The sequence below is a fragment of the Carcharodon carcharias genome, chromosome 9 (genome assembly GCF_017639515.1).
Source record: "Carcharodon carcharias isolate sCarCar2 chromosome 9, sCarCar2.pri, whole genome shotgun sequence".
Taxonomy (NCBI): domain Eukaryota; kingdom Metazoa; phylum Chordata; class Chondrichthyes; order Lamniformes; family Lamnidae; genus Carcharodon; species Carcharodon carcharias.
In genome coordinates this window covers 59,305,579-59,593,936 of record NC_054475.1, presented here as the reverse complement: position 1 = coordinate 59,593,936, position 288,358 = coordinate 59,305,579, and the positions used below count along the sequence as shown (strand labels likewise).

General features: G+C 46.0%; 4 protein-coding genes across 13 annotated transcripts; 3 read left to right on the top strand and 1 right to left on the bottom strand.

Moving 5' to 3' along the window:
* The first annotated feature begins 72,585 nt into the window (after window positions 1-72,585).
* Window positions 72,586-102,558, top strand: LOC121282611 (adiponectin receptor protein 1-like). Of its 3 annotated transcripts, none has more exons than XM_041196387.1 (8): window positions 72,586-72,731; window positions 80,477-80,648; window positions 86,203-86,322; window positions 87,256-87,427; window positions 88,185-88,371; window positions 89,195-89,382; window positions 98,023-98,216; window positions 101,627-102,558. In XM_041196387.1, the coding sequence occupies exons 1-8, from the start codon at window positions 72,655-72,657 to the stop codon at window positions 101,753-101,755; spliced, it is 1,239 nt and encodes a 412-aa protein (XP_041052321.1). In that variant the 5' UTR covers window positions 72,586-72,654; the 3' UTR covers window positions 101,756-102,558. The 3 variants fall into 3 exon arrangements, with proteins under 3 accessions (XP_041052321.1, XP_041052323.1, XP_041052322.1); XM_041196388.1 differs by having other exon boundaries at window positions 72,592-72,731; window positions 80,459-80,648; XM_041196389.1 differs by lacking the exon at window positions 98,023-98,216.
* An 8,780-nt stretch (window positions 102,559-111,338) lies between these two features.
* On the top strand, window positions 111,339-171,047 carry klhl12 (kelch-like family member 12). Of its 2 annotated transcripts, none has more exons than XM_041196385.1 (13): window positions 111,339-111,396; window positions 117,789-117,961; window positions 119,516-119,750; window positions 127,347-127,500; window positions 128,233-128,450; window positions 129,949-130,098; window positions 136,929-137,043; window positions 151,000-151,106; window positions 152,763-152,958; window positions 159,030-159,188; window positions 159,953-160,051; window positions 162,269-162,455; window positions 170,061-171,047. In XM_041196385.1, exons 3-13 carry the CDS (start codon window positions 119,568-119,570, stop codon window positions 170,185-170,187), a joined length of 1,695 nt encoding a protein of 564 aa, XP_041052319.1. In that variant the 5' UTR covers window positions 111,339-111,396; window positions 117,789-117,961; window positions 119,516-119,567; the 3' UTR covers window positions 170,188-171,047. The 2 variants fall into 2 exon arrangements, with proteins under 2 accessions (XP_041052319.1, XP_041052320.1); XM_041196386.1 differs by having other exon boundaries at window positions 117,789-117,985.
* Window positions 171,048-171,765: 718 nt separating this feature from the next.
* On the bottom strand, window positions 171,766-194,525 carry LOC121281943 (apoptosis regulator BAX-like). The gene is made up of 4 exons (XM_041195180.1): window positions 194,297-194,525; window positions 186,047-186,168; window positions 175,248-175,472; window positions 171,766-173,115 (listed from the first exon to the last, which is right to left on the bottom strand). The coding sequence occupies exons 1-4, from the start codon at window positions 194,385-194,387 to the stop codon at window positions 173,101-173,103; spliced, it is 453 nt and encodes a 150-aa protein (XP_041051114.1). The 5' UTR covers window positions 194,388-194,525; the 3' UTR covers window positions 171,766-173,100.
* On the top strand, window positions 194,016-287,114 carry LOC121281942 (apoptosis facilitator Bcl-2-like protein 14). Of its 7 annotated transcripts, none has more exons than XM_041195172.1 (7): window positions 194,016-194,070; window positions 199,431-199,684; window positions 268,569-269,337; window positions 278,629-278,775; window positions 284,140-284,204; window positions 285,046-285,306; window positions 285,847-287,114. In XM_041195172.1, the coding sequence occupies exons 3-7, from the start codon at window positions 268,605-268,607 to the stop codon at window positions 285,889-285,891; spliced, it is 1,251 nt and encodes a 416-aa protein (XP_041051106.1). In that variant the 5' UTR covers window positions 194,016-194,070; window positions 199,431-199,684; window positions 268,569-268,604; the 3' UTR covers window positions 285,892-287,114. The 7 variants fall into 7 exon arrangements, with proteins under 7 accessions (XP_041051106.1, XP_041051113.1, XP_041051110.1 ...); XM_041195176.1 differs by lacking the exon at window positions 194,016-194,070 and adding an exon at window positions 195,196-195,255; XM_041195179.1 differs by lacking the exon at window positions 278,629-278,775.
* The last annotated feature ends 1,244 nt before the right edge of the window (window positions 287,115-288,358 follow it).

The window sequence follows — 288,358 nt, the reverse complement described above, 5'->3', positions numbered from 1 at the left end:
TGTCAGATGCTGAGTGACCGACCACCAATAACCGGATGACCACCAATAACCAGAGCGACCAGACTTGGACAATGTCAGACGCTGAGTGACGATCAATAACTAGAGCAAGCAGGCATGGACAATTTTAAATGATGTGTGACCTCCAATAATGAGAGTGACCACCAATAACCAGAGTGACCAGACATGGCCAATGTCAGATTCTGAGTGACCATCAATAACCAGAGTGACCAGACATGGACAATGTCAGGCACTGAGTTACCACAAATAACCAGAGTGGTTAGACTGGACAATGTCAGATGCTGAGCAGACAGCAATAACCAGGGTGCCCACTAATATCCAGGATGATCAGACTGGACAATGTCAGATGCTGAGTGACCACCAATAACCAGAGCAACCAGACTTGGACAATGTCAGACTTTGAATAACCATCAATAACTAGAGCAACCAGACATGAACAATGTCAGATGCTCAGTGACCGACCACCAATAACCAGAGTGACCACCAATAAACAGAGCAACCGGGCATGGACAATGTCAGACGCTGAGTGACAACCAATAACCAAAGCAACCAGACATGGACAATGTCAGATGCGGACTGACCACCAATAACCAGAGCGACCAGACTGGACAATGTTAGGCACTGGCTGACCATCAATAACCAGGGTGACCAGACTGGACAATGTCAGATGCTGAGCACCCACCAATAACCAGGGTGACCAAAAATAACCAGGGAGACCAGACTGGACAATGTCAGACGCTGAGTGACCACCAATAACCAGATTGCTGAAACTGGACATTGTCAGATGCTGAGTGACCACCAATAACCAGAGTGACCAGACATGGCAAATGTCAGATTCTGAGTGACCATCAATAACCAGAGTGACCAGACATGGACAATGTCAGGCACTGAGTTACCACAAATAACCAGAGTGGTTAGACTGGACAATGTCAGACGCTGAGTGACCATCAATAACTAGAGCGACCAGACATGGACAATGTCAGATGCTGAGTGACCGACCACCAATAACCCGAGTGACCATCAAAAAGCAGAGCGACCAGAGTGGAAACTGTCAGGCACTGAGTCACCATCAATAACCAGGGTGACCAGACTAGACAATGTCAGATGCTGAGCAGACAGCAATAACCAGGGTGCCCACTAATATCCAGGGTGATCAGACTGGACAATGTCAGATGCTGAGTGACCACCAATAACCAGAGCAACCAGACTTGGACAATGTCAGACTTTGAATAACCATCAATAACTAGAGCAACCAGACATGAACAATGTCAGATGCTCAGTGACCGACCACCAATAACCAGAGTGACCACCAATAAACAGAGCAACCGGGCATGGACAATGTCAGACGCTGAGTGACAACCAATAACCAGAGCAACCAGACATGGACAATGTCAGATGCGGACTGACCAACAATAACAAGAGTGACCACCAATAACCAGAGTGATCAGTCTGGACAATGTCAGATGCTGAGTGACCACTAATAACCAGAGGAACCAGACATGGACAATATCAGACTATGAGAGACCATCAATAACTAGAGCAACCAGACATGAACAATGTCAGATGCTGAGTGACCGACCACCAATAACCGGATGACCACCAATAACCAGAGCGACCAGACTTGGACAATGTCAGACGCTGAGTGACGATCAATAACTAGAGCAAGCAGGCATGGACAATTTTAAATGATGAGTGACCTCCAATAATGAGAGTGACCACCAATAACCAGAGTGACCAGACATGGCAAATGTCAGATTCTGAGTGACCATCAATAACCAGAGTGACCAGACATGGACAATGTCAGGCACTGAGTTATCACAAATAACCAGAGTGGTTAGACTGGACAATGTCAGATGCTGAGTGACCATCAATAACTAGAGCAACCAGACATGGACAATGTCAGATGCTGAGTGACCGACCACCAATAACCCGAGTGACCATCAAAAAGCAGAGCGACCAGAGTGGAAAATGTCAGGCACTGAGTCACCATCAATAACCAGGGTGACCAGACTAGACAATGTCAGATGCTGAGCAGACAGCAATAACCAGGGTGCCCACTAATATCCAGGATGATCAGACTGGACAATGTCAGATGCTGAGTGACCACAAATAACCAGAGCAACCAGACTTGGACAATGTCAGACTTTGAATAACCATCAATAACTAGAGCAACCAGACATGAACAATGTCAGATGCTCAGTGACCGACCACCAATAACCAGAGTGACCACCAATAAACAGAGCAACTGGGCATGGACAATGTCAGACGCTGAGTGACAACCAATAACCAAAGCAACCAGACATGGACAATGTCAGATGCGGACTGACCACCAATAACCAGAGCGACCAGACTGGACAATGTTAGGCACTGGCTGACCATCAATAACCAGGGTGACCAGACTGGACAATGTCAGATGCTGAGCAGACACCAATAACCAGGGTTACCACCAATATCCAGGGTGATCAGACTGGACAATGTCAGATGCTCAGTGACCACCAATAACCAGAGCAACCAGACTTGGACAATGTCAGACTTTGAATAACCATCAATAACTAGAGCAACCAGACATGAACAATGTCAGATGCTGAGTGACCGACCACCAATAACCAGAGTGACCACCAATAAACAGAGCGACCGGGCATGGACAATGTCAGACGCTGAATGAGAACCAATAACCAGAGCAACCAGACATGGACAATGTCAGATGCGGACTGACCAACAAAAACCAGAGTGACCACCATTAACCAGAGTGATCAGTCTGGACAATGTCAGATGCTGACTGACCACCAATAACCAGAAGAACCAGACATGGACAATATCAGACTATGAGTAACCATCAATAACTAGAGCAACCAGACATGAACAATGTCAGATGCTGACTGACCACCAATAACCAGAAGAACCAGACATGGACAATATCAGACTATGAGTAACCATCAATAACTAGAGCAACCAGACATGAACAATGTCAGATGCTGAGTGACCGACCACCAATAACCGGATGACCACCAATAACCAGAGCGACCAGGCTTGGACAATGTCAGACGCTGAGTGACGATCAATGACTAGAGCAAGCAGGCATGGACAATTTCAGATGATGAGTGACCTCCAATAATGAGAGTGACCACCAATAACCAGAGTGACCGTCAGTAATCATAATGCTGAGACTGGACAATGTCAAATGCTGAGTGACCACCAATAACCAGAGCGACCAGACATGGACAATGCTAGGCACTGGCTGACCATCAATAACCAGGGTGACCAGACTGGACAATGTCAGTTGCTGAGCACCCACCAATAACCAGGGTGACCACTAATAACCAGGGAGACCAGACTGGACAATGTCAGACGCTGAGTGACCACCAATAACCAGATTGCTGAAACTGGACATTGTCAGATGCTGAGTGACCACCAATAACCAGAGTGACCAGACATGGCAAATGTCAGATTCTGAGTGACCATCAATAACCAGAGTGACCAGACATGGACAATGTCAGGCACTGAGTTACCACAAATAACCAGAGTGGTTAGACTGGACAATGTCAGACGCTGAGTGACCATCAATAACTAGAGCGACCAGACATGGACAATGTCAGATGCTGAGTGACCGACCATCAATAACCCGAGTGACCATCAAAATGCAGAGTGACCAGAGTGGAAAATGTCAGGCACTGAGTCACCATCAATAACCAGGGTGACCAGACTAGACAATGTCAGATGCTGAGCAGACAGCCATTACCAGGGTGCCCACTAATATCCAGGGTGATCAGACTGGACAATGTCAGATGCTGAGTGACCACCAATAACCAGAGCAACCAGACTTGGACAATGTCAGACTTTGAATAACCATCAATAACTAGAGCAACCAGACATGAACAATGTCAGATGCTCAGTGACCGACCACCAATAACCAGAGTGACCACCAATAAACAGAGCAACCGGGCATGGACAATGTCAGACGCTGAGTGACAACCAATAACCAGAGCAACCAGACATGGACAATGTCAGATGCGGACTGACCAACAATAAGCAGAGTGACCACCAATAACCAGAGCGACCAGACTGGACAATGCTAGGCACTGGCTGACCATCAATAACCAGGGTGACCAGACTGGACAATGACAGATGCTGAGCACCCACCAATAACCAGGGTGACCACTAATAACCAGGGAGACCAGACTGGACAATGTCAGACGCTGAGTGACCACCAATAACCAGATTGCTGAAACTGGACATTGTCAGATGCTGAGTGACCACCAATAACCAGAGTGACCAGACATGGCAAATGTCAGATTCTGAGTGACCATCAATAACCAGAGTGACCAGACATGGACAATGTCAGGCACTGAGTTACCACAAATAACCAGAGTGGTTAGACTGGACAATGTCAGACGCTGAGTGACCATCAATAATTAGAGCGACCAGACATGGACAATGTCAGAGGCTGAGTGACCGACCACCAATAACCCGAGTGACCATCAAAAAGCAGAGCGACCAGAGTGGAAACTGTCAGGCACTGAGTCACCATCAATAACCAGGGTGACCAGACTAGACAATGTCAGATGCTGAGCAGACAGCAATAACCAGGGTGCCCACTAATATCCAGGGTGATCAGATTGGACAATGTCAGATGCTGAGTGACCACCAATAACCAGAGCAACCAGACTTGGACCAATGTCAGACTTTGAATAACCATCAATAACTAGAGCAACCAGACATGAACAATGTCAGATGCTGAGTGACCGACCACCAATAACCAGAGTGACCACCAATAAACAGAGCAACCGGGCATGGACAATGTCAGACGCTGAGTGACAACCAATAACCAGAGCAACCAGACATGGACAATGTCAGATGCGGACTGACCAACAATAACAAGAGTGACCACCAATAACCAGAGTGATCAGTCTGGACAATGTCAGATGCTGAGTGACCACCAATAACCAGAGGAACCAGACATGGACAATATCAGACTATGAGAGACCATCAATAACTAGAGCAACCAGACGTGAACAATGTCAGATGCTGAGTGACCGACCACCAATAACCGGATGACCACCAATAACCAGAGCGACCAGACTTGGACAATGTCAGACGCTGAGTGACGATCAATAACTAGAGCAAGCAGGCATGGACAATTTTAAATGATGTGTGACCTCCAATAATGAGAGTGACCACCAATAACCAGAGTGACCAGACATGGCCAATGTCAGATTCTGAGTGACCATCAATAACCAGAGTGACCAGACATGGACAATGTCAGGCACTGAGTTACCACAAATAACCAGAGTGGTTAGACTGGACAATGTCAGATGCTGAGCAGACAGCAATAACCAGGGTGCCCACTAATATCCAGGATGATCAGACTGGACAATGTCAGATGCTGAGTGACCACCAATAACCAGAGCAACCAGACTTGGACAATGTCAGACTTTGAATAACCATCAATAACTAGAGCAACCAGACATGAACAATGTCAGATGCTCAGTGACCGACCACCAATAACCAGAGTGACCACCAATAAACAGAGCAACCGGGCATGGACAATGTCAGACGCTGAGTGACAACCAATAACCAAAGCAACCAGACATGGACAATGTCAGATGCGGACTGACCACCAATAACCAGAGCGACCAGACTGGACAATGTTAGGCACTGGCTGACCATCAATAACCAGGGTGACCAGACTGGACAATGTCAGATGCTGAGCACCCACCAATAACCAGGGTGACCAAAAATAACCAGGGAGACCAGACTGGACAATGTCAGATGCTGAGTGACCACCAATAACCAGATTGCTGAAACTGGACATTGTCAGATGCTGAGTGACCACCAATAACCAGAGTGACCAGACATGGCAAATGTCAGATTCTGAGTGACCATCAATAACCAGAGTGACCAGACATGGACAATGTCAGGCACTGAGTTACCACCAATAACCAGAGTGGTTAGACTGGACAATGTCAGACGTTGAGTGACCACCAATTACCAGAGCAACCAGACTTGGACAATGTCAGACTCTGAATGACCATCAATAACTAGAGCAAACAGTCATGAACAATGTCAGACGCTGAGTGACCGACCACCAATAACCAGAGTGACCACCAATAACCAGAGTGATCAGACTGGACAATGTCAGACTCTGAGCGACCATCAATAACTAGAGCAACCACGCATGAACAATGTCAGATGCTGAGTGACCGAATACCAATAACCAGAGTGACCACCAATAACCAGAGCGACCAGGCATGGACAATGTCATATGCTGAGCACCGACCAATAACCAGAGCAACCAGACATGGACAATGTCAGATGCGCACTGACCAACGATAACCAGAGTGACCATCAATAACCAGAGTGCTCAGACTAGACAATGTCAGGTGCTGAGTGACTACCAATAACCAGAGTGACCAGACATGGACAATGTCAGGCACTGAGTGACCACCAATAACTAGAGCGACCAGACATGGACAATGCCCGATGCTGAGTGACCAACCACCAATAACCAGAGTGATCACCACTAAGCAGAGCGACCAGAGGCACAATGTCAGGTACTGAGTAACCATCAACAACCAGGGTGACCAGACTAGACAATGTCAGATGCTGAGCAGACACCAATAACCAGGGTGCCCACCAATATCCAGGGAGACCAGACTGGACAATGTCAGACGCTGAGTGACCACCAATAAGCAGATTGCTGAAACTGGACATTGTCAGATGCTGAGTGACCACCAATAACCAGAGTGACCAGACAGGGCAAATGTCAGATTCTGAGTGACCATCAATAACCAGAGTGACCAGACAGGGACAATGTCAGGCACTGAGTTACCACCAATAACCAGAGTGGTTAGACTGGACAATGTCAGACGTTGAGTGACCATCAATTACCAGAGCAACCAGACTTGGACAATGTCAGACTCTGAATGACCATCAATAACTAGAGCAAACAGTCATGAACAATGTCAGATGCTGAGTGACCGACCACCAATAACCAGAGTGACCACCAATAACCAGAGTGATCAGACTGGACAATGTCAGACTCTGAGCGACCATCAATAACTAGAGCAACCACGCATGAACAATGTCAGATGCTGAGTGACCGAACACCAATAACCAGAGTGACCACCAATAACCAGAGCGACCAGCCATGGACAATGTCATATGCTGAGCACCGACCAATAACCAGAGCAACCAGACATGGACAATGTCAGATGTGCACTGACCAACGATAACCAGAGTGACCATCAATAACCAGAGTGCTCAGACTAGACAATGTCAGGTGCTGAGTGACTACCAATAACCAGAGTGACCAGACATGGACAATGTCAGGCACTGAGTGACCACCAATAACTAGAGCGACCAGACATGGACAATGCCAGATGCTGAGTGACCAACCACCAATAACCAGAGTGACCACCACTAAGCAGAGTGACCAGAGGCACAATGTCAGGTACTGAGTAACCATCAATAACCAGGGTGACCAGACTAGACAATGTCAGATGCTGAGCAGACACCAATAACCAGGGTGCCCACCAATATCCAGGGTGATCAGACTGGACAATGTCAGATGCTGAGTGACCACCAATAACCAGAGCAACCAGACTTGGACAATGTCAGACTTTGAATAAGCATCAATAACTAGAGCAACCAGACATGAACAATGTCAGATGCTGAGTGACCACCAATAACCAGAGTGATCAGGCTGCACAATGTCAGACGCTGAGTGACCACCAATAACCAGAGTGATCAGGCTGCACAATGTCAGACGCTGAGTGACCACCAATAACCAGAGCGACCAGACATGGACAATGTCAGATGTTGAGTGACTAACCACCAAAAACCAGAGTGACCACCAATAAGCAGAGCGACCAGACTGGACAATGTTAGGCACTGGCTGACCATCAATAACCAGGGTGACCAGACTGGACAATGTCAGATGCTGAGCACCCACCAATAACCAGGGTGACCACTAATAACCAGGGAGACCAGACTGGACAATGTAAGATGCTGAGTGACCCCCAATAACCAGATTGCTGAAACTGGACATTGTCAGATGCTGAGTGACCACCAATAACCAGAGTGACCAGACATGGCAAATGTCAGATTCTGAGTGACCATCAATAACCAGAGTGACCAGACATGGACAATGTCAGGCACTGAGTTACCACAAATAACCAGAGTGGTTAGACTGGACAATGTCAGACGCTGAGTGACAATCAATAACTAGAGCGACCAGATATGGACAATGTCAGATGCTGAGTGACCGACCACCAATAACCCGAGTGACCATCAAAAAGCAGAGCGACCAGAGTAGAAAATGTCAGGCACTGAGTCACCATCAATAACCAGGGTGACCAGACTAGACAATGTCAGATGCTGAGCAGACAGCAATAACCAGGGTGCCCACTAATATCCAGGATGATCAGACTGGACAATGTCAGATGCTGAGTGACCACCAATAACCAGAGCAACCAGACTTGGACAATGTCAGACTTTGAATAACCATCAATAACTAGAGCAACCAGACATGAACAATGTCAGATGCTCAGTGACCAACCACCAATAACCAGAGTGACCACCAATAATCAGAGCAACCGGGCATGGACAATGTCAGACGCTGAGTGACAACCAATAACCAGAGCAACCAGACATGGACAATGTCAGATGCGGACTGACCACCAATAACCAGAGCGACCAGACTGGACAATGTTAGGCACTGGCTGACCATCAATAACCAGGGTGACCAGACTGGACAATGTCAGATGCTGAGCACCCACCAATAACCAGGGTGACCACTAATAACCAGGGAGACCAGACTGGACAATGTCAGACGCTGAGTGACCACCAATAACCAGATTGCTGAAACTGGACATTGTCAGATGCTGAGTGACCACCAATAACCAGAGTGACCAGACTTGGCAAATGTCAGATTCTGAGTGACCATCAATAACCAGAGTGACCAGACATGGACAATGTCAGGCACTGAGTTACCACCAATAACCAGAGTGGTTAGACTGGACAATGTCAGACATTGAGTGACCACCAATTACCAGAGCAACCAGACTTGGACAATGTCAGACTCTGAATGACCATCAATAACTAGAGCAAACAGTCATGAACAATGTCAGATGCTGAGTGACCGACCACCAATAACCAGAGTGACCACCAATAACCAGAGTGATCAGACTGGACAATGTCAGACTCTGAGCGACCATCAATAAATAGAGCAACCACGCATGAACAATGTCAGATGCTGAGTGACCGAATACCAATAACCAGAGTGACCACCAATAACCAGAGCGACCAGGCATGGACAATGTCATATGCTGAGCACCGACCAATAACCAGAGCAACCAGACATGGACAATGTCAGATGCGCACTGACCAACGATAACCAGAGTGACCATCAATAACCAGAGTGCTCAGACTAGACAATGTCAGGTGCTGAGTGACTACCAATAACCAGAGTGACCAGACATGGACAATGTCAGGCACTGAGTGACCACCAATAACTAGCGCGACCAGACATGGACAATGCCAGATGCTGAGTGACCAACCACCAATAACCAGAGTGACCACCACTAAGCAGAGCGACCAGAGGCACAATGTCAGGTACTGAGTAACCATCAATAACCAGGGTGACCAGACTAGACAATGTCAGATGCTGAGCAGACACCAATAACCAGGGTGCCCACCAATATCCAGGGTGATCAGACTGGACAATGTCAGATGCTGAGTGACCACCAATAACCAGAGCAACCAGACTTGGACAATGTCAGACTTTGAATAAGCATCAATAACTAAAGCAACCAGACATGAACAATGTCAGATGCTGAGTGACCACCAATAACCAGAGTGATCAGGCTGCACAATGTCAGACGCTGAGTGACCACCAATAACCAGAGTGATCAGGCTGCACAATGTCAGACGCTGAGTGACCACCAATAACCAGAGTGACCAGACATGGACAATGTCAGATGTTGAGTGACTAACCACCAAAAACCAGAGTGACCACCAATAACCAGAGCGACCAGACATGGACAATTTCAGACGCTGAGTGATCGAACACCAATAACCAGAGTGACCAGAAATAAGCAGAGCGACCAGACTGGACAATGTTAGGCACTGGCTGACCATCAATAACCAGGGTGACCAGACTGGACAATGTCAGATGCTGAGCACCCACCAATAACCAGGGTGACCAATAATAACCAGCGAGACCAGACTGGACAATGTAAGATGCTGAGTGACCCCCAATAACCAGATTGCTGAAACTGGACATTGTCAGATGCTGAGTGACCACCAATAACCAGAGTGACCAGACATGGCAAATGTCAGATTCTGAGTGACCATCAATAACCAGAGTGACCAGACATGGACAACGTCAGGCACTGAGTTACCACAAATAACCAGAGTGGTTAGACTGGACAATGTCAGACGCTGAGTGACCATCAATAACTAGAGCGACCAGATATGGACAATGTCAGATGCTGAGTGACCGACCACCAATAACCCGAGTGACCATCAAAAAGCAGAGCGACCAGAGTGGAAAATGTCAGGCACTGAGTCACCATCAATAACCAGGGTGACCAGACTAGACAATGTCAGATGCTGAGCAGACAGCAATAACCAGGGTGCCCACTAATATCCAGGATGATCAGACTGGACAATGTCAGATGCTGAGTGACCACCAATAACCAGAGCAACCAGACTTGGACAATGTCAGACTTTGAATAACCATCAATAACTAGAGCAACCAGACATGAACAATGTCAGATGCTCAGTGACCAACCACCAATAACCAGAGTGACCACCAATAATCAGAGCAACCGGGCATGGACAATGTCAGACGCTGAGTGACGATCAATAACCAGAGCAACCAGACATGGACAATGTCAGATGCGGACTGACCACCAATAACCAGAGCGACCAGACTGGACAATGTTAGGCACTGGCTGATCATCAATAACCAGGGTGACCAGACTGGACAATGTCAGATGCTGAGCACCCACCAATAACCAGGGTGACCACTAATAACCAGGGAGACCAGACTGGGCAATGTCAGACGCTGAGTGACCACCAATAACCAGATTGCTGAAACTGGACATTGTCAGATGCTGAGTGACCACCAATAACCAGAGTGACCAGACATGGCAAATGTCAGATTCTGAGTGACCATCAATAACCAGAGTGACCAGACATGGACAATGTCAGGCACTGAGTTACCACCAATAACCAGAGTGGTTAGACTGGACAATGTCAGACGTTGAGTGACCACCAATTACCAGAGCAACCAGACTTGGACAATGTCAGACTCTGAATGACCATCAATAACTAGAGCAAACAGTCATGAACAATGTCAGATGCTGAGTGACCGACCACCTATAACCAGAGTGACCACCAATAACCAGAGCGACCAGGCATGGACAATGTCATATGCTGAGCACCGACCAATAACCAGAGCAACCAGACATGGACAATGTCAGATGCGCACTGACCAACGATAACCAGAGTGACCATCAATAACCAGAGTGCTCAGACTAGACAATGTCAGGTGCTGAGTGACTACCAATAACCAGAGTGACCAGACATGGACAATGTCAGGCACTGAGTGACCACCATTAACTAGAGTGACCAGACATGGACAATGCCAGATGCTGAGTGACCAACCACCAATAACCAGAGTGACCACCACTAAGCAGAGCGACCAGAGGCACAATGTCAGGTACTGAGTCACCATCAATAACCAGGGTGACCAGACTAGACAATGTCAGATGCTGAGCAGACACCAATAACCAGGGTGCCCACCAATATCCAGGGTGATCAGATTGGACAATGTCAGATGCTGAGTGACCACCAATAACCAGAGCAACCAGACTTGGACAATGTCAGACTTTGAATAAGCATCAATAACTAGAGCAACCAGACATGAACAATGTCAGATGCTGAGTGACCACCAATAACCAGAGTGATCAGGCTGCACAATGTCAGACGCTGAGTGACCACCAATAACCAGAGTGATCAGGCTGCACAATGTCTGACGCTGAGTGACCACCAATAACCAGAGTGACCAGACATGGACAATGTCAGATGTTGAGTGACTAACCACCAAAAACCAGAGTGACCACCAATAACCAGAGCGACCAGACATGGACAATTTCAGATGCTGAGTGATCGAACACCAATAACCAGAGTGACCAGAAATAAGCAGAGCGACCAGACTGGACAATGTTAGGCACTGGCTGACCATCAATAACCAGGGTGACCAGACTGGACAATGTCAGATGCTGAGCACCCACCAATAACCAGGGTGACCACTAATAACCAGGGAGACTAGACTGGACAATGTAAGATGCTGAGTGACCACCAATAACCAGATTGCTGAAACTGGACATTGTCAGATGCTGAGTGACCACCAATAACCAGAGTGACCAGACATGGCAAATGTCAGATTCTGAGTGACCATCAATAACCAGAGTAACCAGACATGGACAATGTCAGATGCTGAGTGACCGATCACCAATAACCCGAGTGACCATCAAAAAGCAGAGCGACCAGAGTGGAAAATGTCAGGCACTGAGTCACCATCAATAACCAGGGTGACCAGACTAGACAATGTCAGATGCTGAGCAGACAGCAATAACCAGGGTGCCCACTAATATCCAGGGTGATCAGACTGGACAATGTCAGATGCTGAGTGACCACCAATAACCAGAGCAACCAGACTTGGACAATGTCAGACATTGAATAACCATCAATAACTAGAGCAACCAGACATGAACAATGTCAGATGCTCAGTGACCGACCAGCAATAACCAGAGTGACCACCAATAAACAGAGCAACCGGGCATGGACAATGTCAGATGCTGAGTGACAACCAATAACCAGAGCAACCAGACATGGACAATGTCAGATGCGGACTGACCAACAATAAGCAGAGTGACCACCAATAACCAGAGCGAACAGACTGGACAATGCTAGGCACTGGCTGACCATCAATAACCAGGGTGACCAGACTGGACAATGTCAGATGCTGAGCACCCACCAATAACCAGGGTGACCACTAATAACCAGGGAGACCAGACTGGGCAATGTCAGACGCTGAGTGACCACCAATAACCAGATTGCTGAAACTGGACATTGTCAGATGCTGAGTGACCACCAATAACCAGAGTGACCAGACATGGCAAATGTCAGATTCTGAGTGACCATCAATAACCAGAGTGACCAGACATGGACAATGTCAGGCACTGAGTTACCACCAATAACCAGAGTGGTTAGACTGGACAATGTCAGACGTTGAGTGACCACCAATTACCAGAGCAACCAGACTTGGACAATGTCAGACTCTGAATGACCATCAATAACTAGAGCAAACAGTCATGAACAATGTCAGATGCTGAGTGACCGACCACCTATAACCAGAGTGACCACCAATAACCAGAGCGACCAGGCATGGACAATGTCATATGCTGAGCACCGACCAATAACCAGAGCAACCAGACATGGACAATGTCAGATGCGCACTGACCAACGATAACCAGAGTGACCATCAATAACCAGAGTGCTCAGACTAGACAATGTCAGGTGCTGAGTGACTACCAATAACCAGAGTGACCAGACATGGACAATGTCAGGCACTGAGTGACCACCATTAACTAGAGTGACCAGACATGGACAATGCCAGATGCTGAGTGACCAACCACCAATAACCAGAGTGACCACCACTAAGCAGAGCGACCAGAGGCACAATGTCAGGTACTGAGTCACCATCAATAACCAGGGTGACCAGACTAGACAATGTCAGATGCTGAGCAGACACCAATAACCAGGGTGCCCACCAATATCCAGGGTGATCAGATTGGACAATGTCAGATGCTGAGTGACCACCAATAACCAGAGCAACCAGACTTGGACAATGTCAGACTTTGAATAAGCATCAATAACTAGAGCAACCAGACATGAACAATGTCAGATGCTGAGTGACCACCAATAACCAGAGTGATCAGGCTGCACAATGTCAGACGCTGAGTGACCACCAATAACCAGAGTGATCAGGCTGCACAATGTCTGACGCTGAGTGACCACCAATAACCAGAGTGACCAGACATGGACAATGTCAGATGTTGAGTGACTAACCACCAAAAACCAGAGTGACCACCAATAACCAGAGCGACCAGACATGGACAATTTCAGATGCTGAGTGATCGAACACCAATAACCAGAGTGACCAGAAATAAGCAGAGCGACCAGACTGGACAATGTTAGGCACTGGCTGACCATCAATAACCAGGGTGACCAGACTGGACAATGTCAGATGCTGAGCACCCACCAATAACCAGGGTGACCACTAATAACCAGGGAGACTAGACTGGACAATGTAAGATGCTGAGTGACCACCAATAACCAGATTGCTGAAACTGGACATTGTCAGATGCTGAGTGACCACCAATAACCAGAGTGACCAGACATGGCAAATGTCAGATTCTGAGTGACCATCAATAACCAGAGTAACCAGACATGGACAATGTCAGATGCTGAGTGACCGATCACCAATAACCCGAGTGACCATCAAAAAGCAGAGCGACCAGAGTGGAAAATGTCAGGCACTGAGTCACCATCAATAACCAGGGTGACCAGACTAGACAATGTCAGATGCTGAGCAGACAGCAATAACCAGGGTGCCCACTAATATCCAGGGTGATCAGACTGGACAATGTCAGATGCTGAGTGACCACCAATAACCAGAGCAACCAGACTTGGACAATGTCAGACATTGAATAACCATCAATAACTAGAGCAACCAGACATGAACAATGTCAGATGCTCAGTGACCGACCAGCAATAACCAGAGTGACCACCAATAAACAGAGCAACCGGGCATGGACAATGTCAGATGCTGAGTGACAACCAATAACCAGAGCAACCAGACATGGACAATGTCAGATGCGGACTGACCAACAATAAGCAGAGTGACCACCAATAACCAGAGCGAACAGACTGGACAATGCTAGGCACTGGCTGACCATCAATAACCAGGGTGACCAGACTGGACAATGTCAGATGCTGAGCACCCACCAATAACCAGGGTGACCACTAATAACCAGGGAGACCAGACTGGACAATGTCAGACGCTGAGTGACCACCAATAACCAGATTGCTGAAACTGGACATTGTCAGATGCTGAGTGACCACCAATAACCAGAGCAACCAGACTTGGACAATGTCAGACTTTGAATAACCATCAATAACTAGAGCAACCAGACATGAACAATGTCAGATGCTCAGTGACCAACCACCAATAACCAGAGTGACCACCAATAATCAGAGCAACCGGGCATGGACAATGTCAGACGCTGAGTGACAACCACTAACCAGAGCAACCAGACATGGACAATGTCAGATGCGGACTGACCACCAATAACCAGAGCGACCAGACTGGACAATGTTAGGCACTGGCTGACCATCAATAACCAGGGTGACCAGACTGGACAATGTCAGATGCTGAGCACCCACCAATAACCAGGGTGACCACTAATAACCAGGGAGACCAGACTGGACAATGTCAGACGCTGAGTGACCACCAATAACCAGATTGCTGAAACTGGACATTGTCAGATGCTGAGTGACCACCAATAACCAGAGTGACCAGACTTGGCAAATGTCAGATTCTGAGTGACCATCAATAACCAGAGTGACCAGACATGGACAATGTCAGGCACTGAGTTACCACCAATAACCAGAGTGGTTAGACTGGACAATGTCAGACATTGAGTGACCACCAATTACCAGAGCAACCAGACTTGGACAATGTCAGACTCTGAATGACCATCAATAACTAGAGCAAACAGTCATGAACAATGTCAGATGCTGAGTGACCGACCACCAATAACCAGAGTGACCACCAATAACCAGAGTGATCAGACTGGACAATGTCAGACTCTGAGCGACCATCAATAAATAGAGCAACCACGCATGAACAATGTCAGATGCTGAGTGACCGAATACCAATAACCAGAGTGACCACCAATAACCAGAGCGACCAGGCATGAACAATGTCATATGCTGAGCACCGACCAATAACCAGAGCAACCAGACATGGACAATGTCAGATGCGCACTGACCAACGATAACCAGAGTGACCATCAATAACCAGAGTGCTCAGACTAGACAATGTCAGGTGCTGAGTGACTACCAATAACCAGAGTGACCAGACATGGACAATGTCAGGCACTGAGTGACCACCAATAACTAGCGCGACCAGACATGGACAATGCCAGATGCTGAGTGACCAACCACCAATAACCAGAGTGACCACCACTAAGCAGAGCGACCAGAGGCACAATGTCAGGTACTGAGTCGCCATCAATAACCAGGGTGACCAGACTAGACAATGTCAGATGCTGAGCAGACATCAATAACCAGGGTGCCCACCAATATCCAGGGTGATCAGACTGGACAATGTCAGATGCTGAGTGACCACCAATAACCAGAGCAACCAGACTTGGACAATGTCAGACTTTGAATAAGCATCAATAACTAGAGCAACCAGACATGAACAATGTCAGATGCTGAGTGTCCGAGTACCAATAACCAGAGTGGCCACCAATAATCAGAGCGACCAGACATGGACAATGGCAGATGCTGAGCACCGGCCAATGACCAGAGCAATCAGACATGGACAATGTCAGATGCGGACTGACCAACAATAACCAGAGTGACCATCAATAACCAGAGTGCTCATACTAGACAATGTCAGGTGCTGAGTGACTACCAATAACCAGAGTGACCAGACATGGACAATGTCAGGCACTGAGTGACCACCAATAAAAGAGTGATTAGACTGGACAATGTCAGATGCTGAGTGACCACCAATAACCAGAGTGACCAGACATGGACAATGTCAGGCACTGAGTGACCACCAATAAAAGAGTGATTAGACTGGACAATGTCAGATGCTGAGTGACCACCAATAACCAGAGCAACCAGACTTGGACAATGTCAGACTTTGAATAACCATCAATAACTAGAGCAACCAGACATGAACAATGTCAGATGCTGAGTGACCGACCACCAACAACCAGAGAGACCATCAATAACCAGAGCGACCAGGCTTGGACAATGTCAGACGCTGAGTGACGATCAATAACTAGAGCAAGCAGGCATGGACAATTTCAGATGCTGAGTGACCACCAATAATCAGAGTGACCACCAATAACCAGAGTGACCAGACATGGACAATGTTAGATGCTGAGTGACCACCAATAACCAGAGTGAGCACCAATAACCATAGTGCTGAGACTGGACAGTGTCAAATGCTGAGTGACCACCAATAAACAGAGTGACCAGACATGGACAATGTCTGATGCTGAGTTACCACCAATAACCAGTGCAACCAGACGTGGACAATGTCAGATGCGGACTGACCACCAATAACCAGAGTGACCATCAATAACTAGAGTGGTCAGACTACACAATGTCAGGTGCTGAGTTACCACAAATAACCTGAGTGACCAACAATGACAAGAGTGACCAGGCATGGACAATGTCAGATGCTGAGTGACCACCAATAACCAGAGTGACCAGATATGGCCAATGTCAGATTCTGAGTGACCATCAGTAACCAGAGTGACCAGAGATGGACAATGTCAGGCACTGAGTTACCACCAATCACCAGACTGGACAATGTCAGATGTTGAGTGACCACCAATTACCAGAGCAACCAGACTTGGACAATGTCAGACTCTGAATGACCATCAATAACTAGAGCAAACAGACATGAACAATGTCAGATGCTGAGTGACCGACCACCAATAACCAGAGTGACCACCAATAAACTGAGTGACCAGGCTTGGACAATGTCAGACCCTGAGTGACAACCAATAAGCAGAGCAACCACGCATGAACAATGTCAGATGCGGACTGACCAACAATAACCAGAATGACCACCAATAACCAGAGTGATCAGACTGGATAATGTCAGACTCTGAGTGACCATCAATAACTAGAGCAAGCACGCATGAACAATGTCAGATGCTGAGTGACCGAATACCAATAACCAGCGTGACCACCAATAACCAGAGCAACCAGACATGGACAATGTCAGATGCAGGCTGACCAACAATAACCAGAGTGACCATCAATAACCAGAGTGCTCAGACTAGACAATGTCAGGTGCTGAGTGACTACCAATAACCAGAGTGAGCAGACATGGACAACGTCAGGCACTGAGTGACCACCAATAACTAGAGCGACCAGACATGGACAATGCCAGATGCTGAGTGACCAACCACCAATAACCAGAGTGACCACCACTAAGCAGAGCGACCAGAGGCACAATGTCAGGTACTGAGTCACAATCAATAACCAGGGTGAGCAGACTAGACAATGTCAGATGCTGAACAGACACCAATAACCAGGGTGCCCACCAATATCCAGGGTGATCAGACTGGACAATGTCAGATGCTGAGTGACCACCAATAACCAGAGCAACCAGACTTGGACACTGTCAGACTTTGAATACGCATCAATAACCTGAGCAACCAGACATGAACAATGTCAGATGCTGAGTGACCGAGTACCAATAACCAGAGTGACCACCAATGACCAGAGCGACCAGGCATGGACAATGTCAGATGCTGAGCACCGACCAATGACCAGAGCAACCAGACATGGACAATGTCAGATGCGGACTGACCAACAATAACCAGAGTGACCATCAATAACCAGAGTGCTCAGACTAGACAACGTCAGGTGCTGAGTGACTACCAATAACCAGAGTGACCAGACATGGACAATGTCAGGCACTGAGTGACCACCAATAAAAGAGTGATTAGACTGGACAATGTCAGACGCTGAGTGACCAGCAATAACCAAAGCGACCAGATATGGACAATGTCAGACACTGAGTGACCATCAATAACTAGAGCGACCAGACATGGACAATGCCAGATGCTGAGTGACCGACCACCAATAACCAGAGTGACCACCACTAAGCAGAGCGACCAGAGGGACAATGTCAGGTACTGAGTCACCATCAATAACCAGGGTGACCAGACTAGACAATGTCAGATGCTGAGCAGACACCAATAACCAGGGTGCCCACCAATATCCAGGGTGATCAGACTGGACAATGTCAGATGCTGAGTGACCACCAATAACCAGAGCGACCAGACTTGGACAATGTCAGACTTTGAATAACCATCAATAACTAGAGCAACCAGACATGAACAATGTCAGATGCTGAGTGACCGACCACCAACAACCAGAGTGACCATCAATAACCAGAGCGACCAGGCTTGGACAATGTCAGACGCTGAGTGACGATCAATAACTAGTGCAAGCAGGCATGGACAATTTCAGATGCTGAGTGACCACCAATAATCAGAGTGACCACCAATATCCAGAGTGACCAGACATGGACAATGTTAGATGCTGAGTGACCACCAATAACCAGAGTGACCGCCAATAACTATAGTGCTGAGACTGGACAGTGTCAAATGCTGAGTAACCACCAATAAACAGTGCGACCAGACATGGACAATGTCAGATGCTGAGTGACCATCAATAACTAGAGCGACCAGACATGGACAATGTCAGAGGCTGAGTGACTACAATTGACTAGAGCGAACAGACATGGACTATGTCAGATGCTGAGTGACAGTCCACCAATAACCAAAGTGACCAGAATTAAGCAGAGCGACCAGACTGGACAATGTCATGCACAGGCTGACCATCAATAACCAGGGTGACCAGACTGGACAATGTCAGATGCTGAGCACCCACCAATAACCAGGGTGACCATTAATAACCAGGGAGACCAGACTGGACAATGTCAGATGCTGAGTGACCACCAATAACAAGAATGATCAGATTGGATAATGTCAGACACTGAGTGATCACCAATAAACAGAGTGACCAGACTGGATAATGCCAAATGCTATGTGACCACCAATAACCAGAGTGACCAGACATGGACAATGTCAGGCGCTGAGTGACGATCAATAACTAGAGCGACCAGACATGGACAATGTCAGATGCTGAGTGACCAGCAATAACCAGAGTGACCAGACATGGCCAATGTCAGATTCTGAGTGACCATCAATAACCAGAGTGACCAGACATGAACAATGTCAGGCACTGAGTTACCACCAATAACCAGAGTGGTTAGACTGGACAATGTCAGATGTTGAGTGACCACCAATTACCAGAGCAACCAGACTTGGACAATGTCAGACTCTGAATGACCATCAATAACTAGAGCAAACAGACATGAACAATGTCAGATGCTGAGTGACCGACCACCAATAACCAGAGTGACCACCAATAAACTGAGCGACCAGGCTTGGACAATGTCAGACCCTGAGTGACAACCAATAACCAGAGCAACCACGCATGAACAATGTCAGATGCGGACTGACCAACAATAACCAGAGTGACCACCAATAACCAGAGTGATCAGACTGGACAATGTCAGACACTGAGTGACCATCAATAACTAGAGCAAGCACGCATGAACAATGTCAGATGCTGAGTGACCGAATACCAATAACCAGAGTGACCACCAGACATGAACAATGTCAGATGCTGAGTGACCGAGTACCGATAACCAGAGTGACCACCAATAACCAGAGCGACCAGGCATGGACACTGTCAGATGCTGAGCACCGACCAATGACCAGAGCAACCAGACATGGACAATGTCAGATGCGGACTGACCAACAATAACCAGAGTGACCATCAATAACCAGAGTGCTCAGACTAGACAATGTCAGGTGCTGAGTGACTACCAATAACCAGAGTGACCAGACATGGACAATGTCAGGCACTGAGTGACCACCAATAAAAGAGTGATTAGACTGGACAATGTCAGACGCTGAGTGACCACCAATAACCAGAGCGACCAGATATGGACAATGTCAGACACTGAGTGACCATCAATAACTAGAGCGACCAGACATGGACAATGCCAGATGCTGAGTGACCGACCACCAATAACCAGAGTGACCACCACTAAGCAGAGCGACCAGAGGGACAATGTCAGGTACTGAGTCAGCATCAATAACCAGGGTGACCAGACTAGACAATGTCAGATGCTGAGCAGACACCAATAACCAGGGTGCCCACCAATATCCAGGGTGATCAGACTGGACAATGTCAGATGCTGAGTGACCACCAATAACCAGAGCAACCAGCCTTGGACAATGTCAGACTTTGAATAAGCATCAATAACTAGAGCAACCAGACATGAACTATGTCAGATGCTGAGTGACCGAGTACCAATAAACAGAGTGACCACCAATAACCAGAGCGACCAGGCATGGACAATGGCAGATGCTGAGCACCGACCAATGACCAGAGCAATCAGACATGGACAATGTCAGATGCGGACTGACCAACAATAACCAGAGTGACCATCAATAACCAGAGTGCTCAGACTAGACAATGTCAGGTGCTGAGTGACTACCAATAAAAGAGTGATTAGACTGGACAATGTCAGACGCTGAGTGACCACCAATAACCAGAGTGACCAGACATGGACAATTTCAGGCACTGAGTGACCACCAATAAAAGAGTGATTAGACTGGACAATGTCAGACGCTGAGTGACCACCAATAACCAGAGTGACCAGATATGGACAATGTCAGGCACTGAGTGACCACCAATAAAAGAGTGATTAGACTGGACAATGTCAGATGCTGAGTGACCACCAATAATCAGAGTGACCACCAATAACCAGAGTGACCAGACATGGACAATGTTAGATGCTGAGTGACCACCAATAACCAGAGTGACCGCCAATAACCATAGTGCTGAGACTGGACAGTGTCAAATGCTGAGTGACCACCAATAAACAGAGTGACCAGACATGGACAATGTCTGATGCTGAGTTACCACCAATAACCAGTGCAACCAGACGTGGACAATGTCAGATGCAGACTGACCACCAATAACCCGAGTGACCATCAATAACTAGAGTGGTCAGACTACACAATGTCAGGTGCTGAGTTACCACAAATAACCTGAGTGACCAACAATGACAATAGTGACCAGGCATGGACAATGTCAGATGCTGAGTGACCACCAATAACCAGAGTGACCAGATATGGACAATGTCAGATTCTGAGTGACCATCAATAACCAGAGTGACCAGAGATGGACAGTGTCAGGCACTGAGTTACCAACAATAACCAGAGTGGTTAGACTGGACAATGTCAGATGTTAAGTGACCACCAATTACCAGAGCAACCAGACTTGGACAATGTCAGACTCTGAGTGACCATCAATAACTAGAGCAAACAGACATGAACAATGTCAGATGCTGAGTGACCGACCACCAATAATCAGAGTGACCACCAATAAACTGAGCGACCAGGCTTGGACAATGTGAGACCCTGAGTGACAACCAATAACCAGAGCAACCACGCATGAACAATGTCAGATGCGGACTGACCAACAATAACCAGAATGACCACCAATAACCAGAGTGATCAGACTGGATAATGTCAGGTGCTGAGTGACCACCAATAACTAGAGCGACCAGACATGGACAATGCCAGATGCTGAGTGACCAACCACCAATAACCAGAGTGACCACCACTAAGCAGAGCGACCAGGGGCACAATGTCAGGTACTGAGTCACAATCAATAACCAGGGTGACCAGCCTAGACAATGTCAGATGCTGAGCAGACACCAATAACCAGGGTGCCCACCAATATCCAGGGTGATCAGACTGGACAATGTCAGATGTTGAGGGACCACCAATAACCAGAGCAACCAGACTTGGACACTGTCAGACTTTGAATAAGCATCGATAACTAGAGCAACCAGACATGAACAATGTCAGATGCTGAGTGACCGAGTACCAATAGCCAGAGTGACCACCAATAACCAGAGGGACCAGGCATGGACAATGGCAGATGCTGAGCACCGACCAATGACCAGAGCAACCAGACATGGACAAATGTCAGATGTGGACTGACCAACAATAACCAGAGTGACCATCAATAACCAAGGTGCTCAGACTAGACAATGTCAGGTGCTGAGTGACTACCAATAACCAGAGTGACCAGACATGGACAATGTCAGGCACTGAGTGATCACCAATAACTAGCGCTACCAGACATGGACAATGCCAGATGCTGAGTGACCAACCACCAATAACCAGAGTGACCACCACTAAGCAGAGCAGAGCACAATGTCAGGTACTGAGTCACAATCAATAACCAGGGTGACCAGACTAGACAATGTCAGATGCTGAACAGACACCAATAACCAGGGTGCCCACCAATATCCAGGGTGATCAGACTGGACAATGTCAGATGCTGAGTGACCACCAATAACCAGAGCAACCAGTCTTGGACACTGTCAGACTTTGAATACGCATCAATAGCCAGAGCAACCAGACATGAACAATGTCAGATGCTGAGTGACCGACCACCAATAACCAGAGTGACCACCACTAAGCAGAGCGACCAGAGGGACAATGTCAGGTACTGAGTCACCATCAATAACCAGGGTGACCAGACTAGACAATGTCAGATGCTGAGCAGACACCAATAACCAGGGTGCCCACCAATATCCAGGGTGATCAGACTGGACAATGTCAGATGCTGAGTGACCACCAATAACCAGAGCGACCAGACTTGGACAATGTCAGACTTTGAATAACCATCAATAACTAGAGCAACCAGACATGAACAATGTCAGATGCTGAGTGACCGACCACCAACAACCAGAGTGACCATCAATAACCAGAGCGACCAGGCTTGGACAATGTCAGACGCTGTGTGACGATCAATAACTAGAGCAAGCAGGCATGGACAATTTCAGATGCTGAGTGACCACCAATAATCAGAGTGACCACCAATATCCAGAGTGACCAGACATGGACAATGTTAGATGCTGAGTGACCACCAATAACCAGAGTGACCGCCAATAACTATAGTGCTGAGACTGGACAGTGTCAAATGCTGAGTGACCACCAATAAACAGTGCGACCAGACATGAACAATGTCAGATGCTGAGTGACCATCAATAACTAGAGCGACCAGACATGGACAATGTCATATGCTGAGTGACCGACCACCAATAACCTGAGTGACCATCAAAAAGCAGAGCGACTAGAGTGGAAAATGTCAGGCACTGAGTGACCATCAATAACCAGGGTGCCCAGACTAGACAATGTCAGATGCTGAGCAGACAGCAATAACCAGGGTGCCCACTAATATCCAGGGTGATCAGACTGGACAATGTCAGATGCTGAGTGACCACCAATAACCAGAGCAACCAGACTTGGACAATGTCAGACTTTGAATAACCATCAATAACTAGAGCAACCAGACATGAACAATGTCAGATGCTGAGTAACCACCAATAACCAGAGCAACCAGACATGAACAATGTCAGATGCTGAGTGACCGACCACCAACAACCAGAGTGACCATCAATAACCAGAGCGACCAGGCTTGGACAATGTCAGACGCTGAGTGACGATCAATAACTAGAGCAAGCAGGCATGGACAATTTCAGATGCTGAGTGACCACCAATAATCAGAGTGACCACCAATATCCAGAGTGACCAGACATGGACAATGTTAGATGCTGAGTGACCACCAATAACCAGAGTGACCGCCAAAAACATAGTGCTGAGACTGGACAGTGTCAAATGCTGAGTGACCACCAATAAACAGTGCGACCAGACATGGACAATGTCAGACGCTGAATGACCATCAATAACTAGAGCGACCAGACATGGACAGTGCCAGATGCTGAGTGACCAACCACCAATAATCAGAGTGACCACCAATAAGCAGAGTGACCAGAGGGACAATGTCAGGCACTGAGTCACCAGAGCGACCAGACATGGACAATGTCAGAGGCTGAGTGACTACAATTAACTAGAGCAACCAGACATGGACAATGTCAGATGCTGAGTGACAATCCACCAATAACCAGAATGACCAGAATTAAGCAGAGCAACCAGACTGGACAATGTCATGCACAGGCTGACCATCAATAACCAGGGTGACCAGACTGGACAATGTCAGATGCTGAGCACCCACCAATAACCAGGGTGACCATTAATAACCAGGGAGACCAGACTGGACAATGTCAGATGCTGAGTGACCACCAATAACAAGAATGATCAGATTGGATAATGTCAGACACTGAGTGATCACCAATAAACAGAGTGACCAGACTGGATAATGCCAAATGCTATGTGACCACCAATAACCAGAGTGACCAGACATGGACAATGTCAGATGCTGAGTGACCACCAATAACCAGAGTGACCAGACATGGCCAATGTCAAATTCTGAGTGACCATCAATAACCAGAGTGACCAGACATGAACAATGTCAGGCACTGAGTTACCACCAATAACCAGAGTGGTTAGACTGGACAATGTCAGATGTTGAGTGACCACCAATTACCAGAGCAACCAGACTTGGACAATGTCATACTCTGAATGACCATCAATAACTAGAGCAAACAGAAATGAACAATGTCAGATGCTGAGTGACCGACCACCAATAACCAGAGTGACCACCAATAAACTGAGCGACCAGGCTTGGACAATGTCAGACCCTGAGTGACAACCAATAACCAGAGCAACCACGCATGAACAATGTCAGATGCGGACTGACCAACAATAACCAGAGTGACCACCAATAACCAGAGTGATCAGACTGGACAATGTCAAAATCTGAGTGACCATCAATAACTAGAGCAAGCACGCATGAACAATGTCAGATGCTGAGTGACCGAATACCAATAACCAGAGTGACCACCAGACATGAACAATGTCAGATGCTGAGTGACCGAGTACCAATAACCAGAGTGACCACCAATAACCAGAGCGACCAGGCATGGACACTGTCAGATGCTGAGCACCGACCAATGACCAGAGCAACCAGACATGGACAATGTCAGATGCGGACTGACCAACAATAACCAGAGTGACCATCAATAACCAGAGTGCGCAGACTAGACAATGTCAGGTGCTGAGTGACTACCAATAACCAGAGTGACCAGACATGGACAATGTCAGGCACTGAGTGACCACCAATAAAAGAGTGATTAGACTGGACAATGTCAGACGCTGAGTGACCACCAATAACCAGAGCGACCAGACATGGACAATGTCAGACACTGAGTGACCATCAATAAGTAGAGCGACCAGACATGGACAATGCCAGATGCTGAGTGACCGACCACCAATAACCAGAGTGACCACCACTAAGCAGAGCGACCAGAGGGACAATGTCAGGTACTGAGTCAGCATCAATAACCAGGGTGACCAGACTAGACAATGTCAGATGCTGAGCAGACACCAATAACCAGGGTGCCCACCAATATCCAGGGTGATCAGACTGGACAATGTCAGATGCTGAGTGACCACCAATAACCAGAGCAACCAGCCTTGGACACTGTCAGACTTTGAATAAGCATCGATAACTAGAGCAACCAGACATGAACAATGTCAGATGCTGAGTGACCGAGTACCAATAGCCAGAGTGACCACCAATAACCAGAGGGACCAGGCATGGACAATGGCAGATGCTGAGCACCGACCAATGACCAGAGCAATCAGACATGGACAATGTCAGATGCGGACTGACCAACAATAACCAGAGTGACCATCAATAACCAGAGTGCGCAGACTAGACAATGTCAGGTGCTGAGTGACTACCAATAAAAGAGTGATTAGACTGGACAATGTCAGACGCTGAGTGACCACCAATAACCAGAGTGACCAGACATGGACAATGTCAGGCACTGAGTGACCACCAATAAAAGAGTGATTAGACTGGACAATGTCAGACGCTGAGTGACCACCAATAACCAGAGTGACCAGACATGGACAATGTCAGGCACTGAGTGACCACCAATAAAAGAGTGATTAGACTGGACAGTGTCAGATGCTGAGTGACCACCAATAACCAGAGCAACCAGACTTGGACAATGTCAGACTTTGAATAACCATTAATAACTAGAGCAACCAGACATGATCAATGTCAGATGCTGAGTGACCGACCACCAACAACCAGAGTGATCATCAATAACCAGAGCGACCAGGCTTGGACAATGTCAGACGCTGAGTGACGATCAATAACTAGAGCAAGCAGGCATGGACAATTTCAGATGCTGAGTGACCACCAATAATCAGAGTGACCACCAATAACCAGAGTGACCAGACATGGACAATGTTAGATGCTGAGTGACCACCAATAACCAGAGTGACCGCCAATAACCATAGTGCTGAGACTGGACAGTGTCAAATGCTGAGTGACCACCTATAAACAGAGTGACCAGACATGGACAATGTCTGATGCTGAGTCACCACCAATAACCAGTGCAACCAGACGTGGACAATGTCAGATGCGGACTGACCACCAATAACCCGAGTGACCATCAATAACTAGAGTGGTCAGACTACACAATGTCAGGTGCTGAGTTACCACAAATAACCTGAGTGACCAACAATGACAATAGTGACCAGGCATGGACAATGTCAGATGCTGAGTGACCACCAATAACCAGAGTGACCAGATATGGCCAATGTCAGATTCTGAGTGACCATCAATAACCAGAGTGACCAGAGATGGACAATGTCAGGCACTGAGTTACCAACAATAACCAGAGTGGTTAGACTGGACAATGTCAGATGTTGAGTGACCACCAATTACCAGAGCAACCAGACTTGGACAATGTCAGACTCTGAGTGACCGACCACCAATAATCAGAGTGACCACCAATAAACTGAGCGACCAGGCTTGGACAACGTGAGACCCTGAGTGACAACCAATAACCAGAGCAACCACGCATGAACAATGTCAGATGCGGACTGACCAACAATAACTAGAATGACCACCAATAACCAGAGTGATCAGACTGGATAATGTCAGGTGCTGAGTGACCACCAATAACTAGAGCGACCAGACATGGACAATGCCAGATGCTGAGTGACCAACCACCAATAACCAGAGTGACCACCACTAAGCAGAGCGACCAGGGGCACAATGTCAGGTACTGAGTCACAATCAATAACCAGGGTGACCAGCCTAGACAATGTCAGATGCTGAGCAGACACCAATATCCAGGGTGATCAGACTGGACAATGTCAGATGCTGAGGGACCACCAATAACCAGAGCAACCAGACTTGGACACTGTCAGACTTTGAATAAGCATCGATAACTAGAGCAACCGGACATGAACAATTTCAGATGCTGAGTGACCGAGTACCAATAGCCAGAGTGACCACCAATAACCAGAGGGACCAGGCATGGACAATGGCAGATGCTGAGCACCGACCAATGACCAGAGCAACCAGACATGGACAATGTCAGATGCGGACTGACCAACAATAACCAGAGTGACCATCAATAACCAGAGTGCTCAGACTAGACAATGTCAGGTGCTGACTGACTACCAATAACCAGAGTGACCAGACATGGACAATGTCAGGCACTGAGTGACCATCAATAAAAGAGTGATTAGACTGGACAATGTCAGACACTGAGTGACCATCAATAACTAGAGCGACCAGACATGGATAATGCCAGATGCTGAGTGACCGACCACCAATAACCAGAGTGACCACCACTAAGCAGAGCGACCAGAGGGACAATGTCATGTACTGAGTCACCATCAATAACCAGGGTGACCAGACTAGACAATGTCAGATGCTGAGCAGACACCAATAACCAAGGTACCCACCAATATCCAGGGTGATCAGACTGGACATTGTCAGATGCTGAGTGACCACCAACAACCAGAGCAACCAGACTTGGACAATGTCAGACTTTGAATAAGCATCAATAACTAGAGCAACCAGACATGAACAATGTCAGATGCTGAGTGACCGACCACCAACAACCAGAGTGACCATCAATAACCAGAGCGACCAGGCTTGGACAATGTCAGACGCTGAGTGACGATCAATAACTAGAGCAAGCAGGCATGGACAATTTCAGATGCTGAGTGACCACCAATAATCAGAGTGACCACCAATATCCAGAGTGACCAGACATGGACAATGTTAGATGCTGAGTGACCACCAATAACCAGAGTGACTGCCAATAAACATAGTGCTGAGACTGGACAGTGTCAAATGCTGAGTGACCACCAATAAACAGTGCGACCAGACATGGACAATGTCAGATGCTGAGTGACCAACCACCAATAATCAGAGTGACCACCAATAAGAAGAGCGACCTTAGGGACAATGTCAGGCACTGAGTCACCAGAGCGACCAGACATGGACAATGTCAGAGGCTGAGTGACTACAATTAACTAGAGCGACCAGACATGGACAATGTCAGATGCTGAGTGACAATCCACCAATAACCAGAGTGACCAGAATTAAGCAGAGCGACCAGACTGGACAATGTCATGCACAGGCTGACCATCAATAACCAGGGTGACCAGACTGGACAATGTCAGATGCTGAGCACCCACCAATAACCAGGGTGACCATTAATAACCAGGGAGAACAGACTGGACAATGTCAGATGCTGAGTGACCACCAATAACAAGAATGATAAGATTGGATAATGTCAGACACTGAGTGATCACCAATAAACAGAGTGACCAGACTGGATAATGCCAAATGCTATGTGACCACCAATAACCAGAGTGACCAGACATGGACAATGTCAGATGCTGAGTGACCATCAATAACTAGAGCGACCAGACATGGACAGTGCCAGCTGCTGAGTGACCAACCACCAATAATCAGAGTGACCACCAATAAGCAGAGCTACCAGAGGGACAATGTCAGGCACTGAGTCACCAGAGCGACCAGACATGGCCAATGTCAGATTCTGAGTGACCATCAATAACCAGAGTGACCAGACATGAACAATGTCAGGCACTGAGTTACCACCAATAACCAGAGTGGTTAGACTGGACAATGTCAGATGTTGAGTGACCACCAATTACCAGAGCAACCAGACTTGGACAATGTCATACTCTGAATGACCATCAATAACTAGAGCAAACAGAAATGAACAATGTCAGATGCTGAGTGACCGACCACCAATAACCAGAGTGACCACCAATAAACTGAGCGACCAGGCTTGGACAATGTCAGACCCTGAGTGACAACCAATAACCAGAGCAACCACGCATGAACAATGTCAGATGCGGACTGACCAACAATAACCAGAGTGACCACCAATAACCAGAGTGATCAGACTGGACAATGTCAGACACTGAGTGACCATCAATAAATAGAGCAAGCACGCATGAACAATGTCAGATGCTGAGTGACCGAATACCAATAACCAGAGTGACCACCAGACATGGACAATGTCAGATGCAGACTGACCAACAATAACCAGAGTGACCATCAATAACCAGAGTGCTCAGACTAGACAATGTCAGGTGCTGAGTGACTACCAATAACCAGAGTGACCAGACATGGACAGTGTCAGGCACTGAGTGAGCACCAATAACTAGAGTGACCAGACATGGACAATGCCAGATGCTGAGTGACCAACCACCAATAACCAGAGTGACCACCACTAAGCAGAGCGACCAGAGGCACAATGTCAGGTACTGAGTCACCATCAATAACCAGGGTGACCAGACTAGACAATGTCAGGTGCTGAGCAGACACCAATAACCAGGGTGCCCACCAATATCCAGGGTGATCAGATTGGACAATGTCAGATGCTGAGTGACCACCAATAACCAGAGCAACCAGACTTGGACAATGTCAGACTTTGAATAAGCATCAATAACTAGAGCAACCAGACATGAACAATGTTAGATGCTGAGTGACCGAGTACCAATAACCAGAGTGACCACCAATAACCAGAGCGACCAGGCATGGACAATGGCAGATGCTGAGCACCAACCAATGACCAGAGCAACCAGACATGGACAATGGCAGATGCGGACTGACCAACAATAACCAGAGTGACCATCAATAACCAGAGTGCTCAGACTAGACAATGTCAGGTGCTGAGTGACTACCAATAACCAGAGTGACCAGACATGGACAATGTCAGGCACTGAGTGACCACCAATAAAAGAGTGATTAGACTGGACAATGTCTGACGCTGAGTGACCACAAATAACCAGAGTGACCAGTCTTGGACAATGTCAGGCACTGAGTGACCACCAATAAAAGAGTGATTAGACTGGACAATGTCAGATGCTGAGTGACCACCAATAACCAGAGCAACCAGACTTGGACAATGTCAGACTTTGAATAACCATCAATAACTAGAGCAATCAGACATGAACAATGTCAGATGCTGAGTGACCGACCACCAACAACCAGAGTGACCATCAATAACCAGAGCGACCAGGCTTGGACAATGTCAGACGCTGAGTGACGATCAATAACTAGAGCAAGCAGGCATGGACAATTTCAGATGCTGAATGACCACCAATAATCAGAGTGACCACCAATAACCAGAGTGACCAGACATGGACAATGTTAGATGCTGAGTGACCACCAATAACCAGAGTGACCGCCAATAACCATAGTGCTGAGACTGGACAGTGTCAAATGCTGAGTGACCACCAATAAACAGAGTGACCAGACATGGACAATGTCTGATGCTGAGTTACCACCAATAACCAGTGCAACCAGACGTGGACAATGTCAGATGCGGACTGACCACCAATAACCAGAGTGACCATCAATAACTAGAGTGGTCAGACTACACAATGTCAGGTGCTGAGTTACCACAAATAACCTGAGTGACCAAAAATGACAAGAGTGACCAGGCATGGACAATATCAGATGCTGAGTGACCACCAATAACCAGAGTGACCAGATATGGCCAATGTCAGATTTTGAGTGACCATCAATAACCAGAGTGACCAGAGATGGACAATGTCAGGCACTGAGTTACCACCAATAACCAGAGTGACCACCAATAAACTGAGCGACCAGGCTTGGACAATGTCAGACCCTGAGTGACAACCAATAACCAGAGCAACCATGCATGAACAATGTCAGATGCGGACTGACCAGCAATAACCAGAATGACCACCAATAACCCGAGTGATCAGACTGGATAATGTCAGACACTGAGTGATCACCAATAAACAGAGTGACCAGACTGGATAATGCCAAATGCTATGTAACCACCAATAACCAGAGTGACCAGACATGGACAATGTCAGGCGCTGAGTGACGATCAATAACTAGAGCGACCAGACATGGACAATGTCAGATGCTGAGTGACCACCAATAACCAGAGTGACCAGACATGGCCAATGTCAAATTCTGAGTGACCACCAATAACCAGAGTGACCAGACATGAACAATGTCAGGCACTGAGTTACCACCAATAACCAGAGTGGTTAGACTGGACAATGTCAGATGTTGAGTGACCACCAATTACCAGAGCAACCAGACTTGGACAATGTCATACTCTGAATGACCATCAATAACTAGAGCAAACAGAAATGAACAATGTCAGATGCTGAGTGACCGACCACCAATAACCAGAGTGACCACCAATAAACTGAGCGACCAGGCTTGGACAATGTCAGACCCTGAGTGACAACCAATAACCAGAGCAACCACGCATGAACAATGTCAGATGCGGACTGACCAACAATAACCAGAGTGACCACCAATAACCAGAGTGATCAGACTGGACAATGTCAGACACTGAGTGACCATCAATAAATAGAGCAAGCACGCATGAACAATGTCAGATGCTGAGTGACCGAATACCAATAACCAGAGTGACCACCAGACATGGACAATGTCAGATGCAGACTACCAACAATAACCAGAGTGACCATCAATAACCAGAGTGCTCAGACTAGACAATGTCAGGTGCTGAGTGACTACCAATAACCAGAGTGACCAGACATGGACAATGTCAGGCACTGAGTGACCACCAATAACTAGAGCGACCAGGCATGGACAATGTCAGATGCTGAGCACCGTCCAATGACCAGAGCAACCAGACATGGACAATGTCAGATGCGGACTGACCAACAATAACCAGAGTGACCATCAATAACCAGAGTGCTCAGACTAGACAATGTCAGGTGCTGAGTGACTACCAATAACCAGAGTGACCAGACATGGACAATGTCAGGCACTGAGTGACCACCAATAAAAGAGTGATTAGACTGGACAATGTCAGACTCTGAGTGACCACCAATAACCAGAGCAACCAGATATGGACAATGTCAGACACTGAGTGACCATCAATAACTAGAGCGACCAGACATGGACAATGCCAGATGCTGAGTGACCGACCACCAATAACCAGAGTGACCACCACTAAGCAGAGCGACCAGAGGGACAATGTCAGGTACTGAGTCACCATCAATAACCAGGGTGACCAGACTAGACAATGTCAGATGCTGAGCAGACAGCAATAACCAGGGTGCCCACCAATATCCAGGGTGATCAGACTGGACAATGTCAGATGCTGAGTGACCACCAATAACCAGAGCAACCAGACTTGGACAATGTCAGACTTTGAATAACCATCAATAACTAGAGCCAACAGACATGGACAATGTCAGATGCTGAGTGACTGACCAACCACCAATAACCAGAGTGACCACCAATAAACAGAGCGACCAGTCTTGGACAATGTCAGACGCTGAATGACAACCAATAACCTGAGCAACCAGACATGGACAATGTCAGATGCGGACTGACCAACAATAACCAGAGTGACCACCAATAACCAGAGTGATCAGACTCGACAATGTCAGACTCTGAGTGATCATCAATAACTAGAGCAACCACGCATGAACAATGTCAGATGCTGAGTGACCGAATACCAATAACCAGAGTGACCACCAATAACCAGAGCAACCAGACATGGACAATGTCAGATGCAGACTGACCAACAATAACCAGAGTGACCATCAATAACCAGTGTGCTCAGACTCGACAATGTCAGGTGCTGAGTGACTACCAATAACCAGAGTGACCAGACATGGACAATGTCAGGCACTGAGTGACCACTAATAACCAGAGTGATTAGACTGGACAATGTCAGACGCTGAGTGACCAGCAATAAGCAGTGAAACCAGACATGGACAATGTCAGACGCTGAGTGACTACAACTAACTAGAGCGACCAGACATGGACAATGTCAGATGCTGAGTGACAGTCCACCAACAACCAGAGTGACCAGAATTAAGCAGAGCGACCAGACTGGACAATGTCATGCACAGGCTGACCATCAATAACCAGGGTGACCAGACTGGACAATGTCAGATGCTGAGCACCCACCAATAACCAGGGTGACCATTAATAACCAGGGAGACCAGACTAGACAATGTCAGATGCTGAGTGACCATCAATGACCAGAATGACCACAAATAACAATAGTGCTGAGACTGGACCATGTCAGATGCTGAGTGACCAACAATAACCAGAGTAATCAGATTGGACAATGTCAGATGCTGAGTGACCATCAAAACCAGAGTGACCATCAATAACCAGAGTGACCAGGCATGGATTATTTCAGATGCTGAGTGACCAGCGATAACCAGAGTGACGACCAATAACCAGAGTGACCAGACATGGACAATGTCAGATGCAGAGTGACCAGCAATAACCAGAGTGACAACCAATAACCAGAGTGACCAGACATGGACAATGTCAGATGCTGAGTGACCATCAATGACCAGAATGACCACCAATAACAATAGTGCTGAGACTGGACCATGTCAGATGCTGAGTGACCACCAATAACCAGAGTAATCAGATTGGACAATGTCAGATGCTGAGTGACCACCAATAACCAGAGTGATCAGGCTGCACAATGTCAGACGCTGAGTGACCACCAATAACCAGAGCGACCAGACATGGACAATGTCAGATGTTGAGTGACTGATCACCAAAAACCAGAGTGACCACCAATAACCAGAGTGACCAGACATGGACAATGTCAGACGCTGAGTGATCGAACACCAATAACCAGAGTGAACAGAAATAAGCAGAGCGACCAGACTGGACAATGTTAGGCACTGGCTGACCATCAATAACTAGGGTGACCAGACTGGACAATGTCAGATGCTGAGCACCCACCAATAACAGGGTGACCACTAATAACCAGGGAGACCAGACTGGACAATGTCAGACGCTGAGTGACCACCAATAACCAGATTGCTGAAACTGGAGATTGTCAGATGCTGCATGACCACCAATAACCAGAGTGACCAGACATGGCAAATGTCAGATTCTGAGTGACCATCAATAACCAGAGTGACCAGACATGGATAATGTCAGGCACTGAGTTACCACAATTAACTAGAGTGGTTAGACTGGACAATGTCAGACGCTAAGTGACCATCAATAACTAGAGCGACCAGACAAGGACAATGTCAGATGCTGAGTGACCGACCACCAATAACACGAGTGACCATCAAAAATCAGAGCGACCAGAGTGGAAAATGTCAGGCACTGAGTCACCATCAATAACCAGGGTGACCAGACTAGACAATGTCAGATGCTGAGCAGACAGCAATAACCAGGGTGCCCACTAATATCCAGGGTGATCAGACTGGACAATGTCAGATGCTGAGTGACCACCAATAACCAGAGCAACCAGACTTGGGACAATGTCAGACTTTGAATAACCATCAATAACTAGAGCAACCAGACATGAGCAATGTCAGATGCTCAGTGACCGACCACCAATAACCAGAGTGACCACCAATAAACAGAGCAACCGGGCATGGACAATGTCAGATGCTGAGTGACAACCAATAACCAGAGCAACCAGACATGGACAATGTCAGATGCGGACTGACCAACAATAACCAGAGTGACCACCAATAACCAGAGCGACCAGATTGGACAATGTCAGATGCTGAGCACCCACCAATAACCAGGGTGACCACTAATAACCAGGGAGACCAGACTGGACAATGTCAGACGCTGAGTCACCACCAATAACCAGATTGCTGAAACTGGACATTGTCAGATGCTGAGTGACCACCAATAACCAGAGTGACCAGACATGGCAAATGTCAGATTCTGAGTGACCATCAATAACCAGAGTGACCAGATATGGACAATGTCAGGCACTGAGTTACCACAAATAACCAGAGTGGTTAGACTGGACAATGTCAGACGCTGAGTGACCATCAATAATTAGAGCGACGAGACATGGACAATGTCATATGCTGAGTGACCGACCACCAATAACCTGAGTGACCATCAAAAAGCAGAGCGACTAGAGTGGAAAATGTCAGGCACTGAGTGACCATCAATAACCAGGGTGCCCAGACTAGACAATGTCAGATGCTGAGCAGACAGCAATAACCAGGGTGCCCACTAATATCCAGGGTGATCAGACTGGACAATGTCAGATGCTGAGTGACCACCAATAACCAGAGCAACCAGACTTGGACAATGTCAGACTTTGAATAACCATCAATAACTAGAGCAACCAGACATGAACAATGTCAGATGCTGAGTAACCACCAATAACCAGAGCAACCAGACATGAACAATGTCAGATGCTGAGTGACCGACCACCAACAACCAGAGTGACCATCAATAACCAGAGCGACCAGGCTTGGACAATGTCAGACGCTGAGTGACGATCAATAACTAGAGCAAGCAGGCATGGACAATTTCAGATGCTGAGTGACCACCAATAATCAGAGTGACCACCAATATCCAGAGTGACCAGACATGGACAATGTTAGATGCTGAGTGACCACCAATAACCAGAGTGACCGCCAAAAACATAGTGCTGAGACTGGACAGTGTCAAATGCTGAGTGACCACCAATAAACAGTGCGACCAGTCATGGACAATGTCAGACGCTGAATGACCATCAATAACTAGAGCGACCAGACATGGACAGTGCCAGATGCTGAGTGACCAACCACCAATAATCAGAGTGACCACCAATAAGCAGAGTGACCAGAGGGACAATGTCAGGCACTGAGTCACCAGAGCGACCAGACATGGACAATGTCAGAGGCTGAGTGACTACAATTAACTAGAGCGACCAGACATGGACAATGTCAGATGCTGAGTGACAATCCACCAATAACCAGAGTGACCAGAATTAAGCAGAGCAACCAGACTGGACAATGTCATGCACAGGCTGACCATCAATAACCAGGGTGACCAGACTGGACAATGTCAGATGCTGAGCACCCACCAATAACCAGGGTGACCATTAATAACCAGGGAGACCAGACTGGACAATGTCAGATGCTGAGTGACCACCAATAACAAGAATGATCAGATTGGATAATGTCAGACACTGAGTGATCACCAATAAACAGAGTGACCAGACTGGATAATGCCAAATGCTATGTGACCACCAATAACCAGAGTGACCAGACATGGACAATGTCAGATGCTGAGTGACCACCAATAACCAGAGTGACCAGACATGGCCAATGTCAAATTCTGAGTGACCATCAATAACCAGAGTGACCAGACATGAACAATGTCAGGCACTGAGTTACCACCAATAACCAGAGTGGTTAGACTGGACAATGTCAGATGTTGAGTGACCACCAATTACCAGAGCAACCAGACTTGGACAATGTCATACTCTGAATGACCATCAATAACTAGAGCAAACAGAAATGAACAATGTCAGATGCTGAGTGACCGACCACCAATAACCAGAGTGACCACCAATAAACTGAGCGACCAGGCTTGGACAATGTCAGACCCTGAGTGACAACCAATAACCAGAGCAACCACGCATGAACAATGTCAGATGCGGACTGACCAACAATAACCAGAGTGACCACCAATAACCAGAGTGATCAGACTGGACAATGTCAGACACTGAGTGACCATCAATAACTAGAGCAAGCACGCATGAACAATGTCAGATGCTGAGTGACCGAATACCAATAACCAGAGTGACCACCAGACATGGACAATGTCAGATGCAGACTGACCAACAATAACCAGAGTGACCATCAATAACCAGAGTGCTCAGACTAGACAATGTCAGGTGCTGAGTGACTACCAATAACCAGAGTGACCAGACATGGACAACGTCAGGCACTGAGTGACCACCAATAACTAGAGCGATCAGACATGGACAATGCCAGATGCTGAGTGACCAACCACCAATAACCAGAGTGACCACCACTAAGCAGAGCGACCAGAGGCACAATGTCAGGTACTGAGTCACCATCAACAACCAGGGTGACCAGACTAGACAATGTCAGATGCTGAGCAGACACCAATAACCAGGGTGCCCACCAATATCCAGGGTGATCAGACATGGACAATGTCAGATGCTGAGTGACCATCAAAACCAGAGTGACCATCAATAACCCGAGTGACCAGGCATGGATTATTTCAGATGCTGAGTGACCAGCGATAACCAGAGTGACGACCAATAACCAGAGTGACCAGACATGGACAATGTCAGATGCTGAGTGACCAGCAATAACCAGAGCGACAACCAATAACCAGAGTGACCAGACATGGACAATGTCAGATGCTGAGTGACGATCAATGACCAGAATGACCACCATTAACAATAGTGCTGAGACTGGACCATGTCAGATGCTGAGTGACCACCAATAACCAGAGTAATCAGATTGGACAATGTCAGATGCTGAGTGACCACCAATAACCAGAGTGATCAGGCTGCACAATGTCAGACGCTGAGTGACCACCAATAACCAGAGCGACCAGACATGGACAATGTCAGATGTTGAGTGACTGATCACCAAAAACCAGAGTGACCACCAATAACCAGAGCGACCAGACATGGACAATGTCAGACGCTGAGTGATCGAACACCAATAACCAGAGTGAACAGAAATAAGCAGAGCGACCAGACTGGACAATGTTAGGCACTGGCTGACCATCAATAACCAGGGTGACCAGACCGGACAATGTCAGATGCTGAGCACCCACCAATAACCAGGGTGACCACTAATAACCAGGGAGACCAGACTGGACAATGTCAGACGCTGAGTCACCACCAATAACGAGATTGCTGAAACTGGACATTGTCAGATGCTGAGTGACCACCAATAACCAGAGTGACCAGACATGGCAAATGTCAGATTCTGAGTGACCATCAATAACCAGAGTGACCAGATATGGACAATGTCAGGCACTGAGTTACCACAAATAACCAGAGTGGTTAGACTGGACAATGTCAGACGCTGAGTGACCATCAATAACTAGAGCGACCAGACATGGACAATGTCAGATGCTGAGTGACCGACCACCAATAACCTGAGTGACCATCAAAAAGCAGAGCGACCAGAGTGGAAAATGTCAGGCACTGAGTGACCATCAATAACCAGGGTGCCCAGACTAGACAATGTCAGATGCTGAGCAGACAGCAATAACCAGGGTGCCCACTAATATCCAGGGTGATCATACTGGACAATGTCAGATGCTGAGTGACCACCAATAACCAGAGCAACCAGACTTGGACAATGTCAGACTTTGAATAACCATCAATAACTAGAGCAACCAGACATGAACAATGTCAGATGCTCAGTGACCGACCACCAATAACCAGAGTGACCACCAATAAACAGAGCAACCGGGCATGGACAATGTCAGACGCTGAGTGACAACCAATAACCAGAGCAACCAGACATGGACAATGTCAGATGCGGACTGACCAACAATAACCAGAGTGACCACCAATAACCAGAGTGATCAGTCTGGACAATGTCAGATGCTGAGTGACCACCAATAAACAGAGCAACCGGGCATGGACAATGTCAGACGCTGAGTGACAACCAATAACCAGAGCAACCAGACATGGACAATGTCAGATGCGGACTGACCAACAATAACCAGAGTGACCACCAATAACCAGAGTGATCAGTCTGGACAATGTCAGATGCTGAGTGACCACCAATAACCAGAGCAACCAGACATGAACAATGTCAGATGCTGAGTGACCGACCACCAATAACCGGATGACCACCAATAATCAGACTGACCAGACTTGGGCAATGCCAGACGCTGAGTGACGATCAATAACTAGAGCAAGCAGGCATGGACAATTTCAAATGATGAGTGACCTCCAATAATGAGAGTGACCACCAATAACCAGAGTGACCAGACATGGCCAATGTCAGATTCTGAGTGACCATCAATAACCAAAGTGACCAGACATGGACAATGTCAGGCACTGAGTTACCACCAATAACCAGAGTGGTTTGACTGGACAATGTCAGATGTTGAGTGACCACCAATTACCAGAGCAACCAGACTTGGACAATGTCAGACTCTGAATGACCATCAATAACTAGAGCAAACAGTCATGAACAATGTCAGATGCTGAGTGACCGACCACCAATTACCAGAGTGACCACCAATAACCAGAGTGATCAGACTGGACAATGTCAGACTCTGAGCGACCATCAATAACTAGAGCAACCACGCATGAACAATGTCAGATGCTGAGTGACCGAATACCAATAACCAGAGTGACCACCAATAACCAGAGCGACCAGGCTTGGACAATGTCATATGCTGAGCACCGACTAATAACCAGAGCAACCAGACATGGACAATGTCAGATGCAGACTGACCAACGATAACCAGAGTGACCATCAATAACCAGAGTGCTCAGACTAGACAATGTCAGGTGCTGAGTGACTACCAATAACCAGAGTGACCAGACATGGACAGTGTCAGGCACTGAGTGACCACCAATAACTAGAGTGACCAGACATGGACAATGCCAGATGCTGAGTGACCAACCACCAATAACCAGAGTGACCACCACTAAGCAGAGCGACCAGAGGCACAATGTCAGGTACTGAGTCAGCATCAATAACCAGGGTGACCAGACTAGACAATGTCAGGTGCTGAGCAGACACCAATAACCAGGGTGCCCACCAATATCTAGGGTGATCAGATTGGACAATGTCAGATGCTGAGTGACCACCAATAACCAGAGCAACCAGACTTGGACAATGTCAGACTTTGAATAAGCATCAATAACTAGAGCAACCAGACATGAACAATGTTAGATGCTGAGTGACCGAGTACCAATAACCAGAGTGACCACCAATAACCAGAGTGACCAGTCATGGACAATGTCAGGCACTGAGTGACCACCAATAAAAGAGTGATTAGACTGGACAATGTCAGATGCTGAGTGACCACCAATAAACAGAGCAACCGGGCATGGACAATGTCAGACGCTGAGTGACAACCAATAACCAGAGCAACCAGACATGGACAATGTCAGATGCGGACTGACCAACAATAACCAGAGTGACCACCAATAACCAGAGTGATCAGTCTGGACAATGTCAGATGCTGAGTGACCACCAATAACCAGAGCAACCAGACATGAACAATGTCAGATGCTGAGTGACCGACCACCAATAACCGGATGACCACCAATAATCAGACCGACCAGACTTGGACAATGTCAGACGCTGAGTGACGATCAATAACTAGAGCAAGCAGGCATGGACAATTTCAAATGATGAGTGACCTCCAATAATGAGAGTGACCACCAATAACCAGAGTGACCAGACATGGCCAATGTCAGATTCTGAGTGACCATCAATAACCAAAGTGACCAGACATGGACAATGTCAGGCACTGAGTTACCACCAATAACCAGAGTGGTTTGACTGGACAATGTCAGATGTTGAGTGACCACCAATTACCAGAGCAACCAGACTTGGACAATGTCAGACTCTGAATGACCATCAATAACTAGAGCAAACAGTCATGAACAATGTCAGATGCTGAGTGACCGACCACCAATTACCAGAGTGACCACCAATAACCAGAGTGATCAGACTGGACAATGTCAGACTCTGAGCGACCATCAATAACTAGAGCAACCACGCATGAACAATGTCAGATGCTGAGTGACCGAATACCAATAACCAGAGTGACCACCAATAACCAGAGCGACCAGGCTTGGACAATGTCATATGCTGAGCACCGACTAATAACCAGAGCAACCAGACATGGACAATGTCAGATGCAGACTGACCAACGATAACCAGAGTGACCATCAATAACCAGAGTGCTCAGACTAGACAATGTCAGGTGCTGAGTGACTACCAATAACCAGAGTGACCAGACATGGACAGTGTCAGGCACTGAGTGACCACCAATAACTAGAGTGACCAGACATGGACAATGCCAGATGCTGAGTGACCAACCACCAATAACCAGAGTGACCACCACTAAGCAGAGCGACCAGAGGCACAATGTCAGGTACTGAGTCAGCATCAATAACCAGGGTGACCAGACTAGACAATGTCAGGTGCTGAGCAGACACCAATAACCAGGGTGCCCACCAATATCTAGGGTGATCAGATTGGACAATGTCAGATGCTGAGTGACCACCAATAACCAGAGCAACCAGACTTGGACAATGTCAGACTTTGAATAAGCATCAATAACTAGAGCAACCAGACATGAACAATGTTAGATGCTGAGTGACCGAGTACCAATAACCAGAGTGACCACCAATAACCAGAGCGACCAGGCATGGACAATGGCAGATGCTGAGCACCAACCAATGACCAGAGCAACCAGACATGGACAAGGTCAGATGCGGACTGACCAACAATAACCAGAGTGACCATCAATAACCAGAGTGCTCAGACTAGACAATGTCAGGTGCTGAGTGACTACCAATAACCAGAGTGACCAGACATGGACAATGTCAGGCACTGAGTGACCACCAATAAAAGAGTGATTAGACTGGACAATGTCTGATGCTGAGTGACCACCAATAACCAGAGTGACCAGTCATGGACAATGTCAGGCACTGAGTGACCACCAATAAAAGAGTGATTAGACTGGACAATGTCAGATGCTGAGTGACCACCAATAACCAGAGCAACCAGACTTGGACAATGTCAGACTTTGAATAAGCATCAATAACTAGAGCAACCAGACATGAACAATGTCAGATGCTGAGTGACCGACCACCAACAACCAGAGTGACCATCAATAACCAGAGCGACCAGGCTTGGACAATGTCAGACGCTGAGTGACGATCAATAACTAGAGCAAGCAGGCATGGACAATTTCAGATGCTGAGTGACCACCAATAATCAGAGTGACCACCAATAACCAGAGTGACCAGACATGGACAATGTTAGATGCTGAGTGACCACCAATAACCAGAGTGACCGCCAATAACCATAGTGCTGAGACTGGACAGTGTCAAATGCTGAGTGACCACCAATAAACAGAGTGACCAGACATGGACAATGTCTGATGCTGAGTTACCACCAATAACCAGTGCAACCAGACGTGGACAATGTCAGATGCGGACTGACCACCAATAACCAGAGTGACCATCAATAACTAGAGTGGTCAGACTACACAATGTCAGGTGCTGAGTTACCACAAATAACCTGAGTGACCAAAAATGACAAGAGTGACCAGGCATGGACAATATCAGATGCTGAGTGACCACCAATAACCAGAGTGACCAGATATGGCCAATGTCAGATTTTGAGTGACCATCAATAACCAGAGTGACCAGAGATGGACAATGTCAGGCACTGAGTTACCACCAATAACCAGAGTGACCACCAATAAACTGAGCGACCAGGCTTGGACAATGTCAGACCCTGAGTGACAACCAATAACCAGAGCAACCATGCATGAACAATGTCAGATGCGGACTGACCAGCAATAACCAGAATGACCACCAATAACCCGAGTGATCAGACTGGATAATGTCAGACACTGAGTGATCACCAATAAACAGAGTGACCAGACTGGATAATGCCAAATGCTATGTAACCACCAATAACCAGAGTGACCAGACATGGACAATGTCAGGCGCTGAGTGACGATCAATAACTAGAGCGACCAGACATGGACAATGTCAGATGCTGAGTGACCACCAATAACCAGAGTGACCAGACATGGCCAATGTCAAATTCTGAGTGACCATCAATAACCAGAGTGACCAGACATGAACAATGTCAGGCACTGAGTTACCACCAATAACCAGAGTGGTTAGACTGGACAATGTCAGATGTTGAGTGACCACCAATTACCAGAGCAACCAGACTTGGACAATGTCATACTCTGAATGACCATCAATAACTAGAGCAAACAGAAATGAACAATGTCAGATGCTGAGTGACCGACCACCAATAACCAGAGTGACCACCAATAAACTGAGCGACCAGGCTTGGACAATGTCAGACCCTGAGTGACAACCAATAACCAGAGCAACCACGCATGAACAATGTCAGATGCGGACTGACCAACAATAACCAGAGTGACCACCAATAACCAGAGTGATCAGACTGGACAATGTCAGACACTGAGTGACCATCAATAACTAGAGCAAGCACGCATGAACAATGTCAGATGCTGAGTGACCGAATACCAATAACCAGAGTGACCACCAGACATGGACAATGTCAGATGCAGACTGACCAACAATAACCAGAGTGACCATCAATAACCAGAGTGCTCAGACTAGACAATGTCAGGTGCTGAGTGACTACCAATAACCAGAGTGACCAGACATGGACAATGTCAGGCACTGAGTGACCACCAATAACTAGAGCGACCAGACATGGACAATGCCAGATGCTGAGTGACCAACCACCAATAACCAGAGTGACCACCACTAAGCAGAGCGACCAGAGGCACAATGTCAGGTACTGAGTCATCATCAACAACCAGGGTGACCAGACTAGACAATGTCAGATGCTGAGCAGACACCAATAACCAGGGTGCCCACCAATATCCAGGGTGATCAGACATGGACAATGTCAGATGCTGAGTGACCATCAAAATCAGAGTGACCATCAATAACCAGAGTGACCAGGCATGGATTATTTCAGATGCTGAGTGACCAGCGATAACCAGAGTGACGACCAATAACCAGAGTGACCAGACATGGACAATGTCAGATGCTGAGTGACCAGCAATAACCAGAGCGACAACCAATAACCAGGGTGACCAGACTGGACCATGTCAGGCGCTGAGTGACCACCAATAACCAGAGTGATCAGACTGGATAATGTCAGACACTGAGAGACCACCAATAACCAGAGTGATCACACTGGATAATGTCAGACGTTGATTGACCACCAATAACCAGAGTGACCATCAATAACAAGGCTGACCAGGCTGGACCATGTCAGATGCTGAGCACCCACCAATAACCAGGGTGACCACCAATAACCAGAGTGATCAGACTTGACAATGTCTGATACTGAGTGACCACCAGTAAACAGGGTGACCAGACGGGAGAAAGTCAGACGCTGAGTGACCACCAATAAGCAGAGTGATCAGACTGGATAATGTGAGACGCTGAGTGACGACCTATAACCAGGGTGACCAGACTGGACAATGTCAGACGCTGAGTGACCACCAATAAGCAGAGTGATCAGACTGGATAATGTCAGACGCTGAGTGATCACCAAGAACCAGAGTGATCAGACTGGATAATGTCAGACGCTGAATGACCACTAATAACCAGGGTGACCAGACTGGACAAAGTCAGATGCTGAGTTACCACCAATAACCAGAGTGACCATTGAGAACCAGAGTGAACAGACTGGACAATTAGAATGCTGAGTGACCAACAATAACCAGGGTGACCATCAATAAGCAGGGTGACCAGACTGGACAATGTCAGATGCTGAGTGACCACCAATAACCATACTGACCAGACATGGACAATGTGAGATGCTGAGTGACCATCAATAACCAGAGTGACCGTTGAGAACCAGAGTGAACAAACTGGACAATTAGAACGCTGAGTGACCACCAATAACCAAAGTGACCAGACTGGACAATGTCAGACACTGAGTGACCACCAATAACCAGAGTGAACATCAATAAACAGGGTGACCAGACTGGACAATGTCAGACGCTGAACAACCACCAATAACCAGGGTGATCACCAATAACCAGATTGGTCAGACTGGATAATGTCAGACGCTGATTGACCACCAATAACCAGAGTGCTCAGACTGGACAATGTCAGATTCAGAGTGAGCACCAATAACCAGAGTGACCATCAATAACGAGAGTGACCACCAAAAACCAGAGCGATCAGACTGGATAATGGCAGATGCTGAGTGACCACCAATAACCAGAGCGAACAGACATGGACAATGTCAGATGCTGAGTGACCACCAATAACCATAGTGACCACCAGTAAGCAGTCTGACCACCAGTAACCTGAGTGATCAGACTGAACAATGTCAGATGCTGAATGACCACCAATAACCAGGGTGACCAGGCTGGTTCATGTCAGACGGTGAGTGACCACCAATAAGCAGAGTGACCACCAAAAACCAGAGTGCTCAGACTCGACAATGTCAGATTCTGAGTGACCACCAATAACCAGAGTTACCACCAATAATCAGAGTGACCAGACATGGACAATGTCAGACGCTGAGTGACGATCAATAACTAGAGCAAGCAGGCATGGACAATTTCAGATGCTGAGTGACCACCAATAATCAGAGTGACCACCAATATCCAGAGTGACCAGACATGGACAATGTTAGATGCTGAGTGACCACCAATAACCAGAGTGACCGCCAAAAACATAGTGCTGAGACTGGACAGTGTCAAATGCTGAGTGACCACCAATAAACAGTGCGACCAGTCATGGACAATGTCAGACGCTGAATGACCATCAATAACTAGAGCGACCAGACATGGACAGTGCCAGATGCTGAGTGACCAACCACCAATAATCAGAGTGACCACCAATAAGCAGAGTGACCAGAGGGACAATGTCAGGCACTGAGTCACCAGAGCGACCAGACATGGACAATGTCAGAGGCTGAGTGACTACAATTAACTAGAGCGACCAGACATGGACAATGTCAGATGCTGAGTGACAATCCACCAATAACCAGAGTGACCAGAATTAAGCAGAGCAACCAGACTGGACAATGTCATGCACAGGCTGACCATCAATAACCAGGGTGACCAGACTGGACAATGTCAGATGCTGAGCACCCACCAATAACCAGGGTGACCATTAATAACCAGGGAGACCAGACTGGACAATGTCAGATGCTGAGTGACCACCAATAACAAGAATGATCAGATTGGATAATGTCAGACACTGAGTGATCACCAATAAACAGAGTGACCAGACTGGATAATGCCAAATGCTATGTGACCACCAATAACCAGAGTGACCAGACATGGACAATGTCAGATGCTGAGTGACCACCAATAACCAGAGTGACCAGACATGGCCAATGTCAAATTCTGAGTGACCATCAATAACCAGAGTGACCAGACATGAACAATGTCAGGCACTGAGTTACCACCAATAACCAGAGTGGTTAGACTGGACAATGTCAGATGTTGAGTGACCACCAATTACCAGAGCAACCAGACTTGGACAATGTCATACTCTGAATGACCATCAATAACTAGAGCAAACAGAAATGAACAATGTCAGATGCTGAGTGACCGACCACCAATAACCAGAGTGACCACCAATAAACTGAGCGACCAGGCTTGGACAATGTCAGACCCTGAGTGACAACCAATAACCAGAGCAACCACGCATGAACAATGTCAGATGCGGACTGACCAACAATAACCAGAGTGACCACCAATAACCAGAGTGATCAGACTGGACAATGTCAGACACTGAGTGACCATCAATAACTAGAGCAAGCACGCATGAACAATGTCAGATGCTGAGTGACCGAATACCAATAACCAGAGTGACCACCAGACATGGACAATGTCAGATGCAGACTGACCAACAATAACCAGAGTGACCATCAATAACCAGAGTGCTCAGACTAGACAATGTCAGGTGCTGAGTGACTACCAATAACCAGAGTGACCAGACATGGACAACGTCAGGCACTGAGTGACCACCAATAACTAGAGCGATCAGACATGGACAATGCCAGATGCTGAGTGACCAACCACCAATAACCAGAGTGACCACCACTAAGCAGAGCGACCAGAGGCACAATGTCAGGTACTGAGTCACCATCAACAACCAGGGTGACCAGACTAGACAATGTCAGATGCTGAGCAGACACCAATAACCAGGGTGCCCACCAATATCCAGGGTGATCAGACATGGACAATGTCAGATGCTGAGTGACCATCAAAACCAGAGTGACCATCAATAACCCGAGTGACCAGGCATGGATTATTTCAGATGCTGAGTGACCAGCGATAACCAGAGTGACGACCAATAACCAGAGTGACCAGACATGGACAATGTCAGATGCTGAGTGACCAGCAATAACCAGAGCGACAACCAATAACCAGAGTGACCAGACATGGACAATGTCAGATGCTGAGTGACGATCAATGACCAGAATGACCACCATTAACAATAGTGCTGAGACTGGACCATGTCAGATGCTGAGTGACCACCAATAACCAGAGTAATCAGATTGGACAATGTCAGATGCTGAGTGACCACCAATAACCAGAGTGATCAGGCTGCACAATGTCAGACGCTGAGTGACCACCAATAACCAGAGCGACCAGACATGGACAATGTCAGATGTTGAGTGACTGATCACCAAAAACCAGAGTGACCACCAATAACCAGAGCGACCAGACATGGACAATGTCAGACGCTGAGTGATCGAACACCAATAACCAGAGTGAACAGAAATAAGCAGAGCGACCAGACTGGACAATGTTAGGCACTGGCTGACCATCAATAACCAGGGTGACCAGACCGGACAATGTCAGATGCTGAGCACCCACCAATAACCAGGGTGACCACTAATAACCAGGGAGACCAGACTGGACAATGTCAGACGCTGAGTCACCACCAATAACGAGATTGCTGAAACTGGACATTGTCAGATGCTGAGTGACCACCAATAACCAGAGTGACCAGACATGGCAAATGTCAGATTCTGAGTGACCATCAATAACCAGAGTGACCAGATATGGACAATGTCAGGCACTGAGTTACCACAAATAACCAGAGTGGTTAGACTGGACAATGTCAGACGCTGAGTGACCATCAATAACTAGAGCGACCAGACATGGACAATGTCAGATGCTGAGTGACCGACCACCAATAACCTGAGTGACCATCAAAAAGCAGAGCGACCAGAGTGGAAAATGTCAGGCACTGAGTGACCATCAATAACCAGGGTGCCCAGACTAGACAATGTCAGATGCTGAGCAGACAGCAATAACCAGGGTGCCCACTAATATCCAGGGTGATCAGACTGGACAATGTCAGATGCTGAGTGACCACCAATAACCAGAGCAACCAGACTTGGACAATGTCAGACTTTGAATAACCATCAATAACTAGAGCAACCAGACATGAACAATGTCAGATGCTCAGTGACCGACCACCAATAACCAGAGTGACCACCAATAAACAGAGCAACCGGGCATGGACAATGTCAGACGCTGAGTGACAACCAATAACCAGAGCAACCAGACATGGACAATGTCAGATGCGGACTGACCAACAATAACCAGAGTGACCACCAATAACCAGAGTGATCAGTCTGGACAATGTCAGATGCTGAGTGACCACCAATAAACAGAGCAACCGGGCATGGACAATGTCAGACGCTGAGTGACAACCAATAACCAGAGCAACCAGACATGGACAATGTCAGATGCGGACTGACCAACAATAACCAGAGTGACCACCAATAACCAGAGTGATCAGTCTGGACAATGTCAGATGCTGAGTGACCACCAATAACCAGAGCAACCAGACATGAACAATGTCAGATGCTGAGTGACCGACCACCAATAACCGGATGACCACCAATAATCAGACTGACCAGACTTGGGCAATGCCAGACGCTGAGTGACGATCAATAACTAGAGCAAGCAGGCATGGACAATTTCAAATGATGAGTGACCTCCAATAATGAGAGTGACCACCAATAACCAGAGTGACCAGACATGGCCAATGTCAGATTCTGAGTGACCATCAATAACCAAAGTGACCAGACATGGACAATGTCAGGCACTGAGTTACCACCAATAACCAGAGTGGTTTGACTGGACAATGTCAGATGTTGAGTGACCACCAATTACCAGAGCAACCAGACTTGGACAATGTCAGACTCTGAATGACCATCAATAACTAGAGCAAACAGTCATGAACAATGTCAGATGCTGAGTGACCGACCACCAATTACCAGAGTGACCACCAATAACCAGAGTGATCAGACTGGACAATGTCAGACTCTGAGCGACCATCAATAACTAGAGCAACCACGCATGAACAATGTCAGATGCTGAGTGACCGAATACCAATAACCAGAGTGACCACCAATAACCAGAGCGACCAGGCTTGGACAATGTCATATGCTGAGCACCGACTAATAACCAGAGCAACCAGACATGGACAATGTCAGATGCAGACTGACCAACGATAACCAGAGTGACCATCAATAACCAGAGTGCTCAGACTAGACAATGTCAGGTGCTGAGTGACTACCAATAACCAGAGTGACCAGACATGGACAGTGTCAGGCACTGAGTGACCACCAATAACTAGAGTGACCAGACATGGACAATGCCAGATGCTGAGTGACCAACCACCAATAACCAGAGTGACCACCACTAAGCAGAGCGACCAGAGGCACAATGTCAGGTACTGAGTCAGCATCAATAACCAGGGTGACCAGACTAGACAATGTCAGGTGCTGAGCAGACACCAATAACCAGGGTGCCCACCAATATCTAGGGTGATCAGATTGGACAATGTCAGATGCTGAGTGACCACCAATAACCAGAGCAACCAGACTTGGACAATGTCAGACTTTGAATAAGCATCAATAACTAGAGCAACCAGACATGAACAATGTTAGATGCTGAGTGACCGAGTACCAATAACCAGAGTGACCACCAATAACCAGAGTGACCAGTCATGGACAATGTCAGGCACTGAGTGACCACCAATAAAAGAGTGATTAGACTGGACAATGTCAGATGCTGAGTGACCACCAATAAACAGAGCAACCGGGCATGGACAATGTCAGACGCTGAGTGACAACCAATAACCAGAGCAACCAGACATGGACAATGTCAGATGCGGACTGACCAACAATAACCAGAGTGACCACCAATAACCAGAGTGATCAGTCTGGACAATGTCAGATGCTGAGTGACCACCAATAACCAGAGCAACCAGACATGAACAATGTCAGATGCTGAGTGACCGACCACCAATAACCGGATGACCACCAATAATCAGACCGACCAGACTTGGACAATGTCAGACGCTGAGTGACGATCAATAACTAGAGCAAGCAGGCATGGACAATTTCAAATGATGAGTGACCTCCAATAATGAGAGTGACCACCAATAACCAGAGTGACCAGACATGGCCAATGTCAGATTCTGAGTGACCATCAATAACCAAAGTGACCAGACATGGACAATGTCAGGCACTGAGTTACCACCAATAACCAGAGTGGTTTGACTGGACAATGTCAGATGTTGAGTGACCACCAATTACCAGAGCAACCAGACTTGGACAATGTCAGACTCTGAATGACCATCAATAACTAGAGCAAACAGTCATGAACAATGTCAGATGCTGAGTGACCGACCACCAATTACCAGAGTGACCACCAATAACCAGAGTGATCAGACTGGACAATGTCAGACTCTGAGCGACCATCAATAACTAGAGCAACCACGCATGAACAATGTCAGATGCTGAGTGACCGAATACCAATAACCAGAGTGACCACCAATAACCAGAGCGACCAGGCTTGGACAATGTCATATGCTGAGCACCGACTAATAACCAGAGCAACCAGACATGGACAATGTCAGATGCAGACTGACCAACGATAACCAGAGTGACCATCAATAACCAGAGTGCTCAGACTAGACAATGTCAGGTGCTGAGTGACTACCAATAACCAGAGTGACCAGACATGGACAGTGTCAGGCACTGAGTGACCACCAATAACTAGAGTGACCAGACATGGACAATGCCAGATGCTGAGTGACCAACCACCAATAACCAGAGTGACCACCACTAAGCAGAGCGACCAGAGGCACAATGTCAGGTACTGAGTCAGCATCAATAACCAGGGTGACCAGACTAGACAATGTCAGGTGCTGAGCAGACACCAATAACCAGGGTGCCCACCAATATCTAGGGTGATCAGATTGGACAATGTCAGATGCTGAGTGACCACCAATAACCAGAGCAACCAGACTTGGACAATGTCAGACTTTGAATAAGCATCAATAACTAGAGCAACCAGACATGAACAATGTTAGATGCTGAGTGACCGAGTACCAATAACCAGAGTGACCACCAATAACCAGAGCGACCAGGCATGGACAATGGCAGATGCTGAGCACCAACCAATGACCAGAGCAACCAGACATGGACAAGGTCAGATGCGGACTGACCAACAATAACCAGAGTGACCATCAATAACCAGAGTGCTCAGACTAGACAATGTCAGGTGCTGAGTGATTACCAATAACCAGAGTGACCAGACATGGACAATGTCAGGCACTGAGTGACCACCAATAAAAGAGTGATTAGACTGGACAATGTCTGATGCTGAGTGACCACCAATAACCAGAGTGACCAGTCATGGACAATGTCAGGCACTGAGTGACCACCAATAAAAGAGTGATTAGACTGGACAATGTCAGATGCTGAGTGACCACCAATAACCAGAGCAACCAGACTTGGACAATGTCAGACTTTGAATAAGCATCAATAACTAGAGCAACCAGACATGAACAATGTCAGATGCTGAGTGACGATCAATAACTAGAGCAAGCAGGCATGGACAATTTCAGATGCTGAGTGACCACCAATAATCAGAGTGACCACCAATAACCAGAGCGACCAGGCTTGGACAATGTCAGACGCTGAGTGACGATCAATAACTAGAGCAAGCAGGCATGGACAATTTCAGATGCTGAGTGACCACCAATAATCAGAGTGACCACCAATAACCAGAGTGACCAGACATGGACAATGTTAGATGCTGAGTGACCACCAATAACCAGAGTGACCGCCAATAACCATAGTGCTGAGACTGGACAGTGTCAAATGCTGAGTGACCACCAATAAACAGAGTGACCAGACATGGACAATGTCTGATGCTGAGTTACCACCAATAACCAGTGCAACCAGACGTGGACAATGTCAGATGCGGACTGACCACCAATAACCAGAGTGACCATCAATAACTAGAGTGGTCAGACTACACAATGTCAGGTGCTGAGTTACCACAAATAACCTGAGTGACCAAAAATGACAAGAGTGACCAGGCATGGACAATATCAGATGCTGAGTGACCACCAATAACCAGAGTGACCAGATATGGCCAATGTCAGATTTTGAGTGACCATCAATAACCAGAGTGACCAGAGATGGACAATGTCAGGCACTGAGTTACCACCAATAACCAGAGTGACCACCAATAAACTGAGCGACCAGGCTTGGACAATGTCAGACCCTGAGTGACAACCAATAACCAGAGCAACCATGCATGAACAATGTCAGATGCGGACTGACCAGCAATAACCAGAATGACCACCAATAACCCGAGTGATCAGACTGGATAATGTCAGACACTGAGTGATCACCAATAAACAGAGTGACCAGACTGGATAATGCCAAATGCTATGTAACCACCAATAACCAGAGTGACCAGACATGGACAATGTCAGGCGCTGAGTGACGATCAATAACTAGAGCGACCAGACATGGACAATGTCAGATGCTGAGTGACCACCAATAACCAGAGTGACCAGACATGGCCAATGTCAAATTCTGAGTGACCATCAATAACCAGAGTGACCAGACATGAACAATGTCAGGCACTGAGTTACCACCAATAACCAGAGTGGTTAGACTGGACAATGTCAGATGTTGAGTGACCACCAATTACCAGAGCAACCAGACTTGGACAATGTCATACTCTGAATGACCATCAATAACTAGAGCAAACAGAAATGAACAATGTCAGATGCTGAGTGACCGACCACCAATAACCAGAGTGACCACCAATAAACTGAGCGACCAGGCTTGGACAATGTCAGACCCTGAGTGACAACCAATAACCAGAGCAACCACGCATGAACAATGTCAGATGCGGACTGACCAACAATAACCAGAGTGACCACCAATAACCAGAGTGATCAGACTGGACAATGTCAGACACTGAGTGACCATCAATAACTAGAGCAAGCACGCATGAACAATGTCAGATGCTGAGTGACCGAATACCAATAACCAGAGTGACCACCAGACATGGACAATGTCAGATGCAGACTGACCAACAATAACCAGAGTGACCATCAATAACCAGAGTGCTCAGACTAGACAATGTCAGGTGCTGAGTGACTACCAATAACCAGAGTGACCAGACATGGACAATGTCAGGCACTGAGTGACCACCAATAACTAGAGCGACCAGACATGGACAATGCCAGATGCTGAGTGACCAACCACCAATAACCAGAGTGACCACCACTAAGCAGAGCGACCAGAGGCACAATGTCAGGTACTGAGTCATCATCAACAACCAGGGTGACCAGACTAGACAATGTCAGATGCTGAGCAGACACCAATAACCAGGGTGCCCACCAATATCCAGGGTGATCAGACATGGACAATGTCAGATGCTGAGTGACCATCAAAACCAGAGTGACCATCAATAACCAGAGTGACCAGGCATGGATTATTTCAGATGCTGAGTGACCAGCGATAACCAGAGTGACGACCAATAACCAGAGTGACCAGACATGGACAATGTCAGATGCTGAGTGACCAGCAATAACCAGAGCGACAACCAATAACCAGGGTGACCAGACTGGACCATGTCAGGCGCTGAGTGACCACCAATAACCAGAGTGATCAGACTGGATAATGTCAGACACTGAGAGACCACCAATAACCAGAGTGATCACACTGGATAATGTCAGACGTTGATTGACCACCAATAACCAGAGTGACCATCAATAACAAGGCTGACCAGGCTGGACCATGTCAGATGCTGAGCACCCACCAATAACCAGGGTGACCACCAATAACCAGAGTGATCAGACTTGACAATGTCTGATACTGAGTGACCACCAGTAAACAGGGTGACCAGACGGGAGAAAGTCAGACGCTGAGTGACCACCAATAAGCAGAGTGATCAGACTGGATAATGTGAGACGCTGAGTGACGACCTATAACCAGGGTGACCAGACTGGACAATGTCAGACGCTGAGTGACCACCAATAAGCAGAGTGATCAGACTGGATAATGTCAGACGCTGAGTGATCACCAAGAACCAGAGTGATCAGACTGGATAATGTCAGACGCTGAATGACCACTAATAACCAGGGTGACCAGACTGGACAAAGTCAGATGCTGAGTTACCACCAATAACCAGAGTGACCATTGAGAACCAGAGTGAACAGACTGGACAATTAGAATGCTGAGTGACCAACAATAACCAGGGTGACCATCAATAAGCAGGGTGACCAGACTGGACAATGTCAGATGCTGAGTGACCACCAATAACCATACTGACCAGACATGGACAATGTGAGATGCTGAGTGACCATCAATAACCAGAGTGACCGTTGAGAACCAGAGTGAACAAACTGGACAATTAGAACGCTGAGTGACCACCAATAACCAAAGTGACCAGACTGGACAATGTCAGACACTGAGTGACCACCAATAACCAGAGTGAACATCAATAAACAGGGTGACCAGACTGGACAATGTCAGACGCTGAACAACCACCAATAACCAGGGTGATCACCAATAACCAGATTGGTCAGACTGGATAATGTCAGACGCTGATTGACCACCAATAACCAGAGTGCTCAGACTGGACAATGTCAGATTCTGAGTGAGCACCAATAACCAGAGTGACCATCAATAACGAGAGTGACCACCAAAAACCAGAGCGATCAGACTGGATAATGGCAGATGCTGAGTGACCACCAATAACCAGAGCGAACAGACATGGACAATGTCAGATGCTGAGTGACCACCAATAACCATAGTGACCACCAGTAAGCAGTCTGACCACCAGTAACCTGAGTGATCAGACTGAACAATGTCAGATGCTGAATGACCACCAATAACCAGGGTGACCAGGCTGGTTCATGTCAGACGGTGAGTGACCACCAATAAGCAGAGTGACCACCAAAAACCAGAGTGCTCAGACTCGACAATGTCAGATTCTGAGTGACCACCAATAACCAGAGTTACCACCAATAATCAGAGTGACCAGACATGGACAATGTCAGATGCTGAGTGACCACCAATAACCAGAGTGACCAGACATGGCCAATGTCAAATTCTGAGTGACCATCAATAACCAGAGTGACCAGACATGAACAATGTCAGGCACTGAGTTACCACCAATAACCAGAGTGGTTAGACTGGACAATGTCAGATGTTGAGTGACCACCAATTACCAGAGCAACCAGACTTGGACAATGTCATACTCTGAATGACCATCAATAACTAGAGCAAACAGAAATGAACAATGTCAGATGCTGAGTGACCGACCACCAATAACCAGAGTGACCACCAATAAACTGAGCGACCAGGCTTGGACAATGTCAGACCCTGAGTGACAACCAATAACCAGAGCAACCACGCATGAACAATGTCAGATGCGGACTGACCAACAATAACCAGAGTGACCACCAATAACCAGAGTGATCAGACTGGACAATGTCAGACACTGAGTGACCATCAATAACTAGAGCAAGCACGCATGAACAATGTCAGATGCTGAGTGACCGAATACCAATAACCAGAGTGACCACCAGACATGGACAATGTCAGATGCAGACTGACCAACAATAACCAGAGTGACCATCAATAACCAGAGTGCTCAGACTAGACAATGTCAGTTGCTGAGTGACTACCAATAACCAGAGTGACCAGACATGGACAATGTCAGGCACTGAGTGACCACCAATAACTAGAGCGACCAGACATGGACAATGCCAGATGCTGAGTGACCAACCACCAATAACCAGAGTGACCACCACTAAGCAGAGCGACCAGAGGCACAATGTCAGGTACTGAGTCATCATCAACAACCAGGGTGACCAGACTAGACAATGTCAGATGCTGAGCAGACACCAATAACCAGGGTGCCCACCAATATCCAGGGTGATCAGACATGGACAATGTCAGATGCTGAGTGACCATCAAAACCAGAGTGACCATCAATAACCAGAGTGACCAGGCATGGATTATTTCAGATGCTGAGTGACCAGCGATAACCAGAGTGACGACCAATAACCAGAGTGACCAGACATGGACAATGTCAGATGCTGAGTGACCAGCAATAACCAGAGCGACAACCAATAACCAGAGTGACCAGACATGGACAATGTCAGATGCTGAGTGACGATCAATGACCAGAATGACCACCATTAACAATAGTGCTGAGACTGGACCATGTCAGATGCTGAGTGACCACCAATAACCAGAGTAATCAGATTGGACAATGTCAGATGCTGAGTGACCACCAATAACCAGAGTGATCAGGCTGCACAATGTCAGACGCTGAGTGACCACCAATAACCAGAGCGACCAGACATGGACAATGTCAGATGTTGAGTGACTGATCACCAAAAACCAGAGTGACCACCAATAACCAGAGCGACCAGACATGGACAATGTCAGACGCTGAGTGATCGAACACCAATAACCAGAGTGAACAGAAATAAGCAGAGCGACCAGACTGGACAATGTTAGGCACTGGCTGACCATCAATAACCAGGGTGACCAGACTGGACAATGTCAGATGCTGAGCACCCACCAATAACCAGGGTGACCACTAATAACCAGGGAGACCAGACTGGACAATGTCAGACGCTGAGTCACCACCAATAACGAGATTGCTGAAACTGGACATTGTCAGATGCTGAGTGACCACCAATAACCAGAGTGACCAGACATGGCAAATGTCAGATTCTGAGTGACCATCAATAACCAGAGTGACCAGATATGGACAATGTCAGGCACTGAGTTACCACAAATAACCAGAGTGGTTAGACTGGACAATGTCAGACGCTGAGTGACCATCAATAACTAGAGCGACCAGACATGGACAATGTCAGATGCTGAGTGACCGACCACCAATAACCTGAGTGACCATCAAAAAGCAGAGCGACCAGAGTGGAAAATGTCAGGCACTGAGTGACCATCAATAACCAGGGTGCCCAGACTAGACAATGTCAGATGCTGAGCAGACAGCAATAACCAGGGTGCCCACTAATATCCAGGGTGATCAGACTGGACAATGTCAGATGCTGAGTGACCACCAATAACCAGAGCAACCAGACTTGGACAATGTCAGACTTTGAATAACCATCAATAACTAGAGCAACCAGACATGAACAATGTCAGATGCTCAGTGACCGACCACCAATAACCAGAGTGACCACCAATAAACAGAGCAACCGGGCATGGACAATGTCAGACGCTGAGTGACAACCAATAACCAGAGCAACCAGACATGGACAATGTCAGATGCGGACTGACCAACAATAACCAGAGTGACCACCAATAACCAGAGTGATCAGTCTGGACAATGTCAGATGCTGAGTGACCACCAATAAACAGAGCAACCGGGCATGGACAATGTCAGACGCTGAGTGACAACCAATAACCAGAGCAACCAGACATGGACAATGTCAGATGCGGACTGACCAACAATAACCAGAGTGACCACCAATAACCAGAGTGATCAGTCTGGACAATGTCAGATGCTGAGTGACCACCAATAACCAGAGCAACCAGACATGAACAATGTCAGATGCTGAGTGACCGACCACCAATAACCGGATGACCACCAATAATCAGACTGACCAGACTTGGGCAATGCCAGACGCTGAGTGACGATCAATAACTAGAGCAAGCAGGCATGGACAATTTCAAATGATGAGTGACCTCCAATAATGAGAGTGACCACCAATAACCAGAGTGACCAGACATGGCCAATGTCAGATTCTGAGTGACCATCAATAACCAAAGTGACCAGACATGGACAATGTCAGGCACTGAGTTACCACCAATAACCAGAGTGGTTTGACTGGACAATGTCAGATGTTGAGTGACCACCAATTACCAGAGCAACCAGACTTGGACAATGTCAGACTCTGAATGACCATCAATAACTAGAGCAAACAGTCATGAACAATGTCAGATGCTGAGTGACCGACCACCAATTACCAGAGTGACCACCAATAACCAGAGTGATCAGACTGGACAATGTCAGACTCTGAGCGACCATCAATAACTAGAGCAACCACGCATGAACAATGTCAGATGCTGAGTGACCGAATACCAATAACCAGAGTGACCACCAATAACCAGAGCGACCAGGCTTGGACAATGTCATATGCTGAGCACCGACTAATAACCAGAGCAACCAGACATGGACAATGTCAGATGCAGACTGACCAACGATAACCAGAGTGACCATCAATAACCAGAGTGCTCAGACTAGACAATGTCAGGTGCTGAGTGACTACCAATAACCAGAGTGACCAGACATGGACAGTGTCAGGCACTGAGTGACCACCAATAACTAGAGTGACCAGACATGGACAATGCCAGATGCTGAGTGACCAACCACCAATAACCAGAGTGACCACCACTAAGCAGAGCGACCAGAGGCACAATGTCAGGTACTGAGTCAGCATCAATAACCAGGGTGACCAGACTAGACAATGTCAGGTGCTGAGCAGACACCAATAACCAGGGTGCCCACCAATATCTAGGGTGATCAGATTGGACAATGTCAGATGCTGAGTGACCACCAATAACCAGAGCAACCAGACTTGGACAATGTCAGACTTTGAATAAGCATCAATAACTAGAGCAACCAGACATGAACAATGTTAGATGCTGAGTGACCGAGTACCAATAACCAGAGTGACCACCAATAACCAGAGTGACCAGTCATGGACAATGTCAGGCACTGAGTGACCACCAATAAAAGTGTGATTAGACTGGACAATGTCAGATGCTGAGTGACCACCAATAAACAGAGCAACCGGGCATGGACAATGTCAGACGCTGAGTGACAACCAATAACCAGAGCAACCAGACATGGACAATGTCAGATGCGGACTGACCAACAATAACCAGAGTGACCACCAATAACCAGAGTGATCAGTCTGGACAATGTCAGATGCTGAGTGACCACCAATAACCAGAGCAACCAGACATGAACAATGTCAGATGCTGAGTGACCGACCACCAATAACCGGATGACCACCAATAATCAGACCGACCAGACTTGGACAATGTCAGACGCTGAGTGACGATCAATAACTAGAGCAAGCAGGCATGGACAATTTCAAATGATGAGTGACCTCCAATAATGAGAGTGACCACCAATAACCAGAGTGACCAGACATGGCCAATGTCAGATTCTGAGTGACCATCAATAACCAAAGTGACCAGACATGGACAATGTCAGGCACTGAGTTACCACCAATAACCAGAGTGGTTTGACTGGACAATGTCAGATGTCGAGTGACCACCAATTACCAGAGCAACCAGACTTGGACAATGTCAGACTCTGAATGACCATCAATAACTAGAGCAAACAGTCATGAACAATGTCAGATTCTGAGTGACCGACCACCAATTACCAGAGTGACCACCAATAACCAGAATGATCAGACTGGACAATGTCAGACTCTGAGCGACCATCAATAACTAGAGCAACCACGCATGAACAATGTCAGATGCTGAGTGACCGAATACCAATAACCAGAGTGACCACCAATAACCAGAGCGACCAGGCTTGGACAATGTCATATGCTGAGCACCGACTAATAACCAGAGCAACTTGACATGGACAATGTCAGATGCAGACTGACCAACGATAACCAGAGTGACCATCAATAACCAGAGTGCTCAGACTAGACAATGTCAGGTGCTGAGTGACTACCAATAACCAGAGTGACCAGACATGGACAGTGTCAGGCACTGAGTGACCACCAATAACTAGAGTGACCAGACATGGACAATGCCAGATGCTGAGTGACCAACCACCAATAACCAGAGTGACCACCACTAAGCAGAGCGACCAGAGGCACAATGTCAGGTACTGAGTCACCATCAATAACCAGGGTGACCAGACTAGACAATGTCAGGTGCTGAGCAGACACCAATAACCAGGGTGCCCACCAATATCCAGGGTGATCAGATTGGACAATGTCAGATGCTGAGTGACCACCAATAACCAGAGCAACCAGACTTGGACAATGTCAGACTTTGAATAAGCATCAATAACTAGAGCAACCAGACATGAACAATGTCAGATGCTGAGTGACCGAGTACCAATAACCAGAGTGACCACCAATAACCAGAGCGACCAGGCATGGACAATGGCAGATGCTGAGCACCAACCAATGACCAGAGCAACCAGACATGGACAATGTCAGATGCGGACTGACCAACAATAACCAGAGTGACCATCAATAACCAGAGTGCTCAGACTAGACAATGTCAGGTGCTGAGTGACTACCAATAACCAGAGTGACCAGACATGGACAATGTCAGGCACTGAGTGACCACCAATAAAAGAGTGATTAGACTGGACAATGTCAGACGCTGAGTGACCACCAATAACCAGAGTGACCAGACATGGACAATGTCAGGCACTGAGTGACCACCAATAAAAGAGTGATTAGACTGGACAATGTCAGATGCTGAGTGACCACCAATAACCAGAGCAACCAGACTTGGACAATGTCAGACTTTGAATAACCATCAATAACTAGAGCAACCAGACATGAACAATGTCAGATGCTGAGTGACCGACCACCAACAACCAGAGTGACCATCAATAACCAGAGCGACCAGGCTTGGACAATGTCAGACGCTGAGTGACGATCAATAACTAGAGCAAGCAGGCATGGACAATTTCAGATGCTGAGTGACCACCAATAATCAGAGTGACCACCAATAACCAGAGTGACCAGACATGGACAATGTTAGATGCTGAGTGACCACCAATAACCAGAGTGACCGCCAATAACCATAGTGCTGAGACTGGACAGTGTCAAATGCTGAGTGACCACCAATAAACAGAGTGACCAGACATGGACAATGTCTGATGCTGAGTTACCACCAATGACCAGTGCAACCAGACGTGGACAATGTCAGATGCGGACTGACCACCAATAACCAGAGTGACCATCAATAACTAGAGTGGTCAGACTACACAATGTCAGGTGCTGATTTACCACAAATAACCTGAGTGACCAAAAATGACAAGAGTGACCAGGCATGGACAATATCAGATGCTGAGTGACCACCAATAACCAGAGTGACCAGATATGGCCAATGTCAGATTTTGAGTGACCATCAATAACCAGAGTGACCAGAGATGGACAATGTCAGGCACTGAGTTACCACCAATAACCAGAGTGACCACCAATAAACTGAGCGACTAGGATTGGACAATGTCAGACCCTGAGTGACAACCAATAACCAGAGCAACCATGCATGAACAATGTCAGATGCGGACTGACCAGCAATAACCAGAATGACCACCAATAACCAGAGTGATCAGACTGGATAATGTCAGACTCTGAGTGACCATCAATAACTAGAGCAAGCACGCTTGAACAATGTCAGATGCTGAGTGACCGAATACCAATAACCAGAGTGACCACCAATAACCAGAGCAACCAGACATGGACAATGTCAGATGCAGACTGACCAACAATAACCAGAGTGACCATCAATAACCTGAGTGCTCAGACTAGACAATGTCAGGTGCTGAGTGACTACCAATAACCAGAGTGACCAGACATGGACAATGTCAGGCACTGAGTGACCACCAATAACTAGATCCACCAGACATGGACAAAGCCAGATGCTGAGTGACCAACCACCAATAACCAGAGTGACCACCACTAAGCAGAGCGACCAGAGGCACAATGTCAGGTACTGAGTCACAATCAATAACCAGGGTGACCCGCCTAGACAATGTCAGATGTTGAGCAGACACCAATAACCAGGGTGCCCACCAATATCCAGGGTGATCAGACTGGACAATGTCAGATGCTGAGTGACCACCAATAACCAGAGCAACCAGACTTGGACAATGTCAGACTTTGAATAACCATCAATAACTAGAGCAACCAGACATGAACAATGTCAGATGCTGAGTGACCGACCACCAACAACCAGAGTGACCATCAATAGCCAGAGCGACCAGGCTTGGACAATGTCAGACACTGAGTTATGATCAATAACTAGAGCAAGCAGGCATGGACAATTTCAGATGCTGAGTGACCACCAATAATCAGAGTGACCACCAATAACCAGAGTGACCAGACATGGACAATGTTAGATGCTGAGTGACCACCAATAACCAGAGTGACCGCCAATAACCATAGTGCTGAGACTGGACAGTGTCAAATGCTGAGTGACCACCAATAAACAGTGTGACCAGACATGGACAATGTCAGACGTTGAGTGACCATCAATAACTAGAGCGACCAGACATGGACAATGCCAGATGCTGAGTGACCAACCACCAATAACCAGAGTGACCACCAATAAGCAGAGCGACCAGAGGGACAATGTCAGGCACTGAGTCACCAGAGCGACCAGACATGGACAATGTCAGAGGCTGAGTGACTACAATTAACTAGTGCGACCAGACATGGACAATGTCAGATGCTGAGTGACAGTCCACCAATAACCAGAGTGACCAGAATTAAGCAGAGCGACCAGACTGGACAATGTCATGCACAGGCTGACCATCAATAACCAGGGTGACCAGACTGGACAATGTCAGATGCTGAGCACCCACCAATAACCAGGGTGACCATTAATAACCAGGGAGACCAGACTGGACAATGTCAGATGCTGAGTGATCACCAATAACCAGAGTGACCAGACTGGATAATGCCAAATGCTATGTGACCACCAATAACCAGAGTGACAAGACATGGACAATGTCAGGGGCTGAGTGACGATCAATAACTAGAGCGACCAGACATGCACAATGTCAGATGCTGAGTGACCATCAAAAACCAGAGTGACCATCAATAACCAGAGTGACCAGGCATGGATTATTTCAGATGCTGAGTGACCAGCAATAACCAGAGTGACGACCAATAACCAGAGTGACCAGACATGGACAATGTCAGATGCTGAGTGACCATCAATGACCAGAATGACCACCAATAACCATAGTGCTGAGACTGGACCATGTCAGATGCTGAGTGACCACCAATAACCAGAGTAATCAGATTGGACAATGTCAGATGCTGAGTGACCAGCAATGACCAGAATGACCGCCTATAAGCATAGTGCTGAGACTGGACCATGTCAGATGCTGAGTGACCACCAATAACCAGAGTAATTAGATTGGACAATGTCAAATGCTGAGTGACCACCAATAACCAGAGTGATCAGATTGGATAATGTCAGACACTGAGTGATCACCAATAACCAGAGTGACCAGACTGGATAATGCCAAATGCTATGTGACCACCAATAACCAGAGTGACCAGACATGGACAATGTCAGACGCTGAGTGACGATCAATAACTAGAGTGACCAGGCATGGACAATGTCAGAAGCTGAGTTACCAGCAATAACCAGAGTGACCGCCAATAACCAGAGTGCTGATACTGGAATATGTCAGATGCTGAGTGACTACCAATAACCAGAGTAATCAGATTGGACAATGTCAGATGCTGAATGACCACCCAATAACCAGAACGACCAGACATGGACAATGTCAGACTCTGAGTGACCACGGATAACCAGAGTGATCGGACATGGACAATGTCTGATGCTAAGTGACTACCAATAACCGGTGCAACAGACATGGACAATGTCAGATGTGGACTGACCACCAGTTAGCAGAGGGACCATTAATAACCAGAGTGCTCAGACAAGACAATGTAACGTACTGAGTGACCACAAATAACCAGAGTGACCATCAATAACTAGAATGATCAGGCATGGACAATATCAGATGCTGAGTGACCACCAATAACCAGAGTGACCGCCAATAACCAGATTGCTGAGACTGGACAATGTCAGGTGCTGAGTGATGACCAATAACCAGGGTGACCAGACTGGATAATGTCAGATGCTGAGTGACAACGAATGACCAGAGTGACCAGACTGGAAAATGTCAGACACTGAGTGACCACCAATAACCAGATTGATCAGACTGGATAATGTCAGATGCTGAGTGACCACCAATAAGTAGGGTGACCAGACTGGATAATGTCAGACACTGAGTGACCACCAATAAACAGGGTGACCAGACTGGATAATGTCAGTTGCTGTGTGACCACGAATAACCAGGGTGATCAGACTGGATAATGTCAGTTGCAGAGTGACCACCAATAACCAGGGTGACCAGAATGGACAATGTCAGATGCTGAGTGACCAACAATAACCTGATTGACCATTAAGAGCCAGAGTGCTCAGACTGGAAAATATCAGATGCTGAGTGACCACCAATAACCAGAGAGACCACCAATAACCAGTGTGACCATACTGGACAATGTCAGATGCTGAGTGACCACCAATAACCAGAGCGATTAGACTGGATAATGTCAGACGCTGAGTGACCACCACTAAGCAGGGTGACCGGACTGGATAATGTCAGACGCTGAGTGACCACCAATAACCAGGGTGACCAGACTGGACCATGTCAGGCGCTGAGTGACCACCAATAACCAGAGTGATCAGACCGGATAATGTCAGACACTGAAAGACCACCAATAACCAGAGTGACCATCAATAACCAGAGTGATCAGACTGGACAATGTCAGATGCTGAGTCACCACCAATAACCAGAGTGATCAGACTGGATAATGTCGGACACTGAGTGACCACCAATAACCAGAGTGACCAAACTTGACAATGTCTGATATTGAGTGACCACCAGTAAACAGGGTGACCAGATGGGAGAAAGTCAGACGCTGTGTGACCACCAAGAAGCAGAGTGATCAGACTGGATAATGTGAGACGCTGAGTGACGACCTATAACCAAGATGACCAGACTGGACAATGTCAGACGCTGTGTGACCACCAACAAGCAGAGTGATCAGACTGGATAATGTCAGACGCTGAGTGATCAACAAGAACCAGAGTGATCAGACTGGATAATGTCAGACGCTGAATGATCACTAATAACCAGGGTGACCAGACTGGACAAAGTCAGATGCTGAGCACCCACCAATAAGCAGGGTGACCAGACTGGACAATGTCAGACGCTGAGTGACCACCAATAACCATACTGACCAGACATGGACAATGTGAGATGCTGAGTGACCATCAATAACCAGAGTGACCGTTGAGAACCAGAGTGAACAGACTGGACAATTAGAACGCTGAGTGACCACCAATAACCAAAGTGACCAGACTGAACAATGTCAGACACTGAGTGACCACCAATAACCAGAGTGAACATCAATAAACAGGGTGACCAGACTGGACAATTTCAGACGCTGTGCAACCACCAATAAACAGGGTGACCACCAATAACCAGATTGGTCAGACTGGATAATGTCAGACGCTGATTGACCACCAATAACCAGAGTGCTCAGACTGGACAATGTCAGATTCTGAGTGAGCACCAATAACCAGAGTGACCATCAATAACGAGAGTGACCACACTGGGCAACGTCAGATGCTGAGTGACCACCAATAACCAGAGTGATCAGACTGGATAATGGCAGACGCTGAGTGCCCACCAATAACCAGAGTGACCACCAAAAACCAGAGTGCTCAGACTGGACATTGTCAGATGCTGAGTGACCACCAATAACCAGAGTTACCACCAATAATCAGAGTGACCAGACATGGACAATGTCAGATGCTGAGTGACCACCAATAACCAGAGTGACAACCAAAAACCAGAGTGCTCAGACTGGACATTGTCAGATGCTGAGTGACCACCAATAACCAGAGTTACCACCAATAATCAGAGTGACCAGACATGGACAATGTCAGATGCTGAGTGACCACCAATAACCAGAGTGACCACCAATGACCAGAGTCCTCAGACTGGACAATGTTAGATGCTGAGTGACCACCAATAACCAGAGTGACCATCAATAACAAGGGTGGCCAGACTGGAGAACGTCAGACGCTGGGCACCCACCAATAACCAGGGTAACCATACTGGACAATATCAGATACTGAGTGACCACCAATAACCGGAGTGACCAGACATTGACAATGTCAGATGCTGAGTGACCACCAGTAACCAGAGTGACCAGCAATAACCAGAGTGATCAGGCTGGACAATGTCAGATTCTGAGTGAGCACCAATAACCAGAGTGAACATCAATAAACAGGGTGACCAGACTGGACAATTTCAGACGCTGTGCAACCACCAATAAACAGGGTGACCACCAATAACCAGATTGGTCAGACTGGATAATGTCAGACGCTGATTGACCACCAATAACCAGAGTGCTCAGACTGGACAATGTCAGATTCTGAGTGAGCACCAATAATCAGAGTGACCATCAATAACGAGAGTGACCACACTGGGCAATGTCAGATGCTGAGTGACCACCAATAACCACAGTGCTCAGACTGGATAATGGCAGACGCTGAGTGCCCACCAATAACCAGAGTGACGACCAAAAACCAGAGTGCTCAGACTGGACATTGTCAGATGCTGAGTGACCACCAATAACCAGAGTTACCACCAATAATCAGAGTGACCAGACATGGACAATGTCAGATGCTGAGTGACCACCAATAACCAGAGTGACCACCAATAACAAGGGTGGCCAGACTGGAGAACGTCAGACGCTGGGCACCCACCAATAACCAGGGTAACCATAATGGACAATATCAGATACTGAGTGACCACCAATAACCGGAGTGACCAGACATTGACAATGTCAGATGCTGAGTGACCACCAGTAACCAGAGTGACCAGCAATAACCAGAGTGATCAGGCTGGATATTTTCAGACGCTGTGTGACCACCAAAAACCAGAGTGATCAGACTGGATAATGTCAGACGCTGAGTTAGCACCAGTAACCAGAGTGACCACCAATAACCAGAGTGATCAGGCTGGATATTGTCATATGCTGAGTGACCACCAATAACCAGAGTGATCAGACTGGACAATGTCAGAAGCTAAGCACCCACCATTAACCAGATTGACCACCAGTAACCAGAGTGACTAGACTGGACAATGTCAGATGCTGAGTGACCACCAATAACCAGAGTGATCAGACTGTATAATGTTAGATGCTGAGTGACCACCAACAACCAGAGTGACCTCCAATAACCGGAGTGATCAGACTGAACCATGTCAGACGCTGACTGACCAGCAATAACCAGAGTGATTAGACTGGACAATGTCAGACGCTGGGTGACTACCAAGAACCAAAGTGACCACCAATAACAAGAGTGCTTAGACTGGACAATGTCAGATGCTAAGTGACAACCAATAACCAGAGTGCCCACCAATAACCAGAGTGCTCAGACTGGATAATGTCAGACGCTGAGTGACCACCAATAAGCAGGGTGACTGGACTGGATAATGTCAGATGCTGAGTGACCACCAATAAATAGGGTGACCAGACTGGATAATGTCAGACGCTGAGTGAACACCAATAACCAAGGTGATCAGATTGGACAAAGTCAGATGCTGAGCACCCACCAATAACCAGGGTGACCACCAATAACCAGGGTGAACAGACTGGACAATGTCTGATGCTGAGTGACCACCAATAACCAGAGTGACCACCAATAACCAGAGTGATCATACTGGATGACGTGAGACGCTGAGCGACCACCAATAACAAGTGTGTCCATACTGGACAATGTCAGATGCTGAGTGACCACCAATAACCAGAGTGATTAGACTGGATAACGTCAGGCGCTGAGTGACCACCAATAAGCAGGGTGACCGGACTGGAGAATGTCACATGCTGAGTGACCACCAATAACGCGAGTGATCAGACTGCATAATGTCAGACGCTGAGTGACCACCAATAAGTATGGTGACCAGACCGGACAATGTCAGATGCTGAGTGACCACCAATAACCAGGGTGACCAGACTGGACCATGTCAGGCGCTGAGTGACCACCAATAACCAGAGTGATCAGACTGGATAATGTCAGACACTGAGAGACCACCAATAACCAGAGTGATCACACTGGATAATGTCAGACGTTGATTGACCACCAATAACCAGAGTGACCATCAATAACAAGGCTGACCAGGCTGGACCATGTCAGATGCTGAGCACCCACCAATAACCAGGGTGACCACCAATAACCAGAGTGATCAGACTTGACAATGTCTGATACTGAGTGACCACCAGTAAACAGGGTGACCAGACGGGAGAAAGTCAGACGCTGAGTGACCACCAATAAGCAGAGTGATCAGACTGGATAATGTGAGACGCTGAGTGACGACCTATAACCAGGGTGACCAGACTGGACAATGTCAGACGCTGAGTGACCACCAATAAGCAGAGTGATCAGACTGGATAATGTCAGACGCTGAGTGATCACCAAGAACCAGAGTGATCAGACTGGATAATGTCAGACGCTGAATGACCACTAATAACCAGGGTGACCAGACTGGACAAAGTCAGATGCTGAGTTACCACCAATAACCAGAGTGACCATTGAGAACCAGAGTGAACAGACTGGACAATTAGAATGCTGAGTGACCAACAATAACCAGGGTGACCATCAATAAGCAGGGTGACCAGACTGGACAATGTCAGATGCTGAGTGACCACCAATAACCATACTGACCAGACATGGACAATGTGAGATGCTGAGTGACCATCAATAACCAGAGTGACCGTTGAGAACCAGAGTGAACAAACTGGACAATTAGAACGCTGAGTGACCACCAATAACCAAAGTGACCAGACTGGACAATGTCAGACACTGAGTGACCACCAATAACCAGAGTGAACATCAATAAACAGGGTGACCAGACTGGACAATGTCAGACGCTGAGCAACCACCAATAACCAGGGTGATCACCAATAACCAGATTGGTCAGACTGGATAATGTCAGACGCTGATTGACCACCAATAACCAGAGTGCTCAGACTGGACAATGTCAGATTCTGAGTGAGCACCAATAACCAGAGTGACCATCAATAACGAGAGTGACCACCAAAAACCAGAGCGATCAGACTGGATAATGGCAGATGCTGAGTGACCACCAATAACCAGAGCGAACAGACATGGACAATGTCAGATGCTGAGTGACCACCAATAACCATAGTGACCACCAGTAAGCAGTCTGACCACCAGTAACCTGAGTGATCAGACTGAACAATGTCAGATGCTGAATGACCACCAATAACCAGGGTGACCAGGCTGGTTAATGTCAGACGGTGAGTGACCACCAATAAGCAGAGTGACCACCAAAAACCAGAGTGCTCAGACTCGACAATGTCAGATTCTGAGTGACCACCAATAACCAGAGTTACCACCAATAATCAGAGTGACCAGACATGGACAATGTCAGATGCTGAGTGACCACCAATAACCAGAGTGACCACCAATAACAAGGGTGGCCAGACTGGAGAATGTCAGACGCTGAGCACCCACCAATAACCAGAGTGATCAGACTGGACAATGTTAGCCGCTGAGTAACCACCAATAACCACAGCGACCAGAATGGACAATGTCAGATGCTGAGTGAACATCAATAACCAGAGTGACCATCAATAACCAGGGTAACGAGACTGGACAATGTCAGATGCTGAGTGACCACCAATAACCGGAGTGACCAGACATTGACAATGTCAGATGCTGAGTGACCACCAGTAACCAGAGTGACCAGCAATAACCAGAGTGATCAGGCTGGATATTGGCAGACGCTGTGTGACCACCAAAAACCAGAGTGATCAGATTGGATAATGTCAGACGCTGAGTTAGCAACAATAACCAGGGTGACCAGATTGGCTAATGTCAGACGCTGAGTGACCACCAGTAACCAGAGTGACCACCAATAACCAGAGTGATCAGGCTGGATATTGTCAGATGCTGAGTGACCACCAATAACCAGAGTGATCAGACTGGACAATGTCAGACGCTAAGCACCCACCATTAACCAGATTGACCACCAGTAACCAGGGTGACTAGACTGTACAATGTCAGACGCTGAGTGACCACCAATAACTAGAGTGATCAGACTGTATAATGTTAGATGCTGAGTGACCACCAACAACCAGAGTGACCTTCAATAACCAGAGTGATTAGACTGGACAATGTCAGACGTTGGGTGACTACCAAGAGCCAGAGTGACCACCAATAACAAGATTGCTTAGACTGGACAATGTCAGATGCTAAGTGACAACCAATAACCAGAGTGCTCAGACTGGACAATGTTAGACGCTGAGTGACCACCAATAACCACAGCGACCAGAGTGGGCAATGTCAGACTTTGAGTGAACACCAATAACCAGAGTGACCACCAATAACTGGAGTGATCAGACTGGACAATCTCAGATGCTAAGCACCTACCATGAACAGGAGTGACCACCAGTAACCAGGGTGACCAGGCTGGACAATGTCAGATACTGAGTGACCACCAATAACCAGATTGATCAGACTGGACAATGTCAGACGCTGGGTGACTGCCAAGAACCAAAGTGACCACCAATAACCAGAGTGCTCAGACTGGACAATGTCAGATGCTGTGTGACAACCAATAACCAGAGTGACCACCAATAACCAGAGTGATCACACTGGACAATGTCAGGCGCTGAGTGACCACCAATAACCAGACCGACCAGACTGGACAATGTCAGACGCTGAGTGACCACCAATAACAATACTGATCAGACTGGAGAATGTCAGATGCTGAGTGACCACCAATAACCAGAGTGATCAGACTGGATAATGTCTGATGCTGAGTGACCACCAATAACCAGAGTGACCAGACTGGATAATGTCTAATGCTGAGTGACCACCAATAACCAGAGTGACCAGACTGGATAATGTCTAATGCTGAGTGACCACCAATAACCAGGGTGACCAGACTGGATAATCTCAGGTGCTGAGTGACCACCAATAACCAGGTGACCAGACTGGACAATGTCAGATGGTCAGTGACTACCAATAACCAGAGAGCTCAGACTGGACAATTTTAGATGATGAGTTACCACCAATAACAAGAGTGACCACCAATAACCAGAGCGATCAGACTGGACAATGTCAGAAGCTGAGTGACCACCAATAACCAGAGCGAACAGACATGGACAATGTCAGATGCTGAGTGACCACCAATAACCATAGTGACCACCAGTAAGTAGTCTGACCACCAGTAACCTGAGTGATCAGACTGAACAATGTCAATGCTGAATGACCACCAATAACCAGGGTGACCAGACTGGTTAATGTCAGATGGTGAGTGACCACCAATAAGCAGAGTGACCACCAATAACCGGGGTCATCAGACTAAACAACGTCAGACGCTGAGTGACCACCAATAACCACTGTGACCACCAGTAAGTAGAGTGACCACCAATAACCTGAGTGATCAGACTGTACAATGTCAGATGTTGAATGACCACCAATAACCAGGGTGACCAGACTGGAGAATGTCAGACACTGAGTGACCTCCAATAACCGCGAGGTGAGCTTTGCCGATGACGTCACGACGCAAGGCATGCTGCGGTAGCCGGAAGTATACAGAGACCCGGAAGTGGAACCGCCGGGGGAAGCAGGCCGGATGCCTGGACCGGACCGGGAGGCGAGGGTGGCGCGGGCACGACACCTGGATGAGCCAAGAGGCCGGAGAACATCCAGGTAAAACTAAATAGAGCTGGAGGCAGAGCGACCGAGCGAGGCTGAGGGAGAGAGAGACGGAGACGGGGATGCGGGGGCGGGGGAGAGACGTAGTAGGGGATCGGGGGGGGGCGGAGAAACGGAACAGGTGATTGGGGGGTGGGCGGGGAGATGGAGCAGGGGATTGGGGGGGTGGGGGGAGAGATGGAGCAGGGGATGGGGGGGGAGAGATGGAGCAGGGGATGGGGGGGGTAGAAACGGAACAGGTGATTGGGGGGGTGGGGGGGGAGATGGAGCAGGGGATCGGGGGGGGGTAGAAACGGAACAGGTGATTGGGGGGTGGGGGGGAGATGGAGCAGGGGATTGGGGGGGTGGGGGGAGAGATGGAGCAGGGGATGGGGGGGTGGGGGGAGAGATGGAGCAGGGGATTGGGGGGTTAGGGGGAGAGATGAAGCAGGGGATTGGGGGGGTGGGGGGAGAGATGGAGCAGGGGATTGGGGGGGTGGGGGGAGAGATGGAGCAGGTGATTGGGGGAGTGGGGGGAGAGATGGAGCAGGGGATTGGGGGGGTGGGGGGAGAGATGGAGCAGGGGATTGGGGGGGTGGGGTGAGAGATGGAGCAGGGGGGTGGGGGGAGAGATGGAGCAGGGGATTGGGGGGGGTAGGGAGAGAGATGGAGCAGGGGATTGGGGGGATGGGGGGAGAGATGGAGCAGGGGATTGGGGGGATGGGGGGAGAGATGGAGCAGGGGATTGGGGGGATGGGGGGAGAGATGGAGCAGGGGATTGGGGGGGTGGGGGGAGAGATGGAGCAGGGGATTGGGGGGGTGGGGGGAGAGATGGAGCAGGGGATTGGGGGGGTGGGGGGAGAGATGGAGCAGGGGATTGGGGGGGTGGGGGGAGAGATGGAGCAGGGGATTGGGGGGGTGGGGGGAGAGATGGAGCAGGGGATTGGGGTGGTGGGGGGAGAGATGGAGCAGGGGATTGGGGGGGTGGGGGGAGAGATGGAGCAGGGGACGGGGGGAGAGGAGAGACGGAGCAGGGGACGAGGGGGACGGGGGGGGTGGAGAGAGAGACGGAGCAGGGGACGGGGGTGGGAGAGACGGAGCAGGGGACGGGGGTGGGAGAGACGGAGCGGGGGACGGGGGGAGCATGACGGAGCGAGGGGGAGAGGAGAGACGGAGCAGGGGACGAGGGGGAGACGAGAGACGGAGCAGGGGACGGGGGGAGAGGAGAGACGGAGCAGGGGACGGGGGGGAGAGGAGAGACGGAGCAGGGGACGGGGGGGAGAGGAGAGACGGAGCAGGGGACCTGGGGGGGAGAGGAGAGACGGAACAGGGGACCTGGTGGGGAGAGGAGAGACGGAGCAGGGGACCTGGGGGGGGGAAGGAGAGACGGAGCAGGGGACGGGGGGGAGAGAGAGAGACGGAGCAGGGGATGTGGGGGGAGACAGAGACGGAGCAAGGGACTGGGGGGGGAGAGACGGAGCAGGGGATGGGGGGGGGTGGAGTGGAGAGAGACGGAGCAGGGGACGGTGGAGGGAGAGAGAGAGACGGAGCAGGGGACGGTGGGGGGAGAGAGAGACGGAGCAGGGGACGGGGGGGAGAGGAGAGACGGAGCAGGGGACGGGGGGGAGAGGAGAGACGGAGCAGGGGACCTGGGGGGGAGAGGAGAGACGGAACAGGGGACCTGGTGGGGAGAGGAGAAACGGAGCAGGGGACCTGGGGGGGGAAAGGAGAGACGGAGCAGGGGACGGGGGGGAGAGAGAGAGACGGAGCAGGGGATGTGGGGGGAGAGAGAGACGGAGCAAGGGACTGGGGGGGGGAGAGACGGAGCAGGGGATGGGGGGGGGGTAGAGTGGAGAGAGACGGAGCAGGGGACGGTGGAGGGAGAGAGAGAGACGGAGCAGGGGACGGTGGGGGGAGAGAGAGACGGAGCAGGGGACGGTGGGGGGAGAGAGAGACGGAGCAGGGGACGGGGAGGGAGAGAGAGACGGAGCAGGGGACGGGGAGGGAGAGAGAGACGGAGCAGGGGACGGGGAGGGAGAGAGAGACGGAGCAGGGGACGGTGGGGGGAGAGAGAGACGGAGCAGGGGACGGTGGGGGGAGAGAGAGACGGAGCAGGGGACGGTGGGGGGAGAGAGAGACGGAGCAGGGGACGGGGAGGGAGAGAGAGACGGAGCAGGGGACGGGGAGGGAGAGAGAGACGGAGCAGGGGACGGGGAGGGAGAGAGAGACGGAGCAGGGGACGGGGAGGGAGAGAGAGACGGAGCAGGGGACGGGGAGGGAGAGAGAGACGGAGCAGGGGACGGGGAGGGAGAGAGAGACGGAGCAGGGGACGGGGAGGGAGAGAGAGACGGAGCAGGGGACGGGGAGGGAGAGAGAGACGGAGCAGGGGACGGGGAGGGAGAGAGAGACGGAGCAGGGGACGGGGAGGGAGAGAGAGACGGAGCAGGGGACGGGGAGGGAGAGAGAGACGGAGCAGGGGACGGGGAGGGAGAGAGAGACGGAGCAGGGGACGGGGAGGGAGAGAGAGACGGAGCAGGGGACGGTGGGGGGAGAGAGAGACGGAGCAGGGGACGGGGAGGGAGAGAGAAACGGAGCAGGGGATGGGGAGGGAGAGCGAGATGGAGCAGGGGACGGGGAGGGAGAGAGAGACGGAACAGGGGACGGGGAGGGAGAGAGAGACGGAACAGGGGACTGGGAGGGAGAGAGAGACGGAGCAGGGGACGGTGGGGGGAGAGACGGAGCAGGGGACGGGGCTGAGAGGTGGGAGAGACTGAGCGGGGGACGGGGGGGAGAGGAGAGACGGAGCAGGGGACCTGGGGGGGAGAGGAGAGACGGAGCAGGGGACCTGGGGGGGAGAGGAGAGACGGAGCAGGGGACCTGGGGGGGGAGAGGAGAGACGGAGCTGGGGATGAGGGGGGGACAAGAGATGGAGCACGGGACGGAGGGGAGAGGAGAGACGGAACAGGGGACGGGGGGGGGAGGAGAGACGGAGCAGGCGACGAGGGGGAGAGGAGAGAGGGAGCAGGGGATGAGGGGGAGAGGAGAGACGGAGCAGGGAATGGGGGGGAACAAGCGAGACGGAGCAAGGGACTGGGGGGGGGAGAGACGGAGCAGGGGACGGGGCAGGGGGAAAGAGATGGAGCAGGGGACAGTGGGGGAGAGAGAGACGGAGCAGGGGACGGTGGGGGGGAGAGAGAGACGGAGCAGGGGACGGTGGGGGGGGAGAGAGAGACGGAGCAGGGGACGGGGGGGGAGAGAGAGACGGAGCAGGGGACAGTGGGGGGAGAGATGGAGCAGGGGACGTGGGGTGAGAGAGAGACGGAGCAGGGGACAGTGGGGGGAGAGACGGAGCAGGGGACAGTGGGGGGAGAGACGGAGCAGGGGACGGTGGGGGGAGAGACGGAGCAGGGGACGGAGGGGGGGGGGAGAGACGGAGCAGGGGACGGAGGGGGGAGAGAGAGACGGAGCAGGGGACGGAGGGGGGAGAGAGAGACGGAGCAGGGGACGGAGGGGGGAGAGAGAGACGGAGCAGGGGACGGTGGGGGAGAGAGAGACGGAGCAGGGGACGGTTGGGGGAGAGACAGAGCAGGGGACGGGAGGGAGAGAGAGAGACGGAGCAGGGGACGGGGGTGGGAGAGACAGAGCGGGGGACGGGGGAAGCGAGATGGAGCGGGGGACGGGTGAGGAAAGAGATGGAGCGGGGGACGGCGGGGAGAGAGACGGCGCAGGGGATGGGGGGAGCAAGAGGTAGAGACGGAGCAGGAGATATGGGGGGAGAGACAGAGCGTCGATGGGGGCGGTAGAGGCGGAGCGGGGATATGGGGGAAGAGACGGAGCAGGGGATGAGGGGATGAGACGGAGCAGGGATTGGGTGGGGGGAGAGACGGAGCAGGGGATGGGGGGAGCAAGAGGTAGAGACGGAGCAGGAGATATGGGGGGAGAGACAGAGCGTCGATGGGGGCGGTAGAGGCGGAGCGGGGATATGGGGGAAGAGACGGAGCAGGGGATGAGGGGATGAGACGGAGCAGGGATTGGGTGGGGGGAGAGACGGAGCAGGGGATGGGGGGTGTCTCGATGGAGGGGGGTAGAGAGATGAAGCTGGCAGTGGGGAGAGTGAAGGAGCTGTGGGGATGGGGGGGAGAGAGACGGAGCTCTGGGGGGTGGAGAGAGACGGAGCTGGGGCGGTGGTGGAGAAAGACGGAGCTGGGGATGGGGGGGGTAGAGAGTCGCAGGGGATGTGGGGGAGAGATACGCGAATGTGCGAAGCGATACAGAGAGAGAGAGTGGGGGATGGGGTGATAGACGGAGCAGGGGATGGTGGTGGGGGGGGGAGAGTTAGAGACGGAGCAGGATATTGGGGGGGAGAGAGAAGGAGCAGGGGGTGGGGGTTAGAGACGGAGTGGGAGACGGGGAGGGGAGAGAGATGGAGAGGGGAGGGGAGAGAGACAGAGTGGGGAACGGGTGGGGGTGAGAGAGACGGAGCAGGGGAGGGGAGAGAGACGGAGCGGGGGATTGGTGTGGGGGGAGAGACGGAGCGGGGGACGGGTCGGGGGGGAGATGGAGCGGGGGACGGGTGGGAGGGAGAGACGGAGCGGGGACAGGGGAGGGGAAAGAGACGGAGCGGGGGACGGGGGTGGGGAGAGAGACGGAGCAGGGGACGGGGGGTTTGGGAGAGATGGAGCAGGGGACGGAGGGGGGAGAAAGAGAGAGGGAGCAGGGGATGGAGGGGGGAGAGACGGAGCAGGGGATGGGGAGAGATACAGGGAGAGAGAGAGAGCAGGGACATCTGGGAGAAATTAGCTGTAAATGAGAGCGTGATCTAAGATAATGTGGAGTGAGATTGGGGATAAATTGAAGAACTGAGCAGAGAATGGAGTTAAGAGGCAAATCAGTGGTAAGGATCCGGGGTTTCATTGGTAGACAGAGATCGAGACCAATAGAAGAGAGAGAGATCCGGGGGCCAATGGGACTAAGAGGGAATAATAGGAAAGAGGAAGAGATATTGGGGATCAATACGAGAGGGAAAGATCATGGGCCCAATAGGAAAGGGGAACATCAGGGATGAATGGAGTGAGAGAGATATCGGGGGTGAATGGAGCAGGGGAGAGATATCAAGGATGAATAGGAGAGAGTGAGAGGTATCGGGGGTGAATGGAGAGAGGGAGAGGTATCGGGGGTGAATGGAGAGAGGGAGAGGTATCGGGGTTGAATGTAGAGAGGGAGAGGTATCGGGGGTGAATGGAGAGAGGGAGAGGTATCGGGGGTGAATGGAGAGAGGGAGAGGTATCGGGGGTGAATGGAGAGAGGGAGAGGTATCGGGGGTGAATGGAGAGAGGGAGAGGTATCGGGGGTGAATGGAGAGAGGGAGAGGTATCGGGGGTGAATGGAGAGAGGGAGAGGTATCGGGGGTGAATGGAGAGAGGGAGAGGTATCGGGGGTGAATGGAGAGAGGGAGAGGTATCGGGGGTGAATGGAGAGAGGGAGAGGTATCGGGGGTGAATGGAGAGAGGGAGAGGTATCGGGGGGTGAATGGAGAGAGGGAGAGGTATCGGGGGGTGAATGGGGAGAGGGAGAGGTATCGGGGGGTGAATGGAGAGAGGGAGAGGTATCGGGGGGTGAATGGGGAGAGGGAGAGGTATCGGGGGGTGAATGGAGAGAGGGAGAGGTATCGGGGGGTGAATGGAGAGAGGGAGGGGTATCGGGGGTGAATGGAGAGAGGGAGGGGTATCGGGGGTGAATGGAGAGAGGGAGGGGTATCGGGGTGAATGGAGAGAGGGAGGGGTATCGGGGGTGAAGGGAGAGAGGGAGGGGTATCGGGGGTGAAGGGAGAGAGGGAGAGGTATCGGGGGTGAAGGGAGAGAGGGAGGGGTATCGGGGGTGAAGGGAGAGAGGGAGGGGTATCGGGGGTGAAGGGAGAGAGGGAGGGGTATCGGGGGTGAAGGGAGAGAGGGAGGGGTATCGGGGGTGAAGGGAGAGAGGGAGGGGTATCGGGGGTGAAGGGAGAGAGGGAGGGGTATCGGGGGTGAAGGGAGAGAGGGAGGGGTATCGGGGTGAAGGGAGAGAGGGAGGGGTATCGGGGGTGAAGGGAGAGAGGGAGGGGTATCGGGGGTGAAGGGAGAGAGGGAGAGGTATCGGGGGTGAAGGGAGAGAGGGAGAGGTATCAGGGGTGAAGGGAGAGAGGGAGAGGTATCGGGGGTGAAGGGAGAGAGGGAGAGGTATCTGGGGTGAAGGGAGAGGATTCTGAAGATCAATGGAGAGAGCAGGATAAATCAAAATGTATAGGAGAAAAAACAAAGAAAAGCAAAAGGGAGAGATTGGGAATTGCAAGGATTGGAGCACAGAAGAGTAAGAAAGTCGTGCTGCAATTATACAGAACTTTGGTGAGACCACTCCTGGAATTATGTGCATCTTATTGAAGGCAGTGGAGCAAAGATTCACTATATCGGTCGCCAGGATAAGAGGGTGGTTCTGCGAGGAGAGATTGAGTAAAGTGAGCCTATTTTCTCTGAAATTTAGATGAATGAGATTTGGTTTCATTGAAACATATTATTTTGGAGGGGCTTGGCAGCGTAGATGCTGAGAGGTTGTTTCCCCATCGCTGGAGAGTCTGGAACATGGGAACAGGGTCTCAGGATAAGGGGTCGATCATTTAAGACTGGGATGAGGGGGAATTTCACTGAGAGATTTGTGTATCTTTTGAATTCTCTATCTCGGAGGGTTGTGGATGCTCCATCACTGAATATATTTAAAGCTGTGATAGATTTTTGGTCTCAGGGAATCATGGGATAGAGGGATAGGGCAGGAAAAACCAGTTGAGGTTAAAAATCAGCCTTGAATTAATTGAATGGCGGAGTAGGCTTGAGGGGTATGTGGCCTACTCCTGTTCCTATTTCTTATCCCCTGATATATTTCATTAAAAATACACAAAGAGATGAGGTGATTGATGGGAGCCTGGGATCTGGGCAGAAAGAGACTTGAGGATTAATAAGGGTGACAGAACAGGAAGTGAATGTGGGATGGAGATAAAACTGGATCATTGAAGGAGAGAGCGCAATCTGTGGGCGAGAGAGCTTCTAAACTGGCCAATGATATTTTTACAACAACAACTTGCACTTCTATAGGGACTTTACCATTTAAAAGGTCCAAAGTACCTCACTGGGGTATAATCAGACAAGTATTGCCACTGAGGCAAAGGAGACTTGAGGACATGTGGCCAAAAGAGCTCAATCAAAATGTAGGTTTTAAGGAGCTTCTTAAAAGAGGAGAAAAGTTCGGGGAAGGAATTTCAGAGCGAAAGCTCAGGTAGCTATGGCTGCCAATGGTGGGGAAAAGGAAACAGGAGGCCAGAGTTGCAGGAACACCGAGATCTCCATGAGTTGTAGGGCTGGTGGAGGTTGCAGAGATAGGGTGGAGAGAGGCACTGAAAGGAGTTGAAAACAAAGATATGAATGCTATGAGACTGAGGAAAGCATTAGCATAGTGAAGGTTTACTCAGTAACTGAAATAGTTAAACCTACTGCAAATTGTTGACGCTGTCTGAGTGGCTGAAACAGCCACGTCCTTATCCCTGATCTCAATGTGCTGTTGTTTGTGTAGGGTTGGGATGTCGAGGTTTAAGTAGTGGGCATAGATGGATATTAAATGGGTGGGGTAAGCTGCATGTAGAGTAGATTGTACATGGTCTGTAGGAGGAGCAGATCTGGCAGGACCTCATACTATCCTTTGATTCTTCATTACATTAGTTAGATGTTTTGTTCTAGCCTTTCCCAGGCTGCAAAGAAGAAGGCTCAGTTTGCCACATCCATGCCTGCCCAGAGATCACCGAGTGAAGCATGTGGAGACTCCAGCAGTGTCAGCCAGAGAAATGATGTTGAATTAACCGAACTGCTGGAGGAGAAGACTGAGTCCCAGGCTGGGGGAGATTCAGCAACAGTAAGTACTGGAGGCCTAGGGGCAGGGAGGCGAGAGAGGATTTCAAAGCTGTATTCTCAGTATTTGAATGTTGTCAAACTGCAAACATGAAGTTGCCTTGAGTTATAATTATCATCCCAAGGCTGACATTAGACTGCACCCTTGAACTCATGACAGTTTATACTCAGAAACTGAAAGCTTTCTCATTGAGGTTTATGTATGTACAGCAGGAGGACACCCCATTGTGGAGAATGGCTGTGCCCGGTGGCATTCATTTAAATGTGTTTTGATATCTGTGGCCTCTGTCTCAGTAGTGTTTATACATTTGCTCCACTTTATGCGACAGGGATCCTGATATCTTGCTCTCCCACCTATCAAGTCCCTGGGCCTCTGTTTCGTGAATTCACCTCCTCCAATATGTTAAAGAGACGTGTGATGTGTAGGGAAGGAGAAAGTATATTACTGTATATACTCATGTTAAAAGGAACAAATTTGCAAAGAAATTAGAGAGGTGCAAGAATTATACAGTAGTTATAATGGGGACTTTAATTATCCGAATATAGGCTAGAATAGTGGTAGTGCCAAGGGCAAAGAGGATTAAGGGCTCCTAGAGTGTCTTCAGGAGAATTTTCTACAGTATGTTTCTGGTCCATTGAGGACAAGGGCATTCCTGGATCTGGTTCTTGGGAATGAGGTGGGCCAAGTGGATCAAGTGCCAGTAGTGGAACATTTAGGAGACAGTGATCACTGTATCATAAGGTTTAGGTTGGCTATGGAAAAGGGCAAGGAACAATCAAGAGTTAGAATAATTCACTGGGGGAAAGCCAACTTCAATGGGGTAAGAGTAGATCTGACCCAGACCAATTGGAATCAAAGATTGGCAGGCAAAACTGAAGAGATAGAAGAGAGAGTTCGGACACAGTCAAGGTAATATTCCCACAAAGGGAAAAGGTAGGGCAAGGCAGAGCTCCCTGGATAACAAAAGAGATGGAGATTAAGATGAAGAAGAAAAAGTGTGCTGATGACAGATATCAGATGGATAATACAACTGAGACTAATGGCAGTTAATGGTAATCGGGGCGAAAATTCTCCGCTAGTTGGAATCATATCTAGCACAAAGGAAGATGGTTGTGGTTGGAGGAGTTCAATCATCTCAGTTCTAGGAAATCACTGCAGGAGTTCCTCAGTGTAGTGTCCTTGGTCCAACCATCTTTGACTGCTTCATCAATGACCTTCCTCCCATCATTGGGTCAGAAGTGGGGATGTTCATCGATGATTGTACAATGTTCACCATTCCTGAGTGCTCAGATTCTGAAGCAGTCAATGTCCAAATGCAGCAAGACCTGGATGATATCCAGGCTTGGGCTGACAAATGGCAAGTAACATTCACGCCACACAAGTGTCAGGCAATAAACATCTTCAACAAGGGAGAATCTAACCATCGCCCCATGACATTCAATGGCATTACCATTGCTGAATCCCCCACAAGCCTGGAACTCCCTTCCTAACAGCACTGTGGGTGTACCTACACCACATGGACTGCAGCAGTTCAAGGAGGCAACTCACCACCACCTTCTCAAGGGCAACTAAGGATGAGCAATAAATGTTGGCCCAGCCAACGAAGCCCACATCCCGTAAATGAATTTTTAAAAAAATCAACAGCTTGGGGTTACCATTGACCAGAAATTGAACTGGACCAGCCATATAAATACTGTGGCTACAAGAGCAGGTCAAAGGCTAGGAATCCGATGACAAGTAACTCACCACCTGACTCCCCAAAGCTTGTCCACCATCTACAAGTCAGGCATAAGTCAGGAATGTGATGGAATACTCTCCACTTGCCTGAATGGGTGCAGCTCCGACACTCAAGAAGCTTGACACCATCCAGGACAAAGCAGCCCGCTTGATTGGCACCCCATCCACAAACATTCACTCCCTCCACCACTGACGCACAGTGGCAGCATCTACAAGATGCACTGCAGGGACTCACCAAGGCTCCTTAGACAGCACCTCCCAAACCCACGACCACTACCATCTAGAAGGACAAGGGCAGTATACATATGGGAACACCATCACCTGAAAGTTCCCCTCCAAGCCACTCCTGACTTGGAACTATATCGCCGTTCCTCCACTGTCGCTGGGTCAAAATCCTGGAACTGTCTCCCGAAGAGCATTGTGGATGTACCTACGCCACGTGGACTGCAAAGGTTCAAGAAGGCAGTTCACCACCACCACCTCAAGGGTAGACACGGATGGGCAATAAATAGTGGCCTAGCCAGTGATGCCCACATCCCATGAGTGTATAAGAAAAAGTTGATGTAGAAGATTCAGAGGGGAGGTTAAAAAGCAAATGGGAGAAGCAAAGAGAGGGTTTGAGAAGAGACTGGCAGCCAACGTAGGAGAGAATCCCAAAGTCTTCTATAGGCATATAAATAGTAAAAAGGTGGTAAAATGGAGTGGGAACAAAAAGGGGGTTTATGCATGGAGCAGAGGACATAACTGAGCTATTAAATGAATACTTTGCGCCTGTCTTTATCAAGAAAGAAGATGCTGTGCAGGTCCTGGTGAAACAGCAGGTTATTCAGCCACTTGAAGGGTTTAAAATTGATAAGGCAGAAGTATTGGATAGGCCGTCTGTACTTAAAGTTGGTAAGGCACCAGGACCATATGAGAGGCATCCAAGGATAATGAGGGAAATAAGATTGGAAATTGCAGAAGCACTGGCCATAATTTTTCAGTCTTTCTTTGGCTCAGGAGTAGTGCCAGAAGATTGGAGAATTGCAAATGTTGTTCAAAAATGGGGTGTAAAGATAAGGTCTGCAACTAGAGGCCTGTCACTTTAATCTTGGTGGTGGGGAAGCTTCCAGAAATGATAATTCAGGACAAAATAGTCACATGGACAAATGTGGGTTAAATAAGGAAAGCTAGCATGGATTTGTTAAAGGCAGATTGTGTTTATTTTTAATTTTTTTCATTTGCTTGAACTTTTTGATGAGTTAACAGAGAAGTTTGATCAGGGTAATACTATAGTTGTGGTGTATATAGACTTCCAAAATGTATTTGATAAAGTTAGAGCACATGGAATAAAAGGGACAGTAGCAACGTGGATACGGAATTGGCTGAGTGACAGGAAATAGAAAGTAGTGGTTAATGAATGTTTTTCGGTATGAGTCCAGACCCCTCATGATTTTGAATCCCTCTATAAAATCTCCTCTCAAACTACTCTTTTCCAAGGAAGACAGTTCCAACTTCTCCAATCTATCTACGTAATAAGGTTACTCCACCCTGAAACCATTCTTGTGAATTTTTTGTGCCTCAGCTGGAGTATTGTGAAGATATTGGAGAGAATGCAGAAAAGGGATGTGGACAAAGTAAATAGGGAGAAACTGTTCCCATTGGTGGAAGGATTGAGAACAATTGGGAAAAGAAGCAGCGGGAGACATGAGGAAAAGCTTTTTCATGCAGCGAGGGGGTTAGGATCCGAAATGCACTGCCTGAGAGTGGAGACAGGTCAATTGAGATCTTCAATAGGGAATTAGATTTCTTATTTGAAAAGCAAGAGTTTGCAGGGCTGCGGGGAGAAGGCACTAAGTTAGTTGCTCATTCAGACAGCCGGCATAGACACAACTGGGTGAATGGCCTTCTGTGAAAAGCTGGATTTTTGAGACCAATTTTTTAGGCCAAGCATCGTAGGGTTGAGTTTTAGACAGGTGTAATTTCTTTGAGGGGTTATTGTGTGTTCATTGTCATTCTTTAATATTTAATTAATAAAAACAAAACTTAAAATGTATAAATGTGTTAAACATTTACTTACCGGTACTCATTTTTGTTAGTATTAACACATTTAGACTTAAATCAAATCATTAACATCTCCAGGATTATACTTGGTTCAGAAATGTTTGGGCTTTGATTCCCTGAAAAACTAAGGTTGACTTTTACACAAGATCTATGAAAAATTAGGGCTTTTTAGGCCAAGAAACAAGGGGTCATCTTTTACACAAGATTGACTTTTATACGAGCATCTATGGTAAATCAGAAAGGTTGGCGCTGATCTAAACAGGTGCTCCATAGTCGGCATTTGGTGCATCAGGATGCAGTGTTACTTTGAGACAAGCGTGGGGTGTTTAAACAGGTTCAATGCACATGGAAGTGTTAATGAGAGAGGTGGCAGATCTGTCACCAGTTTCAGTCTCAGCAGAGACTATAAGGAAGTAGAGAATCTCCACCAACATCAACATCGGTTAGAAGGAACTGTTATGATTACACTGTCCTTTGGCTGACCTTGTAATATCCACATTTCCTGCTATCTACTCATCATTGGCCCACTCAAATTTAAGCATGAAATCTAAGCTACCACTCCAGAGCAGTACAGAGGGAGTGCTGCACTGTTCAAAAGTGCCACCTTTCAGATGGGACGTTTAACCGAGTCCCTGTCTTCTCTTTCAGGTGGACATAAAAGGTCCCATGGTGCCAGTTTGAAAAACATCAGGGGAATTATCCCCAGTGTCCTGCTCAATATTTACCTCTCTATCAACATTGCTGAAAAAAATAGTTAATCTGTTCCTATCACATTACTGTTTGTGGGGGAGCTTGCACTGAATAAATTGGTAACTGCATTTTCTGCATTACAACAATGACTACACTTCATGGGCTGTAAAATGTTTTGGGAAGTCCTGAGGCTGTGAAAGGCACTATGTCGGTGCAAGCCTTCTTGCAGGCAAATATGTAAACGGTTGTACGCAGCAAGATCCCAAAAAGAACAAATCTGATAAATGACCAGTATTGGTGGGGTTAAGTGTTTAATATTGGCTGGGACACCAAGAGCTCTGAGTAAAATGTCCAGGGATTTTTACATCAACCTGAAAGGGCCTTGATTTAAGTCTCAATCCAAAAACGGCTGAAACTTAAACAATCTCTTCTAATGCCTTGAAGTGTAAGTCTTAACTTTGTGTAGGAGTTGGGCTTAAACCTATGACAATCTGAATCAGAGACAAGTGTCCTCCAAGTTAAAATGGAAATTGGCTTTTGTGGGTATGCTGCTGCTCTTGAACTAGAAACATTAAACAATTTATTTAAAATATTTCTGTTCCCCTCATGATTCAGTCCCCCTCATAATTCAGTCCTTGATCCTCGACATTAGCACTGAGCCTGCAGGAGCAAGGCTTCCAGGCTGGATTTCTGTATTGGCTGATCTGAATGGGAGCAGCCAGTGATTTTCAATGCCCATGTGATAGGGAGCCAAAACATTAGCCGGGGCTCCTGCTCCTATTCATTTGAACAATCTGTATGGATATTAAATGAGGCTAGGATCAGGTTCAGCAATGGTTTGCAGTCTGTTACACTTACAGTCTAGGAGGGGAGAGACTCCTTGGGTAAGGTGCTGGAGGGATGTGACACAAGTGTTACAGTTCCCAGTGAGGGTCTGTGCATACAGGAGAGAACAGCAGAACGACAGTGAAGAATAAAACCTATAGATAAGAATCTGTGTTTAACTGTGAAGCACACAGTTGGGTTCAGTCGCGGAATGTTAGTGATTCCAGATCACCCACTGACTGACACTGCTATTACTCTGTAGGGCATGGAATTCCAGACAGACTGTACAACACAACATGAGGAGGAAGAGGAAGTGCGAGTCCTTACCCTGCCTCTGCAGGCCCACCATGCAATGGAAAAGATGGAGGAGTTTGTGTACAAGGTACAGCTCAGTGACACACTATTGAAGTGTAGTGTCAGTAACACTATTCTAATTGTGTAGTGTCCATAACACGTTCTGCACACCATGGTGTCCGTAACACGTTCTATGCCCCATGGTGTGCATAACACACATTGTAACTCCCAACTTGAATTCATTCAGTCTGGTTTCCATCCTTCTCACAGTACCGAAATGGCCCTTAGTGCGTTATCCCTTCCCGACCTTTCGCTCAATACACTCATCCCTTCCAACCATCTGTCACCTAGCTCCATGCTACTGTCAGTACATGTTTCCAGTTATATCAATCCAGAATGCAGCAAGCTCACCTCCAGCAGTGGCTGCTGCTCCCTTCTTGCACCATCACCTCCGCGATCCCTGCTAAGATCTGCTCTTGGTCACTTTATCTACCTTCATAAGATTACCTGTTGTCCCTACATCAGGCCATCAACCACCAAAACATTGAACACTATTGAACACCTCCAGATTTTACTAATTTCCTTGCTAGTCTCCAAATCTCCTGCTCCATGTACCCTACCCACGCTAAGGCCATTCACCTGTTAGTCTCATTCACATTGACCTGTACCAGTTCCTGTTGCTCAATATATCCACTTCAGGATCCTTCTCAGTATCTAAATCCCTCCACAGCCTTGTTCAGTAATGAAATGGGTGGTGCCCTACTAAATGTGAGGGTGATGATGTTTGCCTGTGAATGCCTTCTCCATGGAAAGGGCTGATGACAACTGTGTTTCTGATTATTGGTTTGTCTGTTCTAAGGTGTGGTTTAAAAATACAATTCTAAAACGTAGCAAGCACGGTGATACCCGGTGTGGGTAAAAACCAGAGCCGGTGACAACCAGAGCGTGTGTGAACTGGAGGGTCTGATAACGGGTGAGGGAGATAACCGGTGCCAGTGATAACTATTATCCTGTGTTGCAGGTTTGGGAAGGTCGTTGGCGAGTGATCCCTTATGACGTGCTCCCAGATTGGTTGAAGGACAATGATTATTTGTTGTATGGTCACAGGCCACCTATGCCATCCTTCCGAGCCTGTTTCAAGAGTATCTTTAGGATCCACACAGAGACGGGGAACATCTGGACACATCTGCTGGGTAAGAAAAAGAAGGAATTCACATCTGCATTATTACCCCCTCTGTAACTTAGATGTTTGGTTTTAGTTCTCTTCCTTATTAATCTGCCCAAAAACGAAGTGCAACTTAAAATCAGGCTTCATGCTGTTAGTCAGAGTTCAGCCTTTTAGTGCCACCTTTCTTTTTATTCTTTCATGGGATGTGGATGCTGCTGGCTAGGCCAGTGTTTATTTCCCATCCCTAATTGCCCTTGAGAAGGGGACAGTGAGCTACGTTTTTGAACCGCTGCAGTCCATGTCGTGTAGGTACACCCACAATGCTGTTAGGGAGAGAGTTCCAGGATTTTGATCCAGTGACAGTGAAAGAAAGATGACGTAGGGAGAGAGATGCCCAGGAGAGGGAGAATGGGGGAGGGGATAACCAAGTGAAAGGAGAATGGGGGAAGGGTGTGAACCAAGGGGAAAGAGAATGAGGGAGGGAAGTAAACCTATGTCAGGGAGAATAGGGAAAGAGGGAGAGGGAACCAAGATTGGGGGGATGATGGGGACAATGGAGACTGAGATTGCTTGGAGATTTATGCAGTCTGGTTCGGTAAACCTCACCTACTGATGGGAATGAAGCATCAGTGTGGATGAAAGTGTCAATCAATGCGTGAGTGAGTGCATGGGAGAGAGGTTTTCAAACTAGATTTGTTTTAACGCTGATGGATATGCCTCTGGGAGCTCTCTAGTTGGGTGTATTGGTCGATGAACCTTCATTAACTGCATCTCATTCACAGGTTTTGTCTTCTTCCTGTGCTTGGGAATCCTGACTTTGCTGAGACCGAACATGTACTTCATGGCCCCTCTGCAGGAGAAGGTGGTGTTCGGCATGTTCTTTCTGGGAGCTGTTCTCTGCCTCAGCTTCTCCTGGCTCTTCCACACGGTCTACTGTCACTCTGAGAAAGTCTCCAGAACCTTCTCCAAGTGAGTATAGGGGACTCAGATCCTGCACAACGGAACGGTGAGGGTTCTAGTGCGAAGTAACATACACCCTGTGCTTGGGTGAGGGCTGCGTGTGCACAGGGTCATAACTCAGGATGACCTACACTGTTATCAGTGAGGTGAGCTGGTGGTTCTCTGGAATATATCTGGTGAGTGACAGATTGGGTACCCACTCTAGTACTACAGTGGTTCTACATTGGGTCACTGGCAGAACTGAGTGCAAAGTCCTGCTATATTCTCTCATTTGTGGGGTATATAAATGTTCTCCACAGGCTGATGTATTCCTGGTATGTTCTGTCATTTTGCTGTATGTGCTTACTGACCTAAACTACCTTTCATTTGAGCAACAGCTCAATTTTCAATATCTCCCCCTTATTTTTACATCCCTTCATGCCCTTACCCCTCAGTAAATCTGTAACTTCCTCCAGTCCTGCAACCCTTTGTGATCTCTGCACTCCTCCAATTCTGGCCTCTTGCATATCTGTCATTGGTGGCCATACCTTCAGATGCCTCAGCCGTAAACTGTGGAATATCCTCCCTAAACTTCCCTGCCTTTCTCTTCTCCTTTTAAAATGTTCCTTAATGCCTACCTCTTTGATCTTTTAGTCATTTGTCCTAATATCTCCTTATGCGACTTGGAGTCTAGTTTTGTTTGATAATGCTCCTATGAAACACCTTGGGATATTTTACTATACCGAAGGTGCTATATAAATGAAAGTTATGTTTGTCATTCACATGCTGACATATCGCTGGGATGTTCAATCAGTTTTGCTCTGACTTTCATGTCTTTGCTCTTTGTTTCTAGACTGGACTATTCTGGAATCGCCTTGCTTATCATGGGCAGCTTCGTACCCTGGTTATACTATTCCTTCTACTGCTCCCCCCAGCCCCGGCTCATCTACCTGGGCATCGTTTGTGCTCTGGGAATATCAGCCATCATTGTTGCTCAGTGGGATCGATTTGCAACTCCCAAACATCGACTAACAAGAGCAGGTGAGAATCTTGTCACGTTCAGTATAATGGGAAAGAAGGGTTAGAGAAACAGAGTTGACGTTTCGCGTCCTCATGGCCCTTCAACAGAACATGAGGACTTGAAACGTCAACTCTTTGCTTCTCCGCTGATGCTGCCAGACCTGCTGAGTTTTTCCAGGTAATTCTGTTTTTGTTTTGGATTTCCAGCATCCGCAGTTTTTTGTTTTTATCTCTTTTAGAGAAACAGAGCTTCAGCTATCTCATCAGCTTCACTGGAATCAGCTTTCTGATCCATACGGTTGGATGTTAATGGCAGAAATGACAACCAGTAACATCGCCTCCACACTAGGTCTGACTTGTTTCTTTCTTCAGCTGTGTGTATCATTCATAATATGGGCTGGGTGACTGATGTCATAGCTAATTACAAAAGAAACCACACACTTGATCAAATTCTTTGTTTCTCCCAGTATTTTCCACCTGCCGTCTTGCTACATGGCTCTGTATATCTGATATCTGACGTGTCAGTGTCTGTGTGGAGTATAATGTGCACAGTCATTTTATACTTAGTGTAGTGTGCAGAATCTGTGTAGCATGCACTGTTGTTGATTATGCATATTACAGTGTACACACAACATAATGTACAATCAACATATGTATTGTGTACAGTGAAATGTTCAGTTTCTGTCTACAGTGTGCACAGTCCATGTGTGTGGGTCATGTGCATGGTCTGCAGTGTGCACGGTCCGTGTGTGGGTTGTGTGCACGGTCCGTGTGTGGGTTGTGTGCACGGTCCGTGTGTGGGTTGTGTGCACGGTCCGTGTGTGGGTTGTGTGCACGGTCCGTGTGTGGGTTGTGTGCACGGTCCGTGTGTGGGTTGTGTGCACGGTCCGTGTGTGGGTTGTGTGCACGGTCCGTGTGTGGGTTGTGTGCACGGTCCGTGTGTGGGTTGTGTGCACGGTCCGTGTGTGGGTTGTGTGCACGGTCCGTGTGTGGGTTGTGTGCACGGTCCGTGTGTGGGTTGTGTGCACGGTCCGTGTGTGGGTTGTGTGCACGGTCCGTGTGTGGGTTGTGTGCACGGTCCGTGTGTGGGTTGTGTGCACGGTCCGTGTGTGGGTTGTGTGCACGGTCCGTGTGTGGGTTGTGTGCACGGTCCGTGTGTGGGTTGTGTGCACGGTCCGTGTGTGGGTTGTGTGCACGGTCCGTGTGTGGGTTGTGTGCACGGTCCGTGTGTGGGTTGTGTGCACGGTCCGTGTGTGGGTTGTGTGCACGGTCCGTGTGTGGGTTGTGTGCACGGTCCGTGTGTGGGTTGTGTGCACGGTCCGTGTGTGGGTTGTGTGCACGGTCCGTGTGTGGGTTGTGTGCACGGTCCGTGTGTGGGTTGTGTGCACGGTCCAGGTTTGCTAGTGCTTTTAGGAAGGGTTTAAACTAATTTGGTCGGGGGATGGGATCCTGAGAGGAGGTTCAGCAGGGGGAGATGCACAGCCAAAATTAGAAGAGAGAGCAAATGAGCCTGGAAGGCATAGAAATTATAGGCCCGTTAAGGCACAAGGGAGTTTGGCAAAGTTGGATGGTATTTATTTTAATGCAAGGAGTCTGAGGAATAAGGCAGATGAGTTAAGGGCACAATTTAACACATGGAAGTATGATGTCGTTGCTGACACAGAGACATAGCTGAGAGAGGGGCAGGATTGGCAGCTCAATATTCCAGGATATAGCATCTTCAGGCGAGACAGGGAAGGAGTTAAAAAAGGAGGGGCTATCGCAATATTGATCAAGGAATCAATTACAGCAGTAAGGAGGGATGACATCTTAGATGGCTCCTCAAATTAAGCCATATGAGTAGAACTTAAAAACAAAAAAAGAGCAATCACATTGCTGGGAGTGTACTATATATAGGCCCTCAAACAGTCAGAGAGAAATAGAAAAGCGGATATGTAGGCAAATTTCAGACAAATGTAAAAATAATAGGGCAGTAATAGTGGGGGATTTCAATTTCCCAACATTAACTGGGTTAGTCATAGTGTGATAGGTTTAGAGGGAGCGGAATTCTTAAAATGCATCCAGGAGAGCTTTTTAAGCAAGTACGTAGAAGGTCCTACAAGAGAGGGGGCGGTCCTGGACTTAATTTAGGGAATGAAGCCGGGCAAGTGGTAGAGGTATCAGTGGGGGAGCATTTTGCAGATAGTGATCATAACTCCGTTAGATTCAAGGTTGTTATGAAAAAGGACAAGGATGGGCCAGAAATCAGAGTTCTAAACTGGGGGAAGGCTGATTTTAATAAAATCAGATATGATTTGGCCAGAGCGGACTGGGAGCAGCTACTTTTAAGTAAATCTGCGTCAGAGTAGTGGGACTCGTTCAAGAAGGAAAAAGGAAGAGTACGGGCCAACATATTCCAGTAAAGATAAAAAGGGTGGGACCAACAAATCCAGAGAACCCTGGATGTCGAGGGATATACAGAATTGGATAAAGAGAAAAAGGGAGGCTTATGGCAGATACCAAGGGCTCAAAACAGCGGAAGCCCTAGAGGAGTATAGAATGTGTAGGGGGGAACTTAAAAAGGAAATTAGGAGAGCAAAAAAGGGGCATGAGAAAACATTGGCAGGTAAAATAAAGGAAAATGCAAAGTTATTTTACAAGTACATTAAGAAAGAGTAAGAGGATAACTAGGGAAATAGAGCCCATTAAGGACCATAGTGGTAATTTGTGTGTGGAGCGGGAAGACGTAGGTAGGGTTCTAAATGAATACTTTGTGTCAGTGTTCACAAGTGAGAGGGACGATGTGGGTATGGAAATCAGGCAAAAGGACTATGATATAATTAAAGAAATTAACATAGAAAGGGAGGAGGCTCTAAGTGGTCTGGTAGGTTTAAAAGTGGATAAATCTCCAGGCCCGAATGAAATGTATCCCAGGCTGTTGAGTGAGGCAAGGGAGGAGATAGCAGGGGCGCTGGCAATAGTTTTCAATACCTCTCTGGCCACAGGAGAGGCACCAGAGGACTGGAGGACAGCCAATGTGGTACCTTTTTCAAGAAGGGAAGAAGGGAAAAACCAGGGAACTACAGGCCAGTCAATCTAACCTCAGTCGTGGGGACACTATTGAATTCTGAGGGACAGAATTAATCTACACTTGGAGAGTTAGGGATTAATCAAGGATAGTCAGCATGTTTTGTTAAGGGGAGGTCACGTATGATCAATTTGATTGAATTTTCCGAAGAGGTGACCAGGTGTATAGATGAGGGCAATGCATTTGACGTAGTCTACTTGGACTTCAGCAAGGCTTTTGATAAGGTCCCATATGGGAGACTGATAAAACGAAGGTAAGAGCCCGTGGGATCCAAGGCAATTTGGCAAATTGGATCCAGAATTGGCAGAGTGGCAGGAAGCAGAGGGTAATGGTCGGAGGGGGGGGGTTGTTTTTGTGACTGGGGTCCAATGGGGTTCCACAGGGATCGGTGTTGGGTCCCTTGCTGTTTGTGGTATATATAAACAATTTAGACTTGAATATAGGAGGGTTGATCAGTAAGTTCGTGGATGACAAGAAAATTGGTGGGGTGGTAAATAGTGAGGAGGATAGCTTTAGATTACAGGAGGATATAGACGGGCTAGTCAAATGGGCTGATCAGTGGCAAATGGAATTTAATCTGGATAAGTGTGAGGTGATGCACTTGGGCAGGACAAACACGATGAACGGTAGGACCCTGGGAAGTACCGAGGATCAGAGGGGCCTTGGTGTGCATGTCCACCAGTTCCTTAAGGTAGCGGGGCAGGTAGATAAGGTGGTTAAGAAGGCATATGGGATACTTGCCTATATTAGCCGAGGCATAGTGTATAAGAGCAGGGAGATTATGCTGGAACTGTATAAAACGCTGGTTAGGCCACAGCCAAAGTATTGGATGCAGTTCTGGAATCCACATTATAGGAAGGATGTGATTGCCCTAGAGGGAGTGCAGAGGAGATTTACCAGGATGTTGCCTGGGCTGGAGAGTTTTAGTTATGAGGAGAGATTGGATAGACTGGGGTTATTTCCCTTGGAGCAGAGGAGATTGAGGGGGAAAATGATTGAGGTATATAAAATTATGAGGGACATAGGGTAGACAGGAAGGAACTTTTTCCTTTGGTGGAGGGATCAATAACCAGGGGGCATAGATTTAAGGTAAGGAGCAGGAGGTTTAGAGGGGATGTAGGAAGAATTTTTTCACCCAGAGGGTGGTGGGAATCTGGAACTCACTGCCTGAAAGAGTGGTAGAGGCAGAAACCCTCATAACATTTAACAGGTATTTGGATGTGCACTTGTGATGCCATGGCATACAAGGCTATGGGCCTAGTGCTGGAAAATGGGATTAGAATAGTTAGGTACTTGTTTGAAAGGTGCAGACAATGGGCCGAATGGCCTTTTTCTGTGCTGTAGACCTCTATGACTCCATGTGGTGTGTTGTGTGCACAGTCCATGTGGGTGGTGTGCGCGGTCCACGTGTGCGGGTAGTGTGCGCGGTCCACGTGTGCGGGTATTGTGCGCGGTCCACGTGTGCGGGTATTGTGCGCGGTCCACGTGTGCGGGTAGTGTGCGCGGTCCACGTGTGCGGGTAGTGTGCGCGGTCCACGTGTGCGGGTAGTGTGCGCGGTTCACGTGTGCGGGTAGTGTGCGCGGTCTGTAGTGTGCACGGTCCATGTGTGTGGGTAATTGGTAAAGTGGAGTTATTTAAAAAATCTCAGAGGGAAACTTTAAACAACTGTCTTAACCTATAATGTTAAGTGTTATGTTTGAGATGCGACTCTAAACTCAGGAATCTGACCACTAGTTGAAGAGGTTTTATATTAAATTAAATGAAACATTTTATTAATTTACACAGGTTAAAATATACAAATTACTACTATCATAACTTTTAACAAATTCCCAAACTAATCTACATTAAGGCAACAGCAACCCATAACCAAACACCAGGAAAAGCATTTTCACCTGACTAATTCAAAATGAGGTTCTTTTCACTGTGGAGCCAGTTGGAGGCTTGCAGCTGCCTTTTGATTTTACATTGCCTCTGCTCAGCACACCCAAAAACTACTGAAGTTATATTTACCACCATTGAATTCAAATTCTCATTGTCTCACCAGTCTCTTTGAACTTTACCTTTTAACAATGAAACCCCATTCATTGTACCAATTTTATTAGTAATCTAAACATATGGCTTGGTAGCTGCTAGAAAGGTGTCAAGTTTCACCCCACTTCTTGAATGCTCTATTCAAAAAATGCAAATGCACACTCTCTCTCTTATGTATCAAAACTAGTACATATCATATTATAGCTGGCTATAATCCAATTAAGACACCCAGAGACTGAACCTCTAATTTAAAAGAAAAATATTTTCTAAAATATTATATACATTAATAGCTTCATGACAAGTGTACACTGTGTAGTGTGCATAGTCTGTGTATGGGTAGTGTATGTAGTCCATGTGTGTGGGTAGTATAAACGGTCTGTAGTGGGCACAGTCCTTGTGTGGGTAGTGTACATGGTCTGTAGTGTGCACAATCCTTGTGTGTGGGTAGTGTACACGGTCTGTAATGTGCACAGTCTGTGTGTGTGGGGGTAGTGTACACGGTCTGTAGTGTGCACAGTCCGTGTGGGTAGTGTACACGATCTGTAGTGTGCACAGTCCGTGTGTGGGTAGTGTGCATGGTCTGTTGTGTGCACAGTCCGTGTATGTTATGTCATAGAAAGTAATGCCATCGCCCAAATCCGTGCCCATCTTTCTCGAAATTCCATGTTTGAAACCCTCTAATCAGCTTTCTGCCCCTACCACAGTACTTAAATGGCTGTTATCAAAGTCACAAATGACATCCTATATAACTGGGACTCCTTGTCCTTCTTGACTTGTCCGCAGCTTTTCACAGAGTTGACTCCACACAACTTCCTCCAAAGCATCTCCACTATTGTCCAGCTGGGTGGAACTATACTTGCCTGGTTCTATTCTTATCTGTCTAATCATAGCTAGAGTATCACTTGCAATGGTTTCCTTTCCTGCTCCCACACTGTTACTACTTGTATCCTTCAAGGATTTATCCTCGGCCACTTCCTGTTTCTCATCTAAATGCTGCCCCTCTGTGACCTCATCCGAAAATGCAATGTTGAGGTCCACATGTATGTCTACTTCACCAACTCTTTCGATCCTCCAATCTCTCTTAATTTTCTGACACCTGTCCGACATCCAGTACTGAATGAGCAGAGAGTTTCTCCAACTAAATATTGGGAAGGCCAAAGCCATTGGCTGTTCCCTTGACACCGATTCCATCCCTCTCCCTGGCGACTGTCTGAGGCTGAACCAGGATGTTTGCAATCTTAGTGTAATGTTGGACCCTGAGATGAGCTCCTGAACGCACTTGCACCATCACTATTACCGCATCCGTAACATTGCATGATTCTGCCACTGCCTCAGATTATTTGCTCCTAAATCCTCCTTCATGTCATTGTTACCTGTCTACTTGACTATTCTAACACACTCTGGACCAATCTCCTATCTTCCACCCTCCAAACTTAAGCTCATCTCAGACTTTGCCTGTATCCTAACATGCATCAAGTCCTGTTCACTCATGTCTGTGCTAACTGACTGTTATTGGCTTCCAGTTAAGAAACGCAACCATTTTAAATAGCTTTTTCTTTATTCATTCATGGGATATGGGCTTCGCTGGCTAGGCCAGCATTATTGCCCACTCCCAGTTGCCCTTGAGAAGGTGGTGGTGAGCTGCCTTCTTGAACCACTACAGTCCATGTGGTGTAGGTATACCCACAGTGCTGTTAGAGAAGGAGTTCCAGGATTTTGACCCAGCAACAATGAAGGAACGGCGTTATATTTCCAGCTTGGAGGGGAACTTCCAGGTGGCGATGTTCCCATGTATCTGCTCTCCTTGTCCTTCTAGTTGGTAGAGGTCGTGGGTTTGGAAGGTACTGCCTAAGGACCCTTGCTGAGCTTCTGCAGTGCATCCTATCAATGGTACACACTGCTGCTACTGTGCATCGGTGGTGGAGGGAGTGAGTGTTTCTGGAAGGGACTGCTTTATCCTGGATGGTGTCAAGCTTCTTGAGTGTTGTTGGAGCTGCAATGATCCGGGCAAGGGGAGAGTATTCTGTCACATTGCTGACTTGTGCCTTGTAGATGTTGGACAGGTTTTGGGGAGTCAGGAGGTGAATTACTCGTCACAGATTTCTTAGCCTCTGACCTTTTCTTGTTGCTACAGTATTTATATGGCTAGTTCAGCTCAGCTGCTGGTCAGTGCTAACTCCCGGGATGTTGAAAGGATGTGAGTGCGTGTGAGAGGTGGCAAAAGAATGTGATTAACGACAGTTCTGTCCACCCATCATGATGTAGAACAGGCTTGATGGAGCAGCTGGTCTTTTGTCTCTCATTTTCATACGTTTGTACATCCACTGCCCATTGGAAGGTAATGACCAGTTCCCTGGAGCTCTAAAAGTGCCTTTTTATTTTTGCCACCAATTTGGTGCTGAACAGACACAAGAACGCACTACGACAACAAGGCCAGTGCAAGATTCAGATCCCTTATAAACAATAAAAATTTTAAGGTTACTGTGTTGCACACATGTACAAATTAGACGTTAAGACTGATTAGAAGTTGTCACCCAAGTGCCACGCCAAACAACTCAGGCAATCATGGTCTTCCAAACTTAAAGATTATAGCAACACTGGATGATTGCATTGTTGGACGCGCTGCTTTAATGTTGTCTAGCTGCTCCCTTTTTGTTGGTCTTTTGCTCTGATGGTGATTAGGCACTCCAATCTTTCCACACAGATCACATATCTGAACAACTCTATTTATCATTTTTTGTTTTTATTTGAAAGAACTCTTGTTCTTCTGGCCTAATTCTGTATTTCATTAGTTCGTTTCTCCACCCAGCTTATCCTTGGGATCCTTCTTAAGCACCACATTTCAATGCTGTTGATTTTCTTTTCTTCCCCTTTCCCAACACTCCAAGCTTCACATCCATAATTCAATACATTTAGTTGTGCCGCAACACTAGGGAGAGCATGCTTGCACATGTACAGATACAGCGAAGAACCTGCGACATCCCAGACAGCTGTCTGTATTAAAATGAACAAAGGTGGTAAAAAAAAAATCCAACACTGTTCTAGTTCTCCCACAGACCGTCACCACTTTCCTCGCTCTTTCCTTACATTCCCCACTCCCTTGTCTGACTTCCCATGTGGCCCCTCACTGCTCCCGTCACTGGTTCCTCACATCCTCCATTCCCTTACCCCGGCTCCTCACTACTTCCTTTTCTGCCTCACTTCTGGACCAACTGGAAGGGAAGAGAAAGGCAAGGAGCTGCAGGAGAAGCGAGAAGACCGGGGAGCAAGTGAGCAGGGGTAAGCAAGCCAGTGGCGAAGGAAGTGATGAGTTGCAGGGCAAGTGGGAGGGAGTGGCAAGGAGCTCCAGAGGAAGTGGGAGGGAGCGAATGGATGGGAGTGAGTGGCAAGGGGCCACGGGGGGCTAGCAGGCAGAGGCTTTGCATGCACAATGATGATGTAAGGGTTGGTGAATCTATGGCTAGGATTTCCTGCAGTGTGCACAGCCATACAGCATGTGTCATTGACATCAGTGTGTGTGCAATGTATTATGTATTCACTCCTCTTCCATTGGTTTCTCCAGGTGTGTTTCTTGGTCTTGGCCTGAGTGGTATTGTCCCCACTCTACATTTCACCATCGCTGAAGGTTTTGTAAAAGCGACGACTGTTGGACAGATGGGCTGGTTTTTCCTGATGGCTGCGATGTACATCACTGGGGCTGGTTTATACGCTGCTCGCATTCCAGAACGATTTTTCCCCGGCAAATGTGATATCTGGGTAATGCACAGCTCAATTCTTCAACCAGTTATCACCCTGCTACTGGAGCCGACATGGCCCAGATCAGCAAGCTCTGAGCTCCCCAGACGCCTGTCAGTTGACAGGTTCCAGTCAAATTGGTGCATTCAGAGGCTGGTCAAATTCACCTTGGATTGAAAGTTTAGTTTCAGTATTGAGGTTGGCATTGAGTGTAGGTATTGCATCACTTGCCTGCAAAGAGGGCCCTGTATTAATATATCTAGCTTTCAGTCCATGCAAATGTGCCTCACTGCATGCCCAACTGAAAATCTTAAATTAGTTGTCAGTGTAATTTTTAGCACAGTGAGGAAAATTTAGCAAAATTGTCAAATCGTAGAATCACATCTAATGTTGGACACTGTTTTGAGTTGCAAGCGCAGGCTGGCTGGGTGCAGACTGTACCTTGCCCATTGCAAACAGTGGCTGGGACATGCTGTTTGATACAATCTGTCAGTCTTTGGGACATTTGGCCTACATACATAGCATCACATTGGCACTGAAATTCAATTACCCAAATAACTCATCTGTATTAAAGGCGGAACATCTTTTTGACTTGACGGCAGCATCCTGTTGGTGGCGAATACCACTCGTGTTGCTATTGCAAAGTAGCAGTGTGAAACAGCTAGCTTCACCTGTTGTTCAAGTTTTTAAGATACCTTGCCCTTCTAGAGTAATCTGAGGAAGACTGGGCACCTTCCAGGGTTGAAAGTGACGGCCTTAGGCCTGTTCATGAGTTTGTGCAATATACAGCGCGAAATGATCTGAAGAGGGTACCATTCTCTCACAGGATGTCTTTAATGTGCCCTATTTCAGCATCAAGCTTGCATAATGGCTTGGGCCCTGTTTACAAGGTTGCCAATAAGGCCAATTTTATAGCACGTGGAACTGTATAAATCCCAATGCGTGTATTGACCAGTGAAGGTGGGCTTGCGGTAGACCATGGCAGAGAGCCCCCTGGCAGACTTCTCAAATAGTATGTCAAGGAAGGGAGTTCATTTTTTCCATTTTGAAGGTGAGTTTGAGCGCAGGATGGAGCCCAGTAAGACATGCAAGGAAATTATTACACACTGCTACCGATTTAAATATAGCAAATGTATCATCCACATATCAGAAATACATAAGTGGTAGGTGGTTAGGTGTCATTCTATCAAAGAGAAGGTTTCTTATGGAATCTAACAAAGATGTTTGCGAGAGCTGGGCCTAGAGAGGATCCCATGGCAACACCATCTATTTGGGCATACATGGTGGTGTTAAAACTGAACTTAACTGCGCAAGTTGCCGAGTTCATAAGCTCAGTGAATACTGATTCACGCAATGCTGGTGGGTCTAGTTCACCATGATATAGTGCTGCAGTGCAAAAATCTATGGCTTCCTTAAGTGGAACATTGGTGAATAGGCTAGCAATGTCAAATGAGCAGATGGACATAACATTGCTATTGATATGCAAGTCCTGTACGGACTTCACAGATGTGAAGGGTTCTTTCACTGTGTCTGTGGAACACTTGTTCAAAATTGGGTTGTAACTATTTGCTCAGCAATTTGGCCAATTCATGCTGTGCGGAACTGGTCATAGATAAGGTGAGGCGAAAAGGGACATCACTTTTGTGTGTCTTGGGCAGTCCATATATATGCACTGTAAATCGTGCAAACTCATAAACAGGCCTAATGCCGTCACTTTCGGCCCTGAAAAGTGCTCGGTCTACCTCTGATTACTCTAGAAGGGCAAGATATCTCAAAAACTTGAACAACAGGTGAAGCTAGCTGTTTCATGCTGCTGTTATGCAGTAGCGACATGAGTGGTATTGACCATTAACAGGATGCTGCCACCGAGTCAAAAAGACATTCTGCCTATCTCACAAATGAGTAATGTGGCATATGAATTTCAATGCCAATGTGATACTAGGTATGCAGGCTGTATGTCCTTAAGACTGGCCGATCGTATCAAACAGCATGTCCCAGCCGTTGTTCACAACAGGCAAGATACAGACCGTATCCAACCAGGCCGTGTTTGCATTGAAAGTTTTTTCTTCATTTTCTTTTATTTTTCAAAACAAATTAATGTTCCTTTCTTGTCCTCCCTCACCTCAGAAACAAAAGGAAACAAAATGAACAGCCTCTTTTGTCAGTAACACATGAAGTGGAGGAGTTGCTGAAAGAGAGGCTGACCAAATGTTAGCGTGATTTCCCTCCCACCCCCCACCAGTCACAGTAACTTTTGAGTTGTGTCCAACATTAGATGTGATTTCTGTGGTTGGACAACATTTGCTAAGTAATCCTCAGTGTGCTAAAAATTACGCTGACAACCAATTTAAGATTGTCAGTTGGGCTTGCAGTGTGGTGCATTTGCGTGTACTGAAAGCTACATTTATTAAAACACAGGGCCTTTTTCTTTGTAGGCAGAAAGAACATGTACACATGTTGCACCTATTCAGCTAAGCAAAATAAGTGACAGCCTTTTGCTGGTTCATTCCTCAGGGCAATGTCTTGACTAATCAGAATTAAGTTGCCTGGTTTAAAATTTCAAACAATGCTTGGCAGTTATCTATCAGTCACCATCAACTGGTGCATTATCTATGGCAACACCTCTATCAATTAGTGTCTACCTGCCAACCAGTCAGCACTCTCATACAGTATAACGTTGTTGCTTCCTCTGACATTGGTATTCTTGTGATTGTCCTGATGAGTGCAAGACAAAAAGCTTTGTTAAAATGTCTTTTTTCAGCAATACTCAAGTTCTGTGCTACCAAGTAACTATTAAATTCACAGATGTTAAAGGGAATTGTAGTGTGGATCCATTATCCTTGCACAGATCTGCTATCAAACTGTGGAATTATCTGATTGCCATGGATCAGCTACTTGCTGGATTGTTCCACTGAGGCAATAAGTGAACCATACACTTTGTTTTTAATCAATTTGGTTTGTTTTAGCCTTGGTTCAACGGGTACAGAGTTAGCATTTCAGGTCAAAACAGTTGTGATGAAACGTTAACTCTGTTTCTCTCTCCGTCGATGCTGCCAAATGTGCTGAGCATTTCCAGCATTTTTGTTTTTATTTCAGATTGCCAGAATTTTAGTTTTGTTCTTCTCAGAGTCCTGGCCAATAATTATCCCTCAAATCAAGACTGAAAAACAGATTACCTGCTTGGGTATTGCATTGCTGTTTGTGAGAGCTTGCTGTGTACAAATTGGCTGCCACGTTTCCTATATCTCATTGCACTTTGAAAGTATTTCATTGGTTTATGAACTTTGAGGTCATGAGGTGCTATATAAAATCAAGTTCTTTCTAGCTTGTTTTAAATAGTTGACTGTAAACAATCAATGCAGCTACCAGCCTTTCTTCCCCATGTTGAGCCTGGGCATTACTAACCAACACTTTTCCTTTTCTCTACCCAGTTCCAGTCACACCAGCTATTTCATGTCCTGGTAGTAGTTGCAGCCTTTGTTCACTTCCATGGCGTTTCCAACCTACAGGAGTTTCGATATGGGCTGGAGGGAGGTTGCACAGATGATTCATTGCTCTGAGACGTGGGACTACTGTAGAGAATTCTCTACCAACGAGGCCTAAAGTGCATTGAAAGTCTTTTCATTTTCTTTTATTTTTCAAAACAAATTAATGTGCCCTTCTTGCCCTCCCTCACCTCAGAAACAAAGTGGACAGCCTTTTTTATCAGTGAACACTTGAAGTGGGTGAGGGTTGGGGAGTGAGGGAGTTGCTGAGAGAGAGAGGCTGAGCAAATGTTAGCATGATTTCCCCCCCACCGCCTCTCCCCAGTCACAGTAATTTTTGTCTGAGAGCCCCCAAAGAGGTAGTAACACTGGGGACATTGGGAGCTCCTGTTAGCCAGCTCTTCCACACACACAATAAAATCAGCCTCGTAACACCGTGACCAGTTCGTACTCCGACTAATGGGAAGCCCCTGCCCTGTCTGAGGCTGGAGTAATCCTTGGCAGTGTTCTGGTAAACACTGGCTTACTGAGCACTTTCAGATTATGTTATGTCACTCATTCTGCTCAGCTCTTCTCCCTCAGTCGCCAAAATTTGTTAGTGAGGACTGTGACTGTAAGTGTGGGAGGGCGTGGAGATATTAAACCTAACAGTATGGTAGCTCTGATGTGCGGGCACTTTATATTTAGTCATGTACTTGCAACACAGTATTTATTTTAAGGGGTTTTCTGATTGCCTTTATAGACATGTACATTTCTTCACGGGCATTGTTAAGTTAAATCTTGGGGGGAGAGGCTGTTCTGTTGTATATAGGCAGTGCTAGAATAGATGCACTGATATTGATGAGTGATCTGTATCCTGCAATAAAAAGGTTGGTCTAGACCTGACTAAACATTGTTTTTGTTGTGGTAAATTGAGATTATTTCCAGGATCCTTGGAGATTGATGTTTGCCTGAGATGGGGGAGCACTTTGCTCTGCCTTTTTTTCCATGCTATACACAAGTGAGATGGTATTTGTGTCAGAGGCAAAAATGGAAAGAGAAGTTTTGCACCCGCAAGCCCATACACCTCTCACCTATTAAACTACAAAGTGCAGCCCTGTTTTTCCACATCTAGACCCTCCACCACTGACACAGTGGCAGCAGTGTATACCATCCACAAGATGCACTGCAGTAAATCACAAAGGCTCCTTCGACAGCACCTTCCAAACCTGCGACTACTACCACCTAAAAGAATCAGGGCATCAGACACATGGGAACACTACCACCTGCATGTTCCTCTCCAAGCCACACATCATCCTGACTTGGAAATATATCACTTCCTTCACTGTTACTGGGTCAAAATCCTGGAACTCTCTTCCTAGCAGCACTGTGGGTATACGTACACCACATGGACTGCAGTGGCTCACCACCATCTTGAGAAAGGCAAATAGGGATGGAGAATAAATGCTGGCCTAACCAACAATGTCCACACCTGAGAATGAATTTTTTGAAAACATCATTACTGCTCCCCATGCTGGAGCTCCCTCGGAAGCAAACGTTTAGTGTAACAATAACTACCAGCTGTTGATGTACAGCTAGTTACACATCAGAGGATGGGAAATCTTTGACATTTGCAGCCATGGGTCTGGCCCAACATTTATTGTCAACCAGTCTCCCAAATGGACTTTGCTAAAAGGAACGCAAGCTCCAACAAGTCATCGACACCAACACCCATCTAGGACCCTCCACCCCTGCCTGTCCCTCCGTCCGCACCCCATCTTCCAATCCCAGCCCCAGCCGTGTGTTCACTAGATCCCCTGACCTTCCCCTCTCCGATGCTGAACGTTCAGTGCTCAGGAAAGGACTTAGTTTCATACCCCTACGCCCTCACCTTAATGAATTTCGGGCTCGGCACGATGCTGAACTCTTCTTCCGCCGTCTTCATCTCCGGGCTCACTTCTTTGGGCAGGAGTCCTCTCCCCATTCAACGGATCCTTTCACCCACCTCCAATATTCTCCCTCCACCTGGACCCCTCCCCCTGGATTCTTACCTTCTCTTGATCTTTTCATTGAGAATTGTCAGCGCGACATTAGTCATCTCAATTTCCCTGCTCCTCTCACCCATTCTAATCTCTCTCTCGCTGAACTTACTGCACTCCATTCTCTCAGGTCCAACCCTGACATCGTCATCAAACCCGCTGACAAGGGTGGTGCTGTTGTTGTCTGGCGCACTGACCTCTACCGCGCGGAGGCTGAGCGTCAACTCACAGACACTTCCTCCTACTTCTCCCTGGACCATGACCCCACCACTGAACATCAAGCCATTGTTTCCAGGACTGTCACTGACCTCATCTCCTCTGGGGATCTTCCTCCCACAGCTTCCAACCTGATAGTCGCCCAACCTCGGACGGCCCGCTTCTACCTCCTACCCAAAATCCACAAACAGAACTGTCCCGGTAGACCGATCGTGTCAGCTTGCTCCTGCCCCACAGAACTCAGTTCTCATTATCTTGACTCCCTTCTCTCTCCCCTTGTCCAGTCCCTCCCCACCTACATCCGTGATTCCTCTGACACCTTACGACACATCAACAATTTCCAGTTCCCTGGCCCCAACTGCTTCCTCTTCACCATGGACGTCCAATCCCTCTACACCTCCATCCCCCACCAGGATGGTCTGAGGGCCCTTAGCTTCTTCCTCGAACAGAGGCCCGAACAATCCCCATCCACCACTACTCTCCTCCGCCTGGCTGAACTTGTTCTCACACTGAACAATTTCTCCTTCAACTCCTCTCACTTCCTCCAAATAAAAGGTGTGGCTATGGGTACCCGCATGGGCCCCAGCTATGCCTGTCTCTTTATGAGGTATGTGGAATATTCCTTGTTCCAGTCCTACTTCAGCCCCCTTCCACAACTCTTTCTCTGGTACATCGATGATTACTTCGGTGCTGCTTCGTGCTCTCGTCAGGACTTGGAAAAATTTATTAATTTTGCTTCCAATCTCCACCCCTCCATCATTTTCACGTGGTCCATCTCTGACACTTCCCTTCCCTTCCTTGACCTCGCTGTCTCAATCTCTGGTGATAGACTGTCAACCAATATCCATTACAAGCCTACCGACTCCCACAGCCTTGACTACAGCTCCTCACACCCCGCTTCCTGTAAGGACTCCATCCCATTCTCTCAGTTCCTTCGCCTCCGTCGCATCTGTTCCGATGATGCTACCTTCAAAAACAGTTCCTCTGACATGTCCTCCTTCTTCCTTAACTGAGGTTTTCCACCCACGGTCATTGACAGGGCCCTCAACCGTGTCCGGCCCATCTCCCGCGCATTTGCCCTCACGCCTTCTCCCTCCCAGAAACATGATAGGGTCCCCCTTGTCCTCACTTATCACCCCATCAGCCTCCGCATTCAAAGGATCATCCTCCGCCGTTTCCGCCAACTCCAGCATGATGCCACTACCAAACACATCTTCCCTTCACCCCCACTGTCGGCATTCCGTAGGGATCGTTCCCTCCGGGACACCCTGGTCCACTCCTCCATCACCCCCTACTCCCCAACCCCCACCTATGGCATCACCCCATGCCCACGCAAAAGATGTAACACCTGCCCCTTCACTTCCACTCTCCTCACCGTCCAAGGGCCCAAACACTCCTTTCAAGTGAAGCAACATTTCACTTGCATTTCCCACAACTTAGTCTACTGCATTCGTTGCTCCCAATGCGGTCTCCTCTACATTGGAGAGACCAACCGTAAACTGGGCGACCGCTTTGCAGAACACCTGCGGTCTGTCTGCAGGAATGACCCAAACCTCCCTGTCGCTTGCCATTTCAACACTCCACCCTGCTCTCATGCCCACATGTCTGTCCTTGGCTTGCTGCATTGTTCCAGTGAAGCCCAACGCAAACTGGAGGAACAACACCTCATCTTCCGACTAGGCACTTTACAGCCTTCCGGACTGAATATTGAATTCAACAACTTTAGGTCTTGACCTCCCCCCTCCATCCCCACCCCCTTTCTGTTTCTTCCCCCTTCCTTTTGTTTTTTTCCAATAAATTATATAGATTTTTCTTTTTCCCACCTATTTCCATTATAAAATATTTTTAAACCTTTTATGCTCCCCCCACCCCCACTAGAGCTATACCTTGAGTGCCCTACCATCCATTCTTAATTAGCATTCGTTTAGATAATATCACCAACTTCGACACCTATGTGTTCTTTTGTTCTGTTGTCTGTGACATCTTTTGATGATCTGCTTCTATCACTGCTTTTGCCTACAACCACACCACCCCCCTCCACTTCTCTCCCCCCACCCAACCCCACCCCCCCACCACCTTAAACCAGCTTATATTTCACCCCCTCCTGGGTTTCGCCTAGTTCTGTTGAAGGGTCATGACTCGAAACGTCAACTCTTTTCTTCTCCGCCGATGCTGCCGGACCTGCTGAGTTTTTCAAGGTAATTCTGTTTTTGTTTTGTTAGTTCAGTACCAGTAAGCACCGTAGAAAACAGATTTGTGTTTTTTGATTAGTTGGGTGTTTGTATGCATGGAAAACCATCACCGTTTTTAGGAATTTCCTAACCAAGCTAGAGGGACAGCTTCTGTCTATCTCACTTGGAGACACATTTTACCCAAACATGCACACAAATTCTCAAACAACCTAGGCATAGGTTGATGAGAGCCAAGATCTTTGGACCCTAAATAATGAACAAGGTTTAGAGCTGGGGGTTTAATCAGTTCAAATTGCACAGCTTACCAGGGGACTGTTCTGGTAAATTTCTTGTTGTTACATCTAACTGGGTGGGTTCACGAATCATGTTTTCAAGTGACACATTTACTCCTCCAGGTCCTTCTAATGAGCCCAGTTGGCAGGTCAATGACCATTCTCTCCTGCAGGCTCAAGTATTTGATCACTGTATGCCACAGATGATCAACTGGTTTCCAATTAGTCGTCATCAGGCTAACCATCTGGAAGCAAAGGAAAATTCTAACTGGTATTAGATAACTGCCAGCTGGGGGTATGAACTCACTAGAAAGGCAGCTGGTACCAGGAACTGCTCAAGGGGTGAAAAGGCAATTGCATAGCCAGCATCCCATTGTCCATAGAATGAACACGCACCAAACCCCATCTCTATTTGATGGAACCACCAATTGAACATGGAGCATCAGCAACTCTGGAACCCAGTTAGGCCCGCTACATAGAGGCACAAGTTTCATACCCAACCTCTGCATGCTATTTCCCATTTTTGGCATTCCCAAACACGAGATGTTCTCACTTAGCTTTGTGATAAACATATGCCTTCAGCAACTTGTGATGTGCCAGGCACACTGATGTTATAGACATCCAAATCCAATGCCACATTCCAGGCGTACTTTCCACCATCTACCCCAGGCTTTCATAGACAGACCACCCATCCATGAGTTTCACTCCTGGCTACCAGATGACATATAAACAAATGGAAAATACAGGCAGGAAAAGATCAGCTGGTACATCAGGCTTAGCTTGTAGTAACGATCTCCCAGCAGCCACGTACTATCCAGAAGAAAGCAAAAATCAGGGAAAAGCCCAGGAACAATAAGGAAATCAATATGGAAAATTCCTCTGATCCCTTCAGACAATCGAAACCAGTCCAAGAGATGCATTGAAGGGGCTTAGGGAGGAATTTTCAGAGACTAGAGCTGAGACTCCCACTGTGGAGATGGGGTGAATAGAGAAACATCTCAAAGTGCTTTATATTATTACTTTGGATGTGCAGCTTGTTATTGGTAAAAGCATAGAGGGAGTCTCATTAGCAGTGGGGAGAGGTACAGATGGAGGTGGTGATGTGGAGATAGAAATTGATCTTAGTGATGGGCTGGATTGGAGATTGGTAACGGTATACTAAGGTTTTGCACTTGCACATTCAGCCTGAGCTGGGAAGAGAATAGAATCAGACAGATTTACTGTTTTAGTGGAGTTTGATCAGAATGGCTTCAATCTTGTCCCTGTCAAATTGGAAAAAGGTTCCTCCTTATCTATGAATTGATGTCAGATGAGTAGTTTGACCACAAATCATTGTCATGTGTCATGAGGAACAGATGATGGCAGGGAGAGGTAGAGCAAGGTATGGCCAGCATTGGTTGTGAAAGCCAACCCCATGCCAATGGAGAACGTTGCTAACAGGCAACATGGAGAAGAGGAAAAGGAATGATCCAGTGAAAGAATCTTGGGATTCTCCCAATTCGTTAGTCTGGGGGGATGGAGGTAAGAAGGAAATGTGCTGACTATGTTGGGACAGTTAAATGTGTAAAATTTCAAGGGCAGTGGAGCAGGGCAAAGTGGTCAACCATACCAAAAGTCACAGAGGACAAGGAGGGGTTGGACATAAAAGTTACCATCAAGAGGAACTTATTATTGAGCTTGGCCAGGGCTCTCTTGGTGATTCGAGTAGGGCAAAAGCTGGATTTGAAGAGAAACTGTGGGAGACATGGGCAAAGGATGAGTGGCATAAATACAAGTGAGGACTTTAATGAGGAAAAGGAGTTTAGGCAGAGTGCAGTAGTTCTAAAGGACAAAGATTTGAGGTATGGTTTTTGGACAGGGAAGTGATAGTTTTGAAGGGTGGGGGGGACAAGCCTTGAGGAAAGGGAACCACTGGTGATGTCAGTGACCACTGGATTAAGGAGAGGTAGTTGTATGGTAAGGAATTGGACCAAGAGACAACTCTCATGGAGGAGATGAGTTTGAAGAGGACAGGAGATAAAGTGAGGGAGAAACTACAGAGCAACATGGGGTTAACATGAGGGTAAAGAATAGATGATCAGGGGAGGCACAACCGTCTAAGGTAACGGAACATGTCCCAATATTCAAGAGTTAAAAAATAACTTTTTAAATTTGGTGTTAAAGATGGGTATAAAAATATGAAAGAATTCTATTTATATAGAATGAAAAGAGCAAATGCTGGAAATACTCAGCAGGTCAGGCAGTGTCTGTGAAGAGAGAAACAAAGTTAATGTTTCAGGTTGATGACCTTTCATCAGAACTGGGAAAAGTTAGAGGTGTAATAGGTTTTAAACAAGTACAGAGGCAGTGAAAAGGGTGGGAAAGGAGAGGAAAGAACAAAAGGGGAGGTCTGTAATTGGGTGGAAGGCAGGAATGATTAAATGGTGGTAGTGGAACAGAAAAGAAACAAGGTGGGTCTGGAGGAGCTGAAAATGACAAGCAGAATCATTATCAGCAACTGCTGTATGAAAATATGGGGGCACTGGTTATGATCTGAAATTGTTGCACTCAATGTTGAGGCTGGAAGGCTGTAATCTCCCAACAGAAAGATGAGGTGCTGTTCCTCAAACTTCCAATGAGTTTCACTAGGACAGTGTAGGAGGCTGAGGACAGTGATCAAAGTGGAAATGGATTAAAGAAGCAAAGTGGGAAGTGATCACTTGTGGACTGAACTCAAGTGTTCTGCAAAGCGACCACACACTCTGTTTGGTCTTCCCAATTTAGAAAAGACTACCTCATGGGCAGCCAGTACAGCATACCAAATTGAAAGAAGTACAAGTAAATTCCTGTTTAACCTGGAAGAAGTGTTTGGGGCCCTGGATGGTGAGAAGGGAAGAGGTAAAAGGGCAGCTGTTACATCTCCTGTGCTGAATAGGACTATGACAATAGGATGCAGAGGGGTGTTTGGAATAATTGAAGAGTAAACCAGGGTATCATGGAGGGGATGGTCCCTTCAGAATGCCAAAAGGGTGTGTTTGTTGGTCGCATCACACTGGAGGTGGCGAAAATGTCAGAGGATGATTTGTGAATATGGAGGCTGGTGGGTAGAAGGTGAAGAGAAGGGGAACCCTATCGTGATTTATATAACATTGCTAGAAAAAGAGAAATTGTTGTTTTCCCCCTATATTGATCTTCTTGCAAAGTGTCCTGATGAGTGCAAGACGAAAAACTTCAATGTCTCTTTTTTCAGCAATACTCAAGTTCTGTACTACCAAATGACTATATAACACCTTTCACAATCTCAAGGATTGTCCAAAGTAGTTTACAGCCAATGAAGTATATTTGAAATGTAGTCACTGCTGTGACGCAGGGAATGTGAGTTCAGGGGAGACTGTTTGTCAATGAGGAGTCTGGGATTATTCTTGCACCTGAAGATAACCCTGAAATATTCAAAGTGTTAGGCTGTGGACTAAGAAGCATAGTTTCAACCAGCAAAGATTGGGCCAATTATGCATCTGGTCCACTAAAGCCAGGAGGTCTCAGATCTTCAGGTTCAATGGAGTAGAGGTGAATATTGGCGATTGTAAAGAATGAGAGCATCAAAAACAGACCGAAGTAAGGGATCATTCAAATAGCTCAACAGCAGGAGCAACATCCTGTAGGGTGGAAGACTACAGTAGACAAATTTGGGAGTACAAGAGATATTGATGTGAGATTGGTTAAACTCAAGCCATCTCTCACTACATCCATTTCCTCTTTTTTGCAACAAATTGATCTCAATATGGCTCTGAACCTTGCATATGGGTCAAAGAAAGTTCTTCTGTTCCATGCCTAGATTCTCCAAACCAAATAAGATTCCATGGACTCTTTTCAAAGCAGCGCAGGGGAATTCTCCCCATGTTCTGTCGAACATCTATTAAAAAATAGATTATCTGATCATTCTCACATGCTTGCTTGTGGAACCTTCCTAAAGAAAAGTGGCTCCCTCATTTTTCAATAGCAAGTATTCAAAAATGTTTAGTTCCTGTTACTTTGGAACATCCTGAGATCCCAAGAGACACAGTATAAATACAAGTTTAAGAGGAGGTGGTGTAGTGGTAATGTCACTGGACTAGTAATCCAGATACCCAGGCTAATGTGCAGGGCACATTGGTTCAAATCCCACCATGGTAATTGGTGGAATTTAAATTCAATTAATAAAATCTGGAATTGAGAGCTACTCTCAGTAATGGAGACTATGAAACTATCATTGATTGTCATAAAATCCCATCTGATTCACTAATGCCTCTTTAGGGAAGGAAATATGCCATCCTTACCTGGTCTGGCCTGTATGCAATTCCAGACCAACAGCAATTATTGGAAAAAATCAGCAGGTCTGACAGCATCTGCGGAGAGGAATATAGTTAATATTTCAAGTCTGTGTGACTCTTCACCAGACTCTTCTCTGTATTCCTCTCCGCAGATGCTGTCAGACCTGCTGAGTTTTTCCAAGTATTTTTGTTTTTGTTTCGGATTTCCAGCATCCGCAGTTTTTTGCTTTTACCACAGCAATTCTTAACTGGCCTCAAGGGCAATGAAGGATGGGCAACAAATGCTGGCCTTGCCGGTGATGTTCATAGCTCAAGAGATAGATTTTTTTCGTCCCTTGCTACTGCCTAGGGTTTGGCTTTCTACTTACTATGAAATCTCTGCAGCTTTTTTATTTGTTCAACCTCTCCTTCACCTCCTGTGATTAACCAAAGTTTCTCCCCCTGTCATTTAATGGATGTTTGTGGAATAGTGGCAACCCCCCCATCCTCCACAAGCCCCCTCCCTGTACCTCGTCACCGCTTCCCATGCCCCAACACCAGCATCCAGCCCGTCCCTAAACGCTGGTCGCAAGTCTAGCCCATACCTCCGACCCTATCTGATTCCCAGCTCCAGGATTCAGCTCCATTCTGTCTCCAGGGAAGCTACCACGTGACCCGGCTCCCAGCTACGTGCGCATGCGTCAGGCGATGCATTGTGGGTGTTGTAGTCCAGTGGGCGGCTGGCGGACGGTAAGCGGCGGTTCCGAGGGGGAGGGGTGGGAGAGGTCGGGGTCTCAACACCACCACTCCCATCCTCTCAACCCGCGGGGAGTGAGGAGGGAGCTGGTGGAAAAATCCCTGGAGAGCGGGTGGGGGAAGGCCGAGGGCAGCAGCGGCCCCGGGAAGGGGTAAAGCAGAAAACAGGCAAGTGGGCCCCTGGAATAGAGGGGAATTAACCCGTTGGAAGAAGGGGGAATGAACCCCGGTTGGGGGCGGGGCGGGGCGGGGGGCGGGTGAAAGGGGGAATGAACCTAGGGTAGGGTTGGGTTCGGGGGGGGAAGGGGGATGAACCCGGGTCGATGTGGGGGGGGAGGGGGGAAAGGGTGGATGAACCCCGGTTTGGGGGGGTGTTGAAGAGGGAAGGGGGGAAGGAACCCATGGAGGTTGGGGGGGGGAAGGGAAGGGGGGATGAACCCATGGGGGTGAGGGGGGTGAACCCATTGGGGTGAGCGGGAAGAGGGTGTGAACCCATGGGGGGTGGAGGATGAACCCATGGTGGGGGGAGAGGGAAGAGGGGATGAAACTGGATGGGATGGAGAGAGAGAACGAGGGATGAACCCATGGGGAAGGAAGGGGGGTGAACCCTCTGTGGGGGGCAAGGAGGGATGAATCCCCTATGGGGGGGCAAGGGAGGGGATGAGCTGGGGAGGAGGGGAGGGGAATGGGTGTATGAACCCATGTGGGGGTAGAGAAAGGGAAGGGGGGGAGAGAGAGGGAAGGGGGTATGGACCCCTGGGGTGGGGTTGGGGAGATAAACCCTGAGGGGGAGGGGAATGGGGGGGATGAAGCAAAGCGGAGAGGGAATGAACCCCAAGAGGGTATATGTGGGGATGAACCCCTGGGTGGGGGGGGGGGGTGCTGATGCAGAGGCGAACCCCAGGAGGGGGAGGAGGGAATGGGACCCCAGGGGGTGTGGAAGGGGGCATGAGGCCTGACGTGGAGAGCAGACCCCGAATTGTGGGGCAGGGTGAAGGGGGGAGGAACCCTATGGTTGGGGGTGGGTCGACGGTGAAGGGGCAATGAATCCCGGGGTTGGGGAAGGGGGGATGGACCCCGGGGTTGGGGAAAGTGAAGGGGGGATGAACCCCTGGGTTGGGGAAAGGGAGATGAATCCTGGGGTTGGGGAGAGTAAAGGGGGGATGAACCCCTGGGTTGGGGAAGGGGGGTGTGATGTTGGAGGGGGAAGAACCCTGGGGTTGTGGTTGGGGAAGTGGGGGGCGTGGTGAAAGGGGGGTGAACATTGGGGTTGGGAGGAGTGGTGAGGGGGGAGGGTGAATCCCAGAGTTGGGGAGGGGGGGTGAAGAGCCCCGAGATTGGAGGGGGTGAAGGGCCCCGAGATTGGAGGGGGTGAAGGGCCCCGAGATTGGAGGGGGTGAAGGGCCCCGAGATTGGAGGGGGTGAAGAGCCCCGAGATTGGAGGGGGTGAAGAACCCCAGGTTTTGGGATGAATGGGGGATGGACCCCGGGGTTTGGGGGATATATGAAGGGGAGGCAGTGAATGGGGGTTGAACCCTGGAGTGTGGGGGTGGGAAGAGGAGTTGAACCCAGGGAGGGAGAGAGGGGAGAGCTGGGGAATTAACCCTGGGTGGACGGTAGGGGAGGAGTGAATGAAAGCAAGAAGGGAGAGGGTGGGTGGAAGCGGGGATGACTCCAGGGAGTTGGCGGAAGGGGTTTGAACCTGGGCTGGGGAAGAAGGATGAACCCGGGGAGTGAGCGGGACTGCGGGGAGGGGGCGGGAATGAACCCGGGGAGGGAGTGGATTTGCATGGGCAATGAATCTGGGGAGGGGGGGTGATGGTGAGTGGAATGAACCTGAGCGGAATGAACCTGAGCGGGAGGGGGTAATGAACCCCGGGTGGGCGGTAGGGGAGGGGTGAATGAAACCCAGGGAGGGAATGAACCCGGGGAGGGATGCGGTGGGGGAGAATGAATGCGGAGAGCTGGGGGGAAGGGGGTAATGAACCCTGGGAGACCAGTAGGGGAGGGGTGAATGAAACCAGGGAACGAGAGGGTGTGGGGAAGGGAATGAACCGGGGAGGGAGAGAGTGGGGGGAGGGAATGAACCGGGGAGGGAGAGAGTGGGGGGAGGGAAAGGGTGGGAGGAGGGAACAAACCGGGGAGGAAGAGGGTGGGGGGAGAGTATGTACTTGGGGAGGGAATGAAACCGGGGAGGAAGAGGGTGGGGGGAGAGTATGTACTTGGGGAGGGAATGAACCCGGGGAGGGAGAGGGTGGGGGACGAGGGAGGGTATGAACCTGGAGAGGGAGAGGTTGGGGGAGAGGGTATGAACCCGGGAAGGGAGGGGCTAGCAGTGTCAGTGATCCTGGGGAGGGGTGGGGTTGGGTGGAATGATCCTGGGGGGAGGGTGGGCAGGTGGAATGAACCTGAGGTGGTGTGTGGGGAGGGAGGGGAGACTAGTGAAATGAGCCCTGGTTGCGGGGTGGAATGAACCTGATGGGGGTCAGGGAATGAACCCGAGGGTGTGGGGGGAATAACCTGAGTAGGGGGTGGTGGGACTGTGGGGGAGTGAACCTGTGGGGTGGCTGGCAACGGGGGAATGAACCCGGGCCTTTGGTGGGGGGCCAGAGAAGGGTGTAGAATGGACCTGCGGTTTCAAATGGGAGGGAAGTAAATAGGGTTGAGAAAATCAGGGAGGTGGGAAACGGCAAAAAATAAACATTGAGGGACCAACAGGAGGAAGTACATCAGGAATCCAGGAGGAATGTGGAAATAAACTAGGAAGATCGATACAAGCAAAATGCTGCGGATGTTGGAAATCTGAAACAAAAACAGAAAATGCTGGAAAAACTCGGCAGGTCTAACAGCATCTGTGGAGAGAAAAAACAACAGAGTTAACATTTTGAATCTGTATGACTCTTCAGAGCTAAAGAGAAGTAAAATGTGATGAAATTTATACTGTTTAAGGGGGGTGAAGCAGCTGAAGCTGGATAGAAGGTCAGCGATAGGTGGGGGCAAAGGAGAGATTGCCAGAGATGTCATGAACAAAAGGACAAAGGGGTGTTAATGATAATGGTACTGGCTACAGGAGGTGCTGATGGTGGCATTAAGGTCAGAAAGCAGAATGTGATAATAGCAGGACAAGGGTAAGCACTCTGCAAAGAACAACATGAACAAGTGACAGATGGCCCTTGTGGAAGCGGAGTGGGGGGAAGAGTACGGTGTTGGGAAAAAAAGATCAAAAATAGGATAAAAGATGGGGATAAAACAATGAATAAAAATTAAAATAAATAAGTGGATAAAAAATAAGAATTAAAAAATGAAGATGAATATTGAAAAAAGGGGATAAAAAGTGGGGGTGAGGATAGAGGAGAGAGTTCACGGTGTGAAGTTATTGAACTCAATGTTAAGTCCGGAAGGCTGTAAAGTGCCTAATCGGAAAATGAGATGCTGTTCCTCCAGTTTGCATTGGGCTTCATTGCGGCATTGCAGCATTAGAACATTGCAGCAGACTAAGGACGGACATGTGGGCATGAGCAGGATGGGGTGTTGAAGTGGCAAGTGACAGGAAGGTCTGGGTCATGCTTACTGACAGACCAAAGGTGTTCTGCAAAGCAGTCATCCAGTCTGTGTTTGGTCTCTCCAATGTAGAGGAGTCCTCTCATTCCGACCGACTCCCGCAGTTATCTTGACTACAGCTCCTCACACCCTGCTTCCTGTAAGGACTCTATCCTATTCTCTCAGTTCCTTCGCCTCTGTCTCATCTGTTCCGATGATGCCACTTTCCAAAACGGCGCTTCTGACATGTCTTCCTACTTTCATAACCAAGGTTTCCCACCCACTGTGGTTGACAGGGCTGTCAACCGTGTCCAACCCAGCTCCTGCGCCTCTGCTTTCACACATTCCTCTCTCCCCCAGAACCATGATAGGGTCCCCCTTGCCCTCACTTTTCACCCCATCAGCCTCCGCATTCAAAGGATCACCCTCTGCCACTTCCACCAACTCTAGTATGATGCCACCACCAAACACATCTTCCCTTAACCATCCCCCACCCCCCCCTCCCCGTCAGCATTCCATAGGGACCATTCCCTTTGGGACACCCTGGTCCACTCCTCCATCACCCCCAACACCTCATCCCCCTCCCACGGCACTTTCCCATGCAATCGCAGAAAATGCAACACCTGCCCCTTTACCTCCTCCCCCCTCACCATCCAAGGGCCCAAACATTCCTTTCAGGTGAAGCAGCGCTTCACTTGCACCTCCTTCAATTTGGTACTGCATTCACTGCTCCCAATGTGGTCTCCTCTACATTGGAGAGACCAAACGCAGACTAGGTTACCGCTTTGCGGAACACCATTGGTCTGTCCGCAAGCATGACCCAGACCTCCCTGTCGCTTGCCATTTCAACACTCATTCCTGCTCTCATGCCCACATGTCTGTCCTTGGCCTGCTGCAATGTTCCAGTGAAGCCCAACGCAAACTGGAGGAACAGCACCTCATCTTCCGTTTAGGCACTTTACAGCCTTCTGGACGTAACATTGAGTTCAATAACTTCAGACCATGAACTCTCTCCTCCATCCTCACACCCCCTCTTTTATCCCCTTTTTTCAATATTCATTTTCATTCTTTTTATCGTTTTATTTTTATTTATTTTCATTTTTATTCATTGTTTTATCCCCACCTTTTATCCTATTTTCGATCTTTTTTCTCACCACTGTACTCTCCCCCCAACCCCGCCCCCACAAAAGCCATCTGTCACTTGTTCATGTTATTCTTTCCAGAGTGCTTACCCTTGTCCTGCTATTATCACATTCTGCTTTCTGACCTTAATGCCACCATAAGCACCTCATTTAGCAAATGCCACTATCATTAACACTCCTTTGCCCTTTTGTCCATGACGTCTCTGCAATCTCTCCTTTGCCTCCGCCTAGCACTGGCCTTCTATCCAGCTTTGCCTGCCCCACCCCCCTTAAACAGCATAAATTTCATCACATTTTATTTCTCTTTCGCTCTGAAGACGAGTCATACAGACTCGAAGCGTTAACTATGTTTTTTTTTCTGCACAGGTGCTGTTAGACCTGCCAAGTTTTTCCAGCATTTTCTGTTATTGTTTAGGAAGTTTGTTACATCAGCAAGAGAGAAGATTGGCACATAAAGGGAGAGAATGATAACAGCAAGAGTTAATAAATAGAGGGACAGCATTGTAAAGCAAATAAAGGGGAGAAGCAGACAGCAGATGGAGAAAGAGTTAGATGGGGGAAGCATGAGCGAGGTTAAAGTGGAAATGTTTGGCTTGGGGAAAGATTTCCAGAGAGTGGGTTCAAGCAAGTGTCTGCTATTGGTGCTTGGTTGGCTGTTGCATAAAAGGCCAGAGTCATGCAACACAGCTGCTGCTGTTCACATTTTCTATGGTGCCTTTTGTGGAGGAAACAGGTGATTCACGGAAGGGAAATAGATGCTGGGCAGGTGTATATGGCAGAACAGAATGTCAACATGTCCTGATGAAGATTTGAAAGAGTCAGCGGGAGCAAGATGGATGGGTTTAGAGACAGAGTTCAAAGGCTGGGCCTGATCTTGTTGAAGGCTCTGACAGTGCTGGTGGGTTGAGGGAGGGAGTTGGAACAGAGGGTTAGAGAAGGTTGCAGGGGCAGTTTAAGACAAGCATCTGGAGGGAGACCTTCAAACTTGGTTACCCGTAGGCAATGAGTGAATTAAGCTTGCAGACTGTTTCATATGATTACAGACTCTTGGCACACTATGTGCCACCAAATGATAAAATGCTGGTCTTGTTGCACAAACATTGATGCTAGGGCAGCACAGGGTTTGTTAACATGCCAGACAGAGCTGAACAAATCAGCACATACATCCTTCAATGTGAAAGTACTCTAGAGAGGTAGAAACAGTTAAAAGAAAAACTCAGCTCATTGGCCACCCCATTGCAGTTTTTTAAATTCATTCATGGGGTGTGGTCATCACTGGCTAGGCTAGCATTTATTGCTCATCCCTAATTGCCTTTGAGAAGGTGGTGGTGAGCTGCCTTCTTGAACCCACAGTACTGTTATGGAGGGAGTTCCAGGATTTTGACCCAGTGACTGAAGCCTAGACAAGAATAATGTGCAACTGTTTTCCCATGTCCTATTTAAATCGAATGATTACACAGTGCATGGCTGAATTACTGGTACAGGCTCCTGGTCGGTGCCACCAGCATGTAGAGATATGTCTCCTCCCAAATGGAGTGGAAGCCAATAGCAGGCTTGTCACTTTGTCTTGGTTTACTAGGCCTGTAACAAATACTGAAACAGTAAATTATATTTTGTGAGATTTGGGATGTGCAGAAGTAGCGAAAATGCAGTTGTTGATAAATTTATCAATTTACAGTACTGATCCTTTTATTAATATTCCAGGTGATATGACTGGATATGGTTGAAAACGATTGAAATGAGAGAAGTCCTGTGGAGTTAGCTTTGCTCAGTTCTGGGAGAACGGAAAGGCTTGGGAGTAATTATATGGTGGTGGCAGTCTGGAACTCTCCCATGGCTTGTCGAATGTACTGGTAACTCTGGTTCAGCAAGCGAATGTAAGAATAAATCCTCTCTGTGACGTAAGGACAAATATGAGTTCCTTTCAGCATTTTCCATAACATTTGCAAACTATATTATCAAGCCTGCTTTTGCAATCTAGATTGTTTTCAGTGTTGCAGTGATCAGACTGCAGACTGATTTAGTTCTGTTGAGCATTGCAAAGGTTCCGTCTAAACTTCCACTGCATTGTTTAATACTGCAGCGCCACAGACAGCAGAGTCTAAGTTTATGCCATTCAGTTTAATGCACTAATATTGATCTAATCTCAATTTCTCAGACATCAGAGGAGATCCTGAATTTAGAGTACAAACATCATAAAACAGTTGGGACTGAATAAGCCTTAAATCCATGCTCAGAATTTGAGCAATGTGTTTAATCTGCCGCTCCTGCACAAATCTGAGTGGAATAGAATCAATTAAACCATGTTTGTCACTGGAAAGTGGTTGCAACAGACAGGCATTCTGTTTAATCTAGACAGGATGGTGTCAACTACCTATAATCAGAAGTTCACACATGGCAGCTCCTACTTTGCAGAAGGAAATTTGCACGTAGGAAACATTGGTGTAAAATTGATGCACTGTGTCTGTTTTTGGGTTAAATCCATGTTCTTCAGACAGGGTCTGAATGTCTTAGTTGGTTAACACTGGGATCAGGTTCCTTTTCAAATGGGGTGGGATCTTTTAAGTCTATTTGAGAGGGGCCTTGGTTTAACGAATTATCTGAAAGATGGTACCTCCTGTAGTGCAGAAGTTCCTAACTACCAGCCTAAACTAAAATCACACCGTGCTGACTCAGATGTGAGTATGCTACCATTGAGTCAAGAGTGGCACCGTAAGAATCTTGGGTTGAGAGGTAGTGAGTGACTGAGTGATCTTATGACTTGTTGGTTGGGTTAGAGTTATGGTGACAATGGACAAAGATACAGAGAAGATTTTGTTGCATCATAGAAGGGAGGCCAGCAGGCAGAACTGCCAGCTTGTTTAGATTTGTGTTGATTGGATTTTATCAACAAAAAACAATCTTAACTCTTGGTACCAAAATGCACTAATCACAAGATTGAAATGATATCTTGAGAAATGAGCATCTGATTTTCAGTGCAGCAGCTTTTAAGAAAGGAGATTGATGCTGTGGGTAGGATAGCTTCGATGGATTAGCTGTAGTGTGGATGGCCAATAATTGGAATTGAATGCAGGTGAAGGGGGCCACTTGGGATAGCCGATAAGCAGATTCGTGAACAGTCGGTGTGATGCAGTATCTAGGGAATGGAAAGAGGCCTCAAGGTCAAAACACAATGAATGAAATTGCCAACTAGGGTAGCAAACAGACTGAATCACAATAGAGAACTGAGGAGAAATGTGGGCATTCTAGACACATGTTAATGGTCTGTCAAGTAGTATTGTCAAATGCAAATTTGTCGAATATTGTCTTTATTCAAAAATGCTTTAAAATCTATTTAACCTTATGGCCTCAAGTTTTTCAAAGAAGGTATTAAATATTAGAAGATTTTCCTAATCTTTCAATAATGTATTATTGGTCTAATTTTAATCCAGCTGTAGGCGACTAGATTTCTCTTCATTGGCTTTAAAAGTAGGAAGGCTCAACATGGCTCCTCGGGATATAATGACCAACTCACATGCCAAGTCAATTCTCAACACTATGAACTCTCTGAGGAAGAGTAACACCCTGTGCGATGTCACATTGCGAGTTGACAGCAAGGATTTTCCTGCTCATCGTATTGTGTTGGCCGCTTGCAGTGATTACTTTTGTGCCATGTTCACCAGTGAGGTAAGCTGGCAAGCTGCCATTGTAATTTTTTCTCTAAAGATCAGTCAGGAAACATGTTCACTTCCTCTTCGCAGCAGTACTAATGTTTGTCAGTTTATTGACTATGGCTCCTTAAATTAGGGCTATTTAATCAGCATTATCAATTAGTCCCAAGCAAGAGTCACTGCTGTGTACTATGGTTTATACATAACTTTTACTTCCCCAAGTAAGAAAAGGCTGGATGGACAGTCAACTTGCATGCTCCTAGTGACTGGCCTACAGCATGGAACTATTGGAATTCAGAAGGAGGCCATTTGGCCCATCGATTTTGTGTTAGAGCAATCCAAAACTAATTTTACTGTCCTGCTATGCCACTTCAAACATTTTTCCAGGTTTCCCTTAATATGATGGTCTCTGTCTCAATTACTTCCTGTAGCAAAACATTTCTTGTTGCAACAACTCTTGAATGACAGTTCTGGATTTCTCAGTCTCCTTGATGATTCCCACTACACTCTGAAACAAAATATTTCCTGATTTCATTCTTGAATGGCTAACCTACATCTAAATTGGAAAACTGCAACTCTCTTCCCCCAAAAAGCTGTTGAGACTAAGTCAACTGAAAATTTCTGTTAGAATCATAGAATGGTTACAGAAGGAAGACATTTGGCCCATTGCATCTGTGCTAGTCTTCTGCAAGAGCAACTCACCTGTCTTTTCCCCATTGTCCTACAAATATTTTCTCTTCAAATAATTATTCACTTCCCTTTCAAAAGCCATGATTGAATGTGCCTCCACCTCACTCATGCAGTGCATTCCAGATCCTAACCACTTGCTGCATAAAAAGATTTTCCTCATGTTGACATTGCTTCTTTTGCCAATCACCATAATTCAATGTGCTCCAGCACTGGATCCTTCTGCCAGTAGGAACAGTTTCTCTCTATCCACTCTGTCCAGATACCTCATGATTTTGAACACCTCTATCAAATCTCCTCTTAATCTTCCCTTCTCCAAGAAGAACAGCTCAACTTCTCCAGTCTTCAATTCTCATGAATCTTTTCTGCATCCTCTCTAACACTTTCATGTCGTAGCTTTTGTGTGGTGCCCAAAACTGGACACAGTACTCCACTTGAGGCTCAACCAGTGTTTGAAACAGACTTAACATAACTTCCTTGCATTTTTACTATATGCCCCTGTTTATGAAGTCCATGTAGTGGACTTCAAATATAATGTCATATATTACATTTTGGGGAAGCACTCTCAGCTTTGAGATCTGATTTTAAGTTCAGCCAGAGATGGGAGGAAATTTCTTCTATATAAGCTCTCAAGAGTCCTACAGGAACGTGTTTGGGTTGTCTCAGTCGAGTTCCTAGTACATCCTCCACAGAGGCTTTATGAACGTATGAACAAGGAACAGGAGTAGGCCATTCGGCCCCTCAAGCCTGCTCCACCATTTAATAAGATTGTGGCTGATCTGATAGTAACCGCAAATCTGCACCTTGCCTACTCCCGATAACCCATGACTCCCCTTGCTTACCAAGAATCTATCCACCTCTGCCTTAACAATATTCAAAGACTGATACACTTTAATATTTCCAGTCAAAGATCAACTAACTCAAAGAATTTTTGAAGTCCATCTGAGAGAATCTCAATTAAATGTCTCATCAGAAAGATGAGGGGCAAGGGTATTAAAGAACCATGGAGTTGAATGCAGATCAGCAGTGATCTAATTTAAGGATGGAACAGCCTCAAAGGGCTGAATGGTCTTCACCTGTTCCTATGCTCCTTCTTATGTTCCTAGTTCTAAGATTGTGCACACTCTTTATTTGATTTTATTGGATTTTTATTGGAAATAAGGTTGGTCTCATCGCTATTGGTGCCTGGGTATGTAAATAAATAAATTTCAATTTTCCAGTGGTGGGACATGTAGTAAAGAGTGGATGTCGTTTTGTGTTTTCATGATCTTCTAATTCAAACTGCTTGCCCCTTATAAGGCAAGTTATTTTTAATTGAAAAACCATAGTAAAGGGATCAGAACAAAAGGAAATGACTACAGATACTGGAAATTTGAAGTAAGAACTAAAAAGCTGTAAATGCTCAGCAAGTCTAGCAATGGAGAAAGAAACAGTTACTGGATGGAAACTTAACACCTCTGAATTTTTTCTGCTGTTGAGACCAAAAGCAAGTTTCAACCCTGATGATGTCAGCTGACCATGTGGGTCACAATATATCCAGTTATGAGGCAACATTCATTGTCCAATTAAAGGCGGCAGGTGGGTTCCCAGGCAGTGAGGGTGGGGAGGGAGTCCCAATCAGAGGGCCAGGAGACGTGGCTAGCCAGCATGTCCATTGGCAGAGGTGAGCACTGCTAAAGCACGTAGCGGAAAGCAAGGGCATCTCAAAACGGATACGCTCTCTGAAGCCCTATTAAAATACAAAAATGAAGAATGGCCAGAGTTGGTAGGCCATATTTGTGGAGGGGGCATCCCTGCACAGGACTGCTTGTGATTCTATGGCTCTGGAATTAAGGGATTTATAGGAGGCATTGATGGTCCCCCTGGACTGCCGTTGGGAGGCTGCCTCCAGCTACCTGCCGAGCTTCAGGCGTATTGGGGGAGCCATCTACGAGCAAGATCGCTTGGAGGTGGAAACACATCAGGGAGCCGAACCGATGTGCTATCTTCAGATTTTGCTCCCAGTCCTGCCTCCAAACCCATATTTGTGGGGCCAGGAGGATTCCACCCATCGTTTTGGGTATTGTCCCTTCGTTATTGAGTTCTAGTAAACGTAGCCAAGATAGCCCATTGAGAAACTCAGCCTGAGTTGTGTAAACTCAACCAGTGCATTTACACGGTTAATGGTGTGCTTAGCTATTGACAACTGTTCAAACAGATCAGATCATATCCTTCCTTTCTGTCATCCTTCTGGCATAGGTTGAGCTGCAATTTTGTCAGTTGTACAAAAAAACCATAGAACAATTAGAGCACAGAAGGCAACCATTGATTTTAGGAAATAATGTTGGGCAGGTGAAAGGGCTGTCAGTGAGAGAGCATTTTAGAGGTAGTGATCATAATTCAGTTAGGTTTTCTTTCTCTGGTTGACCTCCCCAATGTATTACCTCACACTTTTCTGAATTGAACTCCATTTGCCACTTCTCGGTCCACCTGACCGTCTATTGATTTTTTTCCTGCAGTCTATGACTTTCTTGCTCACTATCAACGCATGGCTGATTTTTGTACCATCTGTAAACTTCTTAATCATGCCCCCTACATTTAAGTCTAAATCATTAATATCATGAACCGCATGGGATCCATTGCAGAGTACTGTGGAGCCCCACTAGAAAATGCATTCCAGTCACAAAAATACCCATTGACTATTACACTTTACTTCCTGCATTGAACCAATATTGGATCCAACATGCTACTTTCTCATGAGTTTTTAATTTTCTGACTAACCTGCCATGTGGGACCTTGTCAAAAGCTTTACTAAAATCCATGTAGGCATCAAACACACTACCCTCATTGACCCTCCTTGTTACTTCCTCAGAAAATTCATTCAAGTTTGTCCGGTATGACCTACCTTTTACAAATCCTTCCTGACTGCCCTTTATTAATCTGTGTTTTACTTGCTGACTCTCCCAGAATTTTTTCCAATAATTTGTCCACCACCGAGGTTAGGTTGACTGCTCTGTAATTATTTATTTGGTCTATCCCTTTTCAAACAATGGTACAATGTTAGCAATCATCTAGCCCTCTGGCACCATGCCTGCATCCAGAGAAGATTGCGAAATGATGGTCAGAATGTCCATTATTTCTTTCCTTTCTTCTCCCAGCAGTCTGGGATACATTTAATCTGATCCTGGTGATTATCCAGTTGCGTTCACTTGACTCATTTCTGGGCTGAAGGGCTCATCTTATCAAGAAAGGTTGAACAGCTTGGGCTATACCCATTGGAGTTTCGAAGAATGAGAGGTGATATTGAAACATAGGATCCTGAGGGGACTTGATATGATACACCCCCAGCAGTGTGTTTACCCCTTTATTGTCCCTCAGTTGAACCCATGGGACCTCATTTGATGTTCGTTCTAGCATATCGTCCTGCCTCACAGCCACAATTGTTCCTTTAACCAATATAATGATTCTCCCCTCCCTCTGTTTTTATTCCCCCTCTCTATCATGTCTGAAAACCCTGAACCAGGAATGTTGAGCTGCCATTCCTGTCGTTCTTCAAGCCATGTTTCAGTAATGACTATGATATCATACCTCCAAGTGTCTATCTGCATTCAGTCCAACTGCTTTACTCACTACACTCTTGGCATGAAGTATATACCATTAATCACTGAACAATTCCAGCGTCTGTTTTCTAGCCTTTGTTTCTCAGATCTTCCGTTCTTGCTTACTAATTTTCTGACTATTTCCAACTTCATTTCGCTCCCTTCTGAATCTACGCTCAGGTACCCATCTCACCAAGCTGGTTTAAACCTCTCTGCCAGAATATTGACCCCATTTTGCTAATGTGTAACCCATCTAGTTGGACAGGTCCCACCTTCCCCAAAATCAGTCCCAGTATCCCAGATATCTAAAGCCCTTCCTCCTGCACCATCTCCCCAGCCATGTATTTAGCTTTCCTCCGATTTCTGTATTCACTCGCCTGTGGCACTGGGAATAATCTGGAGATTACTACCTTTGGGGTCCTACTTTTTAATTTCTTTCCTTGCTCCCTGAAATCTGCTGGAAAGATCTCATCCCTCTTTATACCTATGTCATTGGTGCTGATATGGACCACGACCTCTGGCTGTTCAGCCCCACCCCCCCACTCCCTCAAAGTGCTCTGCAGCTGCTCCGTGACTCCTTGATCCTGGCACCATGGAGGCAACATTCCTTCCTGGAATTACTTCTGCGACTGCAGAAACACCTGATTGTTCTCCTGGCCGTTTAATCCCCTCTCACAGTTACTTTTCTGACCCTCCTCCCCATCCAGCTGAGTTACGCATAGTGCCATCACCTTGGTCCTATCTGTATTCCTGAGAGAAACCATTGTCGTCACTGCTGTTCAGAACAGAATACTGGTTAAAGAATGAGATGCACTCAGGAGACTGCTGCACTACTTGCTTGGATCTCCTTGACTGTCTGATGCATTTCCCCTCTGCTGCACTCTTAAGCTAAAGGATGATCACCTCCAGAGAGTCTGAAACCCAGAGTTCGAGCTCCTCCAGCTGATGGCACTTCCTGCACCTTTGATTGTCCAGGACACGAGAAATGTCCTGAGTTCCCACATGGCACAGGATGTACATTCAACAGGACTGAGGTGCCCTGCTATGTCTCTTTTTACTGGGCTACTAACTAAGCTCACCAGGAATAAAATTTAAGACTCACTCAGACTTAAGCCGACTTAAAACTTACCAAGTTTAAAACTTATCAAATTTAAAAGCTTAATTTAGCCCATTGCCCTAAATTAGCGAAATATAAGACAACAGTAATACTCACCAACCAATCACCTAATTGCTGCTCTGTGACTTTTAAAATGTCAATATTAGATGCTGCCTTTTTATTTGAATTGGCCAGGTGTCCATAGAGCCTCTTACTCATGTTCTTTGTTTAATTGCTCACCACAATTCATGACTGCATGTAGCAGGGCTGGAGAACTTTGATCTGACCCATTGGTTGTGGGTTCACTTAGTGCTCTCTCTATTGCATTTTGCTTCTGCTATTTAGAATTCATGTAGTCCTGTGTTATGGCTTCACCAGTCTGGCCTCGTTTTTAGGTATGCTTGAAGCTTCTCCTGGCATGCTCTCCTACACTCCTCATTGAACCTAGGCTGATCCCCTAACTTCATGGTAATGATACAGTGAGGGATATGCTCCACTTTCCAGATTGCGATTGAATGCAATTCTGCTGCTGATGGCCCACACACCTCATGGATGCCCAGTTTTGAGCTGCGAGATCTCTTCTGAACCTATCCCAATTAGCACGGTGATCATGTCACACAAGATGATGGGAGTTATGCTCAGTGTGAAGATGGGACTTAGTTTTCAAAGAACTGTATGGTAGCCACTCCTACCAATGCTGTCATGGATAGATGCATCTGCCACAATTAAGATTGGTGAGGAAGAAGTTGCTTCACTCACCACCTGTTGCAGGCCCAGCCTGGCAACTGTGTCGTTTATAACTTGGCCAGTTTAATCAGCAGCTAGTGCTACTGAGCCACTCTGGGGCTGGACATTTTTTAGGCGTTCTTGGAATGTTCATGGCAAAGCTGAATATGTCCCTAATTTTCCTTCAGAAGGTGGTGGTGGTGAGCTGCCTTTTTGAATTTTGCTGTTCATCTGGTGTAGGTACATCCACAGTGCTGTTAGGGAGGGAGTTCCAGGATTTTGACCCAGTGACAGTGAAGGAATGGCAATATATTTCCAAGTCAGGATGGTGAGTGACTTGGAGAGGAACTTGCATGTGGTGGTGGTGGTATCCTCAGTGCTTCTTCCAAGTGGTATTCATCACCCAGAAGTACTGATTCCTCAGCTGAGAGGTAGAGATTAATTAATCTCAGCTCAAAACCAGCTTCCTATGTAATGGAGAATCACAGTTGTCACTGTGAAATGTACTGGTGATCAGCCCTCTGCAGGCATTTGCACTGAGAACTCTTTTTCCTGGTTGAGAAAGAATGCTTGATTCCTTTCAAAAAAAACATTCTAAATATGGGGATGTGCCTCAGAATGACTAGATTAACGGTTGCACTTAAACGTCTCTTTCTAATAGTAGCCCTGTTATTACCTAGTTTAAAAACAAGATACTGCTAATAACATGTATTTAACCTCTCCCTTGCTGACTTACTGATTCTATCTCTGTGCAATTGTAATACGTCTCCAAAAGCAATGAGGCAGCCGCAGAAACAGGTGCTTTTCTTCTCCTAGTCCAGTCTCTTTGTTTCTCCAGGAAAACATGTCAGGGTTCCTCAGCTGCTGGCTCGAATTTGTTTTCCTGAGTTCTACTCCACCCTGTTTTGAGAATTCCTACTGCTTCCTCATAGTCCTCATATAGTCATTACTGTTTGCCTGGAGAGGATCGGGAACCCTTTAGCAAGTGTGCCTGTAGCAAGTGTTAAGTGACCAGAGATAAAGCTTTGAGAATGTTTAGTATCAATATACTAGGTTAGGTCACATTACATTTGTGCTTTACTGCATTGATGTACATGGCCATTTATGTGTACGTGTGTCAGATCGCCTATGAGGTTCGGGCGAGTGTGACAGAGACCTGACCACACAGAGTGGGGTGAGTGTCAAGTATGTCGCCTCAGGGTGGTGGGGGAGAGGGTGTATGTGTTGCTGCAGGTTGGGGTGAGCGCATGGGGAATGTGTTGCTGCAGGGTTTGGGGCGAGGTGATGGGAAGTGTGTCGCTGCAAGATGGGAAGGGGGTGGGATGTGTGTCGCTGCAGGATGGGGAGTGTGTCAACACAGGGTAGGGCGAGGGTATCATTGCAAGGTGGGGTGTGCTTGGCGAATATATGTTATGAAATTTGGTTACATTGTGATGTCTGATAGGTAAGTATATCTCTAGTGGAAGTAAAAAATGTTTGAATTTGTTCCTGGAAAATGATTGTGCCACTGTTTCTTTCCTTGCAGCTTTCGGAGAAAGGTAAACCTAACATTGATATTCAGGGTCTGACTGCTTCCACCATGGAGATCTTATTGGATTTTGTATATACAGAAACTGTCCATGTCACTGTAGAAAATGTTCAGGAATTGCTTCCTGCAGCCTGTCTGCTCCAGCTAAAAGGTGAGTTCTTTTCTCAGTTTCATTGCTCTTGGAACAGTCCAGCGCTGAGTGTTGTGAAAAACACCTTGTAGAACAGTATTGCTATGCTACACAAGATCAACAATCATTCCACCATAGGCCTGTGAAGCTCTGCAAATGGCAGTCATTTACATTGCTGCTCTAGCAGTACTGCATGTGGAGCACAAAAAACACTTTTTTCGTAAGAAAGAACTTGCGTTAACGTGGTGCTTTTGATACCCTAGGATATCCCAAAGTACTTTATAGCAACAAAATACTTCTGAAGTATAGCTACTCTTGCAAGATTAGGAAACCTGGTGACCAGTTTGCCTGCAGCAAGGTCCTATAAATAGTGATGAACTAAAGAAGCAATTACCAATTTTAGTGATGTTGGTTGAGGGATAAATTTTGACCAAGACAAAATGAGAATTCTGAGTGACTAGGGTTCTTGTATATTCACCTGAGAAGATGGACAGAACCTCAGTTTCATGTTTGATTTGATGTCCAGCAGCTCCAACAGTGTAGCACTCCCTCAGTACTACACTGGATTATGGACTCAAGGCTCGGGTACCTGGTTTGTACCCACAACCTTCTGACTCTTGAGGCGAGTGCGAGTGAACCATGGCTAAAACCTCAGTCTTCGTTTCTCATCCAGCGGATGCTGCTGGTGATGTAAAATTGCAGCATTAAACAAATAACAATTTCTGTGTACAGATTGTGTATATTTTTCACTAGGTGTGAAGCAGGCTTGCTGTGAATTCTTGGAGAGCCAGTTAGACCCATCCAACTGTTTGGGAATCCAGGAATTTGCAGAGACTCACAGCTGTGTGGATCTGATGCAGGCAGCAGAAGTTTTCAGTCAGAAGAATTTTCCAGAAGTTGTCCAACATGAGGAATTCATGCTGCTGAACAAGGGGGAAGTGGAAAAACTCATTCGGTGTGATGAGATTCAGGTGAGGTCTCAGCCACTTGGGGAGAATGTACAAAGGCCGATTGTTGCATCACACAGCCCATGATAAGGAGGGGCAAATAAAGTTTAAAATTGAAGACATTACCTGTTTTCAGGAGCTTCTGTCTCTTCTAAAATGCTTGGAGGATAATGAGTATTGATGTGATGCAATAATTATGCACAAGAAGTTGAAAATTTCTTAACATTCATCACATTCTTTTGGCACTTCGTGGGATGCACATCTCTTTATCATTGAGTGACCTAGGTCAAGGATTGTAACTGATGATGCACAGTGTCAATGAGGTTGGAGAGGATAAAAGAAGAGGAATTAATTGAAACTATTAGATGATGCCCGGCTTGAAGTTAGGACTTAATGAGAGTGATTATAAGAATGGGATGTGATGAGTAGAATTTTGTTTAAAAAGCCTTGCACTACTTTGGAACATGATCCTAGAACTTAGCCAGTGATTGGTTCTCCCTCCTAGGAATCTTTGAATCTAACTACATCACCTCTGCTTCCACCCCACCCTGAGACTGGCGAACTCGGAACAAACTCCTCTGAGTTTGGGATTTGGCCAATAGAATTTAGTGAAGCCAACTACCAGAAGGAACTGAGTAAATCTCACATAGATAAACTAGGTTGCTTCACCTGTTTTGTTTCAATAACTCTATAAAATAGCTCTTTGAAAATTGATACAAACGAGTAAGAAACAAAATGTTCAAAGGTAACTAGAATTCCTTGTAGCTGGGATTTCGGAATACTCCCCCTTCTCCAACTGCCCATGATGGTGAATGGGTTAACCTGAGCCTGAAGCACGATAGTCCTTCCTGGTTAATTGTGGATGTTATTGCAATCTAGATGCAGCAACGCATCACAGATACCAATTTGTTTTGTAACCACACATTAATTTTGACGCAAATATTTTTCCACAGGTAACTGGCTGCCATCTTGAAATCCTTTTAGCAATGAGTTAGGGCACTGATCACTCACTAGATTCATGGCGCTAAATACAAATCTATAATATATTAAATATGCATCACCCTAGACCATGCCTGCGTCTGCAGGCTTCTACCACCAGATGCCACTTCAAAAGCTGCAGGTCTCCACACCTACATCTGCAGCATCACTAATGCGCTCAGAAAGAAATTAAGTTTGTTCGACTTTCTGTGGGCTAAGCTATAGGAGGTGCACCAGTAAAATTTGATGAATGCCCAAAATTACTATTGGGTACTGTAAGGATAAAAACACATTTCAATTTAATACACAAGGAATGCAGTAATGCAGCCATCAGAACATTTGAATATTTTTGTGATGTGTTCTTGGCCACTGAGAGGAAAGTAGCTTAAGCAACCCTGTCCTAACCCCCTTTGTTGTCACCTAGCTGGTTTGGGAGTTCTAATTGTTATCTGAATTGGGAGTTCATATGTGTGGAATGATAGGACCAGTACCCTATAGTACAGTGGATGGCTGTCTGGTTTCTGATGACCTGCTGTTGTTCTAGGTGGATTCAGAGGAACCAGTGTTTGAAGCAGTATTAAACTGGGTAAAACACTCTAAGAAGGAACGAGAGGAATTTCTACCAGATCTGCTGCAGTATGTCCGGATGCCATTGCTCACTCCAAGATACATTACAGATGTAATTGATGCTGAAGTATGTACTCCTTTCAAATAGATTGCTACCACTTGTAACTCAAATGTTCTAGGAGGCAACTAACTACATGCTTTCTTTTGGTTAAAAACATATTTCCAGTAATTAAAAACTATCTGTGTTCCATATTTATTCCTTTGTTCCAGAATCCTCATTCCATTAATTTATTGGTGTGCTGATGTGCCTGTTTCTCAATGAATTCATTAGTTCACTGTTGCCCATTTTTCTGTTTATTTCACTGGTGACACTTGCTCCATTAATTTGCTGGTGTCTGATGCTCTATAAATTTATTCATTCACCAGCACTTACTTTGCTGTGCTACAGTGCTCATTGGTACTATCTGTGCTGTGATGCACATGGCTTGTGTTGGTTTCTGTGGATTTTTTTTTCCTCTTTTGATTATAAGGTATACAAAAAATTCTGTTCTAATCTAACTTCAGTTTATTACCCCTGCCACTAAAGATGGGCAGGGGTAATGTTTTTGCCCCTGTTTGTTAGCCTTTTTGTCTGTAAACAATATATCACAAAAAGTAATGGACGGATTTCACCGAAACTTGGTGCACATATAGGGTATAGCCCAAGGAAGAATTGATTAGATTTTGGTGAAGATGCGGATCCAAATCCTGGAATTTTAACACTAGGAGTAAAGGCGAATTGATTTTTTTTAAAGAATGCTGTGGGTTGTTTTATTTAGAATGTTGATTGTTTTAGAGTGTTGTGAATTGTCTCAGCTTCTCTGGCAGAATTTGTCACAGCTGTCAATTTGAGCAAAGTTTGCAGAACAGAATGTTGGATGTGGATAGAAGCCTTCTCAGTGAGATGGAAGCTCTGAATAAAAAAAAACTTTCAGCTTTGTTGTTACAGAGCATCAACCTAGCAAAGAAAAACCCCAAGGAAGAGCTGTGTAATTGTAATAATGTGAAGTTAACACAACTTGGCTGAGGTATGCCCTCTCCTGAGTGTCCTCTTCACATTATTATTTGATCTCCTGTTACCAAAGAAGCTTTTGCTGTTGCTGTTTCAGAGTGTTTTCTTAAGTGTTTGGGAACACCATGATAAAACTTCTCAAGCCTGTGCAGCTCTTGACTCCCTCCATGTGACACCATGGGCAATCGACTAGTAACTTTAAAAGTCTTGCCTGTGATGTGCACTTTACTGACGTTTCTCTGGCAGCTTTCCGTCAGCAGTCAGTGTGATGTTTGAGTTTCACTGCTAACTTATAAACTTTAGTAGCTGTGTATTCCAAGCATAGTCCTTACCTTTCAGTCTCCCTGTCCACTTCTCCGTACTGCAAAGCTCCTTGAACCTCTTTGCCTACTTACCTTTGCTGTCACCCCCACCCTGGTCCTACTTAGTTTGTCCTGCCACCCTTACCTTGTCCATACTTGCTTGCATCTCTTTCTCCCACCACCTGAATCTTTGTCCTTTCCAGGCTACAGTCCTGATCCATGTAATGCTGCTGCATTCTGTAAACTGTTTATTGTTTTATATTCTGTTTGGGGCTCAGTCAGCGCTTTAAAGAATAAAACAAATGATTAACTGATGGGGAGGAGTCAGCACATAATGAGAGGCAGGTGAAATTCTAGCAGGTAGTGTGATTGGCAAGGTGTCTTAGGGTGAAGGTGGGATTGAAGTAGCAGGTAAATGGGATGGGGTGGGGACAGCACTGGTGGTGACTAAGCAGCTAAATGTAGGAAGGGAGATGGGGAGAGAGCAGTTTGGCAAATGAGGAGGAAGATGGGTGAGTGCTGATGTGGAAGATTAGGGACATGGATGGGAAGATTGGAGCTGAGTAGAGTTAAAGACAATGGGTGGGAGTTGACAGGGAGGAAGGAGGATGATATCATTTAGGAGCATCAGAGAAAGAACAAGAGACAAAATAACAAGACACAGAAAATCTGAAAAAGATGACAAGGAAAAAGAGAAACAAGATGACAGGCACAACAAGTGAAAAGCAAAAGATACCAAGGTGAGATGAGTGAAGAGAAATAGGCAAGTAGCAATACAGGAATATCAGAGGTTGAGAGATGAAGTATGTCCTTTGTTTCACTGTTAACAATGTAACCACAGGCCCTGCCTATAATAACTTATTGTAGCAGCTAGCGCTCTTAAAATCAGGTCCTTCTTACATCAACCGAACCCACCACACTTTTACCTCTGACACACTGAGCAATGAAGCAGGGAATTTGGTAAGACTAAAATTAAGTTCTCAAACATAATGCGTCTTTTTTTAACTCTTTTATCTTACCAACTCGGGAATTTACCCAGGTTATTTAATATTCTGGTGGTTGATAGTTTGTATAATAATGGTTTGAATGCATTCATGATCCTACTTGTTTTTCATATTGGAGAGTTTGTCAGGAGCTTTCAAAGAGCTGAAGACTTTTCTAAAATCTTCAAAGACTCAATATAGACTCTTTTTTTTCCCTCTTTGAAAGTCCACGTGAACTAATTTAAAATAATAACTGGCTGATAAATATCCTTAGTGGGGCATCAGGAATTTAAATAGTTGTCAAGAGCTTCCATAGATAAAAACAAAAAACTGCGGATGCTGGAAATCCAAAACAAAAACAGAATTACCTGGAAAAACTCAGCAGGTCTGGCAGCATCGGCGGATAAGAAAAGAGTTGACGTTTCATGTCCTCATGACCCTTCGACAGATTCTGTCGAAGGGTGACGAGGACTTGAAACGTCAACTCTTTTCTTCTCCGCCGATGCTGCCAGACCTGCTGAGTTTTTCCAGGTAACTCTGTTTTTGTCAAGAGCTTCCAATTAAACATGTATTTGAACAAATTACAAAGCATGACTGTATCTGAATTGAATGGCTTCAAGCCCCCCTGGATTGGAATAATTATTGCAATAACATGTAACATGAATGAGCTGAAAATTTATTTTTTAGTGAGTGAGGCCAGTTTTTACACCCCTTATATGCAAAGACATCATAAACTAGCCAATATCAAGCTAAATCTTAGAAAAAAAGTCCTTCATTTTTTTCCACACAGTTCTACAGATCTGGAAAGGATCGTGTTTAAGTAAGAAATAAAAGATTGTTAGAAGAGCCTTGATTTTAAATCCTTGAAAGTGCAGGGGTTAGGAAGAGCTTAGATCATAACAAAATAGGAGTAGGTCATTCAGCCCATCGAGCTTGTTCTGCTATTCAGTAAAATCATGACTGATCTGATTGTGGCTTTAACTCCACTTTCCTGCCTGTCCCCCATTGCCCTTGATTCCCTTGTAGGATATTATGGCTATCATGAAGTGGCAGTAGAATACTGGATTTATCACACTTGGAGGTTTTGAGCCCATATAGAAAGTATTAGCGAGCTTTGTTGATCAATTGAAAGAGACTTTAGACACACACAATATAAATAGGAACAAGAGTGGGCAGTATGCCCCATCAAGCCTGCTGCATCATTCAATGAAATCATCACTAACCTTCTACACCCACTCCATTTTCTTGCCCAATCCTCATATCCCTTGATTCCTTAAGTGCCCAAAAATGTATTGATCTCAGTCTTAAATAGACATGTTGACTGAGCATTCACAGCCCTCTTGGGTAGACAGACCCAAAGATTCACAATCCACCAAGTGAAGAAATATCTCCTCACCTTAGTTCTAAATGATGGTGATCCCTTGTTATGAGATAATGCCCCCCCCAGTTCCTGATTCTCCAGCCAGGGGAAAACAGCCTCTCAGCCTCATTCCTCTAAGAATTTTGCACATTTCTATGAGATCACCCTTCATTCTCCTAAACTCTAGAGGATATAGGTTCTTCTACTTGATCTCTCCTCCTAGGACAACACTGTCATCCCAGGAATCAGCCTAATGAATTTTTGTTGCACTCTCTTTAAAACAAGTGTATCCTTTCTTGATAAGGAGATCAAAACTGTACACAGTACCCCAGGTATGGTCTCGCCAAAGTCCTATATTAGGAAACATTTCTACACACAAAGGGTGGTGGATATTTGAAATTCTCTTCCATAAATGGCAATTGAAGCTAGATCAATTGTAGATTTTACATCTCGGTTTAAGCTCTCGGATTTTTGTTATCTAAAGGATGTATGGGAAAGGTGGGTTCATGGAGTTAGGTCTCAGATCAGCCATGATTGAGTGGTGGAACAAGATGGAGGGGCTAAATGGCCTATGCCTGTTCCTATATAATTGCAGTATGAGTTCCTTACTTTTATAGTGCCAACCCTTGTAATTAAGGCTCACCACCATCACCTCGAGGGCAATTAGGGATGGGCAATAACGCTGGCCTTGCTAGAAATGCCTACACCCCAAGAACAAATATGTCAAAAAGAACATTTGCCTTCCTAATCACTTGCTGTAACTGCATATTAACTTTGTGATTCATGTACAACATTTACTAATCTCTCGCCTTTTAATGAACATTTTGCTTTTCCATTCTTCCTCTCAAAATGGATAATTTCACTCTTCCTCATATTATACACTCTGTCCAATCAATTAACTGATCCATATCCCTTTGCAGCCTCTTTGTGTCCTCATCACAACTTACTTTCTCACCCAACTTTGTACTGTCAGTAAGCTTGGGTATATCCCAGCATGAATTCAGTGGGCCAAATGGCCTCCTCTGTGCTGTAGTGACTCTGACATTCAGTGCTCTCACCTGACTCGTTGATATAAATTGTAAATAACTGAGGGCAAAGCACTGATCCTTGCAGCACTCACTAGTTACAACCTGCTACTCTGTATGTTCACACACTCTGTTTTCTGTCCATTAACCAGTCCTCAATCTTTGCTAATATATTACCTCCAATCCCCATGATCCCTGTAACAGCCTCTTATGTGACACCTTATTGAATGCCTTCTGAAAATCCAAATATACCACATCCACAGGATCCCCTTATCTACGCTGCTTATTGCACCCTCATAATCTCTTAATAGACCTGTCAACATGATTCCCTTTCATTAAATCACGTTGACTCTGCCTAATCATATTGTAATTTTCTAAGTGTCCCATTATCACTTCCCAATAATATATTCTAGCATTTTCCTTCTACTGATGTCAGACTAACTGGCCTGTAGTTACTGTTTTCTCTCTCCCTCCTTTCTTAAATAGCAAGGATACATTTTGCCACCTTTCAATCCAAAGGGACTGTTCTAGAATCTCAGGAATTCAGCATGATCAAAACCATTGCACCCACTACCTTTGCAAACACCTCTTGTAAAATCCTTGCGTGTAGCCCATCAGTTCCAGCAGTCCTATTAATTTTTCCAGTACTTTTTCTTCACTAGTATTTAGTTTTAAGTTCCTCACTCTCATTAGGCCCTTGGTTCCTGATTAATTTCTGCAATGTTCTTTGTGTTCTCTATTGAGATTATTAGAGGTTCGGGCCCAGTAACGTTCCCAAGGCATAACCCCCGATTTTAGCCTAACCCATCTTACTGGATTGGAATGGGTTTGGACCAGATGCCTGGTTTTACAGTTTGCTCAGCAAAGGGAATCCTCCAGGTTTAACTTCATGGCAGGTTAGGTTAAAGTTGGAGCTTTAGACTATGAACAGATCAAAGCAAATTTAGAGACTGAAACCAAGGTGTTCAATTTCTGCCCTTATGAATCCATCAGGGAGAAACGTCTTTGGTTGGCTGGACACCAGTTAAAAGTAACCTCATTCTGGAGATAGCCAATGGAGTCTTGGATGCTGACAGATTGTACACAGTCAAAGTATATGGGTGTGGACATGTAGCATTGGGGAACTGGCAAATGTTGAAGGTGCATCTGATGAGGAGTCTTATTTTGATTAGTCAGGTTCATGACACGTGGAAATCCTTCAAGGTGTAAGTGTCGAAACCAACCATATCAAGAAATTTACACCTGGAGAATTCCATTTGCTGAATATATTGTGAAATAGAAAGAAATTACTTTCATTAGTAAAACAATTTTCACATCCTCTGGAAATCTAGTGGGGGGTAATGGGAGAGGGATTGAATGAAGAGGAAGGACCACAAATGTTACTTGGGCAGTAATACGGGACTAAATCTAAAATTCGTAATGTTTGTACAGAGTTAAAGAATAGTAAAATCTTTCTTAACTGCACAGGTTTGAGGTTTTGGAGCCCGTTTCAAAGAGACCTGAATGATATTTATTAAGAAGGGAGAATTGAGGGTTATATAGAGGCAAAAACAGTGTTCCTTAAAGTTAAAAATTAATGACTAGGGAGAGAATTGTGAGTGAGTAGGAGGAGCCCACGATATGGATTCAGAGTGGAGCGGACTTGATGGGTCTCAAGATGTTTTCATGCTCTGAAGTTTCTTCCACTAAATGAATGGGATGCTGCTGAGTGTCAGTAGGTTGGGAGCATGAGGACAGGCAAAATCACTTTACAATATTGGAAAGGAGAGACAGTTGAGAGGCTTCACACTAGGTCCACAATATAGATGAGCAACATATTGAATCTTAAGAAAAGGCATTTTTTCATGGCCGTCTCCTTTTAAAATGAGCTGCCGGGCGATTAGTATAACCTCTTGGGTTTTTTTGATTGATTGAGGTGTTTTCCCTGGTATTTGGGTTAAGTATGATTCCTATGGTTATATGGATTTAGGAGTTCGGTTGAATCATCTGCATCCAGTGGTGTCTTCGATGAAAATCAGTATTGTACCGAGAAATTACTAATCTGCACTTTTTTGAGCAGTGGTGTCAGTAGTTCCAGGATATGAATTTTTCACATTAATTTGGTTTGTGCTGATCCCAGCTTCACACTGTGGGATGGTGGAGTGGGAACCTTACATAACTGAGCATGTGAAAATGGGAATGTATTGTTTTCTGAACAGTCATTAACTTTGGTTGAGAGTTTTCCCTCTTTCTCCAGCCCCTAATTCGGTATAGCCTTCAGTGCCGAGATCTGGTGGATGAAGCCAAGAAATTTCACCTGAGACCAGAAATCCGAACACAGATGCAGAGCCCCAGGACCAGGCCGAGATTGGGTGAGTGTTGGTGAAAGGATAGGAAGTTCTCGCATTCATCTTGGAGTCTATTCCTTGTATACAGATCATTCTAGAAAGTGAGGGACAGTAAGGTTGACTTGTACATTAATTTGTACTCCATTAGTGTGATGTTGTCTCAGATTGTTCTGTGTGGGGTTCCAACGAACTTAAGTTCGCCCCAGTCTGAGATGGACTGGATAGTTCACGTTGTCTTTTCATCCCAGTCTTGGTTCCATTTTAGTCTAGTCATATGACATGACGGCCTGCTCTCCTTTGACTGTGAATATCCTAAGTAAAATACCTTTATATTCTCAACTCAATTTCTAGTGCATACAGACCCAAGGCACTTAGAGCTGCCAAAATGTCAATAATGGATCCTAAATTGAGAAGCTAATGAGAAAGACCTCAAGGGCACCGGGTGTGGAATATAGAAATATTACATAGGTGCTTGTTTTGAGGTTGGAACAATATACAGGAAGCTTTACTGTATACTTAGTTCACGCCTTACCTAAACTGTACTTGATCATGACAGTATAAAATATGGAAAGTTAGGAGATGTTGGGGCAGATGACTGAAAACTTGGTCAAAGAGGTAATTTTTGACAAGCCACTTAAAGGAGGAAAGAGAGGTGGAGAGGAAGTAGGCTGCAATCCCACAGCTGAAGGTACAGCCGTCAGTGGTGAAATGATTAAAATTGGGGATGCTCATGAGGCCAGAATTAGAGGAATGCAGATATCATTTATTGCGTGCCCACAATTCTCAAGGTGCCAGGTCTGCAGGACAAAACCACTATTTATTTAAAATGCTGATCAGTTCATGTTTAGTCAATAGGATATTTGAGCCAATTAAAAATATTTCACATAGGAAAAACCACCAAACGACAATGAGTAGGCATCACAAAACAGACCAGTTAAATCACTTGGTTTTGTCAGACTGTATTCAGCTGAAAAAAATATAATCCTTTGAGCCCAATGTGACTCTTCTTTGGAACTTCGGAGTTCTGAAGAAGAGTCACATTGGACTCAGAATGTTAACTCTGTTTCTCTCTCCACAGGTGCTGCCAGACCTGCTGAGTTTTTCCAGCACTTTGTTATTTCAGTTCTCGAGCATCCACAGTATTTTCCCTATATAATAAAATCCTTCCTCTTTTCATTCTATGGCTTAAAGTTAAGCACAATGCAGTGCTTCAATCAATTATTTAATGATGGTAATATGGTAGTGACTCAGTAAGTTATGAGGTTCTGTGGATTGTGCTCCAAAGATTTATATGTCCAAGAAACCTCATCATAATCCTATATTTGCTTCATGATGATATGACTGCAACTGTCTTGAATGGAAGATCTGAAACAGATACCTTCAAAATCCGAACCGTGATCAAGCAGGGCTGCATGATAGCCCCCATACTGTTTACAATCTACCTGACAGTAGCTACTCACCTCTTCAAAGATCAACTGCCCTCTGATGTGAGTATTAAATACCATCTAGATGGAAAACTCTTTAACCTCAGTCACCTCCCTGCCAAAACTAAACTGACCACCATAGATATACATGATCTACAGTGTGCAGATGACTGCAGTGTTGTTTTCCACTCTGCACCAGATTTGCAAGCCACTCTCAATGCCTTCAATTCTGTACACAAGAAACTTGGACTGTCCTTGAATGTTGCCAAAACAAAACTCACCTGTAAGTCCACACCTGCTCAGCCAAACATTCCAGCTCCCATACATGTTGAAGGAGAGACAATGTAATATGTTGAGTACTTCCCATACCTTGGCAGCCACCTCTCTCAAAAGGCCACCATTGATGACGAGAAACACCACCAGTTCAGCTGTGCAAATTCATTCTTCTACAAACTACAGCAGTGAATGTTTGACAGCTAAAACCTCCAAGTCAACAAATGGCCCAGTGCTTAGAGCGTTTGTCGTCACCATACTCCTCTATTGCAATGAGACCTGGACTGTGTACTAGTGACTCGTATGAGCACTAGAGAAATTCCATCAGCAATGCCTCTGCCATATCCTCTGGATTCAATGGGAGGACCGTCGAACAAATGCTAGTGCTCTTCTTGCAGCCAGCTTGACATGCATTCAGGCAAAATTCCTGCAAAATCAACTTCAATGGACTGTTTCTGGATAGCCAAAAAGTGTCTTACCTGCCAAGTTGTTTTCTCAATATTCAAATGGCCAACATTCCAAGGGAGGACAAAGAAAATGCTTCTAGGACACTCTCCTTGAAGTGCAGCAGCATTGACATTAAAGACTGGGAGGAGCTTGTTACCAATAGTTCAGAATGTTGACAACTTGTTCATCAAGCTCTGAGCCCCAGGACCTGTTTTTTATGATTTTTATGATTCTTATGTTTCTTAGCGTTTCTTATGATCAAAGCTGGTAATCTGTGCCTTTGCATTTACAGCTGGTACATGTATTCAGCCGTCTGTTATACAGAGACTGTATTCTACTTTCGCTCAGATGCAGTGGGATGCAACATACTCTGGAAACTTGTTATTGCAATAAGCAAGAGGATTGTTTGCTCTGCAGAATGCTATTTCCTAAATATTTCAACCCACACCAGGCCTTTTTAAATTAATGGTGAGGCAATCTTACACAAGGAGCACCTGAATTACTGACTGCACTTTCAGCTGATGAATGTGAACATGACCCTGGCCATAATCTTTCAGTCTTCCCTAGACTCGGGGGGTGATGTCAGAGGACTGGAGAGTTGCAAACATTACGCCCTTGTTCAAAAAAGGTTGTAATGGTAAGCCCAGCAATTACAGACCAGTCAGTTTAACTTCAGTGGTGGGCAAGATTCTAAAAACAATTATTCGGGATAGAATTAGTAGTCACATAGAAAGATATGGGTTGATAAGGAAGAGCCACCATGGATTTCTAAAGCGGAAATTGTGTTTAACTAACTTGCTGGAGTTTTTTAAAGAGGTAACAAAAAGATGATGAGGGTAATGCTGTTGATGTGGTGTACATGGACTTTCAAAAGGCATGTGACACAGTGCCATACAACAGACTTGTGAGAAAAATTATTGCTCATGGAATAAAAGGGCCAGTAGCAACGTGGATACAATATTGGCTGAAAATATCAAGCAGAGTAATGGTCAGTGGATATTTTTCGGGCCGAAGGAAAGTTTGTAGTGGAGTTCCCCAGGGGTCAGTATTGGAACCTTTGCTTTTCCTGATATATATTAATGATCTAGATCTTGGTATGCAAGGGACAATTTCAAACTTTGTGGATGATACGAAGCTTGGGAGTGTTGTGAACTGCGAGGAGAACGGTGTGGAACTTCAGGAGGACATAGACAAGTTGGTGGAGTGGGAAGATAGGTGGCAGATAAAGCCCAATGCGGAGAAGTGCGAGGTGATGAATTTTGGTAGGAAGAACATGGACAGATAATATAGAATAAGGGGTGAAATTTTGAAGCAGAAAGACTTGGGTGTATATGTGCATAGATCATTGAAGTTGGCAAGACAGGTAGGGAGAGCAGTTAATAAAGTATATAGTATCCTGGGCTTTATTAATAGGAGCATAGAGTACAAGAGCAAGGAAGTTATGCTGAATTTATCTAAGACACTCGGTAGACCTCTGTTGGAATATTGTGTATAATTCTGAGCGCCACATTATAGGAAGGATGTGAACACATTGGAGAGAGTGCAGAAGAGGTTTACAAGAATGGTTATAGGGATGAAAAACTTCAGCTGTGAGGATAGATTGGAGAGGTTGGGACCATTCTCCTCGGAGAGAAGAAGGCTAAGAGGAGATTTGTTAGAGATGTTCAAAATCATGAGGGGGCTGGATAAAGTAGATAGGGAGAAGCTGTTCCCGCTTGTACAAGGATCAAGAATGAGAGGACATAGATTTAAAGTGATTTGCAAAAGAAGCAAATGTGATGCGAGAAAGATTTTTTTCACACAAGTGATTTGGGGCTGGAATGCACTGTCTGGGAGTTGGGTGTGGGCAGGTTGAATCGATGCATTCAAGAGGGCATTTGATGATTATTTGAACAGAAACAAGGGTATGGGGAAAAGGCAGGGCGATGGCACTAGGTCATAATGCTCATTTGGAGAGCCAGTGCAGGCACAATGGGCTGAATGGCCTCTTCCTGTGTCGTTAAAATTCTGTGATCCTGTGATTAGATTCTGATCGTGAGGAGCACAAGTTCTCATATGGAAGTTGCCTTTTCTACTTTCCACATGTGAGAAAAATTTTGGGAGAAAGGCACCATTGATACTTGCCCTTCTCGAGGCTGGATTATTCCAGGTGAATACTGCTATTGGATCTTCCAATGGACCCAGTGTCATAGTATTAATTTAACAGAATAGCTCTAGATGCACTTTGATATCTTCCCCTGTATAATACATTTAGAATGGCATTGTTATATTTGGATTCCATTTCTTCTGCGAGTTCTTTGAATAATAAATGTTCTGCTGGTTCCATGGAGTTCTCATGCTCAGTTTCATAGTCATGGAGTCATCACAGCACAGAAGGAGGCCATTCAGCCCATCAATTCCATGCTGGCTCGCTGCAGAGCAATCCAATCAGTCCCATTCCCCAGCTCTATCCCCATAGCCCTTCAAGTTTTATTTTTCTCAAGTGCCCACCCAATTTCCTTTTGAAATCATAGATTGTCTCCGCTTCTACTACCCTCGTGGACAGGGAGTTCCAGGTCATTACCACTCACTATGTAAATAAAAAAGTTCTTCCTCACAATACTCCTGCATCTCTTGCCCAAAACCTTAAATCTGTGTCCTCTAGACCTTGTGCCATTAGCTAATGGAACCAGATTTTCTTTATCCACTTTATCTAAACCTGTCATAATCTTGTGCACCTCTATCAAATCTCCCCTCAATCTCCTTTCCTCCAAGAACAACAACTCCGGTCTCTCCCCTCTAACCTTGTAACTAAATTCTCCTGTTCCTAGAACCAATCTGGTAAATCTCCTCTGTACTCTTTCAAGGACCTTACATCCTCCTTAAAGTCTGGTGACCAGAACTGGTCACAATACTCACTAATTGTGGCCTAACCAGAGCTATATAAAGGTTCAGCAGAACTTTGCTGTTTTTGTATTCAATACCTTTATTTATGAAGCCCAAAATCCCACATGCTTTGCTAATTGTCCTATCAATATGTCCTGTCATCTGTTATAACAGGGATGGGAGGAGTGCGTGAATTATCAAGCCCCACTACTACGCAGGCTGTACTATTAATTTATATGTTTAATTTTCTCACCGAAATGGCTAATTGTGTACCTATATCTCTAGTACCCAGAAGAAAACAGACTCTGACCAGGCTTCTTTCAAAAACTCAGAATGATTCATTTATTTTAAAACAAGACTTCTTTTAACAAGTTTGCAAGTACTGGTTAACTTACAGTGTAATCGGGAAGTAAAACTATCTCTTCCTAAAGAATTCCCCTAACGCGCACACACAAACAAAGGACAAACAGATAAGAGTTTCTCTGCAGAGATGGGATTTGGAGGATGGGTACTTGGCACATCATAACATTCATGGCTATGGGCCAAATGCTAGAAATTGGGATTAGCTAGGTAGGTCAGGTGTTTCTCACATGTCGGTGCAGATTCAATTGGCCAAAGGGCCCCTTCGGCACTGAGATTCTGTGATTCTGTTATAAAATAAAGGATAAAGTCCACAGGGTCTCAATGCTGTCGACCTGGACTTCTCTTATGTGAAGACAGGACACTGGTCCCCATGGATGCCTGGTACTCACCGCTGGTCTCAGCTTTCTGGTTACACTCAGATGAGGGTTCTCTGGCTACTGGTTGATAGCTACACACAATTGTAGGCAAGGTAGAGAGAGAGGGAGCCAGTCAAGGTAGCCTTCTTTCCTCAGCTTATTCTCTAACAAAACTGCCTTCAAAATAAGCAAGTTCACAATTTAAGTTTTTTCCCTCTCTCCCTTGTGACTACCTCTTTGCCTCCCAGCTTTTCATTAAGTAAAGTGCTTTGCAATTCATACAAGCAAACAACTCGTTCTCAAGGAGTTAACCATATAGGTCAGGTGATTTAGAAGAGGCCTGCTTGTTTACAGTTCCAAGTGAACTTATGATCTTTAAAAAAAAATCCCAGGTCATGCCATGTCCTTCTATTTTGTAAAAGAAAACTTCAGTCTTGAGAGATATGATTCTAACACATCTTTGAAAATCTGTTACAGGGACCTCCCCAAGTTCCTATGTCCCTTCACACTGTTTAGAACTGTGCTGTTAAGTCTGTGTTGCCTCGCCCTATTTCTTCTACCAAAATGCATCATCTCTCACTTCTCTGTATTAAATTCCATCTGCCACTTGCCTGCCCATTCTGCTAGTCTGTCTGTGTCTCTACTGCAGTCAATTGGTATCATTCTCACTGTTTGTCACGCCTGCAAGTTTGGTAACATAGGCATATTTTGAAATTTTACTGTGTTCCAATATCCAAGTCATATATATATATATATATATATATATATATCAAAAAAACACAATGGTCCTAGCACTTGGGAAAATCCACTGTATGCCATAATCCAGTCTGAAAAAACAACCATTCAATCACGACTTGCTGTTTTCTGCCCTAAGGCTAACTTTTTTATCCAAACTAACACTGAACCTCTCGTTTCATGAGATTCAATTTTAAGCAGCCTTTTATGTGGTACTTTGTTAAACGCTTCCTTAAAATCCGTATAGACAAAATGCATTGTGTTCCTTTCATCAGCCTTCTCTGCCACCTCACCTTTTTTCTTTCCTTATCTTCTCTAAACACTTTGTATCCTTGAATATAAAGAGCCCAGTCCTCGTCATTTTTAAGTCACATTTCCATTATTGCTACCACAGTTTTTTCTACTTGTGGCTGATCAACCTTATTTATCACACTTTGTGCATTCATATACGTGCATTCTAAACCTGCTTTTCAATTCCTTGCAGTCCTTTTCAATTTGCTCCTACCTAATATGGTAGTACTTCCTTTTCTAATACTATCCAACACTTGCCCTCCTTTATGCATTTTATTCCTCTTTTCTACTTCTGTATGATGGTGCCTATTCCCCTTGCCAATTTAGTTTAATTCCTCCCCAGCCACACTAGTGAACCCCACCACGAGGACATTGGTCCCAATCTTGTTGAGGTGCAACCCGTTCCTTTTGAAACGGTGCCTCTACCCCAGAACTGGTCCCAATGCCCCAAGAATGAGAAGCCCTCCCTCCTGCACTATGTCTCAAGTCACACATTGATCCCCATTATCTTCCTATTTCTATTCTCGTTAGTGCACGACAGTGGGAGTAATCCTAAAATTACTACCTTTGAAGTCCTACTTTTTAATTTCCTATCTAGCTCCTGAAAATCTGACTGGAGGATCTGAATACCTGCCCTCTCTATTTCATTTGTATTGAAGCTTGGAATTTTACTTGTCGCTGTTATACTTTGGGTCTTCTTTCTTACACTAGATTCCCATTTTATATCACTCTCATGATCTCCTTTAAGATTGTTTTCATTAGCCTTGATGATTAGGCAAGCTTTCAGTAATGCATCCAAGATAACAGAATAATCTTCATAATCTTCATAATCTTCTTGTTAATTGCTTTTAATTATCCAAAGGATTTCTATCCCCCATTTTTTATAACCAAGAGATTATTTCAACTTCAGGCCTTGTTTTACATTTAAAGCTTTGAGCAAATTCATTGAATCAAAGGTGAGCAGATGAATAGGATATGGTATATATATTTGAAATGTGTGGTTGGTGCTACAAACCCCTCCCATGCTGGCAAACTCCAGGTTCCTGTTGTTATTTCAATATCCGTCTTTTGGATGAGATGTTAAACTGAGGTCCCAACTGCTTGCGTGAGTGATTGTAAAAGATCCTGTGGCACTATTTTGAAGAAGAGCAGTGCAGTTCTTTCTCATGTATTATATATTTGTCCTTCAGTCAGCATGTGGCCACATTGCTTTTAGTGGGAGTTTGCTGAGTCCATATTAGCTACTGCATTTCCTGCATTGCAACAGTGACTACACTTCAAAAGTACTTCATTGGCTGTAAAGCACTTTGATATATTTGGTGGTTGTGAAAAGTGATGTATAAATGCAAGTCTTTTATTTCTTTAAATCACACTACTGCTAAGCCCGGCACCTTTCCACTCTCCAGTGTTATTATATCCTTTGCTTTGCTATGAGCAATGCTATCAGAAGATTTGCCTCTAATATTAATAAAACAGAACATATGCACCCACACTCAACTTTGCATGCTGTCTTTCTGTCACATACCTCTGTTCCTGTGTGAACCCAAATTTCTAACATCTGATTAGCTAATATGCAGGGTTTCAAGATCCTTTCTCCTACACTCATGGACTGATTGTCCCATGATCCTGCCTCTCATCTCTTGTTGCCCTCTGGTAACCTAGGATCCCTTTCCTGTTATTAGCAGACCCTGGGATTTTACGTGCTGGTACATGCACTCCCCAGGATCACCTCCCAGGCCCTTCTGTCTTCCTCAGTCCACTGAGCCACCCCAGCTTGCAGATCCTCCCACCTTTCCCTAATTCGGATACACCCCGTAGCCTCTTCAGTATTCAAGACCTTAGCAAAGGAGAGCTACTAATACTTTCTTTCTCCCTATGTCATCAATCAAAAATCTTGTCTAGGTACATATTACTGTCCACAAATCTATCTTTCTGTTGTTACAATCTTTAGTCCTGCCCTTGCCAACATTTTCTATATGAATTTTGCTGTGTCAGATGTCATGATGTGTATGCTAGTTTTGGCCACCAGGTTGCTGTATTGAGCAAGTTGCAAAGTGTCCTGCAACAACTCCACCAGTTTTAAAAACAAAAAAACTGCGGATGCTGGAAATCCAAAACAAAAACAGAATTACCTGGAAAAACTCAGCAGGTCTGGCAGCATCAGCGGAGAAGAAAAGAGTTGACGTTTCGAGTCCTCATGACCCTTCGACAGAACTTGAGTTCGAGTCCAAGAAAGAGCTGAAATATAAGCTGGTTTAAGGTGTGTGTGTGGGGGGCGGAGAGATAGAGAGACAGAGAGGTGGAGGCGGGGTGGTGTGGTTGTAGGGACAAACAAGCAGTGATAGAAGCAGATCATCAAAAGATGTCAACGACAATAGTACAATAGAACACATAGGTGTTAAAGTTAAAAGTTGGTGATATTATCTAAACGAATGTGCTAATTAAGAATGGATGGTAGGGCACTCAAGGTATAGCTCTAGTGGGGTTTTTTTTATAATGGAAATAGGTGTCCCTCCTAGTGTTTGACAAGGTGTTTACTAAAACCCGCTTTCACAGCCATATCTCCTTTCTCAGTGACTGTCTCCGTCTCCGACTTACCCCACGTGGATTTCAACTGAAATTCCACCCCTCATGTTTCGAACCCACCCAGGATTACAGGTATCTCCGGGACATAAAACGTTTCTCGGACTGCTGTTCCCGTCACATTCTGAAATCCACACTCAGTGCCATGCGCCGCCATATGAACACACTCGACCTCTCCCTCCAGCAGCAGCGCCGTACCCTTTTTCAAAGCTGCGCGTGCCCCCAGTTTCATTTTATCCTTAGGCTCATCCATCGCCTCAACAAGAAACTTTTTCTCTCAAGTGCTAAGGAACGCAAGCTCCAACAACTCATCGACACCAACACCCATCTAGGACCCTCCACCCCTGCCTGTCCCTCCGTCCCCACCCTTTCTTCCAATCCCAACCCCAGCCGTGTATTCACTATACCCCCTGACCTTCCCCTCTCCGATGCTGAACGTTCAGTGCTCAGCAAAGGACTTAGTTTCATACCCTTACGCCCTCACCTCAATGAATTTCGGGCTCGGCATGATACTGAGCTCTTCTTCCGCCGTCTTCGTCTCCGGGCTCACTTCTTTGGGCAGGAGTCCTCTCCCAGTTCAACGGATCCTTTTACCCATCTCCAATATTCTCCCTCCACCTGGACCCCTCCCTCTGGATTCTTACCTTCTCTCGATCTTTTCATTGAGAACTGTCGGTGCGGCATTAGTCGTCTCAATTTCTCTGCTCCTCTCACCCATTCTAACCTGTCTCTCTCTGAACTTACTGCACTCCATTCTCTCAGGTCCAACCCTGACATTGTCATCAAACCCGCTGACAAGGGTGGTGCTGTTGTTGTCTGGCGCACTGACCTCTACCTCGCGGAGGCTGAGCGTCAACTCGCAGACACTTCCTCCTACTTCTCCCTGGACCATGACCCCCACCACTGAACATCAAGCCACTGTTTCCAGGACTGTCACTGACCTCATCTCCTCTGGGGATCTCCCTCCCACAGCTTCCAACCTGATAGTCGCCCAACCTCGGACGACCCGCTTCTATCTCCTACCCAAAATCCACAAACAGAACTGCCCCGATAGACCGATCGTCGCAGCTTGCTCCTGCCCCACAGAACTCATTTCTCGTTATCTTGACTCCCTTCTCTCTCCCCTTGTCCAGTCCCTTCCCACCTACATCCGTGATTCCTCTGGCACCTTACGTCACATCAACAATTTCCAGTTCCCTGGCCCCTACCGCTTCCTCTTCACCATGGACGTCCAATCCCTCTACACCTCCATCCCCCACCAGGATGGTCTGAGGGCCCTTAGCTTCTTCCTCGAACAGAGGCCCGAACAATCCCCATCCACCACTACTCTCCTCCGTCTGGCTGAACTTGTTCTCATGCTGAACAATTTCTCCTTCAACTCTTCTCACTTCCTCCAAATAAAAGGTGTGGCTATGGGTACCCGCATGGGCCCCAGCTATGCCTGTCTCTTTATGGGGTATGCGGAACATTCCTTGTTGCAGTCCTACTCCGGCCCCCTTCCACAACTCTTTCTCTGGTACATCGATGATTACTTCGGTGCCGCTTCATGCTCTCGTCAGGACTTGGAAAAATTTATTAATTTTGCTTCCAATCTCCACCCCTCCATCATTTTCACGTGGTCCATCTCTGACACTTCCCTTCCCTTCCTTGACCTCTCTGTCTCAATCTCTGGTGATAGACTGCCCACCAATATCCATTACAAACCCACCGACTCCCACAGCTATCTCGACTACAGCTCCTCACACCCCACTTCCTGTAAGGACTCCATCCCATTCTCTCAGTTCCTTCGCCTCCGTCGCATCTGTTCCGATGATGCTACATTCAAAAACAGTTCCTCTGACATGTCCTCCTTCTTCCTTAACTGAGGTTTTCCACCCACAGTCGTTGACAGGGCCCTCAACCGTGTCCGGCCCATCTCCCGCGCATCCGCCCTCACGCCTTCTCCTCCCTCCCAGAAACATGATAGGGTCCCCCTTGTCCTCACTTATCACCCCACCAGCCTCCGCATTCAAAGGATCATCCTCCGCCATTTCCGCCAACTCCAGCATGATGCCACCACCAAACACATCTTCCCTTCACCCCCCTTATCGGCATTCCGTAGGGATCGCTCCCTCCGGGACACCCTGGTCCACTCCTCCATCACCCCCTACTCCTCAACCCCCTCCTATGGCACAACCCCATGCCCACGCAAAAGATGCAACACCTGCCCCTTCACTTCCTCTCTCCTCACCGTCCAAGGACCCAAACACTCCTTTCAAGTGAAGCAGCATTTCACTTGCATTTCCCCCAACTTAGTCTACTGCATTCATTGCTCCCAATGTGGTCTCCTCTACATTGGAGAGACCAAACGTAAACTGGGCGACTGCTTTGCAGAACACCTGCGGTCTGTCCGCAAGAATGACCCAAACCTCCCTGTCGCTTGCCATTTTAACACTCCACCCTGCTGTCTTGCCCACATGTCTGTCCTTGGCTTGCTGCATTGTTCCAGTGAAGCCCAACGCAAACTGGAGGAACAACACCTCATCTTCCGACTAGGGACTTTACAGCCTTCCGGACTGAATATTGAATTCAACAACTTTAGGTCGTGAGCTCCCTCCCCCATCCCCACCCCCTTTCTGTTTCCCCCTTCCTTTTTTTTTCAATAAATTGTAAAGATTTTCCTTTTCCCACCTATTTCCATTATAAAAAAAACCCCACTAGAGCTATACCTTGAGTGCCCTACCATCCATTCTTAATTAGCACATTCGTTTAGATAATATCACCAACTTTAACTTTAACACCTATGTGTTCTATTGTACTATTGTCGTTGACATCTTTTGATGATCTGCTTCTATCACTGCTTGTTTGTCCCTACAACCACACCACCCCGCCTCCACCTCTCTGTCTCTCTATCTCTCCGCCCCCCACACACACACCTTAAACCAGCTTATATTTCAGCTCTTTCTTGGACTCGAACTCAAGTTCTGTCGAAGGGTCATGAGGACTCGAAACGTCAACTCTTTTCTTCTCCGCCGATGCTGCCAGACCTGCTGAGCTTTTCCAGGTAATTCTGTTTTTGTTTCCACCAGTTTTGACGTCACACTGCTGATAACATCCCTTTTCCTATTCAATGAAAATTAATCAGCTGACAGTAGCCAATACTATGGACAATTTCCTCATATTAAATTTTTTATGACTGTGTGCACATCCTATGCTGAACTTTTATATTGTGTCATGATTTATATTGTACATTATGACACTTGTTAATGCCTAAAAGAACATGAATTTACATTACTTATGGGTTATACTATCACACCCTTCCTATACCTTGCCCCTCAGTGCTCTTGCACCTAAAGGTATTGCCTTTCTTTCTGAATACTGCTGTTCAGCTTTGGCTGCCCAAGAGCCTGTTTCCTCAATGCAGCAGAGTTTAACATCCTTTCAAGCAAAAAAGATCATGTAAATGGTTTGATAAGTTTCTGAAGTTTATAGTGCTCACTTTTTGCCATTTTGGTGCCTTAAGTTTGCTCTGTAACAAAGTTGAATGCACCTTATTTTAAAACAAGCCACATGTAAGTGGCTTAATATTTTATAAAATATGGTGTCATAAATATACCCAGGGGTTTCCTATTATTTCTGTATTTTGATATAGTTATAAATAGATGGCTTACTGCACATCTTTCTGACTGCCTGGAGTGTATTTAAAAATTATAAACGAAGAACTTGGAGCTGTACAGGAATCTTTAAATCTGTTTTTACCACATCCAAACTGCATTTGTTATCTGACAACCATCATTCCTTCCCTCCCTCACATTTCTTAATCTATCAACTCTTGATGTACACTTCCTATAAGTGTTATGGTTTCGACATCATGCTGCTAATAACACCCCTTTGTTCTAAAACAAAACAGAAATACTGCTCATAGTGCATCTTTGTCATGCTTGAAGTATGAAAAGTATAAAAGAGAGCTAGTCATTCCCTGCAAGTTTTTCTGACTTTAGTAAAATGGCCTCCTCTGAAAGTGCAAAAGCTGGGGATTTACTAGAGCTAGCTGCCAATCTAGTTCCCGCAGCAATTAGCCTCTAATTGGCCTCATGATGTGTAATCCATGCATTTCTCCACAGGGAGTATCTGAGTCTTAAAGTAGGTTAAAAGTAGTTCCATCCTAGTGCAATCACAGCACAGCCACACTCCTCAGCACAGACAAACCACAAGCAATTGCACAGGCGATCAGCTCATTTTTTAAACAACTTGATGTTAAAGATTTCTAGATTGGGCCTACGAGAAAGGGGAAGCAAATGTTTGTTGCAACAAAATGTAGAACCTTATAAAATGAAAATATTAATTCTCTTTTGCTATTAAACAATTCCATATGTGTACAGGGAGGACTCGAGTTCTTCAGAAAGAGATAGGAGTTGGGTATCTTTTGTCTTACTTTGTCCTTGCATTTGGAATCTCCTCATCCTCCTCCCCGCTAAGAAATATTTGTGATCATTTTGAATTAGTTTCCTACATGACAACATTGGCTATACTTAAAAAGTACCTCATTGGCTGAAAAGCACCTTGGGGTGTCCAGAGATCATGAAAGGTGCTTTAGAAGTCCATGTCATTTCCTGTGAGGGAAGTGCTGAATGTGCAGATTCTGACTGTACTTATTTCTGTAGGAGCCAATGAGGTGTTGTTAGTGATTGGAGGGTTCGGGAGCCAACAATCCCCAATTGATGTTGTGGAGAAGTACAATCCCAAGTCTCAGGAGTGGAGCTTCCTGCCTGTGAGTAGTTGTTTGAACCTGTGGCCTGTTCCATTCAGCATCAGCTGTGAATTATGTTTCCCTTGTATGATGAGGATTCGAATTATGCCAGCAGCGGGAATTTGTTGGATAGGCCACAGAGAAATCTGGCTGATCCTCTTCCATTGCTGATGTGAGCTCACTAGAAAATTACTAAGAGTGATCTCTAAATAATATCTTGTAATAACTGCTGTAGATTGTTGTTAACAAACCAACTGATTCATTAATGTCCTTGAAGGGAGGAAGCCTGTTCTCCTTAACCATACATAACTCATCTTACATCAACATGGCTGACTCCTATCTCCCTTGTGAAGTGACCTATAGTTAAGTAACTCCGTATCAAATCACTCAGGAAAGCCCACCACCATCTTGGGATAAACAGCGATGGGCAATAAATGCCCACCTTACGTACAATGCCCTCAACATGAGAATGAATAATATATTAACAAAAATGTTAGCAGAAGGTGGCTTTTCCCTTAAGTACCAGTTGTGGCTCAGTGGGTAGCACTCCTACCTTTGAGTCAGAAGGTTGTAAGTTCAAGTGCCACTATCAAATCTTGAGCATAAAATGTAGGCTGACACTATTGGTAGTACTGAGGGCGTGCAGACACGATGGGCCGAATGGCTGCCTCCTGTGCCATTAAAATTCTGTGATTCTGTTGGAATGCTGTACTGCTGAAGGTGCTGTCTTTCAAATGAGGCATTAAACTGAAGCCAAACCTGCCTCCTTAGGGGCATGTAGAAGATCCCATGGTACTTATGTGGTAGAGTAGCTGACTGGTTGAAGGCACTGGATTAAAGGTTCTAATCTTAAATCCCAGAAATGCCAGAATTTCCCAGCAAGGATTGATAAACTGAATGGGCTCTTTCTGTGCTGCATTGATACTATTTCGAAGAAGCACAGAGGAGTTCTCCTCTATGTCTTGGCCAATATTTATCTTGTAATAAACATCAGTAAAACAGATTTTCTGGTCATTGTCACTTTACATTGGGACTTTACTTTGTACAGATTTGTCGCTACGTTTCCCTATATTACAAAAATGATCACACTTCATAAAGTACTTAATTGGTTGTAAAGCTCTTATTTCTGATTGTGAGATGTGTTACATAGATGTATTTTCCACCTTTCTTTTCTTCGTTCCTTCCTTCAAATCTCAATCAGCAGGCACCTCTAACACGATACTTTGCCTAATTTGGTGAGACTTTGCAATTCCCCAGAAAGTAATGTCCCATTGGTGGCATTTTGGGGTTGAGGCAGAGTAGAGGTTAGCTTTACTTCCTATCTGGCTGTGCCATAACCGACTTGGGCACACTTAATGCTGATATTGAGTGTGTGAAATGGAAAGAGTTCCATTCTTCAGCTCTTGATGTGTACAAAAAAGGCTTAAACCAGTGATTTTTTTTTTAAATGACCAACAACAAAATCAAGAGATAAAGTTTCAAATCTGAAACAACTATGAAAAATGCTGGAGAACAATCAGTCAGCATCTGGGGAGAGAACAGGTGTAAACCTTTTGAACTGAAGAAGGGTAAGCGATAGAAATGTCTGACTGTCCTACCCATAGATGCTGACTGACCTGCCGTCTGTTTGCAGTGTTTTCAACTCCTGCTTTACCTTGTCTGCTCCTTTTCCTGCAGAGTATCACCCGGAAGCGGAGGTATGTGGCCACGGTGTCGTTGAATGATCGGATTTACGTGATTGGAGGATATGATGGCCGTTCCAGACTCAGCTCGGTAGAATGCCTGGATTACACGTCCGATGAAGATGGTGTCTGGTACTCAGTGGCCCCGATGAATGTGCGCCGAGGCCTGGCTGGAGCTACTACGCTTGGAGGTGAGGGGCAGCTTCAGTGTTGGCCTGGAAACAGTATTGAAAAATAACAATAGTTTGCAAACTTCAGCCTTGATTGAAAGGACTGCAGAATGTATGTACGAGGTGGCTGGGATGGAAGGTTTCCCAATAACTTGAGTGCACCATGTGGGAAAGGGATGGGAAGTGGTGTTTGCTGAAAGGTCAGAGATTTGTAATGGGAACAATTCCTCACTTGACAATGTAGAAATTAGGCTTCACCATTCAGAATAATCAGTGGGCCATTAAGTGAGCCATTGTTAATATGACTGGTGAATAAGTAATTGGTTCACTCCCTGTCCTGGCAAAACTGAGTTACATACCCTCACAAAGCACCATACCAAGAATATTTACAAGACCGTTACTGAGGGGAGACGGTGGTGTAATGGTAATGTCACTGGAGGCTCAGGCTAATGCTCTGGGACAGGGTTTACCTCCCACCATGACAGTGGGTGAAATTTGAATTCAATTAATAAATCTGGAATTGAAAGCTAGTCTCAGTTATGGTGACCATGAAACTATCATCGGTTGTCATAAAAACCCATCTGGTTCACTGATGTTCCTTAGGGAAGGAAACCCATCATCCTTATCTAGTCTGGCCTACTTGTGACTCCAGATCCATAGTGATGTGGTTGACTCTTAAGTGCCTTCTAAAGTTAGCCTAGCAAGCCACTCAGTTAAAACGCAGTTAGGAATGGGGAACATATGCTGGCCTTGCCTGAAAAGTCCACATTCCATGAAAGAATAAAAATATCTTGTCATCTGACCCTGTGCTTTCATGAATCGCTTTTTGATTCCCGCCCCACTCTTGCCCACCGTGGCAGATGCATGGTCCATTTTTCCCATCTGTACTTCCAGTGTGTGAGCATAAGTGCTGTGTGAAACATTGGTGACAAATGTGCCTGACCAGCTCCATAAAGCACTGGTGGCTGGCAGTCGTTTTCCATCGCATAAGCCATGATTCATGTAGCTTGACAGAAAGGAAGCAACATCCTGCCTTCCCCTACTGGGAAGGAAACCCCCTCAACAAATGGCTGCTGTCTGTCCTCTGCCCATGAGAATTCATCGCACAGGCTGGAGTCTAAGATTGGAGTGCTTTTTTATAAATTCATTCATGGCATGTGGGCTTCGCTGACTGGGCCTGCATTTACTGCCCATCCCTAGTTACCCTTGAGAAGGTAGTGGTGAGCTGCCCTCTTGAATCACTGCAGTCCATGTGGTGTAGGCACACCCACAGTCCTGTTAGGAAGGGAGTTCCAGGATTTTGACCCAGTGATAGTGAAGGAACGGCGATATATTTCCAAGTCAGGATGGTGAGTGACTTGGAGGGAAACTTCTAGGTGGTGGTGTTCCCATCTATCTGCTGCCCTTGTCCTTCTAGACGGTAGTGATCGTGGGTTTGGAAGATGCTGTCGAAGGAGCCTTGGTAAGTTCCTGCAGTGCATCTGGTAGATGGTACATGCTGCTGCTACTGTGTGTTGGTGGTGTAGGGAGCAAATGCTTGTGGATGTGGTGCCAATCTGCAGGCTGCTTTGTCCTGGATGGTGTTGAGCTTCTTGAGTGTTGTGGGAGCTGCACTCCACCAGGCAAGTGGAGAGCATACCATCACACTTCTGACTTGTACCTTGTAGATGGCGGATAGGCTTTGGGGTGTCAGGAGGAGAGTTACTTGGCGTAGGATTCCTAGCCTATGACTACTCGTGTAGCCAAAGTATTTATATGGCTAGTTCAGTCCATATGATTCATGTTCCTCTTTTCCCATTTTCACACCACTCCCCATGCACCCCACAATGGCTTTAGCACTCCCTGCCACCCCTCTCCCATTTTGTTGGCCCCCTCACGGCCATTCTATTGAGTCACTCCTGTCCCATCTCTCTTCTTCCTCTTGCAGCCTCCCTATCACTCCCCCTCTCTATGTCTCTCCCTCTTTCTCTCTCTCTCCCCTTCTTTCTCTCCCTGCTTTCTCTCTCCGTCTTTCACTCTTCCCCCCCTTCACTCCCTCCCCCACCTCAGTCACTCCATGTTTCCCCCCTCCTCGGTCGCTCCCTCCTCTGTCACTACCACCCCCTGCCCCCGCCCCGCCCTGGTCACTCTTCCTCTGCCCCTCTCCTTCTCCTGCTCCCCCCTCCCCCACTCCCCTCTACTTTTCTCTCCTCTCCCTCTCTCCCTCTCTCTCTCTTTTCACTCTCATCTCTCCCTCTGCCCTCTCTCTCACTCTTCCTCTCTCTCTATCGTTTTCTCTCCCTCTCTCCCTTTCCCCCTCTCTCCCTTTCCCCCTCTCTCCCTTTCCCCCTCTCTCCCTTTCCCCCTCTCTCCCTTTCCCCCTCTCTCCCTTTCCCCCTCTCTCCCTTTCCCCCTCTCTCCCTTTCCCCCTCTCTCCCTTTCCCCCTCTCTCCCTTTCCCCCTCTCTCTCTTTCCCCCTCTCTCTCTTTCTCTCTCTCACTTGCTTTCTCTGTCTCTCCCTCTTACACCCTTTCCCTCCCCCTCCCTCTTTCCCTCCCCCTCCCTCTTGGCTCTCACCCTCCCTCTTGGCCCTCACCCTCCCACTTGGCCCTTTTCCCTTCTCTCCCTCACTACCCCTTCTCCCTCTCATTCCCCTTCTCCCTCTCTCGTTCCCCTTCTCCCTCTCTCTCGTTCCCCTTCTCCCTCTCTCTCGTTCCCCTTCTCCCTCCCTCTCTTTCCCCTTCTCCCTCTCTCTCTTTCCCCTTCTCCCTCTCTCTCTTTCCCCTTCTCCCTCTCTCTCTTGCCCCTTCTCCCTCTCTCTCTTGCCCCTTCTCCCTCTCTCTCTTCACCTTCTCCCTTTCGTTCTCCCTCTTTGTCTTTTTTCTCTCTCTCTCCCTGTTTCTCTCTCTCCCCCTCTCTCTTTTGCTCTCATTCTCTCCCCTTCTCTCTACTGCCTCTTTTTCTCTTTCTATCCTGTCTTTCTTTCAGTCTCTCCCTTTCCCTCCCTCTTTCCCTCCCCTGCATTCCCTATTTCACCCCCTCCCTCTTTCCCCCCTCCCTCTTTCCCCCTCCCTCTTTCCCCCTCCCTCTTTCCCCCTCCCTCTTCCCCCTCCCTCTTCCCCCTCCCTCTTCCCCCTCCCTCTTCCCCCTCCCTCTTTCCCCCTCCCTCTTCCCCCTCCCTCTTCCCCCTCCCTCTTCCCCCTCCCTCTTCCCCCTCCCTCTTCCCCCTCCCTCTTCCCCTCCCTCTTCCCCCTCCCTTTTCCCCCTCCCTCTTCCCCACCACCCTCCCTGTTCCCCACCACCCTCCCTCTTTCGCCTCACCCTCCCTCTTTCACCCCACCCTCCCTCTTTCGCCCCACCCTCCCTCTTTCGCCGCCCCTCCCTCTTTAGCCGCCCCTCCCTCTTTCGCTGCCACCTCCCTCTTTCGCCGCCCCTCCCTCTTTCGCCGCCCCTCCCTCTTTCGCCGCTCCTCCCTCTTTCGCCGCTCCTCCCTCTTTCGCCGCTCCTCCCTCTTTCGCCGCTCCTCCCTCTTTCGCCGCTCCTCCCTCTTTCGCCGCCCCTCCCTCTTTCGCCGCCCCTCCCTCTTTCGCCGCCCCTCCCTCTTTCGCCGCCCCTCCCTCTTGCGCCGCCCCTCCCTCTTGCGCCGCCCCTCCCTCTTGCGCCGCCCCTCCCTCTTGCGCCGCCCCTCCCTCTTGCGCCGCCCCTCCCTCTTGCGCCGCCCCTCCCTCTTGCGCCGCCCCTCCCTCTTGCGCCGCCCCTCCCTCTTGCGCCGCCCCTCCCTCTTGCGCCGCCCCTCCCTCTTGCGCCGCCCCTCCCTCTTGCGCCGCCCCTCCCTCTTGCGCCGCCCCTCCCTCTTGCGCCGCCCCTCCCTCTTGCGCCGCCCCTCCCTCTTGCGCCGCCCCTCCCTCTTGCGCCGCCCCTCCCTCTTGCGCCGCCCCTCCCTCTTGCGCCGCCCCTCCCTCTTGCGCCGCCCCTCCCTCTTGCGCCGCCCCTCCCTCTTGCGCCGCCCCTCCCTCTTGCGCCGCCCCTCCCTCTTGCGCCGCCCCTCCCTCTTGCGCCGCCCCTCCCTCTTGCGCCGCCCCTCCCTCTTGCGCCGCCCCTCCCTCTTGCGCCGCCCCTCCCTCTTGCGCCGCCCCTCCCTCTTGCGCCGCCCCTCCCTCTTGCGCCGCCCCTCCCTCTTGCGCCGCCCCTCCCTCTTGCGCCGCCCCTCCCTCTTGCGCCGCCCCTCCCTCTTGCGCCGCCCCTCCCTCTTGCGCCGCCCCTCCCTCTTGCGCCGCCCCTCCCTCTTGCGCCGCCCCTCCCTCTTGCGCCGCCCCTCCCTCTTGCGCCGCCCCTCCCTCTTGCGCCGCCCCTCCCTCTTGCGCCGCCCCTCCCTCTCTCTTTCCCCTTCTCCCTTTCCTTCTCCCTTTCTCTTTTTCTCTCTCTCCCCCGTTTCTCTCTCTCTCCCCCTTCTCTTTTGCTCTCTCTTTTCTTCTCATTCTCTCCTCTCTTCTGCCTCTTTTTCTCTTTCTATCCTGTCTTTCTTTCACTCTCTCCCTCTCCCTCCCTCTTTCCCTCTACCCTGCATTCCCTATTTCACCCCCTCCCTCTTCCCCTCCCTCTTCCCCTCCCTCTTCCCCTCCCTCTTCCCCCTCCCTCTTCCCCCTCCCTCTTCCCCCTCCCTCTTCCCCCTCCCTCTTCCCCCTCCCTCTTCCCCCTCCCTCTTCCCCCTCCCTCTTCCCCCTCCCTCTTCCCCCTCCCTCTTCCCCCTCCCTCTTCCCCCTCCCTCTTTGCCCCTCCCTCTTTGCCCCTCCCTCTTCGCCCCTCCCTCTTCGCCCCTCCCTCTTCGCCCCTCCCTCTTCGCCCCCCCCTCTTCGCCCCCCCTCTTCGCCCCCCCTCTTCGCCCCCCCTCTTCGCCCCCCCTCTTCGCCCCCCCTCTTCGCCCCCCCTCTTCGCCCCCCCTCTTCGCCCCCCCTCTTCGCCCCCCCTTCGTCCCCCCCTTCGTCCCCCCCTTCGTCCCCCCCTTCGCCCCCTCTTCGCCCCCCCTCTTCGCCCCCCCCTCTTCGCCCCCCCCCTTCGCCCCCCCTTCGCCCGCCCCTCTTCACCCGCCCCTCGCCCCCCCCTTCGCCCCCCCCTTCGCCCCCCCAATCGCCCCCCCTCTTCGCCCCCCCTCCCTCTTTCGCCCCCCCTCCCTCTTTCGCCCCCCCTCCCTCTTTCGCCCCCCCTCCCTCATTCGCCCCCCCTCCCTCATTCGCCCCCCCCTCCCTCATTCGCCCCCCCTCCCTCATTCGCCCCCCCTCCCTCATTCGCCCCCCCTCCCTCATTCGCCCCCCCTCCCTCTTTCGCCCCCCCCTCCCATTTTCGCCCCCCCCTCCCATTTTCGCCCCCCCCTCCCATTTTCGCCCCCCCCTCCCATTTTCGCCCCCCCTCCCATTTTCGCCCCCCCTCCCTCTTTCGCCCCCCCTCCCTCTTTCGCCCCCCCCCTCTTTCGCCCCCCCTCCCTCTTTCGCCCCCCCACCCTCTTTCGCCCCCCCCCACCCTCTTTCGCCCCCCCCACCCTCTTTCGCCCCCCCTCCCACTTTCGCCCCCCCCCTTTCGCCCCCCCCCTTTCGCCCCCCTCCCTCTTTCGCCCCCCTCCCTCTTTCGCCCCCCTCCCTCTTTCGCCCCCCTCCCTCTTTTGCCCCCCCTCCCTCTTTTGCCCCCCCTCCCTCTTTTGCCCCCCCTCCCTCTTTTGCCCCCCTCCCTCTTTTGCCCCCCCCCCCTCTTTCGCCCCCCCCCTCTTTCGCCCCCCCCCTCTTTCGCCCCCCCCTCCCTCTTTCGCCCCCCCCTCCCTCTTTCGCCCCCCCCCTCCCTCTTTCGCCCCCCCCTCCCTCTTTCGCCCCCCCATCCCTCCCATCTCTCTCGCTTCCCCCATCTCTCTTGCTTCCCCGCCACCTCCCTTTCATGTCTTGGCCTTGACCTGCACCCCCCACTACCACCTCTCTCTCTCTCTCTCTCTCTCTCTCTCTCTCTCCCCCCCCCCACCCCCCCCCCAACATCCTTGTGTTACACTGTTCAAGATTAATAAGTGTTCCCAAATGTTCATTCAGTGCCTCCTCCTTCTGTTGCTAACCCTGTCATGTTTCTGTTTTCAGAGATGATCTATGTGGCAGGTGGATTTGATGGGAGCAGACGACACACTAGTATGGAGCGGTATGACCCAAATATTGACCAGTGGAGTATGCTGGGTGACATGCAGACTGCACGAGAGGGGGCTGGTCTTGTTGTGGCCAATGGAGTCATCTACTGTCTTGGTAGGTGAATATCCTTAACTGTGCTTCCCTTGCATTAATCAGACCTATTCTTTATGGCATGCATTGTTTGTTCAAGATATTCACTAAAATTGTCCACTGAGACAATTAGCCATGTGTGAGCCTTAACACTGTCAGTGAGCTTCAGTCTTCATCTGAATGTCACATGTAGCGATTTTGGGAACCAATTATTTGTTTTAGTTGGAGCCAGAGTATTGAAATTAATTATAGTGTTCCTACCCAGACTGAAACCAACTACCTCAGCAATCCTGATGGCTCCTCCTTACTCATCTCCCCACTTTTCCATCCCACCCCTGCCTTGCACCAATGCAACTCCTTTAACTGTAGCATGTTGCCTACCCTTCAGCCACTTTCCCACGCACTTCCAGGGTTAACCCTGCTGCCCATAACTTCAAATTTAGCCTTTCATGTGGAACTTTGTCAAAAGACTTTTGGAAGTTAAGGTAAAACACACTGTAGGGCCTGTCATAAATCAAGAAGGCTAGTCAGATAAAATCCTCCTCTTCTGTCTCCTAACTCCCTGAGTGCCATTTATTTTGCTCGCTCTTCTCCTATTGGTTATTTGTTCATAGTTGGGATCACCTTCTTTAAAATAATTTAGCTTCTGTGTCATCTTAAATTTTAGAATTTCAGAACCTTTTCCTCTATCCTTTTAGAACCTGTCTTCAAACGATTCTGTGCTTACTTAAGGTTGTAGTTTGATTCTCAGCCAGTTGGGTTTTGCAATCCTCTTGATTTTATTCCAGGTGGCTATGATGGGATTAATATCCTGAGCTCTGTGGAGAGGTATGACCCACACACTGGACACTGGACACATGTCACACCGATGGCTACCAAACGTTCAGGTAGGTAAGAATGTGCAGCTGGAGTCTGCTCAAATACTTGGTTTAACTATGGGTAACTGTGTAAAATATTGTTTTGCCTCTTGAACGTTCCAGCACACTTATCTCCTATTTTGTTCACCCCTCCAAAGTGCAGTAAGTGATCAGTTATTGAGTTGCCGAGATACTCTCCTTTTAAAAGTTTTGTATTGTGCCCCTGTCCCAGTGCACATTAATGTTGGCACTTTAGCAGAATCCTGAGCTAAAGCTTCCAGAGTTTTTCTCTCTTTGTTCCAAAGGTCTTGTCCTGTAGGTTTAGTTTCACAGGCAGTAGCATCTCTCTGGTACTGTCCATAAACGAGCTTTGACGGTGAGAATCACCTGGCTATCAGACTGCAGAGGGCATCACAGCTGCTCTCTTGATTTACATGCATGCTTTCAAGGAGTGGTCACTGAATGGTATCAAAAGGGGGAAGCTATGTCTGATTAAACACTTACTATTCACAATTGGGATCATATTTCTCTTTCCCACTCTACTATTCTTCTGGTGTCTCTATAAGATTGCTTGGTTAATCTCAAATTTACCTTGGTTGAGACTGTCCAAAATCATCTCATTAAAGATGTGTGCATAAAGTAGGATTCAGCCTATTTCTCAGAAAGAATAGTGTATGTCAACCTGTTGTAGCCACACTAGTCTTGCCAAATGAGGTATTCAAACCTGTATTATCTCTGTTAGTACAGTTGGAAGTGTATTTACTCACCATCTACTGAAAGTTCTCGTAGCTAAATGTAGGGGAACAAATCTGAAGGACATTTGACAGCTTTATCAAAACAAATTATTCAGTTCACCATTGGCAGACCTGCCTTTAGCTGCCTTGGTCATGCAAGACTTGAGATGAGGTTGCCCCTTCTCCCCATAGCAATAGATAAGTGGCACAGACCTCCAGCTAAAACAGCTAACATTGTGTCAGACAATACAGTGAATGAATATCTAGTTAGAAATGGTATAATCAAGATCGGCCCAGATGGAGAGCATTAAATGAAACATGATAATTCCTTACTGCTGGGACAACTTGGTGTTAAATCTGGGATGACAGCCAATTGAGGATGAATGGTAATATAGACTATGTACTCCTGTTGATTGGCCTTTGAGAGTAGCAAAGAGAAATAACATGGGTTGGGAAAAAGGGTTATACATAGCCTATATAATGGTCTTCTGAAACCAATAGTTTACTATATAGAGTGAGGACATTCTGCCCATCATTCTGTGCTAGCCATAAAAGAGTTATCTGGTTTAATCCCATTTTGCAGCTCTTAGTCTGTAGCCTATAGGTTAGATTTTAAGTGCATAGCTAAGATTTGTTTTCAACATTTTGAGGTTTCTGCCTCCACCATTCTTTCAGATAGTGAGCTCCAGGCACCCTGGAAAAAAATTATGCTCTCCATCTGGAAAAAAATTCTCATCGATCCTCTAATCCTTCCACCAATTACTTTAAATGTATGTTCCGTGGGTATTCATCTCCTACTTATCCACTTGATCTGGGTCCCTCATAATTTCATACACCTCCATTAAATTTGTTGTCAGCCTCCTCTGTTCCTATAACACAACCCCAGCCTATCCTGTGTTTCCTCAACTAAAATTTTCCATTCCTGTCAGCATGCTCGTAAATCTCTATACCCTCTCTCTTGCAGTGACCAGAACTATATGCAGTACTCTAGCTGCTCTAACTAGTGTTTTATACATTTCTACCATAACCTCCCTGCTCTTTAGTCTGTGCCTCAGGCAATAAAGGAAACTAACATGTATGACTTCTTAATCACCTTATCTTACCTGTCCTACTTGTGGGGAAGGGAAGGTTATGTCTAGATTTGGGAGTCCCACCCTTTTTCTTTGTGGAAACCTTCTCTGTCTGCTCTTTGAATACTTCCCACTGCCCTGACACTGATTTACCTTCAAGTATCTGTTTCCAGTCCACTTTTACCAAATCACATCTCAGCTTAGCAAACTTGGCCTTTCCCCAATTTAAAACTTTTACTTTTTGTCCTTTTCCATAGAATGTGAAATCTAACTGAATTGTGATTCCGAGCTGATGGTCTTTTTTTGAATATCTAGTGTCTTGTATTCTGAGCTAAATGTTTTTTTAGAGTTCTGTGAAGTTGCTCTGATACCTTTTCTGTTGAACAGAACTGAAATGGGCAGAATTTAAATGTATTTTACATCTTTTCTTCACTCTTACATAGGAGCTGGGGTAGCTTTGCTGAATGATCATATTTATGTTGTTGGAGGCTTTGATGGAACCGCCCACCTTGCCTCGGTTGAAGCTTATAACATTCGCACAGACTCTTGGGTAACGATAACTAACATGACAACTCCTCGATGCTACGTGGGAGCAGCAGTGCTTCGTGGGAGGTTGTATGCCATCGCTGGGTATGTCAGATTGCAATCAAAGCGTTGCATTTTCTATATATAATCTACTTTGTTTATCAGCCACCAGCTCTTGCCAAATTCCTGCAGGATGTAATTAATACATTGAATGAATTTACTAAATTGCATTAAGTAACTTTGAATGAGGACATTAGCTAAGGTTGCTCACTTTTGTACTCGTCAGCTCACAGATTTCTGCCCATACAATTTAATGGCATCTGTGAATGTGAAAATACATCAGCCTTTGTATCACCTTATGAGTACATCTATGTTCCTCCATTTATGGACCTTTTATCCATCCCTCAGTCCCTTTGCCCCACCAGTGGCAACTGTAACATCATATTTAAATTCCTTTGGCTTCGCCCCTCCCTCATTCTGGAACCTTTTCAACTCCATAATCCTCTAAGAACTCTGGATTCCTCAAATTCTGACCTCTTGTCTCTCCCCACTCCCTCCCACCATTGGTGGCTGTGCTTTCAGCTTCAGTCTAGCCCCTACACTCTGGAATTTCTTCATTAAGCCTCGCTGACTTTCCAGCCTCCATCTCCTCCCTTAGCTCAGTTAATGTTTGTCTGATTACACTGCTTTGAAGCACTTTTGAGGCATTTTGCTACTTGCAAGGTATAAATGCAACTGTTGCTTTTGTTGGCAATGCCATCACTCAGATATGTTTAACAGTGGATTGAGTTGGCTCCACTTTGCACTTCACTTCCTTTGCTCCAAGGAAGACCCTAACTGCCATTTGTGAAAGTCAAGTAAGGTTGGAAGCTCACATATGGAATCAAGTGCAGATCATTGTTGTACTGTTCTGCAGCACCACAACATTTGTAGGTCAGGGGAGATAGTAGCATAGTGATAATGTCACTGGACTAGTGAGAAGCCAGGCTAATGTTCTAGGGACATGGGTTCAAGTTCCAGCATAGCAGCTGGTGGAATTTAAATTCAAGTAATAAACCTGAAATATAAAGCTAGTCTCAGTAATGGTGATTATCATCGATTGTTGTAAAAACCCATCTGGTTCTCTAAAGAAGGAAATCTGCTGTCCTTACCCAGTCTGGTGTACATGTGATCCCAGACCCACAGCAATGTGGTTGACTGTTAACTGTCCTCTGCAAGTCACTCAGTTCAAGGGCAATTAGAGATGGGCAACAAATGCTGGCCTTGCCAGTGATGTCCACATCCCATGAAAGAATAAAAAGGGTGTTAAAAGTCCTTTTCATCCCATCATAAACTGCACTTAATCAGCAATGATCAGAATGGACTAACTGTAAATAATAAAGCATCAAACAAAATAATAGCATATCATCAAATACTTATAATGGATGCTATTCCATTTCTGAGTTTTTTCTAATCGAAGGAAAACTCCAAATTAAGCAGATTTAATACACTGAATATTTCTGCTTTATCTGTTTCCTAGCACTAGCCAACTAACAGCAATACATTCCTGTTTACAGTAAGCTATAACTCTCACAAGGCACCACCTTGATGGGTTTTTGAGTTGAGCACAAATGAAGTGCTAATTAGACCAAGCCTGCAGTAATGCTGCTGAGCCACTTGCAAAGACAGTAACGATGAATGTTATGAGACAGAAGTGGGGCTGAAAGTTGTGGGGTATTGGTGGTTATGTTTAACACAGGAAAATCTGTTACCGAGTTAGCTGTTAAAGATAGTTTTCCTGCATTTTATGAAGAAAACATTGCAGCCTGTATTGAGGTTATGTACTGTAGGAGCATTCGCTAGGGTCAGATCTTCTGGCCTCCAGATCGTTGGAGACCAGACGTACCCCCAAAATACGCCATGAGATCCTTCAGAAGTCCCAATGCACTGACTCTGGGAATTTCCTGGGAAGCTTGAACTTCCGACGGGCAATTCCTCTGCTTCCCAGAGTCCTCTGAAAATGTCTCCAACCCTCAGTTAGAGTTGGATATTTTGGATGGTTCTGACTTACTTACCTGGAGAATCATCCAGGAAATGTTTAGAAACAAAAATCCTAGTCCAACACCTGGGTAACTGTACAACTTACCCCACTCACTGACACTGACCCTCCCAACTTCCCCCACCCCGAGTCCCATCCCCCACTGACTCCCCCAACTTGACCTGGCCCAACATCACCACACTATCCCCTACCTACCTACCTTACCCTACCCTATTCCCCTTACCTAACCAAGCCACCACCTTACCTTACCCACCTACCTCCTTACCCACTTACCTCAGCTACCTTACCCCCCTCCCCGATACCTACCCTATCTCCTTACCCACCCTATCTCCTCACACACTTGCCTTCTCTCCGTAACTTTTCAAAGAAGCTTTGGGAAATTTAGACACTTTACTTACAAGAATACGGGTGCTAGTACCGTAAAAAGGGGTGTGGCTTCTGCATGGATTCCCTTCGCTGATGTCTCCGAGGTTCCTTGCATTGAGTCAGTTTAGAAGGAACCTCCACAGGAAGATTGCTCAGGTAAATCAGAGGAAGGCAAGTGGGTATTTTTTTTTTTTGTCTGATCAGGGTTGGAACCGGGGTTTCAGACCTTGATTGGATGATTTGGGCCTGTGATCCATGAAACAGCTTGGTAATAGAGACCACGAGATGCAAATCACATCAACATATCTGGAGAGATCATTGCTGAGTTTTTGCTCTCTAATAGGGCGAAATGTAACTCAGTTATATCCCTGAAATTGTTTTTTTTTATTGCTCATTTACAGGATGAGTGTCACTGGCTAGGCCAACATTTATTGTCTATCCCTAATTATCCTTGAGAAGGTGGTGATGAGCTGCCTTCTTGAACCGCTGCAGTCTGTGTGGTGTAGGTACACCCACAGTGCTGTTAGGGAGGAAGTTCCAGAATTTTGACCCAGTGACACTGAAGTAATGGCGATGTATTTCTAAGTCAGGATGGTGAATGGCTTTGAGGGGAACTTCCAGGTGGTGGTGTTCCCATGTGTCTACTGCCCTTGTCCTTCTAGATGGTAGTGGTTATGGGTTTGGAAGGTGCTGTCTAAGAAGCCTTGGTGAGTTGCTGCAGTACATCTTGTAGATGGTCTACACTGTTGCCACTATGTGTAGGAGGTAGAGGGAGTGAATGTTTGTGGATGGGGTGCCAATCAAGCAGACTGCTTTGTCCTGGATGGTGTCAAGCTTCATGAGTGTTGCTGGAGCTGCACTCATCCAGGCAAGTGGAGAGTATTCCATCACACTCCTGACTTGTGCCTTGTAGATGGCGGACAGACTTTGGGGAGTCAGGAGGTGTGTTACTCGCTGCAGGATTTCTAGCCTCACATATGTGATACAGTGCAAAATAACAAACTTTTTGAAGCCAAGTATTAAATAACAAATAATTCAAACATTGCAGAACCTGTCTGAATCATGTATTTTTCCAAAAAATCTTGTGCAATCTGTGAAACCACAATGTTACTGAACCATGTAAATTCTGAGCAATTATTCTACGTGTTTTTTTAATGACGTTTGCTTCATTATCACTGAAGGATTACTATTCGAAGAATAGCATGAAGTCAGGAATGCTTTCATTTAATACCTCAGGCTCACTAACTTTGTTGATGTTTCATAACACACTGGATCATTGAAGTTCAACCTAGGATTCTGTATATCAATACTGCAGTGTCATACAATTCTTTACCATTACAATTATTGGCTAGTGACAGTTAGTTACTGTTGCTTAGTTGGTTAGTCATTGGGTCCCAGCTAAATATTGGGGAGACTGAAGCCATTGACTTAGGCCCTCACACAAGCTCTGTTCCCGAACCAACAACACCATCTCTGTCCCTGGGCAACTGTCTGAGGCTGAACCAGACTAATTGCGCCCTTCATGTCGTATTTGACTGTAAGTTAAGTTGTTGGCTAAAAATCTGCATCATCCCTAAGACCCCCTAACAAGTTTATTATGTGATACTTTGTCAAATGCCTTTTAAATGCCCATATACACATTAATTGCACAATCTGCATATCATCAAAAGTCTTGCATTTTTTTAAATTTTGTGTTTGGTTACAGACTGTATTGTGTAAGATACAGACATTATTTTATCTCACTATTTGGAGTTTAACCAAGCTAACCTAATACAGAAATCATTGTATGTTACAGTGAACAACCACTTCACAGGGTTCCATTGTCATCAGCTCACTCCACATATTCTGTTCCTTAGCCACCATTTCATCTTGCTCCCCAGTCGTTGTTTCAGACTGAACCATATTGGTCAAAATCTTATTTGAGCTGAGCTTCTGACTCCATATACTCTCAGCAAGAAGTCACTTGTGGGAGTGTAGTACAGGCCCCCTAACAGTAATCGCACAGTAGGACGGGTTATCAAAGAAAAATAGTGGGAGCTTGTCAGAAAGGTATGGCAATTATCTTAGGGTATTTTAATTTACATATAGACTAGAATAATCAGATGGGCAAAGGTAGCGTAGATGATGAAGTCATAGATTGTTTTTGGGATAATTTCTTAGAACAGCATATTCTGGAGCCAACCAGGGAGCAGGCTATACTAGACCCGGTGTTGTGCAATGAGATAGGATTAATTAATGAGTCATGGTGAAGGCCCCCCTAGGTAGCAGTGATCATAATATAATTGAATTTTACGTCCAGTTTGAGGGAGTGAAGAGTGGGTCTAAGACAAGTATTTTAAGCTTAAATAAGGGCAATTATGAGGGCATGAAAGCAGAGCTAGCAAAAGTGAACTAGCAATTTAAGTTAAGGGATAGGTCAGTAGAGATGCAGTGGCAGACATTTACAGGGATATTTCAGAATACACAATAATACATTCCAACAAGAAAGAAAAATTCCAAGGGGAGGACCCGCTGTCCGTGGTCAACTAAAAAAGTTAAATATAGTATGAAACTTAAAGAAAAAGCATATAATTGCGCAAAGATGGGTGGCAGGTCAGAAGATTGGACAGAGTATAATAAACAGCAAAGAATGACTAACAGATTAATAAGGAGGGAAAAATTAGAGTATGAGAGAAAGCTAGCTAGAAATATAAAGACCGATATTAAGAGGTTCTGTAGATATTTTAAAAAGAGTTAATAAGGTCCTATAGAAAGTGAGTCTAGGGAGTTAATATTGGAAAATATGGAGATGGCAGATGAATTGAACAGGTATTTTGCATTGGTCTTTAGAGGATAAAAGTAACATCCCAGAAATGGCTGTAAGTCAGAAATGGAAGGGAGGGATAAAACTCAAGAAAATTACAATCACCAGGGAAATGGTACTTAGCAAATTATTGGAACTGCGGGTTGACAAGTCCCCGGGTCCTGATGGATTTCATCCTAGGGTCTTAAAAGAAGAGGCTAGTGAGATAGTTGATGTGTTGGTTTTAATTTTCCAAAATTCACTAGATTCTGGGAAGGTTCCATTAGATTGGAAAATAGCAGTGTAACTCCTTTATTCAAAAAGGGAGGGAGACAGAAAGCAGGAAACTACAGGCCAGATGGCTTAACATCTGTCATGGGGAAAACATTAGAAGCTATAATTAAAGACATTATAACAGGGCACTTAGAAAAATTCAAGGTAATCAGGGAGAGTCAGCATGGTTTTGTGAAAGAGAAATCATGTTTAACTAATTTATTAGAGTTCTTTGAAGTAGCAGGTGCTGTGGATAAAGGGGGTTAACTGTATTGGATGCACTGTACTTAGATTTTCAGAAAGTATTTGATAAGGTGCCTCATCAAAGGTTGTTGTGGAAAATAAAAGCTCCTGACGTATGGGGTAACATTGGCATGGATAGAAGACTGGCTAGCTAAAAGGAAACAGTAGGCATTAATAGATCATTTTCTGGTTGGCGATGTGACGAGTGGTGTACCACAGGGATCAGTGCAGGGGCCTCAACTCTTTACAATTTGGATGAAGGGACCAATGGTATGGTTGCTAAACTTGCTGATGATTCACAGATAGGTAGGAAAGTAAGTTGTGAACAGGACGTAAGGAGGGTACAAAAGGATTTAGATAGGTTAGGAGAGTGGGAAAAAATCTGGCAAATGGATTATAATGTGGGAAAATATGAAATTGTCCATTTTGGCAGAAAGAATGAAAAAGAAGCATACTATCTAAATGGTGAGAGATTGCAGAGCTCTGAGATGCAGAGGGATCTGGGTGTCCTAGTGCATGAATCACAAAAGGCTAGTGTGCAGGTACAGCAAATAATTAGGAAAGGTAGTAGAATGTTATTGTTTATTCTGAGAGGAATTGAATCCAAGAGAGAGGTTATGCATCAGTTATACAGGGCATTGGCGAGACCACATCTGGGATACTGTGTACGGTATTGGTCTCCTTAGTTAAAGAAAGATATAAATGCATTGGAAGCAGTTCAGAGAAGGTTTACTAGACTAATACCTGAAATGGGCGTGTAGTCTTATGACGAATGGCTGGACAGGCTAGGCTTGTAATCTTTGGAGTTTAGAAGAGTAAGAGGTAACTTGATTGAAACATATAAGATCCTGAGGGGACTTGACAGGGTGGATGTGGAGAGGATGTTTCCTCTTGTGGGAGAATCTAGTACTAGGGGCCACTGTTTGAAAATAAGGGGCCTCCCATTTAAGACAAACGAGGAAAACTTTCTTCTAAGGTTGAGAGTCTTTGGAATTCTCTTCCTTGAAAGGTTGTTCAGACACAGTCTTTGAATATCTTTTAAGATATAAGTAGATAGATTCTTGATAAGCAAGGGGATGAAAGGTTATTGCGGGTAGGTGGGAATATGGAGTTGAGGTTAAAATTAGATCAGCCATGATCTTATTGAATAGCGGAGCAAGCTCAAGGGGCCAAGTGCCTACTCCTGCTAATTCATACTTTCATATGATCACTTAAGACAGCCTTACTTCCACTCCATAATATCACCCTTCCCTTACTTCAATTCATCTACTAATGAAATCCTCAGCCATGCTGTTTTCCCCTCCAGATTCGACTCTTACAGAGCTCTTTTGGCCAGCCTGCCATTCTCCATAAACTTCAGATCATCCAAAACTCTGCTGCCTGTATCCTATCCTGCACTAAATCCCATTCACCCACCTCTTTAAGCAATTTGGACACCCCTTCCAATACCTCCTTTGGCTTGATGAATGTTTTATTTATTCCTCTGTGAAGCTCTTAGGGATGTGTTTTCTGCTCTAAATAAAGCTCTGTATAAATGGCAGTTGCTGCCAGCTACCAATCCAAGACATCAGCATCACAGTGTACCATTTACTGTTGGCAGATGTTGGCTTAATTTATCGTAACAAGTGGTTAGATCTGGAATGCACTGCCTGAGTGTGTGTGGTAGAGACAGGATCAACTGAGGCGCTCAGAATAGAATTGGATCATTATCTGAAAAGGGAGCATTTGCAGGTGTAGTTGGAAAAAGGGACTAGGTGACTTGCTCTTTGAGAGCCAGCAGACATGACATGGTGAATGGCCTTCTGTACTGTAATCATTCTGTGATTCTATTGGCTTTCTGCCAGACAGCTACTTGGGAAAGTACTTGACTCTGTCTGGGCTACCTTACACACCCAACTGCAGTCTTATGGAAAAAAACTGAAACATAAAGCAGTCTTTAAGTGGCCTGACAGAAAAATCCTGTTGATTAGAAGTGGATCTCTCAGGTTCTCTGGTTTATTATTGACAGATACGATGGGAATTCATTGCTGAGCAGCATAGAGTGCTACGACCCGATCATTGACAGCTGGGATGTGGTCACTTCAATGGGAACTCAACGTTGTGATGCTGGGGTGTGTGTGCTTCGTGAGAAGTGAAGAGGAGCAGCTGTGAACAGAACCTAGAACGAAAACCAACATTGCTTTATCTTTACCTTCAGCTGTGGTGTTTGTTTCTCTTTTTCTTGAAGTGCAATATTTGGAGCTAAATGTAAATCTTTTAGTAAACAAGCAACAATTTGCACAGGAACAGTTGAAGCTCTGCAGCTGAGAATCCGGATTAAATGAAATAGACATTTCAAAAATTTTATTGGGTTTGAATTCTACATCAGTCCCCACTAAAGAGAGAGCGAGAGCAGTGTGGACAGGAATGACCTGTGTTTACTGTTTGTATAAATGTGAAGAGTGACTGTCTGATGTACCACGTCATCCTGTCACTATCAACCTGAACTTTCCAAAGGATCTTAATGTGTTTTGATTGGGCTCGTCCTGTATATAGGTACCAGAACACTGAAGACTAGTATGCTTTAGCATATTACAATCAATTCAGCGCCTCGACTTGCTTCCGATATTAGTGACAGACCAATTAATAACAGCCTAACATTGTGCAAATCAAAATGTTTTCTGCAAACACCAGCCAAGACTGACGTTCAAATCTTTAACTGATTCTAGTGACAGCAGTGACATGGAAGCATTGATTTTTTACTGTGTTACTGATTCAGCAATGGGGAGCACTGTCCAGTTTGCGTGTTTCCAGCATTGAGTGACAGTGTTTTATTTATAAAGTGACTTTCCACAGTTATGTGTACAGATAAAGTGAACTAATACACCCTCCTGTGCCTGTCACTGATAAGACAACTTGTGGCTGAAAGGGTATTTTAATGGCAATTTGTACCTGAGAGGAAGAATAGAATGATATTGGAAGTGTTTAATATTAAAACTACTTAATTTTTTGCTCAGGTGATGTTTTCTTTAATTCTTTGACATGTTGCGGCTGACTATATAGTGCCAGCACTTTTCCTCATATGTGTGTTATCTTCCTTCACACTATGAAGCCACTTGCTGCTATGCCTCCACGTTCTGTTGTTTGCCCAATTCCCTCAGTCATTGCTGACAGTGAGAGAGGATAGAGCCTGTGCATATCCCCAAGGTCAATGCACTTTCAATTTATGCAGCATTTCTCAATTATATAGCCTAGACCCCACCAGAGATATGCTTGTAGTCTTGGAGAGCGGGGTATGGGGAAAAACCACTAAGCACAAGTTTTGCAACAACACCCATGTGAGTACAAGGTGCAGTACAAAGATGTCTGTCCTGTCCTTAAACTAAGGGAAGGAATTTTATATAGAATCACAAAATGCACAGCACAGAAAGGTCACCAACCCGAAAGGTCCATTGCTGGTGTTTGTGCTGCACACAAGCCTCTTCCCAAACCTCTATCTAAATGTACCAGCATGGTCTATTTACTTTTCCATCATTTGCTTATCTAGCTTCCCCTCAAATGATGTTTGCTTCAGTCACTCCCCGTGGTAGCAAGTTCTACTTTCTAACCACAATTTTAAATAAGGAAAAAATATAGAAAAACTTCTGAGTAATACACAGGAGCTGCACATACATAAATGGTGAAAAGAAACTGGTTTTCTGGTATTTAAATGATTTTGACACCACGCCTACAAGTAACAATCCAGCAACATTTTATTCCTGCCATCAGCATTCAGTCTGCACATTCAATTCTTTAAAATGACAAGGTGCATGGTAAAGTGTTTAATCCTCTCTGGTACATTCATGATCATTCCTTACAAATAATTTTCGGCATGATTACACTGCCTTCTAATGTGCAACAAGTCCATTAACACTGCATGGTTTCAACTGGGAGCAAGCCAAGGCCCCTTCACGTTTATATATTGAATTAAGAAACACTGAGTGAGAAGTGGGACAAGAACACTGTAGAACTGTAAAAGGCTGTGCACAGAAAACAACTAGCACTAGACTGCAGATTTCCTAACAGGCATCCTCATAGCAATATGTACAGTCTTTAATGTGAGGGGTCTAAGATGCACACTTCCTTCAGGTACATTGAAAATTGGTTTAGTAGCTGTAATAATGTTAAGTTCCCCACACCTCCCCACATGACAGTACTGTGGCCTCTTCCCCTTCCCCCGCCTCAAGACGGTGACACTATTAAGTTTCCAATTAATGTGGCAAGTGAGATGGGTTTCTTTGATGAATTGGTTTATAAAAACTAAAGCTTGATATCTTAATTCTATCATAGCTCTCACTCTTGGGGGCTAGCCCTGAACCTTTCAATCGTGATATTCAAATAAAATGTTTGACATTGGCACTGGCTTTTGATATGCCAAAACCAAATTGGTTGAGATTTTGAGATATCTGGAAGAAACCAGAAGTCTGATGACTAATTCTTACCATAAACAAAACGTCAATTTACGTCAGCTAGCACATTGAGAGAAAAAACAATTTCATCAACTACTTTTATGCATTTGAAAGCAAATGAAACCCATTCTTTACCATTACCGAATCCAACTAACCCGTTCAAACACTAAACATGCCAAGTCATCCATTGAATGGCTCCATGTGAACAGAAGCTAAAAATCAGTTACTCAATTTTGTTGCTCTCACTCCTCCCAGTCACTTGTTTTCTTTCTTTCAGTAGCTGCAGTTTAGCAGATGCTGTGACTTTCACTCCTGGGCTGACTCAATTTCCTTTTTACTCTCATGCACATACAGCAGGTGCATTACTCTTACCCCAAGGGAAAGGCATCATAATTTCTCATCGGACTAACTATCTGCTCATCACAAGGCTCTTAGCAAGAGGTTGTGAAATTGCTTGGTAGCCATTTAACTCTCCAGGGAGATTGTACTGAAAATGGAAGGTGGCAGTTGGGATGTAGAACGTTCTTCATTGTCAAGCTTGATTGTCAAATCATATTTGGATTATTTTAATTTTCACCCGTCTCAGACATTCCCTTACCCATTGCGATGGGTGGGCACAGCTCATAAGAGTTTCTCCTAAAAGGAAATATAAAAAACTAATTACAGATACAAAACACAAGAGATTCCAGTCAAATTTTCTAGTTCAAACTTGGATAGTCCTGTATCTGTTGCAACATGAATCAGCCCCATTTCTCTCTAATTAGAGTAGAAAAGAAATGTTTGGTATTTAACTTCTGCACTGTCAGCCAGCTATGTGGTTGCAGGATGAGGCATGGTTGTCTTCTTCTTGCAGATAGGAAACACTATTGTTAATCAGAGACTAACTGCACCCCAGCTTTGGTTGGGCAGAGAGAATGATTCACCAGCATTCAGAATATTACAGCTTCTCGGTCTCCAAATCTTACCCTTAACCCGTCCAGTTCTCCTCCAGCCTTTCCTTCTCCAATCCTTCCTCACCCCAGCTGTGTTTCAGCCCTTTAGCAAATAATTCCAAGTACAAACCTGATAGCAACCAAAATGCTGGCCTCCAGTTTGCTGTTCTCTTGCTTACTGTCCCACTCTCTCCATAACCCTATATCAACCTCAAACTAATCCCACTGTCCCGCTCCCTCTCCCATAGCTCTGTATTAATCTCAAACTAATTCCACTGTCCCACTCTCTCCCCATAGCCTTCTTGTCCAATCACTTGGTATTGAGGAATTAGGGAATGGCTGACACTGTTTGGGTTTCAATGCCAATCCCTGGTGGTTTTTTCTTCTAGTTTTATCTCCTTCACTGCCTATTGCTGGGATATACTCCCTAGCTGTTGAATGCCTTCAGATACCTCATCCAAGAAATAGCTGTTATTCTGTGAATACAAACAGGCTATTGAACCATCATGGGCCATCATAACTGGATTAATCCTGTCCATTCCAGAAGTGAGTGAGTGGATAGTCCTCAGGAGTGAGCGCCTCCCTTTGCTCTAATCCTGAGACAATGAAGCATCTTTTATCTCCATTCCATAATATCTAACATGACACAGACTGGGTCCACCTTGTTTGTATGGCTGTTACATGCTTCCTATACAAACCCAACACACCAATAGAACTGGTCTTTATTTAAAAGCAGGTACATGTTAACTGGGTGTTTAACGGATGGAAGCTGAACATTAGGTTCCATTCAATGATAGCACTTGTCCTCCGCTGGCTTTAGGAAATTCCAAAGCATGCACAGCCAATTCATTACTTTTGAAGCACAGTCACTGCCATCGGGAAATGAAGTGCCAATTTCCATAAACTTGAGGTAAAGACTAGAAAATCTATTTAGGGTGATGTTAACTGATGAATTAATGTCAGCCAGGTCACCAAGAAAACTCCTTGCTTTTACTTGAATAGTGCCAAGGGATCTGGAATGTCTTTCCAAGAGGTTTAATATCTCATCCAAAAGATATCACCTCTGATAGTGCAGTGCTCACTCAATATGGCACAAATATGTCTGCCTAGATAACCTGCTCAAGAGAGGATGATTCAGGATTCCACATCTGGAGTACTGTGCGCAGTTCTGGTCCCCATACAGGAGAAAAGATACATTTACATTGGAGGCGGCACAACAAAGATGTTGGTCACAAGGATGAGGGGGCTGTCCTATGGTTAGGCAGAGGAAACTGGGTCTTTTTTCTCTGGAGTTTAGAAGAGTGAGAGCAATCTCGTTGAAATTTACAAGATTTTGAAAGGGCTTGATAGGGTAGATGCTGATAGATTGATTCGGCTGGTCGGGAGAATCTAAAACAGGATAAGGGGCCGATCGTTTAGGACTGAGATGAGGAGAAATTACTTCACTCAAAGCGTTGTGAATCTTTGGAATTCTCTACCCCACAGGCTTGTGTTCGCTTCATTATTCAATACATTTAAGGCTGGGCTAGGCAGATTTTTGATCTTTCAGGGAATCAAGAGATATATGGAAAGAGCAGGGAAGTACAGTTGAAGCCCAAGATCAGCCATGATTGTATTGAATAGCAGAGCTGGATTGATGGGCTGAATGCTCTACTCCTGCTCCTGTTTCTTGTGTTCTTGGTTCATAAGGATTGAACCATTCAGCCAAAGTTGAAACTCAAACAGATTTCTGATAAGCTAAAGGATCAGGCACAAAAAGAGGAAACACATGTTGAAATTGCAAAACAACCTCTATTGAAAAAGTGACCCAACACTATATGGGGACACTGTACTTACCCATCCTCCTGAACTTTGAACCCAGCTCAGCAGTTTTGTATTGATGAAGGTTACCATGGCAGCCTTGACCTTGGGAATCAATTCCGGTACTTCCTTAGTAATATGCATACCCAGAATGACAGCAATTCTCAGGAGGTTCATCTCGGAACCCAGCTGTTGAAGATGTGTCTGCAGTTCAGGATTGCTATTCAGCTGACTGACCATGCTGGAAAACACTTCAACACCCTTGAAAAAACATTAGAAATTGCCTTTAAAGAGTTATCAAAACAAACAGTTGGGTCTCTGCACAGCTAAATCCATCCTGGATATGAAGAGATATCTAGAATAATTTCTTGATAATCTAACTAGCTATTCTATTCCTGAAAGGTAGACCTTCCTTCACCTTAGTTAAGCTCTCCAGTTTTATTTCAATGCTTCTTTCCATGCTCTTTTGACAGATTTTGCCCATTGTTTTTTCAATTGTTGCAGTCTTGTGTTGTTTGCTTTGCTTTCACATCAAAATGAAACATAAAAGCTCGACTAAAGGGGCTGTGAGGGTTTGGGGCACCCTGGGTGATGAGTACAGAATGGATGCACAGGGAGACTATCTACTGTATGCAGGAGAAAGAAATGGGGAAAGTTTTGAAAAGAACTTGTGTTTGAGAAAGAGAGAGAGACTGATGGACAGGGACATGTGCATTCTTGATATGGGGCCTGGACAGCCTGCGTTCAAGTAATCATCATTAGCCTGTAGAAGACTGTAATACTTGGGTTTTACATGTAGTGCATGGCCTACACTAAATGATGTTCTCTTAAAATATTCTTGCAACGTTAAATACACCATTTTTTTTGACAACCTTGTTGCAAGCAGAGATGGATTCTGACTTTGTCGCCATAATAATTTGAAATGTTAATGGGTGAACAAATGGAAGATCATTGCCCATAATCTCAAGCATTTCACACTGTGACAGAATGGTTCCTAGGAGTGGTCAGAAGCACACTGCTCATTTATACCAGTCTCTGGTCATTCTGAGAAACGTCAACCTTTCTAGCTTTGTTGACTAACGAAGGACCATGTCATAATTCTAAGGATGGATCAAATTTGGAACAGGTTGAGAGAGCACCTTCTACCAACTCGGCTCTATCTCAAACATACCGACCTGAGAACAGGCTCAGAAGACATATTGGGGCATGAGTTCTCTGTTATAATCCCTGGTCTATGCTAAAGTTTGACAGATATCAAGCAATAAAAGAGAACTGCGATCCATAGAGGACAGAAGGTTTCTATACAGGAGTGACTGGTAACACCGAGCATGGGACAGTATCTGCCTAAAAGATCCAAAAATCTGTACCAATGAAGGAGGTTAATGTTCCACAGTCAATTGTATGTCATAAAACAGTGTGCCACTTCCTCCTCACCTCCACCGTGCAATGTCACAACAGGCTAATTCCCCCTCCGTCTCACCAACACGGCTGAATAAGGAATGATGTGATTAGCTCGTGATGTATCTAGCAGCTTGCAAAGCCAGAGCCATAAAGTTCAAGTTCCAAAGACAGTGAAATGTCAGTCTCTGATCAAAAGCAAATCAATTGCTCTAAGTGAAGGAGCAATGGGGACAAATGTCTGATAACTACCATCAAATACATTACATTTGCTGTCTGTGCTGAAATGATCTGACTCTAAGAAGAGTGTGACTTTGTCACAGTAGGCAAATGGAGAGAATACAGAGTCTCTGCGGGGCTCGGGAGTTGGATGGGTACAGTGTGTGTGAGAGGGTGGGGAGTTGGATGGGATACAGTATGTTTAAAAGGATAAGGAGTTGGATGGAGTACAGTGTGTGTGTGTGTCAGAGAGGGTGCGGAGCTGGAAGGGGTACAATGAGTGAGAGAGGCTGGGGAGTTGGATGGGGTACAGTGTGTGTGTGTGTGTGTGTGTGTGTGTGTGTGTGTGTGTGTGTGTGTGTGTGTGTGTGTGTGTGTGTGTGTGTGTGTGTGTGAAAGAGGGTGGGGTGTTGGGGTACAGTGTGAGAGAGGGTGGAGAGTTGGATGGGGTACAGTGTGTGAGAGAGGGTGGGGTGTTGGATGGGGTACAGTGTGTGTGTGTGAGAGGGTGGGGAGTTGGATGGGTTACAATGTGTGAGAGAGGATGGGGAGTTGTATGGGGTAGTGTGTGAAAGAGGGTGGGGAGCTGGATGGGGTTCAGTGTGTGTGTGTGTGTCAGAGAGGGTGGGGAGTTGGATGGGGTGCAGTGTGTGAGAGAGGCTGGGGAGTTGGATGGGGTACTCTGTGTGTGAGTGTGTGTGTGTGTGTTTGTGTCAGAGAGGGTGGGGAGTTAGATGAGGTGCAATGTGTGTGTGTCAGAGAGGGTGGGGAGTTGGATGGGGTACAGTGTGTGTGAGAGGCTGGGGAGTTGGAGGGGGTACAGTGTGTGAGAGATGGTGGGGAGTTGGATGGGTATAGTGTGTGAGAGGGGCTAGGGAGTTGGAAGAGGTACAGAGTGTGTGTGTGTGTGTGTCAAAGAGGGTGGGGAGTTGGATGGGGTACAGTGTGTGAGAGAGGCTGGGGAGTTGGATGGGGTACAGTGTATGAGAGGGGCTGGAGAGTTGGATGGTGTACAGTGTGTGAGAGGGGGTGGGTTTTGGATGGGGTACAGTGTGTGAGAGGGGGTGGGTTTTGGATGGGGTACAGTGTGTGAGAGGGGGTGGGTTTTGGATGGGGTACAGTGTGTGAGAGGGGGTGGGTTTTGGATGGGGTACAGTGTGTGAGAGGGGGTGGGTTTTGGATGGGGTACAGTGTGTGTGTGCGTGTGTCTGTGTGTGTGTGTCAGAGAGGGTGGGGAGTTTGATGGAGTACAGTGTGAGAGAGAGGGTGGGGAGTTGGATGGGGTACAGTGTGTGAGAGAGGGTGGGGAGCTGGATGGGGTTCAGTGTGTGTGTGTGTGTGTGTGTGTGTGTGTGTGTGTGTGTGTGTGTGTGTGTGTGTGTGTGTGTGTGTGTGTGTGTGTCAGAGAGGGTGGAGAGTTGGATGGGGTACAGTGTGTGAGAGAGGCTGGAGAGTTGGATGGGGTACAGTGTGTGTGTGTGTCAGGGAGGCTGGGGAGTTGGATGGGGTACAGTGTGTTGTGTGTGTGTGTGTGTCAAAGAGGGTGGGGTGTTGGTTGGGGTACAGTGTGAGAGAGGGTGGGGAGTTGGATGGGGTACAGTGTGTGAGAGAGAGTGGGGTGTTGGATGGGTTACAGTGTGTGAGAGAGGATGGGGAGTTGTATGGGGTAGTGTGTGAAAGAGGGTGGGGAGCTGGATGGGATTCAGTGTGTGTGTGTGTCAGAGAGGGTGCGGAGCTGGATGGGGTACAGTGTGTGTGTCAGAGAGGGTGGGAAGCTGGATGGGGTACAGTGTGTGAGAGAGGCTGGGGAGTTGGACGGGGTACAGTGTGTGAGAGAGGGTGGGGAGTTGGAAGGGTATAGTGTGTGAGAGGGGCTAGGGAGTTGGATGGAGTACAGTGTGTGTGTGTGTGTGTGTGTGTGTGTGTGTGTGTGTGTGTGTGTCAGAGAGGGTGGGGAGTTGGATGGGGTACAGTGTGTGAGAGAGGGTGGGGAGCTGGATGGGGTACAGTGTGTGAGAGGGGCTGGGGAGTTGGATGGGATACAGTGTGTTGTGTGTGTGTCAAAGAGGGTGGGGTGTTGGTTGGGGTACAGTGTGAGAGAGTGTGGGGAGTTGGATGGGGTACAGTGTGTGTGTGTCAGAGGCTGGGGAGTTGTATGGGGTACAGTGTGTGAGTGAGAGTGGGGAGCTGGATGGGGTTCAGTGTGTGTGTCAGAGAGGGTGGGGAGATGGATGGGGTACAGTGTGTGTGTGTGTGTGTGTGTGTGACAGAGAGGGTGGGGAGTTGGATGGGGTACAGTGTGTGAGAGAGGGTGGGGTGTTGGATGGGGTACAGTGTGTGTGTGTCAGAGAGGGTGGGGAGTTGGATGGGTTACAGTGTGTGAGAGAGGATGGGGATATGTATGGGGTAGTGTGTGAAAGAGGGTGGGGAGTTGGATGGGGTACAGTGTGTGAGTGAGAGTGGCGAGCTGGATGGGGTTCAGTGTGTGTGTCAGAGAGGGTGGGGAGATGGATGGGGTACAGTCTGTGTGTGTGTGTTTGTGTGTGTGTGTGTGTGTGTGTGTGACAGAGAGGGTGGGGAGTTGGATGGGGTACAGTGTGTGAGAGAGGGTGGGGTGTTGGATAGGGTACAGTGCGTGTGTGTCAGAGAGGGTGGGGAGTTGGATGGGTTACAGTGTGTGAGAGAGGATGGGGATATGTATGGGGTAGTGTGTGAAAAAGGGTGGGGAGTTGGATGGGGTACAATGTGTGAGAGAGGGTGTGGAGCTGGATGGGGTACTGTGTGTGTGTGTGTGTGTGTGTCAGAGAGGGTGGGGAGTTTGATGGGGTGCAATGTGTGTGTGTCAGAGAGGGTGGGGAGTTGGATGGGGTACAGTGTGTGAGAGGGGGTGGGGTGTTGGTTGGGGTACAGTGTGTGAGAGGGGGTGGGGTGTTGGAAGGTGTACAGTGTGGGAGAGAGGCTGAGAAATTGGATGGGGTACAGTGTGTGTGTGTGTGTCAAAGAGGGTGGGGAGTTGGATGGGGTACAGTGTGAGAGAGAGGGTGGGGAGTTGGATGGGGTACAGTGTGTGAGAGGGGGTGGGGAGTTGGATGGGATACAGTGTGTGAGAGAGGCTGAGGAATTGGATGGGGTACAGTGTGTGAGAGAGGGTGGGGAGCTGGATGGGGTTCAGTGTGTGTGTGTGTGTAAGAGAGGGTGGGGAATTGGATGAGGTACAGTGTGTGAGAGAGGCTGGGGAGTTGGATGGGGTACAGTGTGTGTGTGAAGATGGGGAGTTGGATGGGGTACAGTGCATGTGTGAGAGGCTGGGCAGTTGGATGTGGTATAGTGCGTGAGAGAGTGTGGCGAGTTGGATGGGGTAAAGTGTGTCCCAGAAAGGGTGAGGAGCTGGATGGGGTACAGTGTGTGTGAGAGGGTGGGGAGTTGGATGGGGGACAGTGTGTGAGAGAGGGTGGGGAGTTGGATGGGGTAAAGTGTGTCTGAGAAAGGTTGGGGAGTTGGTTGGGGTACAGTGTGTGAGACACGGTGGGAATTTGTGTGGGATACAGCATGTGAGAGAGTGAGTGGGGGTTTGGATGGGGTACAGCGTGTGTGAGAGAGTGATGAGTTGGATGGGGTTGGATGTGAGAGTGCGGTGAGGTGAATGGGGTCTAGTGTCTGAGAGAGAGGGTGGGGAGTTGAATGGGGTACACAGTGTGTGTGAGAGGGTGGGGAGTTGGATGGGATACGGTGTATGAGACACGTTGGGAGTTGGATGGGATAAATGCGTGTGTGTGCCCGCGTGAGTGAGGGAGGGTGCGGTGTGGAATGGCTACCGCGTGTGTATGAGAGAGAGTGTGGAGTAACTGGATGGGGTACGGTGTGTGAGAGAGAGGGTAGGGAGTTGTGTGGAACACAGCATGTGAGAAAGAGCGTGGGGGTTGGATGGGGTACAGTGTGTGTGAGAGGTGGGGAGTTGGATGGGGTACAATATTTGTGAGAGGGGTTGGGGAGTTGGATGGGGTACAGTGTGTATGTGAGAGGGTGGAGAGTTGGAATGAGTACAGTGTGTGTGAGAGAGAGTGGGTGGGGGGTTGGATGGGGTTCAATGTGTGTGAGAAAGGGTGGGGAGTTGGACAGGGTACAGTGTGTATGTGAGGGTGGGGAGTTGGATGGGGTACAGTGTGTGTGAGAGGGTGGGGAGTTGGATGGGGTACAGTGTGTGTGAGAGGGTGGGGAGTTGGATGGGGTACAGTATTTGTGAGAGGGGTTGGGGAGTTGGATGGGGTACAGTATTTTTGAGAGGGGTTGGGGAGTTGGATAGGGTGCAGTGTGTGCAGATGTATGTGTGTGCGTGAGGGAGCGGGTGGGGGGTTGGATGGGGTTCAATGTGTGTGAGAAAGGGTGGGGAGTTGGACAGGGTACAGTGTGTATGTGAGGGTGGGGAGTTGGATGGGGTACAGCGTGTGTGAGAGAGGGTGGAGAGTTGGATGGGATACAGTGTGTGTATATGAGAGGGTATGGAGTTAGATGGGGTACAATGTGAGTGAGAGAGGGCGAGGAGTTGGATGGGGTACAGTGTGTGTGAGAGAGGGTGGAGAGTTGGATGGGATACAGTGTGTGTATATGAGAGGGTATGGAGTTAGATGGGGTACAATGTGAGTGAGAGAGGGTGAGGAGTTGGATGGGGTACAGTGTGTGTGTGAGAGAGGGCGAGGAGTTAGATGGGGTACAGTGTGTGTGAGAGAGGGTGGGGACTTGGATGGGGTACAGTGTGTATGTGAGAGGGTGGAGAGTTGGATTGAGTACAGTGTGTGTGAGAGAGAGTGGGTGGGGGGTTGGATGGGGTTCAATGTGTGTGAGAGAGATGGGGGGAGTTGAACAGGGTACAGTGTGTGTGAGAGGGTGGGGAGTTGGATGGGGTACAGCGTGTGTGAGAGGGTGGGGAGTTGGATGTGGTACAGTGTGTGTGTGTGTCAGAGAGGGTGCGGAGCTGGATGGGGTACAGTGTGTGTGTCAGAGAGGGTGGGAAGCTGGATGGGGTACAGTGTGTGAGAGAGGCTGGGGAGTTGGACGGGGTACAGTGTGTGAGAGAGGGTGGGGAGTTGGAAGGGTATAGTGTGTGAGAGGGGCTAGGGAGTTGGATGGAGTACAGTGTGTGTGTGTGTGTGTGTGTGTGTGTGTGTGTGTGTGTGTGTGTGTCAGAGAGGGTGGGGAGTTGGATGGGGTACAGTGTGTGAGAGAGGGTGGGGAGCTGGATGGGGTACAGTGTGTGAGAGGGGCTGGGGAGTTGGATGGGATACAGTGTGTTGTGTGTGTGTCAAAGAGGGTGGGGTGTTGGTTGGGGTACAGTGTGAGAGAGTGTGGGGAGTTGGATGGGGTACAGTGTGTGTGTGTCAGAGGCTGGGGAGTTGTATGGGGTACAGTGTGTGAGTGAGAGTGGGGAGCTGGATGGGGTTCAGTGTGTGTGTCAGAGAGGGTGGGGAGATGGATGGGGTACAGTGTGTGTGTGTGTGTGTGTGTGTGACAGAGAGGGTGGGGAGTTGGATGGGGTACAGTGTGTGAGAGAGGGTGGGGTGTTGGATGGGGTACAGTGTGTGTGTGTCAGAGAGGGTGGGGAGTTGGATGGGTTACAGTGTGTGAGAGAGGATGGGGATATGTATGGGGTAGTGTGTGAAAGAGGGTGGGGAGTTGGATGGGGTACAGTGTGTGAGTGAGAGTGGCGAGCTGGATGGGGTTCAGTGTGTGTGTCAGAGAGGGTGGGGAGATGGATGGGGTACAGTCTGTGTGTGTGTGTTTGTGTGTGTGTGTGTGTGTGTGTGACAGAGAGGGTGGGGAGTTGGATGGGGTACAGTGTGTGAGAGAGGGTGGGGTGTTGGATAGGGTACAGTGCGTGTGTGTCAGAGAGGGTGGGGAGTTGGATGGGTTACAGTGTGTGAGAGAGGATGGGGATATGTATGGGGTAGTGTGTGAAAAAGGGTGGGGAGTTGGATGGGGTACAATGTGTGAGAGAGGGTGTGGAGCTGGATGGGGTACTGTGTGTGTGTGTGTGTGTGTGTCAGAGAGGGTGGGGAGTTTGATGGGGTGCAATGTGTGTGTGTCAGAGAGGGTGGGGAGTTGGATGGGGTACAGTGTGTGAGAGGGGGTGGGGTGTTGGTTGGGGTACAGTGTGTGAGAGGGGGTGGGGTGTTGGAAGGTGTACAGTGTGGGAGAGAGGCTGAGAAATTGGATGGGGTACAGTGTGTGTGTGTGTGTCAAAGAGGGTGGGGAGTTGGATGGGGTACAGTGTGAGAGAGAGGGTGGGGAGTTGGATGGGGTACAGTGTGTGAGAGGGGGTGGGGAGTTGGATGGGATACAGTGTGTGAGAGAGGCTGAGGAATTGGATGGGGTACAGTGTGTGAGAGAGGGTGGGGAGCTGGATGGGGTTCAGTGTGTGTGTGTGTGTAAGAGAGGGTGGGGAATTGGATGAGGTACAGTGTGTGAGAGAGGCTGGGGAGTTGGATGGGGTACAGTGTGTGTGTGAAGATGGGGAGTTGGATGGGGTACAGTGCATGTGTGAGAGGCTGGGCAGTTGGATGTGGTATAGTGCGTGAGAGAGTGTGGCGAGTTGGATGGGGTAAAGTGTGTCCCAGAAAGGGTGAGGAGCTGGATGGGGTACAGTGTGTGTGAGAGGGTGGGGAGTTGGATGGGGGACAGTGTGTGAGAGAGGGTGGGGAGTTGGATGGGGTAAAGTGTGTCTGAGAAAGGTTGGGGAGTTGGTTGGGGTACAGTGTGTGAGACACGGTGGGAATTTGTGTGGGATACAGCATGTGAGAGAGTGAGTGGGGGTTTGGATGGGGTACAGCGTGTGTGAGAGAGTGATGAGTTGGATGGGGTTGGATGTGAGAGTGCGGTGAGGTGAATGGGGTCTAGTGTCTGAGAGAGAGGGTGGGGAGTTGAATGGGGTACACAGTGTGTGTGAGAGGGTGGGGAGTTGGATGGGATACGGTGTATGAGACACGTTGGGAGTTGGATGGGATAAATGCGTGTGTGTGCCCGCGTGAGTGAGGGAGGGTGCGGTGTGGAATGGCTACCGCGTGTGTATGAGAGAGAGTGTGGAGTAACTGGATGGGGTACGGTGTGTGAGAGAGAGGGTAGGGAGTTGTGTGGAACACAGCATGTGAGAAAGAGCGTGGGGGTTGGATGGGGTACAGTGTGTGTGAGAGGTGGGGAGTTGGATGGGGTACAATATTTGTGAGAGGGGTTGGGGAGTTGGATGGGGTACAGTGTGTATGTGAGAGGGTGGAGAGTTGGAATGAGTACAGTGTGTGTGAGAGAGAGTGGGTGGGGGGTTGGATGGGGTTCAATGTGTGTGAGAAAGGGTGGGGAGTTGGACAGGGTACAGTGTGTATGTGAGGGTGGGGAGTTGGATGGGGTACAGTGTGTGTGAGAGGGTGGGGAGTTGGATGGGGTACAGTGTGTGTGAGAGGGTGGGGAGTTGGATGGGGTACAGTATTTGTGAGAGGGGTTGGGGAGTTGGATGGGGTACAGTATTTTTGAGAGGGGTTGGGGAGTTGGATAGGGTGCAGTGTGTGCAGATGTATGTGTGTGCGTGAGGGAGCGGGTGGGGGGTTGGATGGGGTTCAATGTGTGTGAGAAAGGGTGGGGAGTTGGACAGGGTACAGTGTGTATGTGAGGGTGGGGAGTTGGATGGGGTACAGCGTGTGTGAGAGAGGGTGGAGAGTTGGATGGGATACAGTGTGTGTATATGAGAGGGTATGGAGTTAGATGGGGTACAATGTGAGTGAGAGAGGGCGAGGAGTTGGATGGGGTACAGTGTGTGTGAGAGAGGGTGGAGAGTTGGATGGGATACAGTGTGTGTATATGAGAGGGTATGGAGTTAGATGGGGTACAATGTGAGTGAGAGAGGGCGAGGAGTTGGATGGGGTACAGTGTGTGTGTGAGAGAGGGCGAGGAGTTAGATGGGGTACAGTGTGTGTGAGAGAGGGTGGGGACTTGGATGGGGTACAGTGTGTATGTGAGAGGGTGGAGAGTTGGATTGAGTACAGTGTGTGTGAGAGAGAGTGGGTGGGGGGTTGGATGGGGTTCAATGTGTGTGAGAGAGATGGGGGGAGTTGAACAGGGTACAGTGTGTGTGAGAGGGTGGGGAGTTGGATGGGGTACAGCGTGTGTGAGAGGGTGGGGAGTTGGATGTGGTACAGTGTGTGTGTGAGAGGGTGGGGAGTTGGATGTGGTACAGTGTGTGTGTGAGAGGGTGGGGAGTTGGATGGGGTACAGTGTGTGTGTGAGAGGGTGGGGAGTTGGATGTGGTACAGTGTGTGTGTGAGAGGGTGGGGAGTTGGATGGGGTACAGTGTGTGTGTGAGAGGGTGGGGAGTTGGATGTGGTACAGTGTGTGTGTGAGAGGGTGGGGAGTTGGATGGGGTACAGTGTGTGTGTGAGAGGGTGGGGAGTTGGATGGGGTACAGTGGTGTGTGTGTGAGGGTGGGGAGTTGGATGGGGTACAGTGGTGTGTGTGAGGGTGGGGAGTTGGATGGGGTACAGTGGTGTGTGTGTGAGGGTGGGGAGTTGGATGGGGTACAGTGGTGTGTGTGTGAGGGTGGGGAGTTGGATGGGGTACAGTGGTGTGTGTGTGAGGGTGGGGAGTTGGATGGGGTACAGTGGTGTGTGTGTGAGGGTGGGGAGTTGGATGGGGTACAGTGGTGTGTGTGTGAGGGTGGGGAGTTGGATGGGGTACAGTGGTGTGTGTGTGAGGGTGGGGAGTTGGATGGGGTACAGTGTGTGAGAGAGACGCTGAGGATTATTTTCTTTTAACTGCTCAGTTTAAACAATTTTCCATTACTTTTGACGTAAAAAGTAATTTCCATTGACATAGAAAGCAGCACCAATTCTTTCTCAGAATTTCCCTTGAAATCTTCTTGTTCTCATATCAATGAGGTGATGGTGGTTCGTTAAGTAGTTACACAATGTTTGTCATCTGCTCACACTCAGTCGAAGGTTTATAATTGGGTTTAGTATGAGGACTCTATTATTGAAAGTGGTCTGTGGGAAGGAAGGAAAGTAACACCTATTTAATGCTGATGAAATGGCACTTGGACCTGCCGAGTAGCCTACAAATAAGCTACCATTGAAAGCTTGTTAAACTGCAATAATGGCTGCTTGTATCTTGTGTGTGCAAAACATCAAAATGTACTGCATCTATCAAGGTTCAACATGCATTTCTAAAGAAGTCTGACATACCTGATCCGTTACCAGCTGATTAAACTCTGGCTTAAGATCTTTCACATGTGACTGAATCACTTCATTGTACTCATCGCCGAGTTTCCGCAGACAGCGAGCTATGTTGAGGACATCCTCATCCTCTGGAATGCGAAGAACAAAATGTGTTATAAATGAACCAGAAACACAATCCTCCTCTGTTCACTTATGTTAATTCACTGGAGCAAAGACGAACATAAAAACACGAAAAGCTGAAGGGGAAATGGGATCAAACATGGAATAGGAAATCTCGTGCTGATTACCACCTACTGTCCTCCCTCAGCTGATGAATAGTGCTCCTTCTTGTTGAGCACCAAATAGAAGAAGCACTGAGGATGGCAAGGGCACAGAATGTACTCCGGGTGATGGACTTCAATGTTCATCACAAAGAGTGGCTCAGTAGCACCATTGACCGAGCTGGCCGAGTCCTAAAGGACATAGTTGCTAGACTGGGTCTGTGGCACGTGAGGGAATCAACCAGAGGAAAAGATCTACTTGAGCTCGTCTTCACCAATCTATCAGCTGTAAATACATTTGTCCGTGACAGTATACGTAAGAGTGGCCTCCACACAGGCCTTGTGAAGACAAAGTCCCTGTTTCACATTGAGGATAACGTCCATCGTATTGTGTGGCACTACCACTGTGCTAAATGGGATAGATTCGGACAGATCTAGCAGCTAAAATCTGGGTATCCATGAGATGCTGTGGCCATCAGCGGCAGTAGCAGAATTGTACTCAACCACAATCTGTAACTTACTGATCCAAAATATCCCCCACTCTACCAGTACCATAAAGCTGGTTCAATGAAGAGTGCAGGAGGGGATGCCAGGAGCAGCACCAGGCATACCTAGAAATAAGGTGTCAACCTGGTGAAGCTACAACGCATGCCTAGCAGAAGCAGCAAGCGATAGACAGAGCCAAGCAATCCCACAACCAATGAATCAGATCTAAGCTCTGCAGTCCTGCCACATTAGTCGTGAATAATGGTGGACAATTAAACAACTCACTGAAGGTGGAGGTTCCACAAATATCCCCACTGTCAATGATGGGGGAGCCCAGCACCTCAGTGCAAAAGACAAGGCTGAGGCATTTGCAACCATCTTCAGCCAGAAGTGCCGAGTGGATGATCCATCTTGGACTCCTTCTGAGATCAGGAACCTAGATTCCAATCTTCAGCCAATTTGCTTCACTTCATAAAAGAATTGGCTGAAGGCACTGGGTAAAGCAATGGCAATGGGCCATCATCTCACTATAGTGCTGAAGTTTTATATTCCAGAACTAGCTGCATCCCTAGCCAAGCTGGTCCAGTATGGATATAACACTGGCATCTATCCAGGACAAATATCCGTCCAATTACTTATCCATTCATCTACTCAATCGTCGGCAAAGTGATGGAAGATGTCATTTACAGTGCTGTCAAGTGGCACTTACTCAGTAAAAACCTGCTCATTGATGCTCAGTTTGGGTTCCACCAGAGCCACTCAGCTGCTGACCTTATTACAGCCTTGGTTCAAACATGAACAAAAGAGCTGAACTCGAGGTGTGAGGCAAGAGTGACTACTCGACATCAAGACTGCACTTGACAGAGCGTGGCATCAAGGAGCCCTAGCAAAACTGGAGTCAGAGAATCTGGGGGAAAACTTTCTGCTGGTTGGGAGTCATACCTAGCACAAAGGAAGATGGTTGTGATTGTTGGAGGTCAATCACCTCTGCCCCAGGACATCACTGAAAGAGTTCCTCAGGGTAGTGTCCTCGGCCCAACCATCTTCAGCTGCTTTAATGATCTTCCCTCCATCATAAGGTCAGAAATGGGGCTGTTGATTAATAATTGCACAATGTTTGGTACCAATAACAAGTCATCTAACACTGAAGCAGTTCATGTCTACATGCAGCAAGACCTGGACAACGTTCATGCTTGGACTGACAAATTGCAAATAATATTCATGACACACAAGTGCAAGGAAATCAATGGGCATCTCTGCCTAGGGAGAACCTCCCCATGACATTCAATGGCATTACCTCTACTGAATCCCCCACCATCAATATCCTGGGGATAACCATTCAGCAGAACTGAACTGGACAAGCCGTGTAAACAAGATCAGATCAGAGGCTGGGAGTTCTGTGGTGAGTAACTCACCTCCTGACTGCCCAAAGCCTCTCCACCATCCACAAGGCCCAAGTCAGGAATGTGATGGAACATTTTCCATTTGCCTGGATGAGTGCAGCTCCAGCAACACTCAAGAAGCTTGGCACCTCGGCAAGGACGTGCTTTTTTAAAAAAAATTCTAATTCTCCTTTTTCTGGCTGGATTTAAAAAAATATATATACTGTAATCCTAGTAAAACAATGGAGGGCTGCTAATCAGCTAAAATATACAACTTGCATTCTACCCAAATGGGATGAAAAGGGAACAGACACCCAAATACCCCTGAGGAGTGTAAAAGACCCCAACTGCTGTTGTCTTTCGCACTATCTTGAAACTCTTCAAAAGTTTCTGAGATGAGACATCAGAATGCAATTAGCTATTCTACAAAACAATAACTACAGCAGACATGGTAATCAAATTCCTCTGGCATAAACAGCCAGCAAGACTTTTAAGAACCGTTTTACCAAACCAGAGATCACAAGCAAAGATCAGAATGCTGAACTGAAATGCTACAAGGAATCTGTTTCTCTCTATTTTTCTCTATAAAGTATTGTGTCTGGATTTGCAAAGAAACCACCGAGAAGAGAAATCTGCTGCAAACTGAGGTTTTCTAGGAATAAAAACAAGGCAGTCTGCCCCATACTACACCCAGGAAGAGAACTGAACAAAATGGCTGCAATATGGAATCACTGCATCGAGATCAGCCAAAGGACAGTTAACCATATATTTCTTCGACTGTTTATCATCTTCACAAAATGTAAAACATCTTTAAGCCTATCCTCTTATTTATCATCTGTACTAATGTGTGTGTGAGCCCAGGGAATGCATGTGGCATATGAATAGTCGTTGTGATTTACCTAGTTTTTTTTTTAATTCAGGAAGTAGGAAAAATAAACTTATCTTATTCATTGTTTAAGCTCAGAAAATCTGTTTGGCTAATTCTTTATAAAGCATATATAGTGGGGCTCCTGCAGTATTGGCAAAGCACATCCTTGCTAAATTCACAAAAATCCCTGTTATGGCCAGACTTGAAATGGTAGGTTAGGGGAGTCATTTTTACTCCTCCTCATGTGGTCGTAACAGATCATCCAGGACAAAGCAGCCTGCTTGATCACTGCCTTAAACATTAACTCAGTCCACCATTGACACACAGTAGCGACAGTGTGTACCATCTACAACATGCACTGCAGCAACTCAACAAGGCTCCTTAGGTAGCACTTTCCAAACCCACGACCACTAACATCTAGAAGGACAAGGACAGCAGATACATGGAAACACTACCACCTGGAAGTTCCCCTCCAAGTCACACACCATTCTGAATTGGAACTATATCATTGTTTCTTCACTATTGCTAGGTCAAAATCCTGGAACTCCCTCACTAACAGCACTGTGTATCTACACCACAGGGGCTGCAGCGGTTCAAGGGCAATTAGGGATGGGCAATAAACATTGACCTTGGCAGCAAAGCTCATCCCAAGGATGAATATAAAAAAAGTCCAGGTGTTGAAGACATTTCTACAAGGGCTTGAGGGACATTTCTATTGATTCTTCACATTAAAGATGATACATGGTGGTTAACTTTAATTTCTTTTATCGTTTTCAATTAGAAGATTTTAATTTTAAAAGACAGTATCTTTTAGATTTCCAGTGAGACACCATACCACCTTTTCAGAGTTTCTGATCCAATAGGATGAAAGTCTCTCTGATAATGAAATACTGCATTTTATGGCAAGATGTCCATCCATTTTGTTATTCCCTGGGGCAGTTCCTAACTCCAGTCTCCCACAGGAGGAGACTTAAGCCTCTCCAGAAGTTGGGCATGTTGATCAGGAGTGGACTCCTTCGGAAAGGAGGTAGAGGACCTGCTCTTGGTGTTGCTGTGCCGATGGCAAGTGCCCAGTTCCAATATTTGAGTTTGCTCCTCATTTTGAAGGGATGGGACAGTTGGCAGATATAGACCGTTTCCAGTGACCAAGTGGTCTAGATCAAATTGGATCTTGATATAAATGAAAGAGAGCTGAAGAAACAGTTTTATGCAGGGCTATGAGACTATGGAATGCATTGGAGACCACATCAACATTTAAGAACAGGTTTGATAGGTGGTTGAAGGAAAGGGGCATCGTGGGATATGGAAAGATGTGGCCACACAACACTTCAAGCAACTGTCTGCCGTAACATCTGGGGAGACCTTGGAGAAATGGCATAAACAGTTTGTACAGCAGGAAGTATTGATACCACATTATATTCTAACGCATCAAAAATCAAATTCTGTTTCCAGCTATCTCTGTATAAATGCCTAAATCAAACTCTTTTCCATAATCTTATGGCTTTCCCACGAAGTGGTGTTACCTAAGAGAATCTTTCCCTCACTGTGCAAGACCGCCTCAGTCACTCCTCTGTGGTACTGTTCAGCTCTCACTCTTGAATCCTTCCCAATCCACATCTTGAATCCCTCGTCATTTCCAGCTCCAAATTGCTATATTAAATGTTTCTGTTTGTGTAAAGCGAAGCCTCCCCCAGTACAGGGGAAAGCCAGGGTCTGGATGCAATCTCCAAAATAATTGCCACGCAACCATACATGAAACCAGACTTGGGATTTCAATTTCTGAACTGATTTGCCAAAAGGAACCATGGAGATTTCTTTTTTTGTTTGGTGAACGTTTGCCCATCACAAGTTGCCCTTAAGATTTTAGCTATATCCCATGCTGGAACTAGAATCCACACTGGAACTATCAGTGCTACTGAGAAACAAGGGATATGAGTGCTGTAAAAGCAGAGTGTTTGAGCAGGGGGAGAGGCACAGTGTGCTGTATGGCTTTCCACATCCTTCAAGTGCAGTCTCAAGGCTCAAAGGGCTGAAAGCAGTGCTACCTTCATTGGGTGGGCCCTTGAGAAAATTCCTCAGTTAAGAGCTATATTCCTGAGGTATCCAATCACTGAAAGGCATAAATAATGGATACAAGAGGCAACAGCCCCAGTAATTTCACTGCACTCTCTGTCTTCAGCCTTATTCTCCCGCCTTGGTCTTCTCCTTCTAGATTGCATTTTTTTCGGCCATGTTTCACTCACAGCACACCTAGCCATGGGACCTGCAAAGGTTTGTTTTTCCTTTCCCTGACTAGAAAGGTACACAAGACAAGTCCAGCATTCCTAGTGACAGTGGTAGCTCTCAGATGATGCCTTGGTTTCACTGGGGCTATTGCTTTAAGAGCACAGAGTGACCAGTGCTGGTGAACCTGAGAATATCAACTGTCCTCTTGAGATGTTTATAACAACAATGCATCAGGGGATTGGGAGGAAGCAGTCAATGGCAGTGGTGACTAACTTTTGTAGGTTCACTGGATCTCTGGATTCTGCCTCGCCTTCTATTATTCAGAACTGCAGACCAGTTTCAAATTATTCTGCCCCCATTGTATGTTTACAATAGTTATTTTTCAGAATGAATAATGCAAATAGAAAACAGTTAGCGCAGGCACACATGCAGAAATGCACACACAGTAGAGTCTGTATGTACAAAAGGTGCAGTATAGTGTGTGATATATATATATATATAAACATTTCCTTTTGTCAGAGGAAGCAGCACTTAAAGAGCTGTTGTTCCAATAATAGTGGAATGCAGTCATAAGGAGCAGGCTGATTATCCATAATGGCAAAGCAGAGACATGTGAACATTTGCTCACTTTTGATACTGAACTGGAGGTCCTGCTACAATGAAGGACACCAAGGGAGGGTGGCCTTATTTGACACTAACCTCAATGCATGGGCCAGCTCCATGAAAGTGCTTGTGCAAAAGGAGTGACCTGAGAATCATGCAAGGTAAGGTAACTGTTCCATTTTCATTATGGGCCTCCTTGAACATGAGAGATAATATTTGCACTCTATACAGTCTTTCTGCAGATACACTTTCATTATGCTGCATAATATTTTCTCTTGAAGGTGGAAGTGGTAGCAACCAAATATGGCAGAAAATCTGCTCTGCATTTAGGTTGGTTCTAAAAACCCACAATTTTCCGAAACCAATGCAGGTGGTTTTGAGACTCGCCGCAGGGTGAGAAGGGGGGAGGTTTAGAGACACTCTCTGGGGGTATGTGGGTATTAGAGACACTCCATGGGCGTATGGGGGTATTTAGAGACACTCTCTGGGGGTATGGGGGTATTTAGAGACACTCTCTGGGGTATTGGGGATATCTTTGGGGAGTATGGGGGTATTTATAAATGGAGGGAGGCAGCAAGTAGGAACCAAAGTAGTTTAATGTCTTGGGAAATTGTTGGAATCCATTATTAAGGAAGTAGTAATGAGGCATTTGGAAAGTCAAAATGCAATCCATCAGAGTCAGCATGGTTTTATGAAGAGTAAATCGTGTTCGACTAATTTGCTAGAGTTCTTTGAAGATGTGACAAGCAAAGTGGATAATGGGGATCCTGTAGATGTAGTATATCTGGACTTCCAGAAGGCCTTTGATAAGGTGCTGCACAAAAGATTAATACACAAGATAAGATCACACAGAGTTAGGGATAATATGTTAGCTTGGATAGAGGATTGGCTAAACAACAGAAAGCAGACAGTTGGGATAAATGGGTCTTTTTCTGGATGGCAAGCTGTAACTAGTGGGGTGCCACAGGGTTCAGTCCTTGGGCCCCAACTATTTACAACCTATATTAATGACTTGGATTCAGGGATAGAAGGTACTATAGCTAAATTTGCAAATGACACCAAAATAGGTGGGAAAGTAAGTTACAATGAAGAAATAAGAAATTTACAAATGGATATGAACAGAATCACAGATTAGGTGGAATGGGACAGGTTAGGTGAATGGGCCAAAATTTGGCAGATGGAGTTTAACATGGATAAGTGTGAAGTTATCCATTTTGGCCAGAAGAATAAAAAGGTGACTTATTATTTAAATGGAGAGAAACTTCAGAACGCTTCAATGCAGAGGGATCTGGGTGTCCTCATGCATGAATCACTGAAAGCTAGTACGCAAGTACAGCAAGTAATAAGGAAGGCAAACGGAATTTTGGCATTTATTGCTAAAGGAATAGAGTATAAAAATAGAGAAGTGTTGCAACTGTACAAGGTGAGACTGCACCCAGTGTAATGTGCACAGTTTTGGTCCCCTTACTTGAGGAAGGATGTAGTTGCAATGGAGGCGGTTCAGAGGAGGTTCACTAGATTGATTCCAGAGATGCAAGGCTTGTCTTATGAGGAGAGGTTGAGCAGTTTAGGCCTATACTCACTGGAGTTTAGAAAGATGAGAGGAGATCTAATTGACGTATTTAAGATGCTAAAGGGGATAGACAAAGTAGAACTGGAGCAGATCTTTCCCCTTGTGGGGCATTCTAGAATGAGAGGCCATAGTTTTAGGCTATGAGGTGGTAGATTTAAATTAGAAATGACGAGAAATTACTTTTCTCAAAGGGTCGTGAATCTGTGGAATTCACTACCTCAGAGTGTACTGGATGCTGGGACACTGAATAAATTTAAGAAGGAGGTAGACAGATTTTTAATTAGCAACGGGTTGAAAGGTTATGGGAGAGGGCGGGAAATTGGAGTTGAGGCTGAAATGAGATCAGCCATGATCGTGTTGAATGGCGGGGCAGGCTCCAGGGGCTGAATTGCCTATGCCTGCTCCTAGTTCTTATGTTCTTATGTATTTGGAGAAGCACCCATGGGGGTTCGGGTTATTTGGAGATATTCCCCAGGAGTAGGAAGGTATTTAGAGACACTCCCCAAGAGTAGGAAGGTATTTAGAGACACTCCCCAGGAGTAGGAAGGTAGTTAGAGACACTCACTGTGGGTACAGGGTACTTGAAGACGCTCGCTTGAGGGTATGGGCGTATTTAGAGACTCTCCCCAAAGGTACAGAGACATGGGGGTATTTAGAGATGCTTGTGGGTGTATGGGGGTATTGAGAGATGCTTGTCGGGGGTATTTGGGGGAATTTAGAGATGATCTTGGGATTATTAGGGTATCTGGAGACAGTCTCTCCCCCGGGTCGGGTCACTGATGCCCCGGGAAGATGAACTCTCTCCCGGCTGGTTCCCCTCTCCAACCTCGAGGGCCCCGGGCTCGGCTGGGCCGGTACCTGAGCTGCTGCAGTCGGTCTCCAGTGAATTCTCCTCCTCCTCGAACAGTCTGTCCACGATGGCCGCGGTTTTCTCCTTCAGGTTCCTCATGGTGTCTCCCGGTCCCGGAGCTGCCGCTCAGCACCGCCCGGGGAAGCTAAAAGCTGCCGCCGCCTCCCGGCCGGAACTCGGCATCAAGGCCGCGCCCCGAGCCCAGGCCCGGAGCCGCCTCCGCCCCGCCTACAGGCCGCAGGGGGCGGGGGCGGGGCAGAAGGGATCCCGGGGGGAGGGTCAGTGTGATCCGAGGGGGTGGTGGGGGGGGGGATGATCCCCGGGGGAGGATGGGGGGGGGGATGATCCCCGGGGGAGGATGGGGTGGGGGATGATCCCCGGGGGAGGATGGGGGGGGGTGGGGGGAAGGATCCAAGGATCCGGGGGGAGGAGAGAGGATCCCCGGGGGAGGGGAGGGTCAGTGTGATCCGAGGGGGGAGGGGGGTGAGGATCCCGGGGGGGGAGGATGGGGGTGGGGGGGTGGGGGGGGCAGAGGAGAGAGGATCCCGGGGGGGAGGATGAGGATGGGGATGGGGGGTGGTGATCCGGTTAGATTCTATCTTGTTGGAAAAGGTCATTGCCTGGCTCAAATGTAACTTGCCACTTATGAGCACAAATCTGAATGTGGTCCAGGTTTTGCTGCATAATGGATACTGACTGATATAAAAACAAAAAAACTGCGGATGCTGGCATTTCTTGAAGAATGGATACTGACTGCTTCAGTATCTGAGGAGTCACAAATGGTGTTGAACATTGTGCAATCATCAGCGAACATTCCCACTTCTGACCTTATGATGAAGGGAAGGTAATTGATGAAGCAGCTGAAGATGGTTGGGCCGAGGATACTACCCTGAGGAACTCCTGCAATGATGTCCTGGGACTGAGATGATTGACCTCCAACAACCACAACCGTCTTCCTTTGTGCTAAGTATGACTCCAAACTGTGAAAGATTTTCTCCCTGACCCACATTGACTCCAGTTTTGCTAGGGCTATTTGACACACGGTCAAATGCTGCCTTGATGTCAAGGGCAGTCACTCTCACCTCACCTCGGGAGTTCAGCTCTTTTGTCTATGTTTGGACCAAGGCTGTACTGAGGCCAGGAGCTGAGTGGCCCTGGTGGAATCCAAACTGGGCATCAGTGAGCAGGTTATTTTTGAGTAAGTGCTGCTTGATGGCACTGTTGCCAACACTTTCCATCACTTTCCTGATGAGCAAGAATAGACTGATGGGGCGGTAATTAGCCGGGTTAGATTTGTCCTGCCTTTTGTGTATGAGTCATACCTGGGCGATTTTCAGCATTGTTGGGTAGATGCCAGTGTTATTGTTGTACTGGAACAGTTTGGATAGGGGCACAGCTAGTTCTGGAGCACAAGTCTTCAGTACTATTGCTAGAATGTTGTGAGGCCCCATTGCCTTTGCCGTATGCAGTGCCTTCAACCATTTCTTGATGTCATGTAGAATGAATCAAGTTGGCTGAAGACCTGCATCTGTGATGCTGGGTGGATCATCCTCTTGGCACTTCTGGCTGAAGATGGTTGCAAATGCGTCAGCCTTGTCATTTGTACTGCTGTGCTGGGCTCCCCCATCACTGAGGAAGGGGATATTTGTGGAGCCTTCTCCTCCAATTTGGTGTCTAATTGTCCACCACCATTCACGACTGGATGTGACTGAATTGCAGAGCTTAGATCTGACCCGTTCGTTGTGGGATCGCTTAGCTCTGTCTATCTCTTGCTGCTTTTGCTGTTTGGCACTCAAGTAGTCCTGTTGTAGCTTCACCAGGTTAACACCTCATTTTTAGGTATGCCTGGTGCTGCTCCTGGCATGCTCTCCTGAACTCTTCATTGAACCAGGGTTGATCCCCTGGCTTGATGGTAATGGTAGAGTGGGGAATATGCCAGGCCATGAGGTTACAGCAAATCTGCTGCCCACAGTGCCTCATGGATGCCCAGTTTTGAGTTGCTAGATCTGTTCAAAATATGTCTATCATTTAGCACAGTGGTGGTGCCACACAACACAATGGAGGGTAACCTCAATGTGAAGATGGGACTTTGTCTCCACAACAACTGTGTGTAGTCACTCCTGCCGATACTGTCATGGACAGATGCATCTGTGGCAGGCAGGTTGGTGAGGATGAGGTTATGTAGGTTTTCCCTCTTCTTGGCTCTTTCATCACCTGCTGCAGACCAGTGTGGCAGCTATATCCTATAGGACTCAGCCAGCAGTGGTGCTGCTGAGCCACTGTTGGTGATGGACATTGAAGTCCCCGACCCAGAGTACATTCTCTGCCCTTGCCACCCTCAGTGCTTCCTCCAAGTGGTGTTTAACATGGAGGAGCACTGATTCGTCATCTTGGGGGAACCAGCACAATATTTCTTTGTCCATGTTTGTACTGCTACCATGACTCTTCATGGGGTCTAGAGGACTCGCAGGGCAACTTCCTGCCGATTGTGTACCACTGTGTTGCCACTTCTGGGATGATGATGGTGGTGTCTGAGACATTGTCTGTAAGGTATGATTCTGTGTAAATGACTATGTCAGCCAGCCTGTTGCTTGATTATTCTGTGGGACAGCTCTCCCAATTTGTCACAAGCCTCAAGATGTTAATATAGTTAACTTTTCAGGGTCAGCAGGGCTGGGTGTGCCGTTGTCCTTTCTGATGCCTAGGTGGACCATCCAGTTTCATTTCCTTTTTTAGCTTTTTTAGCACAACTGAATGGCTTACTAGGCCATTTAAGAATCAACCACATTGCTGTGGGTCTGGAGTCACATGTAGGCCAGACCAGGCCTGGTAAGAGGCAGCAGTTTCCTTCCCTAAAGGCATTAGGGAACTTTACAACAATCGACAATACCATGGTCACTATTACTGAGACTAATTCTAGATTTATTCATTGAATTTAAATTCTATTAGTGGCCATTGTGGGATTTAAACCAGTTTTCCCTAAAGCATAAGCCTGGGCCTCTGGATTACTAGCCCTGTATTACCACTACACTACTGCCTTCCCTATGATTAAAGGACTTCTTCCAGGACCTGCACATTTCCCAGAGAATCATTAATCAGTTAGTGGTGTAAATATTCCTGTCTGCTTGAGTTTTACTCATGGAAAAACTTTCCATTTTCTCTGGCAATTTTTCATCACTGAATGTTACAAACTACACTACATTACACAGAAACTAAAGATAGAGATCTCCAATGTGTCTCTGGTGACTGGTGACAGCTGCCACTGTGGCATCTCTATTTACAATTGATGAGTACCTTGCTCACCGAACCATTATGTTTCGTGGTGGCTGCTAGCCTTGTATCTCGATTTGACAAGGTCCTTGTTCTCAGTATGTTCATTCATGTCAGCACGTATTAGAAACCTACTTTGAGATACTGCACTATAGGGTGTCACAGGGTAAAGTGTCATCAGGAGAGACAACAGTATCATTTCTAAGCAGTTGCAGCACTCTCTGCTGGTGAATAGATGAACTGACAGCACTGCAGCAGTAACATTGTAGAAACCCACATTAATATCTTTAATTCAGCCGAGCTAGTCAAGACATCCTGTCCAACTTTGGAACCCATACAGCATCTGTATGGCATCAGCTTGAAGATTTAAATGAAGCAAAGATTTGGTAACAGCCACTGCCATCAGAGGTTGCATTGCAGACAGTCCAGGAGCTCCAAAACATAGCAGGAAAGGATTGACAAACTGGATTTCTTTTCTGTTTACCTAATAGACGTCTTAAAACTGATGAAATGTTTTGCTAGAGTTGATAGAGAGAGAATGTTTTCTCTTGTGAATTCAGAAGAAACTTCTTTACCCAAAGAATGATAAGAATGTGGAAATTGCTACCACAGAGAGTGGTTGAAGCAAATAGTATAGATGCATTTAAGGGGAAGTTAGGCAAGCATATGAGGGAGAAGGGAATAGAGGGTTATGAAGATTGATGAGGAAAGTTGGGAGGAGGCTTGAGTGCAGGATACACACTGACAGGGACTGGTTGGGCCAAAAGGCCTGTTTCCTATGCTGTATATCCTATGTACTGATATGTATATAAGACAAAACAAAAACAGAATTACCTGGAAAAACTCAGCAGGTCTGGCAGCATCAGCGGAGAAGAAAAGAGTTGACGTTTCGAGTCCTCATGACCCTTCAACAGAACTGGGTGAATCCAAGGAAGGGGTGAAATATAAGCTGGTTTAAGGTGTATGTGGCGGTGGGGGGAGAGAAGTGGAGGGGGGTGGTGTACCGGGACGCTCCTCCTCACTCGGAGTTTGATTTCCCTCAGCCTGTATCAAAATACCACCCAAAGCATACATAAGAATTATTTTCTCAAAAATATGCTTCACAAAAGTACATTACATAATCGTTCAAAGTTGATATTACATAAAGTGCAAAACAAAGTAGTTTCTTTCAATACAGTATGTGGCACCTTGTGGTACTTTGTGGACCTGACTACATTTGCAATTACAGTTAATATTTACAATATTTATTTTGTCAGGCATACATCCTGAGGGGTTTTACCCAGTTTCCAGCCCCTCAGTGTACTATGGCAGGAGAGCCTTAAATGGTGCCATTTCCCCATTGCACCTTTAAGGCAGCTGCCTCAATCTTTAATGTATCCCTCAGCACGTAGTCCTGGACATTGGAATGTGCCAGTCTGGTCGGGGACAACTGTTTGCACTGGAGGACCAACAAGTTTCAGGAAAGACCAAAGAATATCTTTCCCCAAGTTGATTGACTTCCAGCTGCAGTTGATCTTTTTCTTGGTGTGTGTCCCTGGGAACAGTACATAGAATACAGAGTCCTGCGTCATAGAGCTGCTTGGGATGGATCTTGACAGAAACCACTAAATCTGTTTCCAATCCTTTGCAAAGGCACATTCCAGAAGGAGGTGGATAATGGTTTCTTTCCCATCACAGCCCACTCGAGGGCAATGTACAGAGGGGGTGAGACTCAGGCATGGAGGAAGGATCTGATGGGGAGGGCATTCCTCACCACCAGGCTAGGTCTTGGTGTTTGTTTTTAATTTCTGGTGATGAGGAATTCTGCCAAATGACTTTGACAGTCTGTCCAGGGAACCATCTGACAGGATCTACCATCTCCTTCTCCCACAGTGTCTCGAAGAAATACACGCAGACCACTGCCTGATGGACTTGCGGTAAAAGGTGTTTTTCTACATAAACCTTTCCACAAGGGGCAGGTGGTACGGCATGGTCCAACAGTTTGGCACATTCTGTGGCTGCATGGCTAGACTCATCCTTCACAACGCCTGGGACAGATAGAACCTCAGCATGCAGTGACATTTGGTGGCTGTGTACCGAGATTCTGCACACAGCCTGATACACCACATCTGAAGGTGGCCATCCAGGTAAGGATGACGTTGGTTACATTTGCCCATCCCCACCTCCCCTTGTCCAGAGACTTGCACATCGTCAAGACCTGCGGAAAGTTACCTGGACACTGCACCAGGAGGTGGTCACAACTCTTGGATTAAGTAATTCAAATTTGGTCTGTGATCAGGGACAGGAAGGTGTGACTGCAGGTGAGGCAGGTTTTGGGACCCAAGGGGTAGCATTCAAGGAGCTTCGGCCCCTGCAATTGTCCAACAGTTATGAGGTTCTTGCAAGCTGTGTAGACAAAAGCGGGGACTACAGGGAGGATGAGCAAACTGACCACAGCACCATGGTACAATCGAGTGGGGGGGAGGAAATAGGAAAGTATTAGTATTAGGGGACAGTATAATTAGGGGGTAGTTACTGTTCTCTGCAGCTGTGAGTGTGAGTCCCAAAGGCTGTGTTGCCTGCCCAGTGCCAGGGTTAAGGACATCTCCTCGGGGCTGGAGAGGAACTTGGAGTGGGAGGGGAGGGATCCAGTTGTTGTTATCCACTTTGGTACCCACGACATTAATACGACTAGAAAGGAGGTTCTGCTGAACAATTAGAAACTAAATTAAAAAAACAGAACCTCCAAGGTAATAATCTCAGGATTACAAAGAACAAAGAAAAGTACAAAAGGAACAGGCCCTTCGGCCCTCCAAGCCTACGTCGATCACATTGCCCGTCAACTAAAACATTTTGCACTTCTGGGGTCCATATCCCTCTATTCCCATCCTATTCATGCATTTGTCAAGCTTCCTCTTAAACACCACTATCATACCTGCTTCCACCACCTCCTCTGGCAGCGAATTCCAGACACTCACTACTCTCTGCGTAAAAAACTTGCCCCGCACATCTCCTTTATAGTTTTCTCCTCTCACCTTAAATCTATGTCCCCTAGTAATTGACTCTTCTACCCTGAGAAAAAGCTTCTGACTATCTACTTTGTCCATGCCACTCATAATTTTGTAAACTTCTATCAAGGCGCCCCTCAATCTCCGTCACTCTAGTGAGAACAATCCAAGTTTCTCCAACCTCTCCTCATAGCTAATAACCTCCAGACCAGGCATCATTCCTGGTAAACCTCCTCTGCACCCTCTCCAATGCCTCCATATCCTTCTGGTAATGTGGTGATGAGAATTGCACGCGATATTCCAAGTGTGGCCTAATCAAGGTTCTATACAGCTGCAGCATGACTTCCCAGCTTTTATACTCAATACCCCTGCCAATGAAGGCTAGCATGCCATATGCCTTCCTGACTACCTTATCCACCTGCATTGCCACTTTCAGTGACCTGTGGACCTGTACACCCAGATCCCTCAGCCCGTTGATGCACTTAAGGGTTCTACCTTTTATTGTATAATTCCTGCCTGTATTAGACCTTCCAAAATGCATTACCTTGCATTTGTCTGGATTAAACTCCATCTGCCATTTCTCCGTTCAAGTCTCCAACTGATCTATATCCCATTGTATCCTTTGACAATCCTCTTCACTATCTGCAACTCCTCCAACCTTAGTGCTGTCTGCAAACTTACTAATTAGCCCAGTTACATTTTCCTCCAAATCATTTATGTATACTACAACAGGAAAGGTCCCAGCACTGATCCCTGCGGAACTCCACTAGTCGCAGCTCTCCATTCAGAAAAGCACCCTTCCACTGCTACCCTCTGTCTTCTATGACCAAGCCAATTCTGGATCCATCCTACCAGCTCACCTCTGATCCCATACAACTTTACCTTCTGTACCAGTCTGCCATGAGGAACCTTGTCAAAGGCCTTACTGAAATCCATGTATATAACATCCACTGCCCTTCCAGCATCGATCATCTTTGTCACTTCCTTGAAAAACTCGATCAAGTTAGTGAGACACGACCTCCCCTTCACAAAACCATGCTGCCTCTCACTAATACGCCCATTTGCTTCCAAATGGTAGTAAATCCTGTCACGAAGAATCTTCTCCAATAATTTCCCTACCACTGACGTAAGGCTCACCAGCCTGTAATTTCCTGGATTATCCCTGCTATCCTTCTTAAACAATGGAACAACATTGGCCATTCTCCAGTCCTCTGGGACCTCACCCGTAGCCAGTGAGGATACAAAGATTTCTGTCAAGGCCCCAGCAATCTCCTTCCTTGCCTCCTTCAGTACTCTAGGGTAGATCCCATCTGGTCCTGGGGACTTATCCACCTTAATATTCTTCAAGACGCCTAACATCTCTTTTTTGATCTCAACATGATCCAGGCTATCTACACACTCTTCCCTAGACAAATTGATCACTAAGTCCTTCTCTTTGGTGAATTCTGATGAGAAGTATTCATTTAGTATCTCTCCCGTTTCTTCTGGCTCCACACACAGATTCCCACCTCTGTCCCTGAGTGGGCCTACCCTTTCCCTGGCTACCCTCTTGCTTTTTACATATGTATAAAAGGCCTTGGGATTTTCCTAAATCCTGGTTGCCAATGACTTTTCATGACCCCTTTTAGCCCTCCTGACTCCTTGCTTAAGTTTCTTCCTACTTTCTTTGTATTCTCCACAGGCTTCAGCTGTTCCTAGCCTTCTAGCCCTTACGAATGCTTCCCTTTTCTTTTTGACTAATCTCACAATATCTTTCGTTATCCAAGGTTCCTGAAACTTGCCATGCTTATCCTTCATCCTAGCAAGAACATGCCGGTCCTGAATTTTTATCAACTGACATTTGAAAGCCCCCCACATGTCAGTTGTTGATTTGCCCTCAAACATCCGCCTCCAGTCTAGATTCCTCAGTTCCTGCCTAATATTGTTATAATTAGCCTTCCACCAATTAAGCACCTTAACCCGAGGACTCAGTTTATCCTTATCCACCAGTACCTTGAAACTTACTGAATTATGGTCACTTTTCCCGAAATGCTCTCCTACTGAAACGTCGACCACCTGGCCGGGTTCATTCCCTAATACCGGGTCCAGTATTGCCCCTTCCCTAGTTGGACTATCTGCATATTGTCTCAGGAAGCCCTCCTGGATGCACCTTACAAATTCTGCACCATCCAAACCCCTAGCACTAAGTGATTCCCGGTCAATATAGGGAAAGTTAAAATCACCCACCACAACAACCCTATTGCTTTTACATCTTTCCAAAATCTGCCTACATAACTGTTCCTCAATCTCCCACCAGCAACTGGGAGGCCTATAGTAAACGCCCAACATTGTGACTGCACCCTTCTTATTCCGGAGCTCTATCCATATTGCCTCGCTGCATGAGCCCAACGAGGTGTCCTCCTGTTGTACAGCTGTGATGTTCCCCTTAACCAGCAGTGCAACTCCCCCACCTCTTCTACATCCCTCTCTATCCTGCCTGAAACATCTAAATTCTGGAATGTTTATCTGCCAATCCTGTCCATCCTTCAAACAACTCTCTGTAATAGCAATAACATCATAGTCCCAAGTACTAATCTAAGCTCTAAGCTCATCTGCCTTGCCCGTTATACTTCTTGCATTGAAACAAATGTATTTCAGACCCCCAGTCCCACTGTGTTCAGTAATTTCTCCCTGCCTGCTCTTCCTCTTAGTCCTACTGGCCATATTCACTGGTTCCCAATCCTTTATTTCACCTGCTGACCTATTGCTCTGGTTCCCAGCCCCTGCCATGCTAGTTTAAACCCTCCAGATTGACACTAGCAAACCTTGCAGCCAGGATATTGGTGCCCCTCCAGTTTAGATGCAACCCGTCTTTCTTGTACAGGTCCCACCTGCCCCAGAAGAGATCCCAATGATCCAGATATTACTACCTGAGCCATGGGCAAACTGGCATAGGGTAAATAAAGTCAAGGAATTAAATGTGTGGCTCAAAGTTTGATGTGGGAGTAATGGGTTTCAATTCATGGGGCACTGGCACCAGTACTGAGGTAGAAGGGAGCTTTCCTGGTGGGACAGGCTTCACTTGAACCGTGCTGGGACCAGTATCCTGGTGAATTGAATAACTAGGGCTGTAGAGAGGGCTTTAAACTGAACAGAGGGGTGGAGGGGTCTGGAGAGGGGATACATAGGTATACAAAGCAAAGGGATATGGCAAAAACAAAAACAGAATTACCTGGAAAAACTCAGCAGATCTGGCAGCATCGGCGGAGAAGAAAAGAGTTGACGTTTAGAGTCCTCATGACCCGTTCTGTCGAAGGGTCATGAGGACTTGAAACGTCAACTCTTTTCTTCTCCGCCGATGCTGCCAGACCTGCTGAGTTTTTCCAGGTAATTCTGTTTTTGTTTTTGTTTTGGATTTCCAGCATCCGCAGTTTTTTTGTTTTTATATCTAAAGGGATATGGCAGCCTTGCAGGGCAGCTATGTAGGCAATGATACCCAGAGTGCGACAGGAAGGGACAGAGCGTACAAACATAAAAAAAGCAGCAAATAGTGCCAAAGGGAGAAAAATGGTAAAAAGGCAAAATTAACGGCTCTTTATTTAAAAGCACATAGTATTCAGAACAAAATAAATGAATTAATGGCACAAATAGAGGTTAATGAGTATGATCTTATAGCCATTACAGAGACACGGTTACAAGGTGATCAAAGCTGGGAACTAAATATTCAGGGGTATGTGACTTTTTGAAAGGACAAGCAGAAAGGAAAGGGTGCTGGGGTAGCTTTGTTAGAATGAGATGGAATAAGTACAATAGCAAGAAAGGATCTTGGATTGGAAGATGTAGTATCCATATAGGTGGAGGTAAAAAATAACAAGGGAAGAAGACACTGGTGGGAGTAGACTAGATGCCCCCTAATAGTAGCTATGCTGTAGGACAGAGACAATCAGGAGACAATGAGGGCACGTAAAAAATGCAGTACATTAATAATGGGTGACTTTAATCTTCATGTAGATTTGGAAATCAATTTGGCAGAAGTAACCTTAGGCAAGAATTCATGGACTGTATTCAGGACAGTTTCCTAGAACGATATGTTATGGATCCAACCATAGATCAGGCTATTTTGGATCTGGTAATGTGTAATGAGGCAGGTTTAATAAATGATCTAAAGTAAAAGATACATTGACCATAATATGGGTGAATTTAGCATTCAGTTTGAGAGTGAGAAACTTGGGTTGGAAACAACTATGCTAAACTTAAATAAGGGTAATTACAAAGGAATGAGGGCAGAGGTGGCTGGAGTGGACTACGAAAGGGGTCTAGCAGAAAAGACAGTTGATGAACAATGGCAGACGTTTAAGAAAACATGACTCACAAGAAAGATATATCCCAGTGAGGAAGAAAGATGACCAAAAAAAAAGCGGGAGAAAATAAACTTTGAGTGTAAACTAGTAAGTAATATAAAATTGGACAGTAAAAGCTTCTTTAAATATATAAAAAGGAAGAGAGAGGCCAAAATAAACGTAGGCCCTTAGAGAATGAGGTGAATGAGGCTGGGGAAATAATAACGGGGAACCAGGAAATGACAGAGGAGTTGAATAAATACTTTGCATCAGTTTTCACGGTAGAAGGTACTAATAGCATTTCAAAAATACTAAATAATCAAGGGGAAAAAATGGGGGAGGAAATAAATACAATACCTATCACTAGAGAAAAAGTACTAGGGAAACTAATGGGGCTAAAGGCCAATAAGTCCCCTGGACCTGATGGGTTGCATCCAAGGATATTAAAGGAGGTAGCTACAGAGATAGTGGATGCACTGGTAGTTACCTTCTAAGAATCCTTAGATTCTGGAAAAGTCCCAGAGGATTGGAAAACTGCCAATGTAACACCCCTATTCAAAAAGGGAGGGAGACAAAAAAAAACAGGTAACTAAAGAACAGTTAGCTTAATATCTGTCATTGGGTAATTGTTAGAGTCTATTATAAAGAATGTAATAGCAGAGCTTTTAGAAATGCATAATATAATCAAGCACAGCATGGCTTCATGAAGAATTAGAATTCTTTGAGGAGGTAACAAGCAGGACAGATAAAGGGGAACCAGTAGATGTAATATATTTGGATTTCCAAAAAGCGTTTGATAAGGTACTGCACATGAGGCTAAATAAGAAGATAAGAATGTTGGGGGTAGTATATTAGCATGTATAGAGGATTAGCTAACTAATAGAAGGCAGAGAGTTGGGATAGGGGGGACATTTTCAGGATAGCAATCTGTAACTATTTGAGTGCCACAGTGATCAGTGCTGGAGCCACAATTATTTACAATATATATTAATGACTTAGATGAGGAAAGTAAATGTACAATCGCCAAGTTTGAGGATGGCACAAAAGTATGTGGGAAGGCAAGTGGTGAGGATGACACAAGGAGACTACAGAGGGATAAAGACAGGTTAAGTGAGTGGGCAAAAACTTGGAAGGTGGAATATAGTTTGGGGAAAATTGAGGTTATGCACCTTGGCAGGAAGAATAAAGGAGAAGAATATTATTTAAATGGTGAAAGACTGCAGAAAGCTGCAGCACAGAGGGATTTGGGAGTCCTTGTGCATGAATCCCAAAAAGCCAGCATACAAGTTCAACAGGTAATAGGGAAGGCAAATGGGATGTTGGCCTTTATATCAAAGGGAATGGAGTATAAAAATAGGGAAGTTTTGCTAAAACTATACAAGGTATTAGTTAGACCACACCTAGAATACTGTGCAAAACAAAAACAAAAATACCTGGAAAAACTCAGCAGGTCTGGCAGCATCTGCGGATAGGAGCACAGTTAACGTTTCGAGTCCGAATGACCCTTCAACAGAACTAAGTAAAAATAGAAGAGAGGTGAAATATAACATACTTCGAAACGTTAACTGTGTTCCTCTCCGCAGATGCTGTCAGTCCTGCTGAGCTTTTCCATGTATTTTTGTTTTTGTTTTGGATTTCCAGCATCCGCAGTTTTTTGCTTTTATCCTAGAATACTGTGAACAGTTTTGGTCCCCTTATCTAAGGAAAGATGTACTGGCATTGGAGGCAGTCCAGAGAAGGTTCATGAGGTTGATCCCAGGTATGGAGGGATTTTCTTATGAGGAGAAGTTGGGTAGGTTGGGCTGTACTCATTGGAGTTTAGAAGAGGTGACCTCATTGAAACATGTAAGATTCTTAGGGAGCTTGACAGGGTAGATGCTGAGAGGTTGTTTCCCCTTGTGGGAGAGTCTAAGACCAGAGGGCATAATCTCAGAGTAAGGGGGCGCCCATTTAAAAGAGATGAGGAATTTCTTCTCTCAGAGGCTAGTGAATCTGTGGAATTCTTTACCGCAAAAGGCTGTAGAGGCTGGGTCATTAAGTATATTCAAGTCGGAGATAGACAGATTTTTAATCAGTAAAGGAATCGAGGCTTATGGGGAAAGGCAGGAAAGTGGAGTTGAGGATTATCAGATCACCCATGATCTCAATGAATAGCGGAGCAGACTTAATGGACTGAATGACCTACTTCTGCTCTCAAGTCTTATGGTCTTGTGACCCAGTCCATTTTTGATCTCCAGATAAAGCGGAAGATGGTTTGGGTGATCATGGTGCAAGTGTAAGGTATGGACCAGATCTGCGCTACATAAAGTAAACCTGAGAGTGCCTCACACCTAATAACCAGGTTCTTACCTGCAATAGAGAGGGACCGTAGCTCCCACATGCTGAGTTTTTGTTTTGCCATAGCTAATCACTCCTCCCAGTTTTTGGCACACGCCCTGGCTTCTCCAAACCATATCCCCAGTACCATCAGATAGTCTGACCTGACGGTGAAGGTGACAAAGGATCAGTTGGCCCAGTCCCAAAGAGCATGACCTCGCTTTTGCCACAATTTACTTTGGCTCCTGATGCCAGTTTGAACTGGTTGCAGATGCTTGTCAGTCTGCACACTGATAGCGGATCCAAGCAGACGACAGTGATGCCTTCCATATACAGGGAGGCTTTGACCTGAGTGCCTCCACTGCTTGGGATTGTCACCCTTCTTGTGACCACATCCTTCCTGATGGACTTGGTAAAAGGTTCGTTACAACACCTGAACAGGACACGGGAGAAAGGACAGCCTTTATACTTAAGAAAGAAATGGACTGATCCTTTGCTCCCATTCTATTCCCAAGTAACACTGCAAACCAGCTTCCTTTGTGTTTTTTCTCATGTCAGCATCGTAAATGTAATGCAAATGAATGTCTGCACATCCAATCCCTCTATTGTAATAGGTGGAGATCAGGAGTTTTGCAAATTACAATCTGATTCCTACCGATTCCTCAGCTGCTATCCAACTTGAGCGGTAGGTTGGCACTGTCGATGTAGCTGTTTGTCTTTGGACCTTTTGAATACAGAAGGATTCTGCTGCTCCAGTTCTTGCAGAATGCTGTTAATAATCAACACTTAGTGATAGAAGTTCAGTGTTGTGGTGCCTCCCATTTGTTAAAAAGCTTATTTGGAAGCAGAGAAGCACCTTGATATGGAGAAGATATTGGAAACCATAATCAGAGACAAAATAAACTTTCATTTGGAAAGGCATAGGTTAATCACGGCAAACCAGCACGGATTTGATAAGCAAGTGATTTCTTAGATGGAGGTAACAGTTGATCAATGTAGTACAGGAGATGTTGTGTACGTGGACTTTCGGAAGGCACTTGACAAAGTGCCACACAGAAGGCTTGTTAAGAAAATGGAAAGCCAAGGAATTAAGCGGAGAATGACAGGATAGGTACACAATTATCTCTGACAGGAAACAAGGGTGTTGGCAGATGGATTTTTTCAGACTTTGAGATGGTTGCACGGGTCCATTACACTTCAATTTTTATAAATGATTTAGACCCAGGGTGTGGCAGCATTATAAAGTTTGCAGATGAAATGAAACTTGGTAAAGTAGTAAATAATGATGAGCATAGATATAGACTTCAGCATGACATAGACAGGATTGTGAAATGGCAGATGGAGTTCAATGTGAGAAGACCCACAACAATATACCTACTCTTAACTGCTCCCTGAAGTGGCAAGCCACTCAGTTGTATCAAATCCCTGCAGATAAGTTAAAGAATAAAACCGGATTGATCAGCTGACATTGACCTCGGCACTGGAAACGATAAAGACACAACCTGTCCAGTCAACCCTGCAAAATCCTCCCTCACTAATTTAAATCATAGGCCCAGATCTTCTGGTCTCCGGATGGATGGAAAGCAGACACATGCCCAAATAAGCGCAATGGGAGCCCTTGGAAGTCCCAAAGCAAGGACTCCGCAGGAATTCCCCAGGTTATTTCAACTTCCAATGGGCAATTCCGCCACTCACTGGGACCCTCTGAAACTGTCTCCCACATCAGACACCCCTCCAATCCTCCTGACACCTCCGATCCCCCTTGATCCTCCAACTTTCCCCCCACCCTCTGACTCCCCCCACCCCCACCTGATCTGACCCAACCTCATACCCTGCCACCCTACCCACCCTGCCAACCTGACCCAGCTGGCTCACTCACACTCATTCACTCATACACTGAAAAGCTATTTAATTGTCCCAAAGTTTTTCAGTGTATTCATGAATGAAGATTTACCAAAATACAGCAGCTAGTGCTGTAAAAAGGGGTGTGACTTGGCTTCCTGCCACATTCCTGCCCTACAAGGAAGGACTGCAGGAACAGGTATGCTCCACGTTCTGAAGATGCCGGTTTGGAAGTCCGGGCCAGAAATGCGGAGCTCCAGTGTTGAGTAAGAAAATAGGAGTGGAGTGGCAGTCCGTCAGTGAGCGCCACTCTTTGGAAGATTCGACCTATAGGCCAGAATTTTCCAGTTGGTGTCCGGGAGTGGGCTGCGCAAACCCACATGTAAAATGACACACGGTGATGTTGGGCGAATGTCCCGATGTCACATCATGCCATTGCAGTATTTCGTTGGGCGGGTGCATATTGACCTCCGATGCGCGCCCACCATTAATTAACAGGCCACTGAAGGCCCTTGAGGCGCCAATCGATGGCGATTTTTCAGCGCCCATGCAATCTTCAGGCCGGCGCACGGGCGCAACAGGCAGGCGGGTAGGACACATTTGTATAAACCTCATCCACGGGCGGGATAAGAGGGCTCAGAGGGGTCGCAAGTGTGCTCTGTCAAATATTGACGTTTCAAAGTTACTGATACTTGTGTAATCTGCAATACTTCACAATGTTGAGTATCGCCAACTGTGCCGCCCGCCACCAGTCCATCACATTAGGCACCACACGGTCTAACCTTCCATAGCAAGGAGGTGCAAGTGGAGTGCAGAGAACAGCAGGTCGATTGGTGCCACGCCACCTTGAAGCTCCCCTCCCAGCATGTCATCACCCTGACTTGGACATGTCCTGGAGTTCCAGCACTGCGCCAAGGTGCAGATCCTCCAGGCTGCCCTGAAAACAGTAATGTGGGTCTCAATGTACCACATGCTGCGGGAGCCGAACCCATCTCTTCACCACCCTCTCAGGGTGACCTTGGCATGAGCAATATCTGCTGGCCCACCCAGCGAAGGACACATGCCGTCAATGAATCAATGCAGTCACTATACTCGGACTTGGGGTGCGGGGGGTGGCACCAGCAGGGAAAGGCTACCTGCTGGGTTAAGTGACCAATGCCAACATGGTACTCATCCTTCCTGGGCGCAATAGGTTGTTGAAGCACTTGCGACACTGGATCCAGGTGCGCCGCACCATGTCGCGGGAGCTCCTCACCTCCGCAACCTCCTCCCAGGCATGTTTGGTCATGTGGGGGGGGGGCCTCCTCCTCCCATCCTGGGGTACAGGGACCTCTCGCCATGCTGCCACCTCCTCAAGGAGAGTAGCAAGGCAATCATCAGAAAAATGAGGGGCACAGTGCCCCCCTGCCCTACCCTCCTGCCTGGCGTGCTCACCAGCAATGTTCTGGGAAGCCCTTCCACTGGCCATGATTCTCAGCCTTGGAAAGGCTGCAGCAGCTTTTTAAAACAGGCCGCCGGGTCGCCATTGGACCCAGTGGTCATTGCACAGACCTTAATTGGCCCGCCCATGTAAAATGATGGTGTGGACCCAATTTCAGGAGGCGATCAAGGTCCATGCTCGCCTGCGCCCGCTCCCGCACCGCCCACCCGACAGGCAGAAAATTCTGCCCATAGAGTCATTACAGCACAGGAGGAGGCCACTCAGCACATTTAGGCCATGTCAGCTCTCTGCAAAATAATCTGGTCATAATCCAGTCAGTCCCATTCCCCTTGCCTATCCCCGTAGCCCTGCAACTTTATTTTCCTCAAGCGCCCGTCTCCATTCTTCCAAGGCACACATCATCCTGATTTGGAACTAAATTGCCGTTCCTTCACTGTTGATGGTCAGATCCCAGAACTCCCTCCCTAAACTACACTACATGGACTGCAGCGGTTGAAGAAGGTGGCTCACCGTCACCTTCTCAAGGGCAGCTAGGGATGCGTAATGAATGCTGGCCTAGCTTTTCCCATTCACAACACACAAATGAATAAATATAAAGTGAGATGATGAACTTGATTGGACTAATATAAAGACAGTACACTATAAATGTCAAGATTTTGAAAAGTGTAGATGAGGAGAAAGACTTTAATGTCCATATACATAAATCCTAAATGGTTGCATGACAAGAAAGTCTGTGGGTTACTTGGTTTATAACTTGCAGAATAGAATTAAGAGCAAAGAGATCATGCTAGATCTTTCCATATAACTTACAGCTGAATTATTGTGAACAGTTCTCAGTACCATACCAAGAAAGATGTAAAGGCCTTTGAAAGGGTACAGCAAAGTTTACCAGGATGTTACCAGAGCTGGGGGAGAGGTTGGGAATGTAAGATTGTTCACCTTTGAGGAGAGAAGCTGGTGAGGTAGGATAATAAAGGTTTTGATATAGTAGATAGTTAAAAAACTCTTTTCTCTGGTGAGTGGATGAATAACCAGAGTTCATAGATGTAAAATCATGGGCAAAAGATCTACATGGGAGATGAGATTTTTTTCACTCAGGTGACAGCATTTGGAATCCTTTACCAGAAAAAGTGGTAGCAGCTGATTCCATAAATAATTTTAAAAGAGATTTTGACAGATGCTTGATGATCACAGAGCCGTTAAAGCACAGGAGGCCATTTGGCCTGTTGAGCCTGCACCCTCTCTCCAAATGAGCAATTCACTTGGTGTCGTTCCCCCGCCTTCTCCCTATCACCTTGCATATTCTTCCTTTTCAGATAATAATCCAATTCCCTCTTGAATGCCTCAATTGAACCTGTCTCCACCATACTTGCCGGCAGCGCATTCCAGATCTTAACCACTCGTTTTGTGAAAGTTTCTATTCATGTCTCCATTGCTTTTTTTACCAGTTACTTTAAATCTGTGCCCTCTCATTCTCCGTTCTTCCACCAATGGAAACAGTTTCTCCCTTTCTACTCTGTCCAGACCCTTAATGATTTTGAACACCTGTATCAAATCTCCTCTCAATCTTCTCTTCCCCAAGAAAAACTGTCCCAACTTCTCCAATCTATCTATGTAACTGAAGTTCCTCATCCCTGGAAACATTCTGGTGGATTTTTTTCTGCACCCTCTCCAATGTCTTCACATCTTTCCTAAAGTTTGGCACCCAGAACTGGAGGCAATACTCCAGCTGAGGCCGAACTAGTGACTTGTACAAATTCAATATAACCTCCTTCATCTTGTACTCTATGCTCCTATTAATAAAACCTAGGATACTGCATGCTTTATTCACAGCTCTCCCAACCTGTCCTGCCACTTTCAATGACTTATGCACATATGCACCCAGGTCCCTCTGCTCCTGCACCCCCTTTAGAATTGTATGATTTATTTTATATCAAAATGAATCACCACTTAATTTGAGGAACTTACAGGGTTACGGACAAAAAAGCAGGGATGTGGAACTAGGCAAGACAACTATTTCAAAGAGCCAGCACAGGCACAATGGATCAAATGGCCTCCTTCTATCTGGTAAGTTCATATTATTCTATAACAACAACTGAAGTAATTAGAACTGTGAACAATTTTGATGCCCATATTATCTTAAAAAAAGAGGGACTGGTGAAGAAAAAAAAATTACTAGAGTGATACCAGAACAGAGATATTCAACCTACCTGGAAAGATTGAATAGACTGGGAGCTCTTTTCCCTAGAAAATAGAAGACTGAGAATGGCCTGATTGAGAACTTGAAGATTATAAAAGGGTTTGATAGGGTAGATGTAGAGAAGATGTTTCTGCTTGCAGGGGAGCTCATAACTAGGGACTAATAAAATCCAATAGGTAATTCAAGAGAAACCTCTTTACCCAAAAAAGTGGCTGGAATGTGAAATTGGTGCCACAAGGAATGGTTGGGTGAATAACATAGATGCATTTAAGGGGAAGCTAAATAAACACATAAGGGATAAAGGAAGATGAGGATGTTTTGCTGGGTTTACATGAGGAAGGGTGGAAGGAGCTGGTTTGAAGGATAAACGCCAGCACTGACAGCTGTAAATTCTATGTAAGACAGCCTCAAAAAGAATCTTCATTGTTAAAGCATCACCTGCTTTCTATTGTAGTCCAAGAATGTTTCACTGCAGTTTGTTTGAAGTTGTGCCTGCTGGGAAGCTACAGGAAATCTGCCGGGATGCTGCTGGGAGTCAGGGAGGAAGAGGATGGAAATAGACCCATGCATGGGTTAAAAGGGTTATAGACTCAATGATTGGTTGAGGGTGAATGGTCGTGGATAATGGAGTTGGGGATATGTTAGGAACTATCTTCAGTGGGTACTACAGGTCAGAGCAGGAGCAGAGGACAAAGGATAGATCAACAGTTTCTCCACAATCTATTCCCCAAAGAATTTGGTTAATATCCATCTTTTATATACTTGGTACCTCATTATTGGTTGTAAATAATACTATTTGGTCATTAAATTTACAGATTGGTTCTATACAGCTTGTCTTCTTGAATAGATCTGTATATTCCCACACCACTATCCTTCATAGCTACATATGTATCCCTTCTTTCTCTACTTACTGCTTGGTACCATGGTGCTGCCCACTCACCAGCTCCCTCCAAGGCACATTGTAACTGCCATCCTAACCATGGTACAACAGGATGCACTCATTCATAGGGGCCAGAATCTCTAGATTAATGCTTTGGGCACATATACATCAATTTAAGAACTTAATGCAGCAGTCTCCAGTTAATAATCCCGCCTCATTACCTGCACAAAGCTAAACACTCTTTGGTCATCTGTGGGGCTTTAGTAGTACCTGCTTCTTTAACTTCCTTGATGTCTTTACAAGCAGTAATCACCCAGTCTTCCTTTTTTTATTTTTGTGGCTACAGCAAAATTGTGCACTATGGTGCACCAATTGATGCTTCCTTTAATTATACAAGGCACATGAGAAGCTCTGACATTCAGCCCGTGTCCAATGCATTAATTGCTCCCATCCAATCCCAGAAGAGGAAGAGTGACACCTCAAAGTATAGATTGAATTCAGACTGGATCACGGAAGACAATCCAACCCAGTTTTTCTACAAGATAAACATTAAAATTGGTGACTAGAGCGAGGGAGTAGGTTCCTAATCACAGCTCGCATTCCTCGCAGTGATAATGTTGAATATGGTCAAAGTATATTGAAAAGCTAGTGGAGTCTACTGATAATAAAAATAAATGACAATTTTAAAAAATATTTGTTCATGGGATGTGCATATTGCTGGCTATGCCAGCATTTACTGCTCATCCCTGATTGCCCTTGTTCAGAGGGCATTTTTAAGAGTCAACCTCATTGCTGTGGGTCTGAATTCACATGTAGGCCAGACCAGGTAAGGACAGCAAATTTCCTTCCCTAAAGAACATTAGTGAACCAGGTGGGTTTTTACAACAATCAGCAATAGTTTCATGGTCATCCTCAGACTTTTAATTCCAGATTTTTGTTGGATTCAAATTTCACCATTTGCCATGGTGGGATTCAAACCTGGGTCCCCAGAGCATTACCCTGGGTCTCCAGAATACTAGTCCAGTGACAATACCACCATGCCCTGTGAAAATGTTAACAGGATCTTATGAAACACCAGACACCAACAAAATAAAGCCAATCTCCTGTAGGTTTGCCAAAGAACTTGTTATACATAAAAACAATGAAAAGTCACAACAGCATTACATAAAGTAAAAATTCACAGAGGAACACGTCTGCTAACAACACTGTTAGAGCAATTACAAACCCTTTGCTAATGGGGAGCATGACATGATCACAAGATGTTGAGAAAGAAGTCTGCTAAGAATTGGGACATTTTAGTTGACCCATTCCCCAAAACTTAAATATAATGTTTTCTTAATCCAATTTAATTCTTCTTCAAATTTGATTTTTATTGGTGTATGGATAGTTATACTTGCAAGTCCCATTTTCCTAACTCATGTATAGTACCTATTATCTTGTGTGGTTTAAGCACCACACATATTTACGTATCAATTGCTCACACCATCCCAACCTCACAACTACCCACTACACCTCCATGGAAACCCCTTAACTCTCAACCATCCACTTAAACCAAACCATATCTCACAACTATCAACCCACTCTACCCATTCAAACTCCCGACCTTCCAGAAATCCATATTTGCAGATATCAACTCACATCCATTCACACAGACACAAACTCACGCACTCAGTACTCAATCATATACCCAGGCACTTTCACACTTACACATATCCTCATACCCACTCACTCTCACAGACATACAAACTCACACCCACTCAGTGGCAATGGCTTACCCAGCCTTTCAAACATGCCTATCCATTCACGCACACATACATATATCCTCACACCTATGGGTTTTAATGCCTTGAAGATGTCCATGTTATGATAGAGTAAACTCATTAAATGCAATGGTTAGGGATGTATGCGTGACCCCAGCTTCTTCAGACCTTGTTATATTTAAGACCTGCAGAGAATGACAACCTTCACAGCTGGTTCTGGCATATCAGCTGGTGTCTACAGAAACAGTCAAATTTGACAAAATAGAGAGAGTTGTGATCCAAAGGTAGCTCATTGCAGGTTAAGCACGGACATTGGCAAACACTTCGTGCTGGCTGAACATTCTCTGTATTCCTGGGCATGGCACCTACTAATGCTCATGTACAAGCTGTGGCTTCACATCATTTCTGTGTAACAATCTGACTTTGTTGCTGGCCATATTATCAGCACTGGTAGCAAACTGTTGAGTGGGTGTTGAACAGGAGCGTATCGAAGCTTTTCACTCAATATGAATGCTTGCCTAGAGAAAAGGAAACAAGAATAAACTGATGGGGTATTGACTGCAACTGCCTTCTCATGTATTCTCCTTCCCCATGTACACTCATTCCCATGTATACTGGTTCTCATGCACAGTCCTCATGTATATTTCTCTTGTATACTTCTTATGGCTTCCATATACACTGTTTCTCATTACAGTCTTGGTCTAAAATGAACACGAGCTGAATTTGAGAGGTGAAGTGAGAATGACTGACCTTGACATCAAGGCAATAATTGACTGGGTGTTGCACCAAGGAGCCCAAACAAAATTGAAGACAATGGTGAAAAAGAAAAAAAAACTCTCCACTAGCTGGAGTTCAGTATGAAGGAAGATGGTTGTGATTGTTGGAGGTCAATCATCTCAGTCCCAGGACATCACTGCAAGAGTTCCTCAGGGTAGTGTCCTCGGCCCAACCATTTCCAGCTGCTTCATCAATGACCTTCCTTCCATCATGAGGTCAGAAGTGGGAATGTTCACAATCCCTCAGAAACTGAAGCAGTCAATGCTCACATGCAGCAAGACCAGGACAACATTCATTCTTGTGCTGAAAAGTGGCAAATAACATTCACACTACTCAAGGCCCAGGCAATGACCATTTCCAACAAGAAAAAGTTTAAGCACATCCCATAAGAACATTAAGACCGTAAGACATAGGAGTAGAAATTAGGCCATTCGGCCCATTGAGTCTGCTCCGTCACTCAATCATGGCCGATAAGTTTCTCAACCTCATTCTCTTGCCTTCTCCCCGTAATCTTTGATCCCCTTACCAATCAAGAACCTATCTTTCGCAGTCTTAAATACACTCAATGACCTGGCCTCCACAATGAATTCCATAGATTCACCAATCTCTGGCTAAAGAAGTTTCTCCTCATCTCTGTTCTAAAAGGTCTTCCCTTTACTCTGAGGCCGTGCCCTCAGGTCCTAGTCTCTCCTACTAATGGAAACATCTTCCCCACGTCCACTCTATCCAGGCCTTTCAGTATTCTGTAAGTTTCAATCAGTTCCCCCCTCATCCTTCTAAACTCCATCGAGTATAGACCCAGAGTCCTCAAACGTTCTTCAGATCATTCCTGGGATCATTCTCGTGAACCTCCTCTGGACCCTCTCCAGGGCCAGCACATCCTTCCTGAGATACGGGGCCCAGAATTGCTCACAATATTCTAAATATGGTCTGACCAGAGCCTTATAAAGCCTCAGCAGCACATCCCTGCTTTTATATTTTAGTCCTCTCGAAATAAATGCCAACATTGCATTTGCCTTCCTAACTACCGACTCAACCTGCAAGTTAACCTTAAGAGAATCCTGGACTAGAACTCCCAAATCCCTTTGCACTCCAGATTTCTGAATTCTCTCCCCATTTAAAAAATAGTCTATGCCTCTATTCTTCCAACCAAAGTGCATGACTTCACACTTCCCCACGTTGTATTCCATCTACCACTTCTTTGCCCATTCTCCTAACCTGTCAAATTCTTCTGCAGCCTCCCCACCTCCTCAACACCACCTGTCCCTCCACCTATCTTTGTATCATCTGCAAACTTAGCCAGGATGCCATCAGTTCCTTCATCTAGATCGTTAATGTATAAAGTGAAAAGTTGTGGTCCCAACACTGACCCCTGCGGAACTCCACTAGTCACCGGCCGCCATCCTGAGAAGGAACCCCTTATCCCCACTCTCTGCCTCCTGCCAGATAGCCAATCTTCTATCCATGCTAGTACCTTGCCTCTAACACCATGGGCTCTTATCTTACTGAGCAGCCTCCTGAACGGCACCTTGTCAAAGGCCTTCTGGAAGTCCAATTAGATAATATCCATTGGCTCTCCTTTGTCTAACCTATTTGTTACCTCCTCAAAGAATTCTAACAGATTTGTCAGGAATGACCTCCTCTTGATGAAACCGTGCTGACTTTGCCCGATTTTACCATGCACTTCCAAGTATTCTGAAATCTCATCCTTAATAATGGACTCTAAAATCTTACCAACGAGGTCAGGCTAATCAGCCTATAATTTCCCGTCTTTTGCCTCACTCCCTTCTTAAACAGGGGGGTTACATTAGCGATTTTCCAGTCCTCTGGGACCCTTCCTGACTCCAGTGATTCCTGAAAGATCGCCATTAACGCCTCCACTATCTCTTCAGCTATCTCCTTCAGAACTCTGGGGTGTAATCCATCTGGTCCAGGTGATTTATCCACCTTCAGACCTTTCAGTTTTCCTAGCACCTTCTCCTTGGTAATGGCCACCATATTCACCTCTGCCCCCCCCGACTCTCTTGATCTTTGGGGATGTCACTAATGTCTTCCACCGTGAAGACTGACGCAAAGTACCTATTCAGTTACTCCGCCATTTCTTTGTTCCCCACTACTAATTCTCCAGCGTCATTTTCCAGCGGCCCAATGTCCACTTTTGCCTCTCTCTTACCTTTTATATATCTATAAAAACTCTTGCAATCTTCTTTTATATTACTGGCTAGTTTACCCTCATATTTAATCTTCTCCCACCTTATTTCTTTTTTAGTTGTCCTCTGTTGGTCTTTGTAAGCTTCCCATCTCCTGGTTTCCCACTGCTCTTCGCCGCATTGTATGCTTTCTCTTTAGCTTTTATGCTGTCCCTGACTTCCCTTGTCAGCCATGGTTGCCTCGTCCTCCCTTTAGTATGCTTCTTCTTCCTAGGGATGAATTTTTGCTGTGTCTCCCAAATTACTCCCAGAAACTCCTGCCTTTGCTGTTCCACTGTCTTTCCTGCTAGGCTCATCTCCCAGTCAATTCTGGCCAGCTCCTCCCTCATGCCTCTGTAGTTGCCTTTATTCAACTGTAATACCGTTACATCTGATTCCAGCTTTTTCCTCTCAAATTGCAGGGTTAATTCTATCATATTATGGTCACTTCCTCCTAAGGGTTCCTTCACCTTAAGCTCCCTTATCAAATCTGCCTCATTACACATCACTAAATCTAGAATTGCCTGTACCCTAGTGGGCTCCACCACAAGCTGCTTCAAAAAGCCATTTCGTAGACATTCCACAAATTCTTTTTCTTGGGATCCACTACCAACCTGATTTTCCCAGCCTACCTGCATATTGAAATCCCCCATGATCACTGCAACCTTGCCTTTCTTACACACCTTTTCTATCTCCTGGTGTATCTTGTGCCCCACATCCTGGCCACTGTTCGAAGGCCTGCACATAACCCCCGTTATGGTTTTTTTTACCTTTGCGGTTCCTCAATTCTACCCACACAGATTCTACATCATCTGACCTTACTTCATTTCTTGGTATCGATTTAATTTCATTTCTTACTAACAAAGCAACCCCACCCCCTCTGCCAATCTGCCTAGCTTTTCAATACGATGTATATTCTTGGATATTTAGTTCCAAGTCCTGATCCCCTTGCAGCCACGTATCTGTAATGCCCCCTACATCATACCTGCCAATTTCAATCTGTGCCACAAGCTCATTTACCTTATTTCGTATACTGCGTGCACTCAGATACAACACATTCAGTCCTGTATTTCCCGTCCCCTTTCTCATTGTCGTCCCTTTATCTGATGTGCTTGAAGTTAGATTCCTAGCCCTTTCCAAACGCTCTGTCCTAATTTGTGTTCTGGAGACTTTAATAGCCTCTCCTGGGCTCTCCTTTCTTTTCAGTTTTTTCATAATTTTCTATGAAGTAGAATCCACCCCCCACACGCTAACCTGCTGCTTTGTTTCCCATTAGTCATACTTCTTGGAGTTTTACTCTTCCACCCTGCCCCACCCCCAGACTTTCTAGCTTAAATTCCTGTTGACCACCCTATTTACCCTTTTCACTAGAACATTGGTCCCAGATTGGTTCAGGTGGAGACCGTCCCAACAGTACAAATCCTTCCTGTTCCAGGACTGATGCCAGTGCCCCACAAAATGGAACCCTTCTTTCCCGCACCACTCCTTTAGCCATGTGTTTACTTCACTTATTCTTGCATCCCTATGCCAATTTGCACGTGGCTTGGGTAGTAATCCGGGGATTATAACCCTTGAGGACCTGTTCTTTAATTTAGTTCCTAGTTCCTGATAATCTCCGAACAGGTCCTCTTTCCTAGTCTTGCCTATGTTATTTGTCCCGACGTGGACCACAACAACTGGATCCTCCCCCTCCCTCTCCAATATCCTTTCAAGCCAGTCAGCGATGTCCCTCACCCTGGCACCAGGCAGGCAACATACCATGCAGGACTCTCGATCCTGCTTACAAAGGAAGCTATCAATTCCCCTAATTATAGAATCCCCTACAACTACCACTTGTCTTTTTGCTCCCCCCTCTTGAGTGGCCTCCTATGCCACGGTGCCATGGTCAGCTGGCTCATCCTCCCTACAGCCCTCTTCCTCATCCACACAGGGAACAAGTACCTCGTACTTGTTGGACAAGATCAAGAGCTGAGGCTCCTCTGTTCCTGAACACAAGATCCCTCTACCTGCAGTCACACCCTGTTGACCCTGACCACTGACCGGACTTGAGGTACTTAATCTACCGGGTGTGACCACCTCTTGATGCAAAGCGTCCAGGTAACTCTCTCCCTCCCGGATGTGCCGCAGCATCCAGAGCTCGGAATCCAGCTCATCAATTCTGAGCCGAGTTCCTCTAGCAACCAACACGCTGCAGATGTGGTCACTGCGGCTCGCAATGGAATCTGCCAGCTCCCACATCAAACAGCTGAAGCACATCACCTGCCCAGCCATCTCTAGTTAGATAATTAATTTATTAATTAGCTTTGCCGTGTTTTTTTTCAAATTTGGTGCAAATTTCCTACCAACCAATCAGGTCACAGCTTTTCTGTGACGTCACTTTTTCAGTTTGGCTTCAGTTACTCTGTGCCCCGAGGTCACCGCTCCGGTGCTCCTCACTCCAAGTCTGCTCCCTGGAGAGAAGGACACGAATCCCCGAGGTAAGCTAGATTTATACTCACCGCTCTGGTGCTCCTCCCTCCAAGTCTGCTCCCTGGAGAGAAGGACACGAATCCCCGGGGTAAGCTAGATTTATACTCACCGCTCCGGTGCTCCTCCCTCCGAGTCTGCTCCCAGGATTTACTCACCAATCAGCTTTTTCTTTAAAATCCACTTTCAGAAGAGTGTCCCTCGCAGGTCTGGTGCACTCCTGAAGGCACTGCCTCTTCCTCTCTTTTTAGGTTTGAGGAGGAGGGAGGGATGGAAACACTACAGCAATGTAACGTTTGGGGCTATTCCGTTCTTTGACAGTGGGTCCTCCTCGATTCCCTCCTGAGCCGTGGTGGCTGCGATGACTTCTCCCAGAATGCTTCAGTCACTTCTCACCAGCGCCCCCTGTTGGATGCCCTTCCTCCTGTTGAGTGCAAGAGTCCTTCTCCTCGATTCCCTCCTGAGTCGTGGTGGCTGCGATGACTTCTCCCAGAATGCTTTAGTCACTTCTCACCAGCGCCCTCTGTTGGCATTACCATCACTGAATACTCACCATTAGTATTCTGGGGGACAGTAGGGGATGAGTGGGGGTGGCAGGGGTGGTTACCATTGACCAGAAACCTAACTGGACAAGCCATATAAAAACTGTGGCATCCACATCAGATCAGAAGCTGGAAGTCCTGCAGTGAGTAACTCACCTCCTGACTCCTCAAAGTCTGTCCACTGTCTACAAGGTACATGTCAGGACTGTGATGAAATATTACCCGTTTGCATGAGTGAGTGCAGCTCCCATAACACTCAAGGAACTTGACATCATCCAGGACTAAATAGCCAATTTGGTTAGCACCCCTTTCACCACTTTTCAGATGCACTGGAGCAACTCCCCAAGGCTCCTTTAATAACACCTTCCAAACCCATGTCCCCTATTTACTTTCCTAATGAAGGGGAACATCATCTTCGCTTCTACCCTGTCAAGCCCATCAGAATCTTATATGTTTCAATATGGCTGTCTCTCATTCTTCTAAACTCCAATGTGTATAGCTCCAGCCTGCTCAACCTTTCCTCACAAGGCATCTCCTTCATCCTAGGAATCAACCTGGGGACATTCCCTGAACTGCCACCATTGCCAATATATCTCTCCTGAAATCCTTTTCCTGCAGGTACCATCCCTAAGAGGGCATTGGCGACTATGGACTTCCATTGGATTGGTCATGAATATGCTTGCCAAAGTACTGAAGTGGTTTACCGTTGCCTTCTGCAGTACGGCTGACAAGGAAACTCTCCCACTCTTTCTGCCTCCCATCCCCTCCTGAAATAAGGGGACCAACACTGTACACAATAATGTCGATGTGGTCTCACTAATGCCCTGTACAGTTGTAACAAGACTTTCCTACTTTTATACTCCACCCTCCCTTGCAATAAAGGCCAATATTCAATTTGCATTCCAAATTACTTGCTGTACCCGAATGCTAACTTTTTGTGCTTCATTTACAAGTACACCCAAATCCCTCTGTACCACATTCTGTAGTCCCTCCATGTTTAAATAATATTCTGCTTTTCTATTCTTTCTACCGAAGCGGATAATCTCATGTTTTCCTACTTATATATGATCTGCCAAATTTTTGCCCACTCACTTACCCTATCTATATTCCTTTGCAGATTCTTTGTGTTCACCTCACAAATTGATTTCCCTACTAGCTTAGTACATCATTGTATTTGGCCCCAATACAGACTGTCCCTTCAGCAAAGTCATTAATATAGATTGTAAATAATTGAGGTTCCAGCACTGATCCCTGTGGCACTCTGCTAATTACAGTTTACCAACCTGAAAATGACCCATTTATTCCAATTCTTTGTTTCCTGTTAGTTAGCCAGTCTCTACCCATGCTATTATATCACCCCCAACGTCATGAGCTCTTGTGCCACCTTATCGAATGCCTTTTGGACATTGAAATACACAACATCTACTGGTCCCCCTTTATCCACAATGCTTGTTACATCATCAAAGAGCTCTAATAAATTTGTCAAAAACAATTTCCATTTCACAAAACTATGTTGACCCTGCTGATTATATTATGGTTTTTTTAAATGTCCTCTACTTCTTCCTTAATAATAGATTCTAGCATTTTCCCAAAGACAGATGTCAGGCTAACTGGCCTATAGTTTCCTGCTTTCTGTCTTCTCTCTTTTCTTGATTAGATGTGTTACATTTGCAATTTTCCAATCTGCTGGGAGCTTTCCAGAATCCAGGGAATTCTGGAAGAATATAATCAACGCATTCACTATCTTTGCAACCACTTCTCTTAAGACCTTTGGATACAGGCCATTGAGTCCAGGGGACCTGTCATCCTTTAGACCCATTAGTTTTCCTAATTCTTTTTCTCCAATGGTTGTGATTGTGTTTCTCCCTCCCTTTTGGCCTTAGATTTTCTTGTATTACTAGGATGCTTTTTGAGTCCTCTAGTGTGAAGACAGATACAAAATACTTGTCAAAGTCTCTGCCATTTCCTTGTTTCCTATTATTAATAATAATTAATAATTAATAATAATTTCAAGAATGGAAACCGTTAGAAGACCTTGCACACAAAGATACTTAGGACAAGAAGCAGAGGAAGATCAAAGAAGAGATTGTTAGACAAGGTCAAGAGTTACTTGTCAGAGAAAGGGATACAGATGATTGAGGCGGACGGGCTAGTTCAAAACCGACAACAGTGGAGTGTGTTCAGTTGTGCTATTGTTGCTGCTGAGCTGATGGACAGGCATTTAAAAGGAGTTGTGTGATGGGGCATGCGATGTCAGCTCATCAAAGCCATCTCCCGAGTTGGCACAGACTCCACGAATGGGAAAATGGCCTTCTGAATAATGTACAATTACAGTCCTGGGGCCCGTCAATTTACTAAGTTGTGGAAAGCAGAGATGACAACAGAGTTTGTAATGGTTTTTACCACAGCTGAGTTTCACCTTCAGGGCAGTGGACAAAGTGAGCACTTACAATCTGGCGATAACCAGTGTCCATCTGATAGCTATTGATGAGTTGGGGAGTGCCCAGCAAACCCACTAACAAAAGGGAAGGGATCACTTTGAACTCTTTCTGCATTCATCACTTACCCATCCTCCAGCAGCAGTCATCCAGCTTTGCAGTTTGGTATAGAAGACAAACTCCATGGCTTTCTTAATCTGTTCAGCTAGACTCGGTGTTTTCTTAGCAACTTGCTTTCCTAATGAAACAGTGATCTTCAGCAGATTCTGCTCAACAGCAAGGTCTCCATTGGCCCACTCTTGGCTGATTTCATTCACCGTATTTAAAAAAAGTTCACATGCCTTAACAGAGAGGGAGAGAGAGAGACAGAGGGAAGAGAAAAGTCACTTAACAGTGCTCCCAGAAATCTTATCCTCCTCTTTTAGCACCATTCACTTCCTGCATGCCTTCCCCAGTCTTATCCAGAACCCATGTAAACTGCTTATGTAAGGGGGACACACCTTGAAGTTTCCTAAAAGGAATTCTGCTTTCCTGTCCTGGATCCCCTGCCCCCTTATTGGGGCCCAATAGCCCCCACCTGGAGAGTGACCCAGCTCACCTCATATGGTTTGCTGTCTTCCTGTCCTACAGTCGGGTTGTGATGTAGTCAGAAAAGCTGGGGTGGCCAGCTTATGGAGACCCCATCGTTAGCTCCTCCCCACCCTATGCCAATTTCCCTTGGAAGAGGAGAGTGAAGATTCGGCCTTAGAAAACCCTGGAGCTGGTGGAGTCCCAGCTCAGCTGGGTTCCTGCCCTTTCATGGTGGGTTCTCCAAACTCCTCTCTGAGTTCATGGCACCAAGTGCAGTTGATTTCTGGGCCATGCTGTCATGCATAAACAGAGCATCTCTGTATTACACCAAAACATCTCCTTTAAGAGTGTCTATAGAGGGAACTGGCCAACATGTCATAAGTGTGAACATATCCTACCAGTAATGGGTTAGTTCCCTTTTCTCTGTAAAATAGATATATTATAATTAATAGGGTTTCTGCAGAATATTGCACGGTTCCAATTTTCTACAACTTTATCAATGAGTTGATGTAGTGAATTATGAATTAAATTTGTTTGAATTAGTTAAAATTTGTAACAGTGACTCATGAATAAGAACCACAAGTGTTAAATGAATATCCAAGGATCATTTGGGCACCTTCACTTTGGGTATAAGAACATAAGAAATAGAGCAGGAGTAGGCCATTCAGCCCTTCGAGCCCACTCTGCTATTCAATGAGATCATGGCTGACCTTCTACTTTAACATCATCTCCCTGCACTATCCCCGTATCCCTACATGTTTTTAACATCTATTGTTCTCGATAGTGCGTAGTGTAATAGTTATATAGTGGGACTAGTAATCAGGAGTGTGGTAGTGTAGTAGTTATACTGCTGGACTGGTAATCAGGAGTATCTGAATTCAAGTTTCATTAAAAAGGCAACTAGTTCATGAATGTATTTTAATTGAAGGAAATGTGTAGGCCTTACCTGGTCACAACCCTACCATCTGAGGGGCAGCTATCGATGGTTAATAAATGTCAACAACACTGCATCCCAAGAATGAATGAAAAAGCTTTACAAAAGAGAATCAGAACTATTTGGTAGCGTTAAAGCTATGGTTTAACATTGTATTAGGAACCTATTCAGTTATGAAAACGCTAACATTTTGAGAGGCTTTTCATGACCTTAGTATATCCAAAAGCTCTTTTCAGCCAATTAAATGTTTTCAAAGTGTGGTCATTTTTGTAATATAGGGAAATGCAATAACCAATTTGCACGCAGGTCATGGATATTAGCATTAATATAAACTGTTTTAGTGATGTTGGTTGAGAGATAAATATTGGCCAGGATACCAAGGAGAACTCCCTGCTCTTCCTTAGATCATGCCAAGGGATTGTTAACATTTATCTGCGAAGGCAGACAGCATCTTAGTTTATGTTGCACCCCAAAGTCAACTCTTCTGACAATGCAGCACTGCACTGCAGTGTTATCCTGATCATGGTCAAAACCCGTGCAGTGGAACCTGAACTCTCAACCTTCTGATTCAGAGGCGAGAGTGCTACCACTGAGCCAAAACTGACACCAACAAGATAGCTGGTCTTTACCTTGTAGTCCTGACTTTCTCTGGATGCTCATAAAACATTTAGGCCAGGATTTTCCTTATGGCGGGCGGGAGCGGGCGGGGGTGGACGCAGAGCCGATTGGTGCCTGCGATCGGCTCTGCAACACCATTTTACGTGGGCAGGCCAATTAAGGCCCCCCCCCCACCGTGTAAATCGCAGCTCCTGAGATCAGCGTGTGATGGCGGGACTGCAATGACCGCTGGTCCAATGGTGACCTGGCGGCCTGTTTAAAAACAGCGCAGGCGGCTGTCCTAAGGCTGCCACTGATGTCGGTCAGCAGCATGATGGATAACATCCTCGGAGAGCAGGCCAGACGATATGGCAGGTCAGTGGGGCAGTCGGCCCTGAGGTTCTCGGGGGGAATGTGGGGAAAAGCTTTTTTACCCAGAGGGTGGTGACGGTCTGGAACGCGCTGCCTGGGAGGGTGGTGGAGGCGGGTTGCCTCACATCCTTTAAAAAGTACCTGGATGAGCACTTGGCACATCATAACATTCAAGGCTATGGGCCAAGTGCTGGTAAATGGGATTAGGTAGGTAGGTCAGATGTTTCTCACATGTTGGTGCAGACTCGATGGGTCAAAGGGCTTCTTCTGCACTCTGTGATTCTGTGATATGAGTGCCTCGCTGCTCTCCTCGAGGAGGTGGCAGCACCCTGTGAGATCCTGGTGCCAAGGGATGGGATGAGGAGGCCACCCCACCTAACAAAACGTGTCTGGGAGGAGGTGACAGAACGGGTCAGCTCCCACGATGTGGTGAGACGCACCCGGGCACATTGCCGCAAGCGGTTTAGTGACCTCTTGCGATTGGGAAGGGTGAGTACAGTGTTGGTACGGGTCACTTAGCACCTTGGTTAGGTTGTGCCCCCCCAACTCAGAATTTTGTTTTTGTATTCATTCATTCACAGGAATTGGCCTTCGCTGGGTGGGTCAGCATTTATTGCCCATCCCTAGTTGGCCATGAGAAGGTGGTGGTGAGCTGCCTTCGAGATCCACTGCATGTGGTGCAGGAACACCCACAGTGCTGTATGGGGGCGAGCTCCAGGATTTTGACCCAGTGACAGTGAAGGAGCAGCAAAACATTTCCAAGTCAGGATGCTGAGTGACTTGGAGGGGAACATCCAGGTGGTGGTGTCCCCATCTATGTGCTGCCCTTGTCCTTCTAGGTGGTAGTGATCGTGGGTTTGAAAGACCTTAGAGCATGAGTGGCAAATGTGATAGAGGCAGCATCTGGGCAAGGGGGTCAGCCCTGGCTGCTTGGTGCATGTGTATGGCAGCTCCAGGGTCACAAATGGGATGAGCCCTGAAGGATTTTCCTCAGGTGGGGATGGCCAGGCTGCAATGGCAATGCAGGTACAAGGTGGACTAATCAATATTCCTCTGTCCTCTCAGGACGAGACAGCTCACAATAATGCTGAGCAGCTGCGGACTGGCAAAGGGTAGCCCCTCCTTCTCATCATCACCAAATACGCCATGTGCCTAGGTCAAGTGGCCGCAATGAGGTTGGGGTGCCACTGGGAGGTAAGAGTGTCTGTCAGTGCACACATTCCACTGTTGACTGTATATTGATTTCAGCCTCCAACATGAGATGCCCATTGATATTGGAAGGAGGAGCGCATTCTGATCTGGGTGCCAGGTATGCACATTAACAGTGTAATGACTTCAACTAATCAATTGTCCTTGGTCTTCCTTTCAGCCTCACCAGAACATGTCTGGATTCAGGAGGCAGAGGGACTGCCGCTGACCTCTGAGGGCACAGAAGACATTAACGCACCAGCATCACACCCTCTCTGCCAGGCAGGCACCAGCGCAGATACCAGCACCTCGGTGGGAATAAGATCGTCGGCTAGTATCTCAGTGTACAGCGGTGAGGGCACTTCACACTCGCTTGAGTTGCAGACAGAGGCAGAGAATGCCCATGGTGCCGGCAGTTGGGAGAATGCTGGGAACAGAGATGATACTCAGTTGGTGGCTGATGATGGACCTCTGGAGTTGTCCCTGAGGCAGCAAATGCTGGGTGTCCAGCAGGGTATGCGGGAGGATCTGGCGGAGATACATGAGGGAATGCGTGCCATGGTCTCCGTTGTGGAGGAGTCCATGTGGAACATGAGTAATGCAATGACCCTCATGGCCGAGTGCACTGCCTCCTCCAGGGGGAGAGTGGTAACTCTCATGGAGCGGCTCCTCCAGGATAACAATCAGGGCTTCCTGGGGATGCACTCGGACCTGCAAGCTCTCACAGTGGCAATGACTTCAGGTGGTCAGTGCCAGTGTGGGAAATGGATTGGGCACCCAGTATCCTAACTAGGTGCCCGTCCCTCAATGGTGAGCAGGGAGGTCCAAAGCGACCTCATGTTGGCGCACAAGCTGCCTGTCATCTCTGTGGGCTCCTCTCAGGGCGCTCTGGATAACAGCAGCAGCTCTGCCCCTCTGCCAGTGACTGTGGCATCAGATGAGACTGCGGCGACTGGGGAGATGCCAGCCGTGGTACTGGCCGCTCCCTCCCAGTCAGGGCCAGCACAGGCTCCACAGGCCAGAGGACACCCACCGAGGTCATCAAGGCCAACAAGACAGCAGAGTGAGCAGGCTGTCTCCAATGCCAGTGCCAGTGATGGGGGAACACCTAGACGTAGCACCTGCAAGCGTAAGCATAAATCAGCCTAGGCACAACACGGGCTTATCACTAGTGGTTTTCTTTTGCCCCACTTTTAAGTTATTTTTAAGTTGGTGTGCTGTTCAACACCTTTTAATGGACTTTGTTTTCTGTATGCCAAGTTTCCAATCATTAAATGTATTGGTTCTCAACAAGCCTCTGGGTGCTTCATTAGTTCTGCAGATGTACGGGAGCTCATGATGTTATGAGTGACTTGTTTGTCATTGAGCTTTATTGACAAGGCAAATAGTTAATGTTGCTGACTAGGCAAATGTTGTTCTCAGGTATCGAGTATGGAGTCTGCAGCCCTGGCATGAGTTGATGGTTCATCTTTGGTAGGCTAGCTGAAGAAGCATTGGATCAAAGCCTCCTGGGTCTCCCTGCCTCCCTGGAGGTTTCCCAGGTCAGCATCTATCCCCTCAGCATTCTCCTGAGCGTGCTCACCCTCGGACTCACGACTGGACTCATTGCAGCTAGAGCACCTGCGTCTACATCTTCTTCCTCCATTGCGTTCCCCCTTTCCAGTGCCAGATTGTGGAGAGCGCAGCATGCAACCACTATCAGCGACACATGATCCGGGGGGTACTGGAGTGCGCCCCCTAAACGGTCCAGGCATCGGAAGCGCATCCTGAGAAGACCGATGGCTCTCTCCACCATAGCCCTTGTGGAGCCGTGGCTCCTATTTGTGCCGCTGCTCGGCCTCTGTTCTTGGATGGCGGAGAGGTGACATGAGCCACCTTCTGAGGGGGTAGCCTTTGTCATCCAGCAGCCATCCATCCAGCCGGGCTGGAACACTGAAGAGCCCCAGCACCTGGGAATGTCTGAGGATGTTTGTGTCATGGGAGCAGCCTGGGTACCTTGCACAGACTTGCAGGATCTACATCCTGTGGTCACACACTATCTACACATTCATGGAGTGGAAGCCCTTCCTGTTGACGAAGGCAACCGGCTCACTGACTGGTGCCTTGATGGCCACATGTGTGCAAATGATTGCACCCTGGACACGGGGGAAGCCAGCAATGGCAGTAAAGCCTTTGGCTCACTGTGCCTGGCTGGCCTCATCCGAGTGGTAGTGAATGAAAAACAATGCCCACCTGAACAGAGCATCTGTCACCAGCTTGACACAACTGTGGACGGCTGATTGGGAAACTCCACATAGATCACCCATGGAGCCCTGAAAGGAGCCAGAGGCATAGAAGTTGAGGGCAACTGTGACCTTCAGAGCCACTGGCATGGGGTGTCCACACACACAGTTGGAGCGGATCGCAGGGCCGATCATCTGATAGATGGAGGTCACGGTCTCCCTTGAGAGACGGAGCCTCCTTCGGCACTGCACCTCAGACATATTGAGGCAGCTGCATTGCCACCTGTAAACCCTAGCAGCAGCATGGTGTCTTCTGTGGCCCCTTCTGCCTTGGAATTCCTGTTGGCCCTGCACCCCTTGTGCCTACACCTGTCCTCCCACAGGTGGCTCCCTGGAGGCTAAATATGGACTCCTGGCCTCCTCCCCATTCTGGCCCTCTCTTCCTCCTCAGAGGAGGTGCCTCTAGTGGAGAGCACAATCCCCATTCCCAGAATAAGGGAAGGCTGTCTGATACCTGGAAGGCCCCAAGTGTTGTGATTCCTTCAGAATCCTGAACTGAAGCCTGTCTTTCTGTCAAAGTAGCTCTGAAGCGAAATTAATTGTCTTGTTCACGCAAGCAAGTAGCAGTAAGTAATAAAGTTCTAACAACTCGCATTAGCGAGCCCACTTGCCCCTCTTATCCCGCCCGTGGATGAGATTTTTAAAAAATGTGGCCTATCCACCTGCCCGTTGCACCTGTGCACTGAAGATCGCACGGGCTGTGAAAAATCATCTTCAATTGCTGCCTCAAGGGCCTTAACTGGCCTGTTAATTAATGGCGGGTACCCCTTGGAACTTATAGCGCGCCTGCCTTCCGAAATATCGCGATGGTGTGTGGTGACGTCAGGACACATGCCCGATGTCATAGCACGTCATTTTACGCATCGGCGTGTCGGGCCCGCCCCTGCGCGCCAACCAGAAAATTCTTCCTTTCATGGGCGAGGAAATACTTTGCACACATTGTCAGTAGTACTTTGTGGGCAAATAAAACAGGGCAATTTTTGCTCGTCAAGATCTCAGAAAATAACAATAAGTTAATTTGTTGGATGGATGAAAGCTGAAATTTATGTTTCCAAATTACTGTAATTGAAGCTACCTGACTTCTAACATTAGCTCAATAGTACGAAATTTCATATCGTCACCCGATTCAGCATAATCTGAAATCTACTGTTTCAGAGGAGGTGTTGGCTGATGGACCAGTCCCTCCATACACTGATACCTTGTCAGTTGCGTGCTGAGCAGCCATTTTCTGGAAGTCCTTTGTGAAGGAATCCAAATGCTCCTTGTCTATCAGATCTCCAAGCTCACGTAGGTGACAACCTAAGGATCTGATCGCATCACTATCTAGAAAAACAAAAAAAAATCACTGTATGTTACAAACTGATTTACACAACATTTGTGGAGGAATAAGGCTTAATATCAAATGTGGAAGTGTTGGATCCAGTGCCCTTGGTTTGTTGGGACTAAAGGATCTGGACTGCAGGTTTATTCAGGGCGACGAGTCGGTTCAGAGACAGAGAACATCTGGAGATTGTTGTTAGAATAAACACATGCCTTTATTTACAGACTAAGCTCTGCAACTATACTTGTGAGCTCACAACATAAAACTCTGTCTTCACTCATCAGTGACTAACTCAAGACTCTCTCACATAGAGGTAGCCCACTCTACTCTGCTACTGGACATTAAGATAATATCACCTCACATTACAATACTTGTCTTAAAGATATATTACATCTGAGATTACTACATCCCTCCACCTGTACTGAAAAATGTATTTTACAATTTTTCAATATATCAAGTTATTTACACAATTCAATTATTTACAAAGCCAGTCTCTTTGGGGCTTTCCTTATGCATATAGAACGTTTCACCTCTACAGCTCCTGAAGTTTGCTTTGGAGTCTCCCTTACTCAAATTGTCTGAGCATCAGGTTCTACAGCAGGTACCTGTAAATTTGTTTCTTAAACTCTTTCAGGTACAGTCAGCCCTTCAAATACATTTGCACTTGGTTGAGTCCTTTCAACAAGAAATATTGATTCAGTCTCGAACCCTGGTAGAATCACTTCTGGATATTTGTTTTCTTCACTTTGTATGTGATCCACATATCTTCTTATTCGATCTTCAACTTTTACATGGTAGGAAAGAGGTCCCGTTACAGTACCAAACTACCATGTTGGTCCTTCTCTAAAATTTTTCACAAATACCTTCGCTCTTACACTAAATGTTCTGTTCCGACTGTGACAATTATGACCTATTTTCTGATTTTCCTCCCCTCTTTCTACCTCCCCCACCCAAGATTGGCATAATTAGGCTCAGACTCGATTGGAGACGATGTTTCATTAACAACTCAGCAGGTGTGACACCTGTTGTCGAATGAGGGGTGATTCAATAATGGAATAGAAATTGTGCTAATTTAGTTGCTAACCAATCTCCAGACAATTTCTTCAAACCAGATTTGAACGTCCGAACTGCTCTTTCGGTGAATCCATTTGAAGAAGGCTGGTATAGAGATGTTTTCACATGAACAATACCATTGAGGCTTGTAAATCGGTTAAATTCAGCACTTGTGAATGCTGTTCCTTTATCTGATACTAGCGCTTCAGGTAATCCATTTATAGCAAAGCTTTGTCATAGCTTGTCTATTGCCGCTGAAGATATGGGTGACCTTACTTCGTATACATCCATCCATTTCGAATGCGTGTCTATGATAAGGAAAAACATTGTTCTCATAAAAAGTCCCACATAATCAATGTGTATTCATACCCATGGTCTTCCTGGCCACTCCCAGGAGTGTAATGGGGCTGTTGCAGTTAATTTCTGTACTTGTTGACACTGCTTACAACTTCTTACTAAGTCTTCTTTTTCTCCATCCAATCCCGGCCACCACATAACCATGAGCTGTTGCCTTCAGTTTGGAAATTCCCGGATGTGCACAGTAAAGTTCAGATAACAATGGCTTTTGTCCTTTTGGAGGAATAATCACATGATTATTCATCCCCACAATAAAATACCTTCTTGGCTGGTTATCTCATATCGTTACTGGAAATACAGTTTCATTTCATTGGAACTTGATTTCTCACTTTGGATAAGACTGGGTCTCAGTTTATCCAATCTTTAATTTGTTTTGCACATATCAGTTATGAGTCCAGGAAGTTCAATAACAAGACATATTTCCGAGGAGTTGGAACATCCTTATCTTTTACCAACAAGGGTAAATGACTAAGTGCATCTGCATTTGCAATTTGACTTCTGGGTCTATGAATGAAAGTATACTCATACACTGCCAAGATCAATGCCCATCTTTGTACTCTTGCTGAAGCTATAGGGGGTATAGCCTTCTCTTCACCGAATAGTCCTATTAATGGCCTGTGGTCTGTTATGATAGTAAAATGATGACGTTGCACATATTGATGAAACTTTTAAACACTGAAAATGATCACCAAGCCTTCTTTTTCAATTTGAGAGTACTTTTTCTCTGCAGTACTAAGTGTTCTCAACACATAACCTAAAGGTCGTTCTGATCCATCATCCATTTAATGGGAAAGCACTGCTGCCGCTCCATAAGGTGATGCGTTGCACGTTAATATCAACTCTTTCTTTGGGTCAAAATATACTAGAAGTGTAGATGACTGTAACAACATTTTCATTTTTGTGAAAGTTTCTTGTGGTGTTTGCCATGACCATCTCTGGTTTTTCTTGAGCAAACAATATAATGGTCTCAGTTCTGTCTATAAATTAGGCAAGAAGTGTCCATAGTAATTAACCATCCCCAAGAATGATTTCAATTTGGATGTATTCCTTGGTTCTGGGCCTTCTTTAAGAGCTTTCATTTTTTCTTCAATTGGATATAGGCCTTGTGGATCTACCTTGTGACCTAGGTAAGTTACCTCTTTTGCTTGGAATGTGCACTTATCCTTTCTCAATTTTACTCCAACTTGTGAAAAATATTTCAGAACTTCTTCCAAGTTCATCAAATGTTCCTTTTCAGTGAGTCCAATCATGCGAACGTCATCCAAATAGACTACAACATGGGGCAGTCCCTGTAGTAAACTTTCCATGGTTCTTTGGAACATGGTGCAAGTAGAAGATACACCAAAAGGTAAACAGGTATATTGTGTATACCCTTATGTATATTTATGGTGACAACTTTCAGGATGCCTGCTCTAATTCCATTGCTGGTATGAATAACTCAAATCTACCTTTGTGTTAACCTTGCCACCTGCCAATTTAGTATATAAATCTTCAATTTTAGGTATGGGGTGTCTATCCAATTTCGTGACTTCATTGACTATTTATTTGTAGTCCCCACACATTCTAATGCTTCGGTCAGGTTTGAGAACAGGTACAATTGGAGCTGCCCACTCTGAAAATTGTACTGGTTGTATCACTCCCAACTTTTCTAATCTGCCTAGTTCTGCACCTATCTTATCTCACATTGCATAAGTAACTGATCTTGCCTTCATGAATCTTGGTGTTGCCTCTGGACCTACATGAATTTTTGCATGTAGCCCTTCAATTTTTCCAAGTTCTTCCTTGAAAACTGAGGCATATTTCTGTGGTATCTCTGATAGCCCATTAGTTTTCAGTTGGAAGATTTCATTCCATTCCAATTTAATTTCTTTTAGCCAGTTTTGTCTGAGGAGACTAGGTCCCTTGCCTGCTGCTACCATCAAGGGTGATCTCACTGTTTGACCTTCATAGTTTACTGTGACTTTACATATGCCCTATACTTGTATGTCTTCCCCTGCATAGGTCTTTAATTTTTCATCAGTTTCTTCTGAATTCAGCTGGCGTTCTCCATGATTCAGGTATTGAAAAGTATGCTCTCCAATCACCGTAGTAGCTGCACCAGTATCCATCTGCAGTCTGATAGGCTTCTCATTCACTGTCGTGGTTACATAGATAGGCTCTGTTCTTCCTATCTTTAAATTATCAAGCAAATAGATAACAGCATCTATTACTTCAGGATTTTCAATGCTGCTTATCTCCTTAGGTTTTTGCCTGTGTCTGACAGTCTTCTGATTCTACCTTTACAATTTCTCTTTTTTAAATTGTGTTTCATTACATCTCTGATACTATGATGCCATGTTTTTGCTGTTGAGTTTTCCTTTTTAATTTGCCTGCTAGCGATGGCTGCTTCCTGCTTTGGAAAAAAGCTCTGCAATTTTGTGCTCTTTTTGGTTGAAGCTCCCCGCCCAATATGGAGGACGGCACCATTTTACATTCCTCGAATGGCTTCTGAGTTTCACACAGCACCTTCCAATGCGAGAGCGCTTTCCAACGCCTTCTGAAAATCTAGATTTGTTTCAGCCAACAATCTCCTCTGAATCACATTTTTGTTTATACCGCACACCAAATGGTCTCTAAGCATATTGTTAGAAGCACTGAACTCGTAATGTTCAGTTAATTGCTTCAGATTCGCCACATAAGAAGCAACTGTCTCCCCCGCAGCTCTAATTCTTGGGTTGAATCTAAACCGTTGTGTCACCGACAGCTTGGGCTGGTAATGATTCTTTATGAGGTTCACTAAATCATGAAACCTTTGGAGTCTGGGGCACTGGGCGCCAACAGATTTCAAATTAATCCATATGTCTTACTCCCACACGTGGACAGAAGGATTGCGCGCCTCTTCTCCTCCCCCACAATGTCATTTGCCTAGAAGAAGAATGCGACATAGTGAGACCAGTCATCTGAGGTTGGACCGAATGTTTCCACTCTTCCAAATTGCGGTATGCTCTGAGGGGATTACTCCGACATTCAGAAGGAAATTTTCTTTTACTTACAACTACCATGTGAGGTACGGCCCGATTTCGGTTCTTCTGATTTCCTTCATTCTTCTCACTTTTTAACCTCATTTTTTCCTGTGATTTTTCAAGCTTTTACTCTCATCGTCAGTTTGTTGGATCCAGTGCCCTTGGTTTGTTGGGACTAAAGGATCCGGATTTCATGCTTTGTTCGGGGTGACCGAGTCGGTCCAGAGACAGAGAACATCTGGAGATCATTGTTGGAATAAACACACGTTCATTATTTACAAACTAAACTCTGCAACTATACTTGTGTGCTCACAACATAAAACTCTGTCTCCACTCATCAGTGACTAACTCAAGACTCTCTCACATAGAGGTAGCCCACACTATTCTGCAATTGGACATTAAGAAAATGTGACCTTACGTTACAATACTTGTCTTAAAGGTATATTACATCTCAGATTACTACAGGAAGCTCGACTAAAACCAGCGGGACTTCTCGGGTATTTTAAACAACTTTCTTTACCATGATAAAAGCAAAATACTGAGGATGCTGGAAATCTGAAACAAAAGCAGAAAATGCTGAAAAAAACTCAACAGGTCTAACAGCATCTGTGGAGAGATAAACAGAGTTAACGTTTTGAGTCCGTATTATTTTTCTTTTTCAGAGCTCTGTTTTTCCAGCATTTTCTGTTTTTGTTCCTTTCTCATGAACCACCTTTAATGACCTTTGTTTCCTAACAGTTTATCCCTGGGTAGGCCTGCTACACTACCCTGTGAATATGCTCAGTACTCTATTCTGTGAATATACCCAGCATTTTGCAAAGGGAATATATGCAGTACTATACCCTGTAAATATGCCCAGTATTAACCCAGTGAATATGCTCAGTATTTTACCTCAGTATTATATGTGTACATATTTAATATTTTACCTGATGGGTATTCCCAGTCCCTGAACTTGAAGTATTTGCATTACCTTTAGCACTATTGATTATCTGGATTTTGCTTTTATCCCTGTTTCTTATATCAAAATTACTTTCACTGTTATTTTTATCTCTGATCAAAGCAACGAATGGAGGAAGGATCATAGTTCTTTCATCACTCTTATTATCATTTCATTCATGACCTTGGGCCTAGCCAGGCCCAGCTGCAGTCCATTCCAACCACACTGTTCTTCCCTAACCCAGTACTGAACTGGAACAGCTTTTGTCCACACTAACTCTTCAGTTTAATATTTACTCATTTATTTTTCCTGTTACGATCTCTGTAGGGACCAATAACATAAAAGCACTGAATGACCCCAACAGAAGAAACCAATGGACAAGATTTCATTTTTAAAACTTTGACTGTAACAGTCAAATTTAATCAACAAAAATTAAATATGAATTAACAAGAAAACTTGTATTCAATAGAAACTATAAATTACACTTTAAAATAGCTGATACAACAAAGACAAGTCTCACAGATTTATTGGCCATTGGAAATTTTGATTCCCTGAAGGACTTAAAATCTGTTTCTTTCAGCCCTAATGTCACAATCCTTCAAGAGAAGAAATTTCTCCACATCCCAGTCCTAAATGATCTAGATTCTCCAGCCAGGGAAACAATCTCTCAGTATATACCCTGTCGAGCCCCTTCAGAATCTTTACTGTTTCAATGAGATTGCCACTCATTCTTCTAAACTCCAGAGAATATAGACCAAATTTACTCAGCCTCTCAGTATAGGACAATCCTCTCATCTCAGGGACCAATACTAGTGAACATTCATTGTACCACCTCTTTTGCAAGTACATCCTTAAAAATGGAGACCAAAATTGCACACACTGTTCCAGGTCTGGTCTCACCAATACCTGTACAATTGTAGCAAGATTTCTTTATTCATGTACTCCAATCCCCTTGTAATAATTCCCTTAATTGTTTGTTGTACCTGCATGTTAACTTTTTGTGACTTCCTTAATAATAGATTCAGTACTTTCTGGATGACTGATGTCAGGCTGACTGGCCTGTAGTTCTGTTTTCTCTCTTCCTCCTTTCTTGAATAGCAGTGTTACATTTGCCAACTTCCAATCTGTTGGGACCATTCCAGAATCTAGGGGCATTTGGAAAAATCATAGTCAACGCATCCACTATCTCTGCAGCTACCTCTTTTAGAACCCAAGGTTGTAGTCCATCAGGTCCTGGGGATTTGTCGATTTTAGTCTCTTGAGTTTCTCCATTGCATTTTCTCTGCCGATATTTCAACACTCTTATTAGCCCCTAGTTTACCCTCTATTTCTGGTATGTAACTTGGGTATTCGACTGTGATGTCAGACACAAAGTATTTGTTCAATGCCTCTGCCATCTCCTATTTCCCCTTAATAATTTCTCCTTTCTCTGTTTCTAAGGGACCAACATTTACTTCAGCTATTCTTTCCCTTTTTATGCACTTATAAAAGCTCTTCAATCTGTTTTTATATTCCTGGCCAGTTTACTCTCATATTCTATTTTTTCCCTTTTATCAACATTTTGGTGGCTCTCTGTTGGTTTCTAAAACATTCCCAACCCTCAGACTATTGCTTTTCTTTGAAACATTGTAAGCCACCTCTTTTAATCTAATACTAAAGTTAACCCCCTTAATAAGCCACAGATGGATCTTTCTTGCTGAGTTTTTATTTTTCAATGGAATGTATTTTTATTGAATATTTTGGATTTAAAAAAATATTTCCCACTGTTCAATTACAGCAGTATTGTTTAGTCTATTTAGCCAATCAAGGGAGCTCTTCTCTCAGTTTAAGGTTCTTGTTTGTGTTTGGAGTATGTTATTTTCAAACTTAATGTGGAATTCAATTGCATTATGATCATTACATTAAGGGCAACATTTTCCCTTTTCGGGGGGGATGTGCAGGAGTGGGTGCGGGCGGATGGGTTCCTGATCGGCGCCCCTGATTGGGGGCGCGCTGCCATTTGACGTGGGCAGGCCAATTAAGGACCACCCAGTGTGACATGCGCTTGGAAGTGGACATGCTTGCGAAAGAGCGCCTCAGGGAGATCGGTGAAAGTTGTAAAGATTTTTGGAAGTGTACAAGAAAAATCCTGACATGTCCCCTTGGAGGGAAGATTGGGCAGAAAACATCCTCCCAAATAAACATATTGGCCTGGATTTTCATCACCGAGGCAAGTAGCAGGAGTCCTGAAAATTCCCAGGTTGGCCCACCAGCCTTGGGGGAAGGTGCCCGTAAAGGTGGGATCTTCACTGCCAAGGGGAGGGGTGTGGTGGGGAAGGGGGGGTGGTGGGGGTGGCGGGTACAGATCGCAGTCAGGCCAGCCGACTCATGAAGAAGCGCAGAAGCAGGCAAAGGAGCTGCCGGGTGCGGAGGCAAGCTGTTTAAAATGCTTGTGGGCAATCATCCCTGACAGAAAGGACCTCCATCCCTTAACCCTCACATCCTCTCAGCCCTCACCCCACCTCCCCCTCACCTCCCCCACACACACACACACACACACACACTCCCCATACCTCAGCCATGCCACCTCATGTCCCCAGGCCAGGCTACTCCCCCCCACCACCTCCCCCCATAGCTACTCATGCCCCCCATCCCAACCAAACTATGGAGCACATAATAACATCTTGCCCCTGACTAGAGTTTCAGGGTGAAATCCTGGAGTTACACCAGCTCTCCAACAGGGCAATGGACTGGTTAGGGGAGTTGACATTAAAACTGTGATGACAGCATCTACTTCTAAAGCTATATGAAAGGAAGAAGAAGAAGATTGTGTATCATCGTTGCACATCATCTTGTGTGGTTTCACGTCAGTCCCGTGACCTGATCAGCCCCAATTCTGGAACAAGTGCAATTGGAGATGTCAAATACACTCAAGGGAATTGCGAATTAAAGAAAAAAACTCTGAAGCAAAGTCCTCAAGAAAGGTTATCCAGGCCAAAAGGTTTCTTTTGCCAGGAAAAAGTTGAAACCTGGGCTTCTCATTCTGTGCAGAGAAGGCCCATTTCTTGACTCTGCAAGCTGATTTTAATTCTGGAGCCCCAGCTACTGTGGAACTTTATATCAGGAGAGGTAGAGAGGCCATTTTAAAGCCTGTATGAGAGACAGAGCATTTCAGGTAAAATTAAAATTGCTTTCCTTGTCTCAGGGTTTGTTTGGATGAAAAATACAGGTGCAGCCCTTACCCTTCAGGAACCTGGCTCTGCAATCTTCTGATTAACCTTGGAGCTGCTAAGTCTGGCCCTTATTCAACTCTGCAGCAGGCGAGGCAGAGAGATCATTTCAAAGTCAGTGAGAGAGCCCAGCATCAAGGTGCTAATCACTCAAAGCCACCTCGATTAAAACATTTTAGCAACGTCCTCAAAGCATCCCTGAAGAGGTCAAACATCTCCACCGACACATGGTCACCAACCAAAATGGGAGAGGGTGTTGTAATATGCCTTTAAGGGATTGTATCATGACATCATTATAAGGAAGTGTGTCGTGTGATCCAATTTTAGTTTCACTTTGAACTGAAGCAGGCCTAGACCCACAGCCCTGCTGCTGATGTCTTCAAGCTTCCTGTTCATGTATATATGTTCATATGTGCTTAAGATTAATAACTGAACCCACAAAGTGTTTGCACAATCCAAGCATCAAACACAGAGACACTTTGTTAGGAAGATGCAAAGGTGAGGTCAAAGTGGCAGAGAGAGTGCAAAAACCTCCAAATAACTCTTCTAATTGACCTTCCAAGCAACACCAACCCACTCATGGAAGAGTCTGCAGATTGCACAAGTTATCGGCCATATCAGAAAGCATTAAACAGGAGTGGAAGCAAATCATCCCCGAACCCAAGTCTAAGAAGAAAGACAGACTGGTGAATGTTATCTAATTTGAATTTATTCAGTATTTCTTTTATATTTAGAGATTTATTTTGTTTTGCGAGTTATTTGTTACATGTGCATAGTGCTGCACATGTATGGTACAGCATTTCAACTTGTGCATTGTTTTTTCTGGGCGAGAAATGTCTGAAGGAGCTTAACTCCAGTTTTAACCTTGATTCCTATGGGAATCTACGATTCACTTAAAGTCGTTTCACCTAAAGTTGTGATTTTCAGGAGTACAGCCACAGCTTGAAGTGAAGACTTACTGTATTTCCCAATGGATCTTTTACTATGAGATTACTAATTAACCCCACCTCATTGCACAACACTAGATCTAAATTAGCTTTATCTGTATTTGGTTTCACAACATATTGTTCCTGGAAACTATTAACTGTCTTCTGAAAAGGCTGGGCGCACCCCCAGTTTTGGACTGATAAATGTTTAAAGCGCAGAAGGAGGCCATTCGGCCCATTGTGTCCACACCGGACAACAAAGATCTGACTACATTAATCCCATTTTCCAGGGCTTGGCCCATAGCCCTGGAGGCTATAGCAATCCAAGTGAATATTTATATACTTCTTAATCCTCAAATCCACTTTCCTGCCTTTTCCCCATAACCCTTGATTCCCTTACTGATTAAAAATCTGTCTATCTCAGCCTTGAATACATGTAATGATCCAGCTCCTAAAGCCCTCTGTGGTAAAGAATTCCACAGATTAACTAGCCTCTGAGAGAAGAAATTCCTCCTCATCTCTGTTTTAAATGGGTGACCCCTTACTCTGAGATTATGCCCTCTGGTCCTAGATTCTCCCACAAAGGGAAACAACCTTTCAGCATCTACCCTGTCAAGCATATTATTCAAGAGTTTCTGACACAACCATCCTTTCAGGCAGTGAGTTCCAGACTCCCACCACGCTCTGGATGAAAAAATTTCTCCTCAACTCCCCTCTTAGCCTCCTTCCTCTTACCTTAAAGTTATGCCCCCTGGTTACTGACCCCTCCATTAATGGAAAAAGTGCCTTGCTATCCACCTGAGTTGTATCAAAACTGGTTAGGCAAATTGACATTGACCCAAGCACCAAACATGACAAAGGCCCAGTCAACCCTGTAAAGTCCTCCTCACTAACATCTGGGGACTTGTGTCAATATTTGGAGACCTGTCCCACAGATTAGTCAAGCAACAGCCTGGCATAGTTCAACTCATCGAATCAGACCTTACAGATAATGTCCCAGAAGCACCATCACCATCTCTGGGTATGTCCTGTCCCACCGGCAGGACAGACCCAGAAGAGTTGGTGGCACAGTGGTATAAAGTCAGGAAAGAGTTGCCCTGGGAGTCCTCAACACTGACTCTGGACCTCATGAACTCTCATGACATCAGGTCAAATGTGGGCAAGGAAACTTTCTGCTGATTACCACCTACCAACCCCCGCTTCCCCCCCCCACCCCCCCACTCTCCGCCAGCTGATGAACCATTACTCCTCCATGTTGAACACCACTTGGGCGAGATACTCCAGGTAGCAAGGGGATAGAATTTACTCTGGGGTCTTTAATATCCATGATCAAGCGTTGCTGGGTCACACCATTACTGACCGAGCTGGCCAAGTCCTGAAGGACATGTCAGCCAGATTGGGGCTGTGGCAGGCGGTGAGGGAACCAACAAGAGGGAAAAACCTACTTGACCTCACCTTCACTAATCTGCCTGTTGCAGATGCATCTGTCCATGACAGTACTGGTAGGAGTAACCACTGCACAGCCCTTATAGAGACAAAGTCCTGTCTTCACATTGAGGATATCCTCCATCGTGTTGTGTGGCATTACCACCGTTCTAAATGGGATGTATTAAGATCAGATCTAGCACTCAAAACTGCGCAACTTGCAGGAGGCGCTGTAGGCCATAAGACCATAAGATGTAGGAGCAGAAGTAGGCCACTCGGCCCATTGAGTCTGTTCCACCACTCAATGAAATCATGGCTGATCTGATAATCCTCAAATCCATTTTCTTGCCTTTTCCCCATAACCCTTGGTTCCCTTACTGATTAAAAATCTGTCTATCTCAGCCTTGAATACACGTAATGACCCAGCTCCTACAGCCCTCTGCAGTAAAGAATTCCACAGATTACCTAGCCTTTGAGAGAAGAAATTCATCCTCATCTCTGTTTTAAATAGGTGACCCCTTACTCTGAGATTATGCCTTCTGGCCCTAGACTCTCCCACAAAGGGAAACAACCTCTCAGCATCTGCCCTGTCAAGCCCCCTTAGAATCTTATATGTTTCAGTAAGGTTGCTTCTCATTCTTCTAACCTCCAATGAGTACAGCCCAACCTACTCAGCCTCTCCTCATAAGAAAATCCCTGCATACCAGGACTCAACCTAGTGAACCTTTGCTAGACTGCCTCCAATGCTAGTATATTTTTCCTTAGATAAGGAGACCAATACTGTTCACAGTATTCTAGGTGTGGTCTAACTAGTACCTTGTATAGTTTTAGCAAGAATTCTCTATTTTTATACTCCATTCCCTTTGAAATAAAGGCCAACATTCCATTTGCCTTCCCTGTTACCTGTATATTAGCTTTTTGGGATTCATGCACAAGGACTCCCAAGTCCCTCTGTGGTGCAGCCTTCTGCAGTCTTTTTCCATTTAAATGATATTCAGCTCCTCTATTCTTCCTGCCAAAGTGCATAACCTCACATTTTCCCACATTATATTCCATTTGCCACTGTTTTGCTCACCCATTTAACCTGTCCGTAGACTCTGTAGACTGCTTGTATTGTCCTCACCACTTGCCTTCCCACCTATTTTTGTATCATCCATAAATTTGGCGATAGTACATTCATTTCCCTCATCTAAGTCATTAATACATATTGTAAATAATTGTGGCCACAGCACTGATCCCTGTGGCACTCCACTAGTTACAGGTTGCCATCCTGAAAATGCTCCCCTTAGCCCAACTTGCTGTCTTCTGTTGGTTAGCCAATCATCTATCCATTCTAATATACTACCCCCAACACCATGGGCTCTTATCTTGTAAGTAACCTTTCATGCGGTACATTTGGATATCTAAATGTATTACATTTACTGGTTCCCCTTTATCTATCCTGCTAGTTACCTCTTCAAAGAGTTCTAATAAATTTATCAGGCATGATTTCCCCTTCATGAAGCCATGCTGACTGTGCTTGATTAGATTATGTAATTCTAAATGCTCTGCTATTACATCCTTTATAATAGACTCTAATATTTTCCCAATAGCAGATGTTAAGGTAACTGGCCTATAGTTACCTGTTTTTTGTCTCCTTCCCTTTTTGAATAAGGGTGTTACATTGGCAGTTTTCCAATCTTCTGGGACTTGTCCAGAATGTAAGGATCCTTGGCAGATAACTACCAGTGCATCCACTATCTCTGTAGCTACTCCCTTTAATATCCTAGGATGCAACCCATCAGGTCCAGGGGACTTATCGGCCTTTAGCCCCCTTACTTTCCCTAGTACTTTTTCTCTAGTGATAGTTATTGTATTTATTTCCTCTCCCTTGATTATTTAGTATTTTTGGAATGCAATTAGTATCTTCTACCGTGAAGGCTGATGCAAAGTATTTATTCACCTCCTCTGCCATTTCCTGGTTCCCCATAATTATTTCCACAGCCTCATTCTGTAAGGGGTCTATGTTCGCTTTGGTCCCTCTCTTCCTTTTTATATATTTAAAGAAGTTCTTACTGTCCATTTTTATATTACTTGCTAATTTACCCTCAAAGTTTATTTTCTCCCTCTTTATTATTTTTTTTTTGGTCATCATCTGTTGGTTTTTAAAACTTTCCCAATCCTCTGGCTCACCACTAATCTTTACCACATTGTATGTTTTTTCTTTTAATTTGATATTACCCTTAATTTCCTTGGTTAACCATGTTTGGTTTATCACCTTCCTTGAATCCTTCTTCCTCATTGGAATATATTTGTTGTGATTCATGAACTATTTTCTTAAATGTCTGCCATTGTTCATCAACTGTTTTTTCTGATAAATCCTATCCTAATCCACTCCAGCCAACTCTGCCCTCATTCCTTTATAATTACCATTATTAAAGTTTAGCACAGTTGGTTCCAATCCAAGTTTCTTACTCTCAAACTGAATGCTAAATTCTACCATATTATGATCACAGTTTTCTATGGGATCTTTTACTCTGAGGTCATTTATTAAACCTGCCTCATTACAAATTACCAGATCCAAAATAGCCTGATCTCTGGTTGGATCCACAACATAGGAAACTGTCCCGAATACACTCTATGAATCCTTGCTTGTGACTACCTCTGCCAGTTTGATTTTCCCAATCTACATGAAGATTAAAGTCACCCATGATTAGTGTAATGCCTTTTTTACATGGCTTCATTATCTCCTGATTTATTCTCTGTCCTACAGTATAGCTGCTGTTAGGGGGCCTCTAGTCTACTCCCATCAGTGTCTTCTTCCACTTGTTATTGCTTATCTCCACCCATATGGATTCTACATCTTTCGATCCAAAATCCTTTTTTGCTATCGTACTTACATCATGTACTAACAAAGCTACCCCACCAGACTTCCTGCCTGTCCTTTTGAAAACTCCTGACTATTTAGTTCCCAGCTTTGATCTCCTTGCAGCTATGTCTCCGTAATGGCTATAAGTTCATACCCATTAATCTCTATTTGTGCCGTTAATTCATTTATTTTGTTCCGAATACTACGTGCATTTAAGTAAGGAGCCATTAATTTTGCCTTTTTACCATTTTTCCGCCTTTGACCGTATTTGCTGCTTTTTTTTATGTTTGTACATTCTGTCCCTTCCTGTCACATTCTGTGTATCATTAACTAAATAGCTGCCCTGCAAGGCTGCCATATCCTTTTGCTTTGTAAGCCTACATATCCCCTCTCCAGAACCCATCAGCAGCAGTAGAATCATGTTCAACCAAAATGTCCCAGTGGATCCATCAGTGTACCAACTCTGGATCACTGAGGAGTGGAGGAGAGCATGCCAGGAGCAGCACCAGGTGTTCCTAAACATGAAGTGCAAAACCGGTGATTACAGTATTACATGCATGCTAAACAGCAGAAACAGCATGCAGTAAACAGAACATTGTGATCTCGTAAACAATGGATCAGATCAAAGCTCTGCAACCCTACCACGTTCAGTAGTGAATGTGGTGGACAATTAAACAACTAACCGGAGGCTCCATTAACAGAATGGGGAAGCTCAGTGGTTCAGTGCAAAACTCAAGGCATTTGCAACGATCTTCAGTTTGTAAGAAGTACCAAATAGATAATCCTGAGATCTACACCCTCACAAAAGTCAGTCTTTGGACATTTGAAAATCAGCATTCTAACTAGTAATAATGATACTGGTGTAAATGTGACTCACACTCAGCTTGTTCATTAACTAGGATGGATGTCGGATGTCCACGTGTGTGTAGTTGGTCTCCTGTGAACTGTGACCCACCTGGTGACCATATGATCCAGTGAGATATGCTATAAAGTGTATGTGAGTGGGTATTAGCTGATGACAGATTGGCCTGGACCTTGATATCCTCCATAGTCGAAAAGCTTCCTAATCATCAGGCTGCACGCATGGAAAATTCTGGAGAGGGAGTGGCAGGAATGAGGAGTTTTGGTTACTGGTCATCCAGCTTTCGCCAATGTGCTCCTGCAGTCCGCACAATCAACACTGCATCATAGTGACACCACTGGTCTCCCCAGTCCCAAGTATTAGCATATAGCTGTTTGAATTGATCTTGACTATACTACTAGAACTTTACCTTCCACAGGCTCCTCAAGGCATCGAAAGCCTATTGCAGAGTCATCCTCTTCTTCCAGCAGAAGTTTCAGCAAATACTCAGTCTGTCGCTCAAACAGGCTTTTTGCTGCCATATTACAAACAGGAAGCTGTTGTGTGAAATTACAGTGAATAATTTTTCCCCTTCACTGTGTTTTATGAATAGCTGTTCCCTCACACTCCTCCCCTTTGATTGCGAGAGAACTCAGTTTCTTTCACTTTCAGTGTGAGCAGGCGGGGCCATACCAACTGGCAGGGATATTGTTCTACTGTTAAACTGCCTGACCTTTAGTCTACCTGTTCTCACACAGACCTGCATGTTTCAGTGTCATTTTCCTGTAAGTCTGCACTGGATTCCTGACAAAGCAGCCTGATTACTCTAGTTCCTGTAACTTCCTTACCCTCTCTGGATCCTGTAAAGTTTTACAGTCTCTCAGAGATGAGTAACTTAAACAGAGATATGAATACTCAAAGGATCGCACAACAGAAGTTTACATTTTAAGACCTTCACAATAACAAACTAAAATCAACATCAACTACACATTACTTAACAGGCAACCAATACATTAAGTTACAGGGCAGGATTTTTACCTTGTCAGGTGGGCACGGCGGATGGGCCTGGGAGCAGCCGTGAAACCAACTGTCACCTGCGATCAGGCCCCAACCGTGATCTCATGCTGACCGGCCAATTACCGGCCAGCCAGTTGGCTGCGAGCTGCCTGGATGGAGTGGGGGGTAGGTGGGCGAGCACAGAAGTCAGCGCATGCACGGGGGAACACGCAGTGAAAGCTCCCTGAAGGCACAGAGCTGCCTCAGGAAGTTAAAGATTTCTAACATTTAAAACAAAGATTTTAAAATTAAGGTAAATATGTCTCCTCATGTGACAAAGTCACAAGATTAGGGACATGTTAGAAATGAGATTTAAAAATTTTTATTTTATTTTTAATTAATATCGAAAACCTCATCTTGCCTGTGGATGAGGTTTCCTCAAAAATCCAAAGGCCGCTTGGCCTTTTGGCCTGCCCACAGGTTGGACGGGCAAGGAAAAATTTAGTTTAATTAATTTATTAGTGGGCTTAACAACCCTCTTAATTGTCGGCGGGTGTGTTGCTGACTCCCGCGCATCCCCACCGACCAAAATATCGCGCGACTGCACGATAATGTCGGGACGCTTGCCTGATGTCATCGCGTGCTATCTTATGCTGGTGCGAGCTGAAAATCCAGCCCACAGAAAAGGTATTCCCTATTAACTTCTTAACACAAATGAAAACCCCATACCATGTTTATACATTACACAGCATTCTCAGCAGAAATGTAGTCTTGCTTTTAAAGACCCAAGCTCCTCCCTGCTTTAACAGGGCCTCTTCTCACTGTCCCACCAGGGTGAATCTTCCAGTGTCCTTTTAAACAAAATCCCCATCACTCAACCCTTTGAGCATAATCGAATGGACTTCCAGTAGGAAGGTATCCTCTAGTGATTCCATGGTCTTTAACTATTCCCAAGCCTCGTTTTTTTCAAACTGGGAATCCAACCTCACCAGCACTCTGCTTGGTGCTTAACCTGAAATCAATCCTTTTTTCATGATTTGCAGAGCAGCATCTGTTTTGGGCCTTCTTTCCCTCCAAAATCTCTCAGTCTGACTAACTCTGAGGGTCTGTGAATCTGGGGATTTTAACCCAAACTGACCCCTAAAACCTAACCCTAATCCTAACATCAGCTGCCTCCTCCTTTGTCAAGATGTTAAAACTTGCACTTTGCTTTGAATAATTTGAGATTCTGCCTCCTTAACAAGCAGATTACATGGGCTTGTCTTCGGACACATTTTGTAGGAGGTCACATCCCCCTCTCCAAATGAGTTGTTTTTACTTTGAATTAAAGGCGACACTTTAAAACATAACCATCTTATAAAGTCCGACAGTCAGAACAAAAGGGGACATTTCCTCTTGCCCTCACTTTGTATAAAGCCCTTGACATCACATGGGCAATCAAGAACCTTATTTCTCTTTATTGGCTTGTTTGATTGACAGCTGCTGCACTGACAGTGAGCTCTCTAGTTTTATTTCTACTGGTGTTCTGATTCCTGGGCTGTACATAACATTACACATATCACATTCAAGCAAAGCAAAGGCTCAAGCTGGTAGTGAGGTATAACCAACCTAGCTCATCCTAGTTGGGGCTGCCAACTTTGATTGAATCTATGCCTGATCCCTATCTCCAAAAGACCTGTCCAATCTGATTGTTTCCCCATTTCTAATATTTTTATCAATAATAAACAGAAGTATACAAATAAAATATGAAAAAAATCATTTTACTTTTAAAGGCTCGGTGAATTTTCTCCCAAGTTGTTCACACGAGTGTCCAGGAGATTCATTGTTAATCCCTGGAGACTCCAGGACAACCCTGGAGGTTTGGCAACCTTAAACCTAACCCTAACCCTATACCAAACCTAAACCCTAACCCCAACCTGAACTCAAACATTAAACCTAACCCTAATCTTAACCCTATCCTTAACCCAAACCATAACCATAACAAAAACAAAAATACCTGGAAAAACTCAGCAGGTCTGGCAGCATCTGTGGAGAGGAAAACAGTTAACGTTTTGAGTCCGAATGACCCTTCAACAGAACTAAGTAAAAATAGAAGAGAGGTGAAATATAAGCTAGTTTAAGGAGGGGTGGGACAAGTAGAGCTGGATAGAGGGCCAGTGATAGGTGGAGATAACCAAAAGATGTCACAGACAAAAGGACAAAGAGGTGTTGAAGGTGGTGATATTATCTAAGGAGTATGCTAATTAAGGGTAGAAAGCAGGACAAGCAAGGTACAGATAGCCCTAGTGGGGATGGGGTGGGGTGAAGGAATCAAAAAAGGCTAAAAGGTAGAGATAAAACAATGGATTGAAATACATTTAAAAATAATGGAAGTAGGTGGGAAAAGAAAAATCTATATAAATTATTGGAAAAAAAGCGGTGGCGGGGGGGGGGGGTGGAGGAGAGAGCTCATGATCTAAAATTGTTGAACTCAATATTCAGTCCGGAAAGCTGTAAAGTGCCTAGTCAGAAGATGACGTGCTGTTCCTCCAGTTTGCGTTGAGCTTCACTGGAACAATGCAGCAAGCCAAGGACAGACATGTGGGCATGAGAGCAGGATGGATTGTTGAAATGGCAAGCAACAGGGAGGTCTGGATAATGCTTGCGGACAGACTGAAGGTGTTCTGCAAAGCGGTCACCCAGTCTGCGTTTGGTCTCTCCGATGTAGAGGAAACCGCATTGGGAGCAACGACTGCAGTAGACTAAATTGAGGGAAGTGCAAGTGAAATGCTGCTTCACTTGAAAGGAGTGTTTGGGCCCTTGGACGGTGAGGAGAGGGGAAATAAAGGGGCAGTTGTTGCACCTTCTGCGGTTACATGGGAAGGTGCAGTGGGAGGGGGTTGAGATGTAGGGGGTGATGGAAGAGTGGACCAGGGTGTCCTGGAGGGAACGATCCCTGCAGAATGCCGCCGGGGGGGTGGGGGCGGAGAAGGGAAGATGTGTTTGTTGGTGGCATCATGCTGGAGTAGGCGGAAATGGCAGAGGATGATCCTTTGAATGCGGAGGCTGGTGGGGTGATAAGTGAGGATAAGGGGGACCCTATCATGTTTCTGGGAGGGAGAAGAAAGTGTGAGGGCGGATGCGTGGGAGATAGGCCGGACACGTTTGAGGGCCCTGTCAACCACCATGGGTGGAAAACCTGGGTTAAGGAAGAAGCAGGACATGTCAGAGAAACAGTTTTTGAAAGTGGCATCATCAGAACAGATGCGACGGAGCCGAAGGAACTGAGAGAATGGGATGGGGTCCTTACAGGAAGCGGGGTGTGAGGAGCTGTAGTCGAGGTAGCTGTGGGAGTCGGTAGGCTTGTAATGGATATTGGTGGACAGTCTATCACCAGAAATTGAGACAGAGAGGAAGGGAAGGGAAGTGTCAGAGATGGACCATGTGAAAATGATGGAAGCAAAATTAATACATATTTCCAGGTCCAGACGAGAGCATGAAGCAGCACCGAAGTAATCATCGATGTACCGGAGAAAGAGTTGTGGGAGGGGGCCGGAGTAGGACTGGAACAAGGAATGTTCTACATACCCAATAAAGAGACAGGCATAGCTGGGGCCCATGCGGGTACCCATAGCCACACCTTTTATTTGGAGAAGTGAGAGGAGTTTAAGGAGAAATTGTTCAGTGTGAGAATAAGTTCAGCCACATCGAGGAGATGAGTGGTGGATGGGGATTGTTCGGGCCTCTGTTCGAGGAAGAAGCAGAGAGCTTCATAACCGTAACCATAATCCTAATTCAAACCTTAACCCTAACCCTATCCTTAACCCTAATCCTATCTTTAACCCTAACCCTAGCCTTAACCCTAACCCTAGCCTTAACTTTAACCCTAGCCTTAGCCCATTCAACCAGAAAGATGCTGCTTTCCACTTCTCAATGTTTTCAGCTGCCTCTTAAACTGAGTCTCATGGTTCTCCTTGAGGAGTCAGATCTGCAGCTCAATGGGTAGCACTGGAAGGGCTAACGCTCCAGTGCGATACTGGGGAGGTGCTACTTTGAAGAGAGGAGAGGGGTTCTCCCCACTGACCGGGCCAATACCAGCTGCTCAGCCAACGTAACTTAGTAAAAACTATCTGATCATTATCATCTTGCTGTTTGGAGAAACTTGCTGCCTACAAATTCCTTGCTGCATTTCCTACATTATAAAGTGATCACACATCAAAAATATTACTTGTAAGGTGCTTTGAAATCTCCTGAGGTCATGAAAGACGCTGTATAAATGAAAGACTTTCCTTTCTCTGAAAAATTGAGTGCAGCTCAGGGACCTAACTGTCTTAATATTACATTGTCAGTGCATTTACCCAGTGATTCATCAGTGTTGGCCTATATCTTCTCTATACATCTATATGTATTACGCAACACAAATTGCCAGGTAGGCATCCCACATAATATTGTTAAGCATTACTTTGGCAATGCAATGCTTGAATTGCCAGACCTGCTGAGTTTTTCCAGGTAATTCTGTTTTTGTTTTGGATTTCCAGCATCCGCAGTTTTTTTGTTTTTATCTCTGTGTTTAATTGACTGCCACTGCTCTTCAAGAAATGCCTACCTCCTTGAAGAAGTTCTGTTCCTCTCTGCGACAAGATTTCCGGATCTCTCTGTTGCCTTGTTCACCTTCATTGCTTTCCATTTCTCTCCTAGTGTTTGACAAGGTGTTTACTAAAACCCGCTTTCACAGCCATATCTCCTTTCTCAGTGACTGTCTCCGTCTCCGACTTACCCCACGTGGATTTCAACTGAAATTCCACCCCTCTTGTTTCAAACCCACCCAGGATTACAGGTATCTCCGGGACATAAAACGTTTCTCGGACTGCTGTTCCCGTCACATTCTGAAATCCACTCTCAGTGCCATGCGCCGCCATATGAACACACTCGACCTCTCCCTCCAGCAGCACCGCCGTACCCTTTTTCAAAGCTGCGCGTGCCCCCAGTTTCATTTTATCCTTCGGCTCATCCGACGCCTCAACAAGAAACTTTTTCTCTTTCTCTCAAGTGCTAAGGAACGCAAGCTCCAACAACTCATCGACACCAACACTCATCTAGGACCCTCCACCCCTGCCTGTCCCTCCGTCCCCACCCTTTCTTCCAGTCCCAACCCCAGCCGTGTATTCACTATACCCCCTGACCTTCCCCTCTCCGATGCTGAACGTTCAGTGCTCAGCAAAGGACTTAGTTTCATACCCTTACGCCCTCACCTCAATGAATTTCGGGCTCGGCATGATACTGAACTCTTCTTCCGCCGTCTTCGTCTCCGGGCTCACTTCTTTGGGCAGGAGTCCTCTTCCAGTTCAACGGATCCTTTTACCCATCTCCAATATTCTCCCTCCACCTGGACCCCTCCCTCTGGATTCTTACCTTCTCTCGATCTTTTCATTGAGAACTGTCGGCGCGACATTAGTCGTCTCAATTTCTCTGCTCCTCTCACCCATTCTAACCTGTCTCTCTCTGAACTTACTGCACTCCATTCTCTCAGGTCCAACCCTGACATTGTCATCAAACCCGCTGACAAGGGTGGTGCTGTTGTTGTCTGGCGCACTGACCTCTACCTCGCGGAGGCTGAGCGTCAACTCGCAGACACTTCCTCCTACCTCTCCCTGGACCATGACCCCACCACTGAACATCAAGCCACTGTTTCCAGGACTGTCACTGACCTCATCTCCTCTGGGGATCTCCCTCCCACAGCTTCCAACCTGATAGTCGCCCAACCTCGGACGGCCCGCTTCTATCTCCTACCCAAAATCCACAAACAGAACTACCCCGGTAGACCGATCGTCTCAGCTTGCTCCTGCCCCACAGAACTCATTTCTCGTTATCTTGACTCCCTTCTCTCTCCCCTTGTCCAGTCCCTTCCCACCTACATCCGTGATTCCTCTGACACCTTACGTCACATCAACAATTTCCAGTTCCCTGGCCCCTACCGCTTCCTCTTCACCATGGACGTCCAATCCCTCTACACCTCCATCCCCCACCAGGATGGTCTGAGGGCCCTTAGCTTCTTCCTCGAACAGAGGCCCGAACAATCCCCATCCACCACTACTCTCCTCCGTCTGGCTGAACTTGTTCTCACGCTGAACAATTTCTCCTTCAACTCCTCTCACTTCCTCCAAATAAAAGGTGTGGTTATGGGTACCCGCATGGGCCCCAGCTATGCCTGTCTCTTTATGGGGTATGTGGAACATTCCTTGTTGCAGTCCTACTCCGGCCCCCTTCCACAACTCTTTCTCCGGTACATCGATGATTATTTCAGTGCCGCTTCATGCTCTCGTCAGGACTTGGAAAAATTTATTAATTTTGCTTCCAATCTCCACCCCTCCATCATTTTCACGTGGTCCATCTCTGACACTTCCCTTCCCTTCCTTGACCTCTCTGTCTCAATCTCTGGTGATAGACTGTCCACCAATATCCATTACAAACCCACCGACTCCCACAGCTATCTCGACTACAGCTCCTCACACCCCACTTCCTGTAAGGACTCCATCCCATTCTCTCAGTTCCTTCGCCTCCGTCGCATCTGTTCCGATGATGCTACATTCAAAAACAGTTCCTCTGACATGTCCTCCTTCTTCCTTAACCGAGGTTTTCCACCCACGGTCGTTGACAGGGCCCTCAACAGTGTCCGGCCCATCTCCCGCACATCCGCCCTCACTCCTTCTCCTCCCTCCCAGAAACATGATAGGGTCCCCCTTGTCCTCACTTATCACCCCACCAGCCTCCGCATTCAAAGGATCATCCTCCGCCATTTCCGCCAACTCCAGCATGATGCCACCACCAAACACATCTTCCCTTCACCCCCCTTATTGGCATTCCGTAGGGATCGCTCCCTCTGGGACACCCTGGTCCACTCCTCCATCACCCCCTACTCCACAACCCCCTCCTATGGCACAACCCCATGCCCACGCAAAAGATGCAACACCTGCCCCTTCACTTCCTCTCTCCTCACCGTCCAAGGACCCAAACACTCCTTTCAAGTGAAGCAGCATTTCACTTGCATTTCCCCCAACTTAGTCTACTGCATTCGTTGCTCCCAATGTGGTCTCCTCTACATTGGAGAGACCAAACGTAAGCTGGGCGACCGCTTTGCAGAACACCTGCGGTCTGTCTGCAAGAATGACCCAAACCTCCCTGTCGCTTGCCATTTTAACACTCCACCCTGCTCTCTTGCCCACATGTCTGTCCTTGGCTTGCTGCATTGTTCCAGTGAAGCCCAACGCAAACTGGAGGAACAACACCTCATCTTCCGACTAGGGACTTTACAGCCTTCCGGACTGAATATTGAATTCAACAACTTTAGGTCATGAGCTCCCTCCCCCATCCCCACCCCCTTTCTGTTTCCCCCTTCTTTTTTTTTCCAATAAATTATAAAGTTTTTCCTTTTCCCACCTATTTCCATTATTAAAAAAAAACCCACTAGAGCTATACCTTGAGTGCCCTACCATCCATTCTTAATTAGCACATTCGTTTAGATAATATCACCAACTTTAACTTTAACACCTATGTGTTCTATTGTACTATTGTCGTTGACATCTTTTGATGATCTGCTTCTATCACTGCTTGTTTGTCCCTACAACCACACCAACCCCCTCCACCTCTCTGTCTCTCTATCTCTCCGCCCCCCACACACACACCTTAAACCAGCTTATATTTCAGCTCTTTCCTGGACTCGAACTCAAGTTCTGTCGAAGGGTCATGAGGACTCGAAACGTCAACTCTTTTCTTCTCCGCTGATGCTGCCAGACCTGCTGAGTTTTTCCAGGTAATTCTATTTTTGCTTGAATTTTTTGTAGTGCAAAAATAATGTCTAGCCTATGCATGTATGCATACACACATGCAGATACAGACAAACACACCCATATACACACCCATCTCAGCAAGCAAAACAAATCAATTCCATTTGAAAAGATTTGACATCAAGTCAGCAATGCTATCATTGTTTGAACCCATAGTTCAGTCCTATCTTTATTCCTCTACATATATTGTCCATGTGGTTGACTGTTTAATGGACACAGATGCAAATACTGACGGTGTTAGCCACTCAGGTGGTAGTGAAAGCTAGAGAAAATTCAAATGAGAGAAAGAAAGAGAGATTGTTTAATCTGGGAGAAAATAACAAGAGATTAGATTGAGACATATATCTGACAGGAGATGAAGGGTAGGTGTTTGTTCAGCCTGCTCCCTGTTGCGAGTTTTTTTTTCTTGCAAAGGTAAATTCTGAAGCAACATCGAGATTCTTAAAAAAGGTTAGCAGCAATAAAACAATGAAACTTGTGATCACAAATGTTCAACCATGTGGAATCAGTCGACAGAGAGCTGAAGAGGCAAAGTGCACATTCCCCTCCCAAAGATAAAAACAGGCCAATGTTTAAAACTTGTTTTAGAGGTGATACAATTAATCCAATTCTTTGCCAATTTAAAATCAGAGATGCGTGTGATTCGACAAACTAAGAGGAAACCGTAAATGTAGTGAGGGGAGAGCAGGGGAAAGGGTTGTGTTCGAGTATGGGAAACAATCAGAACTGCTTTTGCTGAGGGCATTTCTGCCTTTTGGAGAAAGATCACTGAGGGAAACATAACCACCCCCAACAACCCACCCCCATCCCCGAAAAAATGTTGGAAATACTCAGCAGGTCAGGCAGCATCTGTGCAGAGACAGAGTTAATGCTTCACCTAAACAGAGGTCATCTCAACCTGAATTATTAACAATTTGTCTCTCCACAAATGCTCCCTGACCTGCTGAGTAGTTCCAGCATTTTTTATTTTTATGTTAGCTTTCCAGCGTCTACAGTGTTTTGCTTATGCCCTGAGGGAAAGCAAGTACATTAGATTTTTAAAAAGTCATTTCCTGTAGCCAGGGAGACATTACGTTACAGTGAAACTAATTCTGGGTCTAATAAATACCGCTTTCCATTTACAAATGAGGATCTATGTCATGTAATTCTTTTGGGCAGACCCCATTGAAACTTTCTTGTGGACCCTTAGGGGGCCTGTTGTAATGCAGTGTCTGATAAATTATTTGATAAGTATGCATTGCTCCTGCCTGAGTCACTAACTGTGCGCAAAGAGCACAGCAATGCGATGGCAATGTCACAGGTATAGGCCACAGGTCACAGGGCAGTCAGTTCTTCCTGTAGATTTGAGGTCTAGCCTGTATAAAATTCCATTTTCATTGCTCTTCCCTCCATTGCAGTCAATGGCAATTGCCAATTTGGTGTATTTACAGCACTAATGGTGCCGTAGTCAATTAGACTGGAAATTGGACAGTCATCTGCTTGATTTATGACACATTTGACACATGATTTATGATCAACACATGACTCTCAGCTTGAGAGGCCGACAATGCAGCCATTACAACTTGTGAACCCTCACCCCCAACAAGTTTCCAATGCTGCAAAGTGAAGGCCCATCCACTTTCATAGGATGCTTCTCTCCTTGGCTGCAGGGGGCCATTGATGGGACTCATGCATCATTGAAGGCTCCCTTAAAGAATCTCTCACATTAATTACCAGGAAGGGTTACCATTCACTAAATGTGCCAAGTGTCTGTGATGCCCTGTTGTGCATCTTGCACATTAACTGATGGTACCAGAGAGTCCCTCATACCCACTTTTCCTTCACCAGCCCTGCCATCCCTGATTTGTACACTCAAGAGGGGGAATAAGGTGAATGGATACTGGAGACAATGTCTTGGCTGATTTCACCATTCCACATCACAACAACAGCACACATAAGATACGATGGTGCACACACACACCAACCTCAAGGGGCTCAATTCTTAATGCTGACAGAGGGTGTTTGACTGGAGGCGCCTGGTAAAGTGACGATTGTGGCGCTCTGCAGGTCCCTGCACAATCTTGTCCTGCAGGAAGGGTTCAGTTAACCCAAGAGTTGAGAGGCTCATTGAACTAGGGAACCCTGACCATATATCCCTGGGTCTGGGGTCTGTGCTCTCTTGAAGACAGGGCAGCAGCAGCCAAGAACAGCTGGTGGAAAAATATATTAAGTACCATCCTTTACACTGTACCTAACTCATTCTCACCATGCCAGCAACAGCTGAGGCCTCAGGTATTTGGACCATGTTAACCTTCCCTCCCCAAGCCGCCCCTCCGCCAACTTCCCTTCCCCAGCCTCCCGGCATAGCTGTATTGTCATTGGACTAGTAATCCAGAGACTCAGGGTAATGCTCTGGGGATCTGGGTTCAAATCCCACCACAGCAGATGGTGAAATTTGGATTCAATGAAAATCTGGAATTTAAAGTCCGATGATGACCACGAAACTATTGTCGATTGTCATAAAAACCCATCTGGTTCACTAATGTGCTTCAGGGAAGGAAATCTGCTGTCCCTACCTGATCTGGCCTACATGTGATTCCAGACCCACAGCAATGTGGTTGGCTCTTAAAATGCTCTCTGAACAAGGGCAATTATGGATGGGCAATAAATGCTGGCCTAGCCAGCAACACCTACATCCATGAATGAATTATAAAACCTCACTGCCCACTCTCCCCGCCAGTCTCCCCTCCCCCAGCGCTCACCACCATCTCCCTCCTGAAATCCCAGCAGAATACAGGTGGATCAGGAAGTCTGGAACAATATCCCAGTGGCACAAATTGCCATGTTGATGTGACAATAATGAAGCATGGGCAAGATTTAAACAACAGGACTTTTATAAAGTGGAACAAAACAATAACCAACCATCAGTAAATAACTTCAGTGAAAAGCAACTGAGAACAACTAGCTTTATGAAGAGTGAGCCTTCGGAATAGTGCAATGTTGGACTCACATCGTGGCTTTCTCACCTCGATGGTAACCTCTTTGCTGCCAGGAAGGGGGCAGTGGGGCCAATGGTTCAGATTGGGAGTGGCTGGAGGCAAAGAGGAGGGTGGGCTTTCGGTGGGGAGTGGGGAAGGGAGGGTTACAAGGAAGGTGCCCAGAGTCAAGCATCCTAACGGTGCAGTGTGGAGGCAGGAGTGCCAACATCACTTCTCCCTCACAGCCTGCTCCTCCTCATGCTCTGTCTCTTCCCCATTACCCTCCACAGCCATCGTTTGCTTCAGATGATGAAAGGAACAATAACAGGTTACAAAGCAGTATTGTGTCCAATCATCAGATTGCAGAGTCAGCATTCCATTATTTACACAACATAGAGAAAGGAGAATGGCCCCAGTTGCTATTGGCCAGTATTCACACACGGTGTGACCATCCTGACACTACAATTCCCTCTTCTCACATTATTTACCAACTTACCCTGTTAGGACAAAATAGTGAGAAGATTAAATGGGTTGCTTGGTATACAGCACAGGTGTGCCAGACATTGGAATCTGTTCCTCAGTCCATACTCGAAGCTGCTAAACTCATTGGCTGTTTGCTCTGAAAATGCTGTCTCCCGTGGCAACAGCCTTTTATGGCTCATTTGCCTTTATGTTCTGCGTTTGGCAATCAAACAGGTTTCATGTAAAAAGAACATAACCTTCCCTACACTGCAAATATTGAATTAAAAGGTGAACTCTTCTCTCCAGCTGACCCCTGTCTTTCAAAAAGCAGCAACTTTTATACTTTAATAGAATTCTGAGTTTGTAAATTGATGCCCAGCATGTATGTATATTGTCTGCCCTGGTCAGGTTGTTTTTTTTTAGGGTTTTTTGATTTGCTTGACAAGAAATGACTGACATGGCACTCAGCGCTCAACCATAGTTCCTAGTTTTCCACCATTTAGAACATATTCTGATTTATCTTTCTTTGTTCTAAAGTGGATAACCTCACTCTCACTCATATTAAACTCCATCTGCCACACTAAATCTGCCAATATCTCTTTCCATTTATTGTTCTCATCTATACTACTTACTGTTTCTCAACACTTAGAGCCCCATTGAAGAGAGTCTGGGGAGGAGTGGAAGTGGTTTATTTCTCAACTGGTTTCTGGCTGCAACTGGTTTTAGTTTGTTTTCCACCACTGCACAGCAGAATGAAGGCCTGACCACTTTAACAGCCAGGGCCATTAACATCCTGACAGTGGAAAGTAACTGTTGACTTGCAGAAATTTACACAGCCCTTGGGACTCCATTAATTGACGGGGTTCAGAGTTCAGGGCAGAGGGGTCTCTCAATGTGGAAGATGGGGGAGTCCAGGGGAGTGGGGGAGTCCTGTACTTTCCTATGGGTGCCAGAGGAGCACTCCAGCTGCACATGGCCCCAGGGAGGAGAGTAAAAACATTACCTTTAAGCTTCTATGTGCTTCATGGTTGACTTTATCCAGTGGGATTGTCACAACCAATCAGCTCAGACTTTAGTGGGTCCAAATGATGTCATTGGACCCCAATCTGTATACTTAAAGATCTTCAGAGGAGTGCACTTACCATCTGCTCAGTAGAAGAGGTTAAAGTGGAAGATTCAGATGGCACAAGGGTGGATAAGTCACCCAGACAATTTGAACTGCAGGGTGGGCAGGGGTAGAGTCAATCTGCTACCATAACTGTATTATCTCATCACTGCTATCCTCCGAAAGAATCTCAGTTGCATCTTTCCTATGTTTATTCCAAATGCCTTCCATGCCCACCCCTTCAGACAGTGACTCCTTGCTGGACTCCAGGTCCATTAGCCTCCAAAAGCCCATTCTTCATGTTTGAGCCAGGCACTGAGTGATGACAGGTAACTCTACAGAGAGCTGAGCTCAGTGATGTTCACACAGAAAACCTTCCCAGAAGAGGTAGTGATCAGGAGCAGGAGCCCTGACTGAAATTGCCCTTCTGGTAGCCCAGGATTGCTCCTCCTGTCACTCATGACTCAGAGCCTCCAGTCAAGCCCTGAAGAAACCTCTGAAGAGGAATCTGATGACATTCTCCTTTAAGTCCCGTCACAGTGCTCACCACACCCTGCACCAGCGCAGTGACATACACTTCAGTGGGACCTAGCTTTAGAGTAACCTTGGGATCACAATCTGGTGAGCACATCTGATCCATAGTAGGCGGAGGCAGGGCCTTCCCAGGTCCCCAGCACTTGGAGGACTGCTGGAGGCCAGAATGTTTCTGAGTCTGAGTCAGATGATGAGCCTCTGGACTTGGTCATGTCACAGTTTCTGGAGCTGCAAAGGCAAGTTCAGGAACATCAGAAAGGGATGTCCGCTGCACTCCTCAGATTGCAAGGCATGATGGAGGAGTCCATCCCCCTTCAGACTGAGGTGATAGCACCGGCATGCCAATGCACTGAGGTCAACATGGGTAGGATGGTGGCTGCCATGGAGACTTTGGTCCAGGACGTCACTCCTGCACTGCTACGTGGGCTGAACTCCATCGCTGAGGCCATAGTTGGCCTCCAACAGTGTCAATGCGAGAGGGCTGCAGGGCATCTCGATCTCACTTCAGCTTCCCCTTCTCCTCAAGGGGCCCTTGGACACCCATAAGGAGGAGGATCAGCAGGTGCACACTCTAGGGTCATCCACCCAGGTGACTTCAGGAGGGTTCAGCCCATCCAAATCCCTTCTTCCTGTGATCCCAGCAGCTCCAGCTCCACAACTCAAGGAGGGTACCACTGCCACACAGCGGGGCCTTGAAAGCAGGCTGAAGCCTTCCAGGTCTTGACCTTCAGAGGGCGCCCACCAAGGTCATCACAGACAGGGTGTCACGGTCAGCAGGCTGCCTCCAGCTCTGCTGTGGATGTCCAGGGAGCACCAAGCCGTAACGACAGGATTAGGAAAGTTAAGAAGATGTAGTTGCACAGTCTGGGCATGGGTGTTAATCACTTGTACATAATGTTCACTACTGTCAGTAAACTCCTAAGAATGTCTCCCTGCCTTTGGCTCCTTGTTATGATGAGCAGTGTTCATGTCACTCAGATGTGAAACCTTGGTTCCTGAACAAGATAAAAGGCAGGTGTCTCAGTCCAGGGCCTCTTCCCTGTGCTCTGTGCAGCCTTCAGACCAAAGTGATGGTCCAGCCTCACACTCCCTGGACACATTACTGATGCCTGCACCTCGATGGTGCTGGTCATTGCTGCCAGGATGTATTGGGCAGGCATCACTGAGTTCCATCATTCTCTCTGTGTTCTCTCAGCACCTTTGAGGTGGGACTGGCCCCATCACTTCAGCATCTGTGACCAGTGACGCTGCTGCTGAAGGAGTCAGGTGCTGAAGGCTGACAAAGGATCAGGTGCTTTTAAGTTTCATGGCTGTGTCTCTGAGATGACCCTGATCATGGAACACAAGCGAGCTGCTCTCGGCCAGGCAGGAGTCAGGCATTCTCAGAGGTTATGTGAAGATCCATGGAGTGTCCTCACTGCATGTTGTCATCATCCTCCTGCAATCGAGCGGCTATTAAGGCCTCCACTGCGTCTCCATGACAGGAGCATTCTCACAGAGCGTATGTGCGCTGCCATCAGCTAGACCAGGGTCAAATGTTCACAGATGCAATGTGAGGATGTATGATGTCTTCTCACTGCATGTTGTCATCATCCTCCATAAATCTAGCAGCTATGAAGGCCTCCCGAGAGCACCTGCCTCGTCTGGCCAGTGCGAGGGCCTCATCCCCGTCATCGTCACCTTTGAGGATCTCCTCATCCTCATCCCCGTAGTTGTCCTCCTCATTGGAGGAGACGTACAGCTCCTCCATCTCCTCCTAAGTCCGCTCGACTCCCCCCGTTGCAACGCCTGGTTGTAAAAGGTGCAGCAGGTGATGACAATATGTGACACCCTGTGTGGACTGTATTGCTGGCTCCACCAGACCGGTCCAGGCACCGGAACCTCATTTGCTCCAACAAGTTGCGAGTTGCACCATGATCCTCATTATACCTTCGCTTTGCTGCAGCCTGAGGCCGCCACACAGGTGTCATCCACCATGGACTCTGTGGATAGCCCTTGTCACTGAGGAGCCAACGCTGCTGCCTCTGTGGACCCTGGAAGACGTTAGGGATCTGTGACTGACTGAGAATTTAAGAGTCATGGACACTCCCTGGAAACCGTGTGCAGACCTGCAGGGTGCATTTGTGGTGGTCAAACAATCAGCGAATATAATCTCTTGTGTTGACCTAGTTGACCTCTTGTTACAACAGAGATCTGAGTACCACGTGAGTGCAGTCAATGGCACCCTGCACCTGTGGGAAACCTGAGATCTGGGCAACTCCAATCGCTGTTGCTTCATGGCTTTCCTGGTCCCACGCGAAATGCACAAAGTTGTGAGCCTTCGTGAAGATGGCATCCCCGTGACCTCATGGATGCATTTGTGGGTGGAGGCTTGTGATATCCCACAGAGGTCACCTGTGGAGCCCTGAAAGGCTGGTGTAGAAATTGAGCACCACGGTCACTTTCACAGCCACTGGCAGTGGATGCCCTCCATGTCCCCGTGGTGCCAAATCCTGCAGCAGGTGGCAGATGTGACCGACCAGTTCCCTAAACATGCACAGTCTTCAGCAACAATGAAAGGAGACATCAATAGGCCCTGGGTCTAGCTGGACCTGTGACAGCTCACTGTGGCTCTTCAGCGGCTTACAATGGGAGCCCCAGCTGCCCCTTCCTCCTGAGGGTGCTGCTCCTGCCTCTGTGCAGCCAGGTACCTCCATTGCTCTCTTCTCAGTTGTCTTCTCTCTCTGTAATCCATGAGGCATACAGCTGGTTTACCAACTCCATGATCCTGATGTACTCCTCCTGCAGGATGGAACAGGGAGATGCATGGGTTAGCCTGGGTGCACTAAGAACCTCTCTTGGTTTAAGTCTGAAGGCCCTTAACGCATCGCAGAGAGTGCTGGCCACCACTTGGATGGCCAATGATTAGTGCGCTGCATAGCTGCCCGAAACCTCCCAATTCCAACCGACCGATTGACAGCAGCTTTGCCTACTGGACTGCATGTTGTGCTCTCAGCTCAGGCACAGGCATTCTCCTAACCCGTGCTGCAAGGCTGCATTGTTAGCTTGAACCATGGGGGAGATTGGTCCAAACCAGGATGATGACATTGCAAGGGGCTGTGAGCACCTCCACCAGTGACTGCTCCATGGCAGCTTCAGCAAGGAGATTGTACAATGTGCCCAGTCGTCCAATTGCTCTGCAGTCCACTAAAACGCTCATTAGTTTGCTGTCTGTGCCTGAGAGGTGAAAAGCTCTGGAGCATTGGTGGCACTTTCATGCCTTTGCGTTGCTTGAATGGGCAGATAAGCTAGAGGCCCGCCTGTAAGCATGTCAGTGTGGCTGTGCCTGAACTGTCTCAGCTGCAGGGGAATGGTCACTTTATATAGGGGGTTCTCTAATGTGTGGCCGCTTCCTTCCTCACCCCCAACCATACACGTGCTTATGCGCTACCTTCAACTGCAGGCAGCCCTTGCACCGCACCCCCCCCAAACCCCACCCCCCCCCACCTCCCCCCCCACCTTCCCCCACCCCAACGCACCTCAACTTTGAAATCCAACAGGTGACCTGGGCGAATACTCTGCAACATTACTGCGCACTCAAAGTGCAGCCTGCCAAGTGCACGTCTTTTATATGCTGTTGTGAAGGGTCGACAATCCAGTGGCGGGGTACAGTTCCAGTGGGCTGGTTCCTGATATCTGATATCTGCATCTACAGGCAGAGCGGACAATTGCAAACTGGTTTCACGACATCATGAAACTGATTTTTGGTCTTCTCATCATATTGTCTGCTCACACCACTGAACATGCTCGATGCCAGTGGGCACGGACGATTCTGCCCATTGTCTTTGACATCTAATGCAAAGAGTTCATTGAGTTCATTCTGAGTTACTTTGGTTATGACATCATCGTAAGGCTCTCACTCTGTGTGAGATGTGTCGTTTTTGGGTTTCTGAATCATCCCTCCACAACAAATCATCTTCCTCTCCATCCATTGAATTGGATATTCTGAATGACCTGATGACAGTTTGCACATTAATAGCATTCCACGGTTTAATGATGAAACTACACAAAAATCAAACACGGCAGATGCAGATTTCTGCTCTCTGTGAAGGTTTTTTCCTCCTACAATCATCCACTTATTCCATTTGATGTTGAATGCCTTGTTGAGGCTGACATCCAAAGGCTAAACTACAGAAGTTAGGCCCCCTGGTATAACTGCAATGTGAGGGTTATTTCTGCATCTGAACATCTCCCAGACCAATAAACTGCATTTTATACCTGGGCCATCAGGACACCCCTTCCACACATTATCGATCTATAAGTTCACTCCGTCCTCATCCATGTAACCTGTTGCCATGGACCATACACAAAAAGCCCTGCAGGGAACTTGATGCTCGGCATGGTTTTACATTTGAAAATTACCATAGGCTCTAATTTCATTCTGTCAGCTATGCAGACTAGTACCACTGTCAATCTTGTCTTCTCCTGTTCTGTGGTTTTCACTAGAACTGTTTCCAATCTACCACTGGGCATATCAGAATTCATTGCTGTTTCAATCCATATTGCTGATGAATGGGTACTTGTGTTTTCGCTGCTGCCTGATGGTGAACCTCTGAAAACTATTCATTTTGGCATCGAGGAGTTTTGGTAGTCTCTGAGCTATCTTGGTCTCCTGGCACAGCAGACATTTTCATACCATAAAGCAACTATACCAACAAGCTTTGTTGGGCTCAGGGTTTGATTTGGCCCACTCAAGTGCGTATGTACCCAATGCATTTCTGGTAACGACATAACCATTCTGGCAGCTTTTGAGGACCCATTCCAATACATGCTTCTCCAGATCAGGCCAGTGGCTGGTCCCCGCTCTCATGAAGCATTTGGAACTGGACATCTTCTTCAGGGTGGATTCCTCCTTCCATTCTCTCACCACTTCTCCACTAACACTGAATTCCCTCGCTGCTGCACAGTTATTTGACAAATTAGCAAATGTTACAACTTTTATCTTGAAATCAACTCCATGCTTCATTGTTTTTGCCAGAGGACCTGTTCCTGTCCATTGATCAGCACTCATTGTCTGTGCTGTGTGGGTGTGTCTAAACTCTCATACATCTTCTTGGCAACATGGTCCTTAGGTATCACCCACTTAATCTCATGTGCTGATTTATAAGGTGAGTAAAACATGCATTTGTGAGATGAAAAATTGAAGCTGACTCCTAATGCGAGTATAGCATTTCTTATCAGAAACGGGTCAATGTGTACATTGAGTACAATGTATACATTGACTTTGGTGCTGAAAAGGTGGTGTTGTCTTACATGTTGGCTCAATTTATATGCTGCAAGCTGCGATACTCAGTTTAAAACCAGGGCCTGAGTTTTTCAGTTGGCGTGTGCAGGCGGTCCCAACACGCCAATATGTAAAATGACACGCAATGATGTCAGGCGTGCATCCTGATGTCATTGCGATGTCTCGTGATGTTTTGTTTGGCAGGCATGAGCTGGAGTCGGCTGTGTGCCCGCCTATATTTAAACAGTCTATTAATGCCATTAAGGAAGTAATTAAGGTCATTGTTGACGCTGCCTGTCCAACCTTAAGGTTGGCGGGCAGGCAAAAAGACCAAGAGGCCTACACGTTGTTTAGGCAACCTCATCCATGAGCAGGGTGAAGTTTCCCAAAGCTTTCATTAATTAAGTTTTTAAAAATTCTGAAAAGTAAAAATATGTCCCATCTCATGTGACACAGTCACATAAGGGAACATGTTGAAATAAATTTTTGATTCATTTATTTATTTATTTGAAAACCACTTCAATATCCCTGAGGCAACTCTGTGCCTCAGGGAGATTGAAGCGCTCTTTCATGCACACCCCTACCCCCAACCCGCACAGGTAGGACTGAGCGCTATGGCTAATTAGCCCGCCCGCATAAAATGGCATCACGGAGCCGCGATCGGCTCCGCGACCATCCCTACCCGCTCCCGCCCACCGACTGAAAAATTCAGGCCCGGATTCTGTAAGATGAATGATCTCAGTGATGGGGGATTTAGATAAAGGTAATTTCTGTCATTATAACTCCTGATTAGAGTTATTGTTTTATTTCTTTTTGTAACTGGAAGTCTGCCCAATAGAAATCAATGGTTCCCAATTCAGGTTTATAGGAAACATGATCCTCTGGAAATTCCACCTTTCTCTTTCAATGAGTTCTGAATCACAATGTTAAAGATTATTGCCATGGTGATCGCACCTTATACCAACATACAAGACTGAACACGTTAACACTAGCATACCAACTGGCTACGGGGGGCAGTTTGGCTGGGGACAGATGACTATCTTCAATCCAGAAATGTGCTGATTTCCTGTGCCCTCTTTGGTATGACATTTTTCGTCTGCCCTGTCAGGACACAGCACTTGGATATAAAATATTCAGGCATTATTCGAAGAAGAGCAGGGGAGTTCTCCCCATTGTCCTGGCCATTATTTATCCCTCAATTAACACCTAAAACAGATTCAAAAAAATGCTGGAAAAACTCAGCAGGCCTGACAGCATCTATGGACAGAAAGACAGAGTTAACGTTTCGAGTCCATATGACTCTTCTTCAGAGCTCTGAAGAAGAGTCATATGGTAGAACTCTGAAGAAGAGTCACACGGATTCAAAACATTAACTCTGTCTTTCTCTCCACAGATGCTGTCAGGCCTGCCGAGATTTTCCAGCACTTTTTGTTTTTGTTTCAGATTTTCAGCATCCGCAGTATATTATCTTTACCTGAGACAGATTACCTGGTCTTGATCACGGTGCTACATGTGGGAGCTTGCTGTGCACAAATTAATTGTCTCGTTTCCTGCATTACAACAGCAACTACACCTCAAAAGTGCTTCATTGACTGGAGAGCACTCTGGGATATTCTGAGATTGTGAAATGTGATTATGCTATTTAGCTGTGCTATATGGCTGAACCTTTAATGTGGCCAATTTCTTGATGGCCACTGTTCAGGCAAGGAAGTTTCCTAAATAGACAGATCCTGAAGTGAAAGAAAAATGTTTCCTCATTGTGCTGGTAAACAGTCGGGGATTACACATCAGGTGATTTACAGGAGAATGAGTACATTTCAAACCAGTGTCAGCTGATTAAAGTAATTCAACCTTTATCCCGTTGATGTAGTTCCTCCCTCTGACTAACCCCAGCATGCCCATTTAAGGAATACTGTTCTTTATAATCTGAATACGACACAAGGTGCATGTGTATCTTAAGCAGTCACAGTACACTGATATCGGCCTTTCTGCAGTCAAGGGCAAGAGGGCTTATTCTGCACCTATTCGTTGACACAGGTAAGCTTTAGGGATTTAATTTGTTCTGAGGACTTTCTCTGCAGTTTGCACAATTTCTCTAGTGATAGTACGATCTGATGTAGCTCCTTGTCCAGTCAGTAAACCTATGAGTTTTGACCCTGTTTACGCCAATCGATTTACATCAATTGCCACTGCTCATCCCTTTGGTAGCAACTAATGGCTCTTAATTCAAGGGAAATTCTTGAGTACAGCTGACAGTTCAACCACAGAGGATAGGATCATCATCCTTTATGGAACAACACAAGTTCACAATTCCAGGAACAATTCACTGGGTAGTATTCAGCAGTCGGGAATGCTAAAAGAGCAGTCGGTAATGTTGGTTGAGCTCTGTCCTGCCTAGGATGGGGTCTTTCAACTCTCTGTGAGATGGAGATGGATAGTGGGAATGGAGGCTTTAAAACAGAGGAAAAGGGAATGGTGATAGATTCTCATTTTTAAAATTTATTCTTTCATGGGATGTGGGCAGCAATGGCAAGGCCAGCATTTGTTGCCCATCCCTAACTGCCTTTGAACTGAGTGGCTTGCTGGGCCATTTCAGAGTCAACAGCATTACTATCGGTCTGGGGTCACATGTGGGCCAAACCAGGTAAGGGCAGCAGATTCCCTTCCTTAAAGGATATTAGTGAACCAGATTTTTTTTTTGCAAAAACTGATGATAATTTCATGGTCCCTATTACTGAATGGTAGCTTTCAATTCCAGATTTTATTCATTGAATTTAAATTCCACCATCTGCCATGATGGGATTTGAACCTTTATCACCTGAGCTTTTAGATCATTAGCCCAGTGATGTTACCACTGCACCACCATTGCCCCATTCATAAGGGGTAATGGGGCTGGAGGCTTTTTAACAGGGAGAAAGACAGGGGAGCCAGAAGTCAAAACAAGGTGAGGGGCTCGTTCTTTGAAACTGTCAGTGTGATGAACAGCGAGCATTGTTCACCACCACTGACCGCAAAATCCAGGTGATTGTGCACAAACTCTTTCAATCCTTCACAGAAACCTAATTTAGGTTATGAAGAAATCTTTTACTTGAAGAGTGCACAGGATATAAACAGGATAGTGTATGAGTTACCACCAGTGTCAATTTAATGGCCTAGAGTTTTCACCAGGTTACACTAGTTTTATCGGTGAAATGGTCCAAACTAGCACAAAAGGTCCAGGAATTTCAATGGCAAATTAGGTCCAGTACAGGCTGCGCTTCCGTGATCTTTCTCACTTGTTTCATAAACATTACACTGAAACCCACCCCACTGCCAAAAACTGGCCACACCCCTGGACTAAATAAATCACCATGGCGACTTGTTTTCAAGGAGGCTCTTAAAATTAAAATTTTTTTTAGATGCAAGGGCACTAATAAGTACATTTAAAAATCTTTTAAATGTTAAAAATCATTTTAATATGCTACGTAGTTGACTGCAATGCAGAATTTCAACCAGTGGTTCTGGGTAGTTTTTTTAAAGTCGTTTTCAGCTATTTAACATCAGGTTACTCACAGTTGGTGGGCTAGACACTGATTAAAATGCTTATATTTTGTTATAAACCCATTTTTCTTAAACTTCTGCACGTTAACACTCTTAAATATACCAAGGAATATTTTCTAATGCAAGAGGAAAGCTGCCAGATTGGGCTGCTTTATGGAAGATTTTGTTTCTCATTATGCAAATGAGATTGAGCAGAAAGATGTGTAAAAAATCTCTTCTGAAAATTAGTGAAATTACGAGCAGGATGTGGGCTTGGCTGGCTGATTGCCTTAATGCAGAAACTCTACTAATTTAAGTTTTTTCACAATTAGGGTATTTTTTTATAAAGGATCTCTGACACTAAACTAATGGAGTCACTGCCTGAAGCTTCCGTCAATGGCTGCCTTGCTCCCACAGAGAGTGTTCTCAGTATGAACATGAGAGGCTTGAAACCCAGAAGGGTGGTTGAAGTCTATATCAAGCGCAGCTTAAGCCTGAGGGAAGATGGTGCAAGGAATAAGGAGCTGAAGTGGCAATCCCTTCCAGCAAAGATCCCACAAAGAAATATAAACCACAGAGAAGGGCCTGGGCTGACCGTGCCAGCAACGTATGGCAGACTGAGAGAGAGAGAGAGCCAAGCACCTGGAACTCAGACAGCGCCTCCAGTTAGCAACTCTTCAAGTGTTGAACCATGTGCAGTGAAGGAAGCTGGCAGGGGAAGGAGCAAGGATGGGAAAAAAGGGAAAAAGTCTCAAACATTCTTGGGAAAGATTGCCAGTTTCCTGTGGAGAAGGAAAGGTGATGAAAAGAAAGATGAAGGGTGTAAAAGATCAAAGGAGTTTGGTTCTCCGCAGGCAGAACGCCCTTCAGAAGAGAATAGAGAGCAGCTTGACAGCCAGGAGGCACCTGAAGAACTGGCCACTGCTCATAAATCCAAGAGTAAACGGAAAAATAGTCTCCGGAGAGTTTTCTCTTTTAAGAGGAATAATTCTGAAGTTAAAGGGTTTGGATCTGGAGGTCCAGGAGCCAACAAAAGTAAAGCAGTGCGACCCACACGGCTGGACCTCGGAGATGTCTGCAGGCCCAAGCCTGGCAAAACAGGTAGGACATGTTTGAATGGGTTTTCTGCAGGATAAATATTCTGGAGCCTCTTATCCCATTAATCAAATGAACCTTTTTGATAGTTTCTTCTTATAATTTGAAATGTGATTCCTAATAAATCATTCCCTTACCCCTCTTGTGTAAACATTCAGCCTAAGCTCCCCTTTTCCTCCAAATATTGTCATTTATCCCGTGTCCCTTGATCCTCAGGTATTTCACTATAAATGAGAAATTTGACTGATTCAGCATTTTATTAACCCCTTATAATCCTGAAAAGTTGAGTTTGGGAAGAGGGATAGGCCATTCAGCACCTCCAGTCTACCCTGCCATTCAATTCAATCATAGTTGATCTGCCCCTCAAATCAAATTTGCAGAATGTTCCATTAATTCTCTTGCCTGATGAAAATCTGCCTCTCTCGTGAAAGCCCCACTGACACCCCCGCCCCTGCATGTCAACATCTAAGGCCTTTTGGGGGAGAAAGTTCCCGCTAGTTTTCCACTGTCTAAGCTCCAGTATCATTCTAATATTCCAAAATCTTTCCTCATCATTTAAATTTCTGATCCTTTCATCTGATCCTTGTGGCGGTTGTCAACCTTTACCACATCAAGTAATGTTGATAGGTAGTGATGTTCCCAGATCGAGAGCTTGCTGATTGTCATCCAGGACGTGAAGGGATGCCTGTTACAAACCCAGGTCTGCGCTAGATATCCTCTTGGGTTTAGTGGTGTCATTCACCCTCATAAACAGCCGGAGCATTTGAGGGAAACTGAATCGCATTATTCTATAAACCACTTGCATCATCACATCACCCAGGAGGCGTGTGCGGGGTTTAACAATATTATTTCTTGCAAATTGAATCAATATTCATGATTTTCACACATGGACTTTCAAAAGTAGAGCAAACAAATATTTGATGGAACAAAGCCTACTATGAGTCAATTAGTTGTTTATTTTGTATAAAGGTGAATGCAGAAAAACAGCTCTGATTTAACAGAGCACAAAGCACAACATTGCATAGCAATGTAAAATAATGAACACATAATTCATAACAACTTGTATTTATATGGTGCCTTTAACATAATAAAACATCTCAAGGTGCATAAGAAATTAATGAAACAAAATTTGACACTGAGTCACATAGGGGAAAATAGGGAAAATGACAGAAAGCTTGGTCAAAGGAATATCTTAAAAGAGGAGAGAGAGGTAAAAGAGGGGAGAGGGAAGTGGATTCTAGAGCTTGGGACATAGGCATCTTAAGGCACGTTTTCCAATGGTGGAGCATTTAAAGTCAGGGATGATCGAGAGACCTGGATTATATCAGCAAGCTGTGGGGCTTACAGAGACAGGAAGGAACGAGGCCATGGAAGGATTTGAAAATGACGATGAGAATTTTAAAATTGAGGTGTTGCTTGATCAGGAGCCAGTAGATTAGCGAGCACAGGGGTGATAAGTGAACAGTCTGAGTTAGGACACCCAACAGCAGAGTTTTGAATGATCTCAAATTTACGGAAGGTAGAATGTGGGAGGTTGGTCAGGAATGTAGCGTAACAGTCAAGTCTAAACATAACAAAGACGTGGATGAGGGCTCAGCAGAAGGTGAGCTCAAATGAGGGCAATGTAAGGCGATGTTAGAGAAGTGGAATAGGCTCAGAGATATGGTTGGAAACTCATCCCATGGTCAAATATGACAATTAGATTGTGAACCATCTGGCTCTACCACAAACAATTGACCGGAAGAGAGGTGGATTCAATGGCAAGGAAACAAAGTTTGTTATGGGGACCCCAAACAATGGCTTTGGCTATGATTTCAAAAGGAAGTTGGATGGGCTCATGAGGGAAATAAACTTACAGCGAGGAGGATAGAGCAAAGGAATGGAACAGATTGGATTGCTCTACAGAGCATGAGCTCAATGGGGTGATTGGCCTCCTTTTGTGCTAGAATGACTCTATGAGAATGATGTTGGTGAGGTAGAGCTGTGTGGCATCAGCTTCATATGAAAACTTACACTTTGATCTCAGATGATGTTGCCGAGGGGCAGCATGTAGATGAGAAATATGAGGGAGGGGGGCCAAGGAAATATCATTTGGGGACACCAGAGGTAACGGTGTGGGAGCAGGAAGCTAAATTGTTGCAGGTAATTCTGTTGCTACAGTTAGATAAATAAGAATAGAATCAGGAGAGTAAAGACCCACCTGACTGGGTGACAATGGAGGAGGATGGTATGGTCAACTCTGTCAAAAGCTGCAGACAGGTCGAGAAGGATGAAGAGGGCAAGTTCCCCTTTGTCACAGTTACACAGGATGTCATTTATGATTTTGATAAGAGCCATTTTGGTACTGTAGCAGGGACGGAAAGCTGATTGGAGGCTTTTAAACATCAAGTTCCAGGAAAGATGGGCATGGATTTGGGACTTGACAACATGCTCAAAGAGTTTGGAGAGGCAAGGGAAGTTGGAGTTGGGATGGTACTTTGCAAGGACAGAGGGGTCAAGGGTTTATTTTTTGAGGAACGAGGTGATAACAGAAGATTTGATAGAGAGGGAGACAGTACCTGAGGAGGGAGAATTGTTAATAATGTTGGCTAACATGGGAGCCAGGAAGGGAAGTTGAGTGATCAGCAACTTATTGGAGGTGAGTCTCAAGGACAAGATGAGTCCAGAGGGCACATGGCGGGAGACAAGGGAGAAACTAGAGAAAGATGCAAGTTCAGGACTAGGGCAGAGGGCAACATTAGAGGAAATTTGGCCAGATGCACTAGGAGAAGAGAGGCAGCTGATCAAAATGTCTTGAATTTAGTAACAAAGCAATTCACAAACTCCTCACAGTTGTTGTTAGAGGTGAAACTGGACAAGACAGGGAAGGGGAGTTTAAGAAGACAATTTGCAGCGGAGAACAAATGTCAAGGATTATGACTGCATTCCAAGATAATCCTAGAATAGTGAACAGATTTTGCAGATGAGAGCAGGACATGTGAACATGCAAATTAGGAGCAGGAGTAGGACATTTGACCCCTCAATCATGGTCAGCCATTTGATAAGATCACGGCTGATGTGACTGTGGCTGCAACTTTGCTTTCCTGCCTGCCTATATTCCCTTTGATTCTTGATTGACAAGGGAGTCAATCTCACTCAGCCTTAAAAACATTCAATGACTCTGCCTCCACCCTCTCTGGGAAGAGAATTCCACAGGCTAACGACATTCTGAGAGAAAAAAAATATTTTTTCCTCATCTCAGTCTTAAATGGGAGATTCCTTATTTTTAAACTGTGTCCCCTAGCTCTAGTCTCTCCCATGAGGGGAAACATTGAGTGGAATCTTGTTGAGGTGTCAGGAGCCTCACTTACCAGCTGGACATCCAGTGAGAGACATACGATGCCTTTTTTCAGGAAGTCCTGCCGAACTACATATCACTGACGAGCCTTTTTCTGGAATCAAGACCCCAGGGGCAGAAGTCTCATCCACCCAGAGCTGGTAGCCAATCAGAGACCAGAAGCTTTTGTGCTCAATGGTGCCACTGGGGAGGCAGGGGCTGCTACTGGTAGGACAGGCACTGGAGTCCAGGATCATGGATTGACCAAGATCACAGGTAAATAATGTGGAAGTGGGGGGTGGGGGGCAGGTTTCACGGTATGGGTGTTGCAGGGAGATGGGTGCATGGGTATTGACAGCAAGGGCAGGGGGTTGGCTGTCAGCGGGCCCTCACTTCCCGATGTTCAGTCCCTCGATCAGGCACTTCGATCGAGGGAGACCCACCCCAGGCCCGGGAATGACAAGCTGGCCACATGGTTTTGGCTGCTGTTTACACCACATGGAGGCTCGCCTGCTGCTGGGTTAATACCAGCGATGGTGAGGCCCTTAGGTGATCATCAATTGGTGACAGGGAGGGAAAGTCGATCATGGGCCTTCCCACCTAGAACTTAATTCTGTGGGAGCGGGAAGGTGGCTGTGTTCTGCTATGTTACATGCTCTTCCTGCCTCCAAGCTCACCTCCAACGAGAGCACATGATTCTGCCCATCCTCTCAGCATCCAACCTGTCAAGTCCCCTCAGGATCTTATATTTTGAGGAGTATTGTTTTAAAGAATGTAAAGTAATTTATGATCTGGAATACATTGCTGCTACCTCAAAGGGCAGTGGAAGCAAATTAACATTTACATATAAGAACAGGGGGCACAACTTTAAAACAACTTTAGACTGAATTATATCTTCTTACAAGCTCCCCCCAACAATTTACCAAAAACGACTGTTGTGCTTGGCTCTATACCTAAGATCAAAGAGCCTACATAAAACCCTTTGCCAATTGCCTGCAGATGCAGATGGACTGGCTGGCAGCAATGTGCAGCTGCCAAGTGCATTGTATATGTGAAGTAAAGGGTTAACATCAAGAGTACGTGATACTGATGTAACTATTGATATAACTGTGATGCAATGTCATATAACTAAGAGACTGCGATCTGATGGGAAGCAGAAGTACAGCCTAGTGTAGTGTACTGAAATGTATAAAGATCTGTAAATAAACAAGAATGGTTTTGATAGATAACGATCTATGGTGTCATTCTTAGGGTAATAGGCAAATTCTAAAGAAACCCCATCTAGATCCCAAACTCAAGACAAAACATGGTAGTATCAGGTGGTTCTGTTGACTGTCTATATGCATAATCCGAAACATGGTGGCAGCTGACAGACCCAGAAAAACTCCTAGAGAGGACTGCAGACCTGAGGGACCTCTGAAATCTTGGAAAAAGACAGGAAGGAAAATTGAAGACCCACCTGAGAACAGAGCATCATGGGTGCCACAGATGAATGCAGACACAAAGACCTGACGCTCAGACAGCAGTGAGTACAGATCACAGTTAAACAGCCAAAATACTGAAGCAGAAACAGATCAGAGCTTAGGGTAAGCATGGAGTCAACATTGCCACTCGCAGCATCGTTTCAAAGTGCTGAAGGCTCACAACAAGTCCAACACTGGGAAAATTGGAGGAGGAGATTCTCCAGATATAGAACAGATTCATATTTGCATGAGGAGGAACAGAAGGATCAGGTCAGTACTTCGCTCTATGCCATAGGAGCTGTTGCAGATGATATTATTGCAATCACCGTGTCAATGAGGCTTCGAGCTCAAAAGAGGACGTCCTCCAGGCATTCAATTTGTACTTAAGCGTTCAAAAAAATTTAATCATTTAGTGAGCAAAATTTAATAAGAGGCAAAAACTGAGTGTGTTCATGGGCTCATTTATAAACAACATGTGCAGATTCACAGAGAATAGTGCCTATGGGATCCTCTGAGATAAGTTAATATGCAATCATATAGTGGTTGAGGTCTTAGATTAAACCCTTTCACACCTTTTGCAAATGAGGGAAAAGTTAACTCTCACAAAGTCAGTACAAGTAGTGTCACAGACTGAACTTAGGAAGCTAAACAGAGCGGTTGTTCGTGGAGAAAGGGATGTCCCTTGGAGAAAAATAAGGGACACCATTCAATATGTCAGACAAAAAAAGAGAAAGGAGTGAAGAAAAAAGATGCGAAATTGGGATCAAGCGCGCCAACCAACATCTTCAGATGATCTCAGTGTGGTGGGAAAACCCTACACAAGTGGGAAGAATGCCCAGCAGGGGGAGCTGAGTGCCACAACTATGGAAAGTTCAGACAATTTAAAATAGTCTGCAGATCCAAAGTTCCTATAACTCATAGGAAGAAAGGGATAACAATGAAACCAAGTAAAATCCAAGAAGTGAAAGAGCCACAGAAAAAAACAAATAACCTTCTTAGAAGTTAATGAAACAGGGAATAATTATTGGAGCATTAAATTAGAAATTGATAATCACCACACAGAATTCAAGATAGATACTGGGGCAGGTGTTTCGGTGTTATCTGGTTAAGTTAAATGGCTTAAAAATATCATGTTATAGCATTCTCCATCCAGTTACAAGGTCCAGGAGGGACTAAAAGTAATAGGCCAACACTTAGCAAGATTAAGGTACAAGGATAAAGAAATTGGGGAACCCCGGTATTTGATAAAGAACCAGGAGTCAGCACTGCTGCAGAAAAGCATGCTTGCAGCTGAGGTTCATTTATAAGGTTGAAATTGCTGATGAGCAGTCCAGTGAGGTGGGAAGCAGGAGCACAGCCTTGTGTAGAGTGCTGAGATGTATAAAGATCTGTAAGTAGACAAGAATGGTTTTTACTGATAATGGTCTATGACAGCATTCTTAGGATAATGGGCAGACCCTAAAGAAACCCCATCTGGACCCCGAACCCAAGATGAAACAATACATACAGAATGTTTGAATCTGATACTCATTTGCCTTGCTGAATGGGCAAAGTGGGTTATTGATTGGACACGGCTTGTAAACAAATTGGGCTTCTTTTTAAATCTCTCCATAGGGCAGATGTGTTTCCGTCCAAGGGGTTGATAGCAGGACATGTAAACGATTACTGTTCCATTGCCCTGTCAAGGACAGAAATGGTCCTAACATTAATTCCCATTTCCCGGGGCAGACAAAGAGCTGCCGACCCCCCTGAGGATTTAAAGATTAATCTCCTTAATCGCAGGAACAGTGTTTGTAGAAAAAAACAAAATCACAGGGGCACGTAAAAATATTTTACATTTTCCATTGATTAGATTGCTTTATTGGTTACATTGGGGCCAGAGGGGTCAGACAGTGGCAGGAGTTGGGGGGCTAGGGCTTCCGCCTTCCCTCAGCCTTCCCTCCACAGGCTGCACCGCCAGCATTTATCACTAATAAACTTCCCGCTCCACTGATCCAGTCCTAAAATCCCCCCATCTCCCCACCTCTGTGTCCAGGGAGGTGGGAAGCCGAGGCGGGGTGCAGTGATTAGATCTGTCCCTGTGCCAGCCACCGGTGTTAGTCAATGTGTTTGTAACACCTCCAGCAAATGCAAAGAGGCTCTCTCCGGCCTTTAAAAGTGGCTTGTGGGTTTACTTACATGTTCTTTTCAAAATAAAATGAAAGTCAGTGTTTCAGAGTTTGTCTAATCACATTAACTGCCAGAGTGTTGGGGGAAGTAAAGGCTTTTTCTGAGTATAAAGAATTGGTGCAAAGTTTTATGTGGAAAAATAAATTATCCTTTCCTTCTTACCATTATTATTTGAAATGTATTTGACACAGATTTTACTAGAATTGGGGATAGTGGGGAAGGGCTAAGGGGGGTTGTTGAATAAGGGGCCCAGAAACAGGAGAAGCATCAAAGCCCATGATTTCTCTCCTGGGCATGGAACCAGCATGGGAATTTTGGTGGCCAGCAGCTTAATTAGGAATAGGATTGAGGGAGTTGGAGCTTCTTTACTCTGTTGCAAATCTGAAAGCTCTGTCCCTTGCCTCCTTCACCAATATGTGCAACAAGAAGGAATATCTGCTCAAGGACTTGTTGTTGCTAAGATTGAGACCATCCAATTGCCTGCCTCTGCTGCATCCCTCCTTTTCCCCAACCCAGCAGTCCAAATACACTGTCCTTTCCTACATACCTATTCATCTTAACTGAGTTAAACAAGATAATTTCTCTTCCCTGGGCTCTGGCCCAATAATCTTTGCTGTCAGGGCCGGATTTTCACCGTGAAGGGAGAAAGCTCAAGTTGGGAAATCTTCCAACTTGGCAGAATCATCTCCATGGAAACAGCCCCTGCACACATGATTTTCACCCCAGGGGGACCCATCTTCATCTCCATGCTGCCTCATATCTCCATGCCACCTCCATAGCCACTCATTCAGTCTCCACTATGGGCAGATCTCAGGAGCCATGTGGAGGTAAAAAAAATAAGCTCCTAACAATCTAATAGAGCTCATACACTCTTGAAAAAATGATCTCAAGAAACTTATTCAAAGATTTTAAATCCCTCAAATGGTCACTCTGTTATATTTTCAAACTTGTATTCAGTAACCACATCAAAAACAGATAATCCTTTAATAACCTCTTAAAACTGTCTATCAAAATGTGAACTCAACCTCCCCCCACCATTGTGATAAGTAGTTCTGGACCTTTTGAAACTCAGCCAAACATTCATAAAAGACTTTACTGTAACAACAGCCCTTGGTAAATGCCAACAATGAAGCCTCTTGAAACTACAGGAACAGATGGTATTATTAAGCCACACCAGATGGCCTGTTAATCAGTACACTCCAGCAGAGGGTATTTCTTTATGCTAACTGGCTGCAGCTTATTTTTTCATGTTTAAAAGACTGGGGATTTAGATAACTTCAGGTCATGACACTTAAACAGAACTTATGTGCCCTTCAAGAGTGTTCATGTCTGTTCCATAAATTTGTGACTCCCACACTGTGGGTTAAGATATTTGGAAAGTGGGGTCTGTTTGAACTCAGCACTAATTTCAAATGGCCTTGCTGAGTTTAAGTTTTCCACCTGTGTGATAGTTTCCCTCTTGGCCTAAAATGAGATCTATCGGAAATTAGGGTGGGACTTATGCATCCGGGTCTTGTCCACCATATTTAAAGGCTTCTGGAGTCTGAGTCTAGCCCTTGCCCTACCTCTAACCCTTGGTATTCAGAAACCTGACTGTCAGTGTTAATGTGGGTGATCTCTCACTGCTCACAGCCAGAAGGAGAAACACTTCCCAGCACAAAGAGTGCAAGGTGTTTATCAATTAGGCAAACAAGTTAATAAATTGCTTATTATTTACATTCTTTTGAGGAAAGAACATGAAAGAAAGCTCATTAACATTTCAACTATCTTTAGACTCAGATCCAATGTTTTTATCTTGTGTGGCTACGCTGGGGACTGAACCACGACATATAAAGGAACTGTTTCACTGAGTTTGTGGAAAAGTGTACATGAATTCCTGAAGGGTGGCAATGCTGATTTGTGAAGCTTCTAATGGAGCCACTCATTGACAGTCGCATAGTTAATGGCAACAAAGTGCCTTCTGACAAGTTTGGAGACCCATCTTGGTGGGATCAAATCAAGTTTAAGATTTGATAGAAATGTGTTGATGTGGGTGGATCTTTTTAATAAAATTAAATCCATCCCAAAGTTCTGCTCTAAAAGCCAACCGTGCAGAGTCCAGTTATTCACGTTCACCACTAAAGTATTTGCTTTATGATGTGAGAAGGCACAGATGAGAATTACTGAGTAAACATGCTGCATAATCTTTAAATAAGGTTTTGCATCCATGTCTGTAAGAGATTAATATCAGTAATCTTAAAGGCAGCAGGAATCCTGACCTGCCCTGCAACTTCTAATCCTGTTTCTCAAAGTGTTTTCTGACAAATGGAAAGCCACTTTGAAACCAAAGTGTGACTTTGTGTGTTCCAGACCTAGAATCCGAGCATCTGTACGAGCAGGTGTCCGAGGAAGTGGATCGGATTGTTCGGACAGTGGAGTCCAATGAAGGAAATGAGAATACCCTGAATGGAAGAAACTTGGTGGAAGAACCAGAAACAGATGGGCCAAGAGAATCTGGTGAATGCATGATGTATCATCATAACTGAAATGAGCTAGTGGACAAACTGAACTCCTGGCTTGTACTCACTGAATTCATTCACCTGAGTAAACATCTTGGAGAAAGGCATCCTCTAACCCCCTTTTAGAACGGAATCGTAAGCAGGTCCTATATAAATGGGGTCACAATTCAGTTATACAAAGCATTCCCAGACAGACTGCCCAGTTATCTAATTGTCTTCTGATTATGGCAGTAACACAAACAAAGTTGTTGAAAATGTAGACTGCTGGTCAGTTTTGTGTATTGACCGCTCTCCTGTTGGAGGCACTTCCTTAAAATGCACCCGGCTGAAACTCCGTATTAATTCTAATCTTGTTATTTAAAGTCACATAAAAATTGAATGGATTCACTAATGACAGTGCAACATTACCATCAGTCTGTTGTGGCTTGGTTGGTAATGCTTTTGCCTTTGAGTCATATGGTTTTGGGTTCAAATCCCACTCCAGGACTTGCATACAAATACCAAGGCTGACACTCCAGTGCACTAATAAGGGAGTGCTACACTGTCAGAATTGCCATCATTTGAATGAAATGTTAAACCAAAGCCTCATCTGTCTGCTTGTGTGGATGTAGAAGATCCTGTGACACTATCTTGAAGAAGAGTAGGGGAGATATCCCCAGTGTCTTTGGGGGAGATGGTGGCACAGTGGTAATGTCACTTGGTTGGTAATCCTGCACTGGAGGCAAGGGTTCAAATCCCACCATGGCAGCTGGTGGAATTTAAATTGAATTAATCTGGAATTGAAAAGCTAGCCTGTGACTATGAAATGATTGTTGTAGAAACCCATTTGTTTCACTAATTCCCTTAAAGGAAGAAAATCTACCATGCTTACCTGGTCTGGCCTACATGTGACTCCAAATGCACAGCAATGTGGTTGACTCTTAACTGCCCTCTGAAATTGTGACATGTCACTCAGTTCAAGGGCAATTAGGGATGGGCAAGACTGCGCACATTCCATGAAAGACTAAATAGAAAAATATATTTATCCCTCAATCAACATCAGTAAAACAAATTATGTGAACATAATCACATTGCTGTTTACAGGAGCTTGCTGTGGGCTGCATCTCCTACAGTAAAAGTGGGAGTATACTTCAAAAGTACTTCATTAGTTGAGATGTCAGGTGGTCATGAAAAGTGTTATATTAATGCAAGTTTTCTTTTTCACCATGCATTAAGACAGTGTAAATGGGACCCTGGAGCAGCGAGTGCCTAGCCCTAGATTGAGATGAAAACTTTAGTGATCTGTTTAAACAATTCCTGGTTGAGATCTGTGACCACCTCTGTCAATTGGGTATCCATGTGAAATTGATTTAGATGTCCAAAATTGGTCTAAGATTATTTGTTGTTTTTGTTTTCTGGGAATTGTCTCCTCTCTCTTGAAGATTTACACTTTATGCAGGAGTTTGCTTCCATGGCTATTGTTTGTCCTCAGATAGTTCATCAAAGTCAGCCTTGATCATCAATGTCAGAACCCATTAGGTCACCATAATACAATGCCCCTCCTCTCATCTCCCACTCCAGTGCTCACACATGCCCACTTCAGTAGTGTCTACTGATTGGTCAAACCCCAGGGCTCTGAGTCCAATTGTACTTCTCTAGTGCTCCTGCCATTGAGATCAGCTAATAGAAGTCATTTGGAATTGAGCCTGTAGTCAATGTCATGGCTCACTTATTCTTGAGGCACTGGAGAGTGATAAGGAAGGCTTCTGTAAACAGGAATAAACCTACCACACTCCCAATCTCCAGTCCTTGCCAATATATAATCAATATGACCGGCCTCCGTCCTACATGAAGTGGTTCAAAGTAATCTCCAGGCCCAGATGAAATGTATCCCAGGCTGTGAGTGAGGCAAGGGAGGAGACAGCAGGGGTGCTGGCAATAATTTTCAATACCTCTCTGGCCACAGGAGAGGTGCCAGAGGACTGGAGGACATCCAATGTGGTACCGTTATTCAAGAAGGAAGGAAGGGATAAACCAGGGAACCACAGGCCAATCAGTCTGACCTCAGTGGTGGGGAAACTATTAGAAGCAATTCTAAGGGACAGAATTAATCTACACTTGGAGAGGCAGGGATTAATCAAGGACAGTCAGCATGGTGTTATTAAGGGGAGATCATGTCTGACCAATTTGATTGAATTTTTCAACGAGGTGACCAGGTGTGTAGATGCATTTGGCGTAGTATACTTGGACTTCAACAAGGCTTTTGATAAGGTCCTACATGGGAGACTGATGATGAAAGTAAGAGCCCATGGGATCCAAGGCAGTTTGGCAAATTGTATCCAGAATAGGCTGAGTGGCAGGAAGCAGAGGGTGATGGTCAAGGGGTGTTTTTGTGACTGGATGCCTGTGTCCAGTGGGGTTCCACAGGGATTGGTGTTGGGTCCCTTGCTGTTTGTGGTTTATATAAACAATTTAGACTTGAAGGTAGGAGGGTTGATCAGTAAGTTCGCGGATGACACGAAAATTGGTGGGGTGGTAAATAGTGAGGAGGATAGCCTTAAATTACAGGAGGATTTAGACGGGCTGATCGGATGGGCTGATCAGTGGCAAATGGAATTTAATCCGGATAAGTATGAGGTGATGCACTTGGGCAGGACAAACAAGGCACGGGAATACACACTGAATGGTAGGACCCTGGGAAGTAACAAGAATCAGAGGGACTTTGGTGTGAATGTCCACTGGTCCCTTAAGGTAGCGGGACAGGTAGATAAGGTGGTTAAGAAGGCTTTTGGCATACTTGCCTTTATTAGCCGAGGCATAGAATATAAGAGCAGGGAGGTTATACTGGAACTGTATAATACGCTGGTTAGGCCACAGCTAGATTATTGCATGCAGTTTTGGAATCCGCATTACAGGAAGGATGTGATTGCACAAGAGAGAGTGCAGAGGAGATTTACCAGGATGTTGCCTGGGCTGGAGAGTTTTAGTTATGAGGAGAGATTGGATAGACTGGGGTTATTTTCCCTGGAGCAGAGGAGATTGAGGGGGAATATGATTGAAATGTATAAAATTATGAGGGTCATAGATAGGGTAGACAGGAAGGAACTTTTCCCCTTGATGGAGGGATCAATAACCAGGGGGCATAGATTTAAGGTAAGGGGCAGGAGGTTTAGAGGGAATGTGAGAAAGAATTTTTTCACCCAGAGGGTGGTGGAAATCTGTAACTCACTGTCTGAAAGGGTGGTAGAGGTAGAAACCCTTATAACATTTAAGAAGTATTTGGATGTGCACTTGTGATGTCATGGCATAAAAGGCTATGGGCCTAGTGCTGGAAAATTAGATTAGAATAGTTAGGTACTTGTTTGACCGGCACAGGCTCGATGTAGACCTCTATGACTCTACATACAGATGGTTTCTGACAGCGAAATGGCAGAAATATTAATAATTACTGTGCTTTAGTATTTATCAGAGAGATAGATCAGATGGGCATGAACATCAGAAGGTGAGATTAGAAATTATATAACTGCAAATAAAAAGAAAAAAAATAAAATAAACTAATCAAACTCAAAGAGGATAAAACCCCTGCTCTGGATGGATTGAATCAGTGTATTTTAAAAGAATTTACTGAAGACATAGCAGAGGCATTACTAGACATATTTAAGAACCCTGTTAGGGATCTGTAGTGTCAGAGGACTGAGCGATAACTAACGTTATTCCTATCGTTAGGAAGGGAGATAGAACATGTCCAGGAAGCTGCAGGCCCCTGATCTAATATTGCTGGTCTGAAGAATAATCCCTACTGAAGGAAAACAAAGAAAAACATCCTAAAACCAAAAGTATAATAGAGTGGAGCCGGTTAGTTCAGTTGGCTAAGAGTGCAAAGTAATGCTAACAGTGTGGGTTCAATCCTTGTACCGGCTGAGGTGGTTCTTGAGGCCTACCCCTTGCTGTGCCCCAGAGTTATATCATGGCATAAGCCATGCTTAACAGCCTTTGGTGGACTCCGGCACAGGGTGAAAGTAGTGAAACACTCTGCACTGCTAATCCACTGCAGCTGCCAAGCTACCCTGAGCTCTTGGATCCTCCTTTTCTCTAGGTTCATTTGAAAGTAATTGAGAGATTGGGGGTAGTAGTATACACTCTTCCTCCACTACAACCAGTTTCCTTAGTGTAGGTTTATCCATAAAAAGTATGGCAAATGAAGTCATTTAACTTGAACAATAAGTCTACATGGATTTCAAAAGGGAGGGTTTCACTTGGCCAGCTTCTTTGAATTTTTTGAAGAGGTAATAGTGGACAAGGGTAATATAGTCGATGTCATTTATCTAGATTTCCAAAGGGCCTTCAACAAGGTGCCAGTAAGATCAGATCACGTGGAGTCAGGGGACAAGTAGCAGAATGGAAAGGTAGCTGCCCCAAGTCAGAAAGAAGAGAGAAGGGGTAAAGGGCAGCTACTTAGAGTGGAAATTTGGAGTTCCACAAGAATCAGTGCTGGGACTACTTTTGTTCACAATTTATATTAATGATTTAGACTATTTGCAATTGACACCAAATTGAGGAGGACAGTAAATACTGAGGACTGCACTAAATTATAGCTCAGTATTTTTTTTATTTTTTCATAGGACGTGTGTTGTTGGCAAGGCCAGCACTTGTTGCCCATCTCTAATTACCCTTGAACTAAGTGGCTTGTGAGGCCATTTCAGAGGGCAGCTAAGTAACAATCAGATTACTGTGGGTGTGGAGGCCAGACCAGGAAAGGATGGCAGATTTCCTTCCCTAAAGGGCTTTAGTTAACCAGATGGGTTTTTATGACAATCAATGATAGTTTCATGGTCACTATTACTGAGACTAGCTTTCAATTCCAGATATATTAATTGAATTTAGATTCCAGTAGCTGTGACAATGGGATTTGAAGACATGCCTTCAGAGCAACAGCCTGGACCTTTGGATTACTAGTCCAGTGACATTACCAGCGTGCCATATTATACCAGTGACCACAGCTGTACTTCATTGACTGTAAAGAGGTTTGAAATGTCCTGAGATTATGAAAGGTGCTACATAATTGCAAGTCTTTTTTCTTTACTGTGTCATTACGTTTATCAGATTCTAAGTATCACCAGGAAAGCAAGCTGTGTAATCAATATTCTCGGCTAACATTTCAATCTTTGGTACTTTCTTGCTCCAGGAGATTTAATCTTTCACAGCCTTTAAATGAGAGCATTTATAAAGAGAGAATGAGAAGCTCTGAGATTGGGAAACTTTTCCATTTATTATTGGTTGGCCTGGCCCAGAAAACAGATACGGCTTTTTGATTTAGTTCTAATCTCTACACTGGATTCATCCTAGATGGTATTAATGACACCCTGCTTTATCTTCCCAACAGTGGACAACTCTATTTACAAAATTATTGAAATACTCCAAAAAGTTGGCGATGACGTTGATACAGAGGTAAGATATATGAATTTTTGTTCATTTTATTAATTTGGGCATCACTGGCAAGGCTGGCATTTATTGTGGAGCCCTAGTTTTCTTTGAGAAACTACTGAAGAGCCACCTTCTTGAACCGCTGCTGTCCATGTGGTGAAGGTACTTCCACAGTGCTGTTAGGAAAGGAGTTCCAGCACTTTTGATCAGTGATAATGAAGAAATGACGATATATTTCCAAGTCAGGATGATGTGTGATTTGGAGGTGATGGTGCTCCAATGCACTTGATGTCCTTGTCTATCTCAGTAGCGGAGCTCATGAGACTGGGAGCTACTGTTGAAGAAGCTTTCCATCAATATTGACCTGATACACAGAAACTAATGAACCCTGGAGGATTCCTGGGTTGAAAGGATATTTTACCTCAAAGTTTTGAAGTTAGTGAAATGTTTACATAGGCAGTTCCCAATTTCAAATTGGATGTGAGGAACTTGGGGAGGAAAATTATACAAAAATGTGACAATGTCCCAGCAACAAGAAGTAAAATAATTGACAGGAAATGTGTGCAGCAACCTGACTTTTAGTAAGTAATGGATATATATGTTTGAGATATATATCTATAACAGGACAAATATTCATATTTGCACCCAATCTTTTGATGCACATATAATTCAATAATGACTTGGTTTTCATTAGCTTATTAAAACTTAGATTGTACACTAACTGATAACTTCAGTTTTAGTCACTGCTTGAATTGCATCATCTTAGATTACCAGATATATTGACTTAGCAGCAATTGGAAAGAATTTGCAAAGCCTGAGTTTGTTGTACTGGTTCCTGATTTCAGTTCTCATTTGTCTCTGGCAGCTCCAAGGAGATTCATTGCTTTCCACCTTCTTCAAAGACATCAGCTACAATTCCTTCAAAGAACTGGCAGACCAATACATCGAACATGAAGTGAGGAGCAAGGTGACGCAAGAGAACCCTGACTTTGTCAAGTTTGCTTTTACACTTGATTTTACTGCGAAGGTAGCGGGGATCTGTGACCATCAGGTCAAACGAATTACTGGCTTCGGGAGCCAGTATCTCCAGGAGACATGTTGGCAGCTGCCCAGTTTCAGTGAGCAGGTGGGTGCTAACTTCATCTTGTACAGCCAGCAATCTGGAAGCATGGGTGAGGGGGAGTAAATTCAGAGTTGCCAAGGTGATATCCAAAAGCTTGTAATATATTCAGCATGAAAGTACATAGAATTCTCAATCGTTTTGTAGTACTGAACCTGAATATTGCTGAAAAAGGAGACATGCTGTCGAAGTTTATCGTCTTGCACTCATTGGGACAATTTGCAAGAATACTAAATGTAAGGGGAACAACAATTTATACTTCATGAGAAGAGAGTGCTGATTGGTTGTCAATTGGACTCTGACTGGTGGACACTTTGCCATGGAGAATGCACCAGTTATCAGTTCAGTTAACTGAATTTAAATGGCCAGCTTCCTCTGTAAACTGCGTATACATGAAACAGGCCCCACGTCCATTCCTGCCCTTGTGAAAATGAGATGAGCCCCTTGATCATGGTGAAAATCTGGGCCATACTCTCAATTATTAGCCCAGTAACCACATAACATAGCATAACTACCATACCCATTTTGTGTAATCTATCTTTTCAGCAAGAAACAGCAAACAACATAGAGAAAATTCCAAGTCCAGATTGAAGACGGAAGTTGAGTGGATGATTAATTTTCCTGCTGAGGATGGCTACCATCTCCTGAAACTGTAGAATGGCACAGACTGAAAACTAACTTCTGTTGACACTCCTTACAGTGGATTGACTCAGCACTATTGGTTTGGACACAATCATCAGTCTTTTGCTGTGATGACGGGAAGTGGGATCACCAGTCAGTTGAGAAACTGACTGTAAGATGTGCTGCAGCTACCACCATTACTTAAACTAGTTAAATATCCACGACCACTCACCCTCCAAACTACTTCCCGAAGTTGAGGAGAACCTGTGAACAGATTATCAGATTATGTGTTAAGTCCCTGTGATAGACAATGTGACATTGCTGAGGCCAGGTAGACACCAGCTGCAGAATTGACTATGTATTTGCTCTGAGAATAACGCTTGGACTGTTTAGAAGGGGTCAGTAGTTGGGAATCTTCCCACCAGCCCTGACCAGAGAATGGGTTGAGTTGCAGATTGTGCCTGTAGTTTCATATCCCATCTTCAGCACATGCTGTCTTCTAGAGGCAGTCTGTAGCTGGATGCTTACTTTAAAATATGGCCCTGTAGCGTTTATGGTGGGTTGCCTGTATGTTCACAGGATCTGCTGAACCATTCTCGTTTTACTGATAGCTGCCCTGTTCCCGTAACCAGCTATCAACCCACATAACAGGGAGATATCTGAACAGCCTGCTATCTGTGCAGCCAGTAGAATGGGAGGGTTCATTTAAGCTGTGACACTATTCTGGAGCAGGTGGTACCCCATATCACATGGTTTACAAAAGCATAGCAAGCTGCTGAATGTGGAACTGGTCCCTGAGCCAGCAGACTTGATCATGGTTCCATATTCAGTCAATTGCCATACAGTGGCAATTTCTATTACAAGTACTGTTTCTTATTGTGTTTGTGTATTGGGAGGAGGGCGAGTTATCTGAGGATGTTTGATATTCTGTGATGTCTTTATGTTGGGTTATTTATTGTGTTTAGAGGTACTTTTATCCATTTTTTCATGGAATGTAGGCATCGCTGGCAAGGCCAGAATTTGTTGCCCATCCCTAATTGCACTTGAACAGAATGGCTTGTTGGACAGTTAAGAGCCAATCACATTGCTGTGGGTCTGGAGGCACATGTAGGCCAGAGCAGGTAAAGATGGCAGATTTCCTTCCCTAAAGGGCATTAATGAACCAGGTGGGTTTTTACACCAATCAATAATAGTTTCATGGTCACTATTACTGAGACTAGCTTTCAATTCCAAATTTATTAACTGAATTTAAATTCCACCAGCTGCCGTGGTGGGATTTCAAGCATGAGACTGGGCCTCTGGGTTACTAGTCCAGTGACATTACCACTGCACCATCTCCCCTACTGAAGGGTGATGTTCATGGAGTAGAGAGAGATGCTGGGAATGGCAGTGTGCTTGTTCTATTTGAAGTGAACAGACAGGGCTCCTGTGCTGGGGTCATGGGTGAACATGGGTGAGGAAAGAAATTGCGGTAGACGGGATTTAGAGCCAGATTGGAATTGTAACTGGGGTTTAGAGATTGTAAGAAGCCTTTGTGAGAAAGTACATGGGGTTTCTGAAGAGAAGTTCTCTTCAAATATGTGTATATTTAATTAAAAGTAGGTGGAACTATATTTGTTATTGAGCACTGATATCAGGACATTTTACTCCTGTTGAATCAAATAAAATTTTAAAGATTGAAATAACAAATCAAGTTCAGATAGTTATTGTCCACATCAAAAACAATCTTTCATCTCACTGCTAACATGACAGGGCAGTTAGAGTGGAAACACAATGAAGTCTTCTCCACCGATGCTGCCAGACCTGCTGAGTTTTTCCAGGTAATTCTGTTTTTATTTAAGTTCTAACAGGGATTGGTTGTGACCTGCTGCTCAGGGTAAACTTGTGAAACAGGACTGCAGCAGTGGATCCTCAATACACACCATTTCAAAATGTAGGAATTCAGTTTAGGGGCACCCCCCATAGCATCCACAAGGCTGATACAGGAGGAGGGACATATGGACACCTGGGGCTAGATTATCATTCTTGTGTCAGGACCCCAATGCCCGGATTATTTCCAGGGTCCTGACCCCATGCCCTGTCTTTGTCGCTGATGCAACACCGTTTTAACATGCAATCTTCTAATTGGCTGGAGCTGAGGTCAATGCCCAATAGCACAATTCCAGGAGGCAACGTTCAAAGGCAGATGACAGCCATGACTGGGCTTGCTGTTGCCTTGCAGATTGGAGCAGGCGGGAGATCAGATGGTCAGCAGCCTTATGATGCAGGCAAGTGGCAAATCGTGAATGAAAAGTTACAGGCTCGCTCTGTGTGAATAATTTTGTTCTGCCGAACAATTTCATTCAGCAGAAACATCATTTAATTACTCCTGAAAGCTGTGCACTGACATACTCCAGACTGCACGCTTTTCCCGATCTGCAATTTCAAAATCTCCTTC

Coding starts and splice junctions, on each gene's coding strand:
- klhl12 (XM_041196385.1), top strand. CDS start 119,568: ATGGCTCCTCGGGATATAATGACCAACTCACATGCCAAGTCAATTCTC. Junction 119,751..127,346: donor GTGCCATGTTCACCAGTGAG/GTAAGCTGGCAA, acceptor CTTTCCTTGCAG/CTTTCGGAGAAAGGTAAACC. Junction 127,501..128,232: donor CTGTCTGCTCCAGCTAAAAG/GTGAGTTCTTTT, acceptor ATTTTTCACTAG/GTGTGAAGCAGGCTTGCTGT.
- LOC121281942 (XM_041195172.1), top strand. CDS start 268,605: ATGGAGTCACTGCCTGAAGCTTCCGTCAATGGCTGCCTTGCTCCCACA. Junction 284,205..285,045: donor GCGATGACGTTGATACAGAG/GTAAGATATATG, acceptor TGTCTCTGGCAG/CTCCAAGGAGATTCATTGCT. Junction 285,307..285,846: donor TGCCCAGTTTCAGTGAGCAG/GTGGGTGCTAAC, acceptor CTATCTTTTCAG/CAAGAAACAGCAAACAACAT.
- LOC121281943 (XM_041195180.1), bottom strand. CDS start 194,387: ATGAGGAACCTGAAGGAGAAAACCGCGGCCATCGTGGACAGACTGTTC. Junction 186,169..194,296: donor GACCGACTGCAGCAGCTCAG/GTACCGGCCCAG, acceptor TTCGCATTCCAG/AGGATGAGGATGTCCTCAAC. Junction 175,473..186,046: donor ATCAGCTGGTAACGGATCAG/GTATGTCAGACT, acceptor TGTTTTTTCAAG/GGTGTTGAAGTGTTTTCCAG.
- LOC121282611 (XM_041196387.1), top strand. CDS start 72,655: ATGCCTGGACCGGACCGGGAGGCGAGGGTGGCGCGGGCACGACACCTG. Junction 72,732..80,476: donor AGAGGCCGGAGAACATCCAG/GTAAAACTAAAT, acceptor GTTTTGTTCTAG/CCTTTCCCAGGCTGCAAAGA. Junction 80,649..86,202: donor CTGGGGGAGATTCAGCAACA/GTAAGTACTGGA, acceptor ATTACTCTGTAG/GGCATGGAATTCCAGACAGA.